The sequence below is a fragment of the Vigna unguiculata genome, chromosome 9 (assembly GCF_037176805.1).
Source record: "Vigna unguiculata cultivar grain cowpea cultivar isolate G323 ecotype 2 chromosome 9, ASM3717680v1, whole genome shotgun sequence".
Classification (NCBI taxonomy): Eukaryota; Viridiplantae; Streptophyta; class Magnoliopsida; order Fabales; family Fabaceae; genus Vigna; species Vigna unguiculata.
The window spans coordinates 38251209-38533304 of record NC_140800.1 but is presented as its reverse complement, the minus strand read 5'-3'; the positions used below and the strand labels follow the sequence as shown (position 1 = coordinate 38533304).

At 32.8% G+C, this 282096-nt stretch overlaps 21 protein-coding genes and 1 long non-coding RNA gene across 57 annotated transcripts in view; 10 read left to right on the top strand and 12 right to left on the bottom strand.

The window, feature by feature from the left end:
* LOC114196337 (serine/threonine-protein kinase CTR1-like) overlaps positions 1-3861 on the bottom strand; it is a 7326-nt gene extending 3465 nt beyond the window's left edge. Inside the window, exons 1-7 of one of the 2 annotated variants that reach the window (XR_003606658.2) lie at positions 2646-3861; positions 2075-2373; positions 1837-1981; positions 1520-1635; positions 1031-1239; positions 157-654; positions 10-50 (exon numbers count right to left, since the gene is read on the bottom strand). Coding sequence is in view for 1 of the 2 variants with exons in the window: in XM_028086950.2 (XP_027942751.1) it covers positions 10-50; positions 157-654; positions 1031-1239; positions 1520-1635; positions 1837-1981; positions 2075-2373; positions 2646-3371 (2034 nt within the window). In the remaining variant the exon portion in view is untranslated. The remainder of the gene's footprint in view (positions 1-9; positions 51-156; positions 655-1030; positions 1240-1519; positions 1636-1836; positions 1982-2074; positions 2374-2645) is intronic. The other variant, XM_028086950.2, reaches the window with a different exon arrangement.
* Positions 3862-28956: 25095 nt separating this feature from the next.
* LOC114164771 (uncharacterized) lies at positions 28957-33130 on the top strand. 2 transcript variants are annotated; one of them, XM_028049533.2, is made up of 7 exons: positions 28957-29056; positions 29162-29373; positions 30820-31054; positions 31460-31541; positions 31628-32254; positions 32360-32494; positions 32611-33130. In XM_028049533.2, exons 4-7 carry the CDS (start codon positions 31470-31472, stop codon positions 33010-33012), a joined length of 1236 nt encoding a protein of 411 aa, XP_027905334.1. In that variant the 5' UTR covers positions 28957-29056; positions 29162-29373; positions 30820-31054; positions 31460-31469; the 3' UTR covers positions 33013-33130. The 2 variants fall into 2 exon arrangements, with proteins under 2 accessions (XP_027905334.1, XP_085522600.1); XM_085666474.1 differs by lacking the exons at positions 28957-29056; positions 29162-29373 and having other exon boundaries at positions 30558-31054.
* An 18388-nt stretch (positions 33131-51518) lies between these two features.
* Positions 51519-98464, top strand: LOC114164076 (binding protein). Of its 14 annotated transcripts, XM_028048567.2 has the most exons (43): positions 51525-51744; positions 52232-52379; positions 52498-52699; positions 54373-54436; positions 54716-54935; positions 55253-55429; positions 56096-56416; positions 58603-58825; positions 59559-59627; positions 59961-60422; positions 60589-60904; positions 61943-62404; positions 62503-62661; positions 62768-62917; positions 64814-64969; positions 65189-65230; positions 65361-65705; positions 68207-68380; positions 68508-68668; positions 68781-69105; positions 73740-74175; positions 74278-74623; positions 74704-74892; positions 76555-76810; positions 77186-77368; positions 77443-77661; positions 77758-77937; positions 78541-78653; positions 78768-79229; positions 79487-79700; positions 80247-80468; positions 80585-81055; positions 81144-81467; positions 81588-82040; positions 82119-82165; positions 82271-82364; positions 86902-87108; positions 91583-91708; positions 91815-92186; positions 92284-92521; positions 95988-96758; positions 97563-97753; positions 97971-98464. In XM_028048567.2, the coding sequence occupies exons 3-41, from the start codon at positions 52581-52583 to the stop codon at positions 96677-96679; spliced, it is 9789 nt and encodes a 3262-aa protein (XP_027904368.1). In that variant the 5' UTR covers positions 51525-51744; positions 52232-52379; positions 52498-52580; the 3' UTR covers positions 96680-96758; positions 97563-97753; positions 97971-98464. The 14 variants fall into 14 exon arrangements, with proteins under 14 accessions (XP_027904375.1, XP_027904376.1, XP_027904368.1 ...); XM_028048563.2 differs by lacking the exon at positions 97563-97753 and having other exon boundaries at positions 51526-51711; XM_085666254.1 differs by lacking the exon at positions 97563-97753 and having other exon boundaries at positions 51526-51711; positions 52494-52699.
* Positions 98465-102798: 4334 nt separating this feature from the next.
* Positions 102799-107488, top strand: LOC114195894 (GATA transcription factor 25-like). Its single transcript, XM_028086324.2, has 7 exons — positions 102799-103215; positions 103326-103412; positions 103643-103776; positions 105915-106022; positions 106184-106289; positions 107010-107069; positions 107159-107488. Exons 1-7 carry the CDS (start codon positions 102982-102984, stop codon positions 107258-107260), a joined length of 831 nt encoding a protein of 276 aa, XP_027942125.1. The 5' UTR covers positions 102799-102981; the 3' UTR covers positions 107261-107488.
* Positions 107489-111475: 3987 nt separating this feature from the next.
* Positions 111476-116985, top strand: LOC114164157 (GATA transcription factor 24-like). 2 transcript variants are annotated; one of them, XM_028048706.2, is made up of 10 exons: positions 111490-112014; positions 112873-112959; positions 113049-113182; positions 113356-113466; positions 113653-113764; positions 114265-114324; positions 115722-115790; positions 115875-115949; positions 116055-116135; positions 116303-116985. In XM_028048706.2, exons 1-10 carry the CDS (start codon positions 111754-111756, stop codon positions 116366-116368), a joined length of 1056 nt encoding a protein of 351 aa, XP_027904507.1. In that variant the 5' UTR covers positions 111490-111753; the 3' UTR covers positions 116369-116985. The 2 variants fall into 2 exon arrangements, with proteins under 2 accessions (XP_027904506.1, XP_027904507.1); XM_028048705.2 differs by having other exon boundaries at positions 111476-112014; positions 115722-115949.
* A 699-nt stretch (positions 116986-117684) lies between these two features.
* On the bottom strand, positions 117685-144930 carry SAB (HYPERSENSITIVE TO PI STARVATION 4). 8 transcript variants are annotated; one of them, XM_028048700.2, is made up of 23 exons: positions 144337-144930; positions 141776-141887; positions 141148-141408; positions 140609-140874; positions 139100-139322; positions 137062-137232; positions 136885-136962; positions 135748-135999; positions 133068-135173; positions 130411-132250; positions 130103-130197; positions 128039-128395; positions 127833-127951; positions 127191-127440; positions 126148-126372; positions 125412-125551; positions 122206-122278; positions 121580-121681; positions 121319-121495; positions 120793-121128; positions 120527-120694; positions 119881-120253; positions 117685-118285 (listed from the first exon to the last, which is right to left on the bottom strand). In XM_028048700.2, the coding sequence occupies exons 1-23, from the start codon at positions 144405-144407 to the stop codon at positions 118176-118178; spliced, it is 7905 nt and encodes a 2634-aa protein (XP_027904501.1). In that variant the 5' UTR covers positions 144408-144930; the 3' UTR covers positions 117685-118175. The 8 variants fall into 8 exon arrangements, with proteins under 8 accessions (XP_027904501.1, XP_085522461.1, XP_027904503.1 ...); XM_085666335.1 differs by lacking the exon at positions 144337-144930 and adding an exon at positions 142823-142889; XM_028048702.2 differs by lacking the exons at positions 141148-141408; positions 141776-141887; positions 144337-144930 and having other exon boundaries at positions 137062-137227; positions 140609-140857.
* Positions 144931-150978: 6048 nt separating this feature from the next.
* On the top strand, positions 150979-153988 carry LOC114162240 (Sas10/Utp3/C1D family). Of its 3 annotated transcripts, none has more exons than XM_028046067.2 (9): positions 150979-151116; positions 151230-151316; positions 151442-151529; positions 151770-151949; positions 152050-152229; positions 152350-152523; positions 152702-152853; positions 152984-153110; positions 153711-153988. In XM_028046067.2, the coding sequence occupies exons 2-9, from the start codon at positions 151270-151272 to the stop codon at positions 153720-153722; spliced, it is 960 nt and encodes a 319-aa protein (XP_027901868.1). In that variant the 5' UTR covers positions 150979-151116; positions 151230-151269; the 3' UTR covers positions 153723-153988. The 3 variants fall into 3 exon arrangements, with proteins under 3 accessions (XP_027901868.1, XP_027901869.1, XP_085522423.1); XM_028046068.2 differs by having other exon boundaries at positions 151012-151116; positions 151233-151316; XM_085666297.1 differs by having other exon boundaries at positions 151061-151316.
* A 1664-nt stretch (positions 153989-155652) lies between these two features.
* On the bottom strand, positions 155653-163050 carry CLT2 (CRT (chloroquine-resistance transporter)-like transporter 2). Its single transcript, XM_028086789.2, has 10 exons — positions 162684-163050; positions 162417-162562; positions 161464-161501; positions 160409-160524; positions 159160-159259; positions 159047-159082; positions 158868-158918; positions 156862-156985; positions 156204-156329; positions 155653-156070 (listed from the first exon to the last, which is right to left on the bottom strand). The coding sequence occupies exons 1-10, from the start codon at positions 163010-163012 to the stop codon at positions 155913-155915; spliced, it is 1224 nt and encodes a 407-aa protein (XP_027942590.1). The 5' UTR covers positions 163013-163050; the 3' UTR covers positions 155653-155912.
* Positions 163051-166196: 3146 nt separating this feature from the next.
* Positions 166197-167588, top strand: LOC146883962 (uncharacterized). Its single transcript, XM_085666126.1, has one exon. The coding sequence runs from the start codon at positions 166580-166582 to the stop codon at positions 167453-167455; it is 876 nt and encodes a 291-aa protein (XP_085522252.1). The 5' UTR covers positions 166197-166579; the 3' UTR covers positions 167456-167588.
* Positions 167589-169780: 2192 nt separating this feature from the next.
* LOC146883961 (uncharacterized) lies at positions 169781-170761 on the bottom strand. Its single transcript, XM_085666801.1, has one exon. The coding sequence runs from the start codon at positions 170759-170761 to the stop codon at positions 169781-169783; it is 981 nt and encodes a 326-aa protein (XP_085522927.1).
* Positions 170762-172328: 1567 nt separating this feature from the next.
* On the bottom strand, positions 172329-173832 carry LOC114163692 (uncharacterized). The gene is made up of 2 exons (XM_028047987.1): positions 173031-173832; positions 172329-172930 (listed from the first exon to the last, which is right to left on the bottom strand). Exons 1-2 carry the CDS (start codon positions 173830-173832, stop codon positions 172329-172331), a joined length of 1404 nt encoding a protein of 467 aa, XP_027903788.1.
* A 1867-nt stretch (positions 173833-175699) lies between these two features.
* LOC114164491 (E3 ubiquitin-protein ligase UPL1-like) lies at positions 175700-192519 on the bottom strand. Its single transcript, XM_028049189.2, has 17 exons — positions 192355-192519; positions 192044-192164; positions 189327-189422; positions 189047-189250; positions 182349-188901; positions 181172-182229; positions 180800-181099; positions 180508-180712; positions 180007-180266; positions 179639-179925; positions 178218-179316; positions 177988-178134; positions 177804-177884; positions 177485-177710; positions 177213-177352; positions 176230-176336; positions 175700-176100 (listed from the first exon to the last, which is right to left on the bottom strand). The coding sequence occupies exons 2-17, from the start codon at positions 192137-192139 to the stop codon at positions 175998-176000; spliced, it is 10962 nt and encodes a 3653-aa protein (XP_027904990.1). The 5' UTR covers positions 192140-192164; positions 192355-192519; the 3' UTR covers positions 175700-175997.
* Positions 192520-199406: 6887 nt separating this feature from the next.
* On the bottom strand, positions 199407-201286 carry LOC114196045 (uncharacterized). Its single transcript, XR_003606613.2, has 3 exons — positions 201098-201286; positions 200913-200984; positions 199407-199666 (listed from the first exon to the last, which is right to left on the bottom strand). It is a non-coding gene; the product is annotated as an uncharacterized LOC114196045 (long non-coding RNA).
* Positions 201287-201945: 659 nt separating this feature from the next.
* On the top strand, positions 201946-205736 carry LOC114164351 (bet1-like protein At4g14600). Its single transcript, XM_028048988.1, has 4 exons — positions 201946-202189; positions 202262-202382; positions 202488-202544; positions 205319-205736. The coding sequence occupies exons 1-4, from the start codon at positions 202128-202130 to the stop codon at positions 205478-205480; spliced, it is 402 nt and encodes a 133-aa protein (XP_027904789.1). The 5' UTR covers positions 201946-202127; the 3' UTR covers positions 205481-205736.
* Positions 205737-206988: 1252 nt separating this feature from the next.
* Positions 206989-209960, bottom strand: PEPKR2 (phosphoenolpyruvate carboxylase-related kinase 2). Of its 2 annotated transcripts, none has more exons than XM_028048474.2 (4): positions 209701-209960; positions 208520-209382; positions 207887-208183; positions 206989-207616 (listed from the first exon to the last, which is right to left on the bottom strand). In XM_028048474.2, exons 2-4 carry the CDS (start codon positions 209277-209279, stop codon positions 207270-207272), a joined length of 1404 nt encoding a protein of 467 aa, XP_027904275.1. In that variant the 5' UTR covers positions 209280-209382; positions 209701-209960; the 3' UTR covers positions 206989-207269. The 2 variants fall into 2 exon arrangements, with proteins under 2 accessions (XP_027904275.1, XP_027904276.1); XM_028048475.2 differs by having other exon boundaries at positions 208520-209379; positions 209701-209952.
* A 2976-nt stretch (positions 209961-212936) lies between these two features.
* On the bottom strand, positions 212937-221306 carry LOC114164047 (Tetratricopeptide repeat (TPR)-like superfamily protein). Of its 9 annotated transcripts, none has more exons than XM_085666928.1 (6): positions 221163-221306; positions 220870-221083; positions 218378-219619; positions 218086-218283; positions 215874-216118; positions 212937-213446 (listed from the first exon to the last, which is right to left on the bottom strand). In XM_085666928.1, the coding sequence occupies exons 1-3, from the start codon at positions 221195-221197 to the stop codon at positions 218378-218380; spliced, it is 1491 nt and encodes a 496-aa protein (XP_085523054.1). In that variant the 5' UTR covers positions 221198-221306; the 3' UTR covers positions 212937-213446; positions 215874-216118; positions 218086-218283. The 9 variants fall into 9 exon arrangements, with proteins under 9 accessions (XP_085523054.1, XP_085523053.1, XP_085523056.1 ...); XM_085666927.1 differs by having other exon boundaries at positions 218210-218283; XM_085666930.1 differs by having other exon boundaries at positions 215874-217302; positions 218232-218283.
* A 4229-nt stretch (positions 221307-225535) lies between these two features.
* On the bottom strand, positions 225536-227070 carry LOC114162974 (purine permease 1-like). The gene is made up of 2 exons (XM_028047002.2): positions 226251-227070; positions 225536-226177 (listed from the first exon to the last, which is right to left on the bottom strand). The coding sequence occupies exons 1-2, from the start codon at positions 226980-226982 to the stop codon at positions 225818-225820; spliced, it is 1092 nt and encodes a 363-aa protein (XP_027902803.1). The 5' UTR covers positions 226983-227070; the 3' UTR covers positions 225536-225817.
* Positions 227071-244345: 17275 nt separating this feature from the next.
* LOC114162435 (purine permease 1-like) lies at positions 244346-245785 on the bottom strand. The gene is made up of 2 exons (XM_028046324.2): positions 244980-245785; positions 244346-244909 (listed from the first exon to the last, which is right to left on the bottom strand). The coding sequence occupies exons 1-2, from the start codon at positions 245709-245711 to the stop codon at positions 244550-244552; spliced, it is 1092 nt and encodes a 363-aa protein (XP_027902125.1). The 5' UTR covers positions 245712-245785; the 3' UTR covers positions 244346-244549.
* Positions 245786-260046: 14261 nt separating this feature from the next.
* LOC114162563 (protein DETOXIFICATION 27-like) lies at positions 260047-263868 on the top strand. 2 transcript variants are annotated; one of them, XM_028046492.2, is made up of 8 exons: positions 260054-260425; positions 260516-261057; positions 261679-261765; positions 261860-261916; positions 262516-262754; positions 262848-262966; positions 263277-263363; positions 263592-263868. In XM_028046492.2, the coding sequence occupies exons 1-8, from the start codon at positions 260120-260122 to the stop codon at positions 263637-263639; spliced, it is 1485 nt and encodes a 494-aa protein (XP_027902293.2). In that variant the 5' UTR covers positions 260054-260119; the 3' UTR covers positions 263640-263868. The 2 variants fall into 2 exon arrangements, with proteins under 2 accessions (XP_085522540.1, XP_027902293.2); XM_085666414.1 differs by having other exon boundaries at positions 260047-260425; positions 262516-262966.
* Positions 263869-268849: 4981 nt separating this feature from the next.
* LOC114196177 (protein DETOXIFICATION 27-like) lies at positions 268850-275224 on the top strand. Its single transcript, XM_028086732.2, has 8 exons — positions 268850-269354; positions 269449-269990; positions 270081-270167; positions 270272-270328; positions 271558-271796; positions 274390-274508; positions 274836-274925; positions 275025-275224. The coding sequence occupies exons 1-8, from the start codon at positions 269046-269048 to the stop codon at positions 275097-275099; spliced, it is 1518 nt and encodes a 505-aa protein (XP_027942533.1). The 5' UTR covers positions 268850-269045; the 3' UTR covers positions 275100-275224.
* On the top strand, positions 272172-274383 carry LOC114196178 (ruBisCO-associated protein-like). Its single transcript, XM_028086733.2, has one exon. The coding sequence runs from the start codon at positions 273337-273339 to the stop codon at positions 273718-273720; it is 384 nt and encodes a 127-aa protein (XP_027942534.1). The 5' UTR covers positions 272172-273336; the 3' UTR covers positions 273721-274383.
* A 2390-nt stretch (positions 275225-277614) lies between the features above and the next one.
* LOC114196022 (putative clathrin assembly protein At4g40080) lies at positions 277615-279031 on the bottom strand. Its single transcript, XM_028086510.2, has one exon. It carries the CDS (start codon positions 278961-278963, stop codon positions 277938-277940), a length of 1026 nt encoding a protein of 341 aa, XP_027942311.1. The 5' UTR covers positions 278964-279031; the 3' UTR covers positions 277615-277937.
* Positions 279032-282096: the final 3065 nt, after the last annotated feature.

Here is a 282096-nt window from a genome sequence, read left to right as displayed (position 1 = left end):
AACACGTACCGATCCATGCCATTCAGCACGGTACACTGTCCCGAATGAACCTGCAGAGGAAAAAAGGCAGCTGCATTTAGAGTCACCTAATGAGGAAACAGTCCAAATACTAAAGTTATGTGGATTTTATATGAACAGGGGAGGCAGAAAAAGTACCAGCACCAACACGCTCTTTAATTCGTAAATCCTCCCATGATATCTCAAGCCAGTCCATTGCAAGTGATGGCTCAAGATTCACATATCTTGGAATATTCCCAGCAGGTAAACAACCCTTGTTTTCACTTCTATTGTCTACCTGTTTCAGTTCTGACTGGCTGGATGAACCAAGTATAGATCGCTTGAAACTACTTTTCACCGCAGAACTTCCATTTACAATGATCTCATTGTTGGAAATTTCTTGTAATTGTACTACATCTTCCCTAAGGCTTGGATATTCATTTAGTGTTGCCTCGATGTCTGGATGGAGAATTTTAGAATCATCTTCATGGATGGTAGGCAAAACCGAACTAATAACTGAGCATTCCTCGTCATTCCCATCTAATCCAAAAGGAATTAGAGATGGTTCTGTAACTTCACAGATCTGATCAACTGAACTATAAATGGAGCTTCTCAGCAAATCAGTTTCTTTAGCTTGTTGATCATTATTTCCGCAGCCTGCAGTCCCGATCATTAAATAGTATGGCTAAGACCAACTTCAAATTAGATTACTAGAAATCCTCTCAACTCGTTATAAAAATTACCATTAGTAAAACTACAAACTTGATTTAATGGTCTGAATAGCTCGAGGCAATATAATCACTTACGAGGTTGTGTTACTCCAACAATTAATTCATATATTTACAGAAAGTATACTAATTTGTACAAAAAGAAAAAGTGTGGAAATAATGAGACCATCATGCAAACGAGTTTAAATAACATGCATCTTGAGGCTCCAAGTATTATATACTGATGGCTACACTAATTCTTCCTTGATGTTAAATACTAAAAGGAATTTGAAGATCAACTTTCCAAATAGGTAAAACCAAAATACCTGAATACGGAAGATTTTCAGGATTAACAGGTCTGTCATTGGAACCTACGGATTCAGAACTTGCCATGTCATCCATATAAGGTGATTGTGATTCTTTTAAGTGACAAATTTGAAACGGGGAAGGCATTGAAGAAACATATGCTCCATTTATTGAGGAATCTGGTCCATGGACATTTCCTGGTTCCCCAACTAGGTCAACCACATATTCCCTGTCAAATGAGAAATATCATGATACCTATGAGAGTAGGAAGTAATGTCATATGCCTCTGATAAACAAACGTGTCTACAAGAAGTTACCAGTTCTATGTCAAAGTTCTGATAGGCAAGCAAAAAATAACAACAAAAGATTGAGGTTAAAAAGAAAAATGATTAAAACTACTGATGGAATCAACACAATTGTATTTATGACTGACAGAATTTCACGTTGTCATTACTATCACCACATAAAAGACAGAAAAAATGAGCACCAAAGTCGAGTGTTGTACTAACCTTGAGAGCTGTTTGTCATCTTTAATTTTGACTAGGCAAGAGGATCTATGATCTGCAACACAATACTTGCAACCACGAGCTATACGACAGGGCAAACCTATGTAATCTGCCAATCTCTGCATTCAAAATCCAATTAACTGTGAATAACTAATTTGTATGTGAAGAATCATTACGTCCAACTGAGTCCAAAACAATCCCAGGCAACACTAATGCACCCTCTTCACGCATCCAAAATGCTCAACAATATTCTTACTCAACTGAAATATTTTTCAGTCATACCCTACAAAACTAAATGCAGGAAAACGTTAAATTTTCACCTTAAAAAGTATTGCCCGATGCCTACAAAGCCCAGTAGACAGGCTGCCAATGGGAAGCACAACACACTTGTGCAAAGTCCTCAACTTCTTACTAACCAACTTCCAGCGCTTGTGAAGATTGCCTTGCTCCACCGGGAACATACCCCTTCAAACATTCAAACATAACCTTAATTAAAAAGGAAAAAAAAAAAAAACGTCACACTCCCTCGAGAAGAGATACGCTGCATCTGATTCTTACCCCATATAAATAGCTACCAGTTTCCCTAGCTGCTCCACTAGCACCAAGGTGTTCTCAGAAGCACAATACAACTCTTGCGCCTTATCTTGAAGCAGCTTCAACCGAGAGTCCTCGCGTCTATCAACAAGCACCACCTCCATACAAGTTTCGCTGGGCTCAACCGCTTTTAGCGCCATCAAAGTAGGAATCCTTCTACCTTCCTCCACATCATTACACATCACCCAAAGATATGGATTCATCCCCAGTATGTTATAAAACCCGTCAGATATCTTGTCCGTGTAAGATAAACATCCACTCACCTGAATCATAATAGAAATTAGACTTTATATTTGAATATAATAAAAAAAAAAAAAACTTGAATCCAGTTTCTTAATGCCTTTAAAAGTTGACTCCGATTAAAATAGAGTTTTACTTCAGTAATTTACGTAATTTTTTTTCGAAGTGTAAATATGGTTCGCGAGATAAACCTCTAATTTGAATAAGAAAATACTAAAAAAGAACATAAGAAGCTTCATATAATTTTTATCCAATGATGTTCTGTTTAGTCTTAACAATGAAGTGAGTTTTGTACCCATAGGCGGTAAGAAACGGATTCAGCATCCCAGGTTTCGGTTCCTGGAGTGAGAAAAGGTTCAGTGACGAGGCTAGCCAAAAAGTTGAGCCTCTTCGCTAACGTGAGTTGCAAGATATAGCTCTCTTTCGACTTCTTCGCCAACTTCTCCGTGCTCTCTTCCTCGACCTCCTTATCCTTGTGCCTCGGCGCAGCAATAGTAGTGAGAGTGCGAGATGACGACGTTTCCTCCTTAATATCGCTGGAAAAATTGCAATCAAACGTCGTCCCCGAAAACAAGCTTCCAGCATAGCTGCTCCCGCTCGATAGCCTCGGCAGCGAAACCTGCCGGTCAAAGCTCTGGTCAATGGAAGCGTCCTTGATGGTAGTTTCCCGCGGCAGAAGTAGGTCGCCTTCACAATGGTGGTCTTGGTGGTGGCCGGAGTGGCTGACTTTCTTGTCGATCAGCCAATCGCAGAACGCGGCGATTTGCTTTTGTTTAGTCCGGAACTTCTCGCCGGCGGCGAACAGGTCGGAGACTGCGGAGTGCTTAGCGGAGGAGAGAACGACGTCGTTTTCTTTAGTCGGAAGCGGTTTGTTCGGAGTGCCGCTTTCGACGCTAAACGTGTCATGTTTGATTGAGTTGACGATTTTCTTTTTCTCGTGATCTAACAGCTGTTTGGAAGATTCATCCAACCCTCGCTCCGGAAATTGACGCGGGAAAATGTATGTGGTTCTGTGAGGCATTTTCGCTCTCCACTTGTTCTCTCAGTCACGAAACTCTCGCACCTCACAGACACAGATATTGCACGCACTCACGTGCGAGCCAACGGAAACACAAACTACTTTTACTTTCCGTCTTCGCCGTTTCGATCCTCTCTTTCTCCTCCTCCTTCAACAACCTCAACCTAAATTGTTCAACCGATTCCACTGCTAACCATGGATAACAATACAGTGTTATGCACAGATAAATTGCATTCAACTCTTTTCGAATCTTAACGAAACCGCGATATCGAGAAACTGAAAGTTGCGGATTAAATGCGCGATCGATTTCGCCAGTTTCTGAATATAACTATGAATTCTTACGAGTGAAACAAGAAGACGGTGATTTAAGAGTGGGAGATTGAATATGAAAAACACGAATCGAGAATGTGAACTATGGCTTGTGACTTTTGACGTTAGTTGTGGTTTTAGCTGCAAGAAACTGTGAAGTTTTGTAATATGGAGTTGGAATGGCAGAGGGAAAAGGAAATAATATAAAATCAGTACACTAACCAGCGCTGGGGTATGGGTGCGCACCATAGTTACAAAGGTGACACGTAAAACTTGTGACCAATTGTAGCAAGACACGTAAGGGTAACGGTGGCATGTAACTTAGTAGCCTCTTCTGCCGCGGGTTTCTGTGTAGTATACTAGCAGGTCTAAAATTGGGAGACATGCATTTTCTTGTTCATTAATATTTTTTTATTTATTTATGAGACGATATTGTTATATTATGCATGAAAATATAACTGTGATTAAAAGACAAAAGAATGTGGGATGAAACTCTAAACAGTAATAAAAATATATTTTTAGTTTTTTTTAATTATTTCTTACCCGTTTAAATGAGTAGAGGATTTTCTTTATTTTATTTTTCTTTCATTTTCAATAATCTAATTAGTAAATCTTCTAAAGAAAGTGCCAATAAAAGTGACTCACAGAAGTGACCAAGAGCAAGGAACCTAGACAGCTCATCTTTCTTCTGGCGTAATGTTTTGTTTTTAAAATAGTGACAAATTTTTATGCTAAACAAATTGGTACAAGAGTCTAGATCTCTTACTTTTGTTTACTGTTCTTTTAAATAACAGCATGTGATGACTGTTGGAAGTTTCGACTGTGATACACTGATATTGAAGTCGTGAACGTGCTGTAAAGGTCATTTGCTTGGTATTTTTAGTGTAAAGTGTTGAATACTTTCCTCTTTGGTCCAGTGTCACTTGGTATGCGTGAACCTATCCAACTATTTATTTAACCAAACATTTCCTTTTTCTTTTTTTTTTCTTCCTCCCCTGTCATGAGCTCTTTCATAAATAGAATTAATTTGCTTGCCATTTGTATAGTATATATACATATTATCCCAATATTAGACTAAGATAGAAAAAACTTATCCAAATAGACTAGTTTATTAAAGAATTAAACATATTTTTAGTTTTTAAAGTTTGAAATAAAATTAAAAATTGTTTTACCAAATTTTATAAATAAATAGATATAATAATTTTAACTTAACAATTATTGACTTTTTTTTAAGTTTAAAAACTAATTATAATAAAGTTTAATACATTAATAAATTTTAATTTTGGATAAAGTTTAAATATTACAAAAATATTTAACCATTTATTAAATATCAATGTGCCCTGTTGCATAATATATGTCTAATTAATAATAAGTTATATTCAATGACAACAAGTGAAAATAATTAGGTAAATGTGCTTAGTAGAACAACAGTAAAATAAACTTCCTTTGGTCACAACCTTTTGATCACAAGAACTACATAATCTGGAGTTGTGTGTCGTACATGTTTCTCTCTACGTGTAAAATAAACAATTATTTTGTTTTAACTCTTGCACAATGCCAACAATTGATAAATTTTAATATGCTATCTTTACAAACTTGGATAAAACATAATAGTTTTCGTTTCATTATGGAATCTAATTATTTTGTTTTGTTAGACCTCCATACACAGAAGAAGATTGATGCTGTTAAAAACATACACGGTCTGCTAATTCTTGAATTTACCCCTTCCCAATCTTTTTCTATTTCCATTCATTATTGTAATAGTAACACATATGCTACTTGACATCGTTGTTTAGGCCATGTTTATGTTTATGTTTACAAAATTATTGCTGAAAAGTTTCTTTTAAGTTATGTTGACTCCTCTCATCATTATAGCATATGCTATTTGACTAAACAAATTAGACTTCCTTTTAATAATCAAGATAACTTTAATGATGAATGTTTTTATCTTGTAGATGTTGATGTTTGGGTCCCCTTTAAGGATCTCACTCATGATGATTGTTGTTATTTTCTCACTATAATTGGTGATAAAAGTCGTTTGATTAAGAACAAATTTGATTACATACACCTTATTCCGAAAATATTTTCATATGTTGAAACTTAATAAGTAAAACTCAACTTGATTACACACAAGAGTGATGGTTGAAAAAATAATATACTTATGTTCAAGTATGTGTCTAAAGAAGACCTTCATTTGGTGGATAAGTAGGGACAATAGTATATAGAAGACGTTCATTTCGTAAATATGATCTGGATTCATTTTTATTTTGACAGGAAATCACCATATTGATTATGTATAAGTATGGGGAATCTCCAACTTTTTCAACTGAATATAGGATAAGTATGGAGATATACATATCCGTCTCGTCCCCGTACCCGCTAAAATATTTGTCCTTGTCATATATCTATCCCAATTTAAACTATGAAAATATTCATAGTCAATATATATATATATATATATATATATATATATATATATTAGCGTAAACACAGGCGCCATCGTGCCTGTGTGTATGCATTTTTTAAATATGCGTGATATTATATTAGTAGGTGATAATATTGTAATGTTATTAACTTAATATATAAACTAAAATTATATTTATTAAAAATAAAGTGAAATATATCATAACAGATGAAAGAATAACCATTAATAAATAAGGAATAAAAGATTTTATAAAAGAACGTGTAAAAGTAACGGTCAATTTTTAAAAATTTAATAAATTATTATATTTAAAGGGTAAAATTGGTATTTTAAAATGTGAACACAAAAAGGGGAATTCCCTCTATATATTGTTATAGATTATTAATACATACTTTATATTTTTTATTTCTTTTAATTATTTGGTTTGTCATAAAATTCATTCGCATCTCCAATATATTTTTTATCTTATCATATAACATTTATGCAATTATGTTCAAATTATGTATCTCACTTAAATATTTTTTATGTCTCACATTTAAATATTTCTATTTTTTTCATATTTTTATTTATTGTATATTTTCCTTTCACATGATAACGTTTAACCCTATCCGTTTAAGTGTTCAATACCATAAATCTTTAATTTACTATGTAATATAAAAATTTATCTTCTTTACTCTATTATTATTAATTTTTGTTTTATTTGAAAAATTATTTTGTTTTGCTAATACAATTTTTGTTATTTCTTAACCATTGACTATTTGAAAAGTTTTATAAGATTTATATCGTATTTTTCATTTTATCATACCCTTAATTATATATTTATTTTTCTTGTGCAATTTCATTCAATGGTTTCTCAAATTGTTTCTAAGACACACTTTTGATAATTTTTTAGTATTTTTATTTGTTTTTTTTATAATGTAAAATACTATTTTTATATATTTTATATAATTATTTTTTATCTTTTAATTCATTATCATACTTTATTTTTGTCACTATATTTGTATAAATAAATTTTATTTAATAATAAGTTATATTCAATGACAAGTGAAAATAATTAGATAAATGTGCTTAGTAAAACAACAGTAAAATAAACTTCATTTGGTCACAACCTTTTGATCACAAAAACTACATAATTTGGAGTTGTGCCGTGCATGTTTCTCTCTGCATGTAAAATAAACTCCTTTGGTCGATGGAAGTCTCCTGCAACCTCCTCTGACTGATCCTATGTTTGCTAATTGGACTTGTGCGAACAACATTGTCATATATAGGTTATATAACTACGTTTATTGCAACTATACAACTATGTTTATTCCGAAAATATTTTCATATGTTGAAAGTTAATTTAACACTCATCTCAAAACCTTTAGGTTTGACCATACAAAGGAATTATTTTTCAGATTTTTTTTTTAATAAAGGTGTTTTGCATCAATAATCTTATTTTATATGTTCAAAGACCTCAACAAAACAGTAATCTTAAAAGGAAACATTTACATATTATAAATATTGTTATATCCTTAAGGTTTTAATTTAATATTCCTGTTCAATCTTCGGATGATTACATTAACATTGTTGTTTTTCTAATGAAAACTCTTGGTCCTAATTTAGGAAACAAATCCCTTATGAAATATTATTAAACAAAAATTATTGATTATTCTACTTATGAAGGAAAGAGATTGGAATTTTATGTTACGCATGAACTATTTTTTTCTTATAGACATCAATTTAGTCTTAGGACTCAGTTGCGTTTTTTTCCTATACTCCCATTTTTGTTGTTGATTCCTTGTTTATGGTTTAGTCCAATTCAATTTACTTCGACCAAATTTCTTCATTTTTTTGTACTTTTTCCGCTTTCTTTGTGCAATGGTTAAATTGTTGTGATTTTGACTATTTGTTATTTTGGTTTTATTTTTAAAATGTATCAAGATTTAATTAATTTATTTTAACATTTTTATGAACTTAACTTAGTTGCAGCACACCTAAATATATATAAAGAACATTTACGTAACTATTTTTTTTTCTTAGTCTATTATTTAATAAACTTAATTATAACAAATCTTAATTTATTTAATCTTTTAAACACAAAAAAAAATCAAGAACTGAGATTAGAAAAAGTTAAATGATAGTATAAATATGCATTCAGAGTCTTTATGCACCAGTGGCCAGTGCACCTCCATCTTCTGTGTCTATTTGCACCTCTTTCGATTTTGATTCTTGTTACACCTACTTTGAAGATGGTGATGAATGACAAGGCTTGAGGAAGAATCAGAAGGCACAAATAAGGGTCTATGCAATCCTTGAGTGAGGATGACATTCTGGATCAAAAGTTCCAAAAAAAATTTATAAATTTGAAATATCTTTCAAAATACTAAATAAATAAATATATATATATATATATATATATATATATATATATATATATATATTCTAAATTAGATATTCTGAAAGATATTTTTAAATTTAAAAGTATATTCTAAAACACTTAATTAAAAATATATAAAAGAAAAATCCCCAAATTTAATGTCACGAAAAGTATCTCCAGACCCATAAATATATTTCGAAACACCCATCAAAACATTAAATAGTTAATTCAATTGAAAATATTATAGTTTAATTAAATAATTAATTTAATTTCCCGGTGTCATAGAACTTTGTAATTTAGTTTGATTCAACTTTTCTCGTCCACATGAAGTTATCAGCTATTGACTAGAGCACAGTTTAAGGATTAAGGATGTAAGTACACATTCTTTATTCAGGTTTTAGACCGTCAAAAAATAAATGTCAATACTTTTTTTTCTTTCTTTAATTTAAGAATATGGAAAAAATTGACTTTTTTATCAATTTATATCACTTTTAAATTTTTTTATCTAAGTAGACTATTAGAATTTTTTTAAAATTATACATTTTTACTCTTTAAATACAATTTCATTTTGCAAATATCGAAATTATCATTATTATTTGTCTAATTTTGTAAATTATTTGTTGCTGAAATCTTATTTTTTAATGAATGAATTCTTACAAATATTTTTCTCTAATTTTATAGATTTTTATATTTCTTTATAATTAAATACTTTATTAAAAATTTATATTTTTATAAACTCGTGTGAATATAAATTTAAAAAAAATTAATTTAATATGTATAAATTAAAATAAAGATTTTGAAAAACGATTATAATAAATAAGATAATTTAAATATATTGTAATTATGATAATAAAAAATTATCATAAATTTTTTTTGTAAAATTAATTTTGATAAATCTATATTTATTAGGTTAAAATAATATATGTAATTTATTTTGTATCTAATAAGTTAGAAAAATTAAATTAAATAGTAATAAGATTTTAGGTGAAATTTTTCGAAAAGAAGTTTAATATAAAATTAAAAAATAGTAATATAAATGTAAATCATTTGGATTAGTTTTTAAAATATTATTTAAAAAAAAAACACAGAACTTTTTAAAAGGGATAATAATACTTTAATCCACTTTTTTGGCAAACTTTTAACATCCTTAGATCATCTATTTTGATTTTTGTAGTGATGTGATTGATGATCTAAGGGTGGTTGAAGTGGTGGATCAAAAATGTATAAAAAAAATGCGCTAAAATATCATTATCCTTTTAAAAAGCTATTTTAATTAGAAAAAAATATACAAATTTAAAATATAGCAAAATATATAATTTCGGAATACAATTTTATAAAAAAATTAAATATTAAAGGTATAACAATCAAAAATTTAAATTTAAATTCAGATTCAAATTATATAATTTTTGTTAATGGTATTAATTATTTAAATTATATTTAATGATCACAGAAAATAAATTACTTAGTATTAAAATTTTTAGTTTTGAAAAAAATATAATGATAAATGTCTAGTAAACAAAGAATGAAGAATAAGATGAATTAAGGAACTCATTTGAATTAGAAAAATTATATTTATATAACCAAATTTTATTTTATTTTTCTAACTTATTAAAAAAATTATCATATAAATGATTTTAACTGAATAAATATAAATTCGTGAAAATTAATTTTACAAAAAACAACCATGTATATAAAAAAACGGTGTATCTCGAAGGTCGAGGCAAATCGGTCATGATGAATCACAAGTCAAGCCTATCATGACCGAAGGTTAAGATAAGTCAATTTGCTTGAAGGTTGAGACAGATTGATACAGGTCGAAGATCAAGACAGGTCATCGCAAACTGAAGGTCAAGACGAGTCAGTCGTGTCAAATGTTAAAACGAGTCATTATGATAGTAGGGTCAAGACGAGTTTGCTCAAACTAAAGATCAAGTCGAGTCGATCTAGGACGAATGTCAAGTGTAGTCAACACAGGCCGAAGGTCAAGTCCAATTCAAATCGAGGATCAAGTCCATGTAGCTTGGGTCAAAAGTCAAAGCGAGTCAGCATAAGATAAGATGAATGTCAGGTCTCGACTAAAGATCAATACAGGTTGACTCGAACCAAATGTCAAGATGAGTCGATCAAAACTAAAGGTTGAGATGAATCAGTTTAATCGAAAGTTTGAACAAGACAACTCAAACCAAATATCAAGCTATGTTATGTTAACCCAAACTAAAATATAAAAGAGAGTTATTGAAATATTTTTTAAACAAAATTTTGCTAATAAAATAAAATGTAAAATATTTGAATTACTTTATTTAAATAAAATATTTAAAAAGATAAAAATAATTTAATTTTAAACAATTCAGTTTAGAATTATTGAAATCTACTCTTTTCATTGTTTTTGCATGATTCTTTTATTTTCATTCTGTTTCGTCTTTCAATATCTTGCGGTTAAATATCATCGTCGTCTCACCATCTGATGGTAACGTATTTTAAAGTGATAAATTAATTATTCATGTGTTGTCATATCTGTGAAATTTATTGTCCGAATCATGTATATATAAAAAAAAAGTAACAAGGTAGAGATAATGATTAAAATGGTCTAAAATGGTCAATAATTATTTTCTAATTGTTATTAGTACCTTCTAATTTTGTTTTTCATCAAGTTAATAGTATTTTTATTCTCTTATAGGCATTTTTTAATTTGTTTATTATTTTAAATATTTTTAATTTGATATTAATTTTCAAAACTAAGTAAATGTACGGTTTTGATATTAAATTGACACTTGACACATTATTTTATTCGAAAGAAAATACTTAAATAATTAACTCTATTAATTAATTATATAATAAATTCATATAACACATATTAAATAGATAAAAATAATTTTTGAAATTTTTAACTGATATATCTCTTATATAAAATAAATATTTTAAACTTTTAAAATATTCATTAAAAAGAAAAAAGAAAATATTTATTTGACAATTAAAAGATAAGTTTTTTGTTGAAAATTTGAAATATGAAAATTTGAAACGTTTATAATCTTTAATTTCTGCAAAAAAATAAATCTTTTTAAAATTTTTAATAATATCAAAATATAGTTATTTGTTATTTAATTTATATTTTAATTGTTTAAATTCTTTACATTTAAATATAAATTGTTACAAATATTACAATAATTAAAAAATAGTGATATAAAATTAAAAAAAATTATAATAATTAGAAAACTATTATAATATTTTTTTTAAAATGTAATTGTATGATGAAATAGAAAAAGAAACGTGGATTTTTTTTAATATTAATATTTTTATGTTATGAATTTTTAATAGATGTATACGGCTTAAAGTTTGTTTTTCTTCAAATTTTACATGTTTTAAACCATTTCTTCCTGAAATGGATGGATTTTTCGAGTAAATTAATTTTATATTTAATTATCTTTTATTTTTCAACTTATTACTTTTTTACGTACAATTTAATAATATGTCTTAATTATCTTTTACCTATTTCTCTCATACTAAATAATTAAACATTACAATGATAGAAAATGACACCAAAATTAAACAATTGGGGTTTGCTTTTTAGTGCTTTTCGCTTCCTCATGCATTTCTCATATCATATTCTTCTTAGAACGATGACAATTTTGTTACGGACACTATTAAAATAACTCCGACCAAAATTTTAGAAGAGAGAAAAGGAGATTATATTGAAACTTCCACCATAACTCTGTCTCGATTATTGATTGTCTAATGTTTAATAAGATATTTTTTATGGGTAGTGGTGGTCTATTTAAAGATATTTTATTAAGGTTTGAAAGTACAATTGGGTTAGGTGACAATAAGGTGGTTAAGAGCTACAAGATTTTAAAGCAAAGAAAAACAAACCAAGACAACAAAGGAACTAAGAATGATGTTGCCCAACCCCTTTTCATGTCACCAGCATTGGCTTGTCCAGAAAACATTTTCAGAACAATAGAGAAGCAAAACTACAAGCCTTTCCAGAGCAAAGATTTTGGAAAAAATGGCACTCTTAAATATGCAAACATTTGGACCAAATAATTGCAAATTAAAAGTGGGTTGGGGTGGTTTACAAATCAACAAGACAGAGGAAGAGGGAATCATTTGTGTTAACAGTGTTTCAATCCATTTTTCTTTTCCTTGAGTTTGTTTAATTTTTAACATTTTTCCGTGCTTGAGGCAATTGTAAATACACTAGGGGAGCGATATGAGAAAGCTGATGATAAGGTATGGTTGGAGTTATACTTATTAAATACTTAATTTTCTGAAACTTGATCAACTTCATATTAACTATTCCTTAAAAAATTCATATATGCATTTAAGTCAGGTAGATAGGTTTTCTGTAGGTGTTGGTTACCAACCTATTATTAAAAATAAATTAACACGCATTCTTTGTGTTTTTGCATTGATAAAAATAATGCTAAATGCATTGATCAGGAAATATTTTATTAATTACAATCATACAAATTACGTTCTCAAGTCCTCTATTTGTAACAATCACATTATCTTCAAAAAGGAAATAAAATCTGCTGAAATGAATGTGTTAATTCTAGGGATATTTTTCCTAATTACTATGGAGATATTAGGATATTTTTATCCTAATAATCCCCTATTTACAATAATGATGTTTTAATTAGTATACTATTATGAAAAGCATCCATGTGTCATTCCACATGTAGTTTGTGCTCACTGCTTTTTTCCCATTTATCAACACATGCTCCTTCTCTCTCCCCTCGTGTGCAAAGCATGGATCTGTTTCTAGTTTGTTTTTATTTATGAACACGATATGACATCAATCCTGAATTTTTATAGGATTTAATTTCCAAATATTATTTCTCCCTGTTCATAAGTCTATGTTTTGAAGATTCTATCATTAATTGCCTTTTTTTATTCTCTAATATCTGCGTTCTCGTGGAAAAGTAATGGAAGTTCCTTTTTTGTGTTCAATTTTTTAACATATGTTGTGTCAATAATTTATATTTTCATCGATTTAGGTTCAAATATAGACAAAAGGTTGTCGGGCCAACCCTGTCCATCTGGGTTATTGGACCAGTTTGACACATCTTGGTTGTCGGGTTTGCTCGGGCGGTGTGGGTTTTTGGGTTTGACCAACCTGTTTGAGTTGTCAAGTTCGCTCGACCGATATGTATCATCAGGTCACCCCAGTCTGTCTGGGTCATCGGGTCTGCCCGATCCGTTTTTATCGTCGGACCTGCTCGACCCGTTTGTATCGTCAGGTCGGTCTGATATATCTGGATCATTTGGCCAACCTAGTCGGTCATGGTTGTAGGGTTTGCCGGGTCCGTTTGAGGTTGAGTGAGAAAATTTTCAAATTCTACCTTTTTTTAGGGTATTTGAATTTCTTCTAATTTAGCTAATTAAAATACTTCAAAAAAATGCATTTTATTTTAAATGCTTTATAATTTCTCTATCTAAACAAAATATTTCACTACAAAGAATTTCAAATTCTCCAAATAAATAAATTATCCTCTTCAATTGCCTCATCCAAACACACTATTACGTTTGACCATACAAAGAAATTATTTTTCAGATTTTTTTTTTCTAATAAAGATGTTTTGCATCAATTATCTTATTTTATGTTGAAAGACCTCAACAAAACAGTAATGCTAAAAGGAAACATTTACATATTATAAATATTGTTATATCCTTAAGGTTTTAATTTAATATTGCATTAACATTGTTGTTTTTATAATGAAAACTCTTGTTCCTAATTTAGGAAACAAATCCTTATGGAATATTATTAAAAAAAAATTATTGATTAGTCTACTTATAAAGAAAAGAGATTGGAATTTTATGTTACGCATCAACTATTTTTTTGTTATAGACATAAATTTGACTACTGTTTTTTTTTTTGTTATCCTTTATGTAAAGGCTATAAGATATTTATTATCAAAATTAACACGATTTTCATATTTAGAGATGTAAAATTATATGAAAAAAATTCCCTTTTTCAAAGTCTTAATTTGCATTCAAATAGGTGTTATTCAAATTGTTGTTCCAACTTTCAATCACATTAAAATTGATTATGATGACTTACATAATCATATTTGTCTTAATAATGATATTTTGCGTTCTTCTTTCTTTTTTTTTTCTTCTCTCTCACTCACAAACACATATTCTTATTAATAATCAATATCTTTTAATAATTAATTATTTTTTAGTTATCACTTTTTTTTTCTTATCATTTATTTTTATTATTATTTTCATTTTATTTAGTCACATTGTTTGTTTAAAAAAACTATTTGATTTCTTTTTTAATGTTCCTATGAATTACAAAATATCTTTTAACATAAATTTAATCACGGGAATTAAAACTTAAGATTTTGTACTTTTTTTTATTTTTAAAGTATGATTAAAATAAACAATATAATTGTTTAAAAGTAAAAATATTACAAGAGCTGTGATCTTGCAGGACATGACCAGAGGTTAGACATGTCAAAGTGGGCCAACTCGGCTCACGGGTTGGCTCACCACGAGCCGGGTTGAAAATGAGTGAATCCAACCCGGCTCACTTTCTGGTGAGCCAGAAATTCTGTAACCCGGCTCAACCCACCACGGGTTGGCGGGTTAAGTGGGTTAGCTCACCAACCCACCTAAAAAAATTATTTTTTTATTTTTTTTTAGTATTCAAATATTTAAATAAATTTTTAAGTAACCCATGAAATGACAATCATACTAAAATCAAGAACCAATATTTTGATCATGCTTACCGCCAATATGTGAAGAATTATTTACAAGAAAGTATCCATTAGTCTAAGGAAGCATGACTAATATTACAAAGTTTCTGTCATGCTATTCAACAAAATATAAATAAAAAAATTATATATTTTTTTCATGCTAATTTAGAAAAAATTATTTATAAGACGGTTACTTGAGTAATTTACTATAAAGATTATATAGTTAAAGATTAAAGTATCAACATATATATAACTTGACAGTCAAATTAATTAAACATTTAAACTATTCAAATATAATTAAGCAACATTCTAGTATTTAAAATTATGAAATTGTGAACAAATATAATAGGAATAGTAAATAATTATTAAAAAAAATTAAAAAAAATTGTAAAAAAATTGTAAAAAAATGTTGGTGGGTTAAGTGGGCCAACCCACCTTCAACCCGGCTCGAACCCGTTTAACCCGTGGGTTAAGTGAGCCGGGTTGAGTTCAACCCACTTTTGAAAAAGTTGAATTTTTCTCAACCCAACCCGGCTTGAACCCGTGGTGAGCCGGGTTGGCTCACGGGTTGAAACTCATTTTGACATCTCTATGAAAAGCTGACGGATACTTCAACACATGGCCTTACACAATATATTCATTAGACATGTCAAAGTGGGCCAACCCGACTCACACGGGTTGGCTCACCACGAGCCGGGTTGAAAATGAGTGAACCCAACCCGGCTCACTTTCTGGTGAGCCAGAAATTCTGTAACCCGGCTCAACCCACCACGGGTTGGTGGGTTAAGTGGGTTGGCTCACCAATCCACCTAAAAAAATTATTTTTTTATTTTTTTTAGTATTCAAATATTTAAATAAATTTTTAAGTAACCCATGAAATGACAATCATACTAAAATCAAGAACCAATATTTTGATCATGCTCACCGCCAATATATGAAGAATTATTTCCAAGAAAGTATCCATTAGTCTAAGGAAGCATGACTAATATTACAAAGTTTCTGTCATGCTATTCAACAAAATATAAATAAAAAAATTATATATTTTTTCATGCTAATTTAGAAAAAATTGTTTATAAGACGGTTACTTGAGTAATTTACTATAAAGATTATAGTTAAAGATTAAAGTATCAACATATATATAACTTGACAATCAAATTAATTAAACATTTAAACTATTCAAATATAATTAAGCAACATTCTAGTATTTAAAATTATGAAATTGTGAACAAATATAATAGGAATAGTAAATAATTATTAAAAAAATTAAAAAAATTAAAAAAAAAATTGTAAAAAAATGTTGGTGGCTTAAGTGGGCCAACCCACCTTCAACCCGGCTCGAACCCGTTTAACCCGTGGGTTAAGTGAGCCGGGTTGAGTTCAACCCACTTTTGAAAAAGTTGAATTTTTCTCAACCCAACCCGGCTCGAACCCGTGGTGAGTCGGGTTGGCTCACGGGTTGAAACTCATTTTGACATCTCTACCAGAGGTCATGTTGGAACCATGGTCGTGCACAAATCCCAAGTAAAGAAAATGAAGAGGGGAACTAGATAGGCTAATAAAGATATTTTAGTGGCACAGAATGAACTTGGTATAGGATTGTCACGTAAAAAAAAGTTGTCTAGTTTTGCCATAGAAAACTCAATAAGTAAAAACTCAAAACTCAACTTGATTACACAAAAGAGCGATGGTTGAAAAAATAATATACTTATGTTCAAGTATCTGTGTCTAGAGAAGACGTAGTGGATAAGTAGGGATGATAGTTCATAGATATGACAATTAAATTTGTTTTTGTAAATATTGTCTCAACTCATTTTTGTTTTGATGAAGAATTACTACATTGACTAGGTATGAGTATGGGTATAAGAAATTCTAACTTTTTCAATTAGGTATAGAATAAGTATGGAGATATACATATCCGTCCTATCCCATACCCGCCAAAATGCTTGTCTCCATCATATCTCCATTTCCGTTTAAATTATGAAAATATTCATAGTCAATTAAGTAAACATATATATATATATATATATACACTTTCTATTTTTTATTTCTTTTAATTATTTGGTTTGCCATAAAATTGATTCACAACACCAATATATTTTTTAGGGTTAAATATGTTTTTGGTCCTTCAACTTTTAAGTGAATATTGGAATTAGTCCCTCTTTTAAACTTTGGCCCAATTTAGTCCCCCAACTTTTGAACTACGTAGATTTAGTCATTTCAACCAATTTTTTTTATCTTATCATAACTTTTAGTCACTTTTACTTTTTCGTTATTTTGTAATCCCCAAGGTATGATACCTTAAAACTTCATAGTTACAAGTCATTTTCCCATTACTTTGGGTCTCTAATTTTTTATTTTTATTGGCATTACTATAGTGGGATTTCAAAGAAATGGGCTTCATTTTTTAAGCTTCTCATTACCCGCAGGGGTCCCTCTGTCGTTAGCACCTTTTTTAGTACTCCTTGAGCTAATCTTTCATTGTTTTCGCGCATTAAGCTCAGGAACATGTTTATTTGCTAATATGATGGTCGATCATAGTTCAGTAAAGATTTTTAGTGGGTCCGCTTGGACTATGTTTTGTATGAATGATCTTTTTTATTTTATCATGACCTTTATGAAATTATGTTTAAATTATGTATCTCACTTAAATATTTTTTATGTCTCACATTTAAATATTTCTATTTTTCATATTTTTGTTTCTTGTATATTTTCTTTTCACATCAGAAGTTTAACTCCCTCTCCATTTAAGTGTTCAATAGCATATAAATCTTTAATTTACTATGTAATATAAAAAATTTATCATCTTTAACAATTTTCGTTATTTTTTAACCATTGACTATGTTGATATTTGAAAAGTTTTTTAAGATCTCTACAGTATTTTTAATTTTATCATACTCTTAATTATATATTTATTTTTCTTTGTATGATTTCATCCAATGATTTCTCAAAATGTTTATAAGACACACATTTGATAATTTTTTAATATTTTTATTTGTTGTTTTTTTCATAATGTAAAATACTATTTTGATATATTTTATATAATTATTTTCTATTTGTTAACTCATTATCATTGTAAGGCCCATTAATTTTGGCTTACTAATTTTCTGCCCTAAAGTTAAGGGCTGCCCTCTTGTGTTTGGGCCTAGGGTTGGCCCAATTGATAAAACCCCTTTCAGGATGCCCTAACCCTCACTTTGCACTCTTGCAGAAAATCCAGCAGCCGTCACTCTCCTTTCCCTTCACAGAACGCTCCGCTAGAGTTCCAGAGCGCACCTTCCGTTCACCTTCCGCTTAACTCCGTTCGTGACTCACGTAAGTGTTTCCAATCCATGCTCCTATAATTTCCTGGTACTTTTGTCGTGAGTAGTGTTAGAGCTTCAGTAGTAAACACTCCCTGTTCGTTTTTCTAGCTCTGTGATCTCCTCCTAGAGCTGTGGTACTCCGCTGTTCGGTGTCGGGACACTTTAGACTAGCTCGTTCCAGGTAAGGGAAGCTAGACCCTCTTCGTGTGGTGTACTCTGTCTTGTATCGTTGTGGTTTGTGGTTTGCTTGAGTTTGTGTACTGCTATGGGGCGTTTGAACTGCTTGGAAATCTCTGTTGGGTGTGGGTATGCGTTGTGCAGGTGCGAACAGTGGCAGACACTGATAGACTCGCCTAGGCGATCCTGACTCGCCCAGAGCTTTCTGCGCGAGTGGTCGCCCAGGCGACCAGAGTGTGTTTTGAGCGAGCACACAACTCGCCCAGGCGAGAGGGGTCTCGCCTGAGCGAGATCCCGCGATGCTTTCTTGCTCTTGTTTGAGCCCTCGCCTAGGCGGAGGGGGATTCGCTTGAGCGAGCTCGCCTCGCCTGAGCGAGACCCCTCAGCCTGAGCGAGGGGTTGGGCGAGACAGTGCTGTGATTGGATGTCTGTTTGTTCCTGAATGATCTGTTTTAGTTGAGTATGATTATATGATGAATGATGTGTATGTAATAGAGCAAGAGGTATGTTCGACATGATTCATGAATTTTGTATGACGGGTTGGGTATGATATTGGCATGTGAAATGAATGAGTGGTTTGGAACTAAAGGAACACGTCATTGATATGAGATGAGGCCCTAGATTCATGGGGTGGTGATGATCAGAGGTATGGATTCAAAATGTGATGCGTATGAGGAATAAATCTCATGGATGGGTAAGGAATTGTAAACGTGTTTTTGATGTTCTCCTACTGTTGTTTTATGAATGTTGGTCCGTGTCAGCATGTAATTCCTTGGGGTCTCTAGGGGAGACCTCCGGGGCTACGCTTCAGTGGTCGGGACGTAATCCCATGGCCCCTGTTAGTGGGTGTCCATGGTGGTGCCCCATCTGTATAACTAGGTAAGGATTCAAGGTAAGGTTGCATCCTGACACTCTGAGGAGCCAATTAGTCTCACCTAGAGCGGACTGACTGACTCATGTGGTGAGAGTAGCAGGAGGCCTGAAATCCAGTAAGGGTTAACCTTGTGGTGAGGGAGATTTGATTATTACTCTTTAAATACAATTTCATTTTGCAAAAATCCAAATTATCATTATTATTTTTCTAATTTTGTAAATTATTTGTTGCTGAAATCTTATTTTTTAATGAAGGAATTCTTAAGAATATTTTTCTCTAATTTTATAGATTTTTATATTTCTTTATGATTAATTATTTTATTAAAAAATTATATTTTTATAAACTCATGTGAATATAAATTTTTAAAAAAATGTTTAATTTAATATGTATAAATTAAAATAAAAAAAATTGAAAAACGATTATAATAAATAAGATAATTTAAATATATTGTAATTATGATAATAAAAAATTATCATAATTTTTTTTTTTTGTAAAATTAACTTTGATAAATTTATATTTATTTGGTTAAAATAATGTATGTAATTTATTTTGTATCTAATAAGTTAGAAAAATTAAATTAAATAGTAATAAGATTTTAGGTGAAATTTTTCGAAAAGAAGTTTAATATAAAATTAAAAAATAGTAATATAAATGTAAATCATTTGGATTAGTTTTTAAAATATTATTTTAAACAAATATAAAAGAAAGTACAAAATGTTTTAAAAAGAATAATGATATTTTAACCCACTTTTTTTGACAAACTTTTAATCCATTACTCCAATCACTCTTAGATCATCTATTTTGATTTTTCTAGTGATGTGATTGATGATTTAAGAGTAATTAAAGTGGTGGATCAAAAGTGTGTAAAAAAATGCCTTAAAATATCGTTATCCTTTTAAAAAACTATTTTAGTTAGAAAAAAATATACAAATTTAAAATATAGCAAAATATATAATTTTGGAATAGAATTTATAAAAAATTTAAATACGAAAGGTATAACATTCAAAAATTTAAATTTAAATTCAGATTTAAATTATATAATTTTTGCTGATGGTATTAATTATTTAAATTAGATTTAATGATCACAAAAAATAAATTACTTAGTATTAAAATTTGTAGTTTTGAAAACAAATAATGATAAATGTCTAGTAAACAAAGAATAAAGAATAAGATGAATTAAGGAATTCATTTGAATTAGAAAAATGTATATTTATATAACCAAATTTTATTTTATTTTTCTAACTTATTAAAAAAATTAGCATATAAATGATTTTAACTAAATAAATATAAATTTGTGAAAATTAATTTTACAAAAATCAACCATGTATATAAAAAACGGTTTGTCTTAAAGGTCAAGGCAAATCAGTCATGATGAATCACGAGTCAAGTCTATTATGATTGAAGGTTAAGATAAGTCGATTAGCTTGAAGGTTAAGACAAATTGATACAGGTTGAAGATCAAGACAGGTTATCGCAAACTGAAGGCCAAGACGAGTCAATCGTGTCAAATGTTAAGACGAGTCATTATGATAGTAGGGTCAAGACGAGTCTCCTCAGACTAAAGATCAAGTCGAGTCAATCTTGGGCGAAGGTCAAGTCCAACCGATTCAAATAGAGGATCAAGTCCATATGGCTCAGGTCAAAGATCAAAGCGAGTCAGCATAGGATGAATGTCAGGTATCGACCAAAGATCAATACAGGTTGACTCAAACCAAAGGTCAAGATGAATCGATCAAAACTAAAAGCTGAGATGAGTCAGTTTGATAAAAAATTGGAACAAGACACTCAAACCAAAGATCAAACTATGTTATGTTAACCCAAACTAAAAATATAAAGGAGAGTTATCCAAATATTTTTTAAATAAAATTTTGCTAATAAAATAAAATGTAAAATATTTGAATTACTTTATCTAAATAAAATATTTAAAAAGATAAAATAATTTAATTTTAAAAAATTCAGTTTAGAATTATTGATATCTGTTATGAATTAATGGTCGTCCATTGATTTATACAATTACTCATATGATTGATAATCATATTATTCATTACTCTTTATGATGTAATATTTTGTATTTACTATTTGATTTTATATCCTTTCTGGGTTACCATATTGTACCTATAAATAGGACTCGTCCTATCAGTAATGATACACACATAAAAACAGAAGTTGCTCCCTACTCTCTAATTCTCTATTCTTCCTCTCCTTTGTCTCTCTTATTACCTTTATTTTATAACACGTTATCAGCACGAGGGTTATCCAACTGAGCGTGAAGGCATATTTTTTTTTCTCCCTAAGAACAACGCTCTATATTCCTTAACCGAGGTTCTTTCTAATCTTTTTCTCATTCACAAACTTTATCTCATTTTCTTTTTTTTGTGTAATGATAATTGTTTGATTTATTTTTCTCTGTCATATTATTATTATTATTATTATTTGATTTTAATAATTTCATACATGAAATTTGATTATATTAATATTTTATGTGCTAGTTTTAAACACGCGAAACGTTGCAAAATTCTCTGTCATAATATTTTTATTATGACGATGATTATTATTAATATTATTATTTTGATGATGATGATTATTATTTTATGTGTTAGTTTTAAACACGCGAAACGTTGCAAAATTTGGATTTGTGACCCTTGATATTGTAAGGAAGAATTCCTTATATTGGATTTTAAATGTTGAAATATATTTAGATGCAATGGATATTGGGATACCATTAAATAAAGAAATAAAGCAACTAATTTGCTCATAACAAAAATATTGTGAAAAGAGACTTCACAAATATTGTGAATTTATTTCATGCCTATGCATGGCTGGCTGGACAAAGCAATAAAGCTTTTGATGAAAAATCATGAGATCCGCCTAATCTGCTCCATTCCCAGAAGTGAATGGAGCAATCAATATTATGAATTGATTTCATGCCTTCTTGTGGCTGAACAAAATAATGAGCTCTTGATGAAAAATCATGAGGCCCGACCAACTGGTTCTGCTCCATTTCCAGAAGTGAATGCAGCAACATCTGATCCATATAATCATGGACGAGGTCAAGACCATAATAATAATCGTGGTCGTAATTTTGGCCGTGGTCGTAGCCATGGTCGTGGTCGTGGTCATGCTATTAATCATGGTCGTGGACATGGTTATAAAGGAAATTTTCAAAGAGAAACTTCATCAACAGAAGTGGAACAAGAATGCGAAAAAGGAAAAAGAAAGGGGTGAAAATAATGGCAAAAAGGCTGAAAATATATGTTACCGTTGTGGTAGTAAAGGTCATTGGACCCGTGCCTGTTATACACCAAAGCATCTTGTTGAACTCTACCAAGAATCACTTAAAAAGAAGAATGTAGAAACACACTTTGCTTATGAAGATGGTGATTCTGATTATGGTCATATGGATACTACTCATCTTGATATTGGTGATTTCTTTTCTAAACCCGATGGAAGCATTGATCACCTTATTGGTGATGGGAGTGTTAGAAAATAGTTTTATTTTATGATTAATTTTTAAGACAATGTTTTATATTTAATTCATGTTGCTTTTATATGTACAAGTTTTTATGTTTTTATGAATAAAATCCTCTATTTTATTTTTTTTTTTTTTTCTTTCTCTCCTCTTACAAAGTAATCTCTAATATTGATATTTATGTTTATATGAAGAATGAATATTGGCATTAACACCAATGATGAGGATCTGTGCCTTGCTGATAGTGCAACAACTCATACAATTCTCAAGAGTAATAAATTTTTCTCTACTTTGGTAATGCGAGAAGTCAATGTTAGTACTATTTCTGGTACTACAAATATAATTGAAGGCTCTGGAAGAGCTACAGTACTTCTGCCAAGAGGTACAAGATTGCATATTAAAAATGCATTTTATTCTCCTAAGTCCAATAGAAACTTATTAAGTTTCAAGGATATTCGTCTAAATGGATATCATATTGAGACAAATAATGAAGGAGATGTTGAATATCTTTATATCACTCAAATTGAGTCAAATAAAAAATGTGTATTGGAGAAATTATCAGCCTTCTCTTATGGCTTGTACTACACATATATTAATGCGATTGAGACGCATGTTATTGTAAGCCAGAAGCTTACAAATAAGAATGAATTTCTTGTTTGGCATGATCGGTTGGGTCATCCTGGATATATCATGATGCGAAAAATAGCTGAAAACTCATGTGGACATCCACTTAAAAGTCAAAAGCTTCTTCAGTCCAATGATTTCTCATGTACTGCATGTTCGCAGGGAAAATTGATAATAAGACCATCACCAGAAAAAATTAGAAATGAGTCAATCTCATTTTTAGAACGAATACAAGGTGATATTTGTGGTCCAATACACCCACCATGTGGATCATTTAGATATTTCATGGTATTAATTGATGCGTCCACTAGATGGTCACATATTTGTTTACTATCAACTCGAAATCAAGCATTTGCTAAGTTATTAGCACAATTGATCAAGTTAAGAGCCCACTTCCCAGATTATCCAATTAAGAAAATTCGTCTTGATAATGCTGGTGAATTTACATCTCATGCTTTTAATGAGTATTGTATGTCAATTGGAATTGAAGTTGAACATCCAGTAGCACATGTTCATACTCAAAATGGACTTGCAGAATCATTGATAAAACGTCTAAAATTGATTGCACGACCTTTACTTATGAAAGCTAATCTTCCAATGACTACTTGGGGATATGCAATTCTGCATGCTGCAGTATTGATTCGCATCAGACCAACAAGTTATCACAAATACTCTCCTTTACAGTTGGTTTTTGGTCAACAACCAAATATTTCTCATTTAAGAATTTTTGGGTGTGCTGTATATGTCCCAATTTCCCCACCAAAAAGGACTATGATGGGTCCTCAAAGACGTTTGGGAATATATGTTGGATATGATTCTCCATCGATAATAAAATATCTTGAACCATCAACAGGTGACTTATTTACAGCTCGATTTGCTGATAGTCATTTTGATGAATCAATTTTTCCAACGTTAGGGGGAGAAAGAAAGAAACTGGAAAAAGATATTGGTTGGAATGAATTATCATTATCTCATCTTGATCCTCGTACAAAAGAGTGTGAACTAGAAGTTCAACGGATAATTCATTTACAAAAATTGGCCAACCAATTACCAGATGCTTTTACTGACACAAAAAGGGTAACTAAGTCGCATATACCCGCTGCTAATACTCCAATCAGAATTGATATTCCTGTTGGACAATCTAATATAGCAAATGAATCTCAAACACGCCTAAAGCGTGGTAGGCTTTTGGGTTCCAAAGATAAAAATCCTCGTGTGAGAAAAAGGGAAAAAAGGCAAGATGGCCTAATCGAGGGGGTAAAAGTCCCAAAAGATTCTTTTGACATAATCAATGATTCGGTTCCAGAAGAACCTCAGGTACCTGAAATTGTTGAAAATGATGAGATCTCAATAAATTATGTCATGAATCATAAAATATGGAATCGAAATAAAGTCAATATTGACGAGGTTTTTGCATATAATGTAGCAAAGGATGTCATAAGTGACAATGATGATCAAGAACCAATGACAATTGAAGATTGTCGGCAAAGAAATGATTGGCCAAAATGGAAAGATGCAATCCAAGCAGAATTAGATTCGCTTGCTAAACGAAAGGTTTTTGGACCTGTAGTTCGCACACCTGAGGGTGTAAAACCTATTGGGTACAGATGGGTTTTTGTACAAAAACGAAATGAGAATGGTGAAATTGTTAGATACAAAGCACGGTTAGTTGCTCAAGGTTTTTCACAAAGACCTGGTATTGATTTTGAGGAGACATATTCTCCAGTATTGGATGCAACAACATTTAGATATTTAATTAGCCTTGTTGCACAAGAAGGTTTGAATTTGCACCTCATGGATGTTGTTACAGCCTATTTGTATGGCTCTTTGGAAAATGATATTTATATGAAACTCCCTGAAGGATTTAATGTGCCCAACAAAGCAAATTCTAAAAAGGATTATTCAATAAAATTGAATAAGTCCCTTTATGGATTGAAACAATCAGGACGTATGTGGTATAACCGTCTAAGTGAGTACTTATTAAAGGAAGGGTATAAAAATGACCCTATTTGTCCTTGTATTTATATGAAAAGATCCGAGAATGAATTTGCCATAATTGCTGTTTATGTAGATGACATAAACATAGTTGGAACTCCTAATGAGCTCACAAAGGCAATTGATTGTTTAAAGAAAGAATTTGAGATGAAGGATCTTGGAAGGACAAAGTTTTGTTTGGGATTACAAATTGAGTATTTAAACAAAGGTGTTCTTGTACATCAAGAAGCTTATATAACGAAAGTGCTTAAAAAGTTCTATATGGACAAATCACATTCACTATGCACTCCAATGGTGGTGAGGTCATTAGATGTTGATAAAGACCCTTTTAGACCTCAAGAAAAAGATGAAGAACTACTTGGTCCTGAAGTACCATATCTTAGTGCTATAGGAGCACTAATGTATCTTGCTAATTATACTCGACCCGATATAGCATTTGCTGTAAATTTGTTAGCAAGATATAGTTCTTCACCTACAAGAAGACATTGGAATGGAGTAAAACAAATACTCCGTTACCTTAAAGGCACTATGAATATGGGCTTGTTTTACCCAAATGATTCAAAATTAGATCTAATGGGTTATGCAGATGCAGGTTATTTATCAGATCCTCATAATGGTCGATCACAAACAGGATATTTGTTCACATGTGGTGGCACAGCGATTTCATGGCGATCTGTGAAACAAACAATAACAGCAACATCGTCAAATCATGCAGAAATTTTAGCATTACATGAGGCAAGTCGTGAATGTGTTTGGTTAAGGTCTATAATTCAACATGTGCGACAAACTTGTGGTTTATCCTTGGGAAAAATGAAACCAACAACGATATATGAAGACAATAGTGCATGCATTGCTCAATTGAAAGAAGGATATATTAAAGGAGACAGAACAAAACATATTCTTCCAAAATTCTTTTTCACTCATGATCTTCAAAGAAATGGTGATGTAGAGATCCAAAAGATTCGCTCATGTGAAAATCTAGCAGATTTATTTACAAAGTCTTTGCCAAGGAGAACTTTTGAGCAATTGGTTCATAGGATTGGACTCCGCCATCTTAATGATGTAAGTTTACATGAGGGGGAGAAATTAGAAGATGCAAAGAACAATATTATATAGAATGATGTACTCTTTTTCCTTCACTAGGTTTTTATCCCAAAGGGTTTTTCCTAGTAAGGTTTTAACGAGGCACATTCTTTTATCAATGGACACCCAAGGGGGAGTGTTATGAATTAATGGTCGTCCATTGATTTATACAATTACTCATATGATTGATAATCATATTATTCATTACTCTTTATGATGTAATATTTTGTATTTACTATTTGATTTTATATCCTTTCTGGGTTACCATATTGTACCTATAAATAGGACTCGTCCTATCAGTAATGATACACACATAAAAACAGAAGTTGCTCCCTACTCTCTAATTCTCTATTCTTCCTCTCCTTTGTCTCTCTTATTACCTTTATTTTATAACAATATCTACTCTTTTCATTGTTTTTGCATGATTCTTTTACTTTCATTTCATGACCTCTTTCAATTTCTTGCCGTCAAATATTGTCGCCGTCTCACCATCTGATGATAACGTATTTTAAAGTGATAAATCAAGTATTCATGTATTGTCATGTCTGTAAAATTTATTGTCCGAATCATGTATGTATAAGAAAATAAAGGTAGAGATAATGATTAAAATGGTCTAAAATGGTCAATAATTAGTTTCTCACTGTTATTAATACCTTCTAATTTTATTTTTTCATCGTTAATAATATTTTTATTCTCTTATCGGCATTTTTTAATTTGTTTATTATTTTAAATATTTTTAATTTGATATTAATTTTCAAAATTAAGTGAATGTACAATCCTTGATAATAAATTGACATGAAATGACACATTATTTTCTTCGAAAGAAAATACTCAAATAATTATTTCTATTAATTAATTATATTATAAATTCATATAACACATATTAAATAGATAAAAATAATTTTTGAAAATTTTAACTGATATATCTCTTATATAAAATAAACATTTTAAACTTTTTAAAATATTCATTAAAAAGAAAAAAAGAAAATATTTATTTGACAATTAAAAGATAAGTTTTTTTGGTGAAATTTTGAAATATGAAAACTTGAAACGTTTGAAATAAATATTTTTAAAAATTTTAATCATATTAAAATATAGTTATTTTATTATTTAATTTATATTTTAATTGTTTAAATTCTTTACATTTAAATATAAATGGTTACAAATATTATAATAATTAAAAAATAATGATATAAAATTAAAAAAATATTATAATTGTTATAAAACTATTATAATATTTTTTTAAATGTAATTGTATGATGAAATGGAAAAGAAACGTGAACTTTTTTTAATATTAATATTTTCTTTATGAATTTTGAATAGATGTATACGGGATCTTGAATTTTTTTTCTTCAAATTTTACATGTTTTAAGCCATTTCTTCCTCGTATGGATTGAAATGGATGGTTTTTCGAGTAAATTAATTTTATATTTAATTGTCTTTTATTTTTCAACTTATTAATTTTTTACGTACAATTTAATAATATGTCTTAATTGTTTTTTACTTATTTCTTCCATACTGAATAATTAAATATCAAATATTATTTCTTTCGTATGGATTGAAATGGATGGTTTTTCGAGTAAATTAATTTTATATTTAATTATCTTTTATTTTTTAACTTATTACCTTTTTACGTACAATTTAATAATATGTCTTAATTGTTTTTTACTTATTTCTCTCATACTAAATAATTAAATATCAAATATTATTTCGTAATTTTTAATTTTTACAGTGCAAATAAAAATAATAAATTAAATTAAGAAAATGATTGCTTAATTAGTTTTTAAGAGCAACTCGGTGTTGATTTCTCATTTCTACTTATTCATATTACAACGATAGAAAATGAAACGAATATCGAAAAGAAAAAAAATCAGAACGACAACACCGAAATTAAAGAGTATTTGGGGTTTGCTTTTCAGTGCTTTACGCTTCCTCACGCGTCATAACATATTCTTCTTACGACAATGTTACCGACGTTATTAAAGTAACTCCGACCAAAATCTTAAAAGAGAGAAAAAGGGATTATATTAAAGCTTCTAAAATTTTTATTTCCGATTTCTATTTGCAAACCCTAAAACTCTTGATTCTTGATTTTGTCTCACTATTAAGGTATACATACTCCGACTTGATTATTGATTTTTCCCTTCTCTTTTCGACGATTAATGGAGTATTTTCTGTTTTCGAGAATGACGTATACATTTTACATTGAATTCTTTATATTCTTGAAATGTTCAAAATCCGTTGCTAATCAGTGAGTTGGATGATCCCTGACAGAGCTAATTCAATTCGTTGAAATAATCTATGATTAGTGAGCTGAAAAGGGAGGTTGAAGTTTGAGTGAAAAATGTATGGTGATTTTGCAAGTCTCTTTTTTGAGTAAGTGATTTTAACTTGCTCTTCTTTTTTTTTGTCAAAAATCATGGTGCAACATTCAACTAGATTGTGTAATCTTATTACTGGTGATTGATTTCTTTGAGCTAGAAAGGTGGCTTCAAGAGAGTGATGGGTGGAACCTTTGATTGGTTTGTGAAGTCTCAACGCTGAGCTATCTTGGTGAGGAAGGATGAATATCGTAAAAGGTGTGCTATCTTGGTGAGCTATTTTATTAGAAGAACTTCTGCTGGGCATTCTGGCGAGTCTTCAGGTTTCCAAGGTTAAAAGTGCTCTCCTCCTAGGCCCAAGATTCACTTTAGGTAATAATACATTTTTCGAAGGATTTTATCTTGGAATTAAATAATAAAGCTCTATATTTGTAATGATTGTTTTTTGAGTTATGTTGATGTGCGAAGTATGTTATTCCACCAGTATGTGGAAGAAACACAATTTATCATCAAGTGTCCTCAGAGTGTTTAGCAAGTAGTCAAGGTTGCTCCTGCTATCCTTTTTCTATAATTTATAATTCAGTAGAGTTTCATAATAGGAGTTTCATCATATATGTAATCTTTCATTTAGTGTTTTGATGCACAAAGAATAAAGTATGTTAGACAAACTCTTAGGGGCTATTAATATCATATTTTACTAATACAGATTGCCATAAGTAGCGGTGGGCTTGCAGGTGTCATCCCTCTTGAGATTGGGTGTGTTGGTTTGTGAAATTACGTGATTATTTAATGGGACATTTGTCCTCTAGTAAAAAACGAGGACAGACACATTGCTTTATTAAGATTATTTTTATAGACTAAATGATAAATATAAGTTGTACCGAAAAAGGAATCCCATGTAGTGAGTGACTATTATCTTTTGGAATAATACTACTTTGATTATCTCATGCATTTTAGATATTTTTGAAACTGTTATTGTATGGCATATGATATGTTTGAGAAGGCACCTTGGAGTGCGGTTAGGGCTAAGAGGATCCGATAAACTAGTTCATTAGGTGGAAGAACCTCAAGGCTTAAGTACTACATCAAGCTTTTATTCTATTAAATGTGGCACTTAACAATGTCACCCCTTTAAGAGACGATTTTCATTCTATTGACATTGATCTGAAGTACCTTTTTAATCACCCATCTATCAATATTTGGCTTTCAGCTTACTTCAACTTGTAGGTTTTCCTTTTTGCAGCCTAACTCATGGCAAAATTATCAGTTGTTAGGATTTATGCACATGAGGAGAGTAGGATTTAATAGACTAGTCCATTATAAGAGAGAGTTTCAGGACTTAAGTACCACATTAAGTAGTTTGTTTTAGTGCATGTTAGAGCTTTAAAAGTTACATGGTACTTTTATATATATATATATATATATATATATATATATATATATATATATATATATATATATATATATATATATATATATATATAAGCCTTCAACATTTTTTATATGTATGGTGACCTTCATCGGTGTAATGTCGATGTTGTCGATGTTGCTGGAGATCATAGAAGATGTTGTTAGATTCTGTAAGCTGGTATGGCACATGAGTTACTTTTTACGTAAATATGTATTTCTTAAGTGCAAGGCATGGTGACATTTATTTTATTTTTTGTTTATTTCATGCATACATGACTATGTAGACTTCCCAAACATTGTCTGATGTTTAATAAGATATTTTTTATGGGTAGTGGTGGTCTATATAAAGATGGATAATGATAGAATGCCCCCTTTTTTTGACCCCAAAGTTACCCGTCTACGTGGCAGCTATTATTTTAATAATTTTTAAGGAAACGGGAGCAGAAACGCGTGAGAAAAGGTGGAGTGAATGGTGAGGTTGTGATACACGCGCTTGAGAGGAAAAAGGAAAAGTTAGAAAAACAGAACTTTCACTTGCAGTTTAAACTAAAGGCGAGAGTGCGGATTGCTGCCATAGCTTCGTGCGTCGAATTGGAAGCCCTAATTTGAAGTGTTCTTGTTCTGCAAATCAATTGGTGCTCTGGTATGTTTTACTATCCGATTACAAACCCCTATTTTTATGATGTTCTTCCCCAAATGAAACCACTATTTTTGTGATGTTTTTCCGGAAATGAAAGCCATTATCGTATTTTCTTGGTCGATGATTGAAATGATATTTTGATGAGTTGTTCCCCAAATTGATGCTCTGTAAATCGTAAATGTTGTCGTGGATAGTTAATTGAAAATGTGAACTATTTTGTGAAACCAAAAATGCGAAGTGTTTCGGCAGTTAGGGTCGGGTGGCTACAAAATGCGAAGTGCAGTTGTGTTGTTGGATGTTCGAAACTGAGTTTGTCGGTTTCGACATTTAAGATTGGGTGGGTAGAAAAAGCAAACTGGATTTGTGTTTTTGAATATGAGTGATAGTTAATGCGTTTTATAATTGCAGGTCAGTTGACATGAGTGGCATTAGTGAAGGTTGTGAAGGTAGTGAAGGTTTCAAGGTTGGAGATTGTAGTGATATAAGTCAGGTATTTTATTTTTTGATGGTTTGTAACTTAATTTATATTTGAGTACAATAAGTTTAACCTATGGTTTTTAATATGTCTATTTGCAGATTAGTTTCAGACATTCTTGTAGAACACAATATATTGGTTTGTTGAACAAGAAGTTAAGTGTGGAGCAAAAAGAATGTATTCAACAAACACCATTTTGGTGGTTTGTTTTGTTGCATGAAAGAGTTAAGATTAGTCAAAACCTTCTTTGTGAGTTAAGTAATGTGTGGGTGGAGAGTAGAGGAGGTTTCATGATTAACTCCGAATTTGTATCATTTAAGTTATTAGATGTATGTGTAGGCCTGGGGTTGAGGGTTTATGGAGATAAAATTGATTTAGAGGAGGTTGGCGTTGATAGTGTTTGTAGGAAGAAATTTTTTGAAAAAAAGGTAACAATTAGTATGGTCTATAATTATCTATTGAGTGAGTGTGAACGTCTTGATGTAGAAGATTACTGTCGGTTGTACATTCTTTTAGGCATCTCTGAGTTTCTTTTGCCTAATAGAAATGGAGCAGTCTTTGTTTCACTTTTTGGAATTGTAGATGATTTGAGTAGTCTTGTTAAATATAACTGGGGTGGTGTGGTTTATTCGTATTTGGTTGGTAGTTTGAGTTCTGCCTCAGTTGTTTTAAAGAAGCAATCAGATCAAAAACACTTCCATGTTGTCGGATGCGTATATTTATTGCAGGTAAGTTCGTTTGCTTTTCTCCAATATCGTGTTTTGTAGCATTTTGGTTTATTTTTATGAATGAGTAACTTTGTTTGAAATGAATTGTAATATTGTATGATGTAGCTATGGGCTTTTGATCACTTCCTGTTTGTGAAGAGAAAGAGAGCAGTTATTGAATCCAAATTTCCAAGGTTGTTGCGTTGGATTGATTACAAAGTTGGAGATGTGTCAATAAGAAGTAGTTTGAAAAATAATGTGGTACTTTTCTATTAATTTTTCCTGCATTGTTTGTGGTTTAAGTTGTTTTTGCAATTTATTGATGTTGTTTGTTTTAAATTAAATTTCATATTGTGCATGATCTTTGTCTTTCTAAGGAAGAAATAAGTGAGTTAGTTGTGAAAGAAGCTTTATCAAAAGGTGATGGCGAGCGTGACAAAAGTAAGAGGAAAGAGAGTGTCTCTGGTGGAACGAAAAAGAAGGAGCAGCTTATGGGTGTAATTGAGCAGCAAGAACATGATATTCGTGAACTTGGTGGAGCGATTGCTAAATTGAAATCAACTTTGGCTGAGAGGGAAAATAAAAGTAAAGATGAATTTGTTTCTCCTATGAATTTGAATGAAGTGGATGTTCCAAGTGAAGCTGCAGAAGACAGAAATGCAACGAACAGCGATATGTACGTGCGTATGAAGAATGATCCACGGTTACGATTGAAAAGCCGTTTAATCCAAACTCCGTTCGCAGTTTATAGTCGGAAGAAGAAAACGATATCGAAATAGTTGTTGGAGTATGAGCAATATGTATGTATTTTGTTTTGTTTGATGGAAATGAAATATCATTTTCATTTGTTTAATTATAAGAACATAGACATGTAACTGAAACCTATGAAACATTAAGTTGTGTACAATTCTATTTGTTGTGATTCTGTTCTGTTGTGGTGCAATTAATAAATAATGACTTTTCTAAAGTGTTTGTGGTGTTATGTAGTGCATGTACAAAAAGTTCATCTTAAAAAGGCAGTTATGGAAACACAAAAGGATACTTGATTAACGAAGCAGAAAAGTTCGTTTTTAATTGAACCTTGAATTCCAATTACTTATATAGGTTGTTTGGTGATGATTCATGGTGATGGAATTATTTGGATGGCCATTCGATTGTGTTGAAACCCTGTTTGAAGTAATAATACAGTGTAAAATCAGTTGCAGTACTGCATGTACACAAAGTTCATCATAAAAAGGCAGTTATGGAAACACAACATGACACTTGATTAACGAAGCAGAAAAGTTCATTTATAATTGAATCTTGAATTCCAATTACTTATTTAGGTTGTTTGGTGATGATTCATGGTGATAGAATTATTTGGATGACCATTCGATTGTGTCGAAACCCTGTTTAAAGTAATAATACAGTGTAAAATCAGTTGCAGTACTGCATGTACAAAAAGTTCATCATAAAAAGGCAGTATGGAAACACAACAGGACACTTGATTAACGAAGCAGAAAAGTTCATTTATAATTGAATCTTGAATTCCAATTACTTATTTAGGTTGTTTGGTGATGATTCATGGTGATGGAATTATTTGGATGACCATTCGATTGTGTCGAAATCCTGTTTGAAGTAATAATACAGTGTAAAATCAGTTGCAGTACTGCATGTACAAAAAGTTCATCGTCAAAAGGCAGTTATGGAAACACAAAAGGACACTTGATTAACGAAGCAGAAAAGTTCATTTTTAATTGAATCTTGAATTTCAATTACTTACTTAGGTTGTTTGGTGATGATTCATGGTGATGGAATTATTTGGATGGCCATTCGATTGAGTCGGAACCCTGTTTGAAGTAATAATACAGTGTAAAATCAATTGCAGTACTGCATGTACAAAAAGTTCATCGTAAAAAGGCAGTTATGGAAACACAACAGGACACTTGATTAACGAAGCAGAAAAGTTCATTTTTAATTGAATCTTGAATTCCAATTACTTATATAGATTGTTTGGTGATGATTCATGGTGATGGAATTATTTGGATGGCCATTCGATTGTGTTGAAACCCTGTTTGAAGTAATAATACAGTGTAAAATCAGTTGCAGTACTGCATGTACAAAAAGTTCATCGTAAAAAGGCAGTTATGGAAACACAACATGACACTTGATTAACGAAGCAGAAAAGTTCATTTATAATTGAATCTTGAATTCCAATTACTTATTTAGGTTGTTTGGTGATGATTCATGGTGATGGAATTATTTGGATGGCCATTCGATTGTGTCGAAACCCTGTTTAAAGTAATAATACAGTGTAAAATCAGTTGCAGTACTGCATGTACAAAAAGTTCATCGTAAAAAGGCAGTTATGGAAACACAACATGACACTTGATTAACGAAGCAGAAAAGTTCATTTATAATTGAATCTTGAATTCCAATTACTTATTTAGGTTGTTTGGTGATGATTCATGGTGATAGAATTATTTGGATGACCATTCGATTGTGTCGAAACCCTGTTTAAAGTAATAATACAGTGTAAAATCAGTTGCAGTACTGCATGTACAAAAAGTTCATCATAAAAAGGCAGTATGGAAACACAACAGGACACTTGATTAACGAAGCAGAAAAGTTCATTTTTAATTGAATCTTGAATTCCAATTACTTATTTAGGTTGTTTGGTGATGATTCATGGTGATGGAATTATTTGGATGGCCATTCGATTGAGTCAGAACCCTGTTTGAAGTAATAATACAGTGTAAAATCAATTGCAGTACTGCATGTACAAAAATTTCATCGTAAAAAGGCAGTTATGGAAACACAACAGGACACTTCATTCAAATACCAGAAAACACAAATATCAGATTTTTATGAAAAGCTTAATTTTCATTACATCACATGAAATTGTTTGAAGATCATAATTAGTCGTCACACAAACATTTGTTGACAAAGACTGTAATGAATTCATCAGCATCAGCGTGATCCACTTGAAAGAGCACATGATCCCCTTCTTTGAATTGATGTTGATTGCAAAATTCCTTCCAACCCTTCCCTATCTTCGTCGAGCGGGGTGAATCTGAAATTAGAAGTTTGCAAACAAGAGAGCGCCCAACCAATGAATCGAACGGTACCCACCACTTTCCGCGGAACCCGCCACCTCCAACAACCCAAACCACTCTCCACAACTCCGTTATCCACTTCCACTGCGACCCACAACACCAACCTTTATGGAACGATAGCCTTTTTGGGAAGACAAAGCCTTGCGATTCAAATGCCTTTCTGGTTGCTTGTGCGTCTCTGCTCGAAGAAGAAAGTTCAGGGGAAGAAAAGAGGGAAAACGCGAAGACAATATGTTTTTTTAAAAAGTTTATCCAATTCAAAGCGCGTGCACATCACACTAACTTTTCCTTGCCGTTGCCTTCATTTCCCGTTTCCTTAAAAATTATTAAAATAATAGCTGCCACGTAGGCGGGTAACTTGGGGTCAAAAAAAGGGGGCATTCTATCATTATCTTATAAAGATATTTTGTTAAGGTTTGAAAGTACAATTGGGTTAGGTGAAAATAAGGTGGTTAAGAGCTAGAAGATTTTAAAACAAAGAAAAACAAACCAAGACAACAAAGGAACTAAAAATGATGCTGCCCAACCGTTTTCATGTCACCAGGTCCCTTCAGAAAACATTTTCAGAACAATAGAGAAGCAACACTACACGCCTTTCCAAAGCAAGATTTTGGAAAAAATGGCACTCTTAAATATGCAAACATTTGGACCAAATAATTGCAAATTAATAGAGGGATAAAGCGAGAAATTAAAAGTGGGTTGGGGGTGGTTTACAAGTGAACAAGACAGAGAAGAGGGAATCATTTGTGTTAACAGTGTTTGAATCCTTTTTTCCTTTCCTTGAGTTTGTTTAATTTTTTACATTTTCCAGTGATTCTGGTGATGAGGCAATTGTAAATACACTATGGGAGCCATATGAGAAAGCCGGATAAGGTATGGTTGGAGTTATACTTATTAAATACTTAATTTTCTGAAGCTTGGCGAACTTCATATTAACTTTTAAGAAATTCATATATGTATTTAAGTCAGGTAGATATGTTTTCTGTAGGTGTTGTTTACCGACCTATTATTAAAAATAAATTAACACGCATTCTGTGTGTTTTTGCATTGATCAAGAATAATGCTAAAAGCATTGCTTTATATGTATTTCCCTCACAAGATTAGTTGTCTATTTAGTAAATTTGCTTCATACTAGGTGCAGAAAAAGAGATTGCTTAATGTTTTCATCAAGCAATTTGTAATTCATTACAAAGATTGGGAACGTGTGAATTCATTATTAGAGTCTGCTTCTGTTGAGAGTTTATCATCTTCTTATGATGTGATTGTTGGCTGCTCGGCTGGACATCTTGTTGAAGTCTTTCGGGTATTAACAGAAGAGGTCACACAATTAATCTCACTAGTTAGTGATTGTAAGTTGCCGATCATTGTCATTGTTGTCATTATTTACTTCACTTTCTGCCCTTGTAAGTTTAAGTGGTTTGCACTACAGGGAAGTTTAAATAAGTTTATGGATGCTACCAAATTAAAGTTAGGAACCATTATATATAAAATAGATGCAAGAAGGTAGTGCACATACTTATTGAAATTTCTTATAATGGTATCAACTGTTTTTCACTAACTTTTAAATTTTTGTTTGTTGTAGTCACATACCTTTACTCTTAATATAAAATGATGTTGAAATGCTATATTTGGTTACTTGTACCAAAACTGTTACTGCTTACATGTTATTTGCTGCAGTACTTCATGATTTCCTATAGTTTCAGTGAACTCCAGTTTGGGGCAATCATTGACAGATTTTTCCGGGGCTGCTGCAAAATTATTTATTACTTCTGAAGTATTTTTTATTTTGGATGCGCTGAAAATTATTGCCCATTCATTATACAATTGCAGAGTTTTTGGATACTATGGTAGAATTCGAAAACTTATGGCCTTAATGAAAGGTACAATGCTATATGACTAATGATTTTCTTTTTTGTTTATGATTTTGATTACTTCTGTGGATGATGTTTAATGAAAACTGTAATAAGTTTTAACTGATGTTAGTGTGATCTGCATATTGTTTCTTTATAGATTTATCGTATCTTCTTACTTATTAAATACTTAATTTTTTGAAGCTTGGCGAACTTCATATTAACTATTACTTAATTTTTTGAAGCTTGGCGAACTTCATATTAACTATTTCTTAAATTCATATATGCATTTAAGTCAGGTAGATATGTTTTCTGTTGGTTACCAACCTATTATTAAAAATAAATTAACACGCATTCTTTGCGTTTTTGCATTGATAAAAAATAATGCTAAATGCATTGATCAGGAAATATTTTATTAATTACAATCATACAAATTACATTCTCAAGTCCTCTATTTGTAACAATCACATTATCTTCAAAAAGGAATTAAAATATGCTGAAATGAATGTGTTAATTCTACTGATATTTTTCCTAATTACTATGGAGATATTAGGATATTTTTATCCTAATAATCCCCTATTTACAATAATGATGTTTTAATTAGTATACTACTATGAAAAGCATCCATGTGTCATTCCACATGTAGTTTGTGCTCACTGCTTTTTTCTCATTTATCAACACATGCTCCTTCTCTCTCTGCTCGTGTGCAAAGCATGGATCTGCTTCTAGTTTGTTTTTATTTATGAACACAATATGAAATCAATCCTGAATTTTTATAGGATTTAATTTCCAAATCTTGTTTCTCGCTGTTCATAAGTCTATGTTTTGAAGATTCTATCATTAATTGCCTTTTTTTTTATTCTCTAATATCTGCGTTCTTGTGGGAAAGTAATGGAAGTTCCTTTTTTGTGTTCAATTTGTTACAGGGGCTGTGGTCCAACTTAAAACCATAAGTCAAACCCTTTTTGCTGATCCTAATTGTTCCGACTCTGCTGTTGAGAAAATGAAGCTGCTCCAACAAATTTTAACATATGTTGTTTCAATAATTTATATTTTCATTGATTTAGGTTTAAATATAGACAAAAGGTCGTCGTGCTAACCTGGTCCGTCTGAGTCGTTGGGTCAGCCTCACACATCTTGGTTGTCGGATTCGTCCGAGCGGTGTGAGTTTTTGGGTTTGACCAACCTGTTTGAGTTGTCAAGCTCGCTCGACCCGTATGTGTCATCAGGTCACCCCAGTTTGTCTGGATCATCGGGCGCCCGACCCGTCTTGGTCGTCGGACCTACTCGACCCGTTTGTATCATTTGGCCAACATAGTCGGTCATGATTGTAGGATTTGTCGGGTCCGTTTGAGGTTGAGTGAGAAAATTTTCAAATTCCACATTTTTTTAAGGTATTTGAATTTCTTCTAATTTAACAAATTGAAATACTTCAGAAAAATACATTGCATTTTAAATGCTTTATAATTTTTCTATCTAAACAAAATATTTTATTACAAAGAATTTCAAATTCTCCAAATAAATGAATTATCCTCTTCGATTGTCTCATCCAAACACACCGTTACAATCCACCATACAAAGGAATTATTTTTCAGATTTTTTTTTTCTAATAGAAGTGTTTTGCATCAATTATCTTATTTTATGTTGAAGAACCTCAACAAAACAGTAATGTTAAAAGGAAACATTTACATATTATAAATATTGTTATATCCTTAAGGTTTTAATTTAATATTGCATTAACATTGTTGTTTTTATAATGAAACATCTTGGTCCTAATTTAGGAAACAAATCCCTTATGAAATATTTTTAAAAAAAATTATTGATTAGTCTACTTATAAAGAAAAGAGATTGGAATTTTTTGTTACGCATCAACTATTTTTTTCTTATAGACATAAATTTAGTCTTAGGACTACTGTTACTTTTTTTTATTGGTTATCCTTTATGTAAAGGCTATAAGATATTTATTATCAAAATTAACAAGATTTTCATATCTAGAGATGTAAAATTATATGAAAAAATTTCCCCTTTTTCAAAGTCTTAATTTGCATTCAAATAACCATGGTGTTATTCAAATTGTTGTTCCAACTTTCAATCACATTAAAATTGATTATGATGACTTACATAATCATATTGGTCTTAATAATGATATTTTGCATTTTTCTTTCTTTTTTTTCTTCTCTCTCACTCACAAACACATATTCTTATTAATAAACAATATCTTTTAATAATTAATTATTTTTTAGTTATCACTTTTTTTTTCTTATCATTTATTTTTATTATTATTTTCATTTTATTTAGTCACATTGTTTGTTTAAAAAACTATTTGATTTCTTTTTTAATGTTCATATGAATTACAAAATATCTTTTAATATAAATTTAATCACGGGAATTAAAACTTAAGATTTTGTACTTTTTTTATTTTTAAAGTATGATTAAAATAAACAATATAATTGTTTAAAAGTAAAAATATTACACGAGCCGTGATCTTGCAGGACATGACCAGAGGTCATGTTGGAACCATGGTCGTGCACAAATCCCAAGTAAAGAAAATGAAGAGGGGAACTAGATAGGCTAAGAAGGATATTTTAGTGGCACGGAATGAATTTTGTATAGGATTGTCACGTAAAAAAAGTTGTCTAGGTTTGCCATAGAAAACTCAATAAGTAAAAACTCACAACTCAACTTGATTACACAGAAGAGTGATGGTTGAAAAAATAATATACTTATGTTCAAGTATATGTGTAGATATAAGACGTAGTGGATAAGTAGGGATGGTAGTTCATAGACATGTGAAATAAATTTGTTTTTGTAAATATTGTCTGAACTTTTTTTTGTTTTATGAAGAATCACTGCATTGACTAGGTATGAGTATGGGTATAAAAAATCCCGACTTTTTCAATTGGGTATAGAATAAGTATGGGGATACACATATTCGTCCTAACCCATACCCGTCAAAATGTTCGTCTCCATCATATCTCCATTTTCGTTTAAATTATGAAAATATTCATAGTCAATTAAGTAAACATATATATATATATATATATATACACTTTCTATTTTTTATTTCTTTTAATTATTTGGTTTGCCATAAAATTGATTCACATCTCCAATATATTTTTTAGGGTTAAATATGTTTTTGGTCCTTCAACTTTAAGTGAAAATTGAAATTAGTCCCTCTTTTAAACTTTGGCCCAATTTAGTCCCCCAACTTTTGAACTACGTAGATTTAGTCCTTTCAACCAATTTTTTTTTATTTTATCATAACCTTTAGTCACTCTTACTTTTTCGTGATTTTGTAATCTCGAGGGTATGATACCTTATAACTTCATAATTACAAGTCATTTTCTCATTACTTTGGGTCTCTAATTTTCTATTTTTATTGGCATTACTATAGTGGGATTTCAAAGAAATGAGCTTCATTTTTTAAGCTTCTCATTATCCGCAGGGGTCCCACTGTCGTTAGCACCTTTTTTAGTACTCCTTGCGCTAATCCTTCATTGTTTTCGCGCATTAAGCTTCGGAATACGTTTATTTGCTAATATGATGGTCGATCATAGTTCAATAAAGATTTTAAGTGGGTCCGCTTGGACTATGTTTTGTATGAATGATCTTTTCTATTTTATCATAACCTTTATGTATCTCATTTAAATATTTTTCATGTCTCACATTTAAATATTTTTATTTTTTTCATATTTTTATTTATTGTATATTTTTCTTTCACATGAAAACGTTTAACTCTCTCCATTTAAGTGTTCAATAGCATAAATCTTTAATTTACTATGTAATATAAAAAAATTATCTTCTTTACTCTATTATTGTTAATTTTTGTTTCGCTAAAACAATTTTCGTTATTTTTTAACCATTTACTATGTTTTGATATTTGAAATATTTTATAAGATCTTTACAGTATTTTTCATTTTATCATACCCTTAATTATATATTTATTTTTCTTTGTGCGATTTCGATTTTTCAAATTGTTTCTAAGACATATGTTTAATAATTTTTTAATATTTTTATTTGTTGTTTATTTTCATAATGTAAAATACTATTTTTATATATTTTATATAATTATTTTTTTTTATAACTCATTATCATACTTTATTTTTGTTACTATATTTGTATAAATAAATTTTATTTACTATAATATAAAATTTTAATGTAATTACCATTAAATTCTTTTTATTACCATCCAACACATATTAAAGGTCAAAAGGTACAATATCTATGTAAAAATTTTATTATTATTAGTTTAATACTTTTTTTTTTGCATTATGTTGTTCAAGTGATGTATCGTAACTCTTACTAGTGTATAAAAAAAGATTCATTATAATTATATAAATAAATTGTATCTACTGTAATAAAAAATTTAATGTAATTGTCATGATTTTTTTCATCACCATCCAACATATATTGAAGTTCAAAAGATACAATATTTTTGTTAAATTTTATTATTAGTTTAATATTGTATTTTGGTATTATAACATTTATTAGTGTATAAAAAAAGATTCATTAGAATTTAAAAAATTGAAATAAATAAAATATTTAAAATATATTTTAATTTGAATATTTATTTTCCTTTTATATGGTTTTTAAAATAAATTTTATCAACTAGAATTCATTAATGTTTGCAAATTTAATAGATGTTTTGGGTTTTCATGAAATTTTATTTGGTATTCTAATTTGAAATGTATACAATTATAATATATATATTTTTAAAATATTTGATATCAAAGAAATAACCATCATCTTAATATTTAATAATATTATTTTTTCTTTATCTTAATTTTTTATTATTTTATAAAATTAATTAATTAATATTGAAATAATAAGAAAAGAGATACATGTATGAGTACGAATATATATTCGTTATGTTATCCAAGATGAAAATGAGATAAAAAATTAATTCCTATTAAATTTAAGTATGTAGTGATAATAAATTTTTTCAATAAAAATAAATATGAGATAAAAAAAATCGTTCGTGTGGCATCCTGTTGCCATTACTGATACTACATGTCAACACTCAATTTTGTCCCGATAAAAAAAAATTGACCTAAATAAGAAAGTTAAAAAATAAAAAAAATAAAAATTTAATTGAGCATAAATATATATTTCTATTTTTACTTTTTATTTTATTTCAACTTTATTTTCATTTGTTTTTGTTTTAAATTCGTTTTTCTTATGGTTTTTATTTTACTTTATTATTATTGTTATTATCTTATATTATTTTTATATCCATTTTAACTTTTTTTTATTTGTTTTATTTTGAATTTTTGTCTTATTTTATTTTATTTTATTCTTTCTCTTTATTTTATTTTTCTTTGTTTTATTTTACGTTTTTGGATTTAATATATTTTACTGTACTTTTATTTTATTTTAGCTTATTTTTACCTTTTGCCTTTTTATTTAGTCTTGTTTAAAAAAGAAAAGTGATGATAAAGAAAAATACCTTTTTTCCTTTTTATTTAGTCTTGTTTTAAAAAGAAAAGTGATGATAAAAAAAAAAGGTTAATGAATAGTGCAAGTGATTTTGAAAGAGGTTAAGGTGTTTGTACCCGCCAGCATTCGCCAGTGTACCATTTCTTTATTTGGATGATGATTAGCCATGTGCAGTCTATGCAGTCTATATTGCAGTTAGTTTGTATGTTGCAGTTAGATTGTATACCAAGATGAAAAGTGCCTCTATGAGGCTGAGGTGCAAGAAGTAATAGCATGATGAGGCAACCTCCCTTTAGCTGGAGGTCTGATGTTCACATGACTCAAGGAACAAAGAGAAAGCGGGAGAGAAAAAGACAAAAAATTTCTTTGCTCTCAACACTCGGACCAGAGACAAAAACAAAACAAAAGACTGGAGCAAGAGCAAGGGAAAAGTTCAGACTTTGAATGGCTGAGTCATGGTAGCTCCGATCACAGCTGAAGGCGCAGTAGTAAAATGAGGTGTGTCGTCGGTGAGTGGTGGTCGGCGTCTTCGCCGGCGTCCCTGGTCCGCCGGAATGGGTGCGGCGTTGATGATGGTTATTGCCGGTGTTGGTTTCGTGCGGGAGAGAGAAATAAGAAACTTCGTGGTTTCTCTTTGAGAAGAAAGGGGTTAGGCTGTCACACCCTTTTTATGTTATTGGATCTGTCATAATTGCTAATTTCGTATCCCATGTTTTTGTTGGTCTTGTTTTGATTGTGTTTGCTGTCTGCACACAATTTTGACATTTTACACATTTCTTGTTCTTTTACTCTATTTTCAAATTTTACTTGTTGCACTTCACCTTTTAATAAACATACCTCATTTATTTCATGCACTTCATGCATTCTTATATTTTGTTTTTCACTTTTATCCTTCTTAAATAATTTCATCCTTTTATGTATCTATTTTATTATTTAAAAAAAAATATATTTGAAAATTATAAAAATTACAAATAGTAGAAAAAAATAAAAAAGTTCTCTTTCATTTTTATTGTGTTCGACCGCGTTCGTGTCACGTGACACTTTTTTCCAAATAATTTAAAAATACTAAAAATAATCTTCTTTCTTTTCTAGTGTTTGTCCGACCGCTCGTGTCATGTGACACATATTTTCAAGTAATTCAAAAGATACCAAAAAAAGTATAAATTTTCAAAATATGAAAAAACATCAACATTTAAACACAAAAATATCTTTTTAAGAACTACGTGATCCTTGATTCTCCATTTTGAGATACATACGAGTAAGAGTAAGGTCAGTCCTTGTCAGGTTCACCTCTAAAAAATTAAATAATTTTCTCAATTGTTTCTTTTTTCAAATATCTTTTAAAGAACTAGTATCCTTGATTTCTCATTTTAAATGAGAATACGTAGGACCAAGGTCAATCCTTGTCGGACCCAAAAAATTAAAAAATACTTTTGTTTCTTTTTAATATTTTTGGGGAAAATTAACATTTTGAAAACCACATAGACTTTGTATTTTTAATTAAAGATACCGTCATCGGCGGGCGCTGTAGGGTGCTAACACTTTCCCTACACGTAACCGACTTCTGGATCTAAAATCTGGTTTTTTGCAGACTTGTCTTATTTTTATGATTTTCCAGAATAACTATGGTGGCGACTCCCAAATATTTTTTTTAAATCCGTTTTCTGTTTTGGTTAGTCATCTCGTCACGATATCGGTTGCGACACTACAAAATAGATTATACACGTCAATATATAATCTAATGTAAAATACCCGAATTAGGACGAGTATTAATGTGTGTGGACTACCAAGCGTGTCTCACATAACATGTAGAAGCATTTTTTTTTCCTATACTCCCATCTTTGTTGTTCATTCCTTCTTTATGGTTTAGTCCAATTTAATTTAATTCGACCAAATTTCTTCATTTTTTATACTTTTTCCGCTTTCTTTGTGCAATGGTTAAATTGTTGTGATTTTGACTATTTGATATTTTGGTTTTATTTTTAAAATGTCATCAAAATTTAATTAATTTATTTCAACATTTTTATGAGCTTAATTTAGTTACAGCATACTTAAATATATGTATATATATATAAAACATTTATGTAATTAAAAAGTTTTTCTTAACATGTTTTTTTATCTATTATTTAATAAATTAATTATAACAAATCTTAATTTATTTAATCTTTTAAACACAAAAAAAAAACAATCAAAAAACTAAGATTAAAAAAAGTTCAATAATAGCATAAATATGCATTCAGAGTCTTTCTGCATCAGTGGTCAGTGCAGCTCCATCTCCTCTGTCTATTTGCACCTCCTTTGATTTTTATTCTTATTACACCTACTTTGAAGATGGTGATGAAATGATAAGGGTTGAGGAGGAATCAGAAAGCACAAATAAGGCTCCATGCAATCCTTGAGTGAGGATAACATTCTGGATCAAAAGTTCCAAAAGAAATTTATAAATTTGAAATATCTTTCAAAACACTAAATAAAAAATATATATATTTTAGATTGAATATTTTAAAAGATATTTTCATATTTAAAAATATTTTATGAAATATTCAATATAAAAGTAATATATATATATATATATATTCTAAATTAAATATTCTGGAAGATATTTTTAAATCTAAAAATATATTCTAAAACACTTAATTAAAATTATATATAAAAGAAAAATCCTCAATTTTAATGTCACGAAAAGAAGAATTAGATAGTTAATTCGATTGAAAATAATTTAATTTAATTAAATAATTAATTTAATTCCCCGTTAAACGGTGTCATAGAACTTTGTAATTTAGTTTGATTCAACTTTTTTCATATACATGAAGTTATCAGCTATTGACTAGAGCACAGTTTAAGAATTAGGGATGTAAGTACACATCTTTTATTCAGGTTTTAGACGTCAAAAAATAAATGTGAATAATTTTTTTTCTTTCTTTAATTTAAGAATGCGGAAAAAATATTCTTTTTATCAATTTATATCAATTTTAAATTTTATTCATCTAAGTAGACTATTAGAATTTTTTTAAAATTATACATTTTTACTCTTTAAATACAATTTCATTTTGCAAAAAACGAAATTATCAATATTATGTTTCTAATTTTGTAAATTATTTGTTGCTGAAATCTTATTTTTTAATGAATGAATTCTTAACAATATTTTTTTCTAATTTTATATATTTTATATTTATTTATAATTAATTACTTTATTAAAAATTTATATTTTTTATAAACTCATGTGAATATAAATTTAAAAAATGTTTAATTTAATATGTATAAATTAAAATAAAGAATTTGAAAAACGATTATAATAAATAAAATAATTTAAATATATTGTAATTATGATAATAAAAAAATTTCATAAATTTTTTTTGTAAAATTAATTTTTATAAATGTATATTTATTTGGTTAAAATAATGTATGCAATTTATTTTGTATGTAATAAGTTAGAAAAATTAAATTAAATACTAATATGATTTTAGGTGAATTTTTTTGAAAAGAAGTTTAATATAAAATAAAAAAAAATAGTAATATAAATGTAAAACATTTGGATTAGTTTTTAAAATATTATTTTAAACAAATATAAAAAAAGTACAGAACTTTTTTAAAAAAACTGATTTAATTAGAAAAAATATACATACAAATTTAAAATATAGCAAAATATATAATTGCGGAATAGAATTTTATAAAAAATAAATAAATACGAAAGGTATAACATTCAAAAATTTAAATTTAAATTCAGATTCAAATTATATAATTTTTTGTTGATGGTATTAATTATTTAAATTATATTTAATGATCAGAAAAAATAAATTACTTAGTATTAAAATTTTTAGTTTTGAAAAAAAAATAATGATAAATGTATAGTAAACAAAGAATAAAGAATAAGATGAATTAAGGGAATTGATTTGAATTAGAAAAATGAATATTTATATAACCAGATTTTATTTTATTTTTCTAACTTATTAAAATAATTATCATATAAATTATTTTAACTAAATAAATATAAATTCATGAAAATTAATTTTACAAGAAACAACAATGTATATAAAAAACGGTTTGTCTTGAAGGTTGAGGCAAATCAGTCTTGATGAATTACGAGTCAAGTCTATAATGACTAAGGTTAAGATAAGTCGATTGGCTTAAAAGTTAAGACATGTTGATACAGGTTGAAGATCAAGATAGGTCATCGTAGACTGAAGGTCAAGACGTGTCATTATGATAGTAGGGTCAAGACGAGTTTGCTCATACTAAAGATCAAGTTGAGTCGATCTTGGGCGAAGGTCAAATGTAGTCAACACAAGTCGAAGGTCAAGTCCAGCTGATTCAAACCGAGGATCAAGCCCATGTGACTCGAGTCAAAGGTCAAAACGAGTCAGCATAGGATGAATGTCATGTCTCGACCAAAAATCAATACAGGTTGACTCGAACCAAAGGTCAATATAAGTCGATCAAAACTAAAGACTAGGATAAGTCAATTTGATCGAAAGTTGGAACAAGACAACTCAGACCAAAAATCGAGCTATGTTTACCCAAACTAAAATATAAATGAGAGTTATCCAAATATTTTTTAAATAAAATTTTGCTAATAAAATAAAATATAAAATATTTAAATTACTTTATCTAAATAAACTATTTAAAAGATAAAATAATATAATTTTAAGCATTTCAATTTAGAATTATTGAAATCTTCTATTTTCATTCTTTTCATTGTTTTTGCATGATTCTTTTACTTCCATTCCATGTCCTCTTTCAACATCTCGGTCAAATATCGTTGCCGTCTCATCATCTGATGATAACGTATTTTAAAGTGATAAATCAATTATTCATGTGTTGTCATGTCTGTGAAATTTATTTTCCGAATCATGTATGTATAAGAAAAAAGTAAAAAGGTAGAAATAATGATTAAAATGGTCTAAAATGCTCAATAATTATTTTTCTCACTGTTATTAGTAAGTAATTTTGTTTTTCATCAAGTTAATAGTACTTTTGTTCTCTTATCAGCATTTTTTAATTTGTTTATTATTTTAAATATTTTTAAGTTGATATTAATTTTGAAAATTAAGTTGATGTACAGTCCTTCATACTAAATTGACATGGATTGACACATTATTTATTGCTATATTCTTCGAAAGGAAATACTCAAATAATTATCTCTATTCATTAATTATATTATAAATTAATATAACGGATAAAAATATTTTTTGAAAATTTTAATTAATATATCTCTTACATAAAATAAACATTTTAAAATTTTCATTAAAAAGCAAAAAAAAAAATTATTTTGTTGACAATTGAAAGATGAGTCTCTCGGGTGAAGATTTAAAATATGAAGACTTGAACTTTTGAAATGTATGGTCTTTAATTTTTCTAAAAAAACAAATCTTTTTAAAATTCTTAAAAATATTAAAATATAGTTATTTATTATTTAATTTTTATTTTTAATTTTTAATTTTTTTGCATTTAAATATAAATAGTTACAAATATTATAATAATTAAAAAATAGTGATGTAAAATTAAAAAAATATTATAATAGTTACAAAACTATTAAAATATTTTTTGAAGATGTAATTGTATGATGAAATGGAAAAGAAATGTGGATTTTTTTTAATATTAATATTTTAATTTTATTAATTTTTAATAGATGTATACGGGATCTTGAAGTTTGTTTCTCTTCAAATTTTACATGTTTTAAGTCATTTCTTTCTCGTATGGATTGAAATTAATGAATTTTTCGAGTAAATTAATTTTATATTTAGTTGTCTTTTATTTTTCAACTTATTACTTTTTTTTACGTATAATTTAATAATATGTCTTAATTGTTTTTTACCTATTTCTTCCATACTAAATAATTAAATATCAAATATTATTTCGTAATTTTTAATTTTCACAGTGGAATGAAAGTAGTAAATTGAATTAAGAAAATGATTAGAAAATGAAAAGAACATCGAAAAGAAAAAAAAAATTAGAAGGGCAACACCGAAATTAAACGAGTATTTGGGATTTGCTTTTTAGTGTTTTCCGTTTTTTCATGCATTTGTCATATCATATTCTTCTTACAACGATGACAATTTCGTTATCGACGTTATTAAAGTAGCTCCGACGAAAATTTTAAAAGAGAGAAGAGGGAATTATATTGAAGCTTCCATAATTGTTATTTTCGATCTCTATTTACAAACCCTAAAACTTTTGATTCTTGATTTTGTCTCACTATTAAGGTATACATGCTCCACATCGATTATTGATTTCCCCCCTTTCTTTTCGACGATTAATGGAGTACTTTTTGTTTTCGAGAATGACATGTACATTTTACATTGAATTCTTTATATTCTTGAAATGTTCAGAATTCGTTGTTAATCAGTGAGTGGGATGATCCCTGACAAAGCTAATTCAATTCATTGAAATAATCTATGATCAGTGAGCTGAAAAGGGAGGTTGAAGTTCGAGTGAGAAATGTATGGTGATTTTGCAAGTCTCTTTTTTGAGTAAGTGATTTTCGCTTGCTCTTTTTTTTTTTCATTGGTAATCATTATGCAACACTCAACTAGATTGTGTAATCTTACTACTGGTGATTGGTTTCTTTGAGCTAGAAAGGTGGTTTCAAGAGAGTGATGGGTGGAACCTTTGATTGATTTGTGACGATTATTGATTTCCCCCTATCTTTTTGACATTTAGTGGAGTATTTTCTGTTTTTGAGAATGACGTGTGCATTTTACGTTGAATTCTTTATATTCTTGAAATGTTCATAATCCGTTGCTAATCAGTGAGTGGGATGATCCCTAACATAGCTAATTCAATCCATTGAAATAATCTCTGATCAGTGAGCTGAAAAGGGAGGTTGAAGTTTGAGTGAGAAATGTATGGTGAGGTTGCAAGTCTCTTTTTTGGGTAAGTGATTTTCACTTGCTATTTTTTGTTGTTGTCATCGGTAATCATTGTGTAACACTCAACTAGATTTTTTAATCTTATTATTGGTGATTGGTTTCTTTGAGTTAGAAAGGTTGTTTTAAGAGAGTGATGGGTGGAACATTTGATTGGTGTGTGACGATTATTGATTTTCCACCTTTCTTTTTGACGTTTAATGGAGTATTTTCTGTTTCGTAGAATGACATGTGCATTTTACGTTGAATTCTTTATATTCTTGAAATGTTTAGAATCCGTTGCTAATTAGTGAGTGGGATGATCCCTAACACAACTAATTCAATTCATTGAAATAATCTCTGATCAGTGAGCTGAAAAGGGAGGTTGAAGTTCGAGTGAGAAATGTAATGTGATTTTGCAAGTCTTTTTTTTTAGTAAATGATTTTCACTTGCTCTTTTTTTTTCATCGGTAATCATTGTGCAACACAATTAGATTGTGTAATCTTACTACTGATGATTGGTTTCTTTGAGCTAGAAAGGTGGTTTCAAGAGAGTGATGGGTGGAACCTTTGATTGGTTTGTGATGATTATTGATTCCCCCCTCTTTTGAACGTTTAATGGAGTATTGTCTGTTTTCGAGAATGACGTGTGCATTTTATGTTGAATTCTTTATATTGTTGAAATGTTCAGAATCCGTTGCTATTTAGTGGGTGAGATGATTTTATTCATAGCTAATTCAATTCATTGAAATAATTTGTGATTAGTGAGGTGAAAAGGGATGTTGAAGTTCGAATGAGAAATGCAATGTGATTTTGCAAGTTTTTTTTTGAGTAAATGATTTCCACTTGCTCTTTTTTTTTGTTATCGGTAATCATTGTGCAACACTCAACTAGATTATGTAATCTTACTACTGGTGATCAAGGTTATCAAACTCGATAGTCTACTTAAACTCGTGAGAGCTTCATAGACTCGACTCGTAGACCCGACTCGTAGACTCGTAAATCTCTACTACACCCCTACTTCGTATGAAAAAATGTATATAATATCATATCAATTTAGAATTTAATCACCACACATTAATGCAAATAGTAATGAGTAGTTCAATAATTGTAAAATAACTTAGTTCAACACACATGATTGTTATATAAGTTCAAATTACAACAAACATATTAATTAATACAAAACACAAAACATAAATAACTTCAACTTTTTTGGCTCCAATAATCTTTTTACTTATAGATCTAGAAGGTCTAGCAAGTGAAGATGCATTAACATTGGCATCACAAGAATTTGAAGTTGTCCCAGTCCCAATCCCACTTCTAAACCAGTTTCAATCGACTAAAATAAAATTATTTATTTTTCTAAAAAACCAGAAATATAATAAATAAAATAAAAAAAACAAAACTACATAATATATACACACACGTGTGTGTGTGTATATATATATATATATATATATATATATATATATATATATATATATATAAAACATTTCCTTTTTTATATCCACATTTTATAATACCGATTTTACCCTTTCCAATATAATTATTTATTGAATTTTTTAAATTAATGATTACTTTTACTTATTTTTTATAAAATTGTTTATCTTTTTTTTTTGTTTATCTAGGATTTCTCTTATCTCTTTATTCACTTCATTTTTAGTAAATATAAATTTATTTTGTATATTAACTTAATAACATTATATTATTATCACGTATTAATATACTGTCATTTATATATAAAAAATACATCGCACATGTGTATACACTAATATTATTAAAGAATATAGAAATATAAAATAAAATATGTATTTTATAAAAAAATGCATTAAAAGATATATTTATGTAATAAATAAATTAAAATATTAAAACACGACTTCAACATATAAGATAAACGAACATTTTAAAAGAAATTAAGGCAAATATATATATATATATATATATATATATATATATATATATATATATATATATATATATATATATATATATATATATATATATATATATACACGCGTAACAGCAGCAAACACAAAAGTCAGAAAAATAAAAAAAATGAAATGGAAAAATAAAAGCCAGATATAATGTTTAGTAAAAGGAGAAAGAGAAGAAGGGAATACGTACGCACGAGGGAACAACGAAAGAGGGAAAAGAAAAGGGAGCAGTGACGCCGCTGAACCAGAGACCCGACGGAGCTGCGGCGCGAAGCGATCGGAACTGCGACGTTGACGAGCGGAGCTACGGCGTCGAAGGTGATGAAGATCAAACTCGAGATCACGAAATAGGTCAACGTTCGATTAGGGTTTTCCATTTGGGATTTGGGCTTCGATCTCTGCTTACAATTGGATTTTCGATTTGAGTCGTTGGGGTTTTAATTTGGGCTTAAAATCTGAATGCCAACGACATGTTTTTCTGTCATTTCATCCCGTTTTTTGAACTCGGTAACTCGTTCTCAAACTCACGAGTCTGGTACGAGTCAGCGAGTTAACTCCGAGTTTGAAAAATAACGAGTTTATATGCGAGTTAACTCGTCAACAGTGTCATGACTCGCAGACTCGTACGGGTTTACGAGTCAACCCGCGAGTTCGATAATCTTGCTGGTGATTGGTTTCTTTGAGCTAGAAAAGTGGTTTCAAGATAGTGATGTGTGGAACCTTTGATTGGTTTGTGATATTTATTGATTTTCACCTTTTTTTTTTCGACGTTTAATGCAATATTTTATGTTTATGAGAATGATGTGTGTTGAATTCTTCGTATTCTTGAAATGTTCAGAATCCGTTGAGAATCCGTTGCTAATCAGTGAGATGATTCCTGACAGAGTTAATTCAATTCATTGAAATAATATCTGATCAGTGAGCTGAAAAGGGAGGTTGAAGTTCGAATGAGAAATGTATGTTGAGGTTGCAAGTCTTTTTTTTGAGTAAGTGATTTTCACTTGCTTTTTTTTTTTGTTGTCATCGTTAATCTTTGTGCAATACTCGACTAGATTGTGTAATCTTATTACTGCTGATTGGATTGGATTGGTTTCTTTGAGCTAGAAAGGTGGTTTCAAGAGAGTGATGGGTGGAACCTTTGATTGGTTTGTGAAGTCTCAACGCTGAGCTGATCTTGGTGAGGAAGGATGAATATCGTCAAAGGTGTTGCCGACCTTATTAGAAGAACTTCTGCTGGGCATACTGGCGAGTCTTCAGGTTTCCAAGGTCAAAAGTGCTCTCCTCCTGGGCCCAAGATTCGCTTTAGGTAACAATACATTTTTCAAAGGGTTTTGTCTTGTAATTATCATCAAGTGTCCTCAGAGTGTTTAGCAAGTAGTCAAGGTTGCACTTGCTATCCTTTTTCTATAATTTATAATCGAGTAGAGTTTCAGAATAGGAGTTTCATTATGTAATCTCTCATTTAGTGTTCTGATGCACAAAGAATAAAGTATGTTAGACAAACTCTTAGGGGCTATTAATATCATATTTTACGAATACAGATTGCCATAAGTAGCAGTGGGCTTGCAGGTGTCATCCCTCTTGAGATTGGTTGTGTTGGTTTGTGAAATTACGTGATTATTTAATTGAACATTTGTCCTCTAGTAAAAAACGAGGACAGACACGGTGCTTTATTAAGATTATTTTTATAGACTAAATGATAAATATAAGTTGTACCAAAGAAGGAATCCCATGTAGTGAGTGACTATTATCTTTTGGAATAATACTACCTTGATTATCTCGTGCATTTTAGATATTTTTGAAACTTGTTATTGTATGGCATATGATATGTTTGAGAAGGCACCTTGGAGTGCTCTTAGGGCTAAGAGGATCCGATAAACTAGTTCATTAGGTGGAAGAACCTCAAGGCTTAAGTACTACATGAAGGCTTAAGTACTACATGAAGGCTTAAGTACCACATGAAGGCTTAAGTACCACATGAAGGCTTAAGTACCACATGAAGGCTTAAGTACCACATGAAGCTTGTATTCTGTTAAATGAAGCTTTAAGAGACGATTTCTACAATGATTTTCATTCTATTGACATTAATCTGATGTACCTTTTGTTAATCACCCATCTATCAATATTTGACTTTCAACTTACTACAACTTGTATGTTTTCCTTCTTGAAGCCTAACTCATGGCAAAATTATCAATTGTTAGGATTTATGCACATGAGGAGAGTAGGATTTAATAGACTAGTCCATTGTAAGAGAGAGTTTGACGACTTAAGTACCACATTAAGTAGTTTGTTTTAGTGCATGTTAGAGCTTTAAAAGTTAGATGGTACTTATATATAAAAGCTTTCAACATTTTTGATATATATGGTGACCTTCATTGGTGTAATTTCGATGTTGCTTGAGATCATAGAAGAGAATGTTGTTAGATTCTGTAATCTGGTATGACACATGAGTTACTTTTTACTTAAATATGTATTTCTTATGTGCAAGGCATGGTGACATTTATTTTATTTTTTGTTTATTTCATGCATACATGACTATGTAGACTTGCCAAATATTGCCGTTGTTTCATAAGATATTTGTTATGGGTAGTGGTGGTCTATATAAAGATATTTTGTTAAGATGTGAAAGTACAATTGAGGGGTTAGGTAACAATAAGGTGGTTAAGAACTAGAAGATTTTAAAGCAAAGAAAAACAAGATGCTGCCCAATCCCTTCTCATGTCACCAGCATTGGCTGTTTCCTTCAGAAAACATTTTTAGAACAATAGAGAAGCAACACTACAAGCCTTTCCAGAGCAAGATTTGCAAATATTTGGACCAAATAATTGCAAATTAAAAGAGGGGATAAATCGAGAAATTAAAAGTAAGTTGGGGTGGTTTACAAGAGAATAAGACAGAGGAAGAGGGAATTATTCGTGTTAACAGTGTTTCAATCCATTTTTCCTTGCTTGAGTTTGTTTAATTTTTTACATTTTCCAGTGGTTCTGGTGATGAGGCAATTGTAAATACACTATGGGAGCGATATGAGAAAGCTGATGATAAGGTATGGTTGGATTTATACTTATTAAATACTTACTTTTCTGAAGCTTGGCGAACTTCATATTAACTATTTCTTAAGAAATTCATATATGCATTTAAGTCAGGTAGATATGTTTTCTGTAGGTGTTGTTTACCAACCTATTATTAAACATAAATTAACCTGCATTCTTTGTGTTTTTGCATTGATCAAGAATAATGCTAAATGCATTGCTTTATATGTATTTCCCTCACAAAATTAGATGTCTATTTAGTAAATTTGCTTCATATGATCTTAATGTTCTAGGTGGAGAAAAAGAGATTGCTTAATGTTTTCATGAAGCAATTTGTAATTCACTACAAAGATTGGGAACCTGTGAATTCTGGCATATTATTAGAGTCTGCTTCTGTTGAGAGTTTATCATCTTCTGATGATGTGATTGTTGGCTGCTCGGCTGGACATCCTGTTGAAGTCATTCGGGTATTAATAGAAGAGGTCACACAATTAATCTCACTAGTTAGTGATTGTAAGTTGCCAATCATTGCCATTGTTGTCATTATTTACTTCACTTTCTGCCCTTGTAAGCTTAAGTGGTTTACACTACAGGGAAGTCGAAATAAGTTTATGGATGCTACCATATTAAAGTTAGGAACCATTATATATAAAATAGATGCAAGAAGGGGTACACATGGTATCAACTGTTTTTCATTACCTTTTAAACTTTTGTTTGTTGTAGTCACAAACCTTTTCTCTTTAATACAAAATGATGTTTAACCTAAAAATCTTGAAATGCTACATGTTATTGCTGTAGCTGTAGTAATTCATGCTTTCCTTTCCTTTCAGTGAACTCCAGCTTGGGGCAATCATTGACAGATTTTTCCGGGGCTGCTGCAAAATTATTTATTACTTCTGAAGGATTTTTTATTTTGGATGCGTTGAAAATTATTGCCCATTCATTATACAATTGCAGAGTTTTTGGATACTATGGTGGAATTCGAAAACTTACGGCCTTAATGAAAGGTACAATCAATGCTATATGACTAATGATTTTCTTCTTTTGTTTATGATTTTGATTACTTCTGTGGATGATGTTTTCTGAAAACTGTAATAAATTTTAACTGATCTTAGTGTGATCTGCATATTGTTTCTTTATAAATTTATCGTATCTTCTTACATATACTACTGTGCATTATACTTGAATAATGAGAGGGAATAAGGAAATATTTTATTAATTACAGGAAAATAAAATCTGCTGAAATGAATGTGTTAATTCTAGGGATATTTTTCCTAATTACTGGGAGATATTAGGATATTTTTATCCTAATAATCCCCTATTTACAATAATGATGTTTTAATTAGTATACTACTATAAAAGCATCCAACTACTGCCATGTGTCATTCCACATGTAGTTTGTGCTCACTGCTTTTTTCCCATTTAACACATGCTCCTTTTCTCTCCGATTGTGTGCAAAGCATAGATCTGCTTCTAGTTTGTTTTTATTTATGAACTCAATATGAAATCAATTCCTGAATTTTTATAGGATTTAATTTCCAAATCTTGTTTTTCGCTGTTCATAAGTCTATGTTTTGAAGATTCTATCATTAATTGCCTTTTTTTATTCTCTAATGTCTGCGTTCTTGTGGGAAAGTAATGGAAATTCCTTTTTTGTGTTCAATTTGTTACAGGGGCTGTGGTTCAACTTAAAACCATAAGTCAAACCCTTTCTGCTGATGCTAATTGTTCCGACTCTGCTGTTGAGAAAATGAAGCTGCTCCAACAAATTTTAACATATGTTGTGTCAATAATTTATATTTTCATTGATTTAGGTTCAAATATAGACAAAAGGGATGAGTTATTCTGCAGTCTTTTGGGTTTTATTTCACATGCTGAGACTCCAATCATCTCTTCAAATAGTTCGAAGGTTTTGTCTACTGAAGCAAGGTTACATTGGCGGCAGAAAGCAATTGTTTCTGTGATGGAAGCTGGTGGCTTAAATTGGTTAGTAGGTAAGGTAGGCATCTGTTATTATTGTATATTTTGATGCTATTAGGCATTTAGTGGTTTTAGTTACTAATATTCTAATTTGGCATGAATATGTGCACTATGTAAATATAGATGCATGGAGGATACAATTAATTCGGAAAATATTATTAAAATGCTGCTGGTTAAATAAACTGTTCTTCAGGTTACTATAGTTCCACTAACATACAAATGGGCCCCTATTGTTTCTTCGTTCTTCTTTTTGTTTAATAATTTTTCATATGATGGAAAATGGTAGATGTACTTTGGGGTGTCAACATAGTTGATATGCCAAAGTACATAGTAGTGATACCTAACATGAGTTTTATAAAATAAAATAGGCGCCTATTGTTTCAAATTTTCTTTTTACTTGTGAACATATGCTAAAATTTAAATAGGTGTGTGGGCTGATGACCATCTTTTTGTTTTTTTAAATAAAAACTCATGCTAGGAATCACTATATACTTTAACATCTCAACTAGGCTAACATCCCAAAGTACATCTATGATTTGCCGTGACATGAAAAATATTATGGATGAAAAGGAAGAATAACATAAAGAAACCATGGGGGCCAAACCAAACCCATGAGCAAAAAATACAAGACCAAAGTTCCCAATAAGCTGAACTTTCCCAAACATAGGAGGTTGATATCTGTTATGAAAAATGTCTAAACTGATAACAAGAGGCATAACAATGTACCATTTAAAATTTTCCATGTTATCCAAGCCTAAATTAGTCAATTTATCAGCATAGTGATTCCTTCCCTAAAAATATGTGAAATTTTAAACTCTATCATTACAAATCTTAAAACATTTTCTCCATCTTCCTCTTATCATTGAAGGAACCATCCATGGGGATGAGAAAGCTTGACAAACAAGATCTGAATCACACTCCATCCAAAGTTTAGTAAACCCAACATTCCAAGCATGCTCTACAGCATAAATAGCTCCCATAAATTCTGCATACATGAAATTATGAATGCAAAAAAGAAGAAGAGAAGCTGCCAATATATTCCCCTCTACGTCCTCTAAAAATATAAGCACAAGCAGCTAATCTTGGACCCTCTAACCGCTCTATCAATATTAACTTTTATCCAATTTACTCTTGGAAACCTCCAAATAACTTGCATAAAGGAAGATGTTTTCCCAGGCTGAGTATTGATGCCAACAAATTTTAGAACCTTAATCATATACAGTATTATGCATCATTTTGGTTGAAAAATTACCTACCAGTCTAACCAAATTTGTGATAGAACGAACTGCTGTGATTAAAATGAAAAGGATTTTGAAATCTCGAGTGATTTCTCATGTGCCTAATAATCCAAACAACAGCAGAAACTGCAGCCATCCTGATGAGTTTAACCAGAGGGCTGTATACTTTTTTGCTTTAAAAAGTTGGTTAGAAGCATTGGAGAACCCAAACTCAGATCATCTAAAATTTGCTTCAGCCAGGATCAAATATACATAGAACACTCCCATAACAAATGATACAAATATGCCTCTTCTTTTCTACACTAGGAGCACATTGAACAAAGATGAACACCCATGCACTGCACGGCCGTATCAGTAGGCATTCTGTTATGCAGACTTTTCCATAAAACAAAAGACATTGCTTCTGGAACAGCAGCTGACCAGATGATGTTACCCCAATCTGAGTGAGAGGAAACTGAAAAAACAATTCCCTGCGGCTTTCTAATGGATATTGAGGGATTTTGGCACATCGCTATGATTTGGCTTTTTGTGTCTATTTGGTGTAAAACACATGGCTTTTTAATGGGTTTTCAGTAGCTGTTATGTTGTTGGATTAAGGAGCACCTCACATTGGTTTTCTGTTCTTTTCTTTGTTTTTTTTTTGGTTCAGGATTATTGCTTGTCATCCTTTCTCTTTATAATTCATTTTTTTGTCTTGCTGAATATATTCTTTTACATTAAACATTAATACAAATTATATTGGTGACATAAAGATGAAAGGTTAGGCTTAACATTCACGCAAGCGTTAATTTTTCTTCAGACCTATCATATCTTTAAATAGCTGTAACACGTTTCTTTTTATATCTCATGAATATTGAATTTCATGGTATATTGAAATTCCATGCTTAATAGATTTTTAGACTTATTTTATGTTTTTTGTTCAATTATCATATATTTTCCATTCATGAAACTTAATTTTTCAGAGCTCTTACGTGTCATTAGAAGATTTAGCCTGAAAGAACTATTGATGGATGATTCACTTCTCTATCTGTGCTTGAAAATTCTTTCATTGGCCTTATCTGCAAATCTTCGGGGCCAGAATCATTTTAGAAGTATTGGAGGGTTGGAAGTGCTGCTGGATGGTCTTGGATTTCCATCAAATTATGCAAAAACTTACCGTAATCTTGTTTTGGCAGATGGATTCAGGTATTGTTGGGTATATCTCAAGTCTATTATTCTTTATTTTATTTGGTGGAAAATATGATGATGTTTCTTTTTAAGCTTGCTGTATCTGTATTTTCTTTTTTGAGGAATGATTGTGTATTAGAGATAAAAAATAAAGGAAACATTGAAACACTCTGTGACTGTACAAAAAAGGTGAATGAGTTTTAGTGAAACGAGAAACTAAAATGCATTACAGTACAAACAGTTCTGAAAAGCAGAACTTATAAAAGGAGAGGTTGAGAGCGGCTTGTAGGTGGTTTCTGAGTCGTGTAACCACCAACATGTACAAGACAGAACTGAATAATTAATACTAAACCTAAAAAAGAAAAAGGAATTCAAAATTACAGAAAATGAAATAAAATACAAGGAAAACAAAAGCAAAGAAAAATAAAACATTGAAAAACCAATGTCATTTAATAATGTGTCTTGATGTTTGAGTTTGTGGATAATAATTTCATGACTAGCTTGATGTTGGTGAATCTACAAACTTCATTCACCACAATCTGTGTTTGCTGTATACAATACACGTATTTGGCCTTAACATGTTATCCCCTCTACTTTTTTTAGCTTGTATCAATTTAACATGTAAGATAGTGTATTTGGTATTTCTCATATTTCTTTCTCTCCCAGGGAATTAATACTGTATTATCTATATGGTTAGTCTATACAGTCTGTCTTGTATTCTTTGATAAAGTGGTTTGCTTGTCTTTTGCAGGGATGATAAGCCATTGCAAAAAATATTTCAACTTCATATTCTTTCTCTGGAAGTTTTGAGGGAGGCAGTGTATCCTTCCCAATTTGCTGATGTTGTGAATTTTAGAATACTCCTTTTTTTGAACTTCATACATCAATGAACAGATATATGCTTAATAATAAATAGGACAACATAAAATTTCCAACTTCATTGCCTATTGACATTTCTAAACATTTCACGTGTGTATTCTCTAGAGATGTATTTGTTGCCATTCTTTGGTATATTCCTCCCTGAATTTTTAGTATGGCAGATAGAACAATGCTGTCCTTTGTTCACTTGTTGATTTTCTTTTGACTGATTGCTACTTGAATATCATTAAAATTTAAAGAAAAAGTGATGCTTGAGACCTTGACATTCGTACAGCTTTGGCAATATGATCAGCTTGCAATTTCTTTGTGAAAATGGTAGGGTGCATAAATTTGCTAATAGTTTTTGTTCACCAGCTTTTCTGCTTCAAGATTTGGGACAGGAGAAGGATTCTACTGTAGAGCATGCTGTTGGTATGCCTGGTCTTGACATTCGAGAAAATGAGAATTATGTGAAACCTGATGCAGCAGTGCTTTCTTCTGGCCTTCCATCCCATGCTTCTTTTTCTGATATTTGGAATGATTATGTTGTTATGTTGAGCAGAGGTCTCTGTTCATTTCTGTTAGCTTCCGAGGGTTCAAAATCTCTTCATGTCCAAGTATCTTCTGGTCGACTTGCATTGCCTGTTTCCTCTGCATATTATGAATTGTCAATCAAATGGGTCATGAGGGTTTTATTTACAATATTTCCTTGCATAAAAACTTGCTCAAGTCAGAGTGATTTGCCTAGCTATTTAAGGTGAACTATACCTGTGACTTGCAGTGTTTTCCCTTTTCATAGCCTGAAAAATGTAATAAACTATAAAAAAAAGTACTGTGAAGTATATCTGTTAATGTATCTCAGAAGTAGGACCTTCATGTATTGAACTAATATTTGATATGTTGATTTTCTTTCCATGTTGCAGGATCTTTGTTTCAGCTCTACAGAACACAGTTCTGAATGCATTTAGAAACCTTCTCTCTTCTTCTCCCATGTCACTTGAAATTTTTCGCCAAGAGGGAATATGGGATCTTATGTTTTCAGAAAATTTCTTCTATTTCCCATCCGGTTCTGATGAATCTGCTGGACAGATGTTTGCATACAATGAGAAGTCTGAGATATTGTCTGCTTCAAGGAGCACCGGTAATACAGCAGAAGTTAGTGGGGTTAATAATCTACAGATGGAAATAATTTCATTTGTTGAATTTGCTGCAACATGTAGTGGAAACACACAAAACATGGTTTGTTCTTTTATTTCCCTTTTCTTATTTAAATTTGCTTGGATGAATTTATATTCATACTCACAAACGCATTGAAATTGTATATCTCTAAGTACTCAACTCTAAAGAAAGAGAGAAACATGTGATTCAATCAACCTTGGTCTGTAAAGCTTTCTCTCATCAAGAGGTTGTAGAATGGTCTATTATAGGTCGTTGGAGGACATGCGCACAGTGGTATTGATTTTAAGGTGTGACATTTGTCGGGAAAGAAATCATTGTGCTGATAAGTTGACGAGTTTAGTTCTGTCTTCTAGAGAAGTGTTTAAATGGTAGACGGTTATACCAACTTTTATAAGTTTGGACTTTTATCATAATAAGTAAATCACATTTTTCGGGAAGGAAATCTTTGTGCTGATAAGTTGGCGAGTTTAGTTCTGTGTTCTAGAGAAGTGTTTAAATGGTAGACGATTATACCAACTTTTATAAGTTTGGACTTTTATCATAATAAGTATCTTTTTCCTATTTATAGGGCTTCTTAGATTGTGCATAGCTTCATAGCTAGCCTGATTTTGTTCATGGATTTGGTTGGGTCCCCCATGAGTTCTTTCTATCTTTCCTTTTGTTTGATATTTTCATGTGATGACAAATGATAGATGTTTCTGGGGTGTCAGCCTAGTTGAGATGCCAAGGATCATAATAATGCCTAGCATGAGTTTTAATTTAAAAAAACCATGTGTTTCTGAGATAGCACATTTGTCCTTAGGAAATAAATAGACGAGACACGATACGGGAATAAATAAAATGTTCCGAATAATACGTTTATATTCTAAATTTTTTATTATAAAATGTTCCTAATAATATGTCTATAGTCTAAACATTTTCTATTATATAAGATCAAGTCCATATTTTTATAATTGTAATACTGCTTCTCAAGCTGGTGCATATAAATCAAATGTACCAAGCTTTCATGGGTATATACTTTTTAGATTCTTGTGATTGTATGATTGAATTTAATGATTTGATTATTCTACAAGTATTTATTCCTTGTTTCTGTTGCAGAGAGAATTGTCTTCTTTGCTGGATGCACTTGAGCATTGTGCTTGTAATCCTGAAATTGCATGTGTTCTTGTGAGGTGTTTGATTCGGATCTTGCAGCTTTCCCCTGAGAGAACAATTGCTTCCTTTAAGGCCTTGAGTGCAGCTTCTCGTGTTCTACAAGTTGCCTGTGTTCAAGCGCATGAGTATAGAAGTCCAGGAAGCATGATTCCCTCCAATGAGAAAAGTGCCACGGAAGCATCAGTATCGTTGCAAGATCAATGTACAAGCAATTTACCTGTGACTATACGAAGTAGCTTTAATTGCATGAAAGTGTGCATGGAGTTCTTTGCCAAGTTTCTAGCAGCAGCTAAAGATACCAAGCTGATACTACATAGTTTTACGTGCATTGATTGCCTGTTTGATTTATTTTGGGTGGAAGGTTTGCGGGATGATGTGCTTAGACATATACTCAATCTCATGAAGGTATACTTTATGTGCTATTTACTTGAATTTGCCTTTCTGGGTCATAATTCTTGTTGAGTTTTGTTTTTCCACTTTTGACATGGCTAATCTCTTTTCAGATCATGCCATTTTCTGAGGAAGATAAAAGAGCAAAGTTGCAGTTATGCTCTAAATATTTAGAAATGTTTACTCAATTAAAGGAACGGGAGAGTAGTTTTGTTGACCTATCTATTGATTTGTTGGTAGGAATGAGAGATACGCTCCAGACTAACCTATCAGTATGTGTCGGACATTGATTTATTTCTTTACCTTATTTACTTCAATGTCTTCAAATGCATTTTACTATTTAACTGAAGCGTTGCTTTTGATGCTTTACTGCTTCAGTATTATCAGACTCTATTTCGGGATGGGGAGTGCTTTTTGCATGTTGTATCATTACTGAACAGCAACCTTGATGGGGCAAATGGGGAGAAATTGGTTTTGAATGTACTCCAAACACTTACTTGTTTGCTTGCAAGTAATGATGCATCAAAGGTACTTTGTCTTCATTGTTTTCCGCTTTGTTTCTTCCCTAGTTCTGTAATACTAATATTTACTGTTACTATTTTTTAAAAATGTTTTGTTTTGGTTTGGTAAAGAACATTTTGGAATTATATTTTACTCCCAAGTTTTTTTTGTTGCTCTTTAGCTGTTTTTGGATGCAAAATTGTAAAAAACATAAGTTGTTGGAGTAAGCACGTGAATAAAATTACTTCACATCTTACTGAAGAGCTCTATGGGCTTAGGGCACACGCAATACACTGGCCTATTTTTATGTTATACTCCGGATTTTATGAAGAATATAAGGTTGACAAGGATCATACTCTTAACTACTTAGTCAAAGGATCTTTGGAACTGTGCTTTTAATAATTTTCCCAAAGCTGTAAAAAATATCAATATGTTTATTGGATCTCTTAAAAGGATAAATCCTTGCTGTTTTACTCTTAATAAATTGATCTTTCATTAAACAACTTGTCAAATTGAAGAACAAAAGGTTTGGAAGCTTCAACTCCAAAATGGCTGTCACTTTCTTCATTCTTTACACACAAAGATGATTCAGAGCGAATTTTTTCTATGGATTCAAAGGGTTTCACTTGAATTGGAGGCAATAAAGACACTACAATTTTAGAAATAAACAAGAAAATAAGGTTAACATTGGAGATGTCATACCACAAGTTAAGTATCTATATAGGCAATTGTGGTAATGGTCTTTATGAATGTGCTTGAGTGTTTCTTACATCCAACGGAATGGACTTATTTATATTTAAGGGTATTAGAAAGATATATAATGCCAAAACACATTACAAGAGAACAATTAAGTTACATGGCTTCCTAAGATGCGCTGAACTGATCTACACAAAATATGTAGGCTACCTGGAAAAGTAATCAATGAATGATCTTAAACCTAGTTCAATTTCACAAAACTGACTTATAAGGTTTGCATCCATTCATATGTATTCATGTGATCTATTTGAACAATATTTGTAAGTGACATGGGAACTTTATGCACTCCTCACGTCGAAGATTGAACATCTTGATCATAATTGTTGGATAAAACTAGTACTATAGTTCGACAACTGGAAGGGAGTGACTCAGGACTGTCTTGTTTTAAATTTATTGAGTCTTTACTGTCTGGTTTGTTCAGGAGCCTTGAGATGTTTGTATTCAAATATGTTTTATCACCTGGCATCTGAACTTAATGGAGATGTAACTGCATCATCTTATGGAGGTTACTAGACTGACTGCCAGTACTGTAGACTTGAAACTATGTTTATTTGGTTGTAATTGTCTAATTACTGTGGAAGGCAACGAAGAAGAAGACAGTATGATGTAAATAACAAATTCCCACCATTCATTTGAGAGGAGCAATAGGAGGGAAGTTTCTTTCCATGGGTTCCATTTATAATTTTTTTTAATTAGTGTAGAAAGCTTTATAATGCATTTTTTTTTTTATTTCTACCCGATCTTCGATTCATCCAAAACAAGTTGAAAGAAATTTATCCAATTTTTTATTTATCTATCCAAACAATGCTATTTTCATTCTTATTTCTTACTCTTATTTACCTCTTTGTTTCATTTTAATCCAAATAGTGCAAAGAGGTTCACTGATCCCTGTACTTACCATATCCCATGGCAAATTATGTCAGCTAGGAGAAATTGGTGGGTGCTAATTCAAGTGAAAAACAATACACATTAGGGCTTGCTCGAGCCTAAATCTTTTCATTTTTTGTATTGTGGTTATAAAATTCAAGTCTGGGCTGATTGCTTTTTGAGGTGTCATCCTTTTTGGTTTGCATCTATATTGGATTTGTACGTTGAATTTATTGTAGCTGCGTGCATTGTACCATTGCATTCCTATTTAAAAGTTTCTTGTATTATTATCCCTTGCAGGCAGCATTTAGAGCTTTGGCTGGAAAGGGCTACCAGACTCTGCAGAGTTTGCTATTGGATTTTTGCCAGTCGCATTCAAGTGAAAGCCTTTTAGATGCTTTGCTCGACATGCTTGTTGATGGAAAATTTGATGACAAAATGAGTGCTATGATAAAGGTGACGTCCCAGTACATAGGTCTTGTTTCCATAAATTATTTGATCCACCTGCACTGTTTCATTTTCTATTCGAAAAAACTATTGAAAGTGGTGTTTGCTGGATGCTATCTTATTTAGTACTGTTAAATCTTTATTTCATAAATCTTTATTTCATAAATCTTTATTTCATAAATCTTGTTTTTGTGTTCTTATTTTTCTTCTTTCCTTTTTTAATTTCAGAATGAAGATGTAATAATATTATATCTGATTGTACTGCAAAAGGTTTGCAATTCCTTTCCCTTTGCCTTTCTAATAAATTATTTTCTTCAATAGTTATTTAATTAGTTGTTAAAGTTTGTTTTAAGAAAATAATGCCATCTGTTTATTTGCTTGTTATCTTGTGATTGGGCAGAGCAGTGAGTCTTTGAAGCATCATGGACTGGAGAAGTTTCAGCAACTGCTAAAAGATTCCATTTCTAATAGAGCTTCTTGTGTCAGAGCAGGAATGCTTGATTTTCTTCTTAATTGGTTTTCTCAAGAAGATAATGACAGTGTGATCTTTCAGATTGCACAGTTAATTCAAGCCATTGGTGGGCACAGCATATCAGGGAAGGACATCCGAAAAATCTTTGCTTTACTCCGAAGTGAGAAAGTTGGGATGAGGAGGCAGTACTGCTCTGTTTTGTTAACAAGTCTCTTGGCAATGCTACATGAAAAGGGGCCAACTGCATTTTTTGATCTCGATGGAATTGATTCTGTAAGTCCTGAAGCCATTATAGATGTATCTCTAGATCTCCTAATTTTTCTTTAGTTATTTTTGAAGTACTTGGATCCTAGAATACTTTTTCTTTTATTAGAATGAATAGTCTCAAAAAGAATTTATTGTAAGGGTGCTGTGTGCTTTGTGCTTTGTGCTGCACATAGTTGTTAGATATAGCTTTTTAGATTCTCTTCTCTTCCCTCTCATACATAGTATTCGATGTATCTAAAGTTCTTATAAATATGAGATCCTAGGACAGTCACTATTTAAAATTCATTTTGCTTCCTTTGTATTATTCTAATGTTGATGTTAGATTGCATCGGTCCTGCTCTGCCAGTCTCTGTCCAACAAAGGAGTTACCTATCAGTCATTTTCAACATTGTTCGTCGTCAGAGTTTGTTCCATCAACATTTGGGTCTAGTGTGTCTTGGATAGCGAGACCCAACCCCGGTGGTTGCACATCCAAAATTTGATTGGTGTGTCAACACTCGCCGTCCAACCGTTATGTTGCCTTGTGAGCATGTGTCTCATGCGTCGTCTTCTAGTGGTTGGAATCTTCTTTGATCACCTTGGTTTGACTAGCTGGAGCATTCCGAGCTTGTTTCTACCCTTGTTCTTCGTTCTTGGCGCATTTGGTGAGTCTCCTAGGGTTGAACACAATTTCTCTCACTTGATACTCTAAGTATCTCTCTCTAAAAGCCCTAGGTTGTCTTCTACTCTTCTCTGATGCATCATTGGACTATGTCCTTTGCTCTACCTTGTTCAACATCTCTTTAGGACTATAACCTCTTTCTTTGGAACTTCTTCCATAACTTCTCAAAAATTAATCAGAGAAAACTACCTTTCTTGGTTTGCTTTAGTTGAACTTTGGTTCCTTGGCCAAGGTTTCCATGATCATTTAGAAGATGGGAGTTTAGTTCCACGACATCAAATTTAATGTGGAAGAAAACTGATTTTCATCTTTGTGCTCTACTTTGGCAATTAGCAGAGCCGAATATTTTGAGCACTCTTCGGTCATTCAAAATGTGCAATTCCTTTTGGAAATGGGCTCAAAATATTTTTGTAGATGATATTCAACACCTCTGTGATTCCACTAATCAATTGGTTTCTCTCAAATGGTCTGCTAATGACATGATGTCTTTTATTGTTGAAGTTTAATCAACAATTGAGGAATTGAAGATGTTCTTGGAAGTTCACTCTTCGAAGAGATAAAAAAGTTAGATAAGTTGTACATGGTTATGATCCTCCGTCCAAAGAGTCTAGATTTTAATCATATTAGAGAGCAAGTTTTAACTAGTCAAGAAGTTCCTTCTATGGAAAACTTGACAACATGACTCCTTCGTGTTCTAACTCTTAAGAATGGAAATATTTAAGAATTTGCTGAGTCTTCTGCAATGATTTATGGTCTTGGAAAAGGAAGTTGTGGCAGTAGAGGTGGATGTGGTGGTAGAGGACGTCCTCAATGCTCACATCGTAAGATAATGCACAAGTCTCAAGAGTAATTGCATCAGTTTTGCTCTCAAAAAGATCTATAACAATCATATTCTTGGGAAAGACCTTCCAAGAATCAAATCCAAATGTTCTTTTGAAGAAACCACATCTCCAAATGAAGTCATCAAGAGACTTAACTCTGATTATTGAATGACAAATTGTGTAATTTATAACGTAGTTGTCTTTCTTTGTCCTAGGATGATGAAGAAAGTATGCTTGTATCTTGTCCCATACCTTGTAAAATGAATGAATCCAAGAATATGTTATAATATAGCAATGGAATGAGAAGACTAAAGCCATGCAATTGAAAAGTTGTTTTGTGCTATACCTATGTACCTAAGACTCTAGATGTGATATTTCTTATTCTTTACTCTTCCTTCTCATTTATTGAATATGAACTACCAATGTTATTATAAATATGAGAACCTAAGATAGGGAAATTAGTCTGTCTAATATATTTCTTTATTAATGAAGGAACAATGTAATCCATCAAATCTAGCAAAGATCACTTCTTAGAACCCTCTTTAGCTTAATCAATGAATTATTTAAGGAGTATGAATACTGGTGAACTGCTGTTCAATGGGATGATTGAGTTATGGCGTATTATCTTCACTAGGAGCTATGACAAATGGTATCAGAACTGGGCCAACTGTTGATGCCATATCTTACTGAGCAGCTGACAGAATTATTGCTTGTCAATCTTAATTTATGTAGGATCAAATCATTTTGGCATAATATGGACTATGTATGAATAATTTGACAAATACTTAAAGACAGTTATTGGAAGGCTCTACTTTAATGAGCTTTTGGTTAATTACAAATACACTTAGCTGTATGGGCTACATTCTTTGTTAGTTAATGAATGCTGTATGATGCTTGTAAAAGTAATATTTGTTTCATTCCCTGCTTCTAGTTCCTTGTTAAACCATTTTTTCATTGCCAAACGTAATACTACTGCTTCATTATTCTGTGCCTTCTATTATCTCATTCCTTTCAAATTCTTGCAGGGTATCATTCTGAAAACTCCACTGCAGTGGCCTCTCACTAAGGGTTTTTCTTTTTCCTGTTGGCTCCGGATTGAGAATTTCCCTAGAAATGGAGCAATGGGTCTTTTCAGTTTTCTTACTGAAAATGGGAGAGGGTCCTTGGCCGTGCTTGCAAAGGAGAAGCTTACTTATGAGGTTAGAAATAGATATGAAAAATTAGTTGAAGCTGTGTATTGTTCTTTGATACTTTTTATTTGCTTTACTTAGCCTTACGGAAGTGAACTAATTATTTTTGCTGGCTTAATTTGGCTGGCCCTTGCAGTCAATAAATCTGAAGAGACAGCGAGTGGACCTGCGTGTTAATTTAGTCAGGAAGAGATGGCATTTTCTCTGCTTAACTCATAGCATAGGAAGAGCCTTTTCTGCAGGTAGCTTGGTGAGATGTTACTTGGATGGTGAGCTTGTCTCATCTGAAAAATGCAGGTTCAAACCATGCTAATTATTATTTTTTCTATTTAAATGATTTATATTCGTGATTAATTGCTATATTTATTTTGTGATACTCTGATTTGGTTTTTATGCTTTGTTTATTCAGGTATGCAAAAGTCAGTGAATCATTAACAAGTTGCATGATTGGTGCTAAAATCAAAATGCCTCACTATGAAGACAATGTGCTCACATTTGAATCCATCGGAGATTCGTGCCCTTTTTTTGGCCAAATTGGTCCTGTTTACTTATTTAATGATGCCATTTCTGCTGAACAAGTACAGAGTATCTACTCTCTTGGACCAAGTTATATGTATTCTTTCCTTGATAATGAAGCTTTGCCTGTCTCTGTTTCCGGTGATAAAGTACCAAGTGGGATTCTTGATGCCAAAGATGGTCTGGTATCAAGAATTATCTTTGGACTCAATGCTCAGGTCCATGATTTTTAATCTTCTATACCACTGTACATGCCATGGTTATTTAATATTTATTTATCTCTTTTGGAGTGTAGTTTTACTCCTTTCTTTACTTTCTTGTACTGCTGTAGAACAGTTAGAATATTTCTTTTTCTTGTATCCAGCTGACGGTTAGTCAGTTGGGTATTAGTTGCTCTCATATTGCTAACTAAATAACATTTGGTTAGTTACTTAGATTTTGGGACATGAATGCATGCACCTATTGTGTTTTGGTTTAATTCTTTTTAATGAAACAACATTTTTTTTTTCACATCTCTTCTCTCAAACTTCAGTATGGTATCACAGAGCTAGTTCAATCCTCTTTCCCTTTTGTTCACAATCCCAAATTCCCAGCCCCAATCCTCTGCTTTGTTCATGGATGGTGAACCAGTAACTTCTATTCCTCCTTCAAAATCCTCCTCAGAAGCACTACAATTGTCACCTACGCCCCTGTTAATATAATACTCTTTCTTTTCTTCTTCTCTCTTGTCTTTCTATCTCTCTCAATCTTTGATAGGATTTCATAGAGATAGTTCGATCCTCTTTCTCTTTTCTTCTCCTTCCCAACCGTAATCTCTTGCCTCATGGATGCATATTTATCATAAAAATCCTCATTGAAAGTACTACAATTGTCACCTTTTCCCCTGTTAAAATAGTTGTTTATTGTTTGCAGTATAAAGTAAATAAAGGTGTATTTTCAATGTTTCTAGCTTAAGGGTAAAGAATCATAGGCTATAGCCTCTTTTTATTATACTTGTTCTCACCTTTTTCGTGCGTGTATGTGTGTATAGTACATCATCTGAGGCATTGCTTACTGATTTTTGTCATTCTTTAAGTTTAACTTTGTACTAGAGAGGGTAAGGTCTTGCTTCGTCTAGTTTTGTTGGTGGTTCAACGTTGCTTGTCACTGTTCGCTACCTTCGGTCGCTGTCCATTGCCTTTTACTCTGATGAACATATGGTCAGGTGTACCTCGAGAAGTTTGACCAACCCAAAATGTGGTTTGATACTCAACCTCGCTCCCTCGAGACCTAAGCTCTTTGTTTGTCAGAATCTAGTTGGACCACCTCTAGCAACTTCATCAACTTCTAATGAGCAAATTTCTGTATCTGGTTCTCAATTTCAACCTAGTTGAAGTTGTTGGGCTTTTCCTTCCTAAATCACATTTCCCATGTTCTTGAAGTGATTTTTTGCAAGCATTCTCCCTTTTTCTTGTTCTCCTACCGTAACAATTGCAAGACTCTTGGTCTTCCTCATTGGAGTTAATGGTTCCTTTGTTGAGGATATGATAACTATTAGAGAGAGAGCTAGTGCTATTCTTTCTTAAAATAAATCTAGTTGTGTTGTACTATGGCAATCAATCGAGCCTAATGGTTTAGATATTCACAGATCGTTCAAGGTATGTTGATGTAGGAAGAAGAAAGTGAAATATAGTTTTGCCAAAGAGTAGACCTCCCTTATGTAGATAAACCATGATAGAGTCTAACATGTACCAAAAGCTTGGGTTGTGGTAGAAGAAGTGTAAAGAGATCAACAAGAAAACTTGGTAAGTTATTTCTAGTCTAGATTCTATGAAATTTACATTCAAATTTTTATCATGTATGTGACCAAATTTTTGTTGGTGATTAAATCCCTTCAATTCTTAGTTACCATGCTTTCTTGTGTTTCTACCTTCGTGTAGGATGAAATTCAACTGAAGTTATTAAAACCTAAACAATGGTGTAGAACCATGTGGAAGAGTAGGAGGTCGTAGCAACCGTAGAGGTTGTGGTGGCAAAAATGAACGTCCTCAATGTACATATTGTATGAGAATGGGTTATGGGTTATACCCTAATAAGTTGCTACAAATTTTTTTCTTGGTAAGGGAGGTCGTGTGTCTAAATATGAAGAGTTAGATTTTTGTGTTTTCTAAGTGCCAAAAATATTTGAGTTTTAAATGTGAAAAATCCAACAATCAAGCCAAATGAGCCACTACTCAAATTTTGTGTTTTTTGTTGATGATATCGTTATCAATGGCGGCAACTAGTCTATTTCGACAGTTTTACCTCTTAATTGCACTATATTTTTAATCTTAAAAATCTCTTCACTCTTAACTATTTTCTGGATCGAGGTTAGTAATCAGTTTGATGGCTTTATTATTTTGACTCGATTTATAATAGGGATATTTTTGTTAAAACTAAGATGGAAGTTTTTTGTTCTTCCTTTTGTTTGCATACACAAATTATCAAACACTACTTCTTAAGCATGTTTTGATGCTTCTTGGAAGCCTTGTCTCTACCACTTCCTTAACAACTGCCACTGCCATTGTTTGCCATCGACATGTGCATCATCAACAAAGTTGACACACATGGTCTCCTGTCATCATTGGTATTGATGCGTGTAGCCCACACATTGCCTTGAAAGTGCACTTGTTGCCACTGAAAGATGGTCGTACGTAACTTCTAAGTCCATTTCATGGGTTGATGACGACTCGGTTGACTCCGGAGTGAGTATATTTGAATTTTTTTGTACCTTTGTCAAACCTGTTAACTACGTTATGAATCAAAGTGATAATGGTTGAATCATAACTAGGTCTTTGTTTTTATGTTTTTCTATCCATTGTTTGGTATGAAAGCCTAGAAAGAGGAACTTGATCGTGTTGGAGCAATTATTGTGTCAATGACTAAGAGTGCTTGTAGGCAAGGGAGAAAGGAGGGGTCTTGAAAGTATACTATAGGAAAAAAAAACAGAAGCAGTTAATTGGATAACAGTTAGATGTTATCTGATATGAGATGAACAACTTTTTAAAAGTCTATATATTGTCATGTGAACTAGAGTTAGGGGAGTCTTTTTGAATTGATGTTTGTGACAGTGAGAACCCTGTGATGAAATTGCCTTATCTCTAGTCGATGTGGGACTTTCAACATACCTCCTCACGCCGAGATATATTCATCTCGTGCGTGGGACTAGAAATTAGTGGGTGGTCCGTTAGCGGCTTGATAGCGAGTGGAACAGAATGTCCAAGAAAGTTCGCTAGGATAGACTCTAACTTGGCTCTGATACCATGTTAGAAGTAGGCTTTAAGCCTAAATCAACTCCACTAAACCGACTTGTATGGTGAGGTTTGCAACCCCACATATATTTTTAAATTGCCTTATCTCTAGTCGATGTGGGACTTCCAACAAAAGGAAAACAATTTTTCTTTGGAAGCTTTGGCTTTTGCTGTGTTTAAAGTGAATAATAGAGTGTAAGACTGTCTTTTTTTTTTTTTTATCTTGTTCTATCATCATTGTTTCTAGGTTCCTAACAAGTACATTCATTAGTGTTGGAGATGTTATATTGAGTAGAGATATGATTTAGTCATAACATATAAGTGGTGTAAACCTCATTTTACATGTTAGTTTTATGAGGTTGAGTTAGTCTTAAAGTCCACTTTCTAAGATTGTATGAATTTGTGTTGTACGACCGGTAGATAGGAGATATATTCACTTTGGGGCTTCCTTGGGGCAAATTCTAGGATGTTGTAGCCAAGTTGGGATTATTGTTATTCATTACTAACTTGAAGGAGATTGTTGTAAATAGCAAATTATTAGGATTAAAATATTCTTAATATCTCCATAGTAATTAGGAAAAAATATCTTTAGAATCTTTCTGTTAATTTTCTAATTTTAAAGATATGATTATTACAAATAGATTATGAAAATGTAATTGGTGTGATTGTTGAGAATAAAATAGTTTTCTATTTTCCTATATAGTTCAAGTATTATCTTAGAGGAGCTCTTAAATTGGTTTTCATCTGCAATGTGGTCCTTCCTTACAACACACCTTTTACTATTCATGCGTACTGATGTAGATTGGGAAATAGAATCGGATGATAGCAGATCTACTTCAGGTGCTTAAATATTTTCTGGACTTATTTTGGTTTTTTGATGGTTTAAAGAGAGTTGTTGTTGGTAGATCTAGCTCTGAAGCAACATGTAGATATTTGGCTCACCTCGCTCTTGAAGGTGCTTGGATTGAAGTATATTATCAGAACAAGTTTTTCACCCCACTACTGATGTGCTTAAGCCCTGCTGCTCTTGCACACGCTCCTGTTCTTCATTCCAAAACCAAACATATGAAACTTTTTTTTTGTTAGAGAAAAGGTTGTTAACAAGCTTATTCATTTTTTTCATGTCCCTGTTATTGATCAATATAGAAGGTCTTTCTCCTTCTAGGTTATGAGCTTTTCGTTTCGAGCTTAAAGTGGTGCATTCAAGGTCCGCTCCTCACCCCTTGTAAGCTTGCAGGGGCTATTGGAGTATAATTGTACTCCTTCTTTCTTTATTTTTTTGTACTTCTGTGGGACAGTTGGAATATTTCTTTTTCTTGCAAAATTAGTTAGGTGTTAGTTGCTTAGTTTTTCATGTGTTAGGTTCTCAGATCTATCTAGTAGTTAGTTACTTGGATTTTGACATATAAATACATGTACCTATCATATTGTAAGTTGGTTGAACTTCTTTAAGCACTAAACTGATTTTCTTTTGTTAATCTCTCTTTTCTCTCTCTTAAACTTTAATAATGCTCATAAAAGAGATAAGTTTGAGCCATATTTCATCAATAACAATACTCAAACATGTTTATCAATTTTTTCAGGCAAGTGTTGGAAGAATGCTGTTTAACGTTTCACCAATAACGAGTCATCATCAATTGGATAAGAATTCTTTTGAAGCAGCTGTAATAGGCGGTACACAGCTATGTTCAAGACGATTACTACAGCAGATAATATACTGTGTTGGTGGTGTATCTGTGCTTTTCCCACTTATTGCTCAGTGTTCTAAATTTGAAAACGAAGATAGAGAATCTGCAAATGGTGTACCACTAACACAGACCATGAGGGAGTGGGTGACAACTGAAGTTATTGAGCTTATTGCATCTCTTTTAGACGAGAATTTAGCAAATCAACAACAAATGTATATTGTGTCTGGATTTTCTGTGCTGGGATTCCTGTTACAATCAGTTCCTCCGCGACAACTAAATTTGGAAACTCTTTCTGCGTTGAGGCATCTTTTTAATGTTGTTTCCAATTCTGGTACGTAATTTGTTCCCATGTGTTCTGCATCTAATTTTCGTTTGATGATATATTTATTTTGGCTCAATTTGTTTTTTCCTTTTCCTTTTCGATGTTTCTCAGGTCTGGCGGAGATGCTTGTGAAAGAGGCCGTATGTAACATATTTCTTAATCCTCATATTTGGGTTTGCACTGTTTACAAGGTGCAACGTGAACTGTACATGTTTCTGATCCAGCAATTTGACAATGATCCTCGTTTACTGAGGAGTCTATGCCGGCTTCCGCGTGTCCTTGATATAATTCATCAATTCTATTGTGAAAATGTAAAGTATGAATCATTCGCTGGAAGTAACCCTCTTCAACTTTCTGTTTCTGAACAAGTTACCAAGGAAAGACGAGGAATCCCTAGCAAAGAAGAAATGCATAAGATCCGTCTTCTTTTGTTAAGTCTTGGTGAAATGAGTCTCAGGTACGGTTTCATCTTTACCCTTTCAACTGACATTCACTGTAATCTGTTTAATTTTTTTTCCAAATTCTTGGGATATGCAGACAGAACATTGCTGCTGGAGACATAAAAGCTCTCATAGCATTTTTTGAGAAAAGTCAGGATATGGCCTGTATTGAAGATGTCTTGCACATGATTATTCGTGCTGTTTCCCAGTTATCATTATTGTCTTCTTTCCTTGAACAAGTTAATATAATTGGTGGTTGTCAGGTTTTTGTCAATCTTCTCCAGCGGTATGTCACCCTTGTCATTCTCTGCATGAATTTTTCTTGATGTTAAATAGCAGTTATAGTGGCACTATAGCATTGTAGATTTAGAGGAATTTGCTATTCATACTGTGAATCCGGAGGCAGCTGCTACTGTGGTCCCATGCATAGTAAAATACTGAATTGTTTTGGTTTTGTTTCTTTAATTGAACTGTCTTAGTTTTGTTTTTCAAATGAACAGAACTATAAGCACTCTCAATCCCACACCCAGTTGCACAATACTCTCTCCTCCCAACAAAGCACTCTCAATCCCACACCCAGTTGCACAATACTCTCTCCTCCCAACAAAAAATTGACTCTCTCAGTACCTCCTTCTTTACTCCAAACAAAGGGTGCCCTTTTTTTTCTCTGCAAAGTTGATGCTCTAGGCTCAAAATTAGCAAAATCAGAAAATTCCAAGAAGCTGCTCTATGTTTGTGAGTGTGTGCTGGCGGTAACAAAATTGGTTTTGGTTTTCTCTCTTGATGTGGTAGTGCACAGCTCAGCTCGATTTAGGCCATTCCTTCTGTAGCCCAATAGCATATTAGATGAAGAGGGGGTGTGCTGCCAACTTAGCTAATTATAGTAGCTTTGCAAGAGTTGCTGAAACTGCCTTTGTCGAAGTAACTGCCTTCAACTTCCAAATTAAACTGCATCTAGAGCTCCAAAAATTATGTTTTACCACTCAAATTAAAGCTCTTTGAGTCTAGAATCCAATGCAAAAATAATCAATTAAAATTGGACACCTGAAGAGAATGTTATGAGCAAAACAGTTAGCGTATATCATTGCTGAAAATCCTTAGTTTTTTGGGCTCCTTAGTTTTGAGAGAATTATATCCAAGTTGAGAACAACTATTTATCAGTTTGAGGGCTAGTGTTGTCATATTTTAGGAAGCTTAAGATTTTTTTCCTATTGGTTTTAGTAATGTATATTGGCTGCATCTTGGTTTATTACCAGCGTATCGATTCCAAAATGTCAAGGATTTGTTTCCTAGAATAGACCGTGCTTGTTTCCTAACTTACTCAACCCCACAAAACCGGCTTGTAAGGTGAGGTTTGCACCCCACTTATATATTGTGAATTGACTTTATCTCTAGTCGATGTGAGACTTCCAACACACCCCCTCATGTTGTTAGAAGTGGACTTTAAGCCTAACTCAACCCCACAAATCGGCTTGTAAGGTGAGGTTTGCACCCCACTTATATATTGTGAATTGACCTTATCTCTGATCGATGTAGGACTTCCAACATTATCCAATCAATGTATGTATACACACACACATATCATATGTATGATCAGAGAGAAATTAGTCTTGAAGGAACTGAATAAGAGAGAAATTATTTTCTTCTAAACTTGAGACAGGTTACTATGCTTATTATCCCTTTTCCATTATTTTTTTTTGTTCAGTTCATCCTCTTGTAAAAATTTGTGTATCTTGCTCGAAAACTTGCATTTCGGATATTTGCAAATAACAATATCCTTGCTAAGAAAACAAATGTTTATTTTTTCTATGTAGAAATTATGAAAGTTATGTCTAAAATTTTAGTTTGTACATTAACATGTAGATTGAAGGTTACATATATTGTTCTATGAAATCAGTTAATGTATATCTGGTTCTTATCAGTGGTCATGATTTTTGGTTTGTCTTAGGGGATCTGAATCTATTAGATTGTTGAGCTTACAGTTCATAGGAAGGCTTTTGGTTGGCCTTCCAGCGGAGAAGAAGGGGTCAAGATTCTTTAACCTCCCAGTGGGAAGGCCACGATCTATTTCAGATAGCCAAAAGAAAATCCGAATGCAACCGATCTTCTCAGCTATATCTGATAGACTGTTCTGCTTTCCACAGACTGACATTCTATGTGCCACTTTATTTGATGTTCTTCTTGGTGGTGCTAGCCCTAAACAGGTATAGGAGATGTAGATCGCTCATTTTTCCGTTAGTTCTGACATTTGCAAAACAGTATTTCAAGGATTAAATTGTGTGCTTGATAATGAGTTCAAGTGAACTAAGTTGCAAAGAAAGTTACTTTTAGCAAAAGAAAATAAGAAGAAAAAAATGAAATTAACTTGCCAATAAGCTAAAATTAGTTCATGCACGATTTCCTGTTAGATTCTAGAAAATCTGGTTTTCAAATTATGAATAAGGTAATTTAATGTTTTTCTTCGTATTTTATCTTTTAAAAGTGCTCATGGAGAAGTTTCTTTCTAGCCAGCCCTTAGTCATTATGATTCTTATTTATGGTCACTCATGGCCAATTCTAATGGAAGTTCTTCTTTACAGGTTTTACAGAGACACCCCTTGGAGAGGGTGAGAAGCAAGGGTAGTCATTTTTTACTTCCTCAAATGTTGCCTCTGATTTTCAGATATCTGTTGGGCTGTAAAAATGCACCCGCAAGAATGAAAGTAATGAATGATTTACTTGACCTTCTTGATTCAAATGCTTCAAATATTGAAGCTTTTATGGTATGGTTTCTGAAAGGTCTTCTTGATTGTTAACATCTGAAAAACTGTTTTCTAATTGATAATATTGTTAATAGGAATATGGGTGGAATGCTTGGTTAACATCGTCTCTGAGGCTTGATGTGTTAAAAGATTATAATGCCAAATTACCTGATAAAGGTGACAACGAAATGGATGAGCTGCACTTGGTGCGGAATTTGTATTCCCTTGTTCTCAGTCACTATTTGCATTCTGTAAAAGGTGGCTGGCAACAGATGGAAGAGACAGTCAATTTCCTTCTTATGCACTCTGAGGAAGTACGTTGAGAATTTGACTACACCTTTATGTTATTCATTTAAGTGATGCAAGAATGTGTAATGATAGTTACAGTATCTTATTTTTAATCGTTGTAGGGTGGCCATTCATATAGATATTTTCTTCGTGATATATACGAGGATTTGATTCAGAATCAAGTAGATCTATCAGCTGCTGTTGACGGTATTTTTATTTCACAGCCCTGTCGAGACAATACACTATACCTTCTGAGATTGATTGATGAGATGCTGATCTCTGAAATTGATAAAGACCTCCCGGTAAAGGGTTTGCCTGCAATTTCCTTTTTTTTTTGAATTATTCAGTTTGTTTCTATAAATTTGATTTTATATTATACGTGGAGGGTGAAATTTCCTTACAAAAGCATTATGAATAAAAAAAATCAAATCGGTGTGACATAATCCCAAATTTGGCATATTTCATGAAACTACGATTAACTTCTTACTAGCATATAAATATGCAAACAGAAGAACAGTCGTATGAAAGCTAGGTAATCAACAGCACAATGGGAGTCACAAGTGCACCCATCACAACATCGAACTCTTCCATTTTCTTCCTAATCATTATGCTGCTGCAATGAGAAAATGTTTGACAGTGAATAAGGTTTGATGGACAAGTCCTGAATATAATGATGGATTCTTCTCCCTGTAAGAAATACAGTAAAATAATGTTTTCTCCAAACCTCATTATCGTATTATATATACATCTAAAGATACTATTCTATAAAAGCTTTCAGCTTGCAGAATGAAATTGTCATGTGTTTATTAGTATAGAGGTATTATATCGTACTTTGATTTCAAAGTACAACTGATGTTTTCAACCCATTGAATATGTTTTAGAAGAGTTCTATTTTTTTCTTACAGTTTCTAGGAAGTGACTTCGATTTTCATGTTGATTTGGAAATGGAACAACACAAAGAGTACAATACTGCCTTAAAAGAAGTATTGATAGAAGAAGCTGACGTTCAAACATCTAGGTATGAAAATGCAGATCCTTGTTTCCCATTGGCACTATTTACCCAATAAAAACGAATATTTAATTCATGGCATGATGTAAACTACTTTTACAATTGGATTCTGTACGCTTTCAGTAAATCACAGAATTCTAATCAGCCAATACCAAAAGATGATACAATGGAGGAAAAGTGGTGGAATCTTTATGACAAATTGTGGGTTGTTATTGGCAAGATGAATGGTAAAGGATCCAGCAATATGTTAGCGAAATCATCAGCATTGGTTGGACCGTCTCTTGGTCAAAGGGCACGTGGTTTGGTTGAGTCCTTAAACATTCCTGCTGCTGAAGTGGCAGCTGTTGTTGTAGCGGGAGGGATTAGTACTGCTTTGACTGCAAAGCCTAACAAAAATGTTGATAAAGCTATGGTTTTACGAGGGGAGAGGTGTCCTAGAATTATTTATCGCCTTGTTATTCTGTATTTGTGTAAGTCTTCTATGGAAAGGGCATCACGGTGTGTCCATCAGTTTATCTCACTTTTACCTTGCCTTTTAAATGCTGATGATGAGCAAAGCAAAAGCAGGCTGCAACTTATTATCTGGTAATATTTCTATTGAATACTTGCATCATGTTTATACTCTTTGCACCCCTAACACACAATTAAAGTATGTGTTTTTTCATGGGGGGAAGTTTTTTCCAATTGGGAATTTTGACCTCAAAAAGAAATATTTCCTGCTCTGATTGTAATGCCGCAGGGTGTTTCTGGCCACAAATTTCTACAAAAAACAGACTCAAAGTGATTTCTCTGGTTTCAAGATTAAATTGTTAAAAATTAACTTCCGGTTTGGATGTTTGTAGGACACTGCTTTTTGTTAGGACACAGTATGGAACATTGGATGATGGTGTTCGTTTCCATCTTTTATCACATTTGATACGGGAGACGGTCAATATTGGAAAATCAATGCTTGCTACTAGCCTTGCTAGCCGAGATGAGGCCTCAGATCCTGGCTACAATTCAAAAGAGGCATCATCCATTCAAAATTTAATACAAATGGATAGAGTTCTGACAGCAGTATGTCTGAAAATATATTGTCATATACTTTCGTCTATTTTGATACTTTTTTTCTCTCCTCTTTTAGGGGAGTGGGTGTTCTCCAATATTATTTATAGAATTTGATACAAGTTGTTGGTTATGTGTTTGTATCTCCAATTATTTGAAAAGTGTGTTAATGCCTAAGACATTTCTAAGCTATAGGTTCAAAATTAACCCACCCGGTCATGTGATATTTTCATCAATTGTTTTGTAAGAAATATATCGTATATTAGTTATCAGCATGCGACTTATTTGATGACCATCAGTTATAAACTAATTAAGGTCATTCCAGGAACTGAAATGCTTTTGAAAACTTTGGTCAAACAATGCATACAATGTGTTCATTCTTGTTAATCTTCTGATCAATTTAAATTTTTTTTTATCTATTAGTTTCTTTCCATTCTATACAGTTGATCCATGGAGTCATCTTGAATACGAGTGATATATTATGTACTCTGGCTATGGTTAATGAATATTTTGTTGCATGAAGTGTTGTGTTTTTATCTGTTGTCTTTAACTTTGCAGGTAAATGATGAGGCTAAATATATCAAGACATCTAAAATGGACCGCTCCCAACAGATACAGGAACTTCGTTCTAAAGTAGATGAAAACTCCTCGGGAGAATTTAGCAGCAAGAAAGCTTTTGAAGATGATATACAAAGCAGCTTGAACTCTGTTATTGCTTCAGATGATAGCAGAATAGCTGAATTCCAGCTGACTTCTGAGGAAAAGCAGCAAAATGTCGCTGTAGGCATAAGATTCTTTGTTATACATTTATGCATTTGTTAACCCTGCTTTTTCCTTATAAAAGATGTTATATTTAATCTGTATGCTTGTTAAGAAATAGGGTTGCTTTTATACAGGAAAAATGGATTCACATGTTTCGTTCTTTAATTGATGAGAGGGGTCCATGGTCTGCTAAGCCTTTTCCAAATACTGTTGTTACACATTGGAAACTTGATAAGATAGAAGACACATGGCGACGCAGGCCAAAGCTAAGGCAAAATTACCATTTTGATGAAAGTCTGTGTAGTCCTCTTTCTGCCACTGGTAGTGGGGTTGCTACTCCTGTTAGTGAAAGTAATCATGGTTTTGTGGGTAATATACCTGACCAAATGAAGCAGCTCTTACTGAAAGGGATAAGAAAAATAACTGATGAGGGAACTTCAGACACAAATGAAACCAATACTGATATAAGTGGACAGAAGACACAAACTCCCGGTGATCATTCAGACTGCCAATCCTCAGAATTACCTAAAGATGTCAGTGACAGAAAGGATACTGTGCAAGAACGAAAAGATACTTCCTCTTCTCCTGAAACAGAAGCTAGTGAGGTATGTGGTAGGATGGAATATGGTCTCTTGGTATTGAAAGGTAGTCTGAAACTCTGTTGCTGATATCATGCCTAATTTCAATTTTCAGGTGCTTGTTTCAATTCCTTGTGTTCTTGTGACCCCAAAGAGAAAATTAGCTGGTCATTTGGCAGTGATGAAAAATGTTTTACATTTCTCTGCTCAATTTTTGGTAGAGGGTACTGGTGGGTCATCTGTTTTTAAAAACTTTGATGCCTCACTTAATTCTGATCTCACCAAGTCTGATGTAAAACAAAGATCATATAAGTGGCCTGTTTCTGGTATGGATCCTCAAAAGGGAGCAGCAGTTGGTCATGCAGAACTAACAAATGGAAATGGATCTATTAAACTTATGAGATGTGTTAAACGGCATCGAAGATGGAGTGTTGCCAAGGTTGGTTTGCTGGTTTCATTTTCTTTGCATGTTTTATTGCACTACACTCATTGAATATTGATTATCTATTTTTTTCCTTTTCTTTTGGATGATTCTTTTTTCTGATTATGATCTTATTAGATAAAAGCTGTTCATTGGACACGGTATTTGCTCAGATACACTGCCATAGAGATTTTCTTTAGCGATTCAGTTGCCCCAGTGTTTTTAAACTTTGCATCCATGAAGGATGCAAAAGATATAGGAAACTTGATAGTTACTACAAGAAACGAATATTCATTTCCTAAGGGAAGTGGAAGGGATAAGAGTGGATCTATTAGTTTTGTTGATCGGCGAGTGGCACAAGAAATGGCAGAAACTGCCAGAGAAAACTGGAGGAGGAGGGATATAACAAACTTTGAGTATTTAATGATTCTAAATACACTTGCTGGAAGATCTTACAATGATTTGACCCAATATCCCGTTTTTCCTTGGGTCTTGGCTGACCACTCATCAGAGGTTCTTGATTTTAACAAGTCATCTACATTTCGAGATCTCTCAAAGCCTATTGGAGCACTTGATACAAAGCGATTTGAGGTTAGCGTTCAAAATATAAGTCAGTTTGATCTATTATCTTTATTATTACCATTCTTATGGTATGCTTCTTATATTTAGGTATTTGAAGATAGATACCGTAGTTTTTGTGATCCTGATATACCCAGGTAATTGGTCTGTTTTGGTCTAAGATTTGTAGTGATCCTTTATTTTGTCGCTCATATAAGATAGATAACCTTTTCTAATGTGTTAGTGTTTTTCTATTCATGCAGTTTCTACTATGGGTCTCATTACTCAAGTATGGGCATTGTTCTTTATTACCTTCTTAGATTAGAGCCCTTTACATCTCTTCACCGTAATTTGCAGGTATGACAACTAACAACGTATTTTAAAAATTTATTGCTTACTACTTTTAGTCTAGTCATAAATGTCCTGCAATCATGTACAACAGGTTTTGAAATGGTAATAGAAACTTTTTTTTTTTTCAAATAAAACTCATTAGATATTTGTCAATCATGTACTATGACATCTCAACTATACTAACCTCCCAAAAGACATTTATCATTTGTCATCACATGAAAATTTCTTAAAGAAAAAAAAAAAGAGGAAACAAAAAACATGAGAGGACCAAACCAAACTCATGTAAAACAGATGAAATGACTTCCTACAAAGCCTATACAATTCTGAATATGGGAAGAAAAACAAATCAAAAAACAGAATGCCAAGAAACCCTATACAAATCTGAACATAGGAAGAAGAATCTTATTTTGAAAAAACTCTAAGGTTCTCTGTTTCCAGAACTAAAGCTGTCAACTTATCTGCACTGTGACTACCTTCGCATAAAATATAAGAAACTTTAATATCCATGGATTTACACAACTGGAGACATTTTTACGCCATCTTCCCCTAAGTCTCCTAGGAACAATAGAAAGGGATGTAATAGCTAAACAGACCAAAGTAGAATTGCATTCCCAGCATATTATAAAAACTGTTTTCCTTACACCTTTTTATATAAATAATATTATGAAAGATAATAATTGTTGATATTATAACGTTTAGGTAAGGATAAAAGTAATACGATATATTAAGATGTGATTTAAAAGACAAAGTACTTACACATTTATTATGAGAATTAAGTTTAGTACTGGATTCATTGTTTTAATCTATTTAGACGACAAATAAGTTTCCACTAGAAAAATTAAGTGTTGGAGGTCCTAACACATAGGTAAGTTTATGACCCAAAGGAAGATTAACTTCTTTCCACTTTCAGTCAGTTAATGGCTTTTTTCTGCTATTAGACCATCCATAAATATCTAGTCCCTAGCTTGAGATGTCTAATCCTTAGCGTGAGTGAGTGTGTAGATTTCACATTGATTAAAAATAAGGCCAACTCACAATGCACATAAGAGGGGGTAATTCTCACCTTATAAGCTAGTTTTGTGAGGATGAATTAGGCTTAAAATCACTTCCTAATATGCTATCAGAGCATATACTAGCGAGGTTTGAAGGCTCTAGTTCTTGTCTGGTTTGTAAACTGCATTGCTCTCTCTATGATCTGAAGCAATGACAAGTAGTTGACGATATAGTCGTTATAAGGAATGATGTTGCTAGAATGTCTCAATTAAAGCAACACCTTCCAAATCATTTTTTGACCAATGATATTTGAAGTCTGAAATATCTTTTGTTACTGAAGTAGCCCAATCAAAGGAAGGAGTTATAATTTCTCAAGGATATATTCTTTTGACGTTCTATGGATCTAGTGGATTGTTCTATGGATCCAACTCAGAAATTAATTGTAGAATAGGGATAAACTTTCTCTGATCCAGAAAGATATAGAAGACTGGTTGGAAAACTTATTTATCTTACCCTTACTAGACTAAATTTGTCTTTTGCAGTTGGTGTTGTGGGTCAGTTCATTCAAAATCCTTGTATTGATCGTTGGAATGTTGTCATTTGTATTCCAAAGTTTCCTAAAAGGGCTCCTGGACAAGGTCTTCTTTGTGAAGATAAAGTGAATATTCCAAATCTTTGGATATTGTGATGCTAATGGGGTAGCTTATTCTATGTACACGTTCTACCATAGTATATTTTGTTTTTTTCTGGAGTAAATATTATTTCTTGGAAGAGTAGGAGACATAATGTAGTCGTTTGATCAACTAGTCAACCTGAGCATAGGGTAATGACATCTCACTTGTGAGCTTATATCAGTAAAACAATTCCTCCAACAACTGTATTTTTGTAATTTAGCAAGTGAAGATAAATTATGAGATCTAAGATGCTCTCCACATTACTTCCAATCCAGTGTTCCATAGAAATGGTCCTCATTACCTCTAATTCAGTGTTCCATGAGAAGACTAAATACATAGAAATGGCATTATATTCGGTGAAATTTGTTGTCCAAACAAAACTGCTATATTTTGCTAGATGAAATTATCAACTTATAGATGTGTTAACAAAATCTTTGAGAGAACTTTGAGAGGGAGTGGTATAATGAGTCATCTTAAATAGATTTTCTCTAAAGGTTGGTGTATGTTGTGTTGTACCTAGTTTCTACATATAACCTCTCTTATTCTCTTTTCTTCCTGTTAAGATATCATTAATATCTTATTTTCTGTTTTTACTGTTATTAGTCTTCATATGTATTTTGGGCTTAACCCATATTTTCTTTATTATAAATACAGTCCCTATGTGTATTTTCTACATAAGGGAGATTAATCTCAAATCCTATTTTCTCTATATTCAACACTTCCATTATTCATTGTATCTCTTCTCTTCCCTCTTATTCATTCTACCTGAAATCTCACATTATAAATATGAGATCCTAAGAGAGGGAAACACTTTCTCAAATTCATTTTATATTCTTTTGTATTTTTCTTAAGTATGGCATTGGACACGTGTTATGTACAACTGTCATCTCTCTTGTATTTCTATAAATACCTCTGTCTACAGAGTGTTAAGTCAAAATATCAAAATCCTTTCGTTCAGTTTCTCTCATTTACCATGTTACGTCCAGTCTCAATGCCACATTCTCTTTAAAACAGCTTGGTCAACTAGAGTATTTTCCTGGTTTGGAAATCAGACATTTACTTGACAACTAAGTTGTGATGACTCAAACTAAGTATCTTCGAGATTTGTTTCATAAAACTCATCAGACCGAAGCTCACATTATATCTACTCCAATGGTCTCTAACTGTAAGTTTTCTAAACATGGTGCAGACCTATTTGGAGATACTACTTTGTATCGATTTGTGGTGGGGGCGTTGCAGTATGCTATGTAACTAACGAGGCCTGAGATTAGCTTTGATGTCAACAAAGTCTTTAAGTTTTGGCACAACCTCTTGACTCGCTTTGGAATGTGGTTAAACACATTTTACGCTACTTGAAGGCCATATTGTTCTATGGTTCACATTTTCAGCTAGCATCCTTTAGTTCTCCTGTACCTCTGCGAGCCTTTTGTGATGCTGATTGGGCATGTGATATTGATGATCGAAGATCTACATTTGGTGCAGCTATTTTTCTAGGACCAAATTTAATTTCCTAGTGGTCTCGGAAACAACAAATTATTGCTGCTCAAGTACTTAAGCTGAATACAAAAGTTTAGCCCAGACTTTTGCTGAACTCTTATGGATTTCTAAATTACTCGCTAAGCTTCAAGTTCCCTTCAGCTCTTCTGTACTATACTGTGACAACCAGACTGCAGTTTCCATTGCACATAACCCTGTTTTTCACGACATAACCAAACACATGAAAATAAATGTGTTCTTTGTTCACGAAAAGATTTTTTTGAAATAGCTGCAGGTCTCTAATGTTCCTGCTCTTGATCAGTGGGCAGATGCCTTGACGAAACCTCTATCTTCCACGTTCCAAACTCAATGTGAAGAATTTTTCTTCTTAAAAATCTTCTTCTTGAGTTTGAGGGGGGCTGTGAGTGTTATTGTATTATCTGATATTCTGATATAGAGAAAGGACCCTGTTTAATATTAAACATTTTACCTCCAAGGTCATAATAGGTGTTAGATATTGTTTGATATTATTAAGATATTGTTAATCACAATATCAAACAATATTTTCTATTTACTCTATTTATTTTCAGTTACTTTTTTTAATTGTACCTCTCTCTATTATAAATAGATTACTCTATGTGTAATTTATACACAAGGGTGATTAATATCAACTCCTAATTTTTTTATTCTCAACAATAGGTAACAAAATCCTTTTTCAAAGAAGAGGTATTGTTTAAGTCATCTCAGACTTCTTTGGCAGAGGAATAAAATATAATTTTGGCTTATCTTGGGAACCATGGAATTTCACATCCAACTCGATAAATGAATCTTAATTATTCCAAATCTCAAAATTAGCGTCATTTGACCCATTCCTCCACTAATGTTGTTGTTTGATCTTGATTGTCCTTATAGAATCGTTCAATTGTACTAGCTCCACATCAAATAACTTTCCCCATCAAATCAGTTGAGACCCACCACTTTTAAAAGATCATTAGGATTATCACCTCAACCATTGAAGAAAAAAAACAAACTTGGGATGGATTCAAACGGTCTCTGAGACCTTGTTTGTGGCAGTGGGGGTGTTTGTCATTGGAGCATTATCCGTGAGCTGCACTTATGATGGTGGTGGGGGGTGACATTTTTTATTGGTGACGTGATTGTCGTTGTTGTGATCGTTTGTGTGGGAGACACCTTTTTGTTCCACCACTATCTTCGAGTATGGCCGTGGCAGCTGAAACAGAATCTTTTGTTTTCATGATGCTTAAGTATGACAGCCAATACCTACATTCCTTTCCTTCTGCGTGTATTGTCAATTGCTTTGTATTTGCTTGCTTTTCTTTTTTTCATTTTGCTATATTTGCTGCATATTAATTTTTCTTATGCGTGATCATTTTTGGCAGGGTGGTAAATTTGATCACGCTGACCGTCTTTTTCAAAGCATTGAGAGCACCTACAGAAATTGCCTTACAAATACTAGTGATGTGAAGGAGTTAATACCTGAGTTCTTTTACATGCCTGAGTTTCTTGTCAATTCAAACTCTTATCATTTCGGAGTTAAACAGGATGGTGAACCTATTCTGGATGTTGGGCTGCCTCCCTGGGCTAAGGTACATAAATTTTGTAAAGTACTTTATTTTAATAAATTAACACTTACTAGCAATTTTTCATGTTTGGGAAAATTTATTTGAAAAGCAGAAGCATAAAAATGGGAAAAAAAACTGCTTTTTTGAACCAACTTCATGCAGTTTTATGCTTTTTTCTTCAGCTTTTACAGTCACTTTTCTGTTAAGCACAGCTAATGAACCCAATTAATTATTAAGATATATCTCTTATATAACCATCTTACCTGAGATTGAAACATGTTTATTATACATAGTATGATGAGAATTATACAATGTCTATTTGTGATGACTCCCCTCTCTCAACTACCTCCATCGTGTTTCCTTATCAAGGTTTATTGGATTTTATATTTTGAATTCAAAAACCTGAAAGGTGATCAGTATTATTTGTTTTGGTTTTCATTATCAATATTAGCGAAAATCCAGTTATTTAAACCCTGAACACTACTCCTACAAATGCAATTTTAAACTGCTTCAGCATATACTGTGAGCTTGCACCAAAGAAATTTAAGATGAATAATCCTCTTCTAATTTGCTATAAAAATTATATACAAGTTTTCTAATTTATCAGCAAAATTTATATTCAAGTGATAGAAGACAGATTTGGAATTCATAGTTCCAAAGATTATAGAAATTCTAACCACCCAAAAAACGAAAAAAAAAATAGATATGACATCTTTTTAAAGGATCCCTCAAATTTGGCTGCCTTGAATGACAATATGCATTACATTATCCCAACTATGGGATAATGTAACCAATCTTGAACGTTTGTCATTTTTTTACGTGACAGAGCCAAAAAATATGAAAAATTAGGAAAAGGAAATTGTTCTGAATTGTTTTCTTTATTTCAATGCTTTTAGAATGAAATTAAAAATTTGAAATTTGTATTCAAATTTTGTGTAGTGATAATGATTGTGAGTACTTTTCATGTTGTTTAAAAAAGTTTATTGTTTTTCATGACATTCTTCATCAAATCTCGTGCTTAAACACCTAAATAAAATGGGTTGACTGACAGTAGGAATAGACATCTTATTTAAACGACTCGCATAATTTTAATCCATGGTGATGTTCCTTGGCGTTTTTGGGGTGATGTTGTTCTCGATGTATGTTATCTCATTAATCATATGCCATGTTTGGTCTTAGATAACAATATTCCTTATTCTATTTTTTGTTCTTCATGAACCTCTATGCCTTACCTAAAATTGTTTGGGTCCACATGCTCTGTTCATATTTTAGTCTCGGTCTTGATAAATTATCTCCTAAGTCACACAAATGTGTTTTTTTTAGGATTCACTAGATCACAAAAAGGATATAAATGCTTCTCCTTTCCTTTACTTTAAGTCTCATTGTCCTCCTGCTTCTCCTTCTAATACCATCAATATCCCTATTATCAGTGATCCTCTTGTTGTGTCTAGTGCACCTAGGGATCCTCCACCACCACCAACCTTTTAGGTGTAGAGTCAACGATAGCTTTCCCATCCCCGAAATACTCACTTCTAGTGTCAACTCCTCCATTGCCTCTGTCTCCAACAACTAAGTTTGAACTTCCAATTGCTTTTTATAAAGTTATATGTTCTACGCGTAAACCTTCTCCTTACTACACTGCTTTGAGTTACCATAGATTATCTCAATCTTTTTATACCTCTTTTTCGTCTATTTCTTCTGTGTCAATTCCAAAATTTGTAGAGCATACCTTAGCCCATTCTGATTGGCGTTAGGCCATGGTTGATGAAATAAGTGTTCTTCAGAATAGTGGAATTGGGAAACTCATTCCATCACCGTCTACGAAACCTATTGTTGGTTGTAGGTATTTTTTTTTCTATCAAAGTTTGTTTTGATGGTATTATTAATCATCTCATTGCTTGCCTTGTGGTCAAACACAAATTTTTGGTTTGGATTATGGTGATAAATTTTCTTCAAAGATTTATAGCCATTTCTGCTCTTCAACAATGGTCTCTTTACTAATTAGATGTCAAAATGCTTTTCTTAATGGAGATTTGTAGGAAGAAAATTATATGGAGTAACCTCTAGATTTTGTTGCTTAAGAGAGTCTTCGAGATTGGTATGTTGTATCTGCAAATATTTATATGGCCTGAAACAATCTCCTAGGGTCTGGTGTGGAAAATTCAGCGGTGTTCAACAATTTGGTATGACTTGCAGTGAGATAGATCATTAAGTCTTTTATCATCACTCAAGTGCTAAGTGTATTTATTTAATAGTATATGTTGATGACATTGTTTGTATAAGCATTGACCACCATGGCATCTTACAAATGAAGCAACACCTTTGTCATTGCTTTCAAACCAAAGATTGTGGCAAACTCAAATATTTCTTAGGGACTGTGGTATAGCACAATCCAACAATGATATTGTTATATCTCAAAAGAAGTATGCATCGGATATTTTACAGAAAACTGTGTTGATGAACTGAATTTAATGACACACCCATGGATCACACTACCAAACACCTAAAGGGGGAGCCTTTCTCAGAAGTGCAGAAGATTAGTTTTTAAATTAAACAATCATATTGTTCCCCGTCCTGACATTTTCTTTCTACCCAATGTGATGAGATTAATTCCGCATGTGCAAATCTTTGGAACACAATCATTCGTATATTAAAGTACGTTAAGGATCTACTGGAAAATTTTTGTTATATGGTCACAATAGCCATATTAAAGTTATCTGTTTTTTCAAATGCTGATTGGGCAGGATCTCCTTATAATATAAGATTTACTTTTAGATATTGTCTCCATTGGTGATAAACTCGATTTCTTTGAAGAGCAAGAAACAAAATGTTGTGGCAAGATATAGTGCAAAAGCATAATATATAACTATGGCCTCTGTCCTCTGTGAGCTTCATTATTCGAAAAGATTATATTTAAAGACATTAAGATAGGGTTTGTTAACTCAAATGTTTAATTAACAAATATTTTTATTAAGTTTGTACGGAGCAAAAATTGATTATATTTGTAACAAACTTGGTACATGCAATTTATATGCACCTGTTTGAGGGGGAGTATTTGGTACTATTAAGGTATCATTACAAATTGTTAGTTATAATATCATTAGTATTTGGGCTTAGCCCATATTTTTTCTATGATTCTTTATTATAGGTAAATTACCCTATGTGTATATTCTACACAAGGGAATTTATCATATACATAGATTTAACTATTTCAAACAACCAATGCTAATTAGATCACACTTCAAACACTCTGTGGATCGGTAGGTAGCCTTTTCACTATTTATGTTTATGATATAGTTATCAGAGGAAATGATTAAAGATCAAATCAAGCATTTGAATGGAATTTTGGCCAAGGAATTTGAAGTGAAGGACTTGGTTCAGTTTAAATATTTTCTAAGGAGCGATATGTTGATCGAACAACAAATGGTATTTATTTATCACAAAGGAAATACACAATGAACTTACTTCAAGAAACCATCAAGCCTAGGTGCAAGGGAGCCACTACTCCTATAGAACCGGAAAAGAGAGGTGAAGAAGAAAGTCCACCAACTAATAAAGATAGATATCAAAGCCTAGTTGGGAAGCTAATCCTCCATAGTCACATTGGGCTTGAGATTGGGTTTGCTATGAGCATGGATACTCACTATACATCTAACCCAACTGAGGCCCACATGAAAACAACGAACAAAATCCTCCAAACCTCTAATGTACACCAGGTTAAGGGCTCTACTTTAAGAAGAACTCAATTAGAAGCATTGATGTCTATACCGACTCAAAATGGGCAGAATGCCCCTCTGATAAAAAATCAACTATACAATATTGCTCTTTTGTGTGGTGAAACACGGTGCTTGGAGAAGCAAGAAACAGTCTATGGTGGCAAGGAGTGGTGCAAAATTGTTCCACCCACTATCAAACTGCACATTAATGTCTAGTTCCAAGCATGAGATGTATATACTTCAGCATAAGGGGAGTGTGTTGGAAGTCCAACATCGACCAAAGATAAAGTCAATTTAGAGTATATAAGTTGGTGCAAAACTCACCCTACAAGTCGGTTTTGTGGGGTTGAGTTAGACTTAAAGTCCACTTTTTAACTATAACAATAATTAAAATATCCAATTTGGTCTTAGAAACATGTTACTTCTTTTGACTTTCATTTCTCAAAGTTCTCTCTTTACAAAGTATTTCCCATAGTCATCAAACTTGCTAACAGGTTTACTGCACTAGAGTTGTCAATTTGCTAACTAATCATTTCCTGGGGACAGATTTGGATATATGGTATTTAGTTAAGTGCTAGATTTGGATATACAATATTGTACATCTACGCAATAATGTGTTTGATGTTTTAATCTTTTTTTCTTTTGTTCTCTTCTCACACTAGATGAAGCTATCATTAACCCTCTTTAATGCATGTGTCTGTTACTATTAAATATTTTTAATTTTGAAATATTTACAACAAACAGAACAATACAAGCCAAATATTTATAAATTATTTGCACAGGGTTCACCTGAAGAATTTGTTAGGAGAAATCGGGAGGCCCTTGAAAGTGAGTATGTTAGCTCAAATCTTCACCACTGGATAGATTTGGTATTTGGTTACAAGCAACGCGGCAAACCTGCAGTAGAGGTATATCATGATAAACAAATTTTATGGCAATCAGCGTAAATTAGAATTGGAAAAACTAAATTATTCTGTTCAGTTGAGTTGTTAAAATTTTAACATTGGATTATAGGCAGCGAACATCTTCTACTATTTGACTTATGAAGGTGCTGTTGATCTGGAAACAATGGAAGATGATTTGCAAAGAGCAGCTATTGAAGACCAGATAGCCAACTTTGGTCAGACTCCAATCCAGATATTTCGTAAGAAACACCCAAGAAGAGGGCCACCTATTCCAATTGCGCATCCTCTGTACTTTGCTCCTGATTCTATCAGTTTGACTTCCATTGTATGTAATGCAAGTCAATGCTCATCTGCTTTACTGTATGTTAGTCTAATGGACTCAAATATTGTCATCGTAAACGAGGGTCTCAACTTGTCTGTTAAGATGTGGTTGACAACTCAACTGCAGTCCGGTGGAAATTTTACATTTTCTGGTTCCCAGGTTAGGCTTGGTGTCATCAGACACTGAAAAAAGTAGGACTTTCTTTATTAGAATTATGTTTGGTTTCAAGAGTGATGAAATAATCTCTAATTTTCAGCAGGATCCATTCTTTGGAGTTGGAGGATCTGACATTCTTTCTCCTCGCAAAATTGGAATTCCTGTGCCTGAAAACGTTGAACTTGGAGCTCAATGTTTTGCAACAATGCAGACACCCTCTGAGAATTTCTTAATATCATGTGGCAATTGGGAAAACAGTTTTCAGGTCATATCCTTAAGTGATGGCAGATTGGTACAGAGTATCCGACAGCACAAGGATGTGGTGAGCTGCGTTGCAGGTATGTATAGTGGTTCAGATAGGATTCCTAATATGGTTACGTAATCAGCATTGATGTCCTGCAATATACTGTCTTGTTTGCTGAAGAGTGGCATGCATTCCTTAAACCAGTTACGTTTGTTATCTTTTATACTCACGAAGTGATATATAGATTTTCTTTGCGTAGAGCCTGACTTGCATAGTCATTATGAAAATATCCAATACTGTCATTATGAAGTGATATATTGATTACTTGTGAACTATGGAAATCGTTATTGCTAGAAATCAGAGATCAGACTCTCTACAATTCAGGGATTTGATTTATTCTTGTGTGTTTTGACTGATTTTTATTGTATTCTAACATGCAATTATAAATAAGAAGGAATTTTGACAGATTTTATTGTACTCTAACATGTCATTATATATAACATGCAACGCACACAACATTAAGATAAATTCTTTCAATATGGTATCACTAATTTAGGATTTTTCTTTTTTTTGGATCCTTTCTATCGAGAAATTATCAAATGAACAGTACAACTCACGACTACTATATGTCCCATTTCCCTATTGCTGACCTCTTTTCAACGCTATGTCTCCGCAACCTGAGTTAGCATCATCTGGAAAATACTGCAGTTTTAAGTTTCAAAACTTGTAAACCCACTTTTAATCATCTCCACGTGCATTCTCATGTGCTGTCTCTCAATGGTAAGTATTTCTCACGGGCACACCAGATGAACATGTGTGCCCTTTTTTGGTGAGACCTATCGTCCAGGATAGATAAGTTGCCAACCCTTTCCGTAACCCTCTCTAGACCTTTTGGCTTGATTTTTCGTAGACTGCGAAGGTTCCTCTTTTGATTATAATGTTGCTGTGATTTTTTCGATGTCCTCCTTGTGAAATGTTGACCAAAAAAACCAACTAGAAGCACTTGACAGTATGTTGCTACCTGTGATCCAGTGAACCCTTCTACAACTTCCACATCACCCACATTCCTCCATATTCTCAGGCAAAAAACACGGAGACACTTCACCTGCAGAGGACAATGCTGCCTTTGCATCACTGAGTAATACTTATGGAAACTTTGCACGGGTAATTCTGAAAATCGTCCAAAAAACATTGTTATAACACTGGATAGACAATTCATAAGTGTCGGAAGTTCCATGGGAAACTCTCTTGTTCACCTAATATTGGTCAAACTTCTACTATTAAGTCACTTGTTGATCCTACACTACTAGTTGATCTACCTGCTCGCGAATTTACTTGCAACACTGCTTTGGTGGCACACAGTAGGAATTCTTTCAGTACCTTGTTAGAATGAGAGAGAGAGGCATAGGCTGAATCCCTAGTGACCACATGTTTATGCTTTTATAAATAAGAAAATACAAAGAGATGGGGCCTAAGTCCATTACATCTAACACTTCCCTCAAGTTGGTACGTATAAATCATATGTACCTAACTTGTTACAAACATAATCAATTATAGGTTCTTGTAATGATTTAGTAAAAAATCTACTAGTTGACCATTAGAATTAACAAAATCTTCATTTCTCTTGTTATAATCTTTTCTCGAAAAAAATGACAAGACGAGATTTGAGCTAATATTGATAGCAACTTGATTGTTACATATAAGTGTCATTTGTGTAACCTCTCCATATTACAATTCTTTAAGTAATTGTTGAAGCCAAATAAGCTCACAAATAGTTGAGGCCATAAGTATATATTCGGCTTCTGCACTAGATCAAATTATCACCAACGAAGACTATTCGAAAGTGCAGTGGTGGAGCTTGGTTCATTGTGGCCCCCACCCACACACACCAATTTTTTTCAACACTTGAATTAACATATAAATAATTTAAAAAAAAAATAATATATTCTATATTCTTGGTACCCCTAAAATTTTTGTATTTCTATTTTGGCACCTAAATTTTTTTTTTAAGATATGCCACTATGGAAGTGGGTCTCCTTTTCGAAGGAGAGCTTGCCCAATTATCATCTGAATATCATACAACTTTATTGTGATTATTGTGTCCATATAACAAACCTTGTCTAGGAGAACCTTTGATGTACTTCAATATAATGACAACATCCCAATGATTTGCAAATGGAGAATTAAGAAATTGATTCACCACGCTGACATCAAAGGAAATGTTAGGACGAGTAATTGTAAGAGAGAGAGAGAGAGAGAGAGAGAGAGAGGAATAGGCTAAATCCCTAATGTGTGTAGAAGGCCTAAGCCCGTTACATCTAAGATACATACCTAGTAAGTTCTTTTCTACTTTTGCTCCTTGAAAACTTTTTATTTTGTATTTTCACTCCTTAAATATTTTGGCTGAAAATATAAACAAATGGTTCACCTCTTGTATATCTTAATCAAGGATTGAGATTTTATCTTCAACATGGACATAATTCTGAATGAAAGAATCTCTTTATTCTAAATTAAAACGGATTTAAATTCAATAGCAAATATATTAGTTAGATTTCAAATAGAAATTTAAAATATTTCTTGGTTAGACACGTTCACACATAAACATAAATGTATACACACACACACACACACACATAGACATATATTTTTACCTCACTTTATTTTATCTCTATCCTTTTTATTTGATCACTAACCCAGTCATAATTTTCTCCCCTTTTTTCTTCTTTTCATCGGATGCACTCTCAAGTGGTTATACAAATAAGCATCATATATTTGGTTTATCATAAGCTTTGATATGAGTATCATATATTTGGTTTATCATGAGCTTTGATATGAGTATCATATATTTGGTTTATAATAAATTTTGATATACTTTTTAATCAATGCTTCAGAAATAACCAAATAAGCATCTTACCTCCCTCACATATCATCCTCTACACTTTTCTTTTTAGTTGTGCTAGTGCAATAGTATTATCTTGCTTTCCAAAAAAATATTTTTTCTACTTCATACTATAATAGTGTATTTTCAGAATTTCATTTGGTCCTTGAAAAAAAAATTTATCAAACCTTTAATCAGATGGTAGCATGGGAAGTTAACATAGGCCATGTAACAACAAAGACATAAGATAAAATATAAAAAAGTTGAGAAATCTTAATTTTGGGTCTAAAGAAAAAATTAAAAACTGTCGAGATCAAAAGCATATTTAAGGGTATTTAGAATTAAGTTGATAGTACAAGTATACAGAAAAGGGATTATTAATCTGTCTTTTTTAATCACACTATTAACATGTCTAAAATATATATTTTAGTCAATTTCAATTTTAGAATAGTCCATCTCTTCATTTTATTCTAATGTGTTTGCTTTGCTGTTGGTTGACCTATTGAATTGCAAGTTATGTGTATCTGTAGTCGGTACATGTACTTATTATTTGTTTCATAGATATAAATGTTTGATTTGACAACTTTCAGTGAGCTTTCTGCTGACATGTAGTATTGCACTATGATGTTCAGCCTTCTATTTTCTGCTTCTGTCTGACTAGAGGATGGTATTTGTGCTGCAGTTACATCTGATGGAAATATCCTCGCGACTGGAAGTTATGATACAACAGTAATGGTTTGGGAAGTCTTTCGTGGTAAAACCATTGAAAAGAGAATTCGAAACAGTCAATCTGAACTGGCCCGGAAGAATCATGTCATCATTGAAACTCCATGTCACATCCTTTGTGGGCATGATGATATAATAACTTGCTTATATGTTAGTCATGAACTTGATATTATAATTAGTGGATCAAAAGATGGAACATGTGTATTCCACACCCTGCGAGAAGGTCGATATGTTAGATCCTTACGTCATCCATCAGGCAGTCCAATAACAAAGCTTGTCGTGTCTCAGCGGGGCCAGATTGTAATTTATGCTGATGATGATCTTAGTTTGCACCTGTATTCGATCAATGGAAAATATCTGGCTGCCTGTGAATCCAATGGACGCCTTAATGCAGTTCAATTGAGCCGATGTGGTGAGTTTTTGGTAGGTGCAGGTGACCAGGGGCAAATTGTTGTTCGCTCTATGTACACCCTTGAAGTTGTTAAGAAATATCAAGGAGTTGGAAAGGTTATGACATCTCTGGCAGTAACCCCAGAAGAATGCTTCTTGGCTGGCACAAAAGATGGAAGCCTCCTAGTGTACTCGATTGAAAATCCTCAGATTCGTAAAACTAGCCACAACAAGAATACAAAATCAAAACTGACTTAACACAAAATATTACAATAGCTTGTAGAAGGTGCATGTTGAATTTTGACTGTTAGAGCTGCCCGCATGATGACTATTTCAGGTACAGCACTGCCAATATTATGACTATTTGGTTCCTTTTTTTTTTCTTTCTCCAATACTTAGTATTTGTTCTTAATTGCAGATTGCTTGATTATATCTATCAATCAAATAAAATTCTGATGGACTACTTCCCAATCATTTTAGTTATACATGATTGACAATATGTCTATTTCCCGTTGTTCCTTACTGCAATTACTGTCATGTCATTCATTGGCAGTCATTTCATCTGTGATATGATTGCTGCTCTATTAATTTACATTTCTGCTGCTTCTAATCTCTGCAATATTGTTAATCGCGTTTGACTTTTAAATAATCAATCTCAATTTCACATTAACCTTGTAAAAAAAACATTTATCAATTGAATTATTGTAATTGATTGTTTATTGTTTATTAGTTTTAATTAGTTAAGGAAGACTTTGTCTCAACTTCTAATTAAACTTTAAAAATCCGAAGTAAGACCCATACTACTTGTAATGCACATTTTGTATTATGGGTGATGATGATGTTAGACAAACTGATACTGATATATAACAGAGTCTGTTATATCAGTTATGTTTTCCAGTCTTATATATATTGAAAGCCTTGTATCGTTGGCTTCTTTTCTCTTCATGAATATAATTCTCTTATCCTTTTCTGTGTTTTCTAACATGGTATTTAGAGCTTCTTTGATCTGACCATGGCTTCCACCTCTATTTCTTCTTCCACTGTGCACTCTGAAAATTTTTCTGCTGTCTCTCCTTTTCTTTCTCACACCTTCAATACCCGTATATCTCTAATGTTGGATGATGACAACTTTCTTATATAGCAACAAGATTTAGCCACTGTTCAGGGACTCAAAACTCACTGTTCTTGGAAGGTTAAGGCGTTCCTCTGAATACCACTCTTGATGATGCGCTCAACAATATTATCGATCAAAATATAACAAGATCAGCTTCTTGTTATTTGACTTCTCGCTTCCATAATATAATTATTTACTCCTTCTCTGTTTTCTAACAGGTGACAGTTTGTTCTTGAATGTATCTCTTTACTGAACTTATCGTACTCTGGAGTCTTAATAATTTAAACTTATCTCTTGAAATCAGCTTGCTGCTCAAAACATGGGTCATTCTTTGCATGTGTGTCTGTGAATAATCCATAGTATTTGATGATTGTTCTTAGCAAGTAACATCCAAAATGTACTGTGATGTTTCTTATATGGAAATATATTTTACAGGTCGTACAGGTGCAACCACTGACTAGTTTCTATTATGCTAAATTGCTAATATCACTAGATGGTGAGCTTGTCATTTTCTTCCTTTTGGCTGTTTTGAGTATCATTCCCATGAGGTGCTTGTGGATTCCATGAGATGAGTCAGTACCGGCTTTGGCTTTATCTGAAAATAGAAAGCATATCGACTTCTTCACACTGGAACAGAAGAACTGAGTGAATTATCATCTACTTTCTAAACCCCGTCAATTTTTTAATGATTTAGATTACATAGAGAAGTAAAGTAAGGACTTGGGGGTTTGTCCATACATGTACATTATATTCGTTAATTCTTCAATAGGATTACTAGGATCTTGTGCACTAAAACTGAAGCTGTACTATTATTTTTGGGTTTTTCTGTTGACACTCGGATTGTACAGGCCAAAGATGACCCTCCACAATGTCGTGTATATGCTGATATTGTTCATATAATGATTATGAAATGAAATTTAAGGATATCATATCGTGACTGAAAATATCGGCAAACAAAATTTATATCTTGTCAAACAGAAATTCTTGTTTCTTCAGTTAAAATGGACCTATTAATTCTGCTTTTCTCTTTCTACTTCTTTCTTACTTCTTTCTTACCCATATCACCCAGATTGGTCTTTTTTTTCTCCTTTTTTTTTCTCTGTTATTGTTCATCCCATGATTACTGCTTATTAAATAAATAAAGTGATTCCTTAGACACTAGTCCACACTTTCTAATTATATATGGTAATTTATTAAAAGCATAAAAATCATTTTACGATGTTGTAATTTAATTTTGGTAGGCTTTACTGTCACATCACTATTAAAACTTCTTTGTAACTTCTATTACAGTGTAAGGAAGAGTCTTCAAAGATTCATATTCATTGATGTTTTATCAATTTTTATTAGATTGTTGGCATAAATATATATTTTCAAAAATAGAAATTATTAAACATATGAAATTAGTTTATGAAAATAATTATTAAACATATGAAATTAGTTTATGATTACTTTAATGAATTTCACTGCTAAAATTTTAATTTTGTTTGCAAAATAGTGAAAATTAATTACTTAACCAAATTGATAATTTAAACTTTAAATTTGAATTAATTTATCTTAATGAATTATTTTAAAAAATTAGTCAAAAATATAATAAATTTAGAGTTAAATATATGTTTAGTTTCTAAACATTAGTGTCCAATTGGAATTAGTCTATGACTTAAATTTTGATACATTAAAGTTTCTGAATTTTAGAAATAAATTTTTGATACAATAAAATTTTCAAACTTTAGAAATGAATTTCAAATTAATATGAGAATGAGATTAATGCTGGGAGGGAGATCAAGCCTAAGAACGTGAGTGAGTGAGAATGGGTTGCAGTTGAGAGTTTAAATGAGATTGAGACTCAAAATGTAGGTGTTATAGTTCATGTGGAAGAGGATGATAAGCTTTTGGAAGATTCTTATTGGTTAGGACCCTAATGAAGAATCAAATTACGGTGTAGATGAAGATATTATAGTACTAGAAGAACTAATCCATGTGCATGTTGAATATGATGTAGAGAATGAATTGAATGAAGATTTATGTCAAAAACATGCGGAAGTTAATGTGATATAGGATGAAGATGTGAGTGGGGTAAAAGAAGTACTTCCAAGAGAAAAAGAAAAATAAGTACAAGAGCAAAAAAACACCTATGGAAGATTTTGAACCAGATTTGAGGAGAATTTGCGATCTCTGGCTAATGATGATAATCCCATTGATTACATAAATCTAAATGATAGGGGATTGCTAGATAATGAGTGAAACTCAAAAGATTTGGAGAATGGACAATGACAAAGAGTTATAAGAAGTTAGGGTAAATTTGGTATTAGAATGCCAAAAAGCATGGCAGATTACAATTACAAATTAGGAACATCTTTTACAAACATGAACAATTTTAAGGGAGCTATAAGAACGTATATTGTTGACTGTGGTAGAAAGGTAGAAATTTAAAATTTTTTAAGAATGATATCAGGAGAGTAGTGGGCACAAGAAAATGTAAGTGGTTTGTGTATTCTGGGCAACTAAGGAAAAGTTGAGGACACACATAATGTAATATAGAAATTCAAATTTGATTTACTCAATACTAAATGGTTAAGTGGTAAGTTGGAGTCTTATATAAAAGAAAATCCAAATGGTTAAGTGGTAAGTTGGAGTCTTATATAAAAGAAAATCCAAATGTCAAAGATTGTTGATATACCTAATAAAGTTGTGAAAATGGAACACAGTATTACAAAGTTTAAGACTAGAGGGCAATGTAAATGACATAAAAAACATAGGTAAGGTTCATTTCAAAACAATACAAAAGAATTTATGCCTATACATGAGTTATTGAGATCATGTCAATAATGAAAGTAAAAGTTAAAGAAAGAGATGATTTGTTAATATTCAACATGTTTTACTTATGTTTGAAAACTTACAATGATAGTTTTTGTCATGTTGGCTCATCATTAGTTTGGATGACCGTTTCTCCAAAGGGTACTATGGTGATGAAATTTTAATTGAAGTGGGAAAAGATCTTAATAACTAAAAGTTGTCACGGACTTATGTTTTAGTTGAGGGAGAGAAAAAGGAATCATGGTCATTGTTCTTAGAACTATTAATTGAAGATTTGGGAGGTATGAATGTGTGTCTTATACACATTTATGTTTGATTAACAAAATGTATGTATTGCATTTTTTTTTTTTATATTTTATATAGACTCATCAGATACACTATATATCTTGCATTTTAACGTGTTTTTGTTTTGTTTTCAATTTCAAAGGGTTTGTTGCCAACATTATAAGAAATTTTACCTATCAATGATTTTACTTTCGTCATCTCTATTCAAATTTTATAAAGAAATTTTCAAGGAAAAAGTTGAAGAGTATGATATAGAAGGCAACAACTGACATATATCCACAAGCACGAGACCCGACAAACATGTTTTGCAAAATAAACAACTTTATTTCATTATTATTGTATTTGTCATGTTTCCTTGTTCGTGAATTATGTATTGGTCAAGATCTTGGTTTACCTTTAAGATTATATGTGACACACTTACAAACGAGTGAGGCATTTAATAATGTCATTCTTAATACAAGAGTCAAACCCATTGTTCTAGCCAAAAAGTAAGAGATCGATCAGTCAGAGCATTCAAAGTTGTGTTCTATACTTTTTCCTATCTCCAATGGTCTATTTTATCCTTCAACTCGTACCCCTTAATATGTCCTGAACAATTGCTTGAATAATTCCCTTTAAATCTCTAAATTATTATTTTATTATACTAGTGTAACGTCTTTATCAATGATCATTCTAGAAATAATCAACATTTGAACTCTTCAACAAATCGGCCTTTGGCCTATCACTACACAATTTCTTTATAGTCTTAGCTTGAAAAAGGCATAAGACTAAAGGATCTTTCCCAATAATAACTCAATCGGCATTTGGGTTCTTCAACATATGAACTTTTGGTTTATCACTATACACATAATAATGATACTAGATAATATTACAATTTACATCATGAAACGAGAAAGAAAAAACAATGTTTAATTAGTATTTTAGACTTAATATTTGTAGAATTTATTTAATGTGATTCCTCAATTTCTTTTTCTCCTCAATTAATTTTTTATTTTATTTAATAGAATTCAATGTGATAATTTTTTATTAAATTAATATTAACACAATTTGGAAAATAGCAACATGACACTCTCATTCATATTTTCATATTTTTTTGTTTTTTGAATTTTTTTCTTTCTCTCTTTTCTATTGCCATACCACCACCAGACCTGAACATATACTGAACATATATGACAATGATATGACAATGATGTCACTACCCTCTGCAATTTCTTTCAAGAGGTTATTTTAGACTCCCATTTCATCCTAAAAATTTAAATTCAATAAGCACATCAACCTCAAAAAATATAATAAGAACATAAGCTAAAAAATTATTTATAAATACAAGACGGTTTGAAAAGTAAAAGAAAGAGCGGATGGGGCTTGAGATAAAAGAATGGAACAGGAAAAGATAGAGAGTGGGGTTTAAAATGTGAAAAGTAAATATACCTTAAAAGAGGGAGAAAAGAGATAATGATGGTGGAGAAGAGAGGGAGAAAGAAGAAAAGGATAGTAGATTAAGGAAAAGGTAGAAGGAGAAGAAAAAAGAAACAAAAATTTACATTTGATTACTTTCGTAGTGATATTAAATTGATGGATACATTGAAGTGAATCCCTTTAGAACTAAATTATAGACAAAAACAAATAAAAAAATTACATTAAATTAATCTCATAAATATTAAAAGCAAAATCCTAATCAATCCAAATAACAAATTAAAAATAACTTCCATTTGAAGAATTCATGTCAAATGAAAGCAAATTTAATCTGATAAAGAATAAAAAATGTTATAGAAGATTATTGACATCGGAGAGAAATTTCATCTTTAACCAAAGAGTAAACTTAAAAATTGATGAAATTACACAAATTTTCTTTGTTTTTATAATTTTATAATAATAAAAAAATGTTTTTATATTTTTATAGTATAAACTCTTTGATCAATGGCAAAGTTAAGGCCTTGATTAAGTCAATTGTAAGTACAAACCCATTTTGACGGATAATGTAGTTAAGATTCATTTGTGCATAGTCAGAAGTGAAAACTTATGTATAAATTTACTGAGGTGATTAATGTAATTTAAATTAAAAGATGGGCAACCTCGTAAATATGGATAAGTTCATGGTCAAATTTTCAGTATTTTTCTTTTCTTCTGAATCTCTCTTCATCAACAATCCAACATCATATTCTCAGACGTATTTATAGTTATCCCCACTGTGGTCGCCATCTTTCTTACTCCACCCGCTCTCTTCCCCATCCAACTGGGTTAGGGTTAGTTATTAGAATTAGAATTAGAATTAGGGTTAGGGTTAGGTTTCCTCTCCGGCGTAATGTGACACTTCCAAAACCCCAAATTCTATCCTCCCACCAACACAATGTATGATCCCTTGAACCAGATCGTCCCCGCCGAAGACAACGACGGCGACGCCTCCGACCAACACATCCATTACAGCTCCCACACCATAGAAGACGTTGGTGCCGTCGTCGAACACGTTTCCGCCGACTCCCTCTACGTTCCACCCCCTGAAATCTCTATCCAGGATTCTAGCCAGCTCACGCTCTCGTTTCGGGGCCAAGTCTATGTCTTCGATGCCGTCACACCTGATAAGGCAGTTTCTTGTTTCTTCTGTTTGCACTGTTTTTTTTTTTCTTTAAATCACTGTTTCTTCTGAAAATGAACTGAATTGTATTTCTTTTCACTGTTACGACGCCGTTTCAGGTCCAAGCAGTATTGTTGCTCTTGGGAGGCAGTGAACTAACTTCGGGCTCGCAATGTGCGGAGGAACTATCCCCTCAAAATCATGCGGTACGTTTCGACGGTAGAACTGGAAGCTCAAAGAATTTTAAGTCTTTCTGGATAAACTTCTTGAAAACCACTTTTATGTGTAAAATTGAACCTCTCTTATGGCATGAAATCAACTAATCACTTTAATTTTTGGAGAACTTAGACGATAAAGCTTTTTTAGGTGAAATTTATCCGATCAAAGTCTTTCTGAGGGTATTTTCTGGTTATACGTTTGTTGATGATGGGTTTAGGGTGTAGCAGAATTTCCTGCAAGGTGCAGTCTACCACAGCGAGTGGCATCGTTGAATAGATTCCGTCAGAAGAGGAAAGAGCGGTGCTTCGATAAGAAAGTTAGATATAGTGTACGACAAGAAGTTGCACTCAGGTCTGAATCTGATAGTAAGCTTTCTACTTGCAGTTAGAATCTTGAGCTTCATTACCAAACTATTTGCCTTTCATTTCTTAAACCATTTTGCTTATACGTGTATTGTTGAGTATATTAAATTAGTGATTTGTATGGCATATAGTCAAGAATGCTTGCTTTGAAAAAAGTATCATTTCATCATGAATGTATAGGTTTTGTAGTTTTAGTTTGTGATGACATATTCTGAGAGATACTTTTTTATTAGATTGATGTGGGCTAATGTCAAAACTGCACTATAAAACGGCCAGCTGAACCAGCACTTTTTAGTGCTGGAAGGACTGGTTCCTGATTTATATTTACATTGTTATGCTATGCCGCAACAATAAAAATTTATTCCAGGTGAACTTCAATTGCCCAAAGAAGTTGTTCAATATTTGACGGGTTTTATGACAAGCATTGTTTTTCACACTCTCATTTTGCTTCTTTCTGTATAAATATAAGTGTTTTGGATTCTTGTACATCACTCCTGTCAGGAACCTGAATTTTCTTATTTAGGGCCTATTTTTCTTTTTAAGAAAACAATTTATTGATAAAAGGGATTTTAAAAGTTATAATAATTGGATAAGTTTTACCTAAAACAAGGTGTTTTAGTGCTTTGCTCACGAGTTAAAAGTAGGAGCTTCTCAAAAAAGTTTTGAAGAGAAGATATGTCATCATAAATCTGTTCTTCAAAGTCGAAGCAAGTGTACATGTGTTGAGATATATGCCAAATCAATTCTATTATTCCTCTTTAAATGCATGGTTTATATGAAGGTATTCTAAAGTATTAGGATTGAAAGTCTTTTTGTTTCCAGTTATGTCACATGTCTACTGGTAGAAGCATCCAATACGACATGCAAGTACAATAAATTTTTAGTAAGAAATTACATTTTTTATTATACAAAACCATTCACGCAAAACATAGGGGATATGTCATACTGAAATATATGAATTCTGTTATATTGTGTGAGTATTGGTATTGGATAGTTAAACTGTAGAGATACATCACTAATTTTGGAGTATCTGTGCATAATAGGTTTCCAAAGTAGTTAATAGTGGCCAGATATGACTGCAATATCCCTACCACAGAGTGGAGCTTCTTTGCTCCCAAATGCTGGTATTGGAGTGTTTTGCTGTTACGGTGCAGAGTGCTACACAATAGCTCTTGGTAACTGGAACACATGGCACTCCTTCCTCTGATTTGCAAATATCTTTGTTTGTTTGCACCACAAAGTCTTCTGAACCTTTTCTTTCCATTTTCTGCATTCCAAGTGGACAGCAGTCTAAGGAAAATATGTGTTATTTACATTACGTAATTGTAGTTGACAACACTGTCCCCTTTTTTAGGGGACGATAATTGTATTTATTTTTATTTGATTATGCTCGTTAGACTTTCATTATTTCTTTTTAAGTTTGTTATAACTTATTCACTAAGATGATTGATAGATTAATCTTAAAGTTTACTATTTGAAAATTTGTTTACTGTTTATTTGTTATAAAGGTTTGAAATTAATATTTTTAGTTATGTTTTAGAAGTTGTTTGCAGCTGCCATGTTTTCTGTGTAATAGTTATTCTAATCAATAATGACGCCATGGCCTTTTCGGTGGTAGTCGTGCTGAACCATGTTCTACATTGACCATATTTGTTTGTGTTGAGACAATTTGACCGTAGTACGACTAAGATGAAATTGACATTAGTGCTTCTATGATTTTTGCTTCTGCTTCCCACATGACAAAATCAGTACAAAAAGATTTCAAGTAGAATTTATGCCTCCACAGCATCCTGTCAGTAAGTTGGATGCTTATTACACCCAATATTTTATATATGCTCAAGTGAATAGCTAAATGTTGATTGAGATTTTTGTTTCTATAGTGTGTATTGGAATGTACATAGTTGTTTTCTTTATTTAACGTCTCTTGATATTGTTGTTTTCATTAGCAAGAAACATTGTGGGCATTGTTTCCTATGTAATTAGTGCTATCAAATTCTGAAGCTCTCATATTTTGAAGGACTATTGAACATCATCATTGTTCACATTTTATTCTTATTGCTTACCATTTTAGCTGTTTGACTTTATTTGCTTCGGTGCCTATATCTTACCTTATTTTTTAATGTGTAGGATGCATCGTAACAAGGGTCAATTTACTTCATCTAAGAAACAAGATGGAGCTAATAGTTGGGGTTCAGACCAAGAGTCAGGACAGGAGGCTGTTCAATCTGAAACCTCGTAAGTTTCTTAATGTTACTTATGCAATGTTTAAACATGAATATTTTTTTCATCCTGATTTAATTCTGTGATTGACTGGTTTCTGGTGATTAAAGTTGAGTCTTGAGACATGCCTTTTGATGTTTTACTATCTCTTGTATTTCATGATTATCAATGTATAGTTGTACACATTGTGGAACAAGTTCAAAATCCACTCCAATGATGCGAAGGGGGCCCTCTGGTCCAAGGTCACTTTGCAATGCTTGCGGGCTTTTTTGGGCAAACAGGGTAAGCATTTCTCGATATGATTTGTATTTTTTTTTTGGGGGGGTGGGGATACCTGGCTTATCTTGTTTTCTATTTTTTAGTATGTATATGTACATTCATCTAGTCTAATTAACTGGAAGAAACCCATAGTAAGACAAAAAAAGTATCATTTGGCTCTCTTTAGATCTCCTTCCCATTCTTTCATCTATTACCTGAATGCTATGAGACAACTCATTTAGAGCAGAGGCTCTCGCTCATCAGACTGTTATGACATCAGAATGGACTCTGGATCAAGTCATATTCAAGTACACAGAATTCTCCATATTCCTCTGTGTTGAAAATGCTTGACAGATTTGGGAATTATCTAAGTTGGTTGTTTTATTTTGCAAAGACATTGAAGACCTATACATTATTCTTATATTCAGTTTTCTTATGTTTCTTCCAGTAAATTATTTTATGTGATATTTTCTAGTACTGTTTCTGGTTATAAAATTCTCGGGATGTTCTGGTTATCATCGCATTTCAGTTTGCTACCATAGTGTCTTACTATTTCCATAGAGGCATCCGATGTTAATTTGATTTCCTTTCCCTCCCATTTCAAAGCATGTCAAGGAAGGTGCAACTAAATTCTTTCGAGCATTAAATTCAAATTTGCTCAACTATGAATCTAAAATTTTCTAAGTTCAGTAATTTGAATCTGATTGTTATTTAATCCAACATTCTGACGCCGCAATTCTGCAGGGCACTTTGAGGGATCTTTCTAAGAGAAACCATGAACTCTCTATTGTGCCACTTGAGCAGGTATGTAAGTTTTCTTTTATTATATCAGGTTATCTTTACTCCGTGTGCCAATATTGCATCATTTTTTTCTCTTCTGCACTCGATGACAGGTTGATGTGGGTAATAAGAATGGCTTGGACTGTCGGAGCAATATCCCTGCACAACATGAGAATCATGTTAATGATAACAAAGCTTTGGTATCTGATCGTTGAGTTTTTCACTCACAAGTAAATGCAAGTCTTTTACTGTGACATTCGCAGGTTTATAGTAGTCCCATTCAGTTTGACCTATAGAATGTACAGTATATAGAAAAGCTCTCATCAATACAAGAGGTCTATTCCTACACTCGGATCGGTTGCATCTACTGTTTATGTATGAATGTACAAACTGGACTCGGAAATTATTTTATCTCGTACAAGAGGTCTATTTTTATACTCTCATATCAGTTGCATTAACTGTTTATTTATGAATGTATAAAACTGGGATTTTAAATGACCTTGATCTCGTTCAGTGATCGTGGTTTTAGTTTAACCTCGTGAAAAAAAATGTGCGCAATAGCATGCAATTGTTCTGGTGGATGGTTTTTGAACACTAAAAAGACTCGAGTTTATGGTTCGAGTCGTTTGACTAGTTGAAGATGTAACAAAGAATCATCAAACTACATATGGTTTTCGTAGTTCGACGAAATGTTGAGATTACTGGAAGTAGAAACCAAACAATATACTCACCTTCAATAAGAAACAAGACCTATGATGTTGGGGAGAAAGCTAATATAGACAAGTTATTTGTCTTGAAATAAGTGAAATGTTTATTATTTTTATGGTACTGTCGTTTGATAACCATTAACAATAAGCTGATATTTTAAAAATTTTTTTAATATATTTTAAAACATTATAATCAGTTTTCATTAGTGTATTACATAATCACAATATAGAATACATGGAAGTTAACTTATGTAATTGTTTTACATACATTCATAATGAAGGTTAACTTATGTAATTGTTTACATACATTCATAGTGTAATCTTACAAATGGTTGGATTAATCAGATAAGATTCAATGTTACCAACATTTAAGACTAAAATTATAGGGACTTTTAAGATAAAAATAATTCATGAACATTTTAATGATCAACACTTAAAATACATCTAATGAGAACAAAAGTTATAGGTTTATAAAATATATAATGTGATAAAAGAGAAAGAGACAAGATTTTTTTTTTCATGGGTGTATATAAAATAAAGGTATATGTGTACCATTTCTTTAAAAATCAGTGAAATTAGTCTGAAACAAAAACTTAAGCTTAATAGTGACATTGATGAATTTTTTTGAAATGATCGTATCTGATCGAACTTGATTAAATATGGATTTATTAAGTGAAGATATATTATATTCTTATCAATCAAGAATTATATTTATAAATTTAAAAGTATTAAATTATGATTAATAACAACGTGGAAAAAACTATCATTGAATGTATTATTTATTCAAATACTTTTGAGCTGTACTAGTAAGACTATTAGTGATCCAACTCACATCGTCATATACCTATCATAATTATTAAGTATACTTTTAACCTTGTAAATATATCAAATTTTGGTGTCAATCCTTAATTTTTTAATCTAATTGCTTCTAAAAGTAAATGATTACGCCTTCACTTTTGAATACTTTTGTTAACGTTGACTTATCAAAATTCAAGTCGTCGCTGCTCTATTTTGCAGTCATTTATTATGATGTTGGTGTGTGTCAGTGAATAACAGGGGAAGGTGTAATATAGTTCATATTCCTTCCTTATTGAAAAACTTAGTGAAAAATTTATATTCTTTTTCTTTTTCATTTTTTAGGCTCAAATCAGTTAAATACGTCAAGCCTGAAATTTTCATAAAGGGTTCAAATTTTCTTATGGTCATATATTTATGTATAACTTAACTTTAATTTATGAAAGTGTTTATGAATTAAAAATTAAAACTTTCTTAACATAATAGTGATTCAAACCTAACAAAATAAATAAAATAAATTTTTAAAATACTTACACAATTAAAAACTTAGCCACGTCTTTGACTATATATAGATCAAAATCTTCATTAATGCTTCACATAAAAATATAAAAGTTAAAAGAAACTTTTATCACGTGATAAATAAATTTACTTGCATAAATTTTATAAAAGCCTTTTTCATTTAATTTCTCCAAAATCTACGAGTTGCTTTTAACTTACAGAAAAAAAAAACTGCATTTTAACTACTTATAGTTTTCTCACATAAGTTTTCATAAAAAGATGTTCTTTCCATTTTTAGCGTTGTTTTGTAGAGACTAAACAATACAATAAATTTTATTAATTCTAATAAAACAGTCATTGAGTTTTCTATTATTACTCCCATTTTTAAAATTTACGACAATTAAAAAGTAACAAAAGGAAAGTATGTTTAAACAAAATCCGTTTAAAATAAAATTAAAAGTAAACGAGTAAAATTTAAATCGACTCATAAAGTGAAAATAATTAATTTTATTTTACAATTTCTTTACTATATTTTATCCTCTTTTTTTTTTTTTGTAGATACATTACATGAAAAAGAATTTCACATCCGTACCTTTAGCATCAGTTTTTCCATTCCATGACCAATAGATAATATGCATTACTATTTGTATAAAGCTTTAATGTAATGATTTCTCTAAACCTTAGTATGAAATAATTACTATATATCAATTGTTGAATTACCATATATTATTTTAATTATCTGTGTCATTTTGAATAAAATAATAACAATAATAAAAATATAATCGAAGAACTAGTATTTCAAAGGTATATATCATATTATCTTTCATATATACCAATAAATTAAATAATTATAGTTTAGTATGAAATTTTATAAATAGTCTATGATAGTATCTAATCTATTGATGCCCTTTTTGGTTTAAATCATGCATTTAAATCGGCAATTTAACGATATACAAAACAAAAGTAAGTCTGACTCATACACAAAAAGGACCCAAAAACATTAGCACACTCTTCAGTATAAACACTTAAAAGGCTTTTAAGATAAACTTTGAACTATTTTCTGCTGTAAACTCACGTCCAGAAAAAAAAAAAACTTAAATTAGTAATATTTATGATTTATTTGAAACTATTTTTATTAGGAAACTTTTATACATAGATGTATTCACAACATGAGACTTAAATGTAGCGTCTTTTTCAAACTAATAGACAGATTTTGTAAAGAGAGTTTGCACTTTCTCTGCTGGATTGTCCAAAGTCCAAACAAAAAATGCTTTACTTTCTACACAATACCGACAAAATGCTTGGTAAAGTGATGCACACTATCAATACAATAAAATACACTATTTTTTGTTGGGAAAATGTTCATTTATGGGTACACTGTTCCTTCTTAATCTTCTTATTAGCATGTTCTAATGTTTCTACATTCTATATCATTACATCTTCGGATGTACCAAAAATATCCTAAGATGTCTGGAGGTGGTAGGGTGTGGTGTGTTTCATAAATACAAAAATCATATCTATTTATTTTGACATCAACAATTTTTTTACCTATTTTTTTTAATCCACTTTTAACCTATCACTCTAATCATCATTCAATTATTTGTTTTTGATTTTTTTAGTGATATGATGTGATGATTTAAGAATGATAGAAGTGATGGATTAAAAATAAGTTAAAAAAAGTAGGTCAAAATATCATTTCTATTTTTTATTATAATTTTACGTTCACTTTTTTATTTTTTTGATATTTTTTTTAACAAATATAAAAACTAACTTTTTAATAATCAAAATACCTATAAAAGTATATTCTCAAATTATAATACATTTAATCTAAAAAAAGAAACATTTTCTTAGTAATAAACATCTAAAATAGTAAGTGTTTTTGAATGAAGAAAATGGCACGAACAGAATCGAAGAGACCAACGAACCACAAAACAGATTCCGATCCAACATCATAATATTCATTCCACGAACTATCTATAAATGGTTGTTTCCCACTTCCAATAATGCTCAGACCACACCATCTCACGTTACATCATCACTCATATCATATTCACTGCTAAAAAAATCACAACATTCTACACTGTTTTCATGCCTTCTTTTGGAATCTCAAACACAAACATTTTTTACAAGGAGTCACGAACTGTAAATTTAATACTCCAATCTTTTGGATTTTTTCTTAAAATTTAACATCTGTACAAAAATAGAGCTTAAAAAATATTTTTTAAAAACAATTAATAAATGTGTAACTGACTTTTATTTGGTGTATTATTTGAGCAATTATTAAGTGCCTAACCTATTATATATGTATGAGTAGACGTGACGTGAGAAGCATTTACACTGCTCTGCGAACCGTTAACTTGAGGAGAAGTACCTACACCCTACAACCGTACACCTTCTCACAAGGGATAACTAACTACCACTTTCATCTTTTCTTTCTTCATATATACTCTCTTCAACAAACAATAACAACAACACCACACGCTGACGCCGTCAAACAAAATTTCACTCTCCTTTTCGGTGCGTGTCTTTCACCAAACACGCCCTTTCTTCTCCTCTCTCTCTCTCTCTCTCCAGATCTTCGCTCCCTCCATTTTTCTCTCCTTCTCGAACCTTGCACCACCTTCTTGGTAATTCAATTTCCGTCACGTACAGCATGCTCCACCGCCTCACAAATTAGGGTTTCTGCTGTCCGAGAGGTGGGGGAATCGATGGCGTCAGTGAATCCGCAGCCTCTGCAGTACCAGGACCCTGCGATACCCGTCGACGACGACGACGACGATGACAGTGACGGCGCTGATGATGATGCTATGGATGAGTTGGAGGATGCGCATGTTAGTTCAGTGAACGTGGTTGCTAATGCTGCGAGTGCGAATCATGAACCGCTGCCTGCTATGCCTTCCAGAACTAGCGAGCTCACTCTTTCTTTCGAGGGTGAGGTTTATGTCTTTCCCGCAGTCACTCCTCAGAAGGTAATTATTTTATATAATAACTATTTATAATATATATATATATATATATATATATATATATATATATATATATTGTTTGGAATATTCTTGAACTTCGAAGTTTTTTTTATTATGCTATGGTTCGTCGTTTTGTTGACATAATTCATTGCGAAATTGCAACTGGCTTCGGTCATGTAGGTTTTTTGGTAAATTTAACAAATTGATGGGCGGGGAGTGTTGTTAAATGTTAGGATTGTAAAGAAAAAGTAAATAGCACAAAGGTTAAATGAAATTATATGCTAAGTGGCTTTCGGATTGGCAATATGTATACTCGTATAAATTTTCTTTCGAAGTAGAGATAAAGATTCCGTAGACACAGAATCAAGTAAAATTCCATCAACGAAATAGTTTTCTGTAATGTTATGTATTTTGTTGTAAGGGAGTAATCCCAAATGAATGATACTCTGCAGGATGTGTGGGCTATGTCTTGGTTTTTGTCATGATTAAGGAAAGATTTATATAAAGCATGGGGGTGAATTAGAAATGTGCTGCAGAGTTGGATTGTTTACACTCTGTTATTATTAATCTATTGGAGAATAAGAAGTTTGGAAAGGCTTGAGCTTAGTATTGGGACGATATAGATTTAACCTCTAGCCTAGGCTTCACCATTTTGGGTATTGCATTGTACCTAGACTTAATTGCATCAACCAAACGAGATAGTACTGCAATTTTCTTAAGAATATACTCGTTCAAGTTTCTGATCATTTCAAACAATTGATGGGACATAGAAACCGGCATTTAAATTAGACCTATGTACTGTTCAACTCTTCGAAAGAATGGCAACCGAGAAATGCTTGGTGATCAAATTTTACATTGCAGGTTCAAGCCGTCTTGCTGCTTTTGGGAGGACGTGATGTGCACGCAGGTGTTCCTGCTGTTGAACTACCATTTGATCAAAGTAACAGGGTAGTGTATATATCTACTTAACGAGATCAGCTTGATATCTGGTATTGCAATTTTTGGCTTGCATTTGAGTACTTTACAAAATTCTCTAGGGTATGGGTGATACTCCAAAACGTTCGAACCTTTCACGAAGAATAGCATCCTTGGTCAGATTCCGTGAGAAACGAAAGGAAAGATGTTTTGACAAGAAAATTAGGTATTCTGTGAGAAAGGAGGTGGCACAGAGGTAAATAAAATTTCAATTTTACCCGTTTCACCTAAATTATGCGATGACCTTTTTTTCCAATGGAAACTGACTTGGATGTGATAATAACATCAAGTTGTTTCTGAAGTTTAAGGTGCTCTTTTATATTTATAACTTTTTTGTGTTCTGTTTTTGTTGTGTTTTTCTCTTGTTAGGATGCATAGGAAGAATGGGCAGTTTGCATCCTTGAAAGAAAGCCCAGGTTCATCTAATTGGGACTCTGTCCGGAGTTCTGCTCAAGATGGCACTTCTCATTCTGAATCTGTGTAAGTTTTAAAGCTTGAATTTCCTATATATATATATATATATATATATATATATATATATATATATATATATTATTTTATCACAGGGTTGTGGTTCTTTGCGTGTGTATTTTATTCCATTTTGTATTTTATTCCAATTTTGTAAACATTAATTATTGCCACTCCTTGCTTTTTTATGTCTTCTAGACGCAGATGTCACCATTGTGGTGTCACTGAAAATAATACTCCTGCAATGCGTCGGGGGCCAGCTGGACCAAGGACTTTATGTAATGCATGCGGCCTTATGTGGGCAAACAAGGTTAAGTTTGGTTGTGATGAAATGCTTGGTGTGAACTTGAACATCTGTATTTCATTTTAAGTACAAGGACAAAATTGTTTTCCTCCAAATGAAGTCAGCTAGCTACATGGATGAAATGATACTATCGTGTTATGTCAAACTTCTTGTGTTCAGAAAGGCCATATAAGTTTAAAGTAGAATTATCAAAATCTGATTATAATATTTTTGTCCATAATGATATGAAACTGTTCTGGATTCCTATGGTGCCATTTCATTGTTCATGTTGTGGACTATGGTCCCAATGGAATAAGAACTAGCCGGAGCTTTATGGTAAAGATAGCCTTTTGCCTTATCAGTGGCATGTTTCTGACACATGACATCCGCTGGACAGAATTTCATTTTTCTCTTTCCTTGCATTCCCTTTGTTCCTTCTCATGAACTGCATGCATCATCAATTTCATTGACTTTTTGCACCTTACAAATATCTCCATTTCCCTGAATTCACTTCTCAACTTTGACAGGGCACACTCAGAGATCTCAGCAAGGGAGGAAGAAATCTTTCTGTTGAGCAAAGTGATCTGGTATGTAAGACAGACCTTAATTTTCTTCCAATTTATTCCCTGATTGTAAATGCAAAGGGGAATCGGTTCTATTTTTAATTATCAGTTCCAAATGAAATATCTCATTCATGGATCTGTAATAAGTTCTTGGGTGTGAAATATCTGAAGTTTTTTCTCGGTAAATATTGTGATGGGAAAATTAAATTCACTAGAGGTAAAAAGAAAGAGAAAAGTAGGGGAGGATAAGTCAAGTTACTGATGCTCTAAATTACGATTCAGTCACTCTCCCTTAGTAACAAAGTCAAAGATCATCGGTCAAAACCCCCAATTGGATAAGGTATCTTGATGAAACTTACCCGTTAAAGATTTCTGATTCCAAGCAATAGTGGAAAAAGTTGACATGATAATGAATTTCCCTTGTGTTTTGATGGAGTAATTAATTATTTTAAAGAATTCAAAATGCTTTGAGTGAAGTATGTGTTCGGATGATATTTTTTTTTTGAAGAACATTTTAAAAATGTGAAATTATTTTAATTTTAGTTATTCCAATATATAATTTAAATTCTATTAAAATAGTTAGAATTGGAAATGTTACACTTGTCTTTTATCTCACATTATGTCTTTTCATTCTCTTATCTCCTCTGTTTCTGTCCCCTCTCTTCTACGTTCTTTCCTCCGCTCTCCTCTGATTCTCTTTCTTTTCCTCTTTTTTTCCTTTCTCCTATCTCTCCCAATTTGTCCTCTCTTCTCTCTCTGTCTTCTCTCCTCTCCCTTCTCTCTTCTTTTTTATATATCTCGCAATATTGATTTAAAAGTGTCATATTTATATTTTTAATTAATAAATACTATTACATATTAGCTTTTGTTATTAAATGTTTAAAATTAGTTAATATTTGATACTGAAATATCAGTTATTTAAATATTTTTAATTTTCCTACGCATACTAGAAATTGAGTTAGCTATCCAAATTAAAAATTTAAATTTAATAAATTTAAATTGTTTTTTCTAAATAAAATATTTGAAGAACATAAAAATTTTATGTTGAACAATTCAAATTTAAAACATTTCAAATCCGTTAAAATTTTTAAAAGCGACCTACTTTTTTGTAAAAGATTTATTACTCAGCACTGCATGGTTGACTATAAATATTTGGGTTAAAATTATTTCTAACCAGAAGCGGATCCAATTTTTCTTTCTCAATAGAATTTCAAACAACCTAATCCCCAATAAGGGTGAAAAACAAGCAAACCAACTTATTAGTATTGGGTTGTTTTGATTGGTTTTATGACAGTATCTCGTTTGAACAGCCTTACCTGAAAGTCTTTGCGGTGCATATATCTAGGTCCTTTCAGTTACATTGCAGTTCTACTTAATACATAAATTGGTGGTTTACTCATCAACGTGAATGGAATTTTCAGGATATTCCTATTGATGTCAAGCCTACTTCTGTTATAGAAGGAGAATTGCCCGGAATCCATGATGAGCAAGTAGAAGCTTTTACATATTGCAAATTCATTTTCGGCAGTACACATTTTTTTCCTTTTCATGAAAACTTTTCATGGGGTATGCAGGGTAGTTCTGAAGATCCGTCCAAGTCCAACACAGGTGATGGTTCTAGTGGTCATGCAGTAAACCCCAGTGATGAGGTAGTTTTAAATATATATGTGTATGTGTGTATTGAGAAAATGAAAGCATATAATGAATTGCTATGATGCTAGTCTTAATGGGTATTGGGTTGATTTCTTGTTCAGGAATTGCCTGAAACTGCAGACCACTTTACAAATGCTCCGCCATTAGGACTTGGTCATTCTTCAAGGAATGACACTGAACAGGTATCACAACCCTACACAATTGTAAGGTCGACTTCATCTGAGTTTTAATAGCCCCACTTTACCAACGAAAGTTAAAATGGAGACAATTATACATTTGTAAATACACGAGTTATGTTCATAACAAGCATTTCAGTAGCAATTTCTTATGAGGTTCATTTTATCTTCAGGAACCTCTGGTTGAACTTTCTAATCCTTCAGATACAGATATTGACATTCCAGAAAACTTTGATTAGAAGGTACTAAGTGATTCATTACGTTGAGGGGTTTTATATAATGGTCCCTCTGTAGTATATTGTTGATGTACTAATGAGATGCAGATCTAGAAGCAGTGATACATACCAGAAATAATTAGGAAATTCGGGGTTATGACTAATTGTAGCCCTCGGAAATGGAAATTGAAATGATTACGGATTAGCAAATGTCAAGAAGCTCTGCTATTCCGACCTAACATTGGGTAGTCTGTGACATTGATGCTGGTATACGTGCCAAACATTGTTTGTGTATATGTTATAATGTAATTTTCCTTCAGTGTTTATATCATAAAATATTCATTAGTGAGGCCTGTGTTAATAAAATTGCTCTCTACATGCTCCTGACTATCATAATTTCATTGAGATCAAAGCTCTGCAACCTTGATTTTAGAGATGAAATTTCGGTGATATGGTCTGCCACTCAAGAATGGGTATTGGAACATCAAGGCAGCAGTGTGGAAATTAGGACCTTCAGTGAAGTTTAGGCTTGTGCTGCTCGACTCTTGGTGAGACCATTTGAATATGTTATAATTAGGTCAGATAGACTTGTTCCAAATGTACATATACATATAAAATAAATATTAATCATCGTCTTCTCAGTGTTCTTCCATACACATTTATCACCGCTGTTGGGCAGGCCCAAAATATTGCCACTGTTGTCATCTGCGTGTCTAATAATATACCAGTATATATAGTTCTTATAAGGAGAACTAGTATATTTACTTAACTACTTTTACAAAACTATTACTCTTCCTCCCATGATCTGTCTTTTGTGAAAGAGGACATAGATTTCAAAATAAATGTAATTTTTACGACTTATATTGAGGATCCCATACAAGTTGTACAATCTTTCAAAGGTCACAATTTGCAAGTCACAATCCGAAGAGTATCCTTTTCTTTACGGTGAATTGATTTCGACTCTTTGTCCAATTTTCTTTTTCGTTGCTATGGCGGTGTTTGGGTGAAGCGACAACGCCATGGTTCCTCCTTGTGTTCTTCAATTTCCGCTAATTCAAGGAATGCAACTTGCGGTACATGGTTTTCCCTTGAGTTGTAAATCGAGCGAATTTTAGAAATAAGAAGTCTATAATAAAATTTTATACTTTATTAGATGGTTCTATTTAGATTAACATATCTGGATTGTCGGAGAAGCGCAATTTGCTAATTGAATAGAACGTGATCAAAAACATTAACGAGTGCAGAAAGTTAATGCCTTCTTTGTATCGGTTTGATGAAATAGTTAGATATCATCCTGCTGCTCGGTGCTTTCTACACAGCCTTTGAATTCTAAATGTGTGTGAAGGAAGATATTGCTTTTATTCTATTTTTCAAAATATAATCAAATGTATGTACATAATGATGTCAACCTCTAAGCTCCTATTTGCTAATAAATTAAGAAGCCAAAAATTGCACATTGAACAGAAGCTACAGGAATATACAACCGGAAAACGACCCAAGAGATGAAGAAACTCACCGGTGACTGAAGTTGTGGACAAGAATAGAAATGTTAGATATGCGTTTGATGTCGCATGGATGAAAGCAAGGCTCTTTTTCACCGATGACTTGGGTTTCCACAGAAAAAACACAACAGGAATCAACACCAACCATGTAGTATATCGAGTCCAAACTTCACTTTCCATTCCAATCGCCCCTCTGGACAAGATCTAGAGCTTTCAACCCAAGTTCTTCTTAATAGAGAGATTCCTCTCTCACGCTCTTGTATACTCGGTACTTAAGAACTGAGCGTCGTGCTCAGCTGACAAGTAAGAAATTCTTTAGATGACAATTTCTATTCATGAAAATCTTCGTAGGGTGAGGATCCACTTGAAGAATCACTGTCAAACGGAGTTGTCTCTCGTGGTGACGATGGTAGTGATTCTCTTTGTTGTGAAGATGAGGCTGAAAGTGATTCAAACATCATTCCTCAAGTAATCAAAGTGACATGCAGTCGATAAGCAGATAAAAAAATGCAGGAAGTCAAATACACAACACAGCTTTTAATACCTAATTTTCAAACCCAGACTCATCCCAAGTCTTGAAAGATAATGAGTTTATTGTAAATGATAGGTTTCAATGGCCAGAATAATCTTGAAAGTAACGGTATTCAATCAACTAAAGTATTCCTTCAATCTATCTAATATTTCAGTTTTATCAAAATATTAGTAATTTTAGAAAACCAAAAAAAAACTCATTATTTTTGTCAACTATTACCCTTAATTTTCAGTAGCTCCACTAAATACTTGCGCATTCATAACTACATTCTAACTCCTTTAGTAAGAATAGTTTTGTTCAAGACAAATATCAACCCAATAGGGGAGGAAGGTAGTTTAGAATACATACAAGTGTAATTCATATTATTTTTCATTCTGATTATTCATATGAAAGTTATCACTAGAGCGACTACCATTAGTTAGCAATGATGAGCACAGTAATAGAGAAACGAATGAAGTTAGAAAGTACCCATTATGCTTTTAAGTAAATGAAGCAAACAACCTAAAGGATAGGAATTGATCCAGAGAGAGGAGAAAGAATAAAAAAGAAGAGTCTCTAAACTTTGCACACAGCAGAGAGGCATCACAGGTTTAGCAAGCTTCCCATGCAGTGCACATAAGTTTTTTTGAAAGGAGAATTAGGACCTTCAATTTTTTAGCATACTTATAAGTCCTATTCAGAACCCACTCGATTTCCCAATCATCACAGTTCCCTCTCAACAAACTGCATTTGGAAAAATTAAACCTCACTACAAAACAAGTATTCTGTTCAGATACCTGTACTCTCTCTATAACTAACAAAATTATTACAGATGGATTTTAGACCTCGGATTTCTTTCTTCCAAGTTGTTATGGGCAGGCCAAGTTCAGCAACAGTAGCCCATCTATTTTACACTGTAAGTCAGCTAATTTAAATGGTTATTATGTGAAGGGATTCTTGATGACACATGGTATTTTCGTTCACAGTGGAGCAGTTTCTCCTCGCTTGTGAAAAAAAGTTTGGAAGACTGTCATCTGTCTGGGTTTTGGGCGTAAGCCTTGTATTGTTTATGGATTGACTTCAAATAACAAAAGATCAATTAAAAAATGGTTTTGACCAGAGTACAAAATTATGGTCATGGCTATTCTTTAAATTGTAAAGCAAACTTACTTGGAGAGTGCTAGTACATTCAAATGTCTTTTTCAATTATGCTAGTTTTGGGATTGGGTTGTGTTTATGGCTTTTCTTTGGTGCTTTAATGATAGTTTTGTACAGAGAATTTACATTATTTATATGTAGACATACCACTTCATTGCATCCTTTCCTTGAGCCATTTTAGTTTGTTTTCTTTTTCACTTTGTAGGGGGATTTCTTATTAAGTTTTTGTCCATACAAGTACTTCCTCTCTCCTTTCTTTCAAAATTATATACTATTCTAAACGAAATCCAAAAAACAACCATGAAACAAATCAATATTAAGTACTTACAAACCATAAATTAACAGCATAAAAGCGACAAACAAACCTTTTTGTCCTCTCGAACGGAACTTCTTAGTGTGCCTCCTAATAAGTTCTTTGGCTCTCGTGATCGTGAGCTGCCGAGCAAAAGGGGAGAAATCCATATCACTTTCGCTCCAATCACCTTGAAAATCATTCTCTGCTTCTCCCCTCATAGTTCTGAGCACAAATGCCTTTGCCTTGCGGCGTTGAGTATTGAACAATCCTCTAATGGATGTTACAAATCCATCACCCGCACCATCACTTGGACGCTTAGGCCACGATGGTGGATATTGATCAGATTTTCCTGTCTGCCCTTCATTGTCACTAAAGTTAAGATCAATTTCAGGAACACCAGCACCAGTATGCTGACTCTGGCCTTTGTCTTTAAATTTCCTACCCTACATAATCATTTAAAAGAAACACATTGAAAAGATTTAGTCGAACAGCTAAATTTTCCCAAAATAGGCCTTTGTTATTAATAAAATGTGGCAAAAGACCATTTTAACGGAAATCAGAAAAATAACAATTTCACTCCATTCTGTCAAGTTACTGCGACCACATAAATTTGAAGTGGTTGGTAAAAACAGCACACGGGAGTGAAAACGAAACAACAGGGTTGTATATGAGTATCAACGAAAAGAAAGGAGAGAGGAATTTGAGTCATTCATTACCTGCATTCCAGTTACAGACTTTAGGACTCCCCAGATTATGTGCTTCTTAACTCGTGAGAAGAGTCTTCGCCAAGTTCCAGTAAACTCAGTTCTATGAAATTGATCCATCAGTAATTTAAGATCATTTACAACAAATCGCTGCCCTTCATATGTAACCAATAACTCAACCTGCAAGAAATAATCCATGACATTTAGCTTCAATTTGAATTTCAGCACCAGAAGTGATGATAGACAACAATTTAACAAAGTGGGCCAAAATGATCAACCTGGCTAATTTTTATGTTGTGAAACTCCATCATCTTTCGTGGCCTAGATCTCTTCTCTTCATGAGACTTGGCCACCTTTTTCTCTTCATGAGATGAACGGCCACCTTTCACACCTTTGGAATCTTTTGATTTATTCTTAGCTGATTCATCTTGTTGCTTGGCAGAACTATATTGGCCATTTTTTGAGGAAGAGAAGCTTTGTAACACAAGCTCGTTAGCTACAGATTCTGCCACAGTCTCTTCCCAAGTTCTGTCAAAAGATGATGTCCTTCTCAACTCGGGGTTTGAACCAGTAACAGTACCAGAGTTTGCTTTGGCATTTTGTGTTTTTGATGCCTACAAGCAGGTTCCATAAATTCCTTGAGAAAAATATATCATCTAAAATAAATAAATTGGGAACACACAGGAAAAGAATAAACTATTTTCTTCCTTAGCTCTCCACAATGGAGACCAATGTTAGCATCTGCAGATATTATTAATAATCTGACCTGAGAACCATGTCATAGACCATCAATCAAATACTCACTTGAGCCGAGTCAACATGGACCGAAGGTTGACTTGTGGGAAATAGCATTGCAGATATGCCAGACTTGGATGGGGCCTCATACTCTTTTATTGAATGACTGCTTGAAGCAGAAGCTTCAAGAAGTGAACCTTTCTTTACACGCCTTGCACCAGCAGTGGTTGAAACCTTCCAAACCTCCTGTAAAAATAACTACTATTTTAACATTACAATTTTCCAGCTAAATTAGCCTTGGTTTTCGGAGATATATTATCCTAAACAAACCTGTCGACGTTGTGAATCTTGTTCTTCTTCTGGGAAGAAATATTCCCACATCATTCTGTACATTGTCTCTGTTAAATGAATCTTAAGGGGATAAATCTCCACCTATATTGAAAAGTAAGTTCAAGTAAGAAACGATGAACCAATTCAGACATTTCAAGCAAACCTTTGAACGGTAATAGCAAGTTTAGTTTCAGATTCTTAAAACACAATGCAGATTTAAAATTTTCTGGGTTCTTCATATTTACATTACTCTCACTGCAATTTCTGTTCAATATGAAGTTCACATTGCAATAGTTTATTCAAAGAAAGGTGCATCACAGGCATGTTTATAGAAAGACCTTCATTGATATGAACTAACCAGGCCACTTATGTGCAACATATTAAATATTCCTTCTCATATTAGTGCCCCACCAGAGTGTAAAAATATTCTGATACTGACTAGGAAGTATTATATTATCTTCGGATCTACTTGAGATATGTATGACACACACGACTTCAATTTTAACCAATGAGACCACCAAAGAAATAGCAAGAAGAAAAAAGCCAAATTTGGACAAGAATGGATTTTCATTTCTCTGCTTGGTTTTCCGAGTTTACAGTTGCCAAAAATATATAGAAATTATTACCTCAAAAAGTTCAAGGGGAGAATTTCCATCCTTTGGAGCTCCCTGCCGTGCATCCACACGTAGCATCACTTTTCTGAAAAAGAAGTTCAAGGAGATGGTCATGCAATACAGTACTTGCAACAAATACAGCAAGATCTAATATGCTTTTCCTAACCTTTAAAAATACATATAATTTTTTTTTAGCATAAACACATCAAAAAGCTACACCCAAAATGAACAACTTCAGAGTCAAACATACAGCAAATGTAATTGAATCCAAAAATAAAGTTCTTGTATACGCTCTACGTGACTGGTAGGAAATCCCACGCCAAACATCACTAAATAACACAAAATAACTATCACATGTATTCATATTCAATGGACTAGATAGTCACAACTTTGAAAGCCATCCTGAATTGGTATCACTTATCTTATTATATAACACTATACTGCACCTAACATTTTGAAAACTGCAATAGAGTAACTGCACCTAAACAAATTGTCCAAAAGTACAGGACATTTTTCCCTACTTTAGGCAGATCCACCCTAGCCAAATGAAGAGGAACACTCCTGACCTGTTGTATTTGCAGACATATAAAACTATATCATGACCACAAGCACAACGAATCGGTGAAGAAAGAGAGAGACAAGAACGGAGTTGAATCAGAATCTCAATAAAAATAGAAACATGACCTATCTCAGTTATTCAAACATATTAGAGATATAAATGTAAAGATTTAGTTATTCTACTGGATGTCAGTTAGTTATCAGTTTTTCTGCTATGATTAGTTTGTCACTCTCTTCTTGAGCCTATATATGCTCAGCTTGTATCTTTTTTCTCATTCAGTGCAACAATAATCCGTTGTTTTTCTGTTAATATTTTCTCTGTTTTCTCATACCTAAAACTCCGATATAGTGATGTGAGCTAGGAATTGTTCTGCAATGGCCAATTCAAACTCCTTCCCTTCTGTCTCCCATTTTCACAATTCTATAGCTGAAAAACTTGACGATTTCAATTATTTTTAGTGAAAACAAGAAGTTGAAACTGTCATAAAGTCGAATAGACTTTCATTGATTAGTTGTAAACCCAGTGATTCCTCCTGACTTCATTCCAAATGACGACCATGCTTTTGGAGAAATAAACCCAACTTATGAAGAATGGGAAGTCCAAGATCAAATCTTGATTACTTCGCTTCAATCTACGCTTTCAAAGTCAATCTTGTCTCGTGTTCCCGCATCTGTCCACTTGTATAAGGTGTGGGGACAAATTTATGACCACTTCTTCACCCAAATCAAGGCATTCACACAACCTACATGCCATTTCTCTTGACCACAAAACTATGAGTAAGTTGTTGGGAAAAAATAAATCCATTGCTGATGAACTTGCTGCCATTGGAAGTTCTGTTGATAAATACGTTGAACTACTCCTAAAGGTCTCGCACAGTAGCGTGCTCCAGTAATTTCTGACATTAAAAGTAAATTTGAAACACCTCCAATATTAACATTACTAACTGCTGCATTAGTATTAACATTACTACATCATGCCTCTATTCCTCTAAAATTTTGGGACTTTGACTTTAAAATTGTTTTCTACTTAATCAATAGATTGCCCACCGCAACATTGCAATTTAATTTCTTGAATCAGCTATCTTTCTGACAAGACTCTTGTGATGACTCAAAAGTAAATATAATAGATACCTTTTGCATAAAACAAAGATAACTGAAGCTCAACCTATATCATCTCCTATAGTCTTATCCTGCAAACTCTCTACAACAAGATCAGATTTATTTTCTGATCCTACTCTGTATACATCAGTAGTTGGAGCTTTGCAATATGCTACTCTTACAAGACCTAATATCAATTATGTTGTCCCCAAAGTCAGTCAATTCATATGATATCCTTTGGACACTCATTGCACAACAGTTAAAAGAATCCTAAGATACCTTAAGGGACTCTTTCCCGTGGTCTTCACATGCAATCAGCCTATGTAACTCAACCCTTTTCTATCACAGTCCTGTGTGATGCTGATAGAAAGTCTACTACTAGATCTGCAATATTTTTGAGACCTAATCTCATTTCTTGGTGGTCCTACAAGCAGCATGTCATTACCAGATCAAGCACCAAAGCTGAATATCGCAGCTTAGCGCAATCTTTAGCAGATATCATCTGGATTCAAGCTCTTTTGAAAGAATTGTATATTTCTTCATCCACTCCTGTCATGGTCAGCGGCAATCAAAGTGTTGTTGTTATAGTAAACAACCCTGTTTTTCAATCTAAAACGAAGTACATGGAGATTGATGTTTTTTGTGTTCGTGATCAAGTGTTATCCAAACAACTTGAAGTTTATCATATTCCTAGCTTGGATAAATGGGCAGATATTCTAACCAAGCCTTGTTCTTCTAACCGTTTTGAACTTCTTAGGCACAAACTTGATGTGTAGGATTTTTCCAGTAAGAATCCTTCCCCTTCAGTTTGAGGGTGATATTAGAGAATAAATGTAAACATTCAGTTATTCAACTGGATATTAGTTAGTTATCTGTTTTTCTGCTATGCTTAGTTTGTTACTATTGTAACCTCTTCTTGAGCCTATATATGTTCAGCTTGTATCTTCTTTCTCATTCAGTGCAATAATAACCAATTTTCTTCTATTAATCTTTTTTCTATTTTCTCTCATACCTAAAACTCTAATAAAATGAACGATAGCTATTAGTTAATGTCTAGTCTCACGCATGAGATGTATATACCTCGACGTAAGGGAATGTGTTAGAAATCTCATTGGCTATAGATAAAACGATTGCATAGTATATAAGTGAGTGCAAACCTGACCTTACAAGTGGTTTTGTGAGATTAACTTAGGCTTAAAATTCATTTCTTAACGGCTATTAACACCGGACATTGCATTAGAATTTGTAAGATCACTGGTTCAGACTTCCAGATAATTGGTGGAGCAAATAATCCGTGAGAACCAGCCCAAATTGAGTAAGAACTGATGTAGAAAACCAGTTTAAACCACTTTCAGTTTCATTATTTATAATGAATATATTGAACTTATACTATGAACCTCAAGAAAATTTAAAAATCTACCTGACTTAATTTTTTACAATATATTACTATATTGGTTGACATATTATATAAAATTAAAAAAAGTTAGAACAACATGGCAACAAATAGCACAATATCAACAAGCACCAAGGAATTAAGAGAAACTCCAGTGAAAATTACATACTTTCCCCATTCAGATGGAGGATTCCATGCTGACAAAAGCATATCAGACTTGACATTAGGCAGGCAATTTCTGACAACAAAATATTTTGTTGTAAACCGAGCAATGCCGACATCCTTGTAATCCCGGTCAAAGTCATATATCTAAGTATGTGGCAACATGAAACATAATCAGTTTAATCAAGCAAATAGTGACCAAAAAGAACTGAACAAAAATAGATACAAAACAAAATTGCTAGCATCAACCCACCATTCTCAAGCAAAGGAGCAAGGACAAGAAACAACAACTAAACTAAAAAAGACTTATGTGTTTTTTCCATTGTCCAAGATAGCAATTATGGATAAAACATTCAATGGCTTACAAAGGTATAAGGAAAGCGTTAATCATGTACGAATGCCTTCTACATTATGTAGTCTAGGGAAAATTTTGTCTCAGTCCAGTGTTCAGAAAATCTTTTCACTAGAAACAAACACCTTTTATAAAAGCTCTCTCAGGAAGCTGACAAAACGTAATTATTTCTCTAAAATTACCTAAATCAAACACATGCCAAAGCAATAAATTTTAGATTTAGAATGTATTTAATTGATATAAATATTAACTTAGAAAAACATGATACATAGAAGAAGTGATATTGAGAAAGCATTGGGTACTTGTGATAAGCAAATTTAGCGTGGATTCACTAAATTTTGCAAGGAAACATATAGAGAAGAGAGCACAGGGTTCAGAAAATAACTGTTACCATGTCATTAATCTCAGCCTCAGCAAAGGATTTACCATCAACAAGCATGCTCCAAACAACTTTATTAATTTGCAAAGATATGCGCATAGCATAGGAAGGACTTTTATTCTTCTCCTTCTCTGTTAGTCGTAGTTGGGCAGCTTTTTGAAAAGCCATCCTTAATGAGGCGGATGCTGCCTTTCTAGATTTTTGAGCAATTACAAGTTCTCTCTTCAGTCCCTGGACCTGCCAGTGTTGACTATTGTTGATTAGGTACACACATCTGTGGTTAGTCATATACTGAAATATGCATATAAAGTAATAATCTATACATGTCAAAACTATATCACAAATAATAGTAGAATGAATTTACCTGTGAAAACCTAGCATTCCACATATGTCAATAAAAAACGAAACATCAATCGTTCTGTTATAGTTTTTACTCGTGTGAATTGTGTAATCATGTATTTGAAAGTTGGAATACTATTGTGACTAACTCAGTTAGCTACAGATAGTTAGGTTTCAGTTTCTCTAACAACGCAGCTACAAAATAGCTGAACTCATCCTCCATTATATCTGTGAATTCCTTTTCAGAATGCAATACAATTTCTCTGTTCTTCTTTCAATACCAATATTTCCACTCCTTCAGACGGGGATTGGAAGCAAAGCCCCAATGAGTAGAAACATCAACATTGATGGGAAAACCCAGACTATATAGCCATACATGAACAAACTAGACTAGAAAAGCATAGTCACCTTCAAAAAGTATGCAACTTAAAAAAATTTACGAGTTATCTTTCATGTCACATCTACTGAAGATTTGTTCCTCTTATTGTCATACACATGTATATATACACACATATATACATACATGCATACATACAAACATATATATATATATATATATATATATATATGGAAAGAACGTCAACTAGCTCTCCTCCCAACAATATTTAATTTATTAACAGCTAAAAATTAGAATATTCAGGAACAAGATTATATGATATAAATAGAATTATCTAGTCACATCAATTAGGAGATTGTTAAAAACATTCATTTCGTACCAGCAAAGATCTTCCACCAGATATCATCCATAACTCGCTTTCCTTTTCTTGATGTGGTTCCCCATAAGGATCACCCCAAAGAGACAATTTTCGAATATCATCAAGAAGCAACCTTTGTTCCCTCTCTGTTTTTTCAAGGTTTATTTTTGCAAGTTCCACCTCTTCAACACCGTCAGGAACCACCTCATCTGCTTCCTCTTCAACATCCTCATAATCTTCGGCAGGAAAGGATAAGCTACTTTTTCGAGGCCTGCATTGTATAGTACACTGATTTAGTTTAAACAGTTCATCAATCACAACATCGAGGACTTTGTTGAAGTTCTTAACATGAAAAAGGAGATGACATCTTGAATAAATATCACATAAGTCAACTAACTATAATACCTAAATTGAAATCGTACCTATGAATTAAAAGAAGAAGATTGATTTAAACATCTTAATGAAGAGTGAATTTAAAAAGATAACCATGGTGGCATCTATAAACATCTAACCATGTCTAATCAATGCAACAATAGATATTAAACAAAGTGAGATAAATAGTACATCAATAAGGAATGAATCACAAAATGAATGAGTGTTTGAAGTAGGTAAATTGACAAAAATGTAACAGAATGAGTGCAAGCACAGTAAATTTGTCCATACTTTGGCAGGCGAGCAAATAGAAGATTGGTCAATACATCCAGCATGACTTGAAACTGGCGTGATGTCATTGTTGCCTCTATATCATGAGAATTAAATGTGAGCTCCTTCAAAGGCTTCACCTGCAGTAGTTTAAAAAGTGTATATTTATTAAGGGGAAAACGTTACACATGTACATGTTTACAGAAATGAAGTCTAGAACAACTCACCTTCAATTCTGGAGTTCCCCCTTTGTGCCTTGTATACCGAAAATACATACTACAAGGCATAAAAACTCTTTCAAGAAGAGCCCCCGTACGCATTACCTTTGGAGAGCTTCTAAGAATTTTGGGAAGCCACTGCAATCCAGCACCTGGATCAACATCTGTTGGTGCAACATGAGCCTGCACGTGCTCCAACATGACAGAGAATTCCATTCTTTTCCATGTCATTTCAGGTTGGTACTCGTTAATAGGAACATCTTTAGATACAAGTGCTTGCTCAATTATCTCATAACCAACATGAAAGACTGAATGAAATGACCGAGCTAAAACTTGGCCCCTTACGGCAGCGAGCAAAAATCTACCCTGCTTGACAAAAAAAATTGATATTTTAAAAAGAATGAGTGATGTCCACAGTATCAGTAAAAGTATAAAAAGGAATCAAAATAAAGAAGTACCAATGACATAAAACAAGTAACAATCTATTGGAGTTTAGTTGTAATGTCACTAACTCTCGGTTAGTAATAGATTTGGCATATTCAGAGAAAATGAAGAAAGGGTAAAAGATTCCATTCTTCATGAGAATAAGAGAAGAATAAAATCTACAGTCAAGATTGAGAAGAGTGTTGAGGAAGATGACTGTCGTGCAGAACATCCTAAAAACTGAAATTCAGTCAGTGTAGGAAGTCACCTACTAAAAAGACTACAGTGAACATTGTACCCCAAAATACTGACATACACCTTATTGATAAATATCCTTTTTTATTATAAAAATGTAGCAAAGACAAATAAGAAATATTCTCCATCATAAAAATGCAAAGAAATATAGAAAAGACAAACAATTAAGCCAAACCATATCTCAAACAAGTATCACAAGAAAGTTCTTTTTGTTTCTGCTTCATTTAATCTGACTCAAGCACCAATGTTGAACTCAGTTTCTCATCATGATAAAGAAACTGCTGCCGCAATGACTCAAAATGTGCAATATCAAGATGCAGGGGCTCATGTCACTAGTTTTTGTGGTTCCTCTTCATTTTGTGGTGGTCACAGCTCCAGTTAGAGTTCATGATCGTAGCTGAGGAGGCCACTTTCCTGTGCTATCATTGGTATGATTATAATTATCAGCCTCCCACTCAAGACAATTTTTACTTGAATTCTCAAGGAAATTCATATCAGCATTTTCAGGGAAATTTTCATCTCTTCCCTCAACACCAACACTTGGCTCCAGCTCCTCTATACCCTCCAGCCAGCTAACTATTGTCTTCCTTCACAAAAATTAGAGCATCCACCTACTACTATGCTAACCAACACCAGAGCAAATTTGCTACCTACTCCCAACGTTCAGAATTCCAATTCCAATTAGTTCCCTGATTTTGGTGCGTCCATCCATGTTACTAGATATAGTCAAGATATTCATCAAAATGTTCCTTATGAAGGTCTTGAACAAATTTACATTGGTAATGATCAAGGTTTGCCAAGTCAATCCTCCAGATCATCCTATTTTTCTGCTCCTGGTGATAATCCTAACATTTCTTCAGTACTTCATCATTTACTTCATGATCCTACTATCACTAAAAATCATATCGGTCAAATTTGCTAAGGACAATTCAGTTTACTTTGAATCCCATGCTAATCTGTTTTGTTAAGTATCACGTTGGTTCAAGGACGTGTTGGGCCTGATGGTCACTATATGCTTTTCCTAGTCTTTGGATTAAAACTTCTCCTTCCAGCTCCAAGTCACATGCCAAATTTTCCATTTCCATTAATTCTGCAACTAGGCTAGGCTAGGGTATCCTAATGCCAATGTCATTAAACTCGTTTTTCAGTAATGTAATCTTCACCTTTTAATAAGGAAGCACCTTCATTTTGTAAGGCATGTTGTATTGGCAAAGCTCATATATTTCCTTCTTCCTTACCTCATACTGTTTATCATTTTCCTCTAAAACTTGTTTATATTGACTTACAAGAACATAAAATGAAAAGGGACCAAAAAAAGGAATTTAATAAAAAAAAAAAAACTGAACGTGAAACAACAGAAAACCAAAAGAGAAAAATCTGTTGTTTTATACTCACATTTGCATCCTCTGAGTGAAGATTAAACTGTGGCTCAATAACATTCACCATGAAATGTCTAGTCCCATCTAAATCATCCGAGTTCTCTTTTTTGACTGCCAACACAACAAAATGAGTAAAATAATTAAACTCCGTAAAAAAGTACTTAGTGTTCAACAATAATCATGCAAGAAACAATGTTGTCTGTTGTAGCAGAAGCCGTTTTTAACTATATATTTTATCATGTATGTTTATCTAGCCTCTGATCTATTTTGAATGTCCAAGTTGACGGCAGTTAACAAAAATTCTCAAAAAGAAAATGGGCATACCAGATGGCAAGTTGTCCACTTTAACTGAATTTGGTGAAGATGTGAGTGATCCAGGAGTACTCACATTCTGCAAAAAAGACTTGGAAATTTTACCAGTTGGAAGGCCCTTAGAAACATCGTCCTGATGGAAATCAGAACCACAACGCTGTTTGTTTTCCTCAAGTAATTTTCTCTGTGCATACTGCTGGGAAGGAGAAGGCTTGGCTGGTTCAAAGGCTTTGGACAGACCACCAACCCAAGCCCAAACAGCATCTCTGTTTCCAATAGTCCACAAAAGCTTCAGACCATACACAAACACACTCTGACAATCATCAGCTACTACTACATTGTTACCATCATCATCACTTAGGTCCGATCGCATATGATCATCTGTTTCACTCCCATTTTCATACCCAGACCGTATATGCGTCATCTCGACACTTCTTCTTCCTGCTTCTTGCCATGCTAATAACCTAGCAGGATCAGCCTTCGGAGATTGTCTTCTGATGGTGAAGTAATCAGAGGATAAAAGAAATCCATCATCACGATTTTTTTCTGTCATGTAACCCTTTTCACTGGGAACTTTGTCAATGGATGCAGATTGAGAACTTTTCAGTATCATGTTAACTACTTTGGCAACACTGGCACATTCTTCTTTGTTTATGAAAGCCTTTAGCATATGAAGATCAAGACCTTGGTAAACAAGATCAAGAATATCACGCTTGCTTTCAAAAGTATACTTTTGCTTGCCCCTACTGTAACACAGTTCATATTTCAGTTTCGTCATTGCAAAAGTCAGTCCTCTCGCCGGATCATCATCATCTAGAGGCATGTTCTTTATACAGGCTGGTGTGGCATCTAGACGGAGCATAAATTCAGTCATCACTTTATCTAATGAAAGATTGCCAGATCTGGCAATTCTTGGAATACCAAAACGAGGCCACCGAGAAAAGCTGCGCAGCTTATGTGGAGGAATGTAGTTCAAACTCCAGAACTTTAGAATCCATGCTAGATCATGAGCTCCAAAGTTAAATGTTGGGGACAGAGGTGAAACATTCTGGGACGTTTGAAAATTATCAAATGCAGTAGCATCACCCTCAATATCCCTAGTAATGGAAGATGAGGATTCCTTTTGTGATGGAGGAGGAAAGGGTCTAAGAGAGAAGTTCCATCGAAGGGAAAGTGAAGTGGATCTGAAGGGATCAAATACTTTATCACGAGGTTTGCCCTCAGCTGGAAGTGCAAATAAATAATGATTCATGGGATCTCCGGATTCACAATCCCAGTCCATTGTAACTTCAAGAGTAAAGACAGGCGCTTCCAGAAATGCACCTGAGACACCTGCTGGAATTTTAATGCCTCGTTTGTTCGCCAAACTCTCCAAACTACTCAACAAAATCTTAAAATCTTTGGCAGAAACAAAAACACGACCATCAGACTGGTGCATCTCCATAGAGTTGGTCACAATTTGAAGTTTGTCAACCTTTTCATAAGGATCTGTACTTGCTAAAACATTCCATTTTGATTCAGAAAACATTAAGGATATTCTTCCATGGATGTAATTTCTCATGTCATCCCACCATGGCAAACTTCGCTCCTTTTTTGGTGGCAGGATAAGTGGACCAGGATTCATTAAACTTAGATTAGCCCTCCGAAGTGCTACGGTGAAAGCATAACTAACATCAGCAAAAGCTGGTTCATAACCCACCCCAAATGATACCTCACCTTTCTGGAAATGTATGGGCAAATCAGAGTATGTCTTCAATGGTGGAGTAGTACCACTAGCTGATCGTAGCATACGAACTTTTCTCCATCTCCCAACATAGACATCTTGATATATTTGAGGCTGAAAGCTAGTTGCCTAGTTGAAACAAATGAATAAATAAATGAAAACGAAATGGAAATACTATCATGTTTATTATAGCATGAGAATGATCCCCCAAAGAAGGGTAAAAGAATTTAGTTTGAGTAACAGCAAAAATAAATTAACAGAACCCTTAAAAACTATTATTGAAATACATGTAAGCAAAGAATAACCAAATAATACATGTATGCCCACAGGTTTGAAAAAAACAACTATAATAAGGTCCTATTAAGGTACAGGAAACAAAATGTTCTGCCATGCTTGAGTAACAGAAAACATGTATCCCACATTCACTGAACTATTGATAAGGCCCAAAGAATGAGTGGGCTCCCTCAACCTCAAGCCCACGATGGTACCAAGGCACAGTGGGGAGAAGTATATGTGAGAAAGAAGGATCCAAGGGTTGAGGTGGCAGGTAGATAGAGGAGAGAGAAATCAGGAGGGGAATAAGGAAGATTCTATTTGATATTCAGTTTTGCAAAGTGTGGGGACAGAGGTGTTTTCTGGCTGAGAGAGGAGAGGAACCATTGGTGTTGCTCTAGAGAGGAGCGTAGTTCTGGGTGGGATTTGTTATCCTTCTATTTCACGTTTTCAATTTACAGTATAATAAATACATCAGTGTGTTTTTTCCTTCCTTGTTTATTTTTTCTAAACTTTTAAGGAGTGGGTCTGTATCAACTATTTATACGCCCCTTCTGTACAATAACAGGACCTTATTAACGAAAGAATAATCAGAACATGCAATCAACATAAACATGAAAAAAAAAATTGTGTATTTAGAAGGATGGTAGACAATGAGATTTCTTAAACTTACCTGCTGAGCCAATACAAGATGGCCTTCACATTTACCGGAACTTCCAGAGAAAAGAGGAAATGTGTAATTCCGAAGCTTAACTACAAGAGAACCTGTATTTAAGAGAATATTTGTCCCATAAAGTCGGGAAAATGGTATATCTTTCTCAAGACAGACAGGATCAAGCTTCTTCAGAACCTCAATTATACCAACCTCTCCACCATCAATTTTTTTCAAGCTTACATCTAAATCTGAGGCAGATATTGAAAGAAGAGATGTCCTTGATGTACTAGGTCTGAAACCAGATTGAAAATCATCCACACAAGCACCAGACCCTTCCGACAACACAAGATTCTGGCACGCCTGGTAATATGATCGAAATGATCGTTTATAAATTTCTTCCCTCATGGATTCAATAGTAGAAGAATCTTTTACATTAGCCTCCACATTATTAAAAGAAACTTTTCTTTCTTGAGAAGAACTAACGGTGTCAGTTGATTTGGAACCTTGTTTTGCCTTCGATATAAATTCATCTAGAAAGTTCAACCGAATGGCTAACTCAGCAGCCTCCTTCTTCAGAAGCTGATAGTGCTCATCAAACCATCCCTGGATTGGTTCCTCTTCAATATCAGCAGTTAGCTTACGTATGCAAAATTTTATGCATCCAAATTGTACGGAGCTAGGTTTCTTAACTTTAGAGATCTCTTTCTTTACGGGAAAAATCATTTTTTTCTTGGCAGCAATTATGAGCTTCAAACCTCGCAACATATCTTCGATGACATCATCAATGGCACGCAATTGCAATCTGTATGGCATGATAATGTGAAAATCAAGACCTTGGACTACAAAATCCCATGTTGTCACATGTCCTTTTACATCAGATGCATTTGCAGAAACACTAGGAATCCGGGAAATTTGCATTCTACTACTCTTGAAGACTCTAGCTCCATTCAAACTAAGCATAAGTCCTTCAAGGAGTACTCCTATACGAGCATTCTCAGAGAAAATTGATTGCACCTGAACCATGGCCTCAACTCCATCTCCTAGCCCAGCCGAAATACTTAATGTTTCTACATCGACAGCAAAAATAGATTCTTTCTTTTTCTGCTTTTCAAGGTACCCTGATCCAATGGCAGATTCTTTTTTCCAATTAGCATCTTGAACATGAGACAAATCTTCCATGTGTTCATTGCCATGCTCCTGAAGCTTACTATTGTGTACAAGTAGCTTCAGCTGAAAAACAAGTTCAATTAGTGATAGATGTACATCAGGCTCCCACCTTACAGTGATATCGGTAGCACTAAAAAGAGAACAGACAGCAATGTCTTTGAGACCACCTGAACGCTGTACAAATTTAGCATTTTGCATATCAAACAACGCCACATTTGTTACTTCCCTATTTTCCTCCCTGTATTCCTGATAGGCAGATTTGGCTCTCTCAAGTTCCATCTGTGTGGACTGTTTCTCTTTGTTCACACACAAACTAAATCGAAATATTTCAAGAGAGACAGAGTACTTCAGCTTCTGGTTTTCATTAGAAATAGTGGAGAATATATTTGCATTGCGTGGGGTACCATCTGCTGACACATTTATCAAAACTCTACCCCCTTGTGAGCCATAATTAACTCGCTTGGGATCTGGAACAAATGTAGTTTCCAAACCTGTCTCACCCCATACATGTACTGAACACCTCTCAAGATTGAATTTCAAAAACTGAGTTCCTTTACCAGAAGATTTTGTTAAACGACCTTGACTATGAGTCAACTTTTTCTTTGAAGCAGATAAGCTTTTCAAAAGAGCTTGAAAAGATACGGCTGTTGACACAAGTGATTCTATACGCTTGAAAGTTAGACATAGTGTCATACCAGTCACATCAACTAACAAACCTAGTCTACACTTAGGACCATCTCCTTCAGATGATTCCACATCCTTTTTCCCCCAATCCAAATTAACCTTCGCAATGTGCATAACGGAGCCACAATTTGATTCCACACCAAAAACACTTTCTTTCAAGCATTCTTGATATTCATCAGCTAGGTGAAGATTTAACTCTCCAAGTTCAGTGTGTACTGTAGTCCCCATATTTGAAATGTTGTTTGCGAACAAATGCGATGATTGAGAGCAACCCTAAATTTGGAAGCATTAAAACAAACGTTAACTTAATTATACAACTTGTATGAGTAAACTTGGAGGGCATAAGCATAATAACTTCCGAAAAAAAAAAATCAATAGACTTAGTAGAAAGGAATATAAATTGCAAAAAAGAAAACCAACCCAATATATTTCCAATGTGCATGCTGAAAATCAAAATAATATATTCTTTATCCATTCTAACTATATAGCCATGTGATATAGAGTACATATAATATCTCCATTTATGTATAATTGAAAATAAGCCTACAAAAACAAACCATTGTGTGTTCAAACACACGGTTTCAGTCTAATGTCTTTGTTTTCTCTTCCATAACAGTATAAATCATAACCTAGACACCATTCAACAAAAACAGTCACAACAAATAGTGAAAGCAAGGCTTCATAACTATACCTGACCTCAGCCTGGTTAGCATTGTGCTACCAGACACTTTGACTCTTTACATCTAACAACTACATCTACATGAAACAATTTCTAGAAATGCTTCAACATTTTAACAATTGATATTTTTTTAGAATAATGAGAAGTAGATATAATCATGCTACTTACATGATAAACAGGAGAACCAGCCATATTGAAAAGCACTATTGTCATCTCAGGAGCTGAGACATTGCATGTCCACATGATTGTCTTGCCATCAGTTGATTGAGGCTTTGCATCAACAGATGCTTCTTCTCGAAGTACCATCCTTTTCTTCTTAGACGAGTGGAGAAACAACCAAGGCTTTAACCTGCTCATTATGATGTTGCACTGAGTACCTCCTAACTTGATATCAGTTTCAGCTCTAACAGGTGATATTGGCTGATGCAGAGGAAGCATCCCCAATAATAATAGCAATAAGTTACCGCAGCAAATAAAGAAAGAAATATTCAAACTCCATGAACAAATAAAAACAAAAGGATAAACAAATCTGAGGTTAAAAACAAAGGGGTGGGGGTGGTCGGGGGAAGGTGGGGAGGGATTGAGTGGAGCATGTGACAACCAATTAGCACATATAAAGTTACAGCTTAATCTACCCTGAGAAAAACACTTACCTATTTTCTTGAAAGATTTATTTCCATTCTTGTTTTCACTTCTAAACAGGATAGATTTATATATTTATTTTTCAAGTTCTTCTAGAACAATGTTAGGGACAATTGTTTGTGGATTTATGCACCAACTAATGACACCAGTACTTAACCTAATTATTAGTACAAGTACAACACAGTATGTCATTCTGAAATCATAATTCATATATCTCAAGTATAGTGATACTTGCCTTTCATATAGAAAAAAGAAGTTAACAGTTTCTGCAATGCATATAGGCAAATTTCTAAGAGTCCAAGTATATATCAACATTTTTTCCATCTTATTACCAGACATTTACATCTGGCCACTTATACATAAGCAAATTTTTGTATAACAAAATGTATTTTGTTTGCACAATAATCTCACACATAAAACCGATTGTTGCATCATGAGAGCTCTTGAAGTAAAAATGACAAGACTTCCCAGGGGCCAGTTAGCTTTGCAACAGGCGTGCACACACACATATATACATGTGCGTGTGTGTGTAAGCATGTGTAAGTTTACAATTTTATTTTTTCATTCTTCAATTTGAGTATATTTTGCCCAGTGGAGCAAACCAAAAGGAGTACAGTTTCACAAAGATGCAAAAGCTACAGTAATGGACTGCAAACCACTTACCTGTACTGGGATATATACAAAAGAGGCCAAATCCACCTTCAATATCTCCAGGATGGAAGAACCTGCTTCTCTCAGAAGCTTTATAATTAAACAAAAACAAAACTTGTCAGCAAGAAACAAAACAGTGAAAAATAAGAACCATATCACAAGATCTGCCAAAATCAACAAACTCCATACATGTATTTCACTAAACTCCAGTTGGAAATCAAGGCGTGTACTTTCCCCAAGATCCTCTGTGGATCGTAATTTGGTGCTTTTCAATTGGATGCCCATGATGTTGTTTTCAAGGAAAAGATTATGTTCACGATGCACAAAACTCACATCCAGCTTTGGAAGATTGAAGCTGACCTATCAATAAAAATTTACTTACACAGTTGACATTAAAACAATTAAAAAACTTTAAAACCATTTTCATAACTACTTTTAACAGATCAAACCAACAAATATAACCAAAGTTGATCATCAATTTAAACATTATATGTGTATAAACACTTTCAATTTCAATGAGACCCAGATTTCTGAATAAAATGTACTCAAAGGAAGCCAAAATTCACCAAGAACACAAACACTGGAACACATACGCAGAGAGACTTACAAGTGAAGGAACCACATTTTGCCCAAAAGCCAAATTCTAGGGTCCAGCAAGCCATAAACAGTAACAGAATCAAGACTTTGAAGCAACAAGATCATAACTTACGCAGTTTCTCTACCCTTCATATTTCTGAAAAAAAATGAAAGTTGCTTGAAAAACTAGAGCTATCCACAACAAGGAAACCCATAACCAAAGCACCACATTAAGAACATAAAGTTGGGGAAAGTGGCACAAAGACGCATCATTACACCACACAATCAACTAAAAAGATAAACTGATGATATAATAAATCTTTCTGATTAGGTAGATCAATATTCTACACGACACAAGAAAAATATACAACATTCAAAATTAGCAAGACACTAACTCGTAACAGAAATAACTAGGATAGATAGGAAACCATTACACAATCATAGTTTGATGGGGGTGGGGAAATTCAACTACATTGAACTAAGCAAAATCGATGCACTAAAAGTTCATACAAAATAAAGTTGCCACCAACACATCATTTTAGTTCACAAGAGAAGGAAACATTTAGAGAACAGAAAGACAAAAGTACAAAACTTTATCTGTTGTATTGCTCATTATTTATCAAAAAGAGAGCAGATACTAGACCTAAAAGTGCTACACTAGCTTCCAGGATTGTATGTCAGTGGACCATATTAGAGAAAAACAAAATGTCTAGACGCCAGACTGTCTAGGCAAAATATTGTAGATGAATATGCTCCCAAAATAAATCAAGAATAAGATTGGAAAGCCTATAGGATAAACCTACAGATTTGATAAAGGCAGCCAATTGTTTCAATATTATCAGATCAGAACTACATTATTTTTATTTATTCTGGCCCCAACTTGTTCTCAAAGAGAAAAGAGGTTCTGCAAATATTTTTCAGTTAATAGCAAAATATTAAAATACTGTCAAGGGAACATCAACTAAGAGATTGTTTGTTTATAGGGAACATCAAGAGAAACTGAAAGACAAATTTGAACATATTAAAATTTAGATCTAACTCAACCTTACAAACTAGCTATAAGACAAGGATTGCAAACTTACATACTTTAATTTGGTCATGTTTATAGTTGATGTGAAATCTCAAATACACACCCCTCATGTCAAAAACTATGTCATATGTGTACAGATTTTGTGACTAGTTTGTTTATCATCTGGTAAAAGCGTGAGTATCACTAAGAAGGTCTCCGATACCATATTAAAATTTGGGTTTGGACCTTACTTAACCATACAAAATCAACTTACATTAGATACTTTAATTAGGCCATACATTACTGGTAGATGTGAGATCTCCAACAAAAAGAAAGAGATGCAAGAAATAGATTCAAGTAATATTCACCAAGTGATACATGTCCTAAAGATAGTAATATGCAAACTTTTGATATCCAGCCAAAACAAATGGTTTCTCTTAGAAAATGAAATGAATGAAAATGAAGAGAATTTTTTAAACTGGTTATTGTATTGGTGTACTCCCAGTGTTTTTTATATGCTTTGCAGTTTTTAAAATGATTGTTTGTGCCGATTACTTATCCCTTGCATTTGCCTTCTATTGCTCCGTCAATAAAATAAAAGTGAGGGTTAGAAACAGACAGGAAGTAGGTTAAATTCACAACCTTTTCAGGAAACATAGAGCTGTACTTGGAGAAAGCGACAAGTGTTTGCATCTTCTTTGATGGCCCTTTTGCACCCACAGAATCAGCATGATGCCCTACTTTGCTGCCAGGCCCCAAAGAAAACTCTGATGAACTCTTTCTCTTCAAAAGCAACTCCTCATTCAAATTTACATTGACCTCTCCACTAGAAATGTCCATACTCTTAATAACTATACCCACTTCCCTGTGGCCAAAAAAAAAGACAAAACTAATTGTAGAATTTGTATGACCACAGAAACAACAAATAAAAATAAAATAAAATAAGGACAGAATCCAAGTTAATCTTAGCCTGCAACAACAGTACAAGATACAAAAACAAGTTTAGTGAATAAATTGACACAGCAAACCAAGCGTTAGTTTAAGAGTTCCCTCAACAGAGCAAAACAATAGATGAACAGAGACAAACATATATATATATATATATATATATATATATATATATATATATATATATATATATAAAGAAGGAAGTTCCATTTGATAAAATCAATATTAGAGAAATTTATACACATGGCACGCCACCAAACCTTTGAAACAAACCAAAAAAAACTTGACAGATGATTTGACATTTTGAAATATGATTTCTACCCTGCTATATTTGTCAAATTAAGGTTGTATTTGGCCCATCTTTTTCTGGGCTTCTGTTCTCCTTAAAAGGAGAAATTGGGCCACAACTTTTTCTGGAAATCCCTAAAAGCTTAGGCAGCTTAATTTATAGAGAAGAAAAGGTGAAAACAGTTTAAAAAAAATGAGATAAAAGGACTTTTAGAATAAAGCTACAAAGCTTCTCATTACTCTTTGGGGAATGGTTATACAGTGAGCAATGAAATGCGGTTATACGAGACCAACACTAACATCAGCAACTTGCTGCATTTCTTTCTGCAGCTCTCCCCAAGGATGATTCCAAAAACAACCCCTTGCCTCACCTCACTGCCACCCACCCCCACCACCATGTCCTCCCTTCACCCACCTTATGTTTGTTGCATAGGCATCTGGTCATTATTACTATGATATCACTTTAGTTCCTGAGGGCTTTCACCTCCTTTCCATCACATGGTTGACTTGCTTTTCAGCTGGGTCTTGGTGCCTAACCTTGCACAATCAGATAGGCATGTTATTTTGGATATCTTGCATTTTCAGAAGCACTAGGTTGGTAGCCTCCCCATGCCCAGCTTCTACTTCACTTTAAAAATTCTTGTTTAGAGCTTTAATTTTCAAATATATTTTAAAATAAGGGCCGAAACACTTCCTAAATGTCTAGTTCTGTTATTTTAGATCATAACTGAGTGTTCTACCATTGTATATTAAAAGCTCGCTTATGGCTTGAAAAGACCCATTGTGTTCCAACTGTACGGATTACATGCCAGACAGCTTACAGATCATCTAACAAACACCTACATCTTACCCAACCAGCATCCAGACAAGTGCAACATTAATTTAAAAAAAAATGAACATAGAGAAAAGATATACCTATCATGATCAAATTCACACGAGACAGAGAACATTTCGCAGAAAAAAGGAGCTGAAGACCTTTCTATAGCAGTAATGGATGCCTGGCCAGAAGAACTACATCCTTCACCACTTAAATTAGATATTAGGTCACAGCTGACCCGTGGCTCACCAATGTGAACAAAAATAGGAAATATATGCAGTCTAACTAATAAATTTGACTTGGATCCACCATCTTTAGATATATCTAGATTCAATTCCTTGATCTCAACCGTAGACTTTGGAGTCTGCAATGTTCAATAGAGATTCCCAGTGAACAAAAAAGTTATAATAAGATTCAAATGGAAACAATAAAAGAATCAAGTTTAAACTTAAAAGTAGACAGTGTGAAACTTATTTTATTTATAAATATAATAATAATAATATAATAATCATTACATTTGATGGTCTATTTTTAAATGTATTATGTGCTTTGCATGCACTCCAAAGGTTATGAAATTAAAAGTCAGTATGTGTTTGACCATACAAGCAGAACAATACAACTTTATGGAGATGAACACCTTCAGAACCAGATCAGTCACACAAACTGACAAATATCTTGCAATATTGCCCACAATCATCCACTTCCCCCTGCCTGAAGCACGGGATTTCCTAGTTTTCTTCTTCCCTGGGGTTTTATCTGGAGGCCTCAAAACAACTTCTAGGTCACATATTAACACTTGTAGCTTGGGATCCCGAGACATGAAACCCACACCAAGTTTAACCAGGGACTGGCGTAAGCTGAGTTTAATTTCACCAACAGAAACAGATTCAACAGCACCCTGTGCATATTATAAATCAATAGATTATATCACCATAGATAGGGGTCTGATAACAGAAATAATCATCAAAACTCTTAATGGAATAAATACAGAGTATGGCAATCAGCTGAAGAAAATTGATAGCAGATTCAGAAGCTAAGAAAAAACTTAGGGAAAAATTGTTGAAGAGGAAACTTACTCAAAAGGTACGGGATGTAACAATTTAACTATTCAATATTTACATCATTTATTACAACAAATTCCAAGCACAAAGTACATTTTAGTCTCTCTACTCTCTAGTCTGTAGTCTAATATTCACCCCAGTCCCTCAATGCCCTTCAAATTTCCAAAATCGAAATAAGGCATGTGAGTATAGGCAAAGACAAACCTTTTTAAACTTCACTACCACGTCCCTTAAACATTTCCAACCACCAACACGAAATCCAACAGATGCTCCCAAAATCCGGCTTAAAATCCAAGCCACCAGCCCAGAAGCGAATCTGTAATAAAAATTAATGAACATGGTGGTTCAAAGTCTCCAAAGAATTTTTTGCAGAACAAAAAACAAAAGTATCGGAACATAATACTCAATCTTAAAACACAAAATACTATGTACTTGTCAATTGCACTAGGGATAAAACAGAAAATTTACGGCAACTTGGCCAAAAAACATCAATGTTACATAATTTGATCATAAAAGTTTGTGTATTCCTCCATGGCATCTCCACAAGGATCATCACCCCTATTGAGTTGTCTTCCCTCGACAGCAGGATTGTCAACACCACCACACACCAAAAATTAGAAACATGTAATCAAATTTCAATTGCTCTAGATCCTCATCAAATAACAATATGAGAGCCTACCGCCACTCCTATTCAGTTAACTCATAATTTATCTAAACTATGTGTACGACTGACAAAGAGGAACAATAATATTTTAGATCAAAACTAATGGCAATAGACACATTTACATTCAAATAAAGCATCATTATTTATTTCTAAAGTTATCAAGAATAAGATGTTTTTTAAAACATAAACTACACAATGAAAGCATAATTAAAACTAAGGCTTTTGGTTCTTTAACTTCAATTTTACGTATAATTGATTGCTTTTTTGTGAATGATATAATTTTGGTTGAGGAATCAAGCACTTAACTTTGAAAATAGACTTTGGACTTTTGAAATACACTTCGGAAATAACGGGTTTATTCTTGAGAATAAGGAAAATATACGCAATGTAGTTTAAAGCAAGAGACAAGAAAAATCTGATGTGGAAGTTAAAATGGGGGAGGAGATGTTATACCACAGGTTTCTAAGTTAAAAGATAAGGGCACAACACTACAAATTGATGAGGGAAATTAATGAGAATGTCAAAAATGGGATTATAAGGGGTGGCTAAAATGAAGAAAGCCATTGGAAGTTATTTGTGAAAAATACCTATCAAACTTAACAGCAAGTTTTACCGCTGTGTCATTTGTCTGGTTGTACTCATTGGTAGTGAATGCTGGGTTTTGAAGGAACAACAAGAAAAAAAGGTCAAAGTGGCAAAATAAAGATGTAAAAATGGATGTGTGGTCATACAAAAATAGACATGATAAAACATGATTGTATACAAGAAGAAATCAGTATGCTGTTTGAGCAAAAGATGATAGAAAACCAATTAAGGTGGTTCAGACATGTACAAAGAAGGCCCCCAGAAAGTACACCAATGAGAAGAGTAAATTAAATGATTTTTAATCTGGTTAAGAGAAGAGAGTGATCAAGAAGGACATTGGAGGAATTGGTCAGGAGAGATCTCATGGTAAATAATATCGCTAAAACTTTGGTCTTCAACAAAGACGAAGACGTTGTGTGATCCATCGAGCTACAGAAACATCCTATCCGCTTACAAAGTTATGTTAAAGACATAATTCTCTCCAAATTCCACAAAAGTAAAAACCTTGAGCACCGCATTTCCCCTTTTTCATTAAGTTGTCCAAACTTGCTAAGCTATTAAGAGTGATTTCACAGCTCATTAAAAGCACTTTCTCCTAATGTCTGAGCTATATGTTTTTTATAATTCTAAGATTAGTAGGTAACCATTTTTTAATGCTAATCATCTCTATTCGTGGTGTTGACCATTCAAATGGGATGCAAAGTCTGTCCAGCAAACCAGCTTCCGAGGTTTTTTGAAGTCGATTCAAAACTACAAGTGCAAATTAAATTTTTACTTTGGAGGGAACTTTGACCTTTGAAGACAAGGCTACATTTAGAACAACAATTTTACTATATAGGTTCCAAACAGTGGTGTAAACATGCAATCAGGTGAGAGATCCAGATCAATTAAAGGACCAGAAGAGTCGTTTCTTGATACTCTAAAGATAAACTGAGTAGATTTTCCATTATTTCCCAAGCATCCTAGTTTCCAAAAGTAATCGTCTTTTAGTCCAACGCCTTGCACTTCAATGAACCCAATGAGAAATATTGATAACAAAAATCTCAAAATTTCAATGTCAGATTAAATATTCCACTTTCACCGTGTCCATGTAATTGTTCAACAGTTCCAAAGGCAGTAGTAACTTCCTCCCCTTAGACATAGAAAACACTAGGTCCACTACATTTCTCCAAAATACTGCTTACAAGACCACTTAACTCCTTCATAACCATCGAAAAAGAATGATGCGGCACTAGTACTAGAGCACTCTCCCATTTTGACTACACACCTAACCAGTTGCGTTGCCTCTTACTACACCAACTGTCTTCAGTAAACACTCCTAACAATAGTTCAACAACACTTTCAACAGGCAAACAGGCCTACTAAATCATCAGCAACCATTTCAAGTGTCATCAGACAAGTAGTTCAAAACACACTTCTCTCTATTCCAACTAACAATATATCAGTAAGCGACTTACGAAACTCAAGTTACCGACTGCAGAGAAAAAAAAAGTACAAAAATAACTGAAGAACTTACATGAAGACGAGCCACAATGTAATCGAGAGTAGCAAGAATCCGAAGAGGAAATTGACCGGAGAAGCCGCCATTTAAGAAGGGAGAAACGAGTGGTTCGAGGAAAACGAGTCAATTTCAATCGAACTCTAAGAATTCCGCGAGCAGAAACACGTAAGCGGTTCTGTCGCGAGATTCCATCAAAGAGAAGACGACAAGAAGAAGAAGAAGAAGAATCAGAGAGAAAAGGAAGCGACAAGTGAAGAACCCTAGAGGAAGAAAAGAGAGTGACGAAGGGTTTGGTTTGGTGGTTGAGAGCGTCGTGATCGGAAGCGTTGCTGAGTGATGCTTTATAGTTGATTGCTCAGATCCGATCCGTGAGATGCTCGGTGATCCAGGGCGAGTTGGGTTGGGTTGGGTCTGTGAGAAAGTGGGGGGAGTGATCGGGTGCGACGCGGTGCAGGAGAAGCTGCAACGATTTATAACAGCGAAACTATGACGTGGCTCGCTGGTAAAACTAAACCAAAGCAAAGGGTCACTTTTTTTGCAACGCTCCGTTGCGTGGTGATGGCGGTTACTCGCTGCGAGGCTACGCTAAGCTTCTTTCTTTGCCCGCGCACTTTCCTCATCATCTCTGCTGTAGTTGAGTGCTTCAAGGTATCTTTATGTCACTTCTTGGACTTCCTACTACTTAGTACTACCATGTCAGTATTTTACTTTTCTATTAATTTTTTTTTTCCTTCCACTAATAATTATGGTTCAATTTTAGGACCAGGGCCACGCTACCACATTTTTTAAGTGCTTCGTGCTCTACCACAACAAACAAGTACCATTTCAGACTTCATTTTTTATTTCTATCTTTAATCACCTCAATTATAATTTTATCAAATTCTATTTTTTATACTTCTGATTTCATTTCATTGGGCCACTTACTGAGCATGATGCGATGCGTCTTACAAAAACAATAATTCACCAAATAAAAATAATAGTTTGGATTTTCATTTGATTGGCCACTTACTGAGCACGATGCGATGCTTCTTAACAATTTTTTTTTCTTTTTAGCTTATTACATGTTTATGTAAAATCTAAATTCTTTATTGCATCGAATAAAAAATATTTTATGTTTGTTATACTGTAAAAAAAATTATTATTAATATAAATTTCTTTTTTTGGCCGCCCAAGATACATCCTTGTTCAATTTACTCATGGTTTAATCAAAAGATGTTTGGAATTTGAAAATAAATTCAATGAGTTGTTGGGTGACGTTACACCTTAAATTATTTGGATCTGATTTAGTATTTCGTTTTCTTAAATATATTTATTTAATGAGTCTATGATATGATCAAAATATTTAATGAGTAATATTTTATCATATAATGTTATTTGTTTTAAGATACAAGGTTAAATATGTTTTATGTTTTAAGTTAAATTTTATATTTCTTTTATTTTACAATTTAACAATGAATAATGTTAATATCTTTTACGTTAAAATTGGGAATGACATGGTATTAATTTATATATGTTTTGAGATTCTTTTTATTTTACTTAGGAAAAAGACACAACAAAATTTCAAATAGAATTAGGATAAGTGTAACAGAAAATTTTCTCTTATTTTTTTCAAAAAAAAAAAATACTCCATATAGATCTTTTAAAAAATTAACATATTCCGTTGTTTACCGGGAAAAAGATTAGCTTTTGACAACGCGTTTTCACATTGACATTTTCTTGGTAATCAATAGATGCTGGAAAAACTTTTTAACTCTCGATCACATCTTCCGATAATTATATATAAAAAATAGGAGTGGTCATGTATTGATTAAACATGTTCAAGATTAAACATGTCAAAAAAAAAATATTAAAGAGTTGATCGAAAAAAAAAAGTAAAAGGTTTAATTATTATTTTATTTCTCTTATTATTTTTTTAAATTTTTTTAAATGTTTAATTTGGTCATTGTCGTTAAGTTGATGTTAACATTGTTTCGGTAGTATTATTTTTTAGAATTTTTAATTTTTAATTTTTTCTTAATTTTTAATTTTTTAAAAAAATTAAACTGTCACATGTCAGTTGTGCTACGTGTCAAACTTGAGTATTTTTTTTAATTGAAGAAAAGTGTCACACATGTCAAGCTAACCTTAGTTGTTTTCAATTTAGTTTCTTTAATTACAATTTTGATTTAATTTAGTTTTCAATTTTTTAAATTGTTCAATTTTGTTCTGATTTGAGATCAAATTAGTAATTAAGCTTAATTACAACTTATATATACATGTTATTTTATTTCTTGTATTTTTTTACACTTGAAATTTTATACACATGTAAAAAAATAATAATTTGAATAGTTAAGTGGAGTGATTTGATCTATAAATATATTAAAAAAATTATATAAGTTGTAATTAAGGTTAATTACTAATTTGGTCTCAAATTAGAGAAGTCAAAATTGAATTATTTTTAAAAGTTAGGGGACTAAATTCAATCAAAATTATAAATAGAGGGATTAAATTGAAAACAACCAATATTAGCTTGACACGTGACACAATTGTAACATGCCATGTGGCAATATTTTTTTTTAAATAAAAAATTCTCAAATTGACACATGTTATCACCATAAAGTGACACATGTTTAATTTTTTTATAAAAAAAAATTGAAAAAAAAATAAGAAAAAATTGAAAATTTCACAAAATGACACGTGACATGTATGAAAACGATGTTAATATTAACTTAACTACAGAGATCAAATTTAGCCTTTTAAAAAATTTAAAGGACTAAATTGAACCAAAAAAATAAGGAAACCAAAATGAATCAAACCAACAAATTAGTGGACCAAATATAAATAGATAAAACTTATTTTTCGAAGACTTATCTACTTTTTTTCTTAAAACAAGCCGTTTGATTTAAATCTCATATTTAAAATAAAAAATACAAACAAAAATTATTTATTGTATTTAATTATAATATTATATGTTTAGAATCTATTACAAACATGTGTCTTGACATTGCAAACGAGTCATAAGAAATATATTCAACAATTGAAAAAAAAAATCAAAAATAAATGATGGTGTGACATTACAGACATGCTCATTTTGTCATATGTATATGGTGTACAACTCTCGAGAAAAAACTAAGTGTGTAGATGATTTTGGTTGTTTTTACGTGTATTTAATTATTTTGTACATGATGTTCAACTTCTACAAAAAGGTTGAATCCAATATCTAAATAAATATACCCACAAGTTGTTATGGAGAAAAACGTAGTTTTACCAAAAAAACATTTGAGCAATTAGATGTACAAATTATTTTCTTCATGAAAAACTTAAATGTGAAATATATATCTCAAAACCATAATAGTATATAAAATAAGACAATTTGGTTTGTATCACCAGTGCAGTAAGGGCTTTCTGCCACGATTATTTTTCACATTTTGCCTCGGGTCTGAAACCGAGGCATATTGGGGCGAGGCCAAAAGGTACACCTTTTGGCCTCGGTTATCACTCGAAGCCATAGACCCAGTTTTATGTCTCGGTTGTTTTGAAACCGGTGTCATATACACAACGTTCTGCTAGTGCGTGCCCTTGTCGGTGATGCCCTGGGACTAATGGTTCAAAATTTAGCCACTGCTGCCATACTCTACGGCACCAAGGCCACGGCCACAATTGCCACCAACCAAGGATTCGAAGCTCCCTTCCCGCCATCCAATCCTCCACAAACTCCACACAATATCCAAGAACACTCGTTCTTTTCTCACACCGCGCTTCTCCCTCCGATCTTATCTCACCTTGGCTTCCACGAGCTGGCAACGGCGGCACCGTCGCTGTCTGACGCAGCAACCACCGCTTCCTCGGCCTGGAATGTTCCTTCCACAATCTTTGCTCCCTCCGATGCCTCTCTCCGCACCTGCATTTCTTGCTCCGTCCCGAACCTCCTCCGCGAACACATCGTTCTCGGCCTCTTCACCATCGATTATCTCCAGAAACTTGCTTTCGGCATCAAGATTGAGACCTTGAGTGCAGGACGTTGCATCACTGTTACCTCTGAGACGCATCATCTGAATACTAACACCTACACCAACAACAACAACACCAACTAAGAAAGAAGGATTCACGAATTTCAAACCCTAAATAAACCCTATGGCTTCGGTTGTTTGAGGAACCGAAGCCATTGACCCCCTTTTGGCACCGGTTTTGAGCGAACCGGGACCTATACCCCTCTTTGGCTTCGGGTATTTGGAGAACCGAGGCCTAAAACTTGATTCTAATTGCAAAAATGTCACCTCGTCATTATATGTTTTGGTTCCTGGCCAATCAAGACATATAAGGCGAGGTAAAATGAGAATTCTGCATTAGTGTATATCGGACAAATCTTTCTATAGTCTAAAGTATATGTCCAAGTGTTGGTACAATATATTTAATTTCTTCATTATTAATCTATGTTATAGCAAAATTAGTTTAGACCTATGTACCTACACTAGAATATGTTAGATAATAATGATTATATTATCAAGCTCGAATTCAATAGCTGAAGGCACAATTTGTTAAAAATACTCTACACAAAATGCTTGGGAGAAACAAACTATGTGTTTTAGGTGCAAATTTATGTATATTTATTTATTTTATGAATATAGAAGAATAAGTTAATACTATATGTTTTCTCATAATTTTCTTCGATTGTGATTTGATTATTATTTGGTTGTGTTTAGTGTATACATTTCTTAATCTTTGATTAGATTTGATAAATTATTGTTTATTTTTAAACTTTTAAAAATATATATGGATGAAAAAATAAAATAAAATATTATTTTTTAAAAAAATATGATATTATCTCATTCTTAAATCATTAAAACTCTGAAAAGTTTCATATTAACTTTTTGGTATATATATATATATATATATATATATATATATATATATATATATATATATATATATATATATATTTATATTATATTAGGTCTCTCTACTTATGGTCATATAATTTGTCTGAAAATTGTATACCTATTAAATTTTTATTCAAACTAAATACATTTTTTTATTAATTTTAACTATAAGGGCAAAAACATCATATTACATTTTAATCTATTAAAATATTTATTTTATCTATCATGTTTATAAAATCATTTACAAAATTTGATGATATTTTTTCTTCAAATCTTTTCGTCCCTAAAAACAAACAACATTATTTTTGTTTCTTTACTCGAAAATCTCATTCATTAAATATCCATGAAATCCATTTTTTGAAGCAATCAGAGCCTAAATGTCTTATCACTAGAGACTGTGTAATATTAGGTAAGACTCCAACCTATCTTAAAGAAATATATGTCTTATTGCTTGAGACTTGTGTAATACTAGGTAAGACTCCAACCTATCTTTGAAGAAATATATGTCTTATCGCTTGAGACTAGTGTAATACTAGGTAAAACTCCAACCTATCTTTGAAGAAATATATGTCTTATTGCTTGAGACTAGTGTAATACTAGGTAAGACTCCAACCTATCTTGAAAAAATATAGGGTTAAATATGTTTTTGGTCCCTCGAGTTTCAACGAAATTTGGAATCAATTCCTCAACAAAAATTTTGACCAATTTAGTCATTCATCTTTTAAAATGCATGAATTTAGTCATTTTAACCAAATTTTGTTAAGTTTATCTGACGTTTCAAGCGCATTTCATGATAATATTTAAATTATTTACACTGTTTGACACATTTTTGCTTCAATGTTAATTTAAATACTATCATGAGATGTGTTTGAAATGTCAGATAAACTTAACAAAATTTGGTTAAAAATACTAAATTCACGCATTTTGAAAGATGAAGGACTAAATTAGTTAAAGTTTTGATGATGGACTAATTCCAAAATTTATTGAAACTTGAGGGACCAAAAACATATTTAACCCAAAAATATATGATAGGTAGAATTGGACCTACCTCAAAGAAAAATGAGATGGATAATGTTTTAAACTCTCTTAAATTATATCTTATCGCTTAAAACTAATTAAAAAAACAATTATAGTGAATAAAGAATAATATATTTATCCTATACAAATAATATATATATATATATATATATATATATATATATATATATATATATATATATATATATATATATATATATATGAAAACATATCTCCAAAACAATATAAATAACAGTAAGTAAGATTCAATAAAACCTTCAAATAAAAAAACAAGTAAATAAATACATAAATATTTAATATTTTTAAAAAAATATTTGAAAACTTAAGTCACATAAATAATTTAATATTACTTACTTTGCAGGTATAACAAGTTGAAATGTAGAGCATAAATATGTATATAATAAAATAACAGTATTTTTGTAATTTAAAAAAAACATAATTATTATTTAAATAATGATATTTTAATCTAATTTTTTTATTCATTTAAACATACCACTAAAAGAAATAAATAAGATAATTAGAATGATATGTTAAAAGAATTGGTCAAAATATTTCATTTATTTTTTAATAAGATTTGAAAAGAATTGAGTCAGAGTATAAGTTACTATTGTCTTAAAATCAGTTTTTCTATTTCGTAGACTATGTAAGGAGCTTTATTAAACCAAACCTATTTTGGTCATTTACTAGGAAAAATAAAGTAAAATGGAAATATTACTAAATAGAACGGGGGTGCAAATAGTAACATACTGATTTAGTTTTTCTTTTAATAAAAAAAGGTTTCTTTGGGCTTCATTCTTGCTCCGTTCTCAGTTTCGCAAATCCCTTCCTCCGCCGCAGTATCTCACTCTCAACACCATCCACCGCCAAGAAGCCGCCACTCACCTGCTCTCTGTCTTTGGTTGTTGCATCTTTCTCACTCTCTCTGCGCCTTTTTTTTCCCTTAACCTTTCTTCATCATCATTCAACATCTGTTGCTATCAAATATTAATCACTTACATTCATACAAAACAGAAGGTTCAGGATTGGAGATTATTGAAAATCGTCCCAAGTCATGGAAAACAGTGCGAATCATTTAGACGAGGACGTTAGCAAGAAAGAGTAGGTTTCTTTATTTATTCCTCTTCCTTCAACAGGCATCAATTTGTGTTTGCTTCAAATTTTCTGATACGCAAATAATAAATTGGAGCCTTTATCTTCGTTCAAAATTTTGTCGTTTTTCGCAGAGAATCACCTCAGCTTGCGGCGTTGTTGAAAGAAATGAAGGAAGGACTCGATACTGTGAGGCGTAAAGTTCAATCTTTAACTGCCAAAGTGAGTGTCCCTTTTTTCAATTCAAGCAATTTTTTTGAATGACTCCGTTAACGTAATTTCAAATTCGTTACAATTTTAAGAAAAGTTTTTCTGTTGTTTGAATATGAAGTTTCGCTATTTGGGCCATTCTGGGGATTCTATTAAGTTTTCTGTTCTAAGTAAATATACCCTTATATCAATGAATGATATGATTATTATTATTATTATTATCATTGTGTCTGTCTATGTTTCTTATATCAGGTGAAAGAAGGTGAGTATCCTACAGCAGATGGATTTAGCTACCTTGAAGCTAAGAATTTGCTGCTTTTGAATTATTGTCAATCCCTCGTTTATTATTTATTGCGGAAGGCTAAAGGGTTATCAATAGAAGATCACCCTGTTGTTCGAAGTGTTGTAGAGATAAGATTATTTTTGGAAAAGGTATAGTTTTATCCTTCTGTGTGTTGATCTTCAAGGGCTTCACGTGTATATTTACATTGTGTTATGTGTTAAACATTTGACTTCCTGGTTTCCATTGCAGATTCGGCCAATTGACAAAAAACAACAATACCAAATCCAGAAACTAGTGCAGGCCAGCGAAAATGCAGCCAAAAGTGATATTCAAAGTAAGGACCCAGTTGCGTCCAATAAGAGTGAGGATGCATCAAAGTATCGTCCCAATCCTGATATGCTTATTAGCAAAGTAGACTTAACTTCGCAGGTCAGTCAGTGTGTATATATGTGATATTATAAATAGTGTAAAATTTTGTGTATTGCATGGTGGTAATATCTTGAAAAAGGTGTTTTCCTCGTCTTATCTAACTTTTATTATATGATGCAGGATGGACATGATACATATCAACCTGTAAAGTTTGCCCCAACTTCTATGGATATAGAAAAACCTTCTAAGCATGAAAGAAATGCCTTGCGAAGAGAAAAAGAAATTCTGAAACAAGCTAAGCAGAGTGATTATATCAGGACATTGATGAATGATATGGAGGAAAGACCTGAAGAGGTAAAGTTATTTTTAGTGTTGAATCATTATGACTTATAGTATGCTTGGGTTTCAGTTAAACTCCTTTCAAAAGTATTTTCAGAATCAAGAGAGTAAAATATTTTTTAAACAATTATCTGAACTTGCATTTAATGATTTTACGTAATGGTTTGTTTTGGCTGCTCACTACTCTACTCAGGTGAGGGATTTTGAGGGAGCTAGCAAAGAAGTTGATAGATTTGTCTCCAAGATGGAGAAACGTGCTCAGCAAGAGGAGGAGATGTTCACTCGTGTTCCTCTTACGAAACAGGAGAGGAAGCGAGAAAAATACTTGAAGAAATCAAGAAATGGGTATGGGAAGTGTTTGGAATATTTTCCTTTTATTCTCCATTCGTAACAAGTAAAACGAATTAAATGTGTGATAACATTTTTGTTTAAATACCTTTTTCTCTCTCAGCTTTTGTGCTTTTTTCTATTTCAGGTTGCAAGGTCTAACAGAAAGTTTCTATGATGAAATCAAAACATTACCCTTTGAAGATAGAACCGAAGAGCAAGTAATGGGATCTGGTAATGGTAGCAGCAGAAAGAGCCGAGTACATAAGCGAAAGGTATGACATTTTATTCTTTTATTCTTTGAAATTATTATGTGGAAATTGTAGACTTCTTTTTCGAACTTCATATACGAAATTTTGTTTAAGTCGAATTATGTGGATGGGGTTTATGTACTGTTGCATCTGCATTGCATATGACTAACCAAATTATTTGATTGCTCTTTTGTCCATTTTGTGTAATAAAAAGTTATTTAAATAAACTAATGTCTTATTCCTCTGGAGTAAGCGTGTAGAGTTGGTTGTTTGTCGAATAGTTTTGTAATTTTCGAACCAATTTCTGGTCATGGAGAGTTTATACTATATGTACAGTTGTTTACTGATAGTTCTGAGTTGTGTGCTGAACACAGTAATAAAAATGATACTATGATATCCGCACAACACGAAATAAAGTTAAAATGCCCCTTGAGGTAATTTGCTCACCAACACAAATTTTGCATGTAATTGAAAATTTGAGTTTTATCCTTCAACAGATACACATTTTCCCTTCCCTTATGCTTGTCTTTTAATTTGAAAAAGGACTTTTTAGTGTATGCATTATCAACCGACATGGTTGCATTGTACTGTTACAGGGAACTAACAATTTTAGCTTCTTTGCAGAGGAAACACTGAAAAGAGGAGATTTAGGGGTTTGACCTAAAGGTTCTGGGAGGCTGACCACCACATGGTGTTGGAGGAAGTAGTAATATTAGGTTGAATGCAAAGGAAATGTAAAAGCTAGTGTTGGGTATTGGGGAATTCCTTCGTGTTTGTAGATTTATTTTTGTACTTTATTGCCATCCTAATCGGCTGGTCCCAATGAGGAACGTGGATCGGAGATTTTGGAAGAGATGAAAGTGTTTTTTGGTTTATTATTACGGAATATTTTTTTGGATAAATTTGACAAAATTTTCATAAATAGAATTAAAATAGATTAATTTTTATTTTTTAATAAAAGGAAATAGTAAAGTAGAATTTTTGTTCCGAGTAAGTAACTTGCAAAATTTGTTAAAAAAACTATCATTTTCCACGAAAATGATAGGTTTTTTGTACGTCTTTTTTGGTTCACTTTATGTCCGAGTGGAAAAATGCATGGATAATATATATATATATATATATATATATATATATATATATATATATATTGTTATATATATATATTGTTATTTCACGGGTTTGTTGGTTGTTTTACATGACCAGGAGTTTCTCGTACTGTGCTAGATGATAATCAAATCTTAAGAGTTGGTTTGACACTCATGAGAAGATAACACGATATAATAAGATTTTCATAAACATTTAATATTTATTGTATATTATAATTGAGACAAAAATATGTTGCAGGATGGGTGGCAATAATAATAATGGTTATAATGATAAATATAAAGTTTAATTAAGTTTCAAATTTTTCTTTTAATTTGAATACTTTTAACTGTTTATTAAAAAAAAAAGTTTTTGAGTATTTAAACTTTTATATTTTTCGATTAAATTTTTAATTTCTACTTTTATTTTTCCAAATGGGTGACTTGATTGTTATTTAATTTTTTCATCTTGTTTGATTACAGTTCCTTGTAGGTGATAAGATGAAAATCATTAGAGAATATGATAACTTCGTTATTTATCATATTTTAATGAAAATGTAAGTTATTTGTATTTTATATTAATTATAATACTATTTTAAATTAATTACGATAATTAATTATAATAACTTATATTTCTTAACACGTGGATATGAGTAAGAAAAAAAACGAAACAATATAACAACCCCGTTACCTAATTAACTAAAAACTTAACATTCAATTTAAAAATATATACAAAAATTTGATCAAATAATAAATCGGACTTAAATTGAAAATTCTCCTATTTATGTGAAATTAATATAATAATGAGATGCTACAAAAAATAGTGAAAATACTAATGATAATGACGAGGGTAAGAATAATTGTGGAGATAATGAGAAAAAAGGGGTGAGAATGAGTATAGTAATATTGATAGATGTGATGGTTCTTATGATCATATTAGTGATATGCTTGTGGCCATGGTATAGTGACAGAGGGAACATGGTAACAGTGATAGTTAAGATTATACATGAAATGACAAACTACCGTGCAAAATAAATAACAAGACAATTAATTGGATAAGGTGATTATTATCCTATCATATTCTATCTGGACCTAAAATATTGCATTGTTTACCATGGCAGCTAACAAAACTTTTGCTTGGAATGCATATATGATTAACAGGGTGGCTTTTCATTGAAATACCTGTTCGGACAAGTTTTTCTATACATTTCTTAATGGAAAAATAAGAAAAATAAAAATAAATTTAATTTCTCTTCAACTAAAATTAACTTATACACAAGTTACAAGTAAAAGAATTAGAAAAACTATATGGAAAAAGTTATAAAATTTATAATTTAACTTACTACAAGCTAATTTTAATTTATAAAAAAACTAATTTCAACTTTTCTTTTTATATTTCTCTCCAAGAAGAAGATTGTAGAGAAATTTATCTAAACATGCCTCAACTCTAAATATTGTGTTAAAAAGCGAATTTAAAAGATCACTTAAAAATGTTCGCACCTTGCATTTCTCATTGTTCTGATATTTATTAATGTACATGGAAATATACCAGAACAAGTGATCAGAGATATATGCACAATCTTAAGTTATACTATGATCCAGTGGAAGAACGAGGAAGTGAGGCATCATAAAGAAACTAAGTGACACTCAAAAGTGGAAACCGAACAAATTTTCCGCTCAAAAGAATAATCACAATGATAGTATGTATAATTCAAGCACGTCAGAGAAAATATATTTCACCGTTTCAGTCCACTTCAGAGCTGTTCCTCACAGGTCGGGATGTGTTGTACAGTAAGAGACCACAAAGAAGAATTCCACAGCCAAGCAAAAAAAATGGGCTCAAGCTTGTTCCCTCGGGAAGATATGGTAATGGAAGAGAAAGAATATAAACAGATATGGGCACTGCAAAAATCATAAGCACACGTGAGCTAAAAAACTAATAAGAAAACCTGTACAAAAGACCTTACGATTCATAGTTTCGCTAGAATTAGAATGCAACAAAAAAATTCAAGTGAGATGCAATGATAACGAGTACCTGACAACATTACTAGAAGAGAAGCTACAACTGCAGAAGAAGTTTTTACTACATTAAGGAGGGATATGTTGAATGCCAAATTGGTAATTATGTAAAGCAGTGGAAGTAGGGGAGCGCCATCACAACCTGAGACAGAAATTGAAGACGAATACCTATTATATTAAAAGTTGGACACAAATTTAAACCATGGTTCAAAATCATCTAATGGGTACAAGACAAAACCTATATATAAATATGAGTTTTAATTGTTTTATTCAAAAAGGATAGAAATAACTAAAGTCCAAGTTATCTAGTCATAAATCATTGCTTATATACTATTCGGCCTTTTACCAGAAGAACTAAAAGCATCTATAATCCTAGTACATAAAGGGTAAGGTATCGAATATGACATGAACCTTGTGATAGCCAAAAGATCTACCCATCGAGATAAGAAACCCCAAGGACATATAGACCCACTTCAAATTCCATACTATTATTTAAAACTTGCCCTTGTGGTTTGAAAATTCAAGGTCATAAACCCAGGAAAATAATCATATACATAGTAACTAATCTTGATAGTGTTTTAACAGCAAAAGGTGTAAAAAGAAACGCAGACAAGAGCTAGAAAACCACGTGAGGATATATATAATTGCATTGCTACCAATTTATTAGAGCTTACCTGGTTTACCAGCTCCAAGGTTTAGGAAACAACCGGCACCGCTTTTAAAATATGAAGGAAGTTCAGCAAACGGTATGCCTCTCAAGTTTGAAAGTAAAGGCAGAGACAAAAATACGAAAAGAGCCTACAACAAATATCACGTAAATCATAAGTGTACCTTTCAACAATTAATCAACTAATAAACATAAACAAGAGACTGTCTGGAACTTGCGGCAATATACTGCAACCATTAGAAAAAATGCCTTGCCAATAATTGAGTAAACAACTTAATTAAGGACCTAATAAATAAGTATTTATAACGTAAATATTCAGGTATAAGTTGTACTTACAATTGAAGAAGAAATAGGAATAACCCGTTTTCAGGAGCTATTCTAGAAAATTTGTTGTCATAAGTTGAAAAACAGCTTATGAACATATCACTAACACCTATATAAATGATATACCCAAAAAAGTTTCATATTAGCTCTTCCACCCTAAAATGAAGGAGGATTGCTTATGAAAACTTCTTCACACGAAAAACACACTGCCTAGCATCGAAAACTGACAGAATATACATCTCCGTTTTGATCAAAATTGGAGACGTGCACAAACTAATCCAAATGAATTCAAACAGAAAAAATTGAACTCAAAAAAGAAAACCAACTTTTCCATTGGATTGGATAAACTCTTTTTTTTTTTTTCTTTATTGAAGTTAGAGGTGTGCATATATACCAATCCAATCACACACAGTAAAAATTGAACTAAAAGAAAGAAAGCCAACTTTTCCTTCGGATTAGATAAAGTCTCTATTTTGATTAAGGTTAGAGTAGAGATGTTCATATACCAATCCAACTGAATACAAACAGTAAAATGAATAAAAAATTGAGCTTTTTCATTTAGATTGGACAGGTATTCTGTTCCAATTTTAACTTGTGCATCTATTTACGTTTATTTATTTAATCGTTAAATTACCATATATAGAAATTTTAATATTGATTTGACTAATGATTTATAATCTGAATCTAAAAATTTATATAATATGACGAATGTGACTAACACATTGAATTATTTTTACAAAATCTACTGGGTATTCTGCGGATTTATTTACTGCCTCCTAATAATACCAAAGCTTGATCCCAATCTGATCCAAACCACTTTAACTAAAACGAAGCAAACTTTGGATAGAATCAAATGACTTTTGTTCTGATTTAATACAATCCGCATAAACCCTCGGTGAAAATGTATATGACTAATGTACAGAAAATAGATGAAAAAAAGGCAGGTCAAGCAGAGTCCCAGAACTTTAAAATAAATGAATAAGCATACTTATTCATTCATGTCTATTTCATCACGGATAGAAGCAAATAGCAGCAACTTATGCTTTAATGTAACTAATGGTGCATTGTTAGTAGTATTGGGAACTGAAGAATGGAACTTTGGGATTATTGTATACTATATCTTTTGTATGAAAGATATTCAATGTTTTTGAATTCAAATCTCTAGAATTAGCAATATAATTCTTACCTATAAGACAAATTTTAGATAACCTTTCCTTCATGTTCTTTTACCATTATATGTTTTGTTTTGGATGAAGAAGGAAAAAGAATATTTAAGTAACAGGGCCCTGAAAATTCTTGTGATGTTATAATATAAAATATAAACTGATACTAACATTTTAGGGCAAGTTCACATGTACTACAACCAGTACAAAAATAGCCTTACAATACTCTAATATAATAAGATTCATAACTCTACAACAAACCAAGTATTCTAACACTTACCGTTTGCCGTTTGTTAGGGGACAAAAAAGAGTAACACATTTTGAAATCATATAAAAAGATAGAAAGCAAGTAAATAATTTGAACTCGCGTAAGTCATTTCACAGTCATTCTTCAATTACGAGATGAAGCAAAACAACCAATAAGAAATCACCGATAAAGAAAGCAAAAACTAACAAAACACTGGAAATAAACGCTATTTACAGAATTTGAAACTTAATTCATTGCAATTTATGTTGCAAGATCTACCTGAAACCCAGATCCAAACGAATTGACCACAAATATGTCCAGAGACTTGTGCTGCAAAGGAACATGTAAGGGACTCCAAATCATGCCCATGAATGAAATGTCAATGGAATATGTAGTCCAGTGACCTTGTATACCACCTTCCCCCCACCCCCCCAAAAAAAGAGTAAAAGAAAGCATACCTTTAATCGAGTAGCCGAGTCAATGAAAATATGCTCCTGACATACAAGAAAACATTGATTATAATGTTTCACACGAAGGATTAACTAAAAGTCAACATCTGTTATTGGCTAACCTTGATTACAGAAGCCCAAGCTTGAAAAGAACATGAAATTATCATCAACGCTGGCCAAAAGAACTGAACTTCAGAGAGCATCTGACCAGCATTTGAGCCACTGCAATGATGGGAAACAAATTATTAGATGAGACCCACACCATTTGAAGTGAAAAAAGAAATTTCCTATCAATCTAGCCTGAGAACTTTACCCCAACAAGCACAACAAAAAACGTATGACAAATATCACATTTTGAGCTTCTACAGACTATTACAAGCAGCTACTGCCGTGGGCTGCTTAACATTTTAATGAAAGCATGCTTAAACTTTTACGTACAACAATATTACTCAGAAGGTTAGAAGCAATGAAGCTTTGATATAAATATTTCGAATTTAAATAAATTATTTTGGTGGTTAATCAATTCAACGAGTGGTTAATCATTCCTAAAATGGAAATATTTTGCTAAGAAATTTTTTATGGTAACTTTCCCAAAATTATGTACCCCTTCAGACCAAAAAAAGGAGAATAAAAGTACAATATTTTACACCAAAGGGGATCATGTACATAGTAAAATCTTTTCTGTTTACAACAATTATTAACTGATCACAAGTAATTAGTGTATCTTTTAAAAAGTAAACGATTTTAGCTCAACAAAAAATGAGACATCAATTGGTCATTCAAAGAAAGCTATCATCAATATAGTCCTTGAAGGGAGCAGATTCGGTGACTTTTTGGAGGGAAAAGTTACCTGACTTTTCAATTTTCATTTCTCAAAAAAGAAATAATAATAAAAAATAGATGAAAATGAACTAAATTTATGTAACTTTTTCCTCCAAAAAGTCACTGAATCCGTTCCCGGTCTTTGAACAATAAAAAAGTGACGTCAAGATGATCATCAAATTGTAAAGTTCATTAACAATGTTAATGTCATCCATTTACCAAAGGACAACGCTGATGTCACATTTTATGATTGCAGAGCTAAAATGACGCTACAGTGCTTGCAGAGGACCAAATTGATGTCACACATATATCTAGGGAATACAATGACGGTTCCCTCATTTTTTCTTTTTCAATTGGAAAGGAAGATTATAAGTTAAGTCCGATATTTTCAAGTCAATATCTTTTATCAAAGTTCATCACCGCACATTTTCGGGAATACTTGATTCACACGGGAATCTGACCTGATTAATGATCTTGACATGAGAAACTGAATATTGGAGAGTACAGATAGGAAATGTTGAATTTCTCCATATTATAAAGTCAAATTACCTTGTAATAGCCACTATGACACCGGAAGCTACAAGTAAGCACCCAACCAATTGATTGATTGTGTACTTTCTTTTCAAGAGAAGGGCGGTAAACATTAGCTGCCAAACCAAAAATGTCTGCAAAAGAAGAATTCATAAACAGTACTTTGAGAAATCAATATTACACATAATGATGCATTAAAACAACATAAGTAATAATAAAATCTCAGCCAATGCATAAGTCATGAATAGCCATCACTGATGAATGGGAGAAGATACTACAGATTTTACAGCAATGCTATCATTCTCTTCCTTCTTAGTTGGAATAAAAGGACAGGCCCAGAGCACAAACCACAAATGTAGCCGTGCCATCAGAACATACTGAATAAGTTTTAAAATGACAAGCCCCCAACACTTTAGAAGTGATTGCTACATGATACAATAAATATGACAATGAAATGCCCTACTTGCGATGCCATCAGTGTGAGAGACAAGGCAGCTCAATCCATGAACAAGAATGGACTACACTGTCCTTGAAAAAGTAAAATGGATGATGCTGGTTGTATCAAAATAATTTTGAAAGACAGAAGATGAGAATGATGAGTCTTAGAACACCTTAGGTCAGTAGTGAGAAGAAAATACAGTCTTAGTTTCTATGATGCTACAAGTTAATAAAAGTCAAAACCCTATGATTTATCGTTATTACCAATAAATTTGCCGGTTTAAATCATTAATCAGTGCTATAAGGTCCCCTATTCTGAATATATTACAAAAATACACCATGCTTCTCAGAAACCGTTGACTACACTGAATCAATGCCACAGCATTTCAATCAAATTCTCAAATCTCAACTGCTGCTGTGTAGCCTGACATCTCGTCATGTAAAACGAAAGCAAATTTTCTCAAATAAGACCTTACCGAATATATGCCAAAAGCAAATCAAAGAAGAAAGTAAACTCCACAGCTATATAAAATAAACGGCAAATGTATACTGTTTTAAAGAAAGAAAAACATATTTTTGTTTGTCACCCCCTCTCATCCTTTGATGGAAAGGGCTGCTCAAAATATTTCAGATACCTGATTCAATATGGGTATGACTGGTCCAGGAAGTAAGGCTGCAGAGGGTAATCAACATTCATTTCAGAAACATTGAAAGCATACAAGAAGGGTATGTTCGGTAGAAAATTGAGAGCAGAGTTAAAACAGGAAGATCTTGATTTTAATTCATTGTAGCTTGGCAGAAGGTGGAAACTCATTTTCAAAGTACTCTTAAAAAAAAATTGCAACCTCTGCTTTCGTTCTTTCCTCTAGAAACATTTCAAACGTCACAGTCACTTTTTTCATTTCACACTCCTCTATTACTATTAACACTATAAAACCTCACATATTATTTATTTAGATACGCAATTCAACAACTCCAATGGGATGTGCAACCATGGTACTCCCTCTGTTCCACATTGGCTACAGTTTAAGATATTACACAAGTATTAAGAGCAACAATAGCTATATCACTTTTTGAAACAATTTTACTGGAATAGTTTCGCTCTATCCGTAAGTATATTACTTTTATTAAGAAATAGAACTCGATTAATTTGAGGACATATCACGAAGAAAAGAATTAATAGTTCATTGAAATGTGAGAACATAAGTTAATTTATAACTTCTTTTTATGTGGATAAAACTGCAGTTATATTGGAAAGGAAGGAGTACAGTAGTTGTCTACACGCACACCCTCAGCATTATAAAAAAAAGGTCTTACAAATAGGAGTGCCTTAAGGACACTGAACACTCAGTAGACACCATTAAATGTTTTTAATCACTTAAAAAACCGCTAGAAGGAGTTTAATTTCATTCACAAAGTGACATATAAAAATATTTACGTTGTCATCTACAGTCAAGTATAGAAAATTTGTTGAGCTTTATAATAACTATTCTAAGATGATCTCTGCTTGATTGAAAGTATAAAAATCTTTGTAGCATGGAAATAAAACACGGTTAAAGACTAAAACACAAGCAAAGTCAGTGAGTACCTCCAGCAGACATTCCGGCAACCAATCCCAAAGCTTCCAGAAATCCAATGGCGACAAAGCGCGATTTCGGAATTGCCATCATCTCATCGGTTACTATTCTTGCCCGGTATCGAATATACAAGATGGAGAAATATATAACAACGTACCTACGTCACACAAAACCACAATTGTTCAACGCACTAAGAAATCCCCAAAATGAAACAAACAATTCTCCTAGAGTTAAGACAGCAAACAAATGCAATTACAAGCAGCAACAATGAGGTTTACCCAAAAGTTATGAACTGAGCGAGAAAAAAAGGGTATTCTTTCATTGGAACAAGGGCCAATTTGTAAAGCACGCGATTGGCTACCGCTGTTGTAACGGTGACAGCGGAGCTCAATAAGACGACGCTGGTCCCACTTCCCGATGAATTTGCGTTTGAAGCACGAATTCTGAGAGCGGTTGGGTGGTGGTGGACATGGTTGCGATTGAATCGAGCGTTGCCGGAAAAGTGCAACGGCAGCCTCGAAGAGAGTGACATTGAAAAGAGAGGTTGCAGCTTCGGATTGCGGAGCGCGAAACTGCAACGTAACGACGACGTTGAATAGAATGCCATGGCAAACAGTCTTGCTCTTACATTCAACTAACTTGAATCATTTCCGCTAAGTAAAATAAGTGCTCTTAATATTTTTTTTTTGTATAATTATTATTGGATGAAATTTATGAAAATATTTATTGAACAACTTCACTCTATCCTTTTTATCTATCTAAGTTTCACCTGAAAAATAATAAAAAGTGAAGTTTTCATCAAAATAAAATAGTATATCAATTTTTTTAAAATTAAAACAAGATCTTCAGTTATAAAGTAATAGCAAGATCTTTATTTTTATAGTGTGTAAGAGGATCCCATTTGAAGAAATATATTATGAGATTTTACTTTAATTTTTTGTTGCCGAATCAAATGTATCACATCACTCTTAAAAACTTTGTTATTTTTACTTTAATGAAAGTTCTTCATAATTATATGTTGTTTGATTATTGGTATGTGAAAAAAAATACTCTTTTTATTACTGGATCTTAAGTTTTTATTTAGATGCAGAGTTTTAAATTTTATGGATATCAATATCATATTTAAATAAGAAGGTTTCATGAAGTTTAGGTTTTAAATTTATGAACCAGATACTATCTTTATAATAAAGATATGCAAGTAGATGAAAATGATAGTAATTTAAAATGTAAGATTTAAGGAGGGTATTGTAATATATGTTTATGCATATGCATACTGCAAGCTGGTGTTTTAGTATTATTAATATATAGAATAACAATTTTTCTATAAATAAAGTTTATTAAAACAATAGATATGATCTCTTATAATATATTTATTTGTGTTGACAAAAGGAATGTATGATCTCTAATAATAAATGGTATTGATATGAACCTTTTGGATGGTGTGTGGGCATACATTTTTCCGATGATTATGTGTGAGCTACGATAGTGACATCATTTTCAATCTAATTTAGTGAAGAAATTTTTTCATACATATGAAAAATTGTGATGCTAAAAAAAATAAAATCAATAAAACACCATTGTAAAATAGGTTTTTAACGTCACCATTTTAATGTTAGTCTACAAAACAACCAACATAAAAAATGTCAGGTGAAACTTTTATAATTAAAATGTTAAAGTTAACGTTGACCCCTCACGAGACAGACGTCTAATTGTGGTTTGACATTGATGCCCTCAGCCTTCGCCGTCAAAGGATGTCGAACCCCTAACAACTGTCATCAAAGGACGTCAAAGTCCTTTAGATCCGCCATTAAAGGACATTAGCTCCCCACATATTCGACGTCAAATTGCTTTAAAATATAACCATAACACAACGCGAATACCAATTCCTTACATTGTTTCTCTGCGTTTTCTCTTCCAGACCCCACTTGATATGATCCCATAATGGATCCACCAAATTGGATTCCTATTACCACTGCTGCGATGACTTGTGCGACCACCACCTAAGGTATGTTGTGGTTCATTTAACGCAAATGCACGTTGCTTGGTCGCCTTGAACGTGATTCTTTTTTATTTTCATTGATTTTTTTCATGCAAAGAGTGTATTTTGAACCCCTTCAAGCGGCATGTGAATCCTCCGTTCTCCATTGTCAACGACGACGACTTCTCCACACTGACGATGGGGAAAGGGTATCATGGTTTTGTGATCCTGATACGTGCAGCTATTTCAAGATTCTTCTTCATGGACTAAGAGAGTTGGGACATGTTAATCCGAAAGAGTTGTGGTACTCTGTTGGAGGTGAGTCAGTGTTGGAAGATAGGTTGGTGTTGCTGGTTGATGACAAAGGGGTTATGCATATGGCCACCATATCTATGATAAATGGTGTTGTTCATCTTTATGTGGTGCACAGGATGACTGAACCTGAGGTTATTAACATGATCGAAGGGGTTGTGGTTGATAAGGAAGTGCATAAAGAAGTGGAGTGTGATGGTGAAATTGAAAAGGACTTGGATGATGGTGAAGTAAATGGAGAAGAAGAGATAGATAACCATGATGTGAAGGAGACTGATGCTGAATTGAAAAGGAGTTGGGTGATGGTGAAGTAAATGGAGAAAAAGAGATAGATAACGACGATGTGTAAGAGGCTGATGCTGAAGTTGAAGAGGACTTACATGAGGTGGATGAGGTTGAGGTTTATGATGAAGAGTCAGATGAGGAGGGTGATGATACAGCGACTGAGCTGCTGCTGAGAAGTTTTTTTATGAAGGGCTTGTGGATGTCAGTGTTGAAGGTGACACAACAAATGAGTCTTTGGATGGTTATGTGGAATGTGAAGTTGGAGGTACTCCAAAAAACATTGCAGGAGCAGGTTCTTCCGGTCAACAACAATGTAGTAATTCACATGAGGATGAGGTTGGAGGAGTAGGATCTGGTGACGAATTTTCTGATGTTGAGCGGTACTCAAATGAATTTTTTACTGCTACAGGCAGTGATGAGGAAGACAATGATAAAGAGAGTTATGGAAGCTTTCAAACCTTCTTAATGCCAAAAAGTATGGACCAATACAAATGGGAAGTAGGTACTTATTTCACAGAGAAAAAGGAATTTACTGAAGCCATTCGAACCTATGCATTGGCAAATAGAAAGAATTTAAGATTTGACCGAAATGACAAGAATAGAGTTACTGTCAAATGTGTTGGTGCCAAGGGAAAGTGTAATTGGTATGCTTATTGTGCATATATGTCTGCATTGAAGTCTTGACAACTTAGGAAAATAATTGATGAGCATAGCTGCAGTAGAGACTTTAATGTCAAGTTAATGAATGCAAAATGGTTAAGTAAGAAGATGGAAAAGATTGTTAGAGAAAACCCACATATGAAGGTGATGGATATTCGAGACAATGTCTCTAGAAAGTGGAATGTATGTATATCTAGAAATACGGTTTTCATAGCTAAAGCTATTGCAAGAGATGATGTTGATGGGTCATTCACAGAGCAATATAGGAGAATATACGATTATGCACATGAGCTATTGAGAGGAAATCTGGGTTCTACACTAAAGGTTAAAGTCGAAAACATTGATGGTGAAGTAATATTTAGTAGGTTTTATGCATGCCTGAAGGCATGCAAATATAGTTTTGCCGCATGTAGACCTATCATTGGAGTGGATGGCTGCTTTTTGAAAGGCAAGTATGGGCGAGAGTTATTGACAACAGTTGGAAGATATGTCAATGACCAAATTTTATCAATAGTATATGCGGTTGTAGAATTTGAGAACAATGACTCATGGAAATGGTTCCTGGAGCTTCTAATAGATTATCTGGGTAGGGATGCAGTAGGTGCATCATGCACCTTTAAGGGTATTTTCATAAAGATTCTTGCCCCTAGCCATAATCCGACCTTGCTGGATGACTTCCCTTTATATTGGACCAGATTTCCCACTCCTCAGACTGCTCGGCAAATGGAAGACTTGAACCTTGTTGAGAGAAAAAGCTGTGAAACACTGGAAGGTTTAGAGGTGATCTTCGACATCTGTAAGATCTTAGAGCTCGAGTGTCGGGAGGTAGACTTAAAGTTGTTCATTGGTATAATTTTCTGACTGACCTTGCTACCTTTTAGGTTTGTTTATTGTTTGCTTGTGGACTAATTTTATTCTCCGTCTTCTACAGATAGTCAGATGGCCCTCTCTCAAAGAGACTTGCTTCGCCGGATAAAACAGCAGGGATCGGGTAAAGTTGGTACAACCTCTCAGACCCGATCTTCTCCCGTTAAGGTGGTCTTGAAGAGTGATCCTGAAACCACTCAAAGCGATCCCAAGGCAAAACGCAAGAGAATCAAATCTAAGAAAGGTGCTCCTACCCGGTCCGAGACTTCAGAGTCGCGTGACCGACCTCCTTCAGCTGAAAAGGTCCTGCTAGGACAATCTCCCATCTTAACTTCCAACAAGAGTTTTTGGGGTGAGGATTTTGATCATGTTTCTCATGGTCGGAATTGCAATTATTTAGCCGTAGACGCATCGTTGTTGCCTGTACGAGCCTCGTCCTTTCTTCATGAAGATCTTTTCCGTGGTTTACACCAAGTGGAGGCTACATCCATTCAACTAGCAGATCGATTGATTATCACAGAACAACGAGAAGTTAAAGCTAAGGCTGATCTTGAACTTGCTGAAAAAGAAGTCCCTCAACTTAAATCCGACCTTGATCTCGCCCAAAAAGAGATATCTGCACTTAAGTCTGACCTTGCAGACCTGGAGAAACTTCGCAAGTCCGTTAAGGATAAGGATATTGAGGTTGTTAATCTCAAGAACGAGCTTGACGAGTTAAAACCAATGATGAAGTCTAAAGAAGACTCGGTGAAAGATTTGACAACCAAATGTCAAGTGCTGGAGAATGAGAAGGAACAACTGGCTGACCAGTTGTGTGCCACTTTGAAGCAAGGATTCCAACTCGCTCTTGACCAAGTCAAAGTTTTGTATCCCAATTTCGATGTTTCTAAGGCTGATATCACAAAAGAGGTCGTGGAGGGGCATCTGGTGGATATTCCCGACGTGTAATGTTTTGTTAGCTAGGAAAGAACTTAAGTAGATATGTTTTGTTGGCTAGGAAAAGACTTCTTGGCAGACTTAGTTTTACTCTTTTGGGATTTATGTATATGAATACGAGATGTCATGTCTTTATCTTGCAAGAATCTTGTGTTTTTATCTTGAACTCAACTTGTAGAACTTAACTTCTAGTCTACGCAAGTGACTGTATATTTATATCTACGATAATTCTTTCCTATACATAAATAGCCATGAATAATGAATGAAAAAATAAAGCATCAACAATGAATTATAAGCAATCAATAATGATATCAATGAGTCATGACTTCGATTTTTGATATAGTTGCGTTTGCGTACCTTAAAACCTGAAACTCAAACTTTGCTAAAACTTCATAAACTCTGTTCAAACTTCGGCTTGTATGGATAGCGTGGAACCAAAATAGGTCAAGGTTGGAACGAGCTTGAGCCCTCGCTAAAACTTCATAAACTCTGTTCAAAATTCGGCTTGTATGGATAGCGTGGAACCAAAATAGGTCGAGGTTGGACCGAGCTTGAGCCCTCGCTAAAACTTCATAAACTCTGTTCAAAATTCGGCTTGTATGGATAGCGTGGAACCAAAATAGGTCGAGGTTGGACCGAGCTTGAGCCCTCAGCGTACCGAGGTTTATTCTCGCACGTAGCGAGGTTGAACCGAGCTTTGAGCCCTCAGCGTACTGAGGTTTTCTTCTCGCACATAGCGAGGTCGGACCGAGCTTGAGCCCTCAACGTACTGAGGTTTTCTTCTCGCACGTAGCGAGGTAGAACCGAGCTTGAGCCCTCAGCGTACTGAGGTTTTCTTCTCGCACATAGCAAGGTCGGACCAAGCTTTGAGCCCTCAGCGTACTGAGGTTTTTCTCTCGCGCGTAGCGAGGTTGGACCGAACTTTGAGCCCTCAGCGTACTAAGGTTTTCTTCTCGTACGTAGCGAGGTCGAACCGAGCTTTGAGCCCTTAGCGTACTGAGGTTTTCTTCTCGTCGTAGCGAGGTCGGACCGAGCTTTGAGCCCTCAGCGTACTGAGGTTTTCCTCTCGCTCGTAGCGAGGTCGGACTGAACTTTGAGCCCTCAGCGTACTGAGGTTTTCTTCTCGCACGTAGCGAGGTCGGACCGAGCTTTAAGCCCTCAGCGTATTGAGGTTTTCTTCTCGCACATAGCGAGGTCGGACCGAGCTTTGAGCCCTCAGCGTACTGAGGTTTTCTTCTCACACGTAGCGAGGTCGGACCGAGCTGCAAGTTACATCGAAAAGATAATGGTTAAGAAAACATATAGGAAAAATTACCACCACCTCGTTAAAAAACCCTACGGTTGCCCGGAGGGAAAAAGAGTGTGGGGATTTTATTTAGAGATAATTCATGCATGTCCTACAAAAGAAAATGAAAAAATGTACTAGCTAAAATAAAATCGTAAGTTTGCAGCGTTCCATGTTCTCGGGATAGTAGTTCCATCTAATGTTTCCATCTGGTAAGCACCTGTTGGAAGAACCTCTCGAATTCGGAAGGGGCCTAGCCACTTTGGGGAGAGTTTATCTCCCGACTCCACCAAATGTGCTCGCCTTAACACCAGGTCATTCTCCTTGAAGCTTCTGGGTACAACTTTTGTTTTGTACTTGCGCTCCACTCGTCTTTTAGTTGCTTCACCGGTAATTCTTGCCAATTCTCGGACTTCTTCTAAGACATCAAGATTTGCTTGGATATCCTGATCATTTTCTTCTGTTGTAGATCGGTGTAATCTATCGGGAAGATTACCGACTTCGATTGGTAAGAGGGCATCAGTCCCATATACCAGGCTAAACGGTGTTTCGTGCGTTGTTTTTTGCGGAGTGGTGTGGTAGGCCCATAAGATTCTTGATATTTCTTCAGGCCATAGGGACTTTGTTGTAAGAATCCGACGTTTAAGAGCTCTAAGGATCACCTTATTTGCTGCTTCAGCCTGTCCATTTGTCTGTGGGTGTTCTACAAAGGAGAACTGTTGTTTAATGCCTAATTTGCGGCACAAGTCTCGTACTTGGGAGCTCGCGAACTGTGTCCCGTTGTCAGAAATTATACGGCGAGGTACCGCAAATCTACACACAATATTCTTCCAAATGAACTTTTTCACTGTCGAAGCTGAGATAGAACTTACGGGCTCAGCCTCTATCCATTTTGTCAGATATTCTATCGCCACGATTAGGAATTTCAGTTGCCGAGCTGCCATAGGAAATGGTCCTACTATGTCAATTCCCCATGAATGGAATGGTCACAGAGGGTTTATTGAGTGTAAGACTTCGGGGGGAGCGCGTTGCAGGTTTTCATGACGTTGACATTAATCACATCGTTTAACGTGGTTTAGACAATCCGTTTTCATGGAAGGACAGAAATACCCAGCTCGGACGATTCGCAGCATAAGGGCCCGACCTCCTATGTGCGAACCGCATATTCCCTCATGTAGTTCAGTCATGATCCTCTTAGATTCCTCTAAATCGATACAGGTCAAGATTGGTCTTGAATATCCAAAGCGAAAGAGGTGTCCATCGAGCAGGGTGTAACGAGAAGAATGCCTTTGAATCCTCTTGGCCTCCTCCGAGTCTGTTGGTAATATGCCGTCTGCCAAATATGCTTTGATAGGCGCCATCCAAGAATATGATGCTACCCTGTTACTAAGAATCATCACAGCTATTCCATCCAAAGTATCTACACTTGGTTTTACTAAGGTCTCCTTTATAACTGACTTTTGTTGACCTGGTTTGGTGCAACTGGCTAGTTTGGAGAGTAGGTCGGCACGATTGTTATGCTGCCAAGGTACGTGAATTAACTCAAAAGTCAGAAAGGCTTTGCTTAAGGACTTTACGTAGTCTAAGTATCTTGCCAACTGAGGATCCTTCGCAGAGAATTCACCATTGACTTGTCCCGTGACAAGGAGTGAATCACTTCTTCTTGCCATTCGTCGGGCCCCCATTTTTTTGGCCAATAACATGCCAGCTATTAGGACCTCATATTCAGTCTGGTTATTGCTGGCTTTGAAGGAGAATTTTAGCGATTGTTCGATGAGTAAACCACCGGGGCCTTCGAGCACGACCCCAGCTTTGCTTCCCCGTTGATTGGATGCTCCGTCGATTGATAATACCCAAACTGAGGGATCCTGGCCATCTCCTGGTATGAGAACATTTTCTGAGGCCTCGGGAAGCGTAAGCTCGGCTACAAAATCAACGAGAGCTTGAGCTTTTATCGGTCCTCGAGGTTCATATGCGATCTCATACTCAGCTAACTCTATGGCCCATTTTACCAACCGACCGGTCATGTCCATCTTTTTCAGAACCTGTCTTACAGGAAGGTCGGTTTTGACCTAGATACTAAAACAGTGAAAATAAGGCTTGAGCTTTCTGGCTGAAACGATGACTGCAAGGGCAGCTTTTTCTAAAGTAGGATATTTCTTCTCTGCTCCATTTAAGAGTCGGCTTACAAAGTAAATCGGTTTTTGTCTCTGTTCAATCTCCTGGACCAAGACCGAGCTGATCGCATGCTCGGTTACAGTGATGTACAACTGCAGATGGTGCCCCTTTTCTGGTCTACAAAGTACCGGAGGTCGGCCAAGATATTCTTTTAACTGTTGTAGGGCCTCTTCACACTCAGCTATCCACTGGAATTTGTCGTTTTTCCTTAAACACTGGAAATAAGGACGACCTCTATCTCCACTCCTCGACAGGAATCTGGATAAGGACGTCATCCTTCCTGTTAGTCGTTGAACTTCCTTGACGGATCGAGGGCTGACCATATTTATGATGGCCGAGCATTTATCAGGATTGGCTTCAATCCCTCGCTCCGTTAACATAAAACTCAAGAATTTACCTGCCTTTACACCGAAGACACACTTTTCTGGATTTAACCTTAATTGGAACTTGTTGATTGTGTTGAAAAGTTCTTGAAGGTCTTGGGCGTGGTTGCTGTTTGAGATCGAGGTCACTACCATGTCGTCTACATATGCCTCGACATTGCGATCGAGCATAGGTTGAAGGATTCAGTCCATCATCCTCTGGTATGTTACTCTTGCGTTTTTTAAGCCAAAAGGCATAACTTTATAGCAAAAGTTAGCCTTGATTTCCATGAAGGCAGTTTTGTCCTCATCTTCGGGGTGCATTCTGATCTGGTTGTATCCTGTGTAAGCGTCCATAAAACTTAGTAATCCACATCCAGAAACCCTATCAACCAGCACGTCAATATTTGGTAATGGATAAGAGTCTTTTGGGCAAGCCGAGCTTAAATCTGTGAAATCAACGCACATCCTCCATTTCCCGTTGGCTTTCTTCACCATGACTACGTTAGCCAACCACTCCGGGTATTGTATTTCCCTAATATGTCCTACTTCTCTGAGTTTTTTGATCTCCTCTGTCACTGCCTCTGCCTTATCCTTAGTGAGTCTCTGTCGTCTTTGAACTTTAGCCTTGGCTTGTGGTTTAACGTTGAGACGATGGCAGATTATATCTCGATTAATCCCAGGCATGTCCTTTGCCAACCAAGCAAATGATATCACATTCTCTCGAAGGACCTTGCGTAATTCCTCTTCTGTACGAGCGTCGAGGTCGACCCTATCCAGAGTTTCCGACCTGGGGCGACTTCAAACTCTTTTAATTCTCCTATCGGTTGAGGACCGTAATGGTCGGGTCGAGCTCGGGGGTCGAGCTCAGTGTTGTCATTGGCGTTAGGAGGGGAACTCACTGCGGATTGGGCTATGCTGTACATATTCCGTAGCGTGCGGAGACTATTTTCATAACATTTCCGAGCTACTTCTTGGTCAACCCTCATTGTTACAACTTTGTCATCGACTGCAAACTTCATCTTGAGATGGGCCATTGAGACTACAGCTCTGAGTTTGTTCAGTGATGGCCTCCCAGTAATAAATTGTATGCCGAAGGAGTGTTGACCACTATATATCGAATCGTGATTGTTTTTGCAGCATTCTTGTCCGAGAAAGTAGTTCTCAGGTCCACATAACGTTCTCCTGAGAAGCCTACTAGAATTCCATCGTAGGGGCGAAGTTGGTCTCGGGGAACTTGTATTCCTACGAAGGTATCCCAAAACATTACGTCCGCTGAGCTTCCTTGATCGATTAATACTCGATGTACATTTCTGCCTATCATTATGACTGACAACACAACGGGGTCATCCTCATGTGGGCTGACGTCTTCGAGGTCTTCTTCAGAAAAAATCAGCTTGGGTGCAGAAGTTTCGCATCTTATCATATCTGTCATCATGACACTCCGAGCATAACGTTTACGACCCGACCTTGTGGTTCCACCTCCTGCAAATCCACCCGCGATGGTATTGAAATCCCCTAATATTGGTATTTCGTGTTGCTCCCCCGCTAGGCTTCCACTTTGGCTATTCGTAACTTTTCTAATATTTTTCGGCCTCAGATAACTCTGTATTAGGCCTCGTCGGGCAAGGTTGGCTAGTTGGCTGGTTAACAAGAAACAACCTTCAGTATCGTGTCTGTGCGTTTTATGGAATTCGCACCATGCTCGGGTATCTTTTCCCAATAGTCTGGTAGTTTCACTGGGGAAGCGTAAATGTCTAACCATCTCCTTGTCTTTCAAGATATGGGACTTGGACTTGGTCAGCTGTGGGTATGTTGATTTTGAGAATCTCTTTTCGGGGGATCTTTGATCTTTGTAAGGGGAAAACTTGGTTCGACCCCGAGTACTTGAGGCCTCCAGTATTTGTCGTCGAGAATCTCTGCTTTTGTGATTGGCTATCGGACGTCTCCTCCGATCTTTTGCGCTGCATTGCCTCCTCTGTTTCAATATGGATTGCTGCTCCGCTTCGTACCTTTGCCAAAGTGATCACAGGCGATCTGATCAACGATTCACAGAAGAGGTTCGCTCGGAGCCCTTTGACAAAAGCTCCCACTAGCATCTCCTCGCTAGGATTTAGGAGTCCCACGCTTGCGTCGTAGAATCTATTGAGAAACTGCTTCAAGGTCTCCTCAGGTTTCTGTTTGATGTCAAACATATATGCTATTTGGAGTTGCTTTGGGCGATTAACAGAAAAACGATCCATAAATAATCGCGAGAAGTCCGAGAACGTGGTGATAGAGCCATTAGGAATTTTACTGAACCATTTTAGTGTCGTGCCTGTCAAAGTCCCCACGAACATTTTGCATCGAAGTGCGTCGTTCCCTCCTGATATGAGCATCTGAGCCCGAAACGCCTTTAGGTGAGACTCTGGGTCACCCTTCCCGGTGAATGGGGTTACTTTGGGGATGAGAAAATGTGGGGGCACCACCTCTTCTATGACTCGACGCGCCAGAGGGTGTCCTTTTTCAGTTTCAAGGTTTCCTCTGGACAAACCTCGATCTCGGAAATGGCCTTGATCCCTCATCTAGGTGCGCAATTCTTCATTATACTTATGCAACTGCTCTTGTCGACGTAGGGATTCTTCAAGGCGTTGACGAGATTCTACAGATTCTTTCCACAGTCTCTCGTGCTCGACCTCCAAATCTCGACGGCGTCTCTCCTCATCAGCTAGCCACTGAGTTCGTTCCCCTTCTACTTGTTGTCGCATGTCCTCATTTTCCTTCTGCAGTCTTTTGATATGTTGCATTACTTTTTCTATAGTAAGAGCCTCGTCTCCATTGCTTCCCGTTGGAATGTCCATGGCATTGTCTCAGGATAAGTGGTGTCGGTATCTAGTTTTACCGAGCCCCACGGTGAGCGCCAATGTTCTGTTCCTAAACTAAAAGAAGCGACTCAGTCAGGATCAAAACACAAATTTCTCTCACTATCCCTTTTCTCTCTCATTCTCTCTCTCTTTTCTGTCTTTCTCTCAGTGCCCCCTTCCTTTCTTCCTTTTTTCCTCTTTATCTTTTTTGCTTCCTATTTTCTCGTCACCTACCTTGCCAACCAAATCCTTTTATCTCGGCCATAATCCTTTATTTTATCTCCCTCATCCTCTCCGATCAAAACAATTTAGATCTTTACAATAGTTGCGGGATATGGGCCTGGTAAGCCTGATCTAGTCTGAAATTTATGAATTCCGACTTACCCGACCTACCCAACCTATTTGGTTCATCCGAACTACTTGGCCGAGCTGCTTTATGAAATGGGACTAGGTCAGATTCCGACCTGACGCGACAGACAGTACAATTTTCAAATTATAATAACGAATCAATATATTTATTTAGCTTGAGTTTCATCATTTGATCAACAAAATTATCAAATTATCAAATTATCATGTACTTTCTTATATGTCCTTACACTGTGAGTTGAATTTATTATAGATTTTTTTTCTCGAAAACTATAAAGGACTTTATACTAAACAAATACTTACGCTTTCAATTTTATATAAAAGAAAGAATACACATATTAAGGGTGACATTTTAATATAACTTCGATATTTAAAAAGGTAAATAATCACTTTATCCATTTCTCCAATTGGAAAGATTAAATAAACTTGTACATATTTTTTTTAGTTTCTTTTGTTATCGACTAAAAAATACTCTGTATAATGGAAAAATTACAGTAATAGCAAATAAAAAACAATTTTAGATGATAGTATACAAAGAATTAATGAGTTAAAAGAAAATTAAATAGGCAACATAGTCTAATAGTTTTAAAATAAATAATCCAAGATTCTTTATCGGATATTTTTCCTCAATTTTAATTAGTATAAAGATATTGTAGTTATAAATATTCAGCATAGAATTTGGAGGTAACATTTATCCAATTTAAATCAATACTCATTTTTTTCCTCTATATTAGGAAACTTTAAAATTAAATGGCAATTAGTAGTAGTTATCGTAATAAATCTTAAAATTCATGCATAACAAAATATTTATATTCTTTTGTTATTTTATAATTTTTCAAATGCCTAAGATTTGATGAAAATGAGATTAGAAGAAAAGAAATAAGAAAAAATGTACAATTTAATTTTATTATTGTTTTTCTTTTTCATTACTTTATTTCATTTCTAAATAAGTAGAAATAATCACACAATGAATTGTAAAAATACAGGAAACATTCTAATTATGACGTTCAAGAATAAAATACCAACACTAATCGGGAATCAATAATATATTTTCTTTGTTTTTCTTAAATCTAATTATACACGATTTATCTACATTATTCAACTTTACGCAAAACAACGTATTTAACACGTGCAGTTCTCAACATTAAAATTTCTACGACAAAAAAATAATACAGAATAACATGGCAATGAAGCAAAAATAAGATAAATAAAAACTAAAACAGAGAAAGAACGTGGTGCTTACCTTCCAAATACTAATAAATTTTAGGTCTGATAGAAACATTGAGGAGATCTACTTGTCGTTCTGGAAAAATGAGTGACCCGTCGGTGCCAAAGGCACACTGAACAGGTTATTGAAAAACCGCCGAAGCATTTCCCATTGCAAATATAGAACTGTACAGCATATTAACATGATATAATGTTGAAAATCTTGTGAACCCCCAGTAAAAGCTTTTAACCTAAAATGTAATACAGTTTGATTTCGTCACCCACCCCCTCCCAAAAAAGAAACAAAAAACTTGTCAACCAAATCCGAAGCCCTCATTTGCTTCATGAATGGCAAGCAGTAACCTCTTTTCCAAATGTTGTTTAGATGGGTACTCCGGCAAATCTAATTGATTGAAACTGCAAATAAAAGACTCCGTGAAACTAAGACATAATAATAATTGATCCAACAAGTGATTAAATATAGTTCAGAACTCTTAAAAAAAGTTGATTGAAGCTACAAGAAAATGAAAAGTTGAAAAAAGGTACCAAGTATGTGCAGAAGGCAAGTGATCAGAGCTGCCATATGCCTTGTGTATCTGAAACCTCTGGGCACCTGAAATTCCTTGAAGAGCGCTAAAACCCTCCAAAGGCACCTGAAATGTCGGTAGCGAAAATAAGACCCCCTAATTGTATAATGTATGATAAGATAAACAACACAAGGAACCATCATAATTTTTTATTATTATAAGAATGATATTTGATACTGTCTTTTGATGTAAACAAGTATAGATTAGATCAAGGGTGTATATTGACAGGAACAAAACAATCAACACGTCTTGTCTCCATCACAACTCAAATCACTAAATTAATAGTTCTCATGAAAACAAAGCCAACTACTTATACTTCTCCCTTAAGTTGTCTTTTGGAAACTTATCTACAAGAAACTTGACTATTGGGAATGACAATTGCTGCATTAAAAGGTAAAGGCAATTCCGAATCAAAAACTTGATTAATTCTGGAATGTGAATGTTGAGTTAGGAGAAGATAATATTAAGTATTGTGTCTATTGAGATATTGTAAGGATACAAAAGAGTTGTCACTAATTATTGTATTTATTTTCTATGGTGGTAGAATTCTATATAACGTATCCTCTTGTATTATTTAGACTAAGAACTTGAATCATAATTTCTTCCATATTTCGAAACCTTTTTCAAGTGTGTACATATAGGAAATCTGAGGAGTGTTTTTTCACTAAAGCATTTCCATTGAAAAACAAGTATTCAACATTCTCAATATTGTGAGACGTGATTCTCGATGTTTTGAAATAAACCCAAAGCACAGGAACTCGATTTGATTAATTGAATTCATTTTTGGATCTAAACACAAAGGTATTGAGAAGAAAAGATAATTATTCCAATGTAAAGGCACAAGCAGCAACGCGGCCATGATTCAAGATGGAAAATCACTGAAAATTGTTATTGTAAACAAAGACATAAAGATCATAAGGTTTAAAAACTCAAAACCAATACCTTGGATGTGCCTGTCACAAACTGGAGCAATCTAGCTTTGTCTTCTTTGCTGAAACTTTGAACAACTTCCCAAAACCATTGTATAACTGGTGATGCACCACTATACCCAGAATATTCTGTATTTGCTCTCAAGTCATCCACTGAAATGAAATGTAGAAAAGATTGTTAAATATTATTTTACAGAATTTGAACACTAATAAAGATAGCCAGCATTGAGAGAAAATAAATGTGTGGCATCAATAAAGGTGATGTTAATATTGAAAAAGACGCACAATCAATATCAGGAAGTCCATTGATCAATAATTCCAGCTCTTTGTCATTGAATATAGATATTAACTCCCTGGGAATCAATTCATTGAACCCTTCCAAGAAAGCATTTATTTGAGGACGAATAGCAGTAGTCAATCGATGCTCAACAACCAAATCAACATATTGGTGCTTATTCTCCTCTGTAACTTTCATATTCCGTCCACCAGGAATCAGCTCATAATCAGTCACCTAATACAAAGCTCATTAAAATTAGATCACAAATAATGTGCAAGTCCAATATATTAAAAAATCATCTCAATAGTTTTGAAATAAAGTCAGAACCTCTGTCCGCTCATACAAAATCAACTTTTCCTCATCTGCATCAATGCTAAAAGTAAGATCCAGAACATCACTGATATCATTCTGCAGTTATACCATAAACATGAGATAATTTTCACAATGAATACAAAAGTAACTATTGCGAAGACTGACAAGGCTATCGGAAAAACTACAAAAAGACACTTGCCTCAAGCATCCATTTCAAATTTCTGAAATAGGCAGGGTCAATAGCTTCAATATCATGGTATGTAACTTTGACCCCTAGGATGTGCTTGTAGAATGATCGAGTAAAATGGACGTCCAAGAGCTGACCATCAAATAAAGCTTTTCCAACCTGGATAGTGTAGAAAGGGATAAGTAAAAGGCATATGCAACCACTAAACGCATACATTAAGAACATTTGTAAGAAGAACTCACCACTCTACCAACAAATTTGAAATAAGATAGATGTTCTGTTTGGTAAACAGAGTTAGGGTTTGGCTGAAATGTTGAGTCATTGCCTACTGTAGTAAAGAGCAGTGCTCCTCTGTCAAAAATAACTCTGGACAACAATTGATACCATTCCCTTGTAAGCCCACCTGCATCAATACCTTCTTCACCTTGGAAGTGAACAGTCAACCTTCCCTTCAAATCTTGAGTTGATCTCATGCGAAGCTGGTTATATGAATCCTCAAGAACATACGCCCTTCTCACTGATATTCTTAATGGGCTGTGATGATGGTCATGTTGATGTTTAATTTTTGATCGGAAGTGGGATCGCTTGTTATCAAAATCAATAAATCTTGGAGTCTTCAGCATAAGAGAAAAAGATTTCTCCAGCAAGCCAGGATTTTGCCTGATAAAAGCATTCAATAGTTTCCTATGCGTTTCTGAAAACTTGGCAAAAGCAGCATGTTTCTCATCTAGTTTTGTAGCAGGTCCAGATGTTTTCTGCCGAGTACCAGATGTGCTGGCATCTTCCACATCAGATATTACAGGAACACTTGTAACAGTACTAGCATTTGGCTGAGCAGGATGTAGTTTCTCACAAAAAACAAAAAATGACTCTATGTATGGCAAAATATTTTGAGAACCAGCAGGAAGTGGAGGCATAACACTGGATGGTTTGGACACAGATGTTCTAGAAGGGGTAATAGACTCGGATACTGACTCAGAGTAGGCCTCTATCTTGCTTATACAACTGCTCAGCTCATGCCACAAGGGCTCTAAGGCTGAATTGATTCCCCAAACTTCAGAAAGTGCAGGAGTTATTCCATCATTCTCTTTCTCAGCCAATGAGGTAACAAGGGAACTCAAGGCTTGCAAAACTCTTAAAATTGCAGCGCCATCAGAAGATGTTGTACTGAGAAGAGCTTTCATTGCCTCACTAAAGGTGCGCAACTCGTCCATTGCAGATGAAGTCAAATTTCGAACTGCTTCTGCCAGATGAGTGACAAAAAACTTACAGTGAATTGGAGCAATGGCCACCAGCTTTTTCATTACCTCCGCAACAAGACCATATGCATTGTCAGACAAACTGAAAGGAATACAAGAAACATTAGATGAAATCTACATTGCTAAATTCTAAAACATTGTTTTTAGAAAAATAGCCAGACCCAATAGACTTTGAATTGTGGAGTAATAATAAAATAAAACATAAATTGGAACAAGCGCAAGACCCAAGTAATGAATGGTCTAATTAAAAAACGGAACCTCATGCCAGGAAAACTTATGACTCGTACCACTCTCCCAAAGTAAGAAGTTCAGATATCAAAAGTAAATACACCAAATTAAGGCAAAGTGAAAAAATCCCAGATAAAAGAATTAACTGTAATCTAAAATCATAATCATAACCATACCCTTCTAGAGCAAGTAACGAGCAAAGAAGCTGAAGTTCTGCTTGTGGTAGATCACACAATACTTGCTGAGCCTGACATTCCTTACTACTGGAAGTTGTGGGTTTGGAGGATTCATTGACTTGAGGAGACGCCTCTGAAGCAGAAGATATAACTGTATCAATATTCACGTCTACCTCCATTGCAGAAATTTGCGGACCCAATACTGGCTCAGTAGATATTTGAGACCTATCAGATGAACTAGACTTGCTTCTAGCACTATCAATGATAACATCCAGCAAATTTAGCAACTGAAAATGAAAATCATGTCAGCATTGCAAGCAAGTACACAAATGGATGTGCTAAAGATATCAATAAATTCAAATCATCACCTGCTCAAGATGAGCTATGCTCCTCAAATAAAGGGGTTGTTTCAAGAGACCCAAAAGCATTGCAATAGATATGTATCCTGCATTTGTTTCATCTTCAACAACCACCACAGCTTTGCCACGTGCAACATTAGCATTATCTGGTTGTCTCACTGAAGGATGATGCAGCCTAAACTGAAGCAAAATTCTTGCCACATATGGATGATGGCGAGCAAGATAGGTGAGTGTTTCAAGTATTCGCCGAGAGAGTAATGGGGGAACTCCTACACAATTAAAAATATACAATGTATTAATAATTATACACCATTGGAGAGTGGGAGGAGGGTGCGAGGAACATCTTTCAAATAACATCAACTGTCACTAGTTAAAACAAGCATGAACTATATAAAACAGAAGTCCCTTTAAGAAATTAAAACCAGGAAGATAAATTTAAAAGCTGTGCACTGACTAAATCTATAACTGTAAATACAAACAAAGAAATAAATGTTAATCAAGTTTTCTTACCATCAAAAGATTGAGGACGTGAGTACATTACATTGCTCTGACAACCATATAGTCTGTATGGAGGTTCAACTGCACTAAAATAACTAGCCGGCTTTCTTACATCAAGCAACAGTAAGTCCATCAGAATTTTCACCAGGGAAATTCTGGTTTCACTATGGGCACAAAGATTTAAAAGAAGCCTCTGCAATTGACCTTTATATAGTGGCTGAAAAAATTAAGAAAAAAATGTGTAACCAATGAAGTTGTGCTTATTTTGAAGGACTTCTTCCCAGTGCCTATTGGCAAGTAATACCTGAACTATGCGAAATAGCCTAATCATGGCATGCAGAGCTTCAGTGTCCACTAGAGGTGCTCCATCAGCTTCAACAAATTTAGCTCCAGCAGACCTGCGTGAAGTAATGCTTCCCCCTGCCCCATCTGGGCCAGAACCAATACCTTCACGCCTAGAAGTTTCACCTCTGCGACTTCTCGGATACATACCAAAGAGGGTGCGACTGTATCTATGTGCAAACCTTTCCCGCAACATATTTGCCTCAGCAACAAGAGCAGGTGTAAGGTTGGCAAGGATAGCATCAGAGGATGTTAATAGAACCTGAACAAAAAAAAAAAATCTTCAGATACATGCTCACTTTTAGCAAAAACTGGATTCAACAGACAAGCTTGCCTCTTCTCGTAATTCTGAAGGAAATGTTGCAATTATTGAGACAGTATCCATTTCAACAGGTTGCCCTTCCAACTCCTGAGATTGATGTAGTCTTTGTGCTTGTTGCTGAGCTAGAACTTCAGCTCGAATGTCTGGGGGAAGTGCTGCAAGGAACTCAGGATCAATATCCCCATTGTTTTGTGACTCAGCATTTGATGGTTGAGCTACTTGACCCTGCTGGGCTGAGAGAACTTCGGCACGCAGCTCCTCAGGAAGAGCATCCAGAAAGGCAGGATCAATTGCTGCTGATCCAGCATCACTGTTCACCTGCTGCTCAGCTGCTGGACCTTCCTGATCTGCATCTCGGCTTGAATTTTCTGAAACTTCAGTAACACTGTGGAGGGATGCATCTCTGACACCTACAGGAGAAGAATGACCAAAAGGCACAGTTGCTCTTCTTGTACGTGCAGCCTGTGAATCACCTGCTATTCTATCTGCAGAAACCTGCCTTTCTCCACCGTCATCATGACCATCGGCACTTCCAATCTCAACATCTAGGCTGCGAAGGCTTTCACCAAAAGTTGCCCCACTACCACTACTCTCCTGACTCACAGCTTCGACATCTCGCACGGCTGCATCATTATGCTCAAACTGCATCTCAACTGCCTGAGAGTGAGTGTTCGATACATCTGTTTGCAGAGTTCCATTTCCTACAGGTCTGATATCAGCATTGTTGTCAGTGTTATCAATTGATGCAGCAGTCACATTACCACCTCCCTGAATTGCATTGTTTTCTACTGGAATGTCTAGCTGTGAACTTGCAGGATTGTGCATCTGGTTGACCTCAACTTTATTCTGAGGACCTGCTTCTGCTACATTATTATCAGATGACTTGTCAGCAGTAGGTCGCCTCAATTGAGAGACAAGAAACTCCTCAAGACCCTGTGGTACAGCACCAGCATTTGACCCACTGCTTTGCGGGTTATTATCACTCCACAAGTTCAAGCGGTGTCCATGACGTCCACTCCGCAGTGATCGAAAGATATTATCCAAACCCGTTGAGCTCTCTGTTATACTATCTGTAAATTAGAAAAAATACATAATCGTGGCATTACTGAATCACTGAATCGAAAAACAAAAAGAAGGGGAAGACATTATTATAATAAAACATCAACAACAATTTGAGAAAGGAAGTGACCTGATTGGACAGTAGATGGGTGAAATGAGGAAGAAGGACCAACTAAAAGTGGATGGCGTGAAGGAGCAGCATTATCACCACTTCTGCCCAAAAGGCTGTAAATAGAGGTCGTACGCCCTGGACGTCTAGATCCAAAAACTTCAACTGGCATCACATGAAGAGATTCATTTGGAAAACTATTGTCTCTTCCAAAAACCTCAATATGATCAAAAACATTAATTCCATTAATTCCCTCCTCAAGTCTTAGTATAACACCATCTTCATCATCCTCATCCTCATCCTCCTCCTCCTCCTCCATCACTTCATCAAAATCATCATCAATTTCATGATCCTCGTGATCAGTGTCAGGATGTGGCAAGTGATGGACTTCATCTTCTTCCAAATCATTGTGTTCCTCATCATCTTCATCATCTTCATCTACATCTTCACCCTCATCTCCGGACATGTCACCCTCATCCTCATCATCAAGATTTTCTTGTCCATGAGATTGGATTTCAAATTGTAGCCCCACATTTTCAATCCCAGTTTGACGACCTCTAGCATCCTCACCAGTTTCATGCATGAACTCATCTTCATTAGTGGGAGCAAAGCCTCCATCAAGATCATGATCATGTTCCATATCATCAGTAACAGCTTCAGACCCACCATAAGACTGGATCACATTGTACGACCCAACATGGTCAACTTGAAGGGAATCGTGATTGGCCTGAGATATTGTTTCCATGGACTGAGACTGAGATGTGTGACCAATATTATCCATTCTTCCAGATTGACTAGGATCAGAAGGCTTTGTTTGATTATCACCCTTTCCTGCACTCAATTCAACTGAATGAACATGCTCCTTCGTTACTAATTCAAGAGCTTTGATAATACCAGTAGCAACTTTAGACGAGTCAGCATGGTCCAAGTCCAAAGCCTGTAATGTATGAGTAAAAGATTTAACTAGACCAGCATCCATGAAAGTTACAGAGGCCTCAGATGATATGCTTGAGCCAGCAGGTGTCCGAGCAGCCAAAATATCATTAAGTAGATCAACAAAAACCTGAATTTCATTGTCTGGTGGCTTTGGCATAATGCCATTACATGAATCAACAAATTCATTAATTATATTGCTAATCTCGGTAAAAACCCTCCTCCTTGCCTCTGAAGACCGAACACAAGCAGCTACCATAAACTGATTAGCCCTGGTTGCTAGTTTCTGCCTCCAATCACCATCAACTTTCTTGTCCTTTCTGGAATTTCGAGAATAAGGAAGAAAATTCCGAAGAATATGGTAGAATATACCTCCCGCACCAACACTAGAATGACTCTTTTGATTAAAGCCCCTACTGCTGCTCATTTCAGCATCCCGCCGAAGCAGAACATGAACAGACGATGAGTACATCAACAATATCTCCATCAGAAGCTTCAAAATAAATACTATCTTTGCAAGTGATGCAGATGCTTCCTCGCTGCTGGTTTCATTTCCCCCAGACACAGTGGCAACTGCTTTTCCTTTCCCCCTAATTGCAGAAACATCAATGTCCATCTCACTTGATGCAGGGGAGCCACGGGCGACATTTGAAACAATATCATTCTTCAGAGGGGGGGCAACAAATGTGCATATAGATTCAAGAAGAAGTTCTATCACATTGACAAAACTTTGAGTGGGCTTTTTGTATTTGACATTCTTTGAGTTTGAATCGTGAAGTTTTCCATGCACATTCCCGGGAGCTGTTGAGGTTGTACTTCCCAAACAAACTTTTCCATCATTATTATGTGATTTATCTTTCTCCAGTGATTTATCCTTCTCCTTGGACTTCTCTTTATCCCGATCTTTCAACAAGACAATGTAAGGTCTTTCACCCACCATTTCAATTTGGCAAACAGATTGAGCAGCTTGCATAAATATTATTGGATCCCGGGAAATTACCGAAGCCAAACTTAAAAGGAAATTTCGTGGATTGACCCTCCCATTTGGATGGCGGTTAGATGCAGCTACAAGACTGTGTTTTATCTCAGATTCCATTGCTTGCTGGAGTGTTAGTGGATCTTCAATAACATGACGGACAATACCAGCAGCAACATTGTCAAAACCAGGAAAGAGGCTACTGGTTGGCAGAGAAAGAAGTGAACTTAAACCACCAGCATCAAAAAAGGTAAGAGCAACAGAATGATTCCTCGTAAGATTGGAACAAAGTAGCAAAATAGCATGCATTGTATCTGAGGGAACTTGGTTCTTCATATAACTACAAGCTATCTCAACAAGCCTCTTCTGTTCATGTACATCTGCATACTTGGTAGAAAGTCCCAATGCAGATTGTAATTTGTGTTGCTTATCCTCATCAATGAGAACTGATGTCTGTTGAACATTCACAGCTTCCTTCTTCAACAACTCTGCAATTTCAGAATTCAATTTTTGATCAACTTGCAAAAGCCTCTCCAGTGCAAGAAAGGCAGCAGCAACCCATTTTGGCACCTGATTTTTCTCACTGCTACCAAGACTAGAATCCCACTGGTAGAGAAGATCTGAAGTAATATTTATCAAACCACTCATTGAAGCAGCTTCCCGTGAAACAGCATCCTCATTAAGAATCAAAGCAAGAACATGAAATAAAGCAGCAAGCATGGTATTATTTCCATTACCAGAAACCAATCCGCATTCTTTGATCCGATCAACAATAAAAGTGACAACATTGGATCTATATTGACCGTCATTCTGAGAGCAGATCATCATGAGCAAGTCACGGACAGGAAAAGCAAGAGGCTCCTTTTGAAGAAGTTTAGTACAAGTTGATAACAACTCACCAACAGGAGGAAGATGGACCACCTCTTCCTCAAGTTGAGGAATGCAGTCACTTGCAGCAGCATCCTTAGGCTCTGATTCAGAGTTTCCAAGGGACATGGCCAGTGCACGTGCAAGTTCATCATCTTCTTGAATGTCCTCTGGGTGGGAAAACAGCCACTCCATCGCCAATTCCACACTATTTGATCCAACATGCCTCAAAGCTTCTTCTGCTCTTGCTCTGGAAAATCCCATCTCTACAATGGTTGAAATTGCTGTTTCATTAGGAGGAGGCCCAGTAATACGAGCACTGCCATTTACATTTTTTACTTCAACCCCTGAATAAACATGCCTAATGATAGAGATAACATTAGAAATAAATTCATGACTACAATCAACGAACTGGGAATGAGTCCAAACGGGGAGCACAGCTTTCAACACCATAGATTGGAGGACTTTAACAAATATCTCAGCATCTCGTGGAAAGGGGGTATCACCACTAAGGGGTTGTGCAAGTAAAGGCTTTGTGAAAGAAGATAATATGAAAGAGGAGGTCACTAGATGGTCCATAAATTTACCATAACTAGCCAAAGAACCATATATCCACAAATGATCTGTATCTTCCTTGTCATCATACTGCTTCCCATTCCCATCATCAGTTTCCATTGGCGATGCAGGAGTCCGATTAACTGCAAATAGCAACTGACTAGTGGCTTCAAATGTAGTCAATACTGATTGAATAACTCCATGCCCATACAAGCAATTCAGTAAAATGGGATTGCAGGACTCGGGCCTTTCCATTAGAATCCCATCAATAAAATCAATGACTTTACCAAAATAACGACATTTTGTTGATATTGATGCTTCCTCAACATGGCCACCAAAATTCATGTGATCTAAAGCAATGATAGCAAAAGTAGAAGCCACTGATTTTGAAGCAGGACTCACACTCACAATATCATCACGACGGCGAGAAGGTTGCAGCATTACTTTTCCCAACTCTTGGAACAAATGTGTAATGTGAAATGAAAGTGATCTAACCATGTCACAACAGGAGGTATAATACGTTCTCTGCTTGTCACATTCCTTCTTATTCACAGCCACTGGGACATCTGCAGACTCGGAAGAATGCAACTGATTACTGGATCCTACCCGCCTGTTTGTAGCACCAACAGAATTTGATCGGTGCTGAGAACCAGGGGCACGTCCTAGATCTCGGTACAGGTTAATAAGGTCAAAAAATTGTGATTCTACACTCCATCCTGAAGTCCTCCTCCTCAGTAAAGGATCAAGAAATTGCCTGATAGAATTGTACCTTTGTTCTGCACTTTCGTTTGCATCAACTTCTGCCTGTTGTGAATCAGTAGTGGAACAAGAACCATCATCTTCTATATCAAGCTTTGCATTTTCAAGAAGAGCAATTTGCCACAAGACTTCACGGTGGATGCGACCAATGTTTTCAAGAACATCTTTATTTCCATTTCCAAATTCGGTAAGCAAAGCAGTCACCCACCTGTTGTCTTTGGATGCAGCAAGAAAGAGAAGAAACTCAACCAGGAAAAGTGAAGAAAATATGTTATCAGTTGTCATCTTTGGATCCAGTAACAAAGGTCCTGAAGATGCACCAAACCCAGTTAATGCTACATTCAAGTGCTCTCTAAGAGAGGTACAGAAGGCATGTGCCAAAGGAGTGGAGTGATGTTGAGCAAAACCCTTAAAGACCATGGTGCTATGCAAAGCAATAGACATGCCATCCGAGGATTGTGCAATGGTAGGTCGTAAAAGCAGCTTTAATAAAGCTTCAATTCCGGATTTTTCTACAAATAGCCGACATGTTTCAGAATTTTCCATAGTACGGTGAATCAATACCATCAAATGAAAAATGCAAAGCTGAATGAAATGCTCATCATTTATCCCCTCAGCAGTAGTTTCTGCGGTACCTACAAGGCAACAATGGCTTTCATTTTCTTTGTCTTCAGAATTGGTTTCCATTGCACTGTCTTCATTAGCTTTTCCTGAAGAAGATCCTGCGTCAATCCCATCTCCAAAGGATGCAATTTTATGGATGATTTCGATGATGATGTCAACACCAGTACTTCTCAAAGAAGACACATGTCGAAGAAGTTCTTCCACAGAATTTGCAAGAGGAACAATAGCTTCGTTCATGGCAAGGACATACTTTCTGCTTGTAAAGATGTTGGAAAGGAACTGCAGTGAAGAAGTTTCTCGAACAATCTCTAAGCCTTTGGCATTAAGACAAATAGCCCCAAGGCCATTCGGAATACATGTTAGAGCCTTTGAGGAAGGAAGTACTCCAGATACAACTGAAGATAAAAAAGCATTGGGAAGACCCATTTCATGCAAAGAAGAAAAGCATGTAGGATCCTTGTGAATTATTTCACTCATAACAGTAACAGCTGAGTAATAAATGTCACCTCCAAACTTATCTACATTCTGAAAAATCATTACTAAAGTTGCAGGTAATGAACTATCATGGGAGTGTTGAGATCTGGTAGAGTTTGCAGGGGCATACGTTGCAGAACCAAGAGCCTTAAGAGACACTTTTATCAGCCTCTTCTGAGAGTAAAGCTGATGAGTACTAAGCCTTGAGCTTTCACCTGTGAGCATCACATTATCATTCTCTCCAACCAACCCAATGACTCTGTGAACCTCTATCTGCAATCTTTGAGCCAAAAGCTCAACACCTCCCAGCTCTTTAAACAAAGATACAGCTGAACTACTACAATCCATAAGCTTCTGAAGGGTTTTCACTGCTAAACAAACAAGATGAATATGAGCAGGATCAGAATCTTCCAGAAGAGGCAAGAATGTGGGTACCATGCCAGAACCTCTGATGTTACTCCCAGAAGATGATGTTGACACTGCATGCAGCAGATAGAATTGAAGAAGTGCCTCAACAAAAGCAAAAGAAGTTGGATCATTAGAACTCTTTAATGACAAAATAGCCCTCTGAAGTACATTCAGTAGTATCATGCGGTTCCCTCCGGTGAAGTTCATACTAGATCCACTCAATATCCGTGCACGTTCATGAGATGAGGTATATGCTGCTAATTGGGCCCCTAATGCAAGCATTACAAGTGTTCTGATAGATCCAGATATGGTTTCTTCAGATCGTACAACTCTAATTAATTCATTGGTGTATTCTGGTTCATTAGCAAAAAAGGACACAAGCTCATCATGAGCATCACTTGATTGGACCAAAACAACAAAAGCAAGAAGGCAGATCCTGCTATAAAGCCTGCTTATTCTTGCAGACCGGAAGGCACGAGCATATCTAATTCTTGTGAGTAATGAAAATCGGAGCTCTGGGGGAACATTATATTGTTCAATGCATTGCTTCAACATTGTCAAATCATCTTCTTTGCGCAAATGCATATCTGCTATGTGAATAACTCGCAAACTTGAGGGAACTGTATCTACATTTTGTTCCTTGCTTTGAGCAATGGGTCCATGCAATTCAAAATAAAGAGTAGAACCCATGCAGTAATTGGATTGGTCACTACCATTCTCTACATCGGAAGGAAACAAACAGAGTGCTTCATCCTGAGCTTTCTCATTTGCCACAATACACGAATACAAACCCATGCCCTCCTCCTTGCTTCCCCAACCTTGTGCTAGGGACAGGAGATAGCTATTCACAGAACCACAGCCAACCATTTTCGCAGTTCCATGAAGCTTAGAAGGATTTATTTTTACAAGTGCTGCAAGAGTTTCTAATGTTGCAATAATAATCTCAGGATCTGTTGATGCTAGTAAAAGCTTGAAGTGCTGAAAACGAAGGAGATAAATTAGAAAACAATAGTATCAAATAATCCACAAATAAATCACTTGACTAAAAACAGATGACACAGAGTGAAACATGAAAATGAAATAAGATTATCTTAAAATAGGACCCAGTTTCTCTTCAAATTACCTCCAAGCCATCAAAAGAACTCTTGTTTGGACAGTTCTCTAAAATTATTTGTATCACCCGCAGTATTTGTAAAATTGCATGTTTTGGTAATGGAACATCAACTTCTAAATTATCAGACAATGTCAGGTCATTTCGACATGATAAATATGTCTTGAAATATGTATCAAAATGAAGCAGCAATGGTCTCCAGTGATGAAAATTCCCCTGTTGTAAAATAAATACGTAAGTCTATGAGAAGAAAAAGAAGAATACTATCTGCAGCAACTCGTCATTCTCTTACCTTATTATATTCCCAACGAAAGCCAAAGAGGGGTATAGCTATATCTTGTAATGGACACTGAATGACCTTCTCAACGAAGGCTTTGATCTTGGGAGGCTGAAATCAATCAATCACATAACTTATAAGCTAGAAAGGAAAGAAGGGAGATAAAAACAAAAAATTTAAGCCAAAAGAATTTCAGAGATGCACAACCATGAATCATCAGGACATGTGAATAGATAGAAGTGAACATGATGAACATATGTATTAATCATGGTGCATCTAAAAATGGAATTCGTGAAGCGAAGTTGAAGCGAATTCCTATCATACTTATTACATGTCTACAAACCATTAATGTTAATCAATTTCGGAAAAGGAAAAACAGTATTAATCAATTTAGCAGAATAATAATAATAATAATAATAACAATAATAGTAACACTCAGCTTTAGAATATAAAAAAAGGGCTTAGAAATATTAGTTTTACCAAAATGAACATGTGCACACTAGCATGCAGCATGCAAAATTTATAAGAACCCAAAGGACATTGTCACTGAAAACAATGAATGCACAAGAAAACTGGCTAGAAGATCCCATAGTTCCTCATATTCTAAGTAGACATGTTAACACTTTCGTACACATAAAGTCACAATCACAAAATGTCATCAAAATAAAAAATTCACTCAAATGTGAAATGCCACCATTAAGTTTAAGAAATATATGCATGAAAGGTTAAAAGTCCCTACAATTACCAGGAAGTAATGAAAGTATTCTATACTATAAGCAAATATTATCATCTGGTCACCACTTCTATTGGTAGTGTGGCACTCCAATTCATACACTGACAACTTACTACTGCTTGGAAACATAAGAATGATGTTATACCCCATCATCAATCATCAATAATATGCAAACATTCTATGGACAAAGTTTAGGCCATGCAACAAAGATGATACAGAAAGCGCCATTGCTAATTTAGTATTAACTATATAAGTTTAAGCCTGACACAAAGCTTTACCTCATCACTTATTTACATGCCGGTCAAGTAATAAATAGTAAGTCACTGAATGGCTAATGGAATAAGCAGCTAGTAACATCAGCAACACACAGTTACAACATATCTAAATCAAATTCTAAGGTAGCATAGCTTTTATAAGCTAGACAATCATACTCTAACTGACATTTTTGCTCTAGTGGATATTTCAAAAATATCCTTATTAGATTTTCTATTTTTCCCAATGTAAATCTTGTATAACATTGTTCTTTGTTGTGAAAGAAAGCTAAACTAAATTTATAAATAATGAATACAAGAAAAGGAAAAGACAAGATGAGATGCAAGTTTTGTGAAACTTCTTGAGCAAGCTCAGAAAGAAAGTAAAATTTACCCATAATTTTGTTTCACACACACTATGGTGGAAATAGATGGTTCCTTTCCTTTACTCATAATAGAGATCTTTTGAGAGAGAGAGAAAAAAAAAATCATTTCTCCAAAATTAGTCTTTCCCACAACAGTCCAGATATTCTGCTGAGATTCTGGTACTGTTTTCCTAGTAAGCCTTTAAAATACATAATATTAATATTATTAAAATAAATTTTAATATTTTTTAAACATCAAATTAGTGTCCATAAGTGTATTTTAAAGACTCAGCTTTCACACATGCAATTGAAGAATACAAACTTAACTCACAAGTTAAGTGTTATATTCAAATAGAATTGCACAAGTTCCTGTTAAGTCTATCTTCAGCCAAAATCAACTACAACTACCACATTCTGCTCTTCAAACCGAACTAAATTAAAACTAAAGCAACATAATGCAACAACCTATAGATTTCTACAACATACGATATTGATTTGATCATTTTCACTTAAAAACAGTTCACTTAAAAGCTAAAACTTCTAAAAACTAACAAGTTAATCTTTTCTCAAAAATACTCCTATTAAACCAAAAGACCTTAGCCAAATGCTCACTTAGGCTCCGTTTGATTCCAGCCAGTCATGGCAAAGGGAGTGCGCGGAGTGTGAAAATGGAAGTTTGGATGGTGTGATGTGCATGGAAAATGAGAGAGTCGAGAAGGATATATGCAATAAACTTTCTGCACACGAAATTGAAGAAAGATGACATAATAGATTATGTAGAAAATATTATTTTCTTGATATTTACATTCATTTTAAACACATAATTGATTATAACTTCTGGCAATCGATAATACTATTTTTCCTCATTTTTTTATTATAATAAATAATTACAATAGCTAAAATTATGAATAACATATAAAATCATCTTGCTTTCTACTTATTTTCACTCTTTCTAATAATTGAGACAAATTCATTCTCCCCTCGTTTTAACTCTCCTTCTTTATCTTTCTTCCCTTTTTCACTCCCTTACTTTCCAACACACCATTTCAATTTCTAACTAGAGCACATACTATCACAGGTCCACCATCCAATCTCCCTCACTCATGCTATTAGAGCATTTGAGGACTCAAAATCAATGAATTAGTGAGAACATGCAGACCAAACATAAACAACCAATAAAAAAAATCCACAAACATTACAAGGTTACAACTGCTTCTTTGTAGAATAGCAAAATAGACACACAATCAACTAAAGACTACACAAAAAAACTAAAAACACATTTACCAATTATGATAACAGTTGCATGATAACAGTTGAACGAGAAAACATTAAAATTAAACACACAAAATAATCAAAGAAAGTACAAGTGATAAAAAGACTGACAGGGTCAGAGTCGAGTTTAACGGAAGGACCAATGGAACCCTCGCTCGATAGAAGTTGGCGCAGTCTCGAAGGCCAACTCGATCTTACGCTTGCCATCTCCCCTCAGCTTCGCTACTTTGAACTGCAGATTTAATTACGATACAAAATTAAAATAAAAAATCACAAAACGAAAATAATTAGCAAATAAAGCAACGCAGAATCCACCCATTCCCCGCAGTATTCACAACCGGTGCAGAAATTGAAGGAAATCGAAAATTCGCGTTGGGAAGAAAACGCAGATCGTATTGGAAAAAAGAGAGAGAGAAAAGTACCTGAGAGATGAGAGAAGAGAGAGTGAGAGCATACACATAGGAGTGTGAGAGAAGAAAGGGTTGGGGTTGGGAATCGGCGTTGTTAGAATAAAATTGTTGTGTTTTGTAGAAGAGAAAAAATTAGCCCTTTTTTGTGAAGCAAAGAATAGAGTATAAATAGTGAGAGGTGGTGAAGAGGCTCTTTGTATTGCTTGCAGGTGCAGGCGGTGTTCCAAGAATGGACTGGCAATGTTTTTCCTTTATTACCCCTCCATGGATTTTCGGGTTTTCTTTTTCTTTTGCCATTATGCAATGTTAATAATGTTATATTTTCTACATGTAAATATTATGCAAGGGAAAATAATCTATGGTATTTATCATATGTAAGAGAATCAGGAAGATATATTCTAGAAAAAATTTGCACAACAATGTTAAACTATTTATTTAATCTTCATTAGTTATTTTATAAAATAATTATAATATCTGATGTTTTTGTAAATAAATATATATATTTCGGAAGAACTTTGCATAAAAATGTTAAACTAATTATTTAATCTTAATTAATTATTGTAACGAATTTATAGTATTGGATGTTTTTGTAACGTTAAGATCAGTTACATTTTGTATCTTTTATATTTGGAGGGTTTTCTTGGCATAAAATTCATGTAAAAGTAATTATTTACTGGAAGAAACTCATGCATCCAATTATAAATTTATTATATTATTAATATTATTAATTATATAATGGATTCTTCTTTTTACATATTTATCTTAGTTTGATAATTATATATAAAAAAAAATGACACAATAGAACATGTATTTTCACTCATATGGACTAATGATTTTTTTCTTTTTCTATTACTTAATAATACAGTAATAGTTTTTTAGCAATAATAATAATATTATTCAACTTTATTTATAAAATTCCTTCCTCTTTTTTTTTCACTCACAGTATTTTAAAATGATCAAGTTGTATTGTATTTATTTTTATTCTTGTAACATTCTTTTCCATTATGGGTTTTTTTTATCATCTTATAATTGTATTTTGTTTAGCAGTAATATGTTTCTTCTTGGTATTCTGGTTTTCCATTATTTTAATGATGTTTTTATGTTATATTATCCATCTTATGTGTTATCAACCGTGAAGTGAAATGTTATATACTTGTTTGTTTGATTAATTTTAGTAAAAACTATGTATAAAAAATAAAAGCAACCAATTTATGATATAATATTACATTTTAAAAAGTAAATTGAATAATAAAGTTGGTAATGGGAACCATATTACTAATTCAATGGCGAAAATAACCAGAGAAATTTACAGTGAAAATGATTTATTTTTATATACATTCCCGAAAACAACAGCATCATTTATTATTATTTTTGAAATGTAAATTCAGCAGCACCTGTTTACTATTTGTTTGTTCATTTTGAATATTCAATTAACAGATTGATATTATTTACAGTCTTCGGTTTTTCCTCTATAGTGTTGTTTTTTCATTTTTTTAAGATGTGGATATAGAACATATCTTTTATAGACTTCTTTTGTGTTCATGCAATTAAACAAAAAATAGTGAAACTATGAGAGTTTTTTTTTTTTTAATCTGACCTGGTTGGTTTAAATTTAACGGATAGAAATAGGTCCAGATAATTTTAGCAATGCTTGTTAGACTAGTGGGTCAATTAATTGTAATCATTTGTCTCCTATGAAGACAAAAATAATATAATAAGATGATAAAAATTACTTTAACTCATGGAAAATATTAGTATAATATTAATGAAAAAACACATTCAATATTTTTTATGATCATTTTTATTATATATTTAAATAATTTTTTAAATTTTATTGTTATTTATTTTTATTTATTTTGTAAATAATTTTATAATTAATAACTAATTAATTTTAAAAAATTGTGATAAAAAAAGGTTAAAACTAAAAAAAATCTCAAAATGTAAAATTAATTAAATTACTATTTTAATTTTAAAAAATTATTTAAAAGTAAAATAAAAAAACAAATATGTAGATATAAATAAATTATAAAATTAAATTAAATAATTTTTATTACTTCATTGCGAATAGTTTTAATTTATTTTATAAATTTATAATTGAATTAAAAAAATGGTCAAATTAAAAAAATATATTAAATTTAAAGAAACAGTAAAAAGAAATCTCAAGAGAAGAAGACAGAAAAAAATTCAAGTAATTTTCAGCGTAAAAGCTTGAATAACAATAATAAAACATATTTTAAATCCCACCAATAAATACTATTCCAAACTATAATATCCATTTTTTATTTTATACAAGAATATCAATTCTAAACCACCAATTTCATTTTAAATAAATTACAGTTGTCAATTAGATTAATGATCAAAACCTCTTTATTTTTCTAATAACTAAGAGAAACTCATGGATTTCTTTCTTTACCCGCTGACAACACTACATGAGTTCTTAGTTTTCTCCTGTAAACAATGTTAAGTTTTAGGAAAACTTTATTCTAGGTAATAAGTATACACACTCAATCTATTGAAGTTAATTTATACTTTTATACAATATAAATTTTTGTTTACTTAAAAAAAAATGACAAATGTTATTGTTAATATGTTCAATTTTGTTACGAGAGAAATTCAACCTAAAACCTATCCAAAACTTATCCTTTCAGCCGTTATATTTTTTCTATCAAATTAAGGTACATTTTTTCTTCTCCCGGTTTTACAAACTAATTAACCATCTAATATTTATAGTTTTAATTAGTTTTACATAATAACAATATTAGGTAACTCAACCATATTTTTTTGGGGTGAAGAATAAAAACACCTATTAAATAGAATAAAAATGTATACCACAACTATGAAAAACTAAATTTTAAGTATGTTGAATTAAAAATAAATATTAACTTTTCGTGAACACCATGATAATGCAATGAAAAAAATAATAATAATAATAATAATCATTAGAGTTAACAACTGAGGATATATATTTTTTCTACTTCAACCCGTGACAAAAAGCAATCTAATTTACCAATGGATCGGGTTCAAAGTGATTGGTGCAGATATTGTTCGACCTGCAAAATTCACACATCTCAATGTAAATTTATTATATGCATTGAATGTGTCCACATTTGACCAATCATGGTTTAATCTTTTGTTGAACCGGTCAGAGAGACTAATCTGATTTGAGTTTTGAAATTTGTTGTGAAATTAATATGTTTGAAATTTGTTTTCAAGCAAATAATATGTGTGCATTGAAAGATGGTGAAAAGTTCTTATACTATATTCATCCCTAAATATTGTATTTGAATAAGTTATTTACTTGTACAAGAGCTTTTTAAAATCGCTATAAGCATTAATTAACCACTGACCTAGTCTAATATGTTGAAAGTGGTGAAATGAATCAACATATCAAATTGTCTTCGAGCGAATATGACATTTGATGATTTATTAGACAAAAGCTGAGGCAAAAACACTAATACAAATACAGTGCAACTTATTTTAAATTTATTAAATGAGATAGATTTTAAAAAATTATGAAAGTGAGTAAATTGTGTCTGAGGGAAATAATTTTATAATGAAAAGAGGTTTTTTTTTATTTAGGGATCATTTTTAAATTATATTTGTAAAAAATGTTCCTTTTGTTGTTTTGCGAAACAGGGTCAAGTCATCAGGATGAAGGATGACATTAAAAGTGAAGTCATCCTTTATCTAACCGGTTTCATTTTAAAAATAAATAAATAAAGTAGTTAGGTGCTAGTACAGTTTGTGCAAATCTGAGGTTAAAGTCATCATGGTGGAGACCGGTTTCACTTTTTTTCTTTTTTGTTTTAACGTACCAATTTTACAAATTCGACGATGCAGTCTTCTCCTTCAGGGTTCATCAATTTGACGATGCAGACCACAAAGAAGTTCAGATGAAACCCTTGTTCTTCAACTGCTTTTTTTTCACCATTAACGTCAATGCAATCCTTGGAATTAGCTATTGGTTTACGTACAACAAGTTGTTGGGTTTCGTTGGAGTTTTGGAGTATCCGCAGCCACCGCATTTGTTCTATCCTTATCCTAGTTGTTAGTATCCCTTATTACCGTTTCAAAAAGCCAATGGGAAGCCTTTCACTAGGTTTCTTCAGGTTGTGGTAGCCTCCACCAGGAATCCTCTCAGGTTGAAATTGGTCTCTACTATGACGACTTCAACCTCATATTTATAGAAAACGTATTCGTACCTGACAACATTACATTTTAAAAAAAAATGAAATCGGATGGGAAAATGACGACTTTACCTTTAATGTCGTTCTCCCCCATGACGACTTGACCCTGTTTTGCAAAAAAAAAATTCACACGGCCCAATTATACAAATATATGGTCAAAAAGACCCAGAAATACAAAAGAGCCGTGAAAAAGATTATGTTAATGTAACATAATTTTTATTCAAATTTAGTTCAAGTCGTGCTAGTTCATTATATTTTAAATTGCAATTGTGTTATATGAATATAGCTTCGGTTTAAAATGCTTTGAAATGAAATCATTTTCTAAACGGCATATTTTCAACAAATTCATTAAGAAATCAACTTATCATTTTCTCTTTCAATACAAGTTAAAAGGAGTAGGAACAAGCGAATCCACTTTATTTATTTTTTCACTAACACTATTTTATTATAAGGAATAATGATTTGAGGGAGAATGAGATATTTGATTTGAATAGATTTGAGGGTGAGATTTATATTATTCTTTTTAAGAAATTTGAAAGTAATACTATAGTTGATTTGAGAATAAATTTTGTGAAAGTTAAAGAATGATTTAACTGATGTGACTAGTATATAAAAGAGTTGTCCTCAGACAATTTAAAACATAACAATTATAAGTCATACATAGACAAACTGTAATAATTCACATAATTGCACACAATTGACACTTAAAATCAACTATTCGGATACATGCATTTGGAATCAGAATCATTGCAGACTTTTACTTATAGTGGCCTCTATTGCTCTGCAAAGCCGTTGTCAATGGATTTTACCTTACCACACATAAGGTTAATCCATGACCGTCTAAGGTCATTATATTGTCAATGACTAAGACCTCCTATTCCTCTCACCACATGAACCATTATACTATATTTGAGTGTGAATGATGATTAGAGTTTCAAGATGTCACCTTACTTTAATTTATAGTCCAATACATACACTAAAATAACACCACCATAAGATCTCTCCATGAAATCCATGGTATTACGTCAAACACATACCATGTTTCTATATATCAACAAACTCATTATCATCATAGTTTCACAACAATACTTTCACAATTATATACATTCTTAATAAAATTTCATATTCATGTATCAATAATTCTATCTCACATTCCAAATACCAAACAATCACATATTATACAAAAACATACCAAGTCAAGTCTCAAAATACCAACATCATTCATAAATAACTTCATACCTCATATTTTTTAAATTATCTCAATCAATTACAGGTTAAAAATAAGAAATTAAAACTCTGAAGTATTATCGTTTGAGCTAGAAATTCTTGTCGCTTAAGCTAAAGATTCTTGTTTGAGCTAAAATTCGAACAAATAACAAAATGAAATTTTGGTCATTTTCGCTTGAGCAAGATTTATCTCGCTTAAGTTAAAAATGATCACTTGAGTTGAAATAACATATTTTCACCTATTGTCAGCATCCAAAAACTAGAACCACAAGCCACTAAAATTTCACATGCACTCATCAATTCAACACACAAAGACAACAATTTAGTCTATCAACTTATAAAATGCAAGACAAATTTAGTTCCATTAAAAGAAATAGTTTCTTTTATCTTAAACATAAACCAAGATTGAAAAATGAAAAACCCCAAAAATAATTTTTAAGCAGTAAAACTCCAATTCAACCTAAAAGAATCAAAACGAAGGAACGTATAAAAGAATTAGGGCTCTAATCATTGATCAAAGAAGAAATTCACAAGCCCAAACAAAAAGAGGAGACGAATGTTAGATTTTTAACTTAGGCGGATGAAAAAGTTATTCAAGCAAATTTGAAGAGGACCCTGCGATAATCTCAAATCTGACCTCTGATTCAAGAAAGGATGAGAATAGTAAGAGAAAAAGGGAGAACGAATATTGAGTTGGAAGAGAGAAAAATACAAAGTTGAGAAAACGTGTCTTAGAGAAAACTGGGTTATGTTTTCTTTTTAATATTTGAAAGACTTGTTTATGTTTCTCTTAGTAAATCATATTTTAATTAAAAGGGTTTTTACATTAAATGTTCATTTAAATTAATATTTAAGTTAATTTTTAACAAAAAAAAATGTAAAAAATATATGATATTTACGAAATTAAACTTATGATATATATTTATTTACTAGTGTAATAAATAATTTAAATTTAAATAACATCTCTAATTTTAGTGCAATGATATTTGTAAAATTTATTCTTGAAGTAAGATAAGAAAGCAGTGTTTTAAATAAAAAGAAAAATTAACAAAAACTTGTATAACATAAAAATAAATAATATAATAATTAAAATTCTTAAAATATTACAAACTTATTTTTAATAAATTTATTAAGATGATTATGAAATGTATAGAATAATATATTAAATAAAATTAGATACATTTGTTAGTAAAATGACAAGTTAAATTTATTTATTTTTAAAGTATATAACAGTGGTGGATCTTTAATAATATTTTAGATAGTATCAAAGTTTTTTAATATATATATATATATATATTAATCTCAAATATATAAAACATATTAAATTTTAAAAACATTTTAAACCCTCTTTATAATTTGGGAAGGGCCAAGCCTCTCAGTGCCTCCATGATCCGCCACAGCAGTATTGTCGAAAAATATGATTTTTTATAATGAAGCATTGTGATTTAAAATCTGTAACATTTAAAATATTTGAACAGTGAAAAATTTATTTGATAATACAAATTGAAAATTAATTTTGTAATTTAAATTAATGGTTTAAGATAATATGATAAATATGTATTTATTTTTTGAATCGAAATTTGTGACATCCCATTTTAATAGATTACACTACTAAATAAAATACCACACAGTCATAATAACGAGAAGCACTCAGATGAATATAAAACGTAGGGAGGTAACTATTACAGTCATCAGGAATTTACTTAAAGGAAAACTTAGGCGTACCACATAGTCCTAAGCAAAAGGAAATTCAAAATGGGGCAACAGTTTTGCAAAAAGGTTGCCAGTCGGGGCAACTAATACAAAAGGCCTCATGGCCATGAAACTACTCCTAAGACATCCAGACAAGAAGATCTAAGCTGCACCGCTGCTTCTCCCGGATCCATCTCGAACCTCCCTCTCATCTGCTCCTTTGGTGATCATCGCAAGAGAGAAAACATAACAGAAAACAAACACAACATGCAAGGGTAAGCTAGTGCAATATAAGACTTATCATGGTATAAAGGAATAAGTGCATAAACATTCCCAGACATACAACACAGAGGCACATAATTCATGTTATGACAAGCAAGCAAAACACTATGACTCGATTATCCGGATACATATATTAAGATCGGATTCACTGGACGCTTGCACTTGTGGTGGCCTCTACTGCTCTGCAGAGCCATTGCCAATGGGTTTCACCCTACCACACACAAGGTTAGCCTTTAAGCGTCTAGGGCCATTATCCTGCCAAAGACTAGGGCCTCCCGCTACTCTCACCACTTGGGTCAGATTTCTCTACCTGAGACTCACTGACCCCTTTAGAGTTTCGGGATGCGATCCTTACTTGAATCCATATCTTAGTATATACACTACACGCCACCATGAGGCCTCCCCACGAGACTCATGGAATTACGCCTATCACACCAAATTCATATTTCATACCATAACCACCACCTTTATCTTGAACATTCAATTCTCATGCAAGTTCTCAACCAACCAACCAAACAAAATCCATGTGTTATTCATGCCAACATACCAACTTTTAGTTCATAAGATTCAAGCAACCATATATATATATATATATATATATATATATTCGCATGCTTTAGGTTTTGAAAGAAAGGGGTAAATAAATAAATCACACAATTCACTCATCAAACAAAGAGGAAAAACAAAATTGGAACCACCCGCTGCAGCAGCCTCGCTCAAGCTAGGAGTAGTCGCCCAGGCGAGAGAAGTTGTCTCGCTCAGGCGACTGACTCTCGCTTAGGCGAGCTTACAACAGTGGGTCATTGGAAGATTCACGATCTCTCGCTCAGGCGACGCTGTCTCGCCTGAGTGAGCTGGCCTGTCGCTCAAAACGCAGCCCCTCGCCTGGGCGAGTGCTCGAGGCAGAACCAGGGTGAGCATTCTAATACTCTCGCCTAGGCGAGACGAGCTCGCTTGGGCGAGAATAGCAGAGCTCACCACTCTCAACCCACCTGCAGTGGCGGAGACCGCCCAGATCCATTCCCAAACACACATGCAAGGCAGAAAAACGACACAGAGCAACATCCAGAACATAGCCAACCATTTATTTTCGCGATTCAACACCATTCAAGCACCCACAACATGGAACAGAACATGAGCATGCTACGATAACTTTAAACTTAAACACATAGCTCCCCTTACCTCTTTAAGCGCTAGCAAACACAACGGATTCACACCACCGAACACCACAGCTTCAGTAACTACTACAATAAGCTGCAACCACGAAACCATGACCAAACAAAGGTACGGAGTTAGATCCCCACCAAACTCATGTGCCCAACAACGGAAAAAGGGAAAGACCAGGAGAGTTCCCAGATTTTACTTACTTGAATGCCAAAACGAACTTAGCTAGTTCGAAGGGGGAAGATTCACCGTGCCCTAGCAGAGGACTTCTGCTTTCGTAAAGAGGTTGAGGGAATACTGGCTCTCTGAAAACAAGGTGATGTGAAACTGTGAGGGGGTTTGGCAGGGTAGGGTGCCCTTCTGAGGGCTGCCCTTGGTCCTACGAAGGGCCAGGCCCAAACCTCTGGGATAGAAAGAAAAGAAAAGAAAAAAAAAAAGGCTTACAAAATTAAAATATAAATAAATATTAGAGGGGCTATATATCAAGATGATAAGAAAAACTCACAATTTCAAATTAGAAAAAATAGTCAATAATAAATATAAGGTAGACAAATAAATTCATAACTTTATCAAAATAAAAATGTACTAATTAATTAGTTTAATAATTTATGTAAAATTTATAAAAGAACATTTTTAAGAAAATAAATTTCTCACCATTTAAACTTTTAGAAAAAAATTAAATTGGAAAATGGAGGAATCAAATTTTCACATAATGTTTTTTGATTAATCCTTGTAAATAACATCTTATTTAATTCTTTTTTCTAACTTGCTACTTTGGAAACAAATATTGTGTTTTTTCAATCAAAGTAAAAAAAAAACACGGAGTATTGTATAGAATTAGTGCGAATGACATTTTAAAAAAATATTAAGTTTACATAACAAAATTTAATATTAATACTTGAGAAATATATTTGGGACCATAAAGTAGTTGTCAAAGGACGTTTTACAAAACCAAAATTTACTTTATAAAGATTAATTAACTTGTACGAAAGAACAACTAGGTGACAAAATAAAGAATGAAAATTTATATATTTTCATATTCTACAATCTAACAAATTAAGGTGGACATGGTTGGGTAAATGTGAGGGTGCATTTGGGGCAGAATTGTAACTTGGAATTTGCAATGAATTGAATGCGTTGACACGAAACCTAGAAAGTTGAATTGTGTGCAACTCAGTTTTTCATTCTCTGAAATATTGAATTAATTTCTTGGGGTTTGCAATTTCCATTTCAATGTCCACCAATCCCCACAAAGGTGGCTCCTTCTACGGTGATGCTGCTCATTATCGATCCAGGTTTCGTTTTTTTCTCTCTCTTACATTCGTCACAAAGATTTTTTGCATCAATTGAATTTGCGACAATTGCAGTGAGGGACTTACCACCCGACCCGTTGCATCGTCGGATGAAATCCAACTGCATATCGACCCGGGCATCGACTTCGACGACGAAATCACCGGTCTTCGTGGCCAAGTTAGAAGATTGAGAAATGTATTTCACTATTTATATATTTTCCTATTTCTCTATCCCCTTTTCTCTTTTCTGATTCTTAAATGATGTTCGCGTGAAATTAAACTTCGTATGTTTCTGCCGCAGGTTGCTGAAGATATTGGTACAGAGGTCAAGTATCAGAGGGATTTTCTGGAACAAGTGGTATGTAATTTTTTCAGTTTTTGTTATTTTTTTTCTTGTTTTGAATTTTGGGGGGGAGAGGAGTGTGGTTTTGAGGGCCTTGGATTCAAGCAATACTTGTGCTTTAGGCGATTTAAATTCTACAGTTATTGAAATGTGAAATGAAAGGTGTGTCTGGCAGGAAATGTTTCTCAAAAAGAAAAAAAAAATGTAGCTTCTAGGTCCAATTTCTTATAATGTTGAGGATCAGACATGAAATGGAAAAACCATAGTGTTAATGGTGCTACTACACTTTGAACCTCTGACCTAAAAAACGATTCTGGATAAACATAGAATGGTGGTTGGTCGAGGGAAGGAGGGTGTGGAAGTACTGCTGCAGTTAAACAGTGGTGAGGGAAGCCAAGCTTAACCGAAAGACCACAACGTCAAATGATTTCTGAGCAAGTATTAGACATAGCTCTATACTCAGATTCGATTGAGGACTTAGAGACCGGGGAATGCGTTTTACTCTTCCAAGAGGTTAACATAGAACCAAGAAACACACACCAACCATTGACTGATTTCCATGTATCAAAACAACCAGCCCAATTTGTATCATTATAGCCAACCAAACTGAGAGATTGCGTAGTAGGAAAGATTAGGTCTCAAGTATAGGTGCCTTTCAATTCCAAATGAAGATGGCGAGGACTCTACATAAATTGACTCACTTGCTCGATAGAAAAGGCAATGTCAGGGTGTATAATGATTAGATAATTGAGGCTACCCATCAATTGACCGAGGAATGAACATCTCAAGCATGGGATTACATATTTGTGAGTGGTCTAAAAGAAGCCTAATGATGAATGGCAGAACAACCCCAATGAATTTGACTGAGATAGGCTTTGAATGATTTTGATAAAGTTTATGTTTAACTCAACTTCATAAAATCGACTTGTGAGATTTGGACCACTCTTATATATTGTAATTTGGCCTTATTCCTAGTTAATGTGAGATTTTCAACATACCCCTTCACCTCAAAGAGCGAACATCTCGAACATGTGATTAAATATTTATAGGTGGTTCATCAGGAGCCACACATTAGGTAGCATAACAACCCCAATGAACTTGACCAGGACAAACTTTGATACCATCTGAGCAAGTGGGTATATGTCTAACTTAATCTCATAAAACCAACTTGTAAGATGAGATCTGCATTCCACTTACGTACATATATATATATATATATATATATATATATATTTGATGTTAGATCTCTAACAATTTTCAAGAGCAACCAAATGGGCTTTACAATGATGATTAAGGGTGTTGTCAGAATTCAATGAATAAACCCATTTGCAACCAATGGGCTTAACTCCTGAAGGTTGAGGAATAATGTCTAGTGAATTTTTCATGAAGGGCTCTGAGTTAACCATTCATTGCGTTGACCCAATCAACATCTTTAACTATCAGGGAATAACATGTAGGAATAATTGTGCCAGATTAAATAATAAGAAAATAAATTGGTCCAAATTCGTACCTATTTAGCTACGAGAAACCTGTTGTGAGCGTTACAAAACTACTGGAGCAAGGATGGGTGATGGATCAGGTGTGAGAAGGGACATACTAGGATTTCACTTGGCATAAACTTTGCCCAGTTTAGACCATTCTTAAAATGAAAAACACCAGAAAATTCGGAAAGTGTAAACAACCAATCGAAGAACAACTAGGACATGGGACAATATGTCGGTGGTCTGGTCAGAGAAAACAACATTCAGAGCTGTGTATACAATTAACAGTAGCATCATAACATAAAAGCCCTTTGTGAATGGTACTATAACCTAGAAAAGGACACTTGACATATTAAGCCCCTAGCTTATTACGTTCAAGTGGTGGAAGGTGGACAAAACATAAGCAATCAAAATGGTGAAGATTAGCGTGATTAGGATATGCATGAAAACAAACCAAAGAAAGGGAAATCATACCCAAGAGCCGGGGAAGGAAGATGATTGATTAGAAAAATAGTTGTTGATAGATCTTCAACCCAAAACTTGGGAGGGATAGAGGCTGCAAGAGGCAAGGGAAGTGTGAACTCAATGAAATGCTGATTTTTATGTTTGTCAATGACATTTTGCCTAGGCGTGTAGGGACAAGAATGCCGAGACAAGATGAAGCGGTCATTGTAAAAACTTCAGCTTTAGAATGAAGAAAGTAAACCCAGGTCAAGCGGTTGTTGTCATCAATAAACGTTACAGTATTTATAATTTGCATGAGATAAGACAGGAGAGACATCACTATGAATAATTCGAAAACATTTTTCAGCTCGATGAGCATGGGTGAGAAAGGGAAGAATCTTGTTTTTGGTAAGTTTGCACATAAAACATTTAAATGATATGTTAGAAGTTATATATTTATCTCCCAACGAACCAGATTTTATTAAATGGGTTAAAACAATAGAGAGAGAGTAAAACGTTGGGTTTGATGGAGATTATATAGTTTTGAAGTTTTACTTTACCTTTTGGATTGCCTAATCCGAAAACTTCAGGATTGCTCAACTTGTAATGCTTCCGGATTAAACAAAAGATGTTTATGTAGTGTTTTTTCATAAATTGATGAACACTTTTGTCCAATATTTTATATTTTTCGTAGTAGTGGGATTTTCTACTTGCGAAAATGAGTACAGATGAAAGTCTTTTGGGTGTTTTCTGTTGAAAGTTTGTTTTATAGTAATTGATCATACATTGACACATTCTCTCTTTTTTGGCAAGGAATTATCAAACTGTCTCATTAATATTTTGATTGTGTCTGTTTCAATACAGCAATTGACAATGATAAAAGCTCAAGCTGGAGTGAAGAATAATTTAAGAAGATTGAACAAGAGCATCGTCCGAAATGGTGCCAACCATGTTGTTCACGTGATTGTTTTTGCATTAATCTGTTTCTTTATAGTATACCTCTGGTCAAAGGTGTCCAGAAAATGATGGCTCGTACCTGAAAGATTTTACTCAGGGCCTTCTTGGGATTACTCACCAGTCACTGTTATGCCCTAATCTTCTTGTACATAAAAGCTACTCTACCTGTTGCAGTTTACTGATAAAAATTCTTCGACTTCCGAATTATGTTTCTTGGTCGAAGCAGTAATTTCTTTAAGCTGTGTAACAGAAAGGATAATTTGTTTGTTTAGTAGATCGCAAAATCCTCTTTTCTCTTCAAAATATAATGTTTATATTTGATAAATGCAGTTAATAGCATCCTTGAACTTTACTGAGTTAATAGTGTGACAATAGATAATAACCTGTTTGGATTTAAAGCCCTCAAAATGGAGCTATCTGGTTTGTTTTTGTTGCCAAGTGCACTGTTGCGTGCTAAAAGCAAATTGCGAATCTTTGTACCACGGGAATGAAATCTTTATCCAAAACTTTGAAAGACAGGGGTTTTTTATTTGTTTTTTAAATAAGATTTATTATTTCTCCAAATAGATGATAAATAGATGGGACGTATTCAATATACAAAACTTGTACTTAAGTAAGTAACATATCTGTTCCCGGCATTCCAATCTTGATCTTATTAAATAAATTTTGATCGAAGGAAATTAAAAAAAAAAGCAAATGTACTAATGTAAAACAGTTTTAATTGTATGTCGTTTTAATTGTATGTTCATAGGTAGAGCTGTCAAAATGAGTAATTCGGTACAGTCCGGTTCGATCGGATTGGTCACTTAGTGAATTAATCTAATCTGACTCATTTATTAACGAATCAAAAAAAATTGAATCTGGTCCGACCTACAATAAGTTAGTGAATTAAACGGATTGATTCTTTAACTCAATTAAAAAAATACATCTTTTATTTATTTTTTCAATCAAAACTAAATTATAATTTTGATTAAAATATAAATAAACTTCATTACAATCCAAAAATACATTCCAAATTGATGTCAGACTCCAAATACAAACCAAAATCACAAAAATACAAATTATCAATGTATTGACTAAAAGAAAACCTAACCCGATTCAAATACAAAGTCCAACTTAATAAAGAAAACACTTGTATGATTTTCTGTTTGAGGATTGATGAGACAAACCAATAAAAAAAATTTCTAAAAAAATTTCAATTCAATCCAACTCAATCCCGTAATGGGCTAGATTAGCTCGCATATTCCAACTTATTTATTTTGACAGCTTTATCCACATGTAACTGCTTAAAAAGTTCTAATAAAAGTTTTTTGAAAATACATTAGTATAAACATGCATAACCATTAAATTCGGAAATCATTGGATAATGCTGCGATCACGGAAAAGAGAAAATAAGCATCCACCACCATAGCACAGATGAAGAAGAAAAGTATTAATTACCAATTCGTTTTTCTTGCCTTAATAAGAACTTCATTGCAACTAAATTTTGTATTTCTTGTTCAGGGAATGCAAGTCTCACGATATGTAAGGAAGATATGTCAATAGGTTTCTATAACGAGAAAGGATAAAATATTCAATTTGCAAGAAAATGATACATTACCCTTCTATTCACAAATACTGTACAATTATTTCAGTTAATCATTATTAGTTTATCAAGCAAAGGGACAAAAAAATATTGAAATTAGATCTCACTATAAAGGAACTTGGGGAGGAAGCGGCACCCAGGCCAACCTACCACAGGAATCAGCATGAAAAATTCGGTTTAGCCCACTGTGTGATGTGTTGAGGAAAGTAGATTCTATAATCCCAGCAAGAACAGTCAAGGAAGTGGTATATTTGGTGTCAGCCTGTCAGTAGGTTAAAATGCTTTACAAAGGTTGTTAGGCTTCATGTTAGATGAACCTTGTTGAACTATCGGACCTGTGGGACCACACACCCTGCTCCTCTTTGGTTCAGATATCCTCACATGCGAAATTGCAGAGGCAAGCACATCAATCAACACACATTCATCCTGATCATCTGAAGTGCAACTTTCGGAGAATGAGCCCTCGCTAAGTGAGTAATTATCTATCCTATTTCCTCCTAACCCTGGTTCAGGAACAGCAACAAGCGGTTGAGTTGTTGCGCCAATTTGGTTCTTCAATCTTGATTTGATGGGCAGCATCGTCAATGAATGTGCCGTGTAGAACAGCATCCATGGATGTCCTGAGAAATTAAACCATAAGGTTAATATAACACGCAAACAGTCAACTTAAAACTATCTCAAACATTGAAGGTATTGTAACTTCTCGTCCACAAAATATTAGACACACTTTTGAAAGAGCACCAAAATATTAGGGTACAATCATTTAACAGAGACTGATAAACAAGGCTATTTACTTAAAGTTATTGTGATATCAAAGATAAATTTGAAGTGATTATTTCAATGATAAAACAGGAAATCTGCAATGCATTCATGATATATCATGAACTTACTAAGTACTTCGTCAGCTGATATCCTGGCTGAAATATCCCTTGTCAGCATTCTCCCAATAAGATCTCGCGCAGGTTTAGATATTGATTCCCACATCCCAGTTTGGAAATCTAATTTGACGGTCTTAATAGCCTCAAAAACTGCTTCCAATGAATCTCCTTGAAATGGAAGACTGCCAACCAACAGAGCATGCAGAAGCACTCCAGCACTCCATATATCTACCTTCTCAGAGTATCTGCCTAACAATACTTCTGGGGCAACATAGGCAGGGCTTCCTGCCAAACCAGTCAAGTTCTGACCTGATATATAATACAACTTTTTAGTAAAGAAGACATGGATAACTGTTTGATGTATGCAGCCAGAACGGACAAAAATTGCCAAACAGAAAAATGATATTTGCAATTGCTTTAAATGCAAACAATGCGGACCCTATCGCTTTCAAAATTCGTCACTGTTTTAAGATGAAAGTTCATTTCGGTGAATTCCTTCAATTAATGAACATGTGGTTGGAACAGCAGCATCTACGTAAGCCCCATACAATTTTTTTTTTCTTGATACATACTGAACTGGATATATTTTCACAAAAGGCAGATTGGAATCAAGGTTAAATAATCAACACAAGTTTCACATGTTACCTTCGGAAATTCTCATGGCCAAACCAAAATCTGCAAGCTTTATTTTCCCAGATGCTGTGAGCAGTATATTCTCAGGTTTGATATCTCTGTGCACAACTCCCATGTCATGACAATAGTTGATGACCAACATCACTTCCTTGAGTACATTAGCAGCCCTCTGTTCTGAATAAGGACCATCCTTAACCATCTGATCGATTAGTCGTCCCCCAGAGCACAATTCCATTACAAGATGAAAGCAATCAGCTTCCTCATAAACTGCTTGTAGTGTCACAACCCCAGAATGACCAGACAAGTGTTGCATTATCTCAACCTCTCGGTGAACCGTCTCCTCCCCCTTCCTCAAGGTCTTACATGCATATTCTGCTCCGCTAACCCTGGACCGACACAGCCAAACAGACCCAAACTTGCCTTGCCCAATCGTCTCACCAGTCACATAATCATCCTCAATCTTCTTCTTCCTGCCCATCTGGGTAGCAACATCGATGCATCCAATCTTCCTCTTAAGCCCTCGCCCCGGCGTGATCAACGAAGACGTCCCACAAGGCGGAGCAGTGGCAATGCCGGCGAGTCTCCTTTTAAAGGAAGCAGCTGGCTCAGTGGCAGCATCCTCCTCCTTACAACACCTCTTCTTCAGCCTAGAACAATCCTCTAGCGAGTAATGGGACTTCAAATTCGACGAAGCAGAGCCAAGATTTGGAGACAAAATAACAGGCAGATCCGCAGACGCATCACTCTCGCTTCCTTTCCTTTTCTTCCTCATTACATATGTTAACGTTAACAGAGTATCACCACTCTCAAAAATCTCAAGATCACAACAACCCCATCCCCCAAGCAAACCCCTATTTCACACTCTGATCCGTCTTCTACAATCAATACAGAGAGCATCAACAAAAATCGAAAACCCGTCCGATACATACATACATACATATATATATGTATTATATTCGCAATCAAATCCAATTTCAAGAAAACACCACCATTATTATACGGCACGCAAAAAAGGGAAAGGCAGAGGGAAAAGGGAAAACCCCCGTTCCCCCGCCACCAGAATGAGGAAGAGAAGAACCAGAAACTTTTTGGTTGCGTGTGAGAATTAACATTTTCCCAATGATCAAGCGTGGCTTACTAATAATAAAACAGCAATAATTGGACATAAGAAAATTAGCGCGAAAAGAACGAACCTCTTAAGTTTGGAGCGAACGAGTGTCTCCAATGGAAGATAAGAGAGAATCGGAAAAAAGGCGTTGAAGAAAGAATAAACGGGAAAAAGGAAGAATGGCGAAGAAGATTGGTGCAGAAACCCTAAAAATCTTGGATCCAAGAATTGGGGGAAATAGGTGAAATAAGAGTTATCTTGATGGTGTTATGTTTGGTGAAAAAGGGAACTCTTGGTGTCGTGTATGGTGTGGTGAAGAGTGTTCTTTTTTTTCTTTTCCAAAAACCAAACCTAACTTGCTTCAAGAGAGGGTTATCTTCTGCTGTGGCCGCATCCACAGTAAGTCCTTGGGCCCACACCTCACGTGACTCCACTCTCTCCTCCACCACCATTCATGCGTTTCTATTAATCACTCTCAATATTTCACAAAATACGGTAAGATGAATTAATATATTCATTTTTAATATTATATTATTATATATTTAAATTAAAACTGTATATTATATATTCAAGTTTTTATTATCAACTATAATAGTAGGTGATGAACTCTCATTAGAATTTACATCAATACTATTATAACGGCTTTCATATATTCATGCTGAATGTGACATTTTTCTCCACTTGTTAAAAAAAATATATCTGAATAACGTTTTATATAGTGTTAGATATGAAACTCTTCAGATTGTGTATGTGGAATGTGGTTTTCTATGGCTTAGTTGAGACACTACACTTTTAAATTTAAGTTAATGGTTCTTGGTAATTGAAATTGAGGTTTGAGCATGTTCATTAATTGTGGTGGTGAAAACACCATCAATACATCATTAAATTTGGGAGTAGCCAAATTGGCATAAACAACCCATATGGCCAACACATGCCTAAAAGAGGTAAAATTACATTCACATGGAGTGACTCACTCTAGAAAGAAATAGAAAGCTTATCACATTAAAAACAATTGAAATAGAGAAAGAAAAAAAAGGAATTGAGCTTAATTAGAAATAAAATTGACGTTATTCACAAGTTGGATTTAAGAAAAAAGTTGTAGTTAGGGAGTTTGTGTTATGATTTGTATGACAAACGTAGTGAAAGAGATATTTTCATAATGTCTTTAAATTGTATTGATTGTGAGTATATTTTTCAATCCTAAGTTCAAGTCTTCTCCAAAAATACATAGATAAAAATGTAATTATGAAAATTTGGTATCTTTCTAGTTATTAAGAATTGTATGTCTTAAAGAATTCAAGACCTTTTAAATAGTTCTAGAGGAATTAGTTTTAAATATTTTTCGATTAAAGTATGTCGTGTTCAAGAAAAAAAAAAAGGAAAAAACTAAATATGAAAAAAAAGTAAATGATGAATTGTGAGGTCCATCTCAAATTTAATACAAGTATAATGTGACCATAAATAAAAAAGAAGTTTGCATAGTTCAAATTTTTCCATTGCCCTTATGATTATGAAAATAAATTTGAAGGAAAGTGAATATATGAATATAAGGAGATTTGAGAAGAACGTTTCTGAAAGTTTGTAAATGATGTGGTGGGATGATAGATTAAAAAATTTAGATAATAAATAAAATCATATTATATCATTCTACCATTGAAGATAAATGTAATATAAGTTTAAGGTGTGAATGAAATTACAAATGTTATTTATAATTAAAAAAACAAGTTAAAATTGAAAAGATAAAAAAAAATGAAAGAAAACTTTAGGAATAAATTTTAACTACATTCTCTTTTGTTCTAATGTGGTACTCAATCAATTTGGTTTAATTAGAAACCTTACAAATGTTACATTTTATCTGAGTGGAGGATCCTGTTCTTCATAATATGTGTGATTGTAGCTTCTCTAATTATTGTTTCCCCAAATGAAAGACATGGAACCAATTTCACGTCCACAAAAATGGATTTGAGCTTCCAACACAAAAAATAGAACTGATTCCACCTCCAAAACAATCAATTAAAATCTCTTTCAAACACAACAAATCGATTCCAGAACCACCATAATCAATTCCAATCCATCTAAAACACACCTAGAGTCGTTTCCAAACGCTATTTAACACGCCAATTATTGATTCTTTACTTGCATTCAACACCTGCAAAAATATTACTAGGTGTAAAATTTAAACTTAAAGTGAAGGATGTTTTGGTCATTCACTCGTATATGAACACTCTATCCCCCCAGATCTCATGCTTCAAGTGTGGATGCTTCATTTCCCTCTCTTACAAATCGTCTAAAATTCATTAAAACAAACATATCACCCACTGACAAATGCATCAAATGCATCCTCATACTTTTGCATTAACAATGTCATCCTCAAATACAAACAATGCATTAAAGAATTTGAAGGTGAAAATGAATGAATTTAAAAGTGACGTTTGTGAGTAATTTGATTTATTTGACTTATTTGACAGATAAAAAAGTTTTAATAAATAAAAAAAGAAAGATTACAAAATTATTTTAATATTAAAATAATATGAAATGATTTTTAGATGAGTTATGTTTTTTAGGCTTAAATACCGTTTTCGTCTTTATTTTCATACATTTTCGCAATTCGTGTTTTAGTTGGTGTGACGCCGTTTAAATCAGTAACAGAGCACTATACAGGTGACACTGTTTGTAGTACTATACAAGTGTGGTAATTTAGAAACCATGCAGAACATCACAACAATCCAAGCACAAACAAACTCCAAAATAGAATTACGAACACTCTAACCCACGAGCAAACACAACCCAAAATATCCTAAACTCACTTACCTCGTTGATGATAATTAACTGCAAAATTGAAAATGAAGAGTGCGACTCCAATCCAACCCAATGATGAAATGACAAGTATTAGCTGCTTCCTCTGCAAATCCGAACTCAAGAAAGACGAAAGAAATCGCCTCCAACGATGAAGAGCGCGAATGCAATCAAACTCAAGACCTAATTACAAAATTTCCCCCAAATTGAGAGTTAACGTTAATTAACCATCTGTACAGTACACGTAACACCAATTTCCCCCAAATTGAGAGTTAACATTAATTAACCATCTGTACAGTACACATAACACACCTTGATGCAACGTAATACAAACAGTGTCACTTGTACAGTGTTTCATTTAAACGACATCACAAAAAAGAACCAAATAAAACACGAATTACAAAAATGAGGGTCATTTTAAGCATTGTTAAAAAATGAGGACCATTTTAAGTATTCTTTAACAAATCAGGACTATTTTAAACATTCTGTCATAATAAGGATCATTCACAACAAACACTAAGAACATGAAGACAAAAAAGGTATTTAAACCTTTTTTTTAATTGTTATTCAATAATTTTGAAACCAAAAATTAATAACAATAAATAAAGAATTAAATTTATTTCGTATAAAAAACACAACAAACGTCACACTTTCTCTCTTTTACTTCCTCCTTTTAATTTTCAAAACCTTTAAAACCACTAATCTTCCACAAACACAAATCCCATATTCTTCTTTTTGTCGTTACAATGTCAGATACCAAAACCACACTGAACCAACACTTTGTTCCATCGCAAACAGAGGCTATGTCGCAACCATACCCCTTCGCCCCCCTTTTCTTCACCATATAGCCCCCACCAAGCGCACCCGTGACGCCGTCAACAACCGCCTCATCGAGGCCTTCACCACCCTTTTGTACTTTCCAAACGCTACGACAGTCTCTCTTCTGAGGGTGAAGCCTTCTCAGTTGTGTATGCCTCTGTCGCGACCTCCATCTATGGCATTAAGACCCTCCATGCTTACACCAATAATCACATCCTGCAAAACAAAAACAAGGTTAAAGACCATTTCTCACACACACTAGAATCAGTTCCATCGACAAAAGAACTTATTCCTACACATGCTTGGGTTCTTGGAATCGGTTCCACCACACCCAGAACCGATTCCTTTCCCCTTTGTTCAGTCACACACTCCAACGCGCAACCATGCATTCTACAACCATGCATTATGCAACCACCTTCCTTGACCACCATAGGTTCACAACACACCCCATACTTTGCGGCTATTGGGTTCTTCACCATCAACCATGCAGCCCACACACTATTCAGATTAGGCGATTCATAACTCACCTCAAACAACCAACGACAGAGCACTCTCTCCATAGCAGAGCCACAAAGACAAAAGTCAAGTTCTCCACCTTTTACAACTAATAAACTCGATCAACCGGCTCAACCAACCACCTCTCACACATGCGTCTTAAAGGTGTTGAAAAAGAAAATGAAAAAGCATAACACTGCATGCACATGATTTAAACGAGGGCATTATCATAAAAGCTCATATATCACCCTCTAATAGTCTCATATAAAACAAGATCCAAAAACCTCATCCCGTTGATCCGCTATTTCCTTCGCCTTTAAATTTATGGATACGAACACAAATTACCCACAAATCCATCACTCACAATCACTTAAGTAGAAAAATCCTTAGAAGGGAACACAACATTACTTTTATACTACGTAATATTCAAAAAAATTATATATCATTTATGTGTTTATTATAGATTAAATTGAGAATACATTTTTTAAAAACTTATAGATTGTACAATCTAAATAATTTTCATATTGTAAAATCTAAATATTTTTTCACACACAAAGTGATTTATGAATTGCGAAACTTGATAGTAAAAATAACTTCCAAATTACATAATTCACAAGTAAGTTTTTACATATATGTAATGAATGAAAATGAGGTGGGACCCAAAGTAGGGGCTGAAATGCCAATAAAAAATCAAGGGCACGTGACACAAGATCTTCCAGAAGATAAGTGCAGGAAGAGCACACGTACAAAGTTTGTTAGCTCAAAATTGCGTGAATTTGAGTGATGCAAAAAGAGGAGTATAAGTTTTCGGTTAGAGGAGAGAGAGGAGGGGGGCTGGCAGTTTTCTTTTCTCTCTCTTTTGGAATTCTGTTTTTGCTGTATTCTCTGTGCTTTGTTACTGTGACTATGCAGACTCCACTATTCTGACTATGAGAGAATAGTTTTATGCATGTTTATAATAATATCAGTCACCTTGACTGACGTTTTAATAGCATTTCTGTTCATTATTTATTGTGTGCACTGTTAGTCCTTGTTATTTCATAACAATATACCACAAGTGAAAATTTTATCATTTATGAGATTGTAAAGAGAAAGTATAAGGGTATAAAAAGAAATATCCCTCTTAACAACTTGCATGAGTTGGGTCAGCCCTGGGACCCAATTTCCTAATTAGAAAAAAAAAATACTAAGGGGATTGACACTTAAAATCCCATGCAAGAAGCATTGAATTTCTTACCATTTGACATTGACATCAGTTATAAATATTAGAAGAGAAATAAGATCCACAAATGACCATTTTGCAATTTCATTAAATTTAACTAACTCACAAGGCTCTGATTTTATGTATTAAGTCATTCAAGTTATTTAAAAAAAAACAATTCTTATAATAATTAAAAACTAACTTAAATTCAAAAACTACTTTTAAAAATCATTACAAATTTATCCCATTTCAGAGACTAATTTCTGAGATATAATTATTGTTACGGAACGAGCTGTCTTTAAAATAAAATGCAAAAACGCTAATGAGAGTACTAAGACAAAAAAAGATTGAAGGTTGTATAAAATGAGTTGATACACTTGAGTCATTTTTTTCTTCCAATATCTACTTTCGTTTACTCTTAGATAATTTATTTATTTGAGCACTTATTCCAGCCTCGTTGTGATCACTCATTTTCTTCTCAAATCAACAGAATATCCCTCATCCTGTACAGGTGTATGCTACTTCTGATTGATTGCTTATAATAAATAACTAAATAATACCTATATAGACACGAGAATGAAAGAATTGCAAGTGTTTGGATTTTAATTCGCAAGTCAAAAAGAAAGAAAAAATGGCAGAAGTATCAGTGAAGTTATTAGGGTTATGGGGTAGTCCATTTACTCTCAGGGTCAAGTGTGTTTTTCAGAACCAATATGTGGAAGAAGGTCTGAGCAACAAGAATGCCATGCTCCTGCAGTATAACCCTAAAGGTAAGTCCCCGGCAGAATCACTATTGACTACTAAGTATATTAATGAGACCTGGAAGCAAAAATCCTCTTATTCCATATGATCACTATGAAAGGGCCAAGGCACGATTCTGGTCCAGATATGTTGATAAAAGGTAGTAATAATTTAGAACACTGCAAGTTATGTTGAAAGATATTTACCAGTATGCTGTAGCTGATTGATGAATGGATGAAACTTCCCCATTGATGTTAAGACCTAAAAGCTTTTGTGAATACTGATTCAGATCCCATAAAATCTTTCAGCATCTGTCAATTCGCATAGTGCTCGTGCTCCGCTTATTTTAACTTAAACATTGTACATACTCGATGCATGAATCCGATTTTTCTTAGAAAAGACATACGTGACGTACAGAAAACAAATACGAATTACTCCATGAAAATGAGCCCTGTCAAATGATAAAAGATTAGAAGGTTCACAACACTTTTCAAACAATATAAAGATGGAAAGGCTAGTTCATCGTCAGAAAAATGTATCCTAAGCAATAATTTGTACAATTGAGAGACCAAAATTGTCAAATCTAATATTCGTTTGCAGTTTGACCTTCAACATGCTACCCAAAAAACTGTGCTCAGCAAAAACTACAAAAAGTCACATTGAGCCCTGCAATCATGCCTAGGCTCTGCCAATCTTTCTAGTTTTCTATCACCTCTGATCTTTGAATGAATTTCATTTGGCTGTGTACCTCAACTTGACAATAATGCTGAGGTGCAACTCATAAATATATGCATGAACATTAAAAACAAAAACGAATATTCATCTATATAGAAATAGGAGAAATGTGAAAAGAACTAGGAGGTAGAAAACTCGAGAAAAAAAGTGATCAACAAAATGGTAGAAACAAATATCTACACCATGACTGACCTTGTACCTTTATACAACTGGTGCAATCTGGAATGGTAAGATAAAAACAATGGGTGTAGCAAATCTTGGTTGTTTGCCATATATTATTCATACAATAGACATATAATAAAAATTTAACATTTCGATCATATGTTAAAACCCTATAAAATCAGTATGATTGGCAAGCATACCAATTAGCACAGTAATATTCAATGAGTAAGTGATAGTCTCTATGGTGACTCGCATGATACTTTGCTAAACACACCGTTCACTAACTACAGTCATGAGAAATATGATTTCAATTGCTTTGCACGAATTTAAATAAACAAATAAATTAACAAGCAGAAATGATGTAAGTTATAAAGGTATTTTGTAAAACATGTGGCAAGTAGCAAAACACGAATTCACCATGGCATTAGGATGTTAGAGTTTAATTTCACCAAACCCTATCACTGTGCAGTAAACCAGTTCCAACAAGTCTAAAGTACACTTTAGCATCAATCTATAATATATCTCAAACCTAATCCATTCGTGAGATAGCACAAGTTTTTTAATTAAATTGTAAATCCCTTGAATGGAAAAACCAAACAACTTGCATTAAGAATAACGGTTTTCCAAAAAAAAACTAAAGTTTTGCTCTATTCCTAGATACAAAACCTATTAGGAACTCTTCATCAATCAAGATTTAAACACAATTTTCAAACCATAAGCCACGGAACGGACATCAACCTGAAAAAAGCAAAGTGAATGAAGACTAATAAAGAATACTAAATCTAGATTAAATCTTAGAGTAGATGTATGAGTAAGAGTCTAGCTTCGTAAAATCCTAACAAATAAGGTTTAGCTACCTGGTTATGAAAGAAGAAAAGTTGGTGTAAAAATGAGGATAATTGGTTGAGCAATCATAGAAGTCCAAGGGAGCACTCACGGCAGTCAAAGTCTGTTTCAAGAGGTTCTTTCCAATTTGGTTTTTCAAAAATCCACTATTTTAGGTTTTTATTCCCTTCTTTTAAATGGTAGTGCTACTGCATCACTATTTTTTTGTCATCCCAACATCAATGACTACCTAAAGACAAGAGTGTTTTTTGCAATCTGGAGTATAGCCAGTGCATCAATATTATTATAGAAGTTATCTAGTTTACCATACATGGTGGTTTGTGATTGGATGACTCAGCATGTGCACGACATATTTCCTTTAAAAATATAGATATTTAATTAAAAAAAATTTAAATTAAAAAAAAAAAGTTTTGAAAAAATAAATGAAAGTATCTAACTATAAAAAGTGTAAAAACTTTTCAAAAAATTTAGTGCTTTTCTAAAAACACAATAAATGCTGAAAAAAAAAAACCATTATGAAAGGCACTTCCTTCAAAGCATAAATAAATGGGCCTGAGCCATGGCATACTGAAACTAATGTTCTATAATTACGAAAATTATATTTCAACAAGTTCAAAAATAAGGGAATTGAACATCAATGTGATTACAAAAAAGCTTGCTACTTGTGGAACTTACAAAACAATATAACTAAAGATGTTGGGGTATCTAGTAAGCAGCTAATCTTCAAAAAGAACACACGTTTGCTTCTTTGTCTGATTAAAAAATGGTCTTATCCTTCTTAGGTAGGAAAAAGTTGAACCTTTTCTTAAGGAAATGATTACCGGAGAATGGAATTGACTTTCAGGTTACCGCTCCACCTCGGAATTTTTTGGCCTGAACACATCCACAAAACAAGAATTATTCTTAGGAGGGAAAACTGCTCAACTTGTAATAAGCAATCAGGAAAACGTAATGTAACAGATGCTACCTACAAAGTGAAAGCTTTAACAATGGAATGTGTCTCATCATCCATCTCAACCTTCTCTTCATCCATCATTTTAAGGATATGGAAAGGTGGTTTGTTGGCATAAAGGTGCATTCTTAGTAATATTTTATACAATGGTAAACTAGCAAGACCAAAATTATGGATATCTGTAATATACTTATTGGCATATTCAAGATTCCCATCTTTCTCCAAACTCTCCACAATAGCCAACATAAGTCCATGTGGTGGCCTCCAATGACAATTTTTTGTCATAGACAAAGCTCTTTTCATTGCAATTATAGCCTCGTCTATTTTTTTCCTATTCACATATCCTTCTACAAGAATTTCCATTGTCTTATAGTTTGGACAACCACCCTTTTGCAATGTGTGGAGATGTAATGATTCAGCTTCTTCCATTAATCCATCCCTCACATATGCACCCAAAAGAACATTAGAAACTCTGATATCATACTTCTGACAATTAGATTCCCATTCTGAGAAGATTCTCTCGGCTTGTAGAATGTCCCCAAGCTTCACCAAGCATGTTAGTATGCAAATGTAGTTAGCACAACTGATTCTTTCACCAACTGCCTTACTAGCTTCCCATAACCGCAAGACTCCCTCCTTATCCTTCAAAGAAGCATATAGTGTTATGAGGAAGAAGTAACCGAGACGATTACATGTAGATAGTTTCTTTTCAGCATCTTTGAGAACCAGAATGGCTTTCTTAGGTTGCTCTGCTTTCTTGTAAACATTGGCTAATGTGGCAAGACTGCTCCATCCCACTTCAACGTTCTTGTCATTCTGCATTTGTCTAAAAACTGTCTCTACTGCAGCAATCCCGTACCCTTCTTCCTCACTACAGGCATTCATCCAAAGATTGTAGGAGAGAACATTGCAGGGTATTTTATTCCGCTTCATTTGCTGGATAACAAGGGGTACCTTCCTGTACTCACAGGTCAGTAGATACAGCTTCATCATCTCATTAAAAGGGTGAGGACTCGCAACTAGCCCCAAATCATAGAGCTTCACCATTAAAGCCTCAGCCTTAGTGGTATCCCTATATCTTACATATCCACGAAGAAGCCCGAGATAAGCCGCCTTCTTTGCAGCCGAGTCAGGTAGATTCATAAAATATTCTTCAGCTTCCATTAAACCATAATTTTCAATGATTAACTCCAATTTCATAGCATGATCAACTGGGATCATACGGAAATTCTTCTGATTTTCTATCCACTTAAATAACTGTAAAAAAATAATTGACAAATTTAAATTGCTAATCTAATTTACTATACACTATCTCAAAACCTAATTGCATTATAATGACATGCTTGCCACAGACTGAAAGAATCCTTTATCAGAAAATGTATGGTATGAAAAGCCTTGCGTAGTAAATCCTTGAAAGTGGGCAAGTGGCTGGCCCAAAAGCATTAATGGTACAGTGGAGTGCAGAGCAGTCAATGCAAAAATAGATGACTTAATGCAAATAATTTATATACATGCAAAGTAATGCACTTTAAGACATTCTCAGCCCTAATTCTCAAAACGCATTATTTAAAAGGCACAGTCATAGTTAATCTATGGCATTATAAAAACAATAAGTCAATACAACAAGAGGCATGAGAAATAAAGAATGCAACACCAAATCAATTGCTAAATAAGTTTAGGCCTCTAAGGCATAAGCTAAAGACTAGATGCCTAAAAACAAATATAAGCAACAATTATCCTTATTTGTCAATCAAACTCGTCATCTCCAATATATCTTGAGCTTTCTTAAAGATTATTGCTATATCAATAATATACTCATATCTCATCCTCTTTCTTTTCATTGCTCTCGACCTTCTACATTTTGCATTACTTTTTTCCTCTCCATCTTCAACAATATCCCCTGCGCTAGAGCTTGAATGCCTCGAAGTTGCTCTCTTCAATTTTGTTTGTAGTTTAGTAAAGGTCGTACCCTCCCAAGCCCCAATTATGTGAGTAAAAATTTCCCAAGTGAAAAGTATTTTCACAAAAACCCAGTTCCTCTTTATCAGTTTCTCCCTTCCACCCATTTCTGCAACCACTCACTCATAATAACTATGAACAACCTCATTTAGTAGAACGGGACCATTCATATCAAGAATGTCAAATTGGATTCCAGATGGGTTTTTTTGGTGTTGTCCTCCGGACATTAAATACACTGATACTTTAAAAATATTTTTAATATTTTAAAACATCAAAATGAATGTCAGTATTTTGAAGGTAAAGGTAAAATAGAATAATAATAGCATAGAAAAACCCTTAAGAGAATCTAAATTAGACAAATTGTTGTATTCAGAGTTTTGCTATACTAGATGAAAACTAAGTGTTCCATCTGCTGCTGCTCAAAATTGCTTCTCTTCATTATATGAACCTATTGTATAACTTCAAGAATATTTGTTTCACAAATATAAGAAACTTAATAACGTAGACTAATTTAAAGCAATAAACGGCAGAAGAAAACCGAACCGAACCTCAAGGGCGTGGTGGTAGCGCTTCGATTTGACTAGGGTTCTGGCGATGCTTCTGAACTGGGAGGGTGAAACATTGTTGCCTTCGTCCACCCAATTTTGAAGCACCAGCAATGGATTCTGCTTTGGGGACTTGAGCTTGCGCAATAACGGCGCGTGCAACGTCGAAGCGCGTGAAGCAACGGTGCTGCAAAGAGTTCGTGCCCCGAACACAAAACTGATGCAGTGAAATTTTCTGTGTTAAGAAGGTTGATGGTGATGAAGAAAGCTGAGAGCGAAGAAGGGATTAGGCTTACCGTCTTATTCCGGCGGAGAGGGGGTGGTTCGCCATCACCGGGCAGATGAACGGACGGTGCTGATTCGTTCTATAGGAATCAATGGGTTTGCCTCCTTTCCATTTAATATAAAAATTAAACCAAACTGTAGTGTTTTATTTTTGTCCTAGGTTTAAAACTGTTTTATTAACCCAAGTGCAACATTTTTTAATGAAATTTATGTAATAAATAAATATGTTGTGATATTTTTATGATTATTATTATGTTCATAATTTTATTTTTTTATCACAATTATAAATAAATTACTTAATTTTATGGTTAAATGAAAATGCAGTTAGCTAGTATACATTTGATAGAAATAAATGTATTCTTTAATTATAATAAAATGAAATATACTTATGTCAAAAATCTTCTATTTATTATTTAAAATTGTTTAAATATAATAGATAGTTTTATTATTAATTTTCTGAATATTTAATTAGATCACTTAATTAATATAAAATTTTTAAAACATTAATTTTATTGATTTTTTATCTTTTATTTTTTTTACTTGTTTGATTATAAACATTAGAGCTGTCAAAATGGATAATCCGACACGACCCGGCTTGACCTATCACGGGTTGATGATTTAGTGAGCCAACCCAACCCGGCTCACTTTTTACCGAGCCAAAAAAATTCAAACCTGGTCCGACCCACCACGGGTTGGCAGGTTAAACGGGTTGGCTCATGGGTTTACTTAATTAAAAAAAATACAATTTTTTTATTTTATTTTAAGTTAAAACTAAATTATAATTCTAATTAAAATCTAAATAAACTTTAATACAAACCAAAATAAATAAAAATACAAATTATTTATGTGTTGGTTAAAAAAAACACTAACATGACCCAAATGTAAAGCCCAACTTAATAAAAAACATTTGTATAACCCTTTTATCTGCGGGTTGGTGAGCCAACCCTGCTTACCACGGGTTTAACCCGAATGAGCCAGATTTTAAATGAGTCGGGTCAAAAATAAACCCGTATTAAAATTTGTAAAAAAATTTCAACTCAATCTGAACCCGTGATGAGCCGGGTTGACTCGCGAGTTCCAACCCATTTTGACAGCTCTAATAAACATCTATAACAATATGATATTTCTTTTTATTTTTTATAAAAACTTGTTTTCATGCGTGTTATTTACAGGTAATAAATAAATTTAATTTATATTAAACTTAACCTATTTAATAATATATTTAACATGTATTTGTTTTGATTGGGTGATGTGGATGATAAATGGTTTTTAGATTATGAGTTGTTGAACTTTTATACAATCTAGGCACGTAACAAATACAGAGTGAACTTAGAATTCTTGAACATCAATAGAATCATTTATTTTTTCCTTTATTTTATTTTATTTTTTTATTTTGTATTGGAACTGTGTCATGTAACTTTTTGGTGCAGAAAGACAAGTGAAAATCGTTTAAATTATATGATTTTGCAAACTTTAGATTTTTTTTTATTTGTATTCTTTTTCCTGGATTTTCAAAATATTTTAATGATCATTAATTCTAAAATTTTAAAATATTAATATAATGTATTTTTAATTCATCAACTCCAACCAATCTAAAAAAAAAGTGAAAAGTGTTAATTAGTTTCTTAAAAACATCCATTAAAAAGTAATTAATGTTTATTGATTTTATATTTTTAAATAGAAAATTAAAATAATTAAGCTCATTAATTAAAAAAATATAAATATATATAACAAATGTTATAAAAAAAATATTCTTTGAAATTTTTAAGTAATAATTTTATGATACAAATAAGCACTTTAATTATTTAATTATTTTTTCTTTTACCTTTTAGATATTCTAACACTGTTTTTTTATTGACTTTTCTGTTAATTTAATTTTTTATGTTTAATTATATTTTAATTTTTAACAACATTAAAATATAATTATTTAATTATTTTTTTATTTTTTGTTGATAGACATTAAATAAAATATTAAACATAATTGTTCAATAATTATAAACATTTTTTTACTTTAAATAAAATAAAATTATATCAATGATTATTAGATTAAATTTCTTTTAATATAATGTATATTAATTATTCTTACCTTTAATTTTAAAGCATCAACAAAATCCATAAAAAAATGTGAACTTGATTTACGTGGATAGAAATGTAATTGTCTTCAGCTTGAGTTACTAGCAAAGCACTTTAGATTTTCATATTTGTCCGTTTTAGTTGAGTTTTTTGTATTGTCCTTGGAAGTATCAATGTTTGTGTGACAGTGGGAGCAATAAGAGGAAACAATCATATAATATTGGACCAACCAAACTCAACTACTTAAACATAGAAACATTCATATAATTTAAAGTCATTTTAACTATAATGTTTTATATGTCACCATCAATAAATTATTTATAGCTTAAAATCAGTTCAAACCTAATTCAAATGTCATCACCAATTAATCACAATAAATACTATAGTTTAGTAACATATAAAAAATCTAACTCCAACAATTTTTACTCCAACAATAAACTTCAAAACATATCATACATTTCAAAATGAAATCAAATAACTTAATGTAAAGGAATTAACTCTCATTACTTTGTAATCATTTAGGAAATAATTCAAAAGTTAGACAAATTACGAAAGTTTTAAAATGTTCAGAAGGAACTTAATATTAAATTAAACATATTAGTATATATCTAAATCCATATAAACTTGTTTATTTAGTTAAAATCTTACATAAATTTTGCATATAATAATAACAATAATAGTAATAATAGAAAAATAAATAAAAAAGTCATTTTTTGTTAAATGATAATCTAATGATTTTTGTTAACTAAAAAAATTACATTTTAAAAAAAGAATTTATAAATATGTATGTGTTAATTTAAATGTATTAATTATTACTATGATCAAAAAATTATTTTTAAATCTCAAATTAAATACTAACATATTCTTTTTTATCTTTAAAGGGTTATAATAAGGAGCGTTCAGATGTAAGGGAGATCCGAAAAAGATTTAAAAATTAAACTTTTTTATTTACTAATAAAATAATTTATTTAAAGTATATCATAATTTTATTTAAAAAAATATTTTTGAAATATTTTTTATGCAAAATTATATAGTAAATTCTTATAATTAATTTTATTTAATATTTTTTTAAAATATTAAGGCTAATATGTTAATAGCTAACTTTTTCTTTAAAAATATTATGATTTATTAAAAATGGTTGTTAAATCATTAAATATAACTTTTAATAGCAATAAAATTTAATAGTCACCGATAATAATTTAATTATATTTTATTTTCAAACATAATTTTCTAATTATTTTTATAAAAAGACATTAATTATAATTTGAGTTTGGAAGATTTTTTTTAAGGCCCAAAGCCTGAGTTTTTTTTTTCTGTCTAGAACATAAGTCGGCCATGTATATAGTTTTGACCATTATTTCATTTAAAATAAAATTCAAATTAAAATGAGTGAAAAAAAAACTAATAATTTGGAATACAAAGTTCTTTAAAAATGTAAAATTGTTGATAAGTAATCGATATTTAAAATTTTTTTACAATATTATATCATTCTGAGTTAAGGATATTAAAATAGGTCAATTTAATTCACTCTAACCAATCCGTTCTTGGTTCACCAAAAATGGACCAAACAAAGCTATCTATCACTAAAAAAGAGTCAAGAATTACAACTCGTCCTATCATAGGCCGAGCTAACAAATTGGTCCACCACTTTTTTTTAATTTTTATTTAATTTTTATATATATATATATATACACTTATAAATGAGTATTTAAAACATATTTAATCATATAAATATTTTCTAATTTTTTAATTGATTAATTGATATTTTTAATTAGATAAATAAAAATAAATTTTACATTTACATGTTAAATTAATTTTTTAATTATTTTTTAATTTAAGAAAATAAAAGAAAAATAAAAATAAGTTAGCGGACTAATAATAAACTAATCTAACTTTGATCCACAAATTTAATAGATTACACAAATCAAACCAAAACGAAGCAGAACGAACTAATGAGTTTAAAATTTAAATCCAATCTGCCCATGTTTCCGGAAAGGTAAGTTAATCCGTCTGTTCATTTTACCACCCATATTCCCTGTCATAAGGTTATTGATGAATTATTGTATTTTCTTTGTCATAAGGTTACCATGATTTATTGTATTTTCTTTGCAGATCATCTAATCATAAGGAAATGCAAAAAGTCCAATTAAGAATGTCAAATATATACGACGCGTGATTTTATCTTATCGTCACCTTTTTCATTCACGTACGGACAAAAAACCCGATAACTTTTCTTAGATTAGTGAAGGTAGTTATTTGGAGATCGTAATTAATCTTAATTTATTGATAAATTAAAGTCGGATCCAAAAGAGAAAGTACAATAATAACCATTATATATATATTTTTTGTAGTAACACATCATACATTAACTTTTAGTACAAACATAGTAAAATTGATTTGAATGAAACTTTTATGAAACCTTCGAGCGGGAATAAAAGGGTTGACGTAGTACGAACATTAAATTGTAGTGGGACAAAGATGGCATCCATTGACTCCTTTGTGACCACACCTTTTATAGACGAAACCACAACCAAACAGTCAAAGAACTCTACTATTTCACAACAACCAATAACCTAAAAAACATTCTCATTTTTCAATCATTTCCCAATTCAGACATGGCTGTTGCTGTTGCTTCCATGTCACTGCTCTTCTCTTTCTTCATCTTCTTCTCATGTTTAATCTCCCCATACAAGTAAGACACCATGCCCCAGAGCGATAGGAACAGAGAAACACCCTTCTCCGCCTGAAACTTCTCTTTGTAGAAAATAACCGCCAACACCTCCGTTATGGGTAGCAACACCGCAATTAAAACACCAGAAAACAAAGAAGATGCACAAAAAATAACCCCAACAGCTCCCAAGAAAAAAGCTTGCCATATTATTGCAGTGCCCACCAACACAGCGTAGTAATTAACTTCCCCGTGCTTGAAAGTTTTAGCTTCTCTCGGAATCACCTGCGATAAGTTCAGATCATTAATAATAACAAAATTAACTGTTTTATTGGGTAATATATTGTTAAGTATATACCTTAAAGTCGTTGTTAATGATCATGCCGATGAAGCAGAAGAGAGTGGCGGAGAAGCTCATCACCAACTGAATCTCCATGACAAGGGAATAGGTAATAGGTTGTTTGGTTTTTTTGTACACCAACTCCACCAAGGGTAACACCAAGCCGTACAATGCTGCAGCAATTGCTGTCATCACGAACCCCATGACGTAGTCCTTCATGGACTCGCCGTGGGGGCGGTCTCCCTTGGTGTGTAGCGCCAGAACGCCGGCGCCGGCGGTTAGCAAAACGACGGCGTTCACGGAGTACGAGGTGAACTTCTGGCCCACCAACAGGAACGCGAAGAGCGCGGTGAAGCCGAGTTGTGAGGCGATGATGAGTACTGACGTGGACACGGGGAGGCGCGCCACGCCGTAGGCATAGAGGTAGTCGTCGAGGCCGGTGATGACTCCGATGAAGACGGAGGCCGCGAGGAGAGGGGTTTTCATCGAGACCGGACTGGGTTTGGCCGTTCTCTCTGCCGCTGCCGCTGCGCGGCGGCGGAAGTAAGAGACGGCGAGGGGTAGTAGCATGAAGGGGAAGCCGGCTGTTTGGAGGAAGCTTGAAAGCCAGACGCGGTTGCCGCCACGGAGGAAGTAGAGACGCATAACGAGGGGGCCGCCGGCGGTTCCGACGGCAAGTAAGAGACAGTTTATTATGAGAAGAAGCCGTTTCATGGTTCTGTTTTTCTCTCCTTCGCTTCCTTCCGCCATAACTCTTCTTCTTCTCTAGTGTTGCCAATGATAGAACTTCTGATAGAACTTCTCCAACAATGTTACATATGTTGCATGCTTATGGATATGTTTTAGGGTGTTATATTAAGAAAAATGATTTTCTCATAATTTCGTGTTTTTAATATAATCAATGTCTTTTCTTAAATATTCCGTATTTTTTATTTTTTATTTTTTTTTCTGGACAAGTACGTACAACTACTGGAATAACTAACTTTCTAAATTATGGATCTGATTATTCATATTTTATGTAAAAATTGGATCAAAATTAATTTTTGTCTATAAAAAATGTCAGTATAGGTAATTCACTAAGTGTTATATATAAAATAAAAAATGTTATATCCGTATATATATAATTTATTATATCTTTTAGTGTTAATAAATATTTTTTAATGAAATTTATGAAATAAATAAGGATTAAATATATTTTTGGCCCTTCAAGTTTCAGTGAAATTTGGAATTAGTCCCTCTTTGAAATTTTATACCAATTTAGTCCTTCATCTTTAGAAATGTGTGGATTTAGTCCTTCTTATAAAATTTTGTTAAGTTTATTTGACGTTTCAAGCGCATTTCATGATAATATTTGAATTTTTTACACCGTTTGACACATTTTCGCTTCAATGTTAATTCAAATATTATCATAAAATGTGTTTAAAATGTCAAATAAACTTAACAAAATTTGGTAAGAAAGACTAAATCCATGCATTTCTAAAGATGAATGACTAAATTGGTATAAAGTTTCGAAGATAGACTAATCCCAAAATTTACTAAAAGTCGGAGGACCAAAAACATATTTAACCCAATAAATAAATATGTTGTAAATATTTGTATAATTATTGTCATGCTTATAATTTTATTTTTTCTTATAATTGTAAATAAATTACTTAATTTTACAGTTGAAAATGAAAATACAGATAGCTAGTATACTTTTTATAAATAGAAATATATTATATAATTATAATAAAATCAAATAAAAAACAAATGAAATATAATTATGTCAAATTCTTATATTTATTATTTTAAATTATGTTTAGATATAATAAAGAGTACTTGTTTGATTATAAACACCTCTAACAATATAATATTTCTTTGTCGATGATGAAATATTTTTTAGATTATGAGTTGTTGAACTCTTGTACAAGCTGAGCATAGAACAAATACAGGGAGTGAGCTTTAGAATGATTGAACATCAATAGAAGCATTTATTTTTCTTTTCTTTTATTTTGTACTGGAGTTGTGACCAATGGAAGAGTTTGCATGGGTAGAAATCTAGTTGTTTTGAGTTACACACAAAGTACTTTGAATGTTCATTATTTATCCTCTTTAGTTGACTGTTTTTTGGATGTGAATATATATATATATATATATATATATATATATATATATATATATATATATATATATATATATATATTTGCTTGTGAAAAAAAATGTCATGAAAAAAATAATAATCTCACAACTCTAAAGAGATAATTTAATTTTATAAAGGGTTAAATATGTTTTTGGTCCTTCAAGTTTAAGTGGATTTTGGAATTAGTCCATCTTCGAAACTTTATATCAATTTAGTCCTTAATCTTTAAAAATGCGTGAATTTAGTCCTTTTAGCAAAAAATTGTTAAGTTTATCTGACGTTTCAAGCGCATTTCATATAGTATTTGAATTGTTTGCACCGTTTGACACATTTTCGCTTCAATGTTAACTCAAATATTATGATAAAATGCGTTTAAAATGTCAAATAAACTTAACAAAATTTGGTAAGAAGGACTAAATCCATACATTTCTAAAGATGAAGGACTAAATTGGTATAAAGTTTCATAGAGGGACTAATTCCAAAATTCACTGAATCTTGAGGGAGCAAAAACATATTTAACCCTTTTATAAAATATATATGGGATAAGTGTTGAAAATTAAAGGCTAAATCTCATAACCAGGAAAACATACTTATAACTTAATTGTTTTTAATATCTTTTAATTGGAGTGATATTAAATTTTTATATGAATTTGATTTAAGTATTGTTTTTACAAGATAAAATATATATCCTGTAAAGTCTTCTGATTGATTCTCTTGAATTTTAAGGTCTTTTCTTAGTATAATACTAACTGAAATGATCAAATTGTATTACATTTTCAAAAATAGAGACTCAATTAAGATCAAAATATAGAAATGGATATACTTAAAATTTTCAAAACAAATATATAGACCAACTGAATATTTAACAAAAAAGGATATCTGCTTACCCATATTCAAGTACACTTAAATCGGTAAGAACATTCATATAATATTGGTGTAACTCAAATTGACTAACCCAAACTAAAAAAATATCTCAATACAAACATCCATCATATTCATACAGTTTCAAGTCATTTTAACTAAAACATCCATTATAACATGTTTTACAAGTCATACCATCAATAAATTGTTGATAGCTTAAAATTAGATAGTCCAAAACCAATTCAAACATTATCACCAATTAATCACAATAAATGCTAATAGTCTTGTAAAAATATAAAAAAAAAAATAACTCAAACAAGTTTACTCCCACAATCACCTTCAAAACATATCAACCTATCTAAATTAATTCAAATAATAACTTAATATAAAAAAAAATTATCTCTCATTACTTTGTAATCGTTTAAGAAATTATTCAAAAGTTAGATAAAATAAGAAAGTTTAAAGATGTTCAGAACGAGCTCAATAATAAAATTAAACATATTAGTAAAAATCAAAACCAACATAAAATTGTTTGTATTTAGTTCAAATCTTAAACTCTGTATATAATAATAATAATAATAATAATAATAATAATAATAATAATAATAATAATAATAATAATAATAATAGAAAGTAAATTAAAAACATATTATGAAGTCATTCTCGCTAAATGAGAACATAATGATTTTTGTCAAATAAATAAATAAATTATATTTAAAGAAATAACTTTATAAACTTGTATTTGTTAATTTAAATGTATTAATCATTACTACGACGAAACATTGCTTTTAGAGCTAAAATTAAATCCTAGCATATTCTTTTATCTTTAAAGTATTATAATAGTTTTTTCACTTCAAACTTAAATAAATTTCATATTAAAATGAGTGAAAAAACAAACAATTTGGATTACTACGCACATATGATAAAATAATAAGTAACATGTATAAGCATAGTAAAATGGTTGACACTTAAACCGATATTTAAAAGGAAAATAATATTCTAATGGTCAAATTTGACATGAATATTACCACTTTTCTAACAACCAAATTTTAGCCACAATAATACAATCTAACCTTTCTAACAACCAAATTTTAGTAACAATATTACAATTTAACCTTTCTAGCAACCAAATTTTAGTAATAATATTACAACCTGACGTGGCGACCTTTTGAGTTGACATTAATTTTTAAATAAAAAGTAAATTTAGTAACTAAGACAGTGTAAATTGAATGAGGGACAAATTTGAGCTTTTGAAATCAGCGTTTCCTGCTTCAACCCGTGCGTTTTGCAACAATGCTCCTTCCGATTCCTTCTTTTTCCTTCCGCTACGTGCCTTGTTCCAGTCGAGAGGTTTGAATCTACCTATGTAAAAAATATCTCCAGATATTTATTTATAGATGTTTTTTTTATAAAAAATTAAAATTAAAATTTAATTTATATTTTATTAAGTTAAATTTATTTTATGTTATATTTATTTTTTTATAATTTTATTTAAAAAAATTAAAAAAATTATATTTTTTTAAAATATTTATAGGTATGCAAATATTTATGGATATCCACGAATTTTAAAAAAACCTGTCAGTATTTTTTAAACAGATATATGATAAATAATATATGAATATTCTTTTTTTCAAATTGAGTTACGGGTGCTCGACCTGATCCGTTGTCAGTACTACTTGAATCTATATTGTTCAAGGTTTTTTTTTTTCTCTGTTTGCTTCACCCTTATGCATTTAGAGATGTCAAAATGAGTTTCAATCCATAAGCCAACTCAGCTCACCACAGGTTCGAGCCGAGTTGGATTGAGAAAAATTCAGTTTTTTCAAAAGTGAGACCGATATTCGTTTTCAGTACCCCTTTGGTCGTGTCTTTTTTAGGAAAAATCAGTGTTCAACGTTCATTATTGTGGTATATGTTCATTTGTCTCTTTGAGTAAGCACTTTATCTTTAGCTTTTTGTCTGCAATAGTTTGCCCTGTTCATTGGTGTTGCCTTTTTCTTCCATTACCTTCTCTTCCCTTCCTTCAAAGAAAAATTAAGGTATAAATACAAATTTAGTACCCCAACTTTTTTGAAAAGTTCAAATTGGTACCTGAACTTTAGGAATGTTCAATTTGGTACCCAAACTTTTTAAACGTATTTATTTTGGTACCTTCCGTTAAAGACTACATAACGCCGTTTACCTTTTGTTGAGGTGGCACTGTGCAGGGATACGTGGCAGAAAGAATGGTTCGGCACTTGATTTTTGTGGTAAAAAAAAAATCAAAGCAGAGACAATGAACCAACCATAGACGATGGAAACAGTGCCACCGTAGTTCAACCTAGTGTTGTAAAGAGTAGTGACTCCGGTTAGCCCCGAAATAATACAAAACGAAAACGCAAAATTCGAAATCACCCTGTCATAGTTCAAAGCAAGATTTAAGAAGAAAAAGAAAGAGTGCAGTGAAAAAATGGAAAGAAGAGAAACATACGATAAGCCACGCTTGAGTTCTTGCTTGTAACCGAGTTGTTGAAGACGAGCATGGCCAAAATCAAGTGGAACGTATCCTTCTGCAATCGCATCAGAGTGAGAAGGGACTGTTTGGTTGCCTCTGCCCATAATGACCAATCACCACCAACCACACAGATGCAGGGAGACTGCTACTATATATAACTTCATTTCCTTAAACATGGCCACCTTTAATTCTGATCACCGAACGCAAATTAACCACCGAACCCTAACTCCCAAATTTAGCTTCTGCCATAATTGTCCTTTCTGTAAATTTTTCGATTTCACATCCCTAAACATCCCTAATTTTGCCCCAAATCGACAACAACGCTATTCTATATTTTTTTACTTCACAAATTATTTACTTCAATTTTTTTTACCACAAAAACCATGTGCCGAACCATTCTTTATGCCATGTATGTCATGCACAGTACCACCTCAACAGAAGGCAAACAACGTTATGTAGTTTTTAACGGAAGGTACCAAAATAAACACGTTTAAAAAGTCTGGGTACCAAATTGAACATTCCTAAAGTTTGGGTACCAAATTGAACTTTCCAAAAAAGTTAGGATACCAAATCTGTATTTATACCAAAAATTAACAAGTGAAGAAATCCATTTTCTTGGAAGAAAATTCTTTTGCATTACATCTCTTCATCTTTTAGGTGCCATGGGACTTTAGTAGAGCATATAATCCATATTGTAGTTTTCTTATTAAGACACACATTGTAGGCTCTTGTTCTTTATTATTTTATTGAGACAAGCGCATATATCCATGAAATGTTGACCTTGCTCCATGTTTTGAAAAATGTAGATATCAAACTGAGTCATATATCCTATCTAGGAAGAGTACTACGTTTTTGGATCTGAATCTTTTAGATGACAAAAATAAATTAGAAAAAAGAGCATGAAATAAGACACAAAGATAAATGACATTACAATCTAACATATTGATAAGTGAAGTAAAGATTCGCCACAACGATGTTAATCTTTGATAAGAACCTGAGACCTAAGTCAATAACAAGAAGATCCTCTCTTTAATGAAATAAAATTCAATATATGACTAAAAGTGTTTACATTAGATTTTAGTACTCTATATATAATTCAATATATGATTAAAAGTGTCTACATTAGTTTTTTGTAATTTATATATAGACACATAAGTTTAATAAAATATAAAAACTTTAAAAGAAAGCAAAAAACCCAAAAACATAAAAACATCAACTAATTTCTAGAAGAAAGCCCAAAAACATAGAAACATAAATTATTTTTTCTAAAAATTATCTTTTAATGTGCATATGATCTTCATGTTTATTAAGTTTTTTCCTTCATAGCACATTATAAGCTTCAAGGAAACATGTTATTATGATCTTCAACTAGATCTTTTGAATTGTAAATGTTTTTCTCAAATTCTTCTTATATATGTTTAGGAAATATACTTCTATCATACTTTCATTTTTAAAAAGAATTTGTACTCAAATTCGTATCACTTAAATATTTATCAAGAATGTTTTTTTTAGTTGTTGGAGTTGGTTACTTCGTTGTTTAAGAATGCTAAGATGGTTTATAAACCAAAGGCTACAATTCAAATTGGAAGATGAAAGGAACTAACAAGATTAGTCACGACACTAACTAATGCTTCAAAAGGAATTTTGAAGTTTGGTTTTGGAAGTTCAAGGAGGGATAGTTTTGAGGTCACTTATAGTTTGGAATTAAAAGTGTTCATTTTTAATGTGGTGGCTCTCTTTTCAGTTTGATTGGGACTGGTATTTGGTTTGTCTCGTATGCTTCAACTTTTCCTTCTATCTCTGCTCGTGCTTTCTTTAACATGGAATCATTTTGTGCTTATAATAGATTTATTTCACTACTAGAGATTATGCAGCTTAATTATATGTTTCAGTCATGTTTGGTTCACTAGTATTCATTGATAAGGAACATAAGTTCTTAAAAAAGCAATAAAGGTCTAGTGTTTTCAAATTTAGATGTCCAATCCTTTGATAGCAATGTCTCCAAGATCATTTTTTGTTTTGTTTTCTAGGTTCATACAAAGAGGACAAATCACTTGCATTTGTATTTTATCTTCATAATTTGGAATCGGATGCCAATTCTGTTGATGCATTTGTCATCTAAGAAAAAACTCACTAGAGATGGTGATTTTGGAGATGATGTCATTGGACATGGAGATTTGAAGACATTAGTCATTTTTTCGTTTTTTAAATACTATCACTTTAAGAACTCGGGTTTAAATTATTTATGCTTGATTTGGTGTAGTTTGATCTTTTGTTAGTAGTAATGTACTTGCAAATTTTGTTATTTTATTAATGTAGTTTACTATTTTTCTTTACAAAGTTGATATGTTTAATATTATTATGTTATGACTTCAATATATATTTGACCTCTATTTTTATTGTTTTTTTTTTTAATTTAGTTCTCATTTTCGTTTTGCGTTTAATTAGGTTCTTGATTTCGTCAAATCTTTGTTAATTTGGTCCTTTTTACAAATGATGTTTAAATAAATAACGTGTTTGAACAATACATGTCACGTGTCAGCTCTTGATTTTTTTTTTTAATTTTTCTTAATTTTTTTTTAATTTTAAAAAAAATTGTCCCCGTGTCAATTTATAATTGTATCACAGTGATAATATCAGTGTCATGTGTCAGTTTGATGATGTGTTATTTTTTTTTCAATTTGGTTCTTATATTCATTATTTTTGTTCCATTTAGTCCCTATATTCAATATTTTTGTTCATTTTTATCCAAGGTTTAGTTAAAATGAATTATTTTTGTCCCTTTCAAATTGACACCAAATTTAATAACTTTTATAAAAATTATAGTAATATTTTTTCTAAAATACACATTTTTATTAATTATTTTTGAAATTCAATTATAAATATTAAATTTAATTATAAACTGAATATAGTTATTAAATTTAATTGTTAAATAAAATACAATTATTTAAAATATTATTAGAAAATAATTATTAAATTTTTTTCTAATATTTATATTCTAAAATACTGATACTTTTAAAATTAATATTTAAAAATATTATAAATATTATAAGTATTTTAGAAAATTAAATTAATATTTATAAAATTAACATTTAAATATAAAACATTTTAGATTTTAATATCTAAAATGCAATAAAAATATTAAATATTTTATATTTAAATGTCAATTTGACAAATATTAATATATATTTTTTAAACATTTAATAATTATATTTTAATAATATTTTAAATAATTATATTATATGTTGAATCTAAAAATGATATTCAATTAATATTTAAATATAATAATTTATAATTGAATTTCAAAAATAATTAATAATAATGTCAATTTTAAAAATAAATATATAATATTTATAAAAAAATTAAATTTGATCTTAATTTGGAAAGGAACAAATTATTTCATTTTAACAAACACTGGAATTAAATTAAACAAAAATAACAAATATAGAAACTGAATTGGACAAAAATAACGAATATCGGGACTAAATTCAACAAAAAAATAATAATACAACCACAAACTGAAAGTGGCACGGACATTCACATGTGGCCCAATTGTGACTTGATATGTGGACAATTTTTTTGAAATTAAAAAAAAATTAAAAAATTAGGAGCTTACATGTGACATTTAGGCTTTGTTCTCTTCTGCAGATATAGTATGCATACAGATTTAAGAGCGAAGATTTGCAGAGATGAAGGTTGTTTGTTTACAAGGATGTGTAAGCGAGTGTGAGAGATGATATGTTGGATCAGGATCTCACCAAAATAAAGAGATTTGCAAAGACAAATTGATATTTTACCATAATGTCCTATCTCACACCATGTTCTAGGTTATCTTTTATATTCATCTCCTGTGATTAAATAATAGTAATAATATAATATAATATAATAATAATGTTAAAAAATAAAGAATAATAATAATATTTAATAATAGTAAAAATAATAATATTAAATAAAAATAATATGTTTATTTTAACTATGAGGGTAAAATAGTAACTTTATATTTTAATCTATTAAAATATTTTTTTTATTTATCATATTATTCACAAACTTTCATAAACTTCACCTTCAAATTCATTCACTCAACTTCATGCAAATCTACTCAAATACATTCATTCACTCTCTGTCAAATTCATCCTCTCAAACGAACACACCCTTATTGTTCAAAAACGTTAACTATTTAAACATCGTTAGTGAAAATGACAAAATTTGACAAAAGTGATGATCTAATTGAACACAAAACGAAAATGATGATCAAATTGAACAAACACATCGAAAATAGGGACTATTTAAGCCTTATGTTATTTAATATATTATACTAAGTTTTGCAAGTTTACTATGAAAGTTTATGGAGCCTCCACTAGTTGTTTACAAAAGTTGTCTAGTTCCCATACTATATATATCCTTTAAATTCCATACCTTTTGTTGTTAATTGTTTAGTAGTTAATTCAATTCAAATGTTCTATTGTCTATTTATGTTGCTGGTTCATAAGTGCTAGATTTGCAATGAATGTTTGTGTTGACATTTTAGTCTATTTGATGAGAAAGATCATGGGATCTTCCGATATGGTAGCAAGATCAATCGAGTGCAGCGAATGATCTCTGAATTTTATGAACATCACTTTTTTAATAGATAATACAAGGAAGAAAAGAAGGAGACAAAACACCTTTGTAAGAACTCTACTATTGTTGTGTGTTTTCCCTGTTTTCCCGCACGCACCTTGATGATATTTAAAAGTAGAAAAGAGAGATACGGAAGTCAATTGCCATCAATTTGATTTTTGATTTAAACAAGAATAATTTCTAATCAATCTAAAAAATCTTTTATCCATAAATAACATTTACTCATCAAATCAATAGTTCATAAAATCACGAATAATAGTAGGATTTTTATTTTAATTATTTATTTTTTAAAATTATATTAAATATTTCCAAAATCTCCACATAATTTAAAAAATAAAATAAACAAAACATATCATCTTTTAAAACAAAATATTGTAGTTCAACGTAAGGAACTTTTCGGATTTGAGCATTAGTCCTTATAAACTTTCACTCGAGAAAATGCAGAGACTTAATTGTCTTGAGTTATATCCCCTATATCGAGTTATAGTAAATAACACATACAATATTAGTTTTTATTATATGTACAATGGATGCACGTTAGGACCTTGTGCCTGTATCTTGTTTCATAACTGTCACTTAGATACTTGTTCACGTCTCACAACAACGATCCCACCATCACACTCACTAGGTAAACCCTCAAAGGATGGTTTGTGACTCACATCCCTACGATAATTGTCACTGGATGAGAGGTGTGTGTGTGTGTGTGTGTGAATATATATATATATATATATATATATATATATATATATATATATAAGCATAACAATGCATAAATCTCAACCTAATTATTGTCACAATTTATAGTACACCTCGTCACAAGAATGAGACATAAAATTATTTAATCAAATTAGTTGGTGTACTTTAGTTGGTGAACTCTATACCGTGGGATCGCCATTCATGTGGAGATGGGAATCCATTGTTGCAACTAATTTATAGACTATAGTAAGGGTGGACAAAAAATCCAATTTTTATGATCCAATTCATTTTTTCTATGATCCAATCCATTTAATATCAATTCTATTAAAAATCCAATCCATTTAAAATCCATTTTATTGGATGTGGATATCAATCTAATCTACATTTTATCAATTTTATGGATTGGATATCCATTCTCGAAATCTAGATTTTCAAAATGGATAATCCAAAATATCCAATCCAAATTTTCACTTTATATTTTTTGTTAGGTTAGGCTAAAGGTTGAGACGAACTAGCCCAAATTTAGTCGTATTTGATTGAGGTGGCATGATCTTGTACATAATTTGACCGAATTAGGCCAAATTCTGTCAAGTCGGTCCCGATCGAGATTTGACCCAGTTGGTCCTGGATAAAATTATGAAGTATTCGACCAAATCTGTCAAATTCTTTGTTGTCAGCCCTATGGACACAAATTTGGATCCACATCCATTATTTGGATCCAAAATGGATGTGGATTAGATTTTCGATAGGCTGACACCATAGAATGTGACAGATTTTTTGTCGAGGCCAACGAGACCAAATTTCAGCATGGGATGAACTTGGATGACTTTCGAACGAATTTCGGTTGGGGACGACGTGACCAAATTTGGGCTAAGGTCGACTCGACAAAATTTCAATCGAGATCGACTTGACTAGATTCAACTAAATTTCGGCCAAGGCTTATTTTACCTAATACGACCAAATTTTGGCCAGAGCCGACTTGGCCAAATATGGCCACATTTGGGTCAAGTCCTGATCAGTCAAATTTCGGTCAGAGTTGACTCCACTAAATTTGTTGGTCGGGACCGACTTGATTGAATATGACCAATTTTCAATCACACCCGACTAAGTTGAATATAGTCAAATTTCGTTCGGAACTTAGTCGACCGAATATGACTAAATTTGGGCAAGTGTCGACTTGACCAAATTTTGGTCATGACCAACTCGATTGAATTTGGCCAAATTTAGGTTAGGACTAACTCGCCTAAAAATGACAAAATTTCGGCCGCGATTAACTTTGCCGAATACGACCAAATTCAGGTCAGGACCAACGCGGTCAAATTTTGGTCGAGGACAACACGACTGAATTTTGACCGAGACCAAAATTTGACCGGAGCCGACTCAACTGAATTCGGTCGAATTTTGGTTGTGGCCGACTCAGTTGAATACAACCAAATTTCGATCGTGACCGACTTATTTGAATACGGCCAAATTTCACCCTAGGTCGTCTCAGCCAAATACGACCAAATTTGGGTTAGGGTTGACTCGGCCAAATCTCAATCGGGGCCAACTCAATTGAATTCGACCAAATTTTGACTGGAGCCAACTAGGCTGAATACAACTAAATTTTGGTCGCGATTGTCTCGACCGAATACGGTCAAATTTTGTCTAGGTCGACTCAAGCCAATGCAGTGAAATTTGAGTCGGGGTGAACTCAACCAAATACTTCCAAATTTTGTCCAACACCAGTTGGACCAAATTTTGATCGAGACCAACTTGACAGAATTAGGCCAAATTTTGTATAGGGTCACGCCAACTCAATCAAATACGACTAAATTTGGACTAGTCAGTCTCAACTTTAAGCCTAACCTAACCAAAAATATAAACTAAAAATTTGGATTTGATATTTTGGATTATCCATTTTGAAAATCTAGATTTAGGGAATGAATATGCAATTCATAAAATATACAAAATATATATCAAATTGATATTCATATCCAATAAAATGGATTTTAAATGGATTGAATTTTTAATAAAATAGATATTAAATGGATTAGATCATAAAAAAATAGATTGGATTATAAAAAATGGATTTTTTGCCCACCCTTGATTAGAATTTTGTGACACGTCTCTTAGCATATTGAATGTGAGAAAAAAAAAACCAATAAAAAAATATTGTATGTCAACATTTAATGTAATGTAATGATAGCAGACATATGCTAAAGTTTCAAATTATTGTTGTTGCATAAGGTTAGCTTTCCTATTTCTGGTAAAATAATGCACTTTCTCATCTTTCGATCAATAAGAAACTTGAAGAAGAATAAACAACAAATAAGAACCTTAGCTATACGGCAATCAGTAAACCAAAGCACCATTATTTTATGAAAGAATCAAATATTTCAGTGTGATAATGTGAGACGTGGAAGGTGAGACGTGGAACGTAGGACGTGCGACATGAGACGTGGGACGTGAAACGTGGGACGTAGGACGTGAGACGTAAGATGTTTGACGTAAGACGTGGGACGTGAGACAACGTGGGACGAGAGACATGAAACGTGAGACGTAACACGTGGGACGTGCGACGTGAGACGTGAGACGAAAGACGTAAGACGTGAGACGTGGGACATGAGACATGCAACGTGCGACTTGGGACATCGGAGATGAGACGTGGAACGTGAGACGTGAGACGTGGAACGTGCGACATGAGACGTGAAACGTAGGACGTGGAACGTCAGACGTGAGACATGACACGTGGACGTGAAACGTGACACGTGGAACGTGCGACGTGAAACTTGAGACGTGAAACGTGAAACGTAAGACGTGGAACGTCAGACGTGAGACATGAAATGTGAAACGACGTGGGACGCGAGACGTGAGACATAAGACGTGACGCGTGAGGCATGGGACGCGAGAGTGGGACGAGGGATGTGAAACGTACGACGTGAGACGTGGAACAAGGGACATGGGACGTGCAACATGAAACGAGAAACGTGAGACGAGCGACGTGATACGTGATACGTGAGACATGGGACGTGGGACCTAGAACGTGGGACGTGAGACGTGCGACGTGGGACGTGCGACGTGGGACGTGTGACGTGAAATGTGGGACGTGAGACGTGAGACGCGAGACGTGAGACGTGAGACGTGGGACGTGGGACGTGAGACGTGAGATATGAGACATGAGACATTAGACGTGAGACGACCGTAAACATTAAATCTTGAAATTTATATTCATAAACTTTAAAACTTACAATTTAATTGAAAATTTTAGAAGTTTAATAAAAGATTTGTTAATGTATCCATAAATTTGTACTAACAAATTTATATTATACTCTTGTTTAAAAGTGTATTAATAAAAAGAGATTAAATACATATAAAATTGAAAGAATAAAAATATGAGGGTAAAAGTAATAATTAATGTTTATTTAACACATAAAAATAAAAATTATGAGGATAACAACAATAATTTATATTTATTGAACTCTTAAATGAGCGGAAGGAAGCAGAGGATGATCTGAAAAGTTAAACTAAGGATGAGCAAAAAATCTAATTTTCATGATCCAATCCATTTTTGCTATGATCCAATCCATTTTATTGGATTTGATTATCAATCTGATCTACATTTTATATATTTTATGGATTGTATATCCATATTCTAAATCTAGATTTTCAAAATGGATAATCCAAAATATTCAATCCAAATTTTCAGTTTATATTTTTGGTTATGTTAGGCTAAAAGTTGAAACGGATTAGCCCAAATTTAGTCGTATTTGATTGAGTTGGCGTGACCCTATACAATATTTGTCCGAATTAGGCCAAATTCTGTTAAGTCGGTCCTGATTAAAATTTGGCCCAGTTGGTCCTGGACAAAATTTGGAAGTATTCGGTTGAGTTCACCCCGACCCAAATTTGACTGCATTGGGTTCAGTCGACCTAGACAAAATTTGACCGTATTCGGCCAAGACAACTGCGACCAAAATTTGGCTGTCTTTAGCCTAGTTGGCTCCAATCAAAATTCAGTCAAATTCAATCGAGTTGGCTCTGATTGAGATTTGGCCGAGTCGGCACTGGCCCAAATTTGTCGTATTCGGCTAAGACGGCCTAGAATGAAATTTGGCCGTATTCAAATGAGTCGGTCATGATCGAAATTTAGCCGTATTCAACTGAGTTGGCCACGACCGAAATTTGACCGAATTCAGTTGAGTCAGCTCTGGTCAAAATTTGGTCGTGTTGGCCTCGACCAAACGACCAAAATTTGACTGAGTTGGTCTTGGCCTGAATATGGTCGTATTCGGAGAGTCGATCGTGACCGAAATTTGGTCATATTTAGACGAGTCGATCCTGACATAAATTTGGCCAAATTCAGTCGAGTTGGTCATGACCAAAATTTGGTCGAGTCGGCACTTGCCCAAATTTAGCCGTATTCGGTCGAGTAAGTCTTGAACGAAATTTGACTATATTCAACTTAGTTGGTTGTGATCGAAAATTGGCTATGTTCAGTCAAGTCGGTCCTAGTCGACAAATTTAGTGGAGTCAACTCTGACCGAAATTTGACAGATCAAGCCCTGCCCAAATGTGGTCATATTTTGCCAAGTCGGCTCTGGCCAAAATTTGGTCGTATTAGGCAAAATCGATCTTGGCCAAAATTCAGTCGAATCCAATCAAGTCGATCTCGACTGAAATTTTGTCAAGTCGACCTTGGTCCAAATTTGGTCACGTCGTCCCCGACCGAAATTCGTTCGAAAGTCATCCAAGTTCATCCCATGTTGAAATTTGGCCTCATTGGTCCCGACAAAAAATCTGCAAAATTCTATGGTGTCAGTCATATGGACACAAGTTTTAAAAATTTAATTGGAATTTATTTTATGAAAATGGATTTTGTATTGTGAACTTGATCCAAATATTTAGATATGAATTTAAACTTGATCTAAATATTTGGATCTGGATTTTTAAAAAATCCAATATACTTTTTTTGAAAAAATGGATTTGGATCGAAATCTAATCCAATTATTTGGATCCAAAATAGATGTGGATTGAATCATTAAAAATTCAATCCATAATCACCCCTAGACTATAGTCTCAATTCCCTCGAGAACTCAAGTACTTATTGATGCATCAGTCCTTTTGTCTCGACGACTCAAATACTTGATGTATTATCATTTGGTGTGTTGATCCGCAACTTTTTTTCTTTGACCTGACAAAATAAAAAATAAATTAATACCATGAGTGATAATTTTTTAATAAATTAATATCATGTGTGTTTTTATTATATTTAGAAATAAAAAAAAGAGACACAAAAGTCAATTGACATTAATCTGATTTAAAAATAATTTTTAAATAACATTTATTCAAAAAATTAATAATCTATGAAAATATCAATAACAATAATTTTTTTAATTTAATTATTTATATTTTAAATTATATTAAATATTTTCATCCGAACAAAGACAGATGAATAAATGAATAAACGGAGAAGACGATGGTGGAATCCTGAGAAAGCAAATGTGAAAGTTTTCAACTTGCGTGAGTCTTCTCTCCCCTGCCACACGTGGATTTTGAAAAACGTAAGATGCCAAATTAGGTAGAAAAAGAAGTTGTAAAATTTGGTAGTTAACTTATTGTTCTCCTATTCAGAAGTCCATTCAAATCCTAAATCATTCTGTGTTATAACGTTACGACGACATATTGTAATTTCTTCGCAGATCATCTAATCATAAGATAAAACAAAAAAAAAAAACAAAACAGCAAAAGGACCACTAAGAACTAAGAATGTCAAATATATACGTCGCGTGATTTTACCTTGTCATCATCACCTTTTTCATTCACCTACGGACAAAAAATACGACAACTTTTCTTAGATTAGTGATGCTAGTTATTTCGATATTAATTTTTGATTTATTTATTGAAAAGTTAAAATCGGATCCAAATCAGAAAGTTCAATAATAAACCATTATATATAATTTGTAGTAAAACATCTTGCCTTAACTTTTAGTTTTTAGTGTAAAGAAAAACTTTCTTTACCTTGATCTTGTTTTTTTTTTAAATTATCAAAATAGTCTTAATTTTTGTAAACTGTGGCCTATTTTATTTTATTTATAAATGCTTCTTAAATTGTTAAAGGAGGGTAACATGTCATTTTGTGAGTTCTTTTTGAATTTTTTGTTTTTTTTTAATTAAAAAAAAAGTTGTTCACTTGGCAAGCCATAATTGTGACACGTGACAAAGTAGTATCACGTGTCAAGGTGTCAGGTTAGTATCATTGTCACGTGTCAGTGTCTTGTAACTTATATTCATTCAAGTCCCAATTTTTGTTAATCTTATTCAATGTAGTCTCAATTTTCATTATTTTTGTTCGATCTAATCATAGTTTTGTCTATTTCCAAATCGGCCAAATTTAATTTTATATATTAAAATTTTTATTTTTATTAAAATTCACATTTATATTAAATATTTATTTCATTATTTTTATATCAAACCTAACTATACTTTTGTATGAAAATTATTAGATTCATGTTTGATTTTTGTTACATGTAAAAAAGTATGGAAAAAGTTAGTTTAAAATTAGAAGGAAAATTCTTCATTATTTTTTAAATGATAAAGAAAATTGTTAATTATTTCTAAAATTAGAAGGAAAGTTTTTCGCTATTGTTAAAATTATAAGTAAAGTTATTTATTATCTTTAAAATTAGAAAGAAAATTCTTCATTATTTTTAAATTTAGTAAGAAAATTCTTTATTATTTTAAAACCAACTCTAAACAGGTAACACACATCAAACATAAATATAATAATTTCTTTCCAATAATATGATTTTGGTTGATTTAAAATAATGAAAAGAAATACTTAATATAATTGAAATTTTACTAAAAATAAAAATTTTCAATATAACATTTATATAAAGATTAAATTTGGTCATTTTGGAATGAAACAAAATTAAGATAAAATTAAACAAAAATAACAAAAATTGAAACTAAATTGAATAAATTAACAAAAATTAAGATTGAATTGAATATAAGTCACGAGACACTGACACATAACAATGATACTAACTTAAGATGTAACAGTGACACTAGATTGATACATGTCACTTATGGTGTCACATGTCATAATTATGACTTTGTCACATTAATAACTTTTTAAAAGAATTTAAAATATTAAATAAATTTTTTTAAAAAATTAAAAAATATCATAAAGTGTTATTATTATTTTAAACGACGTCAATAAAATTCACCACAATTTAAAAAAATAGGATTATTTTAAACAACTCAACAAAATAAGAATTAAAATTTACAAAATTTGGGACCAGTATTTAATATATTTAATGCACGTAAGCCAAAAGAATAAAATTGATTTGAATGAAACCTTTAATAAAGGATTGGCGTAGCAGGGACATTAATGTGGTTGGACAAAGATAGGATCCTTATTTAATGTTGACTACTTTGTGAGAGCACACTTTTTATGGACGAAACCACACCCAAACATAGTCAACGAATCTATACCATAATGTTCTCTACGATTTCACCACAACCAACAACCTAAACAGTACATTCTCATCTTTCAATAATTCCCAATTCAGGCATCATAGTTGCTTCAATGTCACTGCTCTTCTTTTTCTTCATCTTCTTCTCATGTTTGATCTCCCCATAGAAGTAAGACACCATTCCCCAGAGCGACAGCAACAGAGAAACACCCTTCTCCGCTTGAAACTTCTCTTTGTAGAAAATAACCGCCAACACCTCCGTTATGGGCAGCAACACCGCAATTAAGATACCAGAAAACAAAGAAGAGGCACAAAAAATAACCCCAATGGCTCCCAAGAAAAAAGCTTGCCATAGTATTGCACTCCCCACCAACACAACGTAGTAATTAACTTCCCCGTGCTTGAACGTTTTAGCTTCTCTCGGAATCACCTGCCATAAATTCAGATCATTAACAACAAAATTAACTATTTAATTGGCTAATATATTGTTAAGTATATACCTTAAGGTCGTTGTTAATGATCATGCCGATGAAGCAGAAGACACTGGCGGAGAAGCACATCACCAACTGAATCTCCATGACAAGGGAATAGGTAATAGGTTGTTTGGTTTTTTTGTACACCAACTCCACCATGGGTAACACCAAGCCGTACAAGGCTGCAGCGATTACTGTCGTCACGAACCCCATGACGTAGGCCTTCATGGACTCGCCGGGGGGGCGGTCTCCGCTGGCGTGGAGCGCCAGAATGCCGGCGCCGATTGTTAGCAAAACGACGGCGTTCACGGAGTACGAGGTGAACTTCTGGCGCACCAGCAGGAACGCGAAGAACGCGGTGAAGCCGAGTTGTGTGGCGATGATGAGTGCTGACGTGGACACGGGGAGGCGCGCCACGCCGTAGGCGTAGAGATAGTCGTCGAGACCGGTGAGGACTCCGATGAAGACGGAGGCCGCGAAGAGAGCGGGTTTCATCGAGACCGGACTGGGTTTGGCCGTTCCCGCCGCTGCTGCCGCTGCGCGGCGGCGGAAGTAAGAGACGGCGAGGGGAAGTAGCATGAAGGGGAAGCCGGCTGTCTCGAGGAAGCTTGAAAGCCAGACGCGTTTGCCGCCACGGAGGAAGTAGAGACGCATAACGAGGGGGCCGCCGGAGGTTCCGACGGCGAGTAAGAGACAGTTTATTATGAGAGGAAGCCGTTTCATGGTTCTGTTTTTCTCTCCTTCGCTTCCTTCCGCCATAGCTGCAGTTCTAACTCTTCTTCTTCTCTGGTGTTGGAAATATGTTACATATGTAAAATGCTTATCGATATGTTTTAGGGTGTTATATTAAATAGTTTTGTGTTTTTAATATAATCAATGTCATTTCTTAAATATTCCGTATTTTGTATTTTTTTTATTCTTTTTTTCTGGACAAGTACGTACAACTACTGGAATAAATACTAACCGTCTAAATTATTGATCTGAAACTTCATATTCTATGTTATCTGTTTATTTGGTTTTATGTGTAGTTTTGCTTTTACACTGCATTTGTTCTGGACATAAAAATTGGATTAAAAACAATTTTTGTCTATAAAAAATATATAATAATCTATTCAATAAATTCTTTATGTATAACTATTAAATTGAGACACTAGATTGTATATTCAATGATTAATAATACTAATACATAAAAGTGAGTTGAGTTTAATATTGAAAACTAAAATGTGATTTTTTTTATTTGTTGTTTGCAATGGACGACACATTGTGTTTCATTACAGCTGTGGTAACCCTGTTCATACATTCATTTGCCAGAATGTGACAAAAAGAAGGGACGAAAGGGTTTCTTCAGGGAGATTTGTTTGAATATTGGGTGGACAATTAGCATTAGTTGAAACTGATCAATATGTATATTTGGTTTTTCGTTTCATTGTGAATGAGAAGACAAAGATAATGAAATTTTCTGTGTTTTTTATTAAGCAATGATATAGATCTACCATCCCTCATTTGAACTATTGTTCGCTTTGAAATCAATGCTCCGTTGTGATTGTCTTAAAAGATGTGTCATAAATGGTAAGAGGTAGAGGTATTTAAACAGTCTAAGTCTGGACTTTTAAGCAATGTGAGACTATTGAGTATGATAGGAACATATATTATATTCATTTGATATAAATTATAGAATTAAAAAGGTTTAATTAATCTTTTAGACCCTATTTTTTTTCAAAAGTGTCGTATTGGTTTTTCAGTTTTTTTAAGTTTTAATTTGGTCTCGATTTTTGAAAAAGTGATGCAATGTAGTTTTTTTCGTTAAATTTCTTGACACATGAAAATTTTTTCATCAAAATTGAAATTGTTAATAACGATGATTTGCTTTATTGATGTAATTAACATAATCATAATACCAATTTTTATAAAAAAATCATTGATTCACTTCAAGTAATTTAACAAAAAGATCAAATTGTATGAATTTTTTTAAAATCGAGACCAAATTGAAACTTACAAAAATTGAAGGATCAATTTAACACTTTGAAAAAAAAAATAATTAAATTAATTAAAAAAGATAAACTTTCATATTTATAAAATAAAAATAACGAAAGACAATGTTAAAAGTGAGTGTAAAAACAAGATTGAGTCTAGTATCTATTTGCTGTACTTCCTTCTCCGCTCAGGTTTTGCAAAACCAGACATTGAATCAGAGAAAATTAATTCGGTTTGTTGACTTTTATGATAGATAAATATTTTTTTTAATATGAATTTAGTATATGTAGATGTAAATGCTATAATCGTATATAGTACGTAGACATGTTATTAAATGAATTTATAATTTTATAAAGGAATAATTAAATAATTATCTAAAAGCATTTAATGAAAACGTATGGAATAATAAATGATGATAGAAATGAATGTGGTTTGATATTTATTTTATTTATAGCACATTTTGAATTAAACTATATCATATAAATTGGAAGTAACAATTATTCTTAGCAAAGTAATGAAAAAGTCAATGTAATTCATATGAGTTCACTTAATAAATTAACAGAATAAATTAAAATTGGTGATTGAAATTTGAGTTGACTTGGTATTAGTAGTGTAATTTTAGTTTCAAATTTAAAAAAAGCTCATAATCATGTGATAAATGTATTATATTTATAATTTTTTTATATCTTTAGGGTTAATAAATATAATGTAAAGATGTTAAATAATGAGTCAAATTCAAGTAGTAAAATATGTCAAAGAAAAAAACACACTTTAGATTTGATAATTATAATCTTTGAATAATGTTAACAGTATTAATTTAATAATAAAATTGATCAAATTTTAAGTTTCTACATCAACATAAAATTCCACTTGACCAAAATAAACTTTTAAGTCAAATATATAACACACTAAATTTACATCAAATATTAGACATCAATTCAAATTCATCCGATAGTTTAGATTTTATCAACATGTAAAACATCAAATCTATCAAATTCGCACAGAATAAAGAAAAACAAGTTTTCCTTTTGTTATCCAACTTAAACAACTTTAAAAACACCAAAATATTTTTAACTCTATAAGATGCTCTATTTACACCTAAAAACATCACACGTTATGATCACTAATCAAGAAATACTCATATAGAAGATTAAAAAGACACATGCAAGCAGATAAAGGCTTACAAGTTACATGCAACAGAAAACAAAAGAGAATAAGAAAGAATGATTGAAACTAAACTTACGTGAACATATAAACTAATCAATCCAAATTGAAGAGTTCGTCGGGAGTGATCCTATGATCTCATATTTTCAATTAGACAAATAAATAACAAGAATTTGTAAAAAGAAGAAAAATTAGAAAATTTTATAAAAGTATTTTATAAAGAAAATGTGTATTTTTAAAATAATAAAATTCATCTATAACAAAATTATTTATATTAAAATAATCAGGTTTTACTCTTTTTAAATCACAGACTTATAAAATAGCATTAGTTAAGGTTTTACATATAAAACTGTAATAAAAATATTGAAATAAATTATAAATGAAATAAAATTATAAATAATATATATATATATATATATATATATATATGTATGATAAAAATATTGGAATTCAATAAAATTGTAATAATTATTGAAATTAAAAATCTAACTTCTATATAAAATTGCAAAAAAACACATATTTGTAATGAAAATATTGAAATAAAATACAACCGTAATATTTATTAAAATTTAAAATATATCAACTATATAAAAATGTAAGAAAATTAGTAACTTGTATTTTTAATACTAGAATAATAAAAGATAAAATAAAATAAAAAATAATAAAAACTTGATCTACTTTAATATCAATAAAAATATTGAAATTAACTAAAACTGTAGTAGTTAATAAAATTAAAAATACTGCAATAAAAACATATATATAATGAAAATATTAAAGTTAAATAAGATTTTAGTAATTATTGGAATTAAAATTATATCTAGTTGTATATAAAACCTTAATGAAATAAATTATTTATATTTTTAATATTAAAATAAGAAGTAATAGATAAAATAAAATTATAAATAATAAAAAATATATCTATCATATAAAATTGTAATAAAAAATTTAAAATTAATTGAAAGTTTAATAGTTACTGAAATTTAAAATGTCATAAAATTGTAATAAAAATATATTTGTAATTAAAATACTAAAATTAAATAAAATATTATAGTTACTGAAATTAAATATATATATATATATATATAATTGTAATAAATATAGTTAACTGTATTTTTATTATTAAAATAAAAAATAATAGATAAAATAAAAATTCAAATAATAAACAATATATTTACCATGTAAAACCCTAATAAAATAGTGAAATTAAATAAAACTGTAGTAACTTATTGATATAAAAAAATGTTAAAATTAAAAATATAACTATAATATTTTAAAAAATAAATTTGTAATTACAATGTTGAGATTACAAAAATACATCTGAGTCAAGAATGGGGCTCGTCCCAAGAAAAAATACCTTGTATTCAAAAACACCACTGCAAAAATTAAGTAAAAGACGCATAAACCATCCCAATTTTAAAGTTATGAAAAACTGAAAGAAAAAAAGAGTAAAATGGGAAATTTAAGTCTATTCAAAGGACCCAAAAATATAAAAAAAAAAACTCTGAAAATTTCGAAAAAAAATCAACAATAAAAAAACGTGCCAGCCAAACAAAGAAGAAGGAATTACTAAACCTGTTTGTCTCATAGTGTTTTTGCAGTGTCAAGCTTATATGTGAAAAGAAAAACATTTTCATGAGTTTGAATGGATTTTTTCAAATAAGATAAGTTGTATAAAAAATTATAATATGAGAAATAAAAAATGAAACAGAAGTATTGATTTATCGATGGGAGTCATGAATCGAAAATTAAATTCAATTGGTTTCTTTTAAACCCTGTGTTATAAAATAAAAATTAGATTGTTCTTTTGGGTCCATGTAAATTCTTATAAAAATAAAAATAGTGTTATGACTATTGACGGAGTTTTAGGGGTGGGGTTACGAGTCTTTAATTTTATATGGTGTTTCACTTCTTCATTTTTATTTAATATGACACATTTGTCCTATTATTATATCGGTACACTCCCCCTCTCCTCGTGCAAATATTCAAGTACTTTTTCTTGTACCACTGTTCGTCTGAGCCGGTCACCAAGACTAACTTGACTCTGATATCACCTGTTAGATCTATATAGGAGGGGATTTACCAGAGAGACTTAAGTTCAATCATATAAGGCATTGACATCACTCTTATACCAAAAATTTAAAACAATGAGTTTATGAGTCTTCATTCTTATATGATGCTCCACTTTCTCATTTTTACCCAATGTGAAACTTAGACTCACACTTAGATTTCCTGTATGGAGTAAGTATTAATATTTAAAGAATAACGATCGAGGTGTGTTTCATCTAACAAGTTGAATAATTTTAGCACGTGAAGTGATAATTTATTTTTTATTATTTTATTTCTCTATATTATTAGTATTCTTAAAGTTTAATTAGGTTTATTCTTTCAATTTGAATTTTTATAAATATTCTTTATATAGTAATATTGCTAGAAATAAAAATATGTATCTAAGTATTTTGAAGCATAAATGAGAGATTTGAACCCTAGAAGAATATATAAGTTTGATTGATATCACACCTATAATTATTTCTATAATTTTTAACATCATAAATATTATAATTTTTTAAATTATCACATTAATATTATTTTTTATTTACTTCACAACTTTTTTCCTCCTTCACACTACTCCCATCTCTTTTATTAATATTTTCTATATACATATTAACCATATTTAGCTATGGATGCTTTGAGGAGCACACGAAATACAATGTGTACCGTTAGTTGTACTATGTGGATATCATTTTTCTCATCCTTATTTATCGTTTTTTCGTTTCTTTTTATGCCCTCTCAACATAACTTAGATGCAAATTTATGTGCAGTTGTATTTTTAATCTATTATTTTAATATTTATTATTTTTACTATTTCTACGTCCACAAAAGGTGCGTGCTATATTGTATGAACTTTATGATAAAAAGTCAGTACCTAATAATCACGAGGAGATAGAAAAAAATGTTATTCAAAGGAGTTATCATTGTTTATTGGTGGATCTATATATTCTGAAATAAAAATAAAGGATATTTTTTAATATATTCTGAATATAATATTTAGTAAAAAAATATTTTTGAACTTCTTGTATTTGTTTATAAATGAGCGCACGTCAAAAATATATAAATTTTTTTAAAGAAAAGCAAGTCTCACAGCAGCACAGCTTTTACGGCAGAACTGATTAACATGCTTTATGTGTAAATTCAAACCCCAGGTTTTCTTAAAATTTTAATGTTAATTAATTTGAAACATTAAAAAACTTATAATAAAGATAATATATATTATTTTATAACTTAAGATAATTAACTTATTTGTAGTTGTACAATTCAATTCAGTCTTTTATCTATCACAATATATAAAGAGATTTCTTTTTCTGTGTCTACATTTTAAAATATCAAATTTACCCTTTAAATATAATAATCTATTAAATTTTAAAAAATGACCGTTATTCTTACAAGTTTTTTATAAAATCAGATCTATGCTTCTTCTCTTCTTCTTTATTTATTAATGGTTATTTTTTCATATATTCTGATATATTTCACTTTATTTTTAATAAATATAATTTTAATTTATATATTAAATTAATAACATTACAATACTATCATCTACTAATATAATATCACGCATATTTGAAAAATACATACACAGACGCGATAGTGCCTGTGTTTACGCTAGTATATATAATATAAATATTTAAACAAATTTATAGTCTTTCAATTTGGTACAACTTTTTTTTTTAAATAAATGCAATAATTAGTTTTTTTTTTAAATAGTGTTGTCCTTTTCATCAATAGTATGGCAACTTTAGTGGCTAACATTTCTATACATTTTTTCTTTCTTACTTGAGCTTACATGGTTTTTGATGAATTTACTAACTTCTCCTTTTATTTTTCTGTATGAATAAATGTTGAGTTATTAGGGAGATTTTTATCAATAAAGCATTAAAAAATAAATTTTGTAAAAAAGATTATGATATCATTTACAATTTAAAATCTTAATATAATATTAAGTTAATGAACTTTTTATACGTTATTTAACTTTATCCTACCAATGAGATAATGACGAGTAAGAAATTTAATTGAATTGTAGTAGAAGAAAAAATTATGAAAACTCGTGGTTTACTAATAACCACTCTTTAGAAGAAAAAATCGAGCTAATGCAAAATAATACATTATTTTTATTCATGATTGAAAAATAATGTATTTCCCACGTCCCATGGTGAGCATGAAAAATAATTCATTTTAAGAATAATTTTACACACGTACCATGGTGATCATCAAATATTTTTATTGAAAAATATCATATATTTCTTGAAGAGAAAAGGGTAACACCTATGACACTCAAATGAACAATAAAATAATAAGAAATTAGAATTATAAAACTAAGTATAATAATTGAGTAAGTACTCGTTATATCATCGATATGTATCTGTAAGCTTTCTTAAACCTGAATTAAAAAGTTTAAAATATTTTAATAAATAAAATATGTGATTATATTGTGTTGACATTTATCGATATGATAATTATCATGATATATGTTTATAAATAATCTAAATTAAGTGAATGCAATTGATTTGATTATATTAGATCGAATTAGATTAAATTTATGTCCTTATTATATGATAAATGCGTATAGTTCATAAATATAATTATTTATTGTATTAAGAGTGTAACAGTTTAGCATTCGTTATTTGTTCATTGTTTATCTATTAATTAGGCGTATAATTATCATCGTTATGTGGTAATGTTCTTATAATTTATGATTAAGGAGCACTTGTGAATTATGTGAGTTGGTATGTATACATTAGTGGTAATTAAGAATATTATAATAATCCAACCAAAGCAGAAAAGCTTCAATGAGCGGTTGGTTGGTAACATTTTTTAATTTCAGAAAGAAAAAGGGATTGGCTTTATTGCCATTTGTGTTTTTTTAATATGTAATCATATGTGACCTTGTCCATATTACAAAACCCTAATGAATATTTCTCATTTTCAATATTATATTATATTACAAAATAATATAGGTAAAAAAATTTTATTAAATCATATTATAAAATTTTTAAATTATATTATTACACATGCATAATTTCAAATATGATCATCTTAGATATTATAAATTTTGACATCTCACTGATATTTCAAAAATACATCAATCATTTATTACTTTATTTTTTTTTAAATACAAAAATTCAAAAGCACGAAAATCTCACTAAACTCATAATAAAAGTTTAATTTCACAAAACATAAATAAATTATATCTATTAAAAAAACCATAAATAAATACATTAAAGTGCAGAATTCAGTATTATTTGAATATAAACAAATTACCTGGTTCATTATTTGAATACAAATATTAGATTAATGTATTAATGGTTAAATCGGTTAGCTATTAATATTTAATTTTCTTTAAGTTACGTCACAACACACATTAATCATTAGCCTTAACGATAATATACTGTAAAGTGTAAAGTATGTGCGCAACACACTACCGTTATAGCCTTAAATATAATTTTCAAGTAACAAGTCATCAGTGGAGAGTAAAGGTGTTAATTTGGTCCTAGTCCATGAGTCTTAAATCACTTTTTATTAAATTTCCTTTTAGAGTCCTTCAAACGAGGAGACAAAAAAAGTTCAAGTCTCCAAAGTTCCCTCTCTGGTGGGGTAGAACTAGGATTAAGGTGGGTTAGACCTCATAACTAATATTACATTAAACCAAAGTCAAACGTCAAGTTGAGCGACTTGGACGGGTCCGAACACCCATACAGGTCCGACGAGCCAAACGGACTCGATCACCCAGACAAGTCTGAAGTCCTAGAAGGGCCTGACGAGTCAAACGAACTATAAGACATGAACGGGCCCGAAGACCCGAATCAGCCCAACAACAATTGGACGGGCCTGAAGACCTAGACGTGCCTGATGACCTGGACGTGCTTGACGATTCCGATGGGCCTAACGACCCAAACAAGCATGATGACCCGGACAAGCCTAATGACCCGAACAAGCATGATGATCCGGATAGGCCCGACGATCCGAACGGGCCCGACGACACGGACGAGTCCGAAAACCCAGACGAACCTGACGACCAAAATGAGCACGAAGACCCAGACGGGCCTGACGACCTGAACAAGCACGACGATCTGGACGGACCGAACGACCCAACAAACTGGACGATCCCGACAAACCGGATGGATCAGATGAGCAGGACTGGCCCGACGAGTCGAACAGACAAAACGAGATAAACGGACCCGACAAACCCAACGACCTGAACAAACAAAACGACCGAACGGACCCGATAACCCGAACCTACCTAACGACCCGGATAATAAGTTTCTAAGCGTGACTGAATTATAGAAAAAGATTTTATTACAAAAAATACTTATAGATTTATAATACGGAACATAAAATTATCTACTAGATTACATATTTTGAAATTGTTTTTATATAAAAAAAAATGAAATTAGGAACATTCTGTTGACTTCTTTTGCAATCTGAACTGTACGATTTTAAAAAGTTTTTTAATCGCAAAATTCGAGGTGCATAAGAAAAATATTGTGGTGCAGAAAGAAATAACCAGCAAAACCAAGGGAATTCTATTCGCTAAAAGATCATTACCGAGTCCAATGGTCCAAATTCTAAAATGAGAGAGGTGCTTTATTTTCATTTAAGAATTAGGAATATTATTTTTCAAAGTTGAAAAAGAAATCTCCCTCCCTGTATTTTTTTTTATTGTCTAAAATAATAACTATAATAAATTTAACATAACAATATTACAGAACAGGAATGTAAAAGTGATTATATCCACAATCACCGAACTATAAGGAATACATTAACATTGAATTTCTAATTTACAAAGATCCTTTTGGAAATTAAACCTACCGGCCCAAAGCATAAACCGAAAAATAGTTTAGTTCAGATCGTTAAAAAGTCCAACATTCGGCCCAGTTATCATAAAAGAACTTAGTGAATTTTGAAGTGTGATTTTACTATTCAATTATCTTTTTAATTTATGTTTTATTATCTTGCCAGTCCTTAAACCATATAATAATGTAGGACATAAATTATAATTTTAGTTACAATACATATCTTTTTACAAGAAATGAGCTTTTAACTATTTTAGCAGGTAGATTATTTTCTTCTAAATTTAATTTTAGTATATATACATATATATATATATATATATATATATATATATATATATATATATATCACAAATTAGAGTTTTTTATAATTTATTATTTTTCTGGTCTATTGATTAGCGTCAAGTTGAAGATTAAAAAAAACGACAAAAAAATATTTTTTTTTTTAAATATGAAAAGTAAAAGAAAAACATGACATAATAACATTCTAATAAAAAATTAATTGAAATGACTGAATTAAAGAATTTACAAATAGCAACTGACAATTTAGTAAAAGGACTTTACTATCATACGCCATTTATTTATTGTTAGCTACGTTTTAATTTATTTTTTCTAATTGTTCTAAACATATTTCTTTCTTTATTTATTTTTTTTTTGCGTATGAATAAGATGATGATTCAATGAAATCATACTGATACGTTATAGAAGTTGACGTTTAAGAAATTTAATTTCTAATCGAGATTAATTGCAAAAGCAAACTCAAATGCATTAACATCACAGATTGTTTATAATGTTACGTAAAATAACCATCAAGTTTGATGAAAAATGAAGAGAAAAACTACCCGAGAAACTGAATAATATTTATTCACTGTCATGACATGCAGTCTTCAGACACAGTGAGAGAGAAACCTCGACCACCAAACCAGCATCTATGTACAAAGTGATGAGGTTTCCCTACAATGTTTTATTTCAACACCAAACAATGAAATAACCATGCACATGCTAAATCATATACGTATATACGTATCTCCCAAATAAATGGAAAAGCTTGAAACAATCAAACAAACAAACAAACAACGACTTTAACAAGAACGTTCAGACAATAGCGTGCTGTCACTGATCTTCACGACACATATCATATATGTTTAAGGTTGTGCGAGACACATATTATGTGTCAAAAATATTAGGTGAAACCACGGCAATTCCGAACCAATTAGCTATTAGCTATAGCTGTGATGGCCGTGACCATGAGAGACTGGGACAGGTTCAGAAGGTGGGTCACCCCCAGCATCAGCAGCACCGTATCCAAGTTCTTCAATCTGAATGGATTGATAGGAAGTGGTGGCGGGTGGTGGTGGTGGTGACGGTGGTGGTTGGTTATAAACCGGGGCATATTGATGCGGAGGTGAAGCTGTTGGTGGTGGCAGCGGTGGTGGTGACGATGGTGGAGGATAGTCGAGGGGCTTCTTTCTGAGTCTTGCAAGACAGACAACACCAAGGAGAAGAAAAGCGACCAAGAGGCCACCTAGAGAAACGGAAACTGCTATAACTGCTTTGTAGTCATGTTCCACTACAGTATAAGGAGGAGGAGGAGAAGCGTAGGGTGTGATTGGAGGAGGAGGGGGGGTGTAATAAGGAGGAGGGGGAGTGTGATAAGGAGGAGGGGGAGTGTGATAAGGAGGAGAAGGAGGAATGGTAGGAGTATTGGGAATGCATGAACAGTTATAGGTAATGGGAGGTGTTGGTGGTGGTGGTGGAAGGGGTTTTGTGTAGTTTGTCATGTTGCAATGTGGTGGTGGTGGTGACGGTGGTGGTGGAGGAGGAGAATGAGGAGGAGGAGGAGAATAGTATGGATAATAGGGTGAAGATGGTGGTGGAGAATATGGAGGACTCATTTATGAGATTGAGATAAGAGAATGATGATAATACTCTTTCTTTTCCGACAATGGATGTTGGAATATTTTAGTTTGTTGAGATGAGTGTGATGCAGTGTCTATTTAAAGAGCATGGCAACCTCAAATCTATACCATTCTCTTTCACTTTCTTTCAACTATATCTATACGTCATTTTTTGGATTAAAAACAATTTATGTGAGTAGTCTACCACAAAACAAATTTCAAAACTAAAAAAATTGTTCACATTTTTTTTTTGTATATATCAACAATATCACGCTTGCGTCAGTCTTTACATAATATGAACTCATTTTTCATGGATTTAGTTTTATAGGAATAAAAATAGTTAGAAGAGAAAGAAAGAAAAGACAGCAACTTGCTTAAATGTGAATATACATTATGTATATATAGATATAAATGTAGATAGATCGATAAAAAGATAGATAGTGATATAGTTTTCATTAGGTAAATTTAGTTTTTGAAGATGATAGAAAAGATTAGGATTTAGGGTTAAAAAAAAATGTAAGAGTCTTTTTATATTATTATCTAATTATAGAAACTGAAAAATTATTAAATTTTATAATAGTTATTACAAAGTATTAATGCAGTACTTAGACAAATTAAGGATAATTTTAAATATCCAGTCAAATGTTAACCATCTGTGTGTAATCAATTCTATGATTTAGTTACAGTTTTGGTGTATATTATAATTCACGCAGAATTTTGGTTTCTGTATAAAACTTTGTCTGAATTTAAGAACTCGGTTCTTTTAGGTTTATCATAAAATCTTTATATTTGTTTTCTCTAAATTTCTGGCGTGCATTTTAAGATATATTAATTTGTTTGGATAAAGGAAAAGGAAAAATATTCGTAATTATTCTTTTAGTTGATCGAAAGAAAAACAGCGGTTTAAAATTTATCTATTTTGTTTTTTTGGTTTACATTAAAAATTTCAAACTTGTTTAGGATATCCTCAATATTCCACAGACTTTTGTCTTATCCAAATCATTCTCCAACGAGACATTAGCTTTATCAGATGGTTTTTTAAGTCTGATATATATAATATACGTTGGTTTGGTATGTGTATGAAGTTACATTACATTAATAACTGTATATATACGTGATTTAAATTTTATATATTTACAACTTGAATTATAAATGAATCATGGTTTTGATTATTCGGAGAGGGAAGGAAGGTTTATTAATTTTTAAAAAACTCTTTCAAGAAACATTAAATTGTATATATTAATTATTCTAATTCCTAATTAAATGAATAACTCGAAAGGGACCGAAAAAAAAGAGTATAACTAGTAGAAGGTGCAATTAGGTTGTTAGAAAGCTGATAAAAAAAACATTAGCCTTTAAGGAATCATTCCATTAACAGTATTAAAGATTTATATTCTCCATCAAACCTACGAATGTCTTATTTGAGGATTAAGCTCTGTTCATATTTGCGCCGCCAAATGAATAGAGTGACGTAAATTGGGCATTCAGAAACGCCATATAGCTTACTGATCACATTCTTTTTAAAACTATAATAATAGTGTGTTAATTTTTTGTGATATAGTGGACAACTACGAATAGATTAAAGCAGAAAAAACATAGACAAAGGAACATCTTTTATGTTGTTTTAAAGAAGTGAGGAAGTGACACCCACCCCAGGAAGCACTACCAGAAACATGTTTTGAATGGAATTCAAAGTATAAGATGAGTGAGTTCCGTGTAGTCACAAACAAAACTTAAATGAGATCATTACATATTATGCTTAGAAAACACTCACAAGAGGGTTATCCACTTTCAGAATTCTTCCCACGTGCATGCAACTTGCTTTGCTTTCATACTCATAATCAATCACCATCTTCGTTATCTGCTACCCTTTAATTACATTCCTGTTTATAAGGAAATCTTGTACCAATAAATAAATAAATAAATAAATAAATATATATATATATATATATATATATATATATATATATATATATATATTGAATAGTTTGATTAGAAGCATGGGAGGTGTAGCAAATTATATAAATTATAAAAACTAAACACGAAAATAGGTGCTCTATTATAATCATTATACTCATACACGATTTGATTTTCATGTGGAATTTCAGTTGGTATAGTTTTTGTGTTTTTATTTTTAGATTCAAGTATTAGTAATTTAGTACAGACATACAACATTAAAAAACAATATTTTTCGCATTGAAAATTGAAATATTTATGTGTGTTGTGTGTATATATATATTGATAATTTCATTTGTTATAAAAATATTATATCATTAATAATGAAAATCACTTTAATATTATTTTCACAATAATATAAATTTGAAATGATTATTTACCGACAAAATATACTAGTTGTAAATGAGGATTCGTGATTCCTACTCTACATTCACGAAATATATGAAACTTTAATGCAACTTGGTATAGTGGGAATATGGAACACGTGGGGTGGATATTATATGTAACACATTTGAATAATTTCGTTGCTACATAAAAAATATATTCACAATGTTGATGAAAAAGCATTATAACAACGATTATGCTAAGTCCATATGTATAATTAACTGTTATTGACTCTTGTATATCAACAATGGTTAATTATAATATTATATTATTTATATTGTTTATGTTAAATTTTATTAAAATTAATTAATAAGAAGAAGAAAACCGTATTTATTAACAATTTAGTAAATTTTAACCAAATCTTAAATATTTTAAATTAGTATAAAATTTTAGTTCACATAAATGAGTCTTTAAAAAATTTTAAATAACGAATAATTGGTGTGTTTTAGTTTATGTAAAAATATTTTTCAATCTAACAATGAATTTTGAGGAAAAAAAAATGATTGAATTGAAAGCTGTCAAATTAATATGTGAATTGAAGGTGAAAAGTAATACTTAAGTATAATATAAAAAATTAGAAATCACTTACTAAACATAATATTAATTTTATCCCCTATACCGTTGTTTATAAAATAAGTAAACTTTCATATGTAGTTCAAAAGATAACTTGAGTTTTTCTAGCCAAAAGCCATGAACATAAATTATGAATATTATTCAATTAATTTCATTATGATAGGTATTTTCATGATAAACAAGATTTCATAAAAAACTTTAACATTGACTGTAGAAGGAGAGGGGGTATGTATGAATAATCATGCATTATCCATCAAGATTTAATATATTAGCAATCTATTTTGGATATTTAGATTTTGCAACCGAATCCAACATTAGAAAGTGTTCAACGAAGATTCAAGTAAGTAAAATCAAACACATCACAGTGAAGTTACGGATGAGAGTGAACATTTCTTTGACGAAGCAAAAGTGTATGGAAAATATTCGCAACGAAGAACACATTCCTCTAATAAACTCAACATCGCAAAACGAATCTAACACTCACACTCGCTCTCTCTTCCACCGATCATGTTCCGAATCCGGCAACCTATGGAAAATCGCCGCCCCTTCAATCTTCACCCGCCTAGCCATGTTCTCCATCACCGTTGTCACCCAGTCCTTCGCCGGCCACCTCGCCGACCTCGATCTCGCCGCCATTTCCCTCGCCTGCACCGTCCTCATCTCCATCACCTTCGGCTTCATGGTACCAGCCACTCGCTTATTGTTTTTGCTATCACTATTTTCCACTCTTATCAACCAACATTGTCTTTTCATTGTGCTATTTCTTACGTAGTTGGGTATGGCGAGTGCGCTTGAGACGCTATGCGGCCAGGCCTACGGCGCCGGACAGCACCGCATGTTGGGCGTTTATCTGCAACGCTCGTGGGTTGTTCTGTCCCTGTCCTCGATTCTCATGCTGCCAGTGTTCGTGTTCGCGACGCCGCTGTTGAAGTTGGTGGGGCAGCCCGTCGCGGTGGCGGAGCGGGCGGGGCTGGTGGCGGTCTGGTTGATCCCGTTCCACCTCAGTTTCCCGTTTCAGTTCACATTGCAGCGGTTCCTGCAGTGCCAGTTAAAGACCGGTATCGCTGCTTGGGTTTCAGGGGCGGCTCTTGCGATTCATGTTGTAGTGAGTTGGGTTTTTGTTTATCGGATGAGAATTGGGATCGTTGGCACTGCACTTTCCATTGGTTTCTCGTGGTGGCTCTCGGTTTTGGGAATGCTCGGGTATACACTCTTTGGTGGGTGCCCGTGTTCGTGGACTGGTTTTTCTGCTGAAGCTTTTGTTGGTCTCTGGGAATTCCTTAAACTCTCTTTGGCTTCTGGGGTCATGCTTGCGTTAGTGTTTCTTAACTTATTTCTCTCTTCCACTTATGGTATTGCTTGGATAAATGCGTCTGCTAAAAGTATATAAGAAAATGTAGCTTCTGGTCAAATAGGTGTTTCCATGAAATATATGTAAAGGGATCTTGTTTCCACGACGCTATATTGGAGGCAAAGCTCCCGAAAAATGAGGCCGCTATTAACCTTGCTTATGCTTACAAATAGTCTCAAGTATTCCCCTGTAGGAGAAAAAAAGGACTGTAAATGCTTCAACTGAAGGTCTTGCAATATCTTTGGCTAGAATAGAAAGTAAACAAAATTAAATTTTATTATAAATCACAATTAACCTGTGTAAGTGTTTCAAAAACTGAGTTCAATAAGTTTACTTTAACTTAAGTGAGATTAATTTTTCATTTATTTTCTTGTCTAAGTGTTCATTAGAAATTTGCGTGAGAAAGGATCTTATTTAGGACAATATCTAGATACATTTCTGGAAATGATATGTGTACCATTCTTTAGATGGAATTGAAATGTCACTCTGATAAGTTGTGTAATGAATGTTTGGATTAAAGAATTATGATGGTTCTTGACTTTGAGGTTGATGTGCTTATTAGTGTTGTTAATGTGACTTTGCAGGTTAGAGAATTTCTATTACAGACTGTTGCTTATAGTCTCTGGATATATGCACAACACTGAGATTGCAATTGATGCTCTTTCAGTTTGGTAATTTGTGCTTTCTTAGTTTTTTCTTTCTAGTTTAGCCCTATATTGGTTTATTGGAGTATTTGCTGAATTAAAGTCAAACCTTGCATGGCAGTGTGACGATATATGGCTGGGAATCCATGATACCGCTTGCATTTTTGGGTGCAACCGGGTAAGTCACTGGTTGTAAGTCCCCCTTTCTTACACTCCTGAAATGAGGTATATTATTCATTTTCAGTATGGAGAAATGTTTAACTATATTGAAAAACTAGTTAGCTCATGGGTGAGGTTGAGTATTCCTTGATGTATACTCCAATGTAACTAATGTCCAGAAGCAGAACCCTGCAAATCGATACAAACGATCCTGGTGTGTTTTTGTTGATTGATTCTGACGAGACTGTGGACTTATAACATTTGGAACTTTGATTTGCTTTGAGAGTGTTACCTCCCTTTACCAAGTGAAAATGCTGTTGGAGATAATTGTATGTGTTAGCGCGAACAAGGAGTAAGTTTTGTGATAGAATAATTCAAAAGGGTTTATACTTTGTCTTGCACTGTCGTTGATCTGTACTTAGTTGCTGACATGTTTCTGTCAAAAGATGGAGACTTGTTAAAAATGAATGTGATGATTCATGAGATCTTGATTTATCATTTAATTTTGGTGAGTTTTCTATAGGAGCATTGCTTTCTTTCCCTTAAATTTTAGTAAGACCTACCATATTCGATGATTAATTTTTCAACCCTTTACTCATATAACATTCTTCAACTCAGGGTTCGTGTAGCAAACGAGCTTGGCGCAGGCAATGCAGAAGGTGCAAAATTTGCAACTGTGGTTTCTGTGGTAAATACTGTACTGGTGGGATTTATATTTTGGTTGGTAATTGTATTCTTCAACAAGAATCTTGCCTTGATCTTTACATCGAGCTCGTTAGTTATCCAAATGGTCAATGATCTGGCAACGTTGTTAGCTTTTACTGTTCTTCTTAACTGCATTCAACCAGTTCTTTCAGGTGAAAGAGTATATAACACACCCTATAGTATAAGCAATCAACTCGAATTTCAATTTGACATTGTGCTTTTTTCTGGTATCTGCTTCTCTTCAGGGGTGGCAGTAGGATCTGGTCGTCAAGCAGCAGTGGCATATATAAACATTGGCGGTTACTACTTGGTTGGAATACCTCTTGGGGTTCTCCTTGGCTGGTTGCGTCCTTCGAGTATTGTTGTAAGTCTACCATATCCTACTCTGACACGGTTAGAAATTCAAGTGTGAGTCTAAGTCTCACATTGATTAGAAATGAGAAAATAGATCACTATATAAGAATAAAGACACATATCCATAAACCCATTGCCTTAAGATTTTAGGTTGAAAGTGGTGTCAATTTCTTATGTGGTTGGACTCTAAATGTCCAATCTACTCTTACATAAGTATATTCATCTATCCGTGAGATTTTTTATGAATGAAAAGGGTGCCAAAGATGTTATAATAAAAGTATTCATCCTTTGTAACCATGGTAACAATATTGTTGGTGTAGGGAATGTGGAGTGGAATGATGAGTGGAACGGTGGTTCAAACATTGATCTTGGCTACTATTACGATGAGATATGATTGGGAAAAAGAGGTATGCTTTACAACGCTCGGACATGGAATGAAACGATTTTGTTTCACTTTCTTTGGTTTCATTTTCATCCAACAAAATTAAACCACATAATGCACTCCGTCTACTTAAAAAACGAGTCTGTATTATGTCCAGTAAATAGCAACTTTGAAGTAATATATACTGTTTCGTTTCTCTAGTGAACGATTACAGAAACTCGTTAACAGTCATGTGGTTGCTTATGGTTTGTAGGTTCGGAAAGCTCAAATTCATATCAAAGAGGAAGCACATTCTAACTAATAACAAAGGTTAAATTTGCATTTAATGACTGTGAAAATTATGATTTCTTATTTAAGGTAGTTTTATTCTTTGCCTCATAAAAAGGGTCTCAGTCAGAATTATTGTGCTTAGCTAATTGCTACTATTTCACAAAGGCGATTTGAATAATTTGCTTAAAGTTAATTGTTTTAAAACACATAATTTCTTATGTTTTATACAATTCATTAAATGAATTCTACAAGTTATTTTACAGCTGTTTTTTATTTTTTATTTACATTTTACGTTTCTTATCTGCGGCTGGTGTTGGAAGAGAAGTGTACAATTTTACACTCTGTAGCAAGCAACACCAGAATCATTTAATAAGATGATCATTATAAATTTATACAAATAACTATAATCATTTAATAAGTTTACATGCAAAATGATATTATATTCAAATCGTATCCAGTTTTTTATATCCAATTATATTGTGGTGTAACTAGTTTTAAGTTTAAAAAAAAGCTTATATAAATGAATACATATTGTATTATCCTGTTTCTCAAAAAATTTGGTTTGACACTCAGTTTAATGCGTTTTCTGGTTAATCAAATTAACTCTGTGGATTCTTTGTAAATAAAACTAGCAAACACTTATTTTTTAATACAAATCAGAGTGTTTTTAAAGTGCTTTAATTTAGGATTTCATAACTAACAAAAGTTCATGCGCAATCCGTTTATATTGGAGATCAATTTGACAAATACATTTAATTCATTGAATTATCTTTTTATGTGATTGTGGATGTCAATTAGAAATTTATGCATTCTTTTCCGATAATATTATTTTTGTATTTTTAGATGGAGATGAAATGGTGTGAATGGAAATGTAATGTAGTGACTAGAGATGGTGAGGAAGAACACAATGGTGAAGAGGGAGATTTAAGTAACTATAAACTTAAATTGCAACAAATATAAATGTAGGAATGAATTATTAAGGATAGAACAAGAACTTGTAAAGGAAATCTATGAGATTTGTGACCCAAAACAAACATCATTATTGAATTAAACATGAACAACCTATTTGTATTTTCCTACTTTCTTGGCAATTAAGTCACAATCAAATAAAAGAAAATTATACATTGTGTCAATTATGTCTACTAAACCCATATTTGCACTAGTTACCATATGCCTCAACTTTCACTTCGATCATAAATAATCGATTTTTTAATTTTGTCTTACGAACGCCTTTTTCTATAAATTTTTTGAGTTTTCGATCATTATTTGATTTTCATTCCTAAGTTTTCTTTCAATTCCATGTTTCAATCCCTTTCTTAGTCCTATGATCAACCTTTTTATCTTTATATTTCAATACAAAATTATATATATATATATATATATATATATATATAAATTTCACTCTACCTTAATAATATATATGCTTTCTTTCTTATATTTGTTATTCCGAATTATCTATTCATGTTTTAAAATAGTTTTTCTACATAGACAATATTAAGTTATTATGAAACACAAATCTTATTTTACCACAGTCTTGAGATTCCTTAGATGGATGCTCCACGATCTTGTCCGTCAAGTCTCCATCATCTGCCGCCTTGTGCAAGGTATGAGATGGGGTAAATGCAGGAATGGACTACGATGATCAAATAAGCAAAAACTCTCAAAGTCAAATCTCATATTAGAAGGATCCACATTGTTTAGGAGTCGAGGTCAAATGCAGTTTAAATACTCATTCCTCCCTTTCAAGAATAGAACTGTGACAAAATTTCACACTCCAAAATAAGAATTATATAATAACTATTTAATTAAGTTTATAATAGGTCTAATTATTGATTTAGTTCTCCAATTCATTATTTTGATTCATTTGGTATGATAACTAAGGTCAATAATAAATTAGAAGACTAAATCACTAATTAAACTTTTATAATATAAATAACAAGTTAAAGTTAGTTATAATTTAGTTATGTTGTTACAGCTGTTATATAGTTTTTTTTTTCTTTTACTTTTTAATTGATCAGATATTATAAAATTAATTAGTTACGGTTATTGGCAAAAGTTTTATGATAAGTTATCATGTTAACTCCCAATAATAACCTTAGTAGGAATTTGATCTAATTTAAATAAATCAGATTCGTACATTTATGGGCTCTTAATGGTAAGGCTAAATCTAAAAACTTGTTGAGAATAGTTTTTATCTACATCTATATATTTATATACAAAGTGGGTATATATAATGAAAAGCTACAAATTATAATTAATTTTTGTAAAAAGGGAATTTGGCTAAAGTTCTTAAATTACTAAAATTCAATTAATTATTTTCTTCAATCATGGTGTCGTGCTTTGATACATATCTTATGAAACTAAAAGAACAATAGTTATACTATCACTTGAAGACGATCTTGCTCTCCACTCTAATAATTTAATAAATGAATTTCTGAAAAAGGTAAAATTTAAAATTGATTAATTTAATAACCTGCTACCCTTGACTGCGCAGAAATTGTCCACCATTGTTTGAATAATCTGTTTTTTATTCTGGCATCACCTTCTTTTGTTCCCAAAACCAATCCATCACTTCTTCAACATGTTATTTCAACTTTAATAATGAAAGAACTTTACAAAAAAATTGCATAATAAAATTGCAATATCAATATTAATTTCTTCATAGTTGGATGTGAATGTGGTAAGTGAGTGACACAGAATTAAACGTGTTACTGTATTTGTACGAAATTATCTCTGACAGAGAATCTTTGTCCATAACCATCCATTCTTGACACTTCCAAAAAGAGAGGATGTGGTGAACATGTTTGGCATATAACTTTCTTAAACAACACTTTATTCTTAAACGTTTCTTTCCAAAATCTACAAATGTAAGTGACTATTGAAGATGCAGAGTGCAAATGCAAAAGCAAAAGCACGTGCCTCTATTGGCTATACACTTTCTTAATTCATGTCGTTTTTTTAAAGAAAATAAGAAAGTGAGTAGATTTTTTTTATAAATATTTTTTAAATAAAAAATAAATTTGATTTAAATTTGCTATTATTTTGTAAAATAAGTTTTTTTTAAAAAAAATTATTTTGGTAAAATCTATCTTTTATTTTAATGGCTGTGCTCATTCCATAGCACAACCAACCTTCTACCTACCAAAAGTTTGAACCTAACTAAGGTATGGCTCCTCCACTCCACTCTTGAAATTTTAAACAACATGGATCCTATTTTTATTGATTTCGATAACTTTTATAAGGAAGGTTAATTTCTATTTAAATGAATAATATCATAAAATTAAATATAATAGCAAAATTGACTCATGAAAATATTTTTATATAAATAGTTGTAATATTTCATTCTACTTTTTGAGTGGAGGTTTACCATTTTTCGTTTTTCATTTTCATTTTTAAATTTCTATTAAATATATGAACATATTTAAAAGCTATTCAGTCAACACAAAATTACATTTTTCATTTTACTCAAATTACTCAAGTATAATACGATACAAATGTTTACAACATTATGCAGAATTTTAAAAATAATTGTATTAAAATTTCAGACTAACTACGTATATGTTCCTTTTTGTCTTTTTCACGGATTTCTAAGTAATTATGCAGGTTCAATTTTTTTTTATCCGCAACTAAGAAGGTTCGATAATTTTCAGACACTTGTTATTTTTCTTTTGCCCCACTTTATTTTTATCATACCATCATTTAAAAAAATTGTAAAAATGCAATTTAAAAACTTACAATATTAAATAGCCACACAATTTATATAGCCCTCGCATATTCTATATATAGCAAAAACAAAGAAACTATACATATGGAATTAAATATATGAGTTATATTATCATGTTATAAGGAGAGAATTATTCAACAATAGTTATGATTAATTCGATCAATGGTATAGTTATAGTCGTTAAAATTCTCATCACGATTTTAGTCTTAAAAGACCAGTCAAAAAAGAAAACAAAATATTGGAATTGTTCTTCATTTCAACTCACAAGCTATATAAAACTATTGATATACCGAAATACTATTTAAACTTATAAAACGTTTAGTATTTAGAATGTATGAATTGAATGAAAAAATTATAAGTAACACTAAAGAAATATCCTTTACTTATGAAAGTAAAAAAAAATAAAAATTTTATTACTTTTTTTCATAAGAAAAGAAAGTTCTTTGAATGTAAAGATTATACTCATGAGATATATCCTCTGAAGTTGGAAAAAAATAATTGGTGGTCATGCAAATTTAATTACATCATTAACCAATATTTATTTAAAGAAAAGTCGTTTATGTATGGATGAGATCAGTCCAATTTTAATATAAATTGCATATCAATCCAATCCAAATATCAATTTGTATGAAGTCAAAATGTCATATTCCTTTTCCACACATTTTATATATATTACCTTTTAAACCTTTTTTTTTCTATTTCATGTCATCAGTAATCGTGTTACACTTCTATTTCTCCTCTTGTGTTTGTATTCTATTTTGCCTTTTAATCATTAAGAATCAAGAACTATTATTCAAGTTGGAGATAAAAACCCTACTTTTAACATTTTCGTCTTCTTGCTATTCACTATTTCGATGCTACCAAGAAAAAGAGATCCACGGAATCTTCGAGTAACATCAAATACAATATTATTTTATTCTGAAATATATATATATATATATATATACCTAAAAAGTAAATAAAAATACATACTCTAATGAATAAAAACGAACAACTCCATTATATACGTTAATGTTTGATCAGAAACGGATTAAGTGAGTTAACTTAATTAAAATTTTTTTTTTCAATTTATTTTATATATTTATTATATTATAATGATAATAAATTAACTTAATTTATTTTGTATAATAATAGAATCAAAGTATTTACTTAATTTTTAATTATAAAAATAATAATTAAAGATTAAAATATTAAAATATTAATGTATATATATTGACAAACAAAATAATTAAACATTCAAATTATTTAAATATTTTATTAAATATCATTCTATCATTTAAACATACGAGCCTGTGAATCTATATAATTAAAAATAATAAATATTTATAAAAAAAAAAGTTAAAAATTATAAAAAATGTTCGTTGATCAAGTGAGCCAATTTACCTTTCACCCAACTCAATCCTGGTTAACTCGTACATTAAGTAAATCTAATTTTATTTATTCGACTCACTTTTAAAAAAGAATTGAATTTTTCTCGGCCAAATCTGAACCTACAGTGAACTAAATTCACTCACAAATTAGAACCCATTTTTATGTCTCTATTTTCAATCGGTAAATTGTATAAAACACTTCATGTTCTGAATTGTTAAATACTTATACAGATGAACATGTAGATATATTAAGGAAATTGCAGTGGTATATATATAGAGAGATAAGATTGAAGAAGATGAAGCAACAGCGGTGTTAGGTTCTGCTTTGTTCCTCCATAGGGCCATGGAGAGCTTCAAGGGAGACGATGAAACCGAGAAAAACCTTGCAGAAGCTCTCCTACAACCGGAAGAGGCGGTTATTCATGCAGAACAACGACACGACCAACCCTACGAGGAACAAAGTTTTGGTAACAAACTCTGGCTGGAAACAAAGAAACTATGGGTAATTGTCGGACCCTCCATCTTCAGCCGCCTCGCCTCCTTCAACATGAACGTCATCACCCAAGCCTTCGCCGGTCACCTGGGTGATGTGGAACTCGCCGCCATTTCTATAGCGAACACCGTCATCGTTGGCTTCAATTTCGGCCTCCTGGTAAGCATCACCAATTCCCTTTTCCGGTAAACTCACATTCCCTGTGTTATGTTATGATCGATATTTGAAAGTGATTTGGTAACTAATTACACAGCTGGGGATGGCGAGCGCGTTGGAGACACTGTGCGGGCAAGCGTACGGGGCGAAGAGATACCACATGTTGGGAATATACATGCAGAGGTCGTGGATTGTTCTGTTCGTGTGCTGTTTCGTGCTGTTGCCGTTTTACATATTCGCGACGCCGCTTCTGAAGTTTCTGGGGCAGCCGGATGATGTGGCGGAGTGGAGCGGCGTGGTGGCGGTGTGGCTGATTCCTCTGCACTTCAGTTTTGCGTTTCAGTTTCCTCTGCAGAGGTTCCTCCAGTGCCAGCTGAAGACGGCGGTTATTGCGTGGGCTTCTCTGGCGGGTTTGGTGGTGAATGCGGTCACTAGTTGGGCCTTGGTTTATGTGTGGGATTTTGGACTTTATGGTGCAGCTATTTCTCTGGATATTTCATGGTGGGTTTTGGTTTTTGGCATGTACGCTTATACTGCGTATGGTGGATGCCCTTTAACTTGGAAAGGTTTCTCTGTTGAAGCCTTTTCTGGACTCTGGGAATTCCTCAAACTCTCTTCTGCTTCTGGTGTCATGTTATGGTATTCCATTATCATCTTCTTAACTTTTTCTTTCTTCTATTTTTACCTACACAGTTAAACAATAATTAATATGGGTGTTCAATCATGCAGCTTTGAGAATTGGTACTACAGAATACTGGTTCTTATGACTGGCCACTTGGAGAATGCCACCATCGCCGTTGATGCCTTATCTATATGGTAAGTTCTTCACTCTTTTTTTAAACCTTAATTCTGCAGAACCTAAAATTTACTCAGTTATATTTACGTTATTTTACTGTAACATGTTGCATTTTGTTTTGCAGTATGACCATTAATGCGTGGGAGATGATGATTCCCCTGGCTTTTTTCGCCGGTACAGGGTACGTTTCATTTAAATTTATATCACTCAAAAGTTATTATTTTTACATTAAAGTTACACTTTTTGGACTAGATAATCATTTTATTTTGAGAAAAAAACACGTTTTTCCTTGATTGTATGATAATCTTTTGATTAACGACTTCAGGATTTTCACCGAGTAACCTAAAAACACCATCATTACTTATATCTTTATTGCGAGAAAATGATCTTCATTTTCCTCCTTTTGAGAAAAAAGTTTGAACTATATTGCTTGGGTAACATAGGTAGCATCATTTTGACAAACTTTTATTTATTTAAAGTTTGACAAAATTTTATTTTTTAAAATACATTAAACCTTTTTTTTTTCAAACCACATTAATTTTTTGTGGTCACATGTCATGTGATCGTAAAAAATTTGTCTACAAAACTTTCATAAAAAATAATTTTTCGTATATTTACGTCTTCATGCTACAGTGCTGAAAACTGACAAGATGTGATAATTTCATTGAAGATAATATTAGATTCCACGTGACTTAAATAAAACAAAGTAAAACCACAGTCATTTATCTTGTCCGATCAGTCATAGGATCGGTACTCAACCACAAAAAGAACAAGAAAAATCAATGTCGACATTGATTTTTTAGTCAGTTATTTACAACAAAAACAAAAAAAACTTGTCATAAAACCGTACTTTGCTTTTCATCTTAATTAAAAGTATGGTTTAGAATCCATCGTATTGTGGAATAAACTATTTCAATAACATTATAAATTATGTCACCTCGTATTACTATTTTATTTCTTACTCTCATACATACTTTTATCGGTAAGAGAAACGAGAAATATATAGACTAGAATAAGTTGGTAGCATGAAATAAATAAAAAGTAAAATAAAAATTAAACGTGTTTGGTACCAAAAAAAGGTCAAAATATATAAAAAATAAAATAACACACATTTTTAAAATTTTTATTATTTTCTTTCATCTTGCACCTAGTATTTCTATTTTCCTATCTTTACCCCTCATGTCACCCACATAAAATCTTAGATTTATAATTATGGGGAGATATTAAGTACTGTCATGGATTGTGAGTCCTTTTCTTCACGGGTTCATCTTTTATAATAATAAAATAAAATAAAAAATTACTTCTGTATCACTTTTAACTTTTCTTAATTATTTCAGTCTAACCATAGATGTAAAAAAAAAAAACATTTTCTAGGGTGAATAATTGAAGATTGTGGTAATGAAATTGCAGAGTGAGGGTGGCAAACGAGCTGGGTGCAGGGAATGGAAAAGGAGCAAAATTTGCAACGCAAGTGTCAGTGACGCAATCGATAGCGATTGGGGTTGTCTTGTGTGTTCTGATAATGATATTTCATGATTATTTGGCTTACATATTCACCACCAGCTCTTCGGTATTAGAAGCCGTTGACGACATGTCATTCCTCTTAGCCATAACAATTCTTCTCAATAGTGTTCAGCCAATTTTGTCAGGTACACATCTTCTTTTAATAATGATATTCCATATCTCACTCTCATCGTCCATGGAATCTCAAATTCCAACGTATATGCAGCCAAATGCAACCTATTCAATCTTATGTGTTCACGGAATTTACATGTGCCTCTCAATATTTAATAAGCCATTTTCTTTCTATTTTCAAAGATAGCCCTTCAAACATAGTTTTAACGGTCATTCTACAATATTTTTTTAAAAAGTCTGAGATCAATTAATTTGTAATATATATATATATATATATATATATATATATATATATATATATATATATATATATATATATATAAATACAATTTTTATTTTCAAACCAATTTTTTTAAAATTGAATTAAGTTTAAATTCTATTTCAAACCATTTTTAATAAGAGTGCAGTTTAATAAAAGAGGGAATTTTTGGGTTTCAATCGACTTTCAATTCTACTTAGTTTACGTGTTATTCTTTAAAATGAGTTTTTTTAATAGTGTACTCTTACAATAATTATCTTTTATCAATTTATTAAACAAATAGGATGAAAAAGTCCTAATTTATATTAGAGTTACAAAAATTAATGTATTATCGTATGTAGGTATAAACTTTAATAACTAAAATTCGGTAAAACTTTTAGTCCACCAACTGATTATTTTTAAATTCATTAACCTTATCATTGATAACAATTAAATTTATCCTTAACATTCATAACAATTGTGTGAACTTAGTTAAACTAATTTATAACAAAGCCTCTCTACTAGATATATCTTGAAACACATGCACTTGCAATGATTCAAGACTAATATCTCACTAATAGAAATTTTAATATTTTGTGGGGGTTTTCTTGCAAATTTGATATAAAATTTTGCAAAAAGAGATTTTTTTTTTGCTATTTTTCTTACGAATTTTAATTAACAGATAATTTTGTTGTGAATAATTATTTCCTACAAAATTATAAAATTTGCAAGTATTTCTTACAAAAAAATTTATTAGCAAAACATTTTTGTACAATATTTTTCAAAAAATTTGGTAACATATTCTTGCAAATTGTTATTCGTAACAAAATTTGTAAGTATTTTCTAAAGAAAAAGTTCAAAATAAAATTGACAAAAAATATGTATTTTTTTCAATAGTGTCTTATATCATATCCTTCCATTGGTTGTAAACAACCTCCTCAATTTGATACATGCTTGAAAAATCTAACCATTCCCAATTTGGTGTCCATGCACCAGTGCAGTAAGGACTTTTGACCCCGGTTGTTTTTGTTATTCTGCCTCGGATTTAGAACCGAGGCATATTGGGGTCTTTTGGCCTCGGGTGTTAACCGAAGCCATAAAGTGTTTTTTCTACCTCGGGTAACGTAAGAACCAATGCCATAGGGGACATTTTTTTGGAACACCACTGCAGTTGTGGTAAGTCGTTCGAGAGCATGATGGAAATCGACAATATCCAAATTGAATCGAAACAGGAACGTAGTTTTCGTCCTCCTCCACACTTCCCTTAACCACACAGGTTGAATCTCTGTTCACAATCTCCTCCACACTTCTCGAACATGGTCCTGAAGGAGTATCAGATCGCACTCAACTTCGCCACCGATTACGACGAACGCGACCAACCCACCAACGGCATCTTCCGCCCCGTCTGGAACCTTGCGCAAGTAACACCAGAAGCCATCAAGCGGTTCAAGGAGAAGGCCGGAAGCATGGACGTGGAGGTGGAAGTGTTCATCTCCATCGGCAACCGCGGCAACCGTCACCCCTTCAAATCCCTCGACAGAGAAGCATGGATCGTCAACGCCACCAACTCACTCACGCGCCTCATCCAGGAGGTGAACCTCCAAGTGGACGACATCGACGTGCAGTACGAGGAAATCGAGCCCCCGATTTCAGCCTCTCTTCCACTTTGCATTTCAGCCACCCTTTTCAACAAACCCTAAAATGGAGGTGCAGCGAACCAGCGGCGACAGCGAACCAGTGACGGTGGAGGGGTAGGTTGCAGGGAGAGAGAAGAGAGAAATGGAATTGTTGAGAGAAATGGAGACTGCGGCGGGGAAGAAGAAAAAGAAAAAAGGGCACGCATTTTGGCACCGGTTGTCAATCACCCGAGGCCAAATATGTGAGTTTTTGGCTTCGATTCTCCGCAACCGAGGCATATGCTAGTTTTTGGCACCGATTTTTTATCAACCGAAGCATAACACCGTTTTTGGCTTCGGGTGTTCTGTGAACCGAGGCATAAAAGTTGGGTAGAATTGCAAAAATGCTACCGCGCCATTATATGTTTCGATTTTTTTATAATCGAGACATATAAAGCGAGTTAAAAACAATAATCTGCACTAGTGATGTTGTATAATTTTTGAGAAATTCATCACATTCATCCTATTTATTAATACAACATGCAACCTTCTTTCATTTAAATAATTCACACAACACAACACTTAATATTTGCTATAGCATCACTACCACCAACATTAAGTTGGAAAATTGTACAAGCAGTGGTCCATGAATATTTATATTGAATATCAAACAAAAAATTAAGATTCATTTGATACAACATAACACACATTTTTAAAACTAAAAATTATAACATATCTTATATAATATTACAGGTGTGGCTGTTGGTTCGGGATGGCAATCATACGTGGCATACATAAATATAGGAAGCTATTACCTCATCGGCCTCCCACTCGGAATTATCATGGGATGGGTCTTCAAAACTGGTGTTGCAGTAAGTATAACTAATCTACTAATTAAATTTAGGATTAAATATATTTTTGTCATTTAACTTTAAAGTGAATTTTAGAATTAGTCTATTTCAAAATTTTGGACTAATTTAGTCATTTATCTTTCGAAATACGTAGAATTAGTCATTTTAATCATTTTTTGTTAGATTTATCTGATGTTTTGTATATATTTCAGGATTATATTTGAGTTGTTTAACACATTTTTGTTTTAACGTTAAGTGAAATATTACATGAAACGCATTTAATTACCACATTTAAACTCTTGTTAATTACCTTGTTTTGAAGCCTTAATGTGATGTTGTTGATGGCAGGGTATATGGACTGGCATGATCTTCGGTGGCACAGCACTTCAAACATTCATACTCATCATAGTAACAATACGATGTGATTGGGAAAGTGAGGTACATATATTTATATTTATATTTCAATTTTAAAGTTTTCATAATATATAAATTATTTGTATGCATGTTGTAATATTTTCTTTTCATTGCGTTTTGCAGGCGAAGAAAGCTCGGTTTAGGGTAAATAAGTGGTCGAGATCTAATTCCAATGCGGCACTGCAAATCTCCAATTAACGTTCCTTTTTCTTTAAATAAGTTTTATTCTTGACAAAATTCCAATATATTATCGTACAAGTTATTGGTTATGTTGTTTTTCAATCATATATTCAAAGTTTTAATTTACTATTTTATTCGGTTTACTTTTTCTTTCTTCGATCATTTTGTATGATTGTTGCTCATTCAACGTTTTATATTTCCCGTAATTTCTTGATATGGGATATAGTTACAAAGTTCTATATTTAATGTTATTTTCTTAAGATATGATAGTCAAAAATTGTAAATAAATATGTTGTCTCACGTGTATCATTAATTCCTTTTTCTTTCATATGTTTTTAGGAACTGGTGTGTAGACAATTTAATTTTTCATATAACTAAGATTCATTATCAGTTGACTATACAAGTTCCCAGCCTAACTAATTTCTGATATTTATATCATTTTTAAAGGTTTAGTTGATGGCGTGAGTTTGAAAAATAAATAAATATCATATAGAACCATTGAGTTTAGCATATGGTTCAAAACATAATTCTCAAGGAAAAAAAATGTATTTAGCAATTTAGAGATTGTAGTTAGCAATTTTGTATTTGTACACTTTCCGAGGGTGGAAATTTTGTTGAAATCAGACTCACTCAAAAAGCCTGGATCAAGCGGTATAAAGACCTGGGACTACTATTTTCACCACCCCTTTTTCTCTTCACAACCTCTGCCACTATTTTTTTGGTTTTTTATATCCTACCTTTATGAATTTGTATTGTAATTGATTTTTGTAATATAAATATATTCTAATACATGATCAAAACTGATAGGTATTATACTTTTTCATAACTATGAGAATTAGTCTCATATTTCTTTTATATTATGAAAACTAATTTCCGTATAATAAATTTGTGGCAATTAGTTTCTATAAATATAAAAAATATGTTATGAAAAGTATTTTCCCAAATATATATTAGGATACAAATATGTGATAGAAGCTAGTTTTTTAATTTTTTTTTATAAAGGTTATTTCAATAATAAATATGCAATGAAGTGAAAATAGAATAACAAATATGTTTTTAATCCTTTAACTATTAATTAAAATTGGAATTAATCCATTTTCGAAACTTTAGATCAATTTAGTCTCTCATCCTTAAAAATTGGATAAATTTAGTCATTTTAACAAAATTTTGTTAAATTTATTTGACGTTTTATACACATTTCTCATCCAACGTTGAAGAAAAATGAGTTAAAAGATATAAACAACTTAAATATTATTATGAAATGTATTTGAAACGTCAAATCAATTTACAAATATTTTGTTAAAATGACTAATACACGCATCTCTAAATTTGAGAGACTAAATTAGTCTAAAGTTTTGAGGACAATTTTCACTAAAAATTAAGGGACAAAAAACATATTTAACCCTAAAAATAACATTGAAGGAAAGAAAATATTTTATGATGAATTATAATGATGATGGTATTCGCTCTTCCTACCGTAAAATTTTTATCAGTATAATGGAGAACTTTAACCTTGATTAGATGAAAATAGTTGCAATTATATGTTAAATTTTACGAGAACTTTAAGATTATATTAGCTTGCATTTTAATTTATGTAATTGAAATTTGCTTTTTATAAAATGTAATTATTAAAATTAAGGAATTGTTAAATATTTAGAAAGTTTGAAAATAATAAATTTGATACATCTTGACAATGTGAAAGAAAGCTTTTAGTTTGTGAAAGTGAAACCGAAAAGAGATATTTATCAGTTAACTAACAAAATTGTTCGATACTATGTATCCAAAATTAAATGTATTTATGTATTTGTATGAATGGAAAATTGCTATATTAAAAACTTATCCTAATATTTCTTCTCAAGACTAACAGATACAGATTTTTTAAAAATACATCAAAAACCATTTGTTTAGATTCTTAATTATTAAAAAAAATGTCTCACCATTTAGCTAATTTTCTAATTTAGAACCAAATAGATAATTAAGATTTTTTTTTCTTCGAAGAAAATTATTAGAAATTTGAAATGTCATATAAAATGGATTTTAAATTTTTTTTATCAAATATATTCGAGAATCATGTTAAATAAACACAAAACAGGTGTTTGGTAAACATTTACTTTTATAATTTAATATCTATACATCGTCTTACTCAGTGTACAAGTCAATCATTTTTTCTTCTTTCGCTCTTGTCCTCTTTGTTTTTCTATACATTTCTTCTCCCACAATTTTTCTTAATTGTTTACTACACTGCCCTTTTATGCTTCAATTATTGAGACGAAAATTACATATGGGTGTCATGTTATGTTTCAATATGAACTGAAATTCCATCTTCATGACATTCAATATCATTTATAAAGTTACCCTACATAAACTTAAATTCGGAGTTAATAAAGTAATCATAAAGTAAAATAATATAAATTATGTACTAATCGCTATTTTTATATGCTACTATATTTTTAATTATCTTTCCTAGTATTGTTTTAATAAAATAACCTAGCAGACACGCCTAATACAGCCAGATCATAGCAACACAAAAGGGTAGAAAAATCAAGAGTTCATGAAATTTATTATTATTTTTTCTACAGAAATCTCTTTTTACAAGCATATACATGATGATTCTAATTATTTTTTCACTTTAATCATTCCGCAAACATAACATCGAACGATCAAAGAAACTAAGAAACTAAGAAACTAAGAAACAAAAAAGTATCACAAAAAAATTGAAAAAGTATAGCACCACACTTCCAAATGGAAGGAGCACAATGCGCGGATTCCCACAAAATACAAGGGAAAGAAAAAGGAAAAAGCAACCAAAAAGAAAAAAAAAACGAATTATTCACTGAAAGTAACCGTTGCCATATGTCACCTTACCGTTGCAAAATCTACCCGTGGGACCGGACTCAGTTGCCCCGGGTCAAGAAACGGGTTTGTGGAGCGAGCCAATTCGGCGGCGCCGGTGTTGACAACCACCGTGAGCCACTTCCCTTCAATCTCCCTCTTCTTCGTGATTCCCTTGATCTTAGTGTTGTGAAGCAAATCCCAGAATCCATTGTTCCTTTTCCTATTCACGAACAAAAGAACCAACTTCTCCTGAGTCTCCTCCAATCTCCCTAAATACCCAACCAACTCGTTCAACTCACCCACATCAAGATCCTCCATTCTCTCCCGGAGTTCTTCCACGCGCAACAAAATCTCAACCTGCACGCTCCTATAATCCTCGCCCACCAGCCGTACAACCTCGTACACCAACTCGTTCCTCTGCAGGTGAAGCGAATCAGGCACGTGGCTTATCTGTTCGACGAAACCCACGAGCGCCTCCACCTTGTACAACAAATCCGCATTCGACGCGTTCGAAAGGATAATCTTTTTACTTTCTTGGGACTCGCGAGAGGCGTTGAGGTAATACCCCAAGACTCTGGAAACCGTGAGGCTCTGTTCCAGCACGCCGGCGTACCACCGCACCCAAGAACTCAGCTCCACCGATTCCACGTCCGACTCGTCGCGAAAGTTCGAGAGGTTAAGAAAGTTGTGGCCGCCGTACGAAGGGTAGCACGAGAGTTGGTCCTTCAACGTGAAGGATCCCTTTACGACGACGTTGTGTAGAGTGAAGAGGCACTTGAGCGCCACGGTGGCGCTGCGCGTCTGGTGCAGGCGGTCCATGAGCGCGTCGATGCAGTCGCGCGGGTGGCGGTTGGAGCCCTGCCCCACCGTGAGTACCGCGGCGATGGTTTCTTCGGAGGGAGGCGCCGTGAGGGCGTGTGTGGTGGCGCGGAGAACGTGCACCCGGACGGAGGACACGTGGCGCTTTGGGGATAGCACCGCCGCGATGACGGAGGCTTTGTCTTTGAGGTTTTGGGTCAGATTTTTGAACCGCTTTTGCTGCGCCATTTGGATTATGAATGTTACCAAATATAGAGAAATAACATAATTTGTGTTTATATATATAAAAAAGTGTTAGCGTTTTGTGTGTGCATTGGAGTAATTGAATTTGACGTAGTCAGAGACCCATTTTCACTCGCATTGCATACGGTTCAATAATTAAATTTTATTTATTGATGGAAAAAGACAGTGGTGTGTTGTCTTTTTTGTAATTAGATATGATGTTGTTGGGTAATGAGGGATGTGGATAGAACACCTCTAATTTCATTGTTTTTTTTTCCACGATGTTTCCTTCTATTGATAACGCGGGTAAGGAACCTGTTATCGATTTCTTTCAACTTTATTATCGCATGTTCATGATTATGTGTATAATAGAGACTTTTTGTTCATTTTATTTTTTTTAATTTCACCATTTGAAGAAATTAGTCACATTCGCTGGCTCAGAGATATATATTATTCTTTGCTTTTATTGACTTTTATTCTTTCAATTATTATCTTACTATTTCCTTTCAATTTCCGCTTTCAGTTGCTTGTTCAAAAATACGAATCACGTGTTTGAGATGCCCTTTTCATTTTTTAGCTTGAGGAGTGTATGTATTTTCAAGAACCATTTTGCCCAAACCAGTTTATGATGAGCGTTTCCATAATTTATTGATCTTGGGTGATTAGTTTTCGTGTATTTTTGCCTAATAAAATGGTTCCAATTGATCGGGATTGAAATTGGACCATTTTGCCCCGTGTTTTCTCCTTATAAATGCACTCCACATGGTTGAAAGTGTAAAAAACTGATCCTAAACCTAAACCACTTACAAATTCGAATCGGAAGTTAGGTGCATTATTTGAGAATTTGATTTTTTTTTTTTCTGTTATTCCTGTTATGTATTTCTATAATATGCTAATTATCATTAATTTTAACATTTTAAAATATATTAAAAAGTATGTACTTCTATAATATGCTAATTATCATTAATTTTAAAGTTTTAAAATATATTAAAAAGAATTGAAAATATGCATCTTTTTTAATACGACAGCACCCAAAAAATTAATACAGAATTTGTACTCATGATTTGAACCAATTTTTACCTTAGTTTGTTCACGAAATCCATACAAATGTTGATGGTGACACACAGTCATGTTGGATAATAATGGGCCGTGTTTGGAATCGGTCACAACATCAACTGGGTCGGGGCTTGAGTACAAATTCTGAGATTCCAATTGGGTTTTTAGCAAAAGTATACAGCGTCGTTACCGTGCTTCTGGATTGGGCTTGCCTTAGGTAGCTGTAGGGGATTTCTTTTTACACTCTCGTACTTTTCTTCTGCATCCCATGCATATGAAAATTCTCATTTGATCTTTCTAATTTATGAAAAGAAGCTTTCATATTATATAGTTCAAAATTCATTTTTTCTGCAATTCATTTTCCTTTTAATTCTGTAATCTAAAAGTTTTACTTTTAGATTGTGTGATATATTTCTTTTTTTTTTCATGAAAAAAAATCTAAATTATGCAATTTGTAAACTGATTTTACTTTTAAATTATGTATTCTGAAAGCACTTTTCGGTTCCCGAATGTGCAATCTAAAGGTATATTTCTGTGAAAAAATATGTTTTGAATTGCAAATTTTGAAAGTCATTAATGTATGGATTATGTTAACTGGATTGAGGAGACAAAATGGGTAGGTTCACCCTACTTTGGTTCATTTCGCCAGTGACTTATCAAGAATGGGATAGAGTGGGTTGGCTTGACATAGGAAAGTGAGCATTTCAACCTCCTTTTTTCTTCCTGCACGCCTATAAAATATTTTATCTCTATCTTATCTCTAAATAAAAATATATTAAAAATCCTAAATTTATTTTTTCTTTTTTCACACACCGTCCCTATTAACCTTTAGGCTAGTATCTCCATAATTTTCCTCACCCATCACCAATTTCAACTTCACAAACGGAGGTGTATACCACATTACCAAATTGGATAATATAGTATACACTTTCAGATCTAGTAATACATATTTAATTGACCAATCTGAAAGTGCATGCCTTTTTTTTTTTTTTTATTCAAGTTTATTGTGTGTGGGTTGCTGTTATGTAGGGCTCAAAGCCTCTACTCGTTCCATGTCGAAAAATATGATTCCAAGTGATGAAGGAACCAAAACAAAGATAATAGATGTACAATTAGAATCCAAACAAATTCTCCCGCATATCCAATTGGCTTAACAAAATGGATAAATAATGATTATGAAAGATTATACTTCTTTTAGGTCTTAATCATAAGATAAAAATATGCTTCTCAATTATATAATTCAAGAAGCCTAAGTGTATTCCAGCAAAAGTATCAAACTTAAGACCCAAACAACATACTTGTGTTATTTCTATGATGTTTGTTTGAAATGCCAAAAAAATTAACAAGATTAAATCTCAATCCAAATTATTAAATTTATCATGTTGTGAGACCAATGTAAATTTAAAACTTCAACAACTAAATATATGTAAGTGATATACATCACCATTGAATGCAACCAAAAAAATAGAAATCGATGTACATTATCATTTTTATGTTCGCACTTGTTGGTATCTAGAAACAACCTTGACATAGTATTATTGATAATGTTCTCTAATAAAAGTTGTCATTTTATCTTGACAATTATAGATAACTTTAGTCACCAATAAAAAAACAAAAAAGCATGTACTTTTGGATTAGTCAATCCGATTTGCATTATTGAATCTGGGAGTGTATATTGAATTAACAGCCAATTCGGTATGCATTACTAGATTCCAAAATGCATACCGAATTACTCAATTCGATATGTAAATTTAGATATCGAATTCAGTAATCTGATATATAAATTTACATACCGAATTGCGTTATTCAATATACACTCTCAAATTTGAAAGTACATTCTAGATTGGACAATTCAAAAATAATTATGTGAAGATGAAATTAGGGATAGGTGAGGAATATTACATGAAGGTCAAGAGGGATGTCCTGTGAAGAAAAGGAAAAGAAATTTTGAATTTTTAATATGTTTCTGTTCAAGGGCAAGATGGGGATAAAATGTTTTATGGGTCCAGGAAGAAAAAAGGGATGCAGGAAGAAATGTTTTAGGAAATTGGTATGAAACTCTTAATCCGTGGTTTGTTATATA

Coding starts and splice junctions, on each gene's coding strand:
- LOC114164771 (XM_028049533.2), top strand. CDS start 31,470: ATGAGTGGCATTAGTGAAGGTTGTGAAGGTAGTGAAGGTTTCAAGGTT. Junction 32,255..32,359: donor GATGCGTATATTTATTGCAG/GTAAGTTCGTTT, acceptor TGTATGATGTAG/CTATGGGCTTTTGATCACTT. Junction 32,495..32,610: donor GTAGTTTGAAAAATAATGTG/GTACTTTTCTAT, acceptor TGTCTTTCTAAG/GAAGAAATAAGTGAGTTAGT.
- LOC114164076 (XM_028048567.2), top strand. CDS start 52,581: ATGAATATCGTCAAAGGTGTTGCCGACCTTATTAGAAGAACTTCTGCT. Junction 60,423..60,588: donor GATTTGCCTAGCTATTTAAG/GTGAACTATACC, acceptor TCCATGTTGCAG/GATCTTTGTTTCAGCTCTAC. Junction 80,469..80,584: donor AAAAGCAGCAAAATGTCGCT/GTAGGCATAAGA, acceptor GCTTTTATACAG/GAAAAATGGATTCACATGTT.
- LOC114195894 (XM_028086324.2), top strand. CDS start 102,982: ATGTATGATCCCTTGAACCAGATCGTCCCCGCCGAAGACAACGACGGC. Junction 106,023..106,183: donor GCTGTTCAATCTGAAACCTC/GTAAGTTTCTTA, acceptor ATCAATGTATAG/TTGTACACATTGTGGAACAA. Junction 106,290..107,009: donor GGCTTTTTTGGGCAAACAGG/GTAAGCATTTCT, acceptor GCAATTCTGCAG/GGCACTTTGAGGGATCTTTC.
- LOC114164157 (XM_028048705.2), top strand. CDS start 111,754: ATGGCGTCAGTGAATCCGCAGCCTCTGCAGTACCAGGACCCTGCGATA. Junction 114,325..115,721: donor CTGTTGAGCAAAGTGATCTG/GTATGTAAGACA, acceptor TGGAATTTTCAG/GATATTCCTATTGATGTCAA. Junction 115,950..116,054: donor CAGTAAACCCCAGTGATGAG/GTAGTTTTAAAT, acceptor TTTCTTGTTCAG/GAATTGCCTGAAACTGCAGA.
- SAB (XM_028048700.2), bottom strand. CDS start 144,407: ATGGCGGCTTCTCCGGTCAATTTCCTCTTCGGATTCTTGCTACTCTCG. Junction 141,888..144,336: donor ACATTGTGGCTCGTCTTCAT/GTAAGTTCTTCA, acceptor TTTTTATTACAG/ATTCGCTTCTGGGCTGGTGG. Junction 132,251..133,067: donor ATCTTGTATTGGCTCAGCAG/GTAAGTTTAAGA, acceptor TGTTTCAACTAG/GCAACTAGCTTTCAGCCTCA.
- LOC114162240 (XM_028046067.2), top strand. CDS start 151,270: ATGGAAAACAGTGCGAATCATTTAGACGAGGACGTTAGCAAGAAAGA. Junction 151,530..151,769: donor TTCAATCTTTAACTGCCAAA/GTGAGTGTCCCT, acceptor TTCTTATATCAG/GTGAAAGAAGGTGAGTATCC. Junction 152,524..152,701: donor TGGAGGAAAGACCTGAAGAG/GTAAAGTTATTT, acceptor TACTCTACTCAG/GTGAGGGATTTTGAGGGAGC.
- CLT2 (XM_028086789.2), bottom strand. CDS start 163,012: ATGGCATTCTATTCAACGTCGTCGTTACGTTGCAGTTTCGCGCTCCGC. Junction 160,525..161,463: donor TCATACCCATATTGAATCAG/GTATCTGAAATA, acceptor CTTCTTTTGCAG/ACATTTTTGGTTTGGCAGCT. Junction 159,083..159,159: donor CTTGGGCTTCTGTAATCAAG/GTTAGCCAATAA, acceptor CTTGTATGTCAG/GAGCATATTTTCATTGACTC.
- LOC146883962 (XM_085666126.1), top strand. CDS start 166,580: ATGGCCCTCTCTCAAAGAGACTTGCTTCGCCGGATAAAACAGCAGGGA.
- LOC146883961 (XM_085666801.1), bottom strand. CDS start 170,761: ATGGACATGACCGGTCGGTTGGTAAAATGGGCCATAGAGTTAGCTGAG.
- LOC114163692 (XM_028047987.1), bottom strand. CDS start 173,832: ATGAGGGATCAAGGCCATTTCCGAGATCGAGGTTTGTCCAGAGGAAAC. Junction 172,931..173,030: donor TCTTGAAAGACAAGGAGATG/GTTAGACATTTA, acceptor ACGATACTGAAG/GTTGTTTCTTGTTAACCAGC.
- LOC114164491 (XM_028049189.2), bottom strand. CDS start 192,139: ATGGCAAGCGTAAGATCGAGTTGGCCTTCGAGACTGCGCCAACTTCTA. Junction 180,713..180,799: donor GGCTATTTCGCATAGTTCAG/GTATTACTTGCC, acceptor TAATTTTTTCAG/CCACTATATAAAGGTCAATT. Junction 180,267..180,507: donor ACGTCCTCAATCTTTTGATG/GTAAGAAAACTT, acceptor TTAATTGTGTAG/GAGTTCCCCCATTACTCTCT.
- LOC114164351 (XM_028048988.1), top strand. CDS start 202,128: ATGTCCACCAATCCCCACAAAGGTGGCTCCTTCTACGGTGATGCTGCT. Junction 202,383..202,487: donor AAGTTAGAAGATTGAGAAAT/GTATTTCACTAT, acceptor TTTCTGCCGCAG/GTTGCTGAAGATATTGGTAC. Junction 202,545..205,318: donor GGGATTTTCTGGAACAAGTG/GTATGTAATTTT, acceptor GTTTCAATACAG/CAATTGACAATGATAAAAGC.
- PEPKR2 (XM_028048474.2), bottom strand. CDS start 209,279: ATGAGGAAGAAAAGGAAAGGAAGCGAGAGTGATGCGTCTGCGGATCTG. Junction 208,184..208,519: donor GGCCATGAGAATTTCCGAAG/GTAACATGTGAA, acceptor ATTATATATCAG/GTCAGAACTTGACTGGTTTG. Junction 207,617..207,886: donor ATCAGCTGACGAAGTACTTA/GTAAGTTCATGA, acceptor TTAATTTCTCAG/GACATCCATGGATGCTGTTC.
- LOC114164047 (XM_085666924.1), bottom strand. CDS start 221,197: ATGGCGAACCACCCCCTCTCCGCCGGAATAAGACG. Junction 221,084..221,162: donor CTCTCCGCCGGAATAAGACG/GTAAGCCTAATC, acceptor TCACTGCATCAG/TTTTGTGTTCGGGGCACGAA. Junction 218,284..218,381: donor ATTGTTAAAGCTTTCACTTT/GTAGGTAGCATC, acceptor GGATGTGTTCAG/GCCAAAAAATTCCGAGGTGG.
- LOC114162974 (XM_028047002.2), bottom strand. CDS start 226,982: ATGGCGGAAGGAAGCGAAGGAGAGAAAAACAGAACCATGAAACGGCTT. Junction 226,178..226,250: donor TCATTAACAACGACTTTAAG/GTATATACTTAA, acceptor AACTTATCGCAG/GTGATTCCGAGAGAAGCTAA.
- LOC114162435 (XM_028046324.2), bottom strand. CDS start 245,711: ATGGCGGAAGGAAGCGAAGGAGAGAAAAACAGAACCATGAAACGGCTT. Junction 244,910..244,979: donor TCATTAACAACGACCTTAAG/GTATATACTTAA, acceptor AATTTATGGCAG/GTGATTCCGAGAGAAGCTAA.
- LOC114162563 (XM_085666414.1), top strand. CDS start 260,120: ATGAGAGTGAACATTTCTTTGACGAAGCAAAAGTGTATGGAAAATATT. Junction 260,426..260,515: donor CCATCACCTTCGGCTTCATG/GTACCAGCCACT, acceptor TTTCTTACGTAG/TTGGGTATGGCGAGTGCGCT. Junction 261,766..261,859: donor ATTGATGCTCTTTCAGTTTG/GTAATTTGTGCT, acceptor CTTGCATGGCAG/TGTGACGATATATGGCTGGG.
- LOC114196177 (XM_028086732.2), top strand. CDS start 269,046: ATGGAGAGCTTCAAGGGAGACGATGAAACCGAGAAAAACCTTGCAGAA. Junction 270,168..270,271: donor GTTGATGCCTTATCTATATG/GTAAGTTCTTCA, acceptor TTTGTTTTGCAG/TATGACCATTAATGCGTGGG. Junction 270,329..271,557: donor GCTTTTTTCGCCGGTACAGG/GTACGTTTCATT, acceptor ATGAAATTGCAG/AGTGAGGGTGGCAAACGAGC.
- LOC114196178 (XM_028086733.2), top strand. CDS start 273,337: ATGGTCCTGAAGGAGTATCAGATCGCACTCAACTTCGCCACCGATTAC.
- LOC114196022 (XM_028086510.2), bottom strand. CDS start 278,963: ATGGCGCAGCAAAAGCGGTTCAAAAATCTGACCCAAAACCTCAAAGAC.